We start from the raw sequence: 288358 nt of genomic DNA on the forward strand, positions 1-288358 counted from the left end.
GGGGTGGGGGGGGGCAGTCCAGATCAGGCGGCGGGGGGGTGGGGGGGGTTGTTACACACAGGTTTCACAGCCAATCTTCCATGTCCCCATGTCCTCCCACCTGGTTCTCCGGGGGCCCTTTTTTTTCTCGAGGCTCCTCTCCTCCTCCTCCTCTCAGGCCTTGGAGAAGTTGGAGGCGGACGTGCCCGGCTGCCCGGGGCTGGCGCCGTGGTCGTCGTGCCAGCGGTCCACGCAGCGGCGCCGCGCGTTCATAAAGAAGTTGCTGACGGTGCTGAGCTCCAGGCCGAGCTGCTGGGAGATGGTGATCTGCATTTCCTTGGATGGACGCTTGTTCTCCTTGAAGATGGCGATGAGAGTGCGGCGCTGCAGGTCGGTGAAGACCAGACGCTGTTTCTTGGGCGCCGTGTTGCGGTCCTTGTGTTGCTCCTGTTCTTTGCGCTTGCAGGCTTGGTGTGGATGGCAGCGGTGGGAGGGATGGGGATGAGAGTGGGAGGCAGAGAGGGGAAAGGGAACACAAAGCAAGGTAAATATACAAAAGTGATTGTGTTCCTGATTAGATGGCAAAGGCAGACGGTAGAGGGAAGTAAAGTAACTAAACGTATCATTAGCCGACACTTAAACACATAAGAAGTTCTTTATACAGCGGCGGAGATTCTACAGCTCCATCTCTATTGCCATATTAAAGTTGATTTAAAGCTAATCCATGCCTCCTGCCCAGTGGGAATATTCCTTCCATCCTGCTGACAGGGAGCCAGCCTGCGGTGAGAGAAAGACGGGGTGAGGAAGAGGAGGGAGAGAGGAAGGGGGGGGGGTAATACTGGCTGTTGCCTGCTAGCTGCTGTTTGATTCAATATTAATGCAGTTTGAGTCGCAATGGGGGACTGAGCGACTGTTGCACAAAAGTAAGCATTTTGTGTGTAAGTGTGTTTGAGTGGGTGCATGGGGGGGGGGGAAATGAGAGATAGAGGAGGGGCGGACGCACAGGGAAAGAAACGGTTTGGAGAGAAAAGAACAGAAAAGGTGGAGGAGTAAGACAAAGTGTGTGTGTGTGTAGCTGGGAAGAGGAGGGAGGGGCGGCGAGCGAAGGAGAAAGAGAGAGATATTGACCGACTTTGCTGTAGGAATTGGGGGGGGGGGGGTTCTCTGTAGGGACTGAGGTCAGAATCTCCCCCCCAGCAGGTCTACAGTCTGCTACTTCAAACGGAGCCCACTGGAGCCCACTCTATTGAGCTCTGAGAGGGTATTTATAAACCAACCCTCCCCAAACACAAACACTCGAGAGGTGCACGCAAGCCCCTTCCCATGCACGAGAGCAATTTTCAAAAGAAAAACTTCTACGTTTGGAGGAGGGGGGGGAGGGGGTGTAGTGAACACAGAAATGAATAGTTAATGGAATGCTGTATTGTGGGTGAGTGTGTTGTAACTCAAAGTATTCGTATAGGAGACGGGTGGAAAGCAGCGGACGGGTTAAAAAAGAAAAGTGTGTGTGTGTGTGTGTGTGTGTGTGTGTGTGTGGAAGGTTAAGCCACCACCTCTGCCGCCACATGTTCCCCTGCTGGCCGAGGGATCGAACGCTGCCCGAATGGGCTGTGTGTTCCTCTCGGCTTCCCTACTGTCTCAATAAAACGGGAGCAAATTGGAGAGCGAGAGAAAGGGAGAGAAAGGGAGAGAAAGACGCCGTCCCTGTGGGGTCTCCACCTGCTGCCTGTTGGCATTGTCTGATACTTTCATACCCGCCTTCAATAATGTCTCACTCTCACGCTGTGTGTGTGTGTGGTGATGCATTTAAGGACAGAATATAATTTTGTTTCACCCTCCCTCTTTTTGCAGTGCGTGAGTGTCTGTGTGTGTGTCAGTGTGTGTGTGTGTGTGTGTGTGTGTGTTTGGAGGGGAGGTTGTGATTATGCTGAAGTGGCTGGAGCCAAGCAGTGGCGCTGTGTGTCTAATTACAGTGGAACAGAGCCCATTGATCAGCCATTGCAGTCCAATCTGTTTACTACAGATGTCTAACCTGCACACGAGCCCATCCGTCATATTCATATTTCACATCAACGCCGCGGCTATATTTATCACGCGCGCATGCTAGCACGCCACATCGCAAATCCAAATCCATGCTTGTATGTACATCATCGTATATATCGTTGATTTATTGCGGGATTAAGGGTAGTCATGACGACGATGACAAGGGGGAGGAGGAGGAGGAGGAGGTAGTTTAATCATTTGGACTCGGGGCTGAGATTATTCACATTGTCTCAGGAGGTCATGTGATCAAGGACACAGAGGACAAGGCATTAAGGGAGCGAGGCGTCGTATTTCTCGTGCGAAGATGCTCTAAACACGATGACATAACGAGCACTTCTATAACCTGGACGCGTCTTCGAGTGGCACGGTCCCAAAATATGATCCGGTATTTCCAGGCGGAAACGTGGGCTGATGTGATTTATTAGAACACAGATCCATCGCTTCACTGGGGTCAGACTTCTCATTGGAGCGTACACGTCAAAGGTTTGTTCTACATACGTCAGTTGGTAAAGTCTTCTTGCAGGCGTCGTCCTCAAATAATTACGGAGAAGGGTTTTGATCATCTAATAAACTGGGGAACCACACGACCTTTGACCCTGAAGGTCGGAAGAGATTAAATTAATCCGGAAATTAAAGCTTCCGAGGTTCCACCAGACACTGACACCCATGTGCATATAAAGCTTTATAAACACGGGTTGTCATCGCTCTGCATAGTTATAAGCCCTCATAAATATCCATGATACTTTATAACAATAATACTTCATAATTGATGGTCACACATTTGTGTTTCTTTTGCAGGAATCATAGCGTGTATATATATATATATATCTGTTATAATCACATTACAACACATTAAGACAATGATTATGATGCATTATTTAAGGTGGGGATTATAGTTATTATAGTACACTATGATCCTGGCAAAAGATGTGAGTGTCCAGTAATTATAAACTAAAATGATAGTTGAGTTCATGTCTTTCTATAATGCTTTACATTTTTTTATTATTGAGCATTATGGACATATATGCAAACACATATATATATATATATATATAAACATAATTATACAGGGCTGCAGTTAATTATATATAATATTTAAAATCCATTATAGACACAGGTGCTTAATCACAAAATGATTTTTCCCACTGTGGGGAAACTCCGCAGCACCAGTCTGCAGTTTTCAGTTCAACATTTCTAATGATTTGTATGCTAACGCAAAATAAACGAATGTTACCAAAATATTCTGCTGACATCGTTACAACAACACGAAAATATCTGCATCCGAGAAACACGACCGGCGCATTAAACGGGTCACAGGGCGGAGGCGACCGCAGCTTCCAGGCCATTCATCCGTCCAATCATTTGCAAAAATTGCACCAGAAGTTCCAGGGCAAACCAAAACATAGATTTTTTTTTTTTTTAGGAAATGCCCACACGCGTGAGGATGCTCACATGTCGGGAGCCCCCTCCCCCCCCCCCCCCCCCCCTGCTGACCGTGGGAGACGCTCCCACTCCTCCCAGCAAAGAGCCGCCATCCCCTCTGGCTTTGACTTGTGAGGAAGAGGATTGCTCTCAGGACGATGAGCCCGAACATGAAGAGGAGGAGGAGCAGCCGCTCTTCACCTCGCTGAACAAAAGGTGGAACACATACACACTACACACAGTTGTTCTAGCGATGGCTACTTCTCTTCACACTCTTAACATTTAAACACCACTTGAGTACAGATGTGTGTCGGCATTCGCCGCCTGACGCCGCAGCATTTCTTATATTGGACTTTGCGTTTGCAATGAATTCCTCTGCAGCATTACAGTTAATATTATCATCAATACAGATTTATTGCTATCTCAATATTTCAGTCCGCACTGACTTTCCATTTTTTTTTTTTCACGTAGCCTCCAGTTGACCAGAACACCTGCACCCCCCCCCCCCCCCACACACCAGTGTGTGATCTTTTTTTCTCCTGTGATTCTTCCAGATGTACGACCTCGCCCAGGTATATGCATATAATAACACACACACACACACACAGCATTCATGATATTTACATTATTGCAATATCTGCAGAAAGTAGTGAATAAAATAATAATGTTACCAGTCAAATTTGTCTGTGACTTTGATTATTGTGCATTTTCTCTTCTTTTCTTCAATAAATTACAGCCAACCCACGAGTGTAAGCGGCGCACAGAGAGAGTCTGTAACCACACATGTATTCAATTATTTAAAAAGGTGCTGAATTATTTACACTGTATCATCGTATGTGTATTCATATCACCGTCTAATTTTTAAATATCGTCAATATCTGTGAATCGCAACACACACTATAAACTGCTTTGTGCATACGTGTATCCTATTTTGACTTAATAGATACAGTATTAAATACAGTAATATCCAGTAAAGGTGCTTCATACAGTAAAATTGTGTCTTACTTTCCTTATTTTATGTACTTTCATCAAAGTAGAGAACGTTTAACGTGTTATGAAACGTCTCTGTGTCACTGTGTGTGCAGTAGAACCAACATATAGCAACAGAAAGGGAATTATTTCCCAAAAAATCTATTAAGTGACTGTTTTTAAGAAGTCCACCAAGGTGTGGGGCGAATGCTTTGGAAACTAACTGCTGGTCACTATTTATAATTACAATTTGTAGGACTTTATTCTCTTTAAATCCCCAAAAGGTTCAGATACAAGACACAAAGATCTCCTCATTTTGTTTGTGTGTGCAATAATAACTGAGTCGTGGAAGGGGGGGGGGGGGTCTCTCTCGCTTTCTTTCTCTTTATTTGTATCTCCCCTTTCTCTCTGGTCTCTATATTTCTTTCTATGTGTCTCTCAGTCTCTTTATTTCTCTCTCTCTTTCTTTCTTTCTCTCTAGGTCTCTTTCTCTCTGTATTGTTCTCCCCCCCCCCCCCCACAAATCTCTCTCTTTCTCTCTCTGTCTCTTTATTTCTTCCTCTCTCTTGGTCTCTTTATTTCTCTCTCTCTCTCTCTCTATTTATTTCTCTCTCTTTCTCTCTTTCTCTCTCTCTCTCTCTCTCTCTCTCTCTCTCTCTCTCTCTCTCTCTCCCTCCCTCTCTCTCTCCACATCCCTCCGCCGGCGTGTCACGTCCCGCCGCCCCATCGACCTCTTGCTTTGTGCCGCTCCGGTCGGCAGGTGTCGCTCTCGGCTGCGCGGGGCGTCGCGCCGCGCCGCTGCCTTTTGCTACAGGGCGCTGGATTTAGCTGATCGATATCGATCGATCGGCGAGGAAGGGGGGCCCTGAACCAAGCTCGGCGTTAGAAAAGGAGAAGAAGAAGGGGAAAAAATCGATCATTGCAGCTTTTAGAGCTATACAGTGGAGCACCGAGCGGAGAGGCTCGTGCACAAAGAGCAACTGGACAAGGGCAGAAATCCCGGTTTTGGTGTTGAGTGTTTTCCGGGGCGCGCGCCCCGCTGCGACACGCGGGCGGAGAGAAATGTGATTAGTATTTCTCTCTCTATGTCTGTGGACTGACCTACTTTGAATGAATCGCCCATGCTCCCCCCGCGCACGCGCAAAGACATCCACGGCTGTCATTATTTTAGTGGCGCGTTTTCCATCTAATCATATTGTCTTCCCCCTGAATGACACCTCAAGGGCCTCCTCGGGGTCTTTTCTCTTCAACATTCCTTAATGAGTGATTCCTCATCCAACTCCTCTCTCTCTCTCTCTGCTCGGGATGGAAACGGGGGATAACTTAGGCCTATTTCTTTCCCACTCATGACATTAATATTCTTCGCTTCACGACCAACCAAGCGAGGTTAAGAGAAAGGCCCTGGGTGTTCGATATCGATCGATAGATTCGTGAATAATTCGTGTGTGAAATTCAGTTCGTCCAATTAATTATGCCTCGGAGGGAGGGGGAGGAGCGGTGAGCCCGCAGAGGAGATTTATGAAGGCGTGGAGAGATGCGAAAAACACGCCATGGCAGGAAGGAAGGAAGGAGTGGAAGCCGTGATGATCATGTAGCTCTCTTTGCGCACGAAAATAAATAAACAAATGAAAGAAAATCAGAGATGGGTTGGAGAGGAAGATGAGTCAATGATCACCATCATCACCATCACCTGTTCCACCCGTGTGTACTGCGTGTTCACAGCTGTCTCGGGCCTTATCATAATACATGTATAATGTATATATGTATATATATATACATCTATTTGGAGATGTATATTATATATATAAAGAGCAGACTAATATATATATATATATTAATATTATATATACATATATATATATATATATTGTAAGATCACACGTAATTTAATTAATTTAAAACATGTTTTCGGGTAACTGATCGGCACCTTTATACTATATACACACACACACACACACACACACACACACACACACACACAGAGAGAGAGAGAGTCCACTCTCCAGATTGTAAGAAGCATGATTTGGCAACTTGATGTTTTGGCTTCGAGTCCATATTTATGAAGTTGCGTCTCTGCTGTTTTTCTCACGCTCTGTTGCCTTGAAGATGGATGTGTCGCCGCGCGGCCCTCTGTGGATATAGTGGCATCTATTTCATGCTGCAGGGCAATGCCAAGCCCCCCTCCTCCCCCCACCACCTCTCTCTCTCTCTCTCTCTCTCTGTCGCCAGGGCCGAAACACTTCCGAGCTCGATACCCCTTAATGTAATGAGTGAGAATTGGTGTTAATATACTGATAACGCGACACAATGTGTTTGTTTGTGTTCTCCAGCGACTCAGCTGCGAGGCTTTTCTTCTGCAGCACTCCAATAACACTCCACCTGAACTCTGGTACACCTTCGCCCACATCCAACCATTATCATCTGTATATCTTGTATTTATATATATATATATTTATATATATACATTTATATATATTTATACATATAAATGTATTTATATATTTATATATAAATGTATATATATTTTTATATATATATCAAAACAGTATTTTCTGTCAGTTTGAGATGCACAACATGCTGATAAATATAATATGATGCCGCTCTGTTTTCACACCAACGTGTTATTAGCACCCCAGTGGTAAAGCATGTAAGTAAATGCTGCTTCAGAAGAGATTCAATAATCGGTGAGGGCTGCTGCCGATGAGCACGCTCCTTATGAGGTGTTGGATAATTAAATGCACTCAGGCGCATGATTGGGAGAAAACGTGTGACTATATTTTAACCCGCCTTATTATTATAATTATAATTTTTCTTGCTCGTTTAATAGCAGCCTTGGTCCGAGTGGCTCTATTGTTGGAGCAATCCTCTTTTCCTGCGTGCAGCATTGATTTAACTCATTGCTTTGACCAGTTATGCGTGATGGCGGTATAATGGTCATGATGCTTTATTTTTGTTTCATTTCACCCACAAACAACAGGCGTCAGTTATGAGTGTATATTAAGAAATTATTTAGCGGTTGACTTATGACATGCCCCCCCCCCCCCCCCCCCCAAATGTCAATTAATAAACTATTCAACCGCTGCTTGAAATCACCCCAAACAATTAATTCCAAGTCATTAACATTTAGAGAAATGCACGCCTCTATGGGGTCTCGTTTGGAGGATGCGGTGGTGTGTGTATGTGTGTGTGTGTGGGGGGGGGGGGGGGTCCTGTGAAACCACCATGTGTGCCAGCTCTCAAACTCCCTTTTAAGCTCCTTTTCATTTGCTAAAAAGAGTTTACACACTTTTTAAAAATTGTTTTATAAACTTCCCTTAATCTGCCTGAAGCTCGTTTATATAAAACACAAAGAAAACCGGTGAGATGAGTGAACTTGAGCTAATTGACATTTTATCACTAACTTGTGAGTATTTATCTGGATATACAGATGTGTGTGTGTGTGTGTGTGTGTGCACATCGAGTTACATCACGTGATCACGAAAGCGTTAATATTCTTGAAATGTCACGCTGCCACTTCGCTGTTCATTTCTTATTTGTCGCAGGAGAATCTGCAAACTGATCTGCAGTCAGATGATATTGTTTATTCTCCACGGAGAGACGAGACAGCTTTTCAATAGGCAGAATTCTCCAGATTCAATTCAATACAGTTCTCACTCAATCATGTGAAGAGAGTCAACAGGAATATTTCTACACCGACCCTTATTGCGGAGAACTAATTGCATTGATATGGTCTATTTTCACACCAAGCATATTAGATTGAAGTAAATGAAGAGGTTTTTTTTATTATTCTGTATCACGTTATAGTCTCTTTCGTTTTTTTTCTTCCCGTTTTTTATTTTTATTTTCTCGATGCTTCATTTGTGTCTTTTTACCTAATCAAAGTGTTCCAATTTATTTTCATTCCTCCGTTTATTATTTATGCATTTTAGGGCAAAATCGTTTTAATAAATCCGTGTGAACACTAATTAAATACAGATGTGGTAAATATTAATAATACAAAATCAAATAGGATTGAAAGATGGGAATGTAAATTATTATAGTATATTTTTGCATTATTAAGACTGCAGTATGTTACTTTGTAATAAATGTAAGTCTATCAAAAGACCAATGCAATCAACACACACACACACACACACACACACACAGAGAGAGAGAGACACACTCTGCAGAAAACCTGAGTAACTAACAGAAGAAACAACAGTCAGCGTTTTCATATCGGTTCAGTAAAGCAACAAATTATTAATTTCAGTATAACCCGCAGCCTCTTCGTTACAGGCTATTTAATAACATGAAATATAAAGGCTATATGCGCAGCATCGATTCAATCATCAATTGATTTCACAGTCATTTTGTTCCTTTGTTGATCTGTGTGGGGTTGCCCAACCAGAGTTTCGGGTTGCATCTGTGGGTACGATAAGCTGTGTGTGTGTGTGTGTGTGTGTGGTTGTGGTTTCGTGGAGATCGACCCCGCAGAAAGACTTACAGGTTCCGTACCAACCATCTGCAGGCTCTGGTTTCAAAAAGGCCCGGAGAGCTGGAGGACGGGACGTGTCATCAGATGGCATCGATTGTATTGTTGTTGTTGTTATTGTTGTTGTTGACATGACTATCAGAGATGAATGAAAACGAGACACGCCGTGTGTGTGATGTGCTTTACAGACTGTGCACGTGTAGATTTATATAACACCTCATTTCATCACGTATATTGGCTTATTTTTATATTTTTAAATCAACGAGTGAAACAAACGAGCGAAATGTGACGTCATTCCTCTTCTCACTTATCGCCCCAAAATATTGCCACTTGTTTTTTGTTTTTTTTCTAAATAAAACCACATGAATCATTGTAGGAAATACGTGGAATAGCCCCCACACACACAGACATCTATTTCTCAGTATGAGTTTATATCTGAACACCTAGAGTAACTTGTGTTTTAAGAACCCAGCCGTGTTTATGTGACGTCACTCCCCTTACGTGTCCTTCATAAGCTGTGCATTAAACATGCCGTTATGGGGCCTTTCATAACCGATGGCCTGTCAGGGAGTCGGAGGAGCAGACAGTTTTCGGACAGCTCGCCCTCGACACAGATTTACAACCAACAACAACAACAAAGTATTCCATTACTTATGACCAGCCACATCTGATCAACAACAAGGAGGTAAACAAAAAAGGATGGTGTTTGGATAATTAGGTCAAATGGCGTCACTAAAACGTGACAGTATTTGATATGTGCGCATGGAGCACGTATATTTTTGGGGAGAGGCAGGGGGGGGGGGTCGTCCCCGCGTTACATAACAGCTTCATCGACACAATGTGCTCCGGTCAACATTTTAATTGCTCAACAGTCTGCTCTTTGGAACCGACGCTTTTTTCTTCCGACGCTCTTGTGCAAACCGCTGCAGATTGCGGCGGGTCAACAAGCCACGCAGTGTGATGATGACGCATCTTCACCGCGCATCTCAACCGCGCAGACACTTGAGGGCGCGCATAGAGGAATATAAGGAGATTTAATTATGATTATCTAAGGGTTTAGGCCCTATTGTGTGTGTGTGTGTGTGTGTTTTCTTTTGCCTGCATGGGAAGGAGGGGTGCACGCGGTGCCATTAACCCTTTGATGCTAGCCGCGTGCATTCAGTCGACTCTGCCAGCAATTTGATTTAAAGGTCATTCTCTCCTATCGATCCGGTTTGGCGAGGGGGCGACGGAGTAGCGTAGGAATTGATCATCTAAAATAGAAGAGACTCTACCGAGTCCAGACTGCTGCTGCATTTCTAATTGCAGGCACGCCCGCCGTGTGAATTGGAACAGTGCACGTGTGTGTACGTGTGCGTGTGTGTGTCTGTGTGTGTGGTTGCGTGTGATATGAGAGAAGTCCAGACTCCTGCCTCAGACGCAAATCTGATTTCTATTCAAATTACATTACAAAAATCAAAAATAATAATAAGGTCGACTGCAGTCAGAATTCCGTGAGGGTGTGGATGTATATGAGCGGGAAGAGTTCACGAGACGGTGAACTTTAAGTCGTATATGTGGAGCTATAAACCTCCCAAGATTTTAATGTCAGTGTTTTTGTAAGAAAAACATGTTTTACCAGAGCACGCGCAGCGGTTGTTGCAGCGAGAAGGCGCGAGAGCATGCGTTGTGTGTGTGTGTGTGTGTGTGTGTGTGTGTGTGTGTGTGTGTGTGTGTGTGTGTGTGTGTGTGTGTGTGTGTGTGTGTGTGTGTGTGTGTGTGTGTGTGCTATGAAGGGTGAGTTGTTAATGGGAGGAATGGTGTTGCATGGTGGAGATGGAGGGGGTTGCATGGCTGCATGGCGCAGCTCCAGAGATGGAAAGCATGAGGCCGGGGGAATGGAAATCGATACAGATTCAGGGCTCGCCAGATCGGCCTTAACAATGTGGCGCTCAACATCCCGAGCACACACACACACACACACACACAGACACACACGCATGCACACAGGAGAGAAGACACCGGGGGAGGCGACACATACACAGGCTGTCTGTATAGCTCGTGCTATGATATTGCCCTCGTATTATATGCAGTGGTGATAACAATATGGAACTGCATCCTCGTTTAGATGTCGTCTTCTCAAACACAGCCAGAGTGCATGCGTAGTGCCCCCCCCCCCCCCCTCCCGCCCCCCATTCCTATACGATCACTTCCCACGATGGATTCAATTCTGAATATTCATATCAGCCTAGACGACATGAAGATTAAAGTTGTATGTATCAAATGCCCCCTTTCTCTCTCTCTCTCTCTCTTCCTCCCTTCCTCTCTCCACCACATGCTTTCCTCATCTGATGCATAATGCCGAGGCGTAAGATGTCATTTCGCCTGGTTAACGCGGGATTTAAACAAAACAGCCCCGAGGTATAATCTCCAGAAAGTGACTGTTGCTCTCTCCCACCGCAGGATTTTTGTTAAAGGCGTCTCGGGTCCTCGCAGCACACGTCGCCGATGTGCTTAACGAACAACGAGGCTCTGAAACCGCAGCTGCTCTGTTTATTCGTCCCCCCCACCCCACCCCCCGCCCCTATCTTCCCCCCACACATCAATTATTAAAGTACCGATCGATCATTTCGCGGGCTAACATCAAGCCATCTCTTCATGAAAAAGAAGGGAAAATAATGTTTTGGATTAACCCGCATCAATCACATTCTAATGCCCTCACCAATTAAACCCATTATCCCGGTTATTTGTTTGTGTTTGTTTGGGTGAGCAACCCCAAAATGAGGACGACCCAGCAGCAACAACAACAAGAAAGAAGAAGAAGCTGGAGATGTGATTTTAAATGGACTGGCTTCGTGCTGGACTATAGGGTGCTGCTGGGTGCTGTGATTGACTCGGTTGTGAATTGTAATATTGATCGATGGGTGGATGCTGTTGGATGAAATAATGGTGTTTGGGGCTGAGAAGAATGCTATTATGTATTGGTACAACTCCAGTTCACCACCTTGAACTGTCCTCAGCACGAGAGAGGAGAACCCCCCGCAGTTCAATGGGCAGCACATTGCAGCACCCTGGACAGCGCCTTGAAACCAACCCTGTATCACAAAAATTACGTTCCCCCAGACCTAAAATGCAATTTGCAGTTACGTTTGACTGAAACGTATTTCTCTCCAAATTACGTTTGACTGAAACGTATTTCTCTCCAGATTACGTTTGTATTTGACGTATTATAATAACAAATACGTCTCTGATCAACGTATCTTTGCCGTTTGTTATCTCTCTTTTCTACAATGCTGTTATGAATTGTAAAAAGCGTCCTCTAGTCTTATTTATTATTATGTTATATATGTTGTTTCGCCTGCGTATTCTGACAGCAATAAGCGTTGTCGGATCATATGAATTGGCGTGAAGACTTGCTGCTGGTGACTCTCCTTTATTTTCTTTTTAGGTGACAATACATTAATTAAAACTCGTAAACTATCACCACCTCATCACCACCTTAACAGAGTCAGTCCCATACGGGTCAAATCAACTATTAAACTTGTTATAAAATGCGCATCTGTCCGTAATCTATACCATAAAGTTCGCATTTTAACCTAAAAAAGTGCGCTTCCTTGTTACCTTTCAAAATAAAAGTCCGATTTGTCTGTTAAGCGGAAGTAGTATAAAACGTCTATATTTATTCAAACAATACAATATAAAAGGCATACATCAAAATCAATAAGGAAAATGCTGAACAGTCAAACAACTCAAAACAATAAACCCTTCATGGGGTTATTTACAGGCGTGTTTACTTCTCATCAAACAAAAGAGCAGGTATCTGGAAAAATCTGGGAAATAATTTGGGAATTGTTAATAAAACATGATTTACCCTTCAACTTCCACTGATATGCATGCAAACTAATACATCGCTTCACACACACACACACACACACACTGACAGAAACACATAGACACTCACATACGTACACACACACACAGGCAGAGACACACACATACTCACACAGACACACACTCTCACGCACACACTCTTACACACACACACACACACACAGACACACACACACACACACACAGAATGACAGACACACACAGACACACCTCACACAGACACACTCAGACACTCATACATACAAACACAGGCAGAATCACACACACACACCCACACACACACACAAATACACATGCACACACACGCATACTCTGCAGACTGACCTTTGACCTCCCAATTGTCTCTCAGATATAACCCTACTGCTATATATTAAATATATTATATTTACCTAACTATAAGACTTTGAGGTCGTGAGGAATCCCCTCCAAAAGATTCACAAGAGAAAATTGTCACCGTGCCAATAACCCTTGTACGATCCTTAAAACCAGTCTTTTAGTTAATTTTGCACACTTTCAATCAACTTAAAGATCTGGATTCTTTTCAGATTCAAAGAGGGCCCTCTGAATATGAATACCCTACAGTTTTGGACCGATAGCTCTGAGCTAAGGGCCCCAAAAACAGGTCCAAAGGGTCAAATTGGGTAAACATGTCAGAGCTTAGCTTTCTTTTCCAGGTTGTAGCCACTCCCAAATGGGGTAGAATACAATTGAAATTGTTCATATAGTACAAACATTTGAGGAGTTGTTAACCTTTGAAGGAAGGAATTTTGTTTTTTCCGGGTTTTTAAACCCTTCCCAAGCAGGGATGCTAAGTGCTATATGTGGCCAGCCTACATGGTTGGGACCCATTTGGGAGGGGCTACAACCTGCAAAAGAAAGCTAAGCTCTGACATGTTTAGAAGAAAAAAAAGCTAAAATCAGCCCAAACTCACAACAGGGTCTCAGATTTGTTAAACCACACACCCTCTTCAAGTCCTGGATTTCAGACAGCCAATTAACTCTTGTGGGTGTTTCGGAGGAAATTTCACCCCATCACCTCATTGTAGGCTCTGTCCTGAGTGTCTGTGTTCAATTTGGGATTTCCAGGACTAATATTTAGGAGATTATGGCCATTTTTGCACTTGTCAAAAAATATGCAAATTTAAGAGAATAAGGCCCAATTTGACCCTTTAGACCTGTTTTTGGGGCCCTTAGCTCAGTGCTATCGGTCCAAAACTGTAGGGTATATCATATTCAGATGCCCTTCTTTGAATCTGAAAAGAATCCAGATCTTTAAGTTGATTGAAAGTGTGCAAAATTAACTAAAAGACTGGTTTTAAGGATCGTACAAGGGTTATTGGCACGGTGACAATTTTCTCTTGTGAATCTTTTGGTGGGGATTCCCCCCACGACCTCAAAGTCTTATATTTAGGTAAATATAATATATTTAATATATAGCAGTAGGGTTATATCTGAGAGACAATTGGGAGGTCAAAGGTCAGTCTGCAGAGTATGCGTGTGTGTGCGTGTGTATTTGTGTGTGTGTGGGTGTGTGTGTGATTCTGCCTGTGTTTGTATGTATGTGAGTGTATGTATGTGTGTGTCTGAGTGTGTGTCTGTGTGTGAGAGTGTGTGTCTGTGTGTGTCTGTCATTCTGTGTGTGTGTGTGTGTGTGTGTGTGTGTCTGTCATTCTGTGTGTGTGAGTGTGTCTGTCTGTGTGTGTGTGTGTGTGTGTGTGTAAGAGTGTGTGCGTATGAGTGTGTGTCTGTGTGTGTGAGTATGTGTGTGTCTCTGCCTGTGTGTGTGTGTGTACGTATGTGAGTGTCTATGTGTTTCTGTCAGTGTGTGTGTGTGTGTGTGTGTGAAGCGATGTATTAGTTTGCATGCATATCAGTGGAAGTTGAAGGGTAAATCATGTTTTATTAACAATTCCCAAATTATTTCCCAGATTTTTCCAGATACCTGCTCTTTTTGTTTGATGAGAAGTAAACACGCCCTGTAAATAACGCCATGAAGGGTTTATTGTTTTGAGTTGTTTGACTGTTCAGCATTTTCCTTATTGATTTTGATGTATGCCTTTTATATTGTATTGTTTGAATAAATATAGACGTTTTATACTACTTCCGCTTAACAGACAAATCGGACTTTTATTTTGAAAGGTAACAAGGAAGCGCACTTTTTTAGGTTAAAATGCGAACTTTATGGTATAGATTACGGACAGATGCGCATTTTATAACAAGTTTAATAGTTGATTTGACCCGTATGGGACTGACTCTGTTAAGGTGGTGATGAGGTGGTGATAGTTTACGAGTTTTAATTAATGTATTGTCACCTAAAAAGAAAATAAAGGAGAGTCACCAGCAGCAAGTCTTCACGCCAATTCATATGATCCGACAACGCTTATTGCTGTCAGAATACGCAGGCGAAACAACATATATAACATAATAATAAATAAGACTAGAGGACGCTTTTTACAATTCATAACAGCATTGTAGAAAAGAGAGATAACAAACGGCAAAGATACGTTGATCAGAGACGTATTTGTTATTATAATACGTCAAATACAAACGTAATCTGGAGAGAAATACGTTTCAGTCAAACGTAATTTGGAGAGAAATACGTTTCAGTCAAACGTAACTGCAAATTGCATTTTAGGTCTGGGGGAACGTAATTTTTGTGATACAGGGTTGCTTGAAACTGACCTGCGGGAATAAGGAATAAAGTCCCTCATATGATTGGTAGGGACATAAAAAAACAACAGTGTGTAGCCTCCTTTGGTTTAGCATGCATACCATTAGTTTGCAGAAAAGCAATAACAACTAAAGACCAATTAAACCATCAACCCCGTGCTTAAAGTTTAAGGTGTACCATGCGGGGAAATGAGCGTTGGCATTGCAGAGATGCGCGGAAGGGGAGGGGTGCTGTATGGGGGGGTTGGGAGGAGGAGGGGTTCTCCAGGATTAGGCCCGTGTAAACTGCGTGTAGTCCATTGAAACGTGAATAGAGGCCTCCCACCCTTAACAATGTTTTTCCTCCGTGGCCCCTGGGTCTTGACCTGCGCACCCTGGCACGTGCTCCAGCCATTCAAATGCTAATAAACCCACTGCGCTTTTTTTAATTTATTTTTTCAACTAGAGGGGACCATCACATGCACAAAAATGAGAAATGGGAAAGCACCATTTCGTGGTATAATATAGCGGACGTTTTGGTGATACGGTTGCATACTTTCTGTGGTGTGCAGCAATTGTTTAGACGCGTGAATATTTCATAATGATAGCGAAAGACCGCGTAACCCCAACCCCCACAGGACGAATGATGAGTGCATTACACACAAACGGAACATGATTACAGCAAAGAAAAAAAAGGTGTGCAATAGCGTTGGTTTTTTCTCTTTCCAACAGCTGTCCCCCCCCTCCCCCTTTTCCCGGCTCCCCCCATTTGCTCCGGGGGAGAGACCAATGGAGAGAGAGTGCTGAGGCGGGATAATTGATAGATGCACTGGCTATCCTTATCGATCAGGGCTGTATTGACCCGACCAAATACATTGAGATGGAGTGTGGAATTCAACACAGATGCAAAGACGAATTGTTTTCATCGTTAATGCGATCTTTAAATGCCTCCTCGACCTCACTCCGCCCGCGTCTTATTTGTGTAGCTTTACAATGAAGTTGCCTTTTTATTGGTACAGTACAGCCGACTGATGCATTTGCTTTGAGACAAGAGGAGTATAGGAGACACCCCGCACGTTAAAGCTGCATGCCTGATGGGTGCAATGAGTCTGCATGGGAAGAACACAATAGCTGGCACGCCTGTGGCTCTTTGCCCTCGTTGCATTAGGAGATGTTGAGCGTGAAGGGCACACATTTCCAGCCCCAGCCCCCCCCCCTCCACACACACACACACACACTCACAACCCGGTCCATCTCTGCTCTGCTTCTCGTTTCAGGGGTGGATTGTCATGTGTGCGCGCAGACACTGGCATTTTCACATTAGCTAAGCAGGGCAGCTGCATTGATTTGTGTGACTGTGATGAATTTGGAATAGTAATTTGAATTTATTGATTGATGTGGCCGAGCGAGTATAGGCCCAGCCTCACTTTCAGCACCCCCTCCAACTCCTACTTCCAGCCCACATGCTGCACCGAGGATAATGGTGATTTTAAATGCAATAAGTGAAATGTTGCTCGGAGCATTTGCATACAAGTCATTTGTCATTTTGGCCTTTTGTGACTGCGGGTTAACGCACAAAAAAAAGCGCACAACACGTCTGCTGCTATAGCGGGGAATAAAGCACGAGTGGACATAATAAAATGTATTTGTCAATATGATAAAAATAATAACACATATCGTCACTGGATAATTTTAAGAGCTTATAGCACTAATTTACATTCTACAACTAAGTATGCACGCACGTACACGCACGCACCTTACATCTAGGCTGCCCTATAGGCCCTGACCACATTACAATATGCACGTGCCACTCCAACATGTCAATTGAATTGGGGGGAAGGGGGGGGGGTATCCTGACGCCGGGCGTGGAAGATATAAAACCCCACAGCCCAATTAGCTTTAACAGCAGTGGCACTTAAAGAGACAATTGTGGAGTGTTTAAATCTTTATTTACCAGAACCTGCACTAAATGCGCAAAGGAACAATTTACATGCCATTAAGTGCTTTTCAATAGCGCATTGACTGGAACTAAAATATGCCACTATATCTGCTTAATTGAACCGGTTCGCTGAAATACGACGGAGAGGCGCTGATTGACGTTTGGAAGCGCGCGCACGTCTAAACTGGGCCTTTACACATCAATGAGAGAGGGAACCTCTCACTAGCATCTATTTTAACTCCACTGCGACGCCTCTCGTTTTCATTTACGTCCTGTTAATCAGGTGCTAAGTGTTAAAGGATTTAAGGAAGTCGGGGAGGGGAGAGGGGGGGTCCAATCACTGCTTCTAGTGTGATAATCTTTGCGCAATATAGTTCCAAACGATGGATGGAAAACGTGAACCAGAAAAGACGTAGAAACAGCAATGTGCATGAGCATAAGGGATGTCAGACCTTTTTGGAATTGTATCAGCCATAATTTCACAAAGCACCATAATTCAAATTGTTCAGACTAAACAGGCCCTGGTCCAACTTCGGAGACCCCCAGAGTGCAGAGGAGACAACGCAGGCCAAGAGATAGACGCATCTGTTTGTGTCTCTGTCTTTCACATCCAAATCGATCATTTATCAGTGTGCTGGTCTGAAAGGGGACGCCTGGACCTGAAATATTGATCCATAGGAGGTCATGCTCCCTCCCGACTCTTTGGCCAGGCCTCAGACGCAGCCTTGTTTGCGGCAAAGCGCTTATATTTGACAGGGGGAGTGCCAGAATTACTACATCAAGTTTGTTTGATACAAATGAGTGCAAAGTAAAATGGAGTATTTGCGTTGCAGTGATCTCTTCGTGGACGTTCAGCTCCAAGTAACAGCTGTGAGATGTAATCAATTTTGATCACATCCTGCTTTGATTTCCTTTGTTTGGCTTCTTTCTGCGTGCGTTTTTGTTTGTTTGTGTGTGTGTGTGTGTGTGTGTGTGTGTGTGTGTGTGTGTGTGTGTGTGTGTGTGTGTGTGTGTGTGTGTGTGTGTGTGTGTGTGTGTGTGTGTGTGTGTGTGTGTGTGTGTGTGTGTGTGTGTGTGTGTGTGTGTGTGTGCGCGCGCGCGTGTGGGGGTAAGGGGGGGAGAGAGAGAGAAGGAGAGAACACGAAATAGAAAGCGAGTGAGACAGTGTGAGAGGGATGGAAGTATATCCATGCTCGACTCGTGCGTAAAACCGCTGGATGCGTGCGTAAGAAGTAACACATCTGTGCCGACATGCTTTCGCACCTTGTCTGCTTTGGGGAGATGCGTCCTCCCTTTTGTTTATATCACCTCCAGTGTTGCACACAGTCTGTTTATACTGTCATGGATCGTAGCATCAATCAAAATATAGATTTGGCCCAACATTTAACACCCCAACCGTCGTGATGAAGTTTTACTCGATACAATCGACTAATAACTTCTAGTAATGTCTGTTTGAGCAGCTATTGACAGTCTCGCCACATTGACTTCTAATTGATCCCTCCACATCACTCAGGTTGGGAGCTGTCTCCTCACTCACCTGCAAGCCTGAGCGCCGACATCCGCTGGAACTCGGGCTCCTGGAGCCACTTCCACATCCTCCTGAACGTCTCCCGGCCAGACTTGAGTTTACTCCACGGTTTAGGATTCCGCAGCAGGTCAGACAGAGTTCCCTGGGACCGGCACAAGATCCTCTGAGCAAAGATGGCCTGGGGGATGCTGTAGCGCTTGAGTTCCGCCGTTATTCGCTGTGCCACCTCCTTGGTGTTTATCTCCTCCACCTGCCCTGACCCACCTCCCTGCCCGCCTCCCACCACCGTCTGCCTGTCCCGCTCTGACAGCATGGACCCGTTTGCCTGAGAGTGCGGATGGCTGTGATGGTGCATGCCGTTCAAGGATGTCATGAGTCCGGCCCCGTGGCCCCCGAGACCCCGGGCCAGGTGCTCCTCGCCCCGGGACAGCATGGCTGCGTGGGACTCGAATCCCCCCGAGGAGATCATCTTGTCGTTGGAGAGGTGAGCTCCGGGACCGTAGGCGCTGAGAGACTGCTGGGAGTTGTGCAAAGACCCGAGTCCGTTGGACAGCGGGGACAGAGGCTGCCCCATGCCGGACATATCTTTGGGGTAGTGGCCGTAGAGGTTACTCATGGAGGCGAGGCTCCGGTCGTCCCTCATCATGGTGAAGCTGCCGCTGACGTTCCCGGCCGCGAGTCGCTGGTGCGCCGGATGATGGTGAGCGTGAGCGTGCGGGTGCGGATGGTGAAATTTCTCCGATACGGTGGATATTGGCGGCAGGTGCTGCAGCGGCGTGAGGGTGGTGTAGGTGCTGCTCAGGCTCATCCCGGAGTCGCACGACATAGTCATCGCCGGATGCAGGGGGCCAGACAACGCGTGGTCCGTGCGGTAGTCCCCTGCTCCCTCCAGTATCGAGGCCATGCTGGACACCATGGCTGACCGTCCGTGCGACACCAAGTTCCGATGCGACGACTGGCGCGCGTGCGGGGAGTTCATTAAGTCGTTCGTTTGATGGGAGTGAGGCATGCCGTGCAGATTCCCAATGTTTTCCATTGTAAGCTCCATTGTTGAAAGGATCTTTATTTCCACCCCTACTCGCCGCGCTCTCGCTCTCTCCCCCTCGCTTCTCCCCCTCTCTCGCCGTCGCTCTTTCTCACACTCCTTTCCAATAAATTGTGAACGATTTCAAAGCCGAGCCATTGATTGTCGTTGCCTCTCTTGCAGTCAATCCAGCATGGCTTTAAAAAAAAGATCGGGGTCCCGGCCGCCACACAAACTGCGCCGCAAAACCGCTGCTCCAGTGTGTGTGTGTGTGTGTGTGTGTGTGTGTGTGTGCGTGAGCGCGCGCGTGTGTGTGAAGGTGTCTGCGCCTGCCAGGATTTCTCTCGCTGTAGAGCACCTTCCACTATACCCAAAGCGCCGCGCCGCTCCGCTCTCTCTCTCTCTCTCTCTCTCGCTCCGTGTGTGTGTATATGGACGTGGCCGCGCTCATGTTAAGATGAGCTCGAGCCTGTGCGCATGTGCGCGCACCCGCGGTGCGTCCGCGCACTCTTGTCTGGGGCCATCCTGACGTCACTGCCCCCCCCCCCCCCCGCACCCTATATGTCATGGGGGTTGTTCGTGTTGCCCGCTGGACCTCAACACCCCCCCCCCCCCCCCAAAAGAAGATTGCATTAGACAAGTTGTGAAGATAAAACACAGAAGTGCAGTGTGTGCAACGTTTACCCTCCGATGGATAAGATGGACTTGTTTTCTCTGATAAAGGCGTTTGACACGGCGCCAGCAGCACACGTGACCCCCCCTCTCGTGAAGGTTAAATATTAATTGACATGTGTCACATGGGGCCACGAGTGTAATGAGAAAACCACACGTTATCTTGAGGAGGTCACAGCGCTCAGCCCCATTCGCCTTCTATCTATTCATTCAATTGAAGATGCTCGGAGATGTTTGCTGTATGATGTAAATAACGAATTATTAAAAGAGATTCAGATGCACAGTTTAGGACCGTGTGCATGACCTTTGACGCGTTTAAATAATAACCACGTTGCTTCTCTTGAATCTGAAATATAATGTCTCGCCGTCAAATTTCACTCATAACTTTTATTATATATTTTTTATTCCTCCAGCAAATGTTACTGAAAAAAATCTGTCGAGGTCTTCGCCTCGAGGCTTTGACCTCTTTCGCATCTTTGCTCTTCGGATTCAGACAACGATGAAAAAAAGTTTGTTCTTTTTAACTCCAATAAACTCCCGTAATGTGTTCGCGTATCACAAAAAAAAATTTCCATCTCAAAACTTGCACGCTCGCTGACGTCCATCCAGGTCAGCAATCCATCAATGTCACCGTGCGTATGGATCGGGAGATGGATCAGGAGATGCGTCGATATCAGCTGGTGCCTATTGCAGGAGCCGCAATATGGAGGCGACGGCAGCACGTTGAGATCGAGGGATTGCGTAAAGGCCCGCGTTTTGGAGAGTAAATATATTTACTTCCGGTTATGGGGTGGATGCGTGCGAGCATATAGTACAATATAGCCAATATTACATTTGTTAAAAGTGGTAAGTCTGTAATATAGCACACGCTTTCAATGACGACTAATAGTTGATATTGCATTTTATTTTATTTCTGGTGTTACATGCTATTTCGTCCCCAGAGGATCAAAACAATATTACGCCCATGACGCATATAGCTTCACAACATAACGTACATGGCGGGGTTGTTGTATTATTGTCCAGCGCGTGCAGCTGTCAATATTATAGGGTGAGACGTGTAACACGAGAGTGCTAGGAAATGGGCATGTTTTAGATATGTTTGAACACGAGTGTGTATGAGAGTGTGTGTTTGTGTGTGTGTGTGTGTGTGTGTGTGTCTGTGACCACAGCAGCCCTCAGTAGGCCTTAAGTTGCTGTGTGAACTATATATATGCAAACTCGTGGCATTTACACCGATGTTATGTAAAATGAGCCCATTAGGATTTCGAACCGGAGCTGCATTGAGGGGGGAAAGAAGAAGTCCAAGAATACCGGAAGTGGCATCACTAATCATGTGCAAATTGCATGAAATAATTTCCCTGACCAGTGTTTACCAACAGTTAGGTCAACGCCATCCATAACTTCACTGATGAATTGTGATATCAGAGGCCTTGGATTCTCTCTCTCTCTCTCTCTCTCTCTCTTCAGCTCCCAAAAATAATAATGACCCTAAAAAAACTGTGTCTTCGCTGATTGCCAACGGGGGGATGGTGGCTTTTGGCTTGTGCCATCAGGAGAACAGCAGTGTCCGCTTGGGTTAATGTCCCTGTATCGATCCCGGCAACCACCGCTATCGAAAATGAATTACCGAAGCCCGCACAGCAGCGAATCCGTCATCTGTGCTCAGCCAGCCGGCCACAGCAGCTTATTGGTCGCGGTGGTGATGGATGTTAACTTTCATTGCTGGCTCCTCGCTCCTAATTCACCGGGCTTTACAACCCAAAAAACAGCGCGCTGAAAAAAAGTTTTATACTTTCGCCAAGAAGTTGTAAAACTTCCTATTAGTATTGTTTTGTTGTTGTTGTTGTTGACTCTCTCTTGGGCTCCGCTGCACCGCGCGAGGTCAAGTTAACACACACATCATGCGGGGGCAAAAGGGGGTGGGGAACTGATCAGCCAATATATATTTTCCCCATTTTCAATCAATATTGTTTTTCTTCTATTTAATCCAGTTTGGTCAAATCGTTACATTGAAAAAAAATAAGAAAAAATGCAGCCATTTCCCCCTCCTCTTCCTCCTCCCAAAAAAAGAAAAAGAGAGAAGTAAATCCATGTTTGCCTCAGAGCTCAGTTTTAATTTGTATTTTTAATGTACTGTTCTCTGATACGCAAATAAGCAAATATCCTATGGCGAATATGAAATATTAACCGTGTCGATATGTGCGGTGTGACTGGGGCGACGCCGCAGAGAGCCGGGTGATTTATTTCATATTAATAGGAGCGCGCGAGGCGGTGGCCTCCGCACCACGTTGGCATCCACTACACACACGCACGCGCACGCACACACATTATGTGCAGCATTTTTTTGGGTGTGTTTTTAATTTACTTTTTAAAAATAAGATCCCCTCCAAAAAAGTTAAACTATTATAGTCTCCAAAAGGACTTCCCTCTATAAGTGGTACGTGTTTCGAGGCTTGCCGTCATACTCTGTCTTTTACGAGGCCCAGAGCATTTCTTTTTTACATATTTAAGCACTGCTGTCGTTTGCTGATCAACTAATCAATGCTGAACCCGGAGCTTCCAATCAATGCATTTCTGAAGGATCGATGGCGCCCAAAATGCATTCTGCTGAAATGGTTTAAGTTATAGGTGCATGTGCATCCTGTTATGCGTTTGACCTGCAGTGTCAACAGGCAGTTTCATTACAGGAAATGACCACAGAGCACTCAGCTGCAAAGTTTAAGCTGAGCTTTTCATTTGGCTGAGTGCTGCAGACTCTCAATGCAAAAGACACATTACATCCAATCTATATTTACATACGTTTATAGTATACTAGTAGTAGTATAAAAAAAGTTCTGGGTACATTCAAAAACATCATTTAAAAAAACCTCACGTATTTTTATTCAGCAATTGCCCAATGTGTTTGTTTAACCCCTCCCCCCTATAAGGCGGGTTGGATTGAATTATATTTATATTAAACACATTGTTTAATATGTGTATTTTCCCAGGAATCGCTCGATGGAGACAGACTAATCTTTTCATGACTTCTTGAACGACTCCGTGGCTGATGTATCACGCTTAATGTATTCTAAAGTATATTTACTTGAATCTGGCTATTGGCAAAAGTTAAGCAGCAGTGTTTAGTAATGTCGCATTGATCAGGCTCTCTGTGCGAGTCAGCGGGACAGGGGCGCTGCATGCCCTCGTCCCCGATCCACGCACGCGCGCGCACACACACACACACACACACACACGCGTGCATACAATGTGGCCTTGTTGAGGGGGGAAATCTCATCACCTGCCTTGTTTGCCTATGGCTCTACTTTAAGTAACTGTGGTGTGTTTGTGTCGGGGTATGTGTGTGTCGGTGTGTGTCTGTGTGAGAAAGTATACGCTTATCATTTTCATATACATTGCAATATTGACATCACCTCAGGTGTTTGTTGTGATGATTCGTTTCCTGTTTGAGAAATATGGCTTTCTTTTAATTTGTGGTGTTACCTTCAAATGTTTCCGACAAACTTTTCAATATCGGTTATGCTATAAATCGATGTCCCCCCCCAGCACGTTGACCCGTGTTTCCTGTTCCATCTCTAAACGGGGAGAATTTACATGTTAAAGCTGATTGTTTGCATTTTAAAAAGGCTTATTCGATGTTGAAAGGAAGAAAACAAATTTAAAACGAATCACTTTGTGTTTGTAAAGCGTTTTCCTGCAGTTTGTTAAGGAATTAGTGTGTTGCCACAGATTATTATATTTAGGCTACATTTGCATTTGAAAGCGGCCAGCAATATAGAGGACTGCTGGTAATCAATATAGCCCTGGTGCCATATCGATCCATCCGCAGTCTGATCGATTAGCACAAAGAATTGGGCGCACATCTCCTCTCTGCTCTCGGTTTCACTCAAAATGAAAGTCAATGTATGTAGAAAGTTTTTTTTTTTTAAACAGCAGCGGGGCCTGTTCGCGTGCGCGCGCGTGAGGACTCTGGAAATATTTAGGACAACAGGTGCCAAATAAGCCTGGCATGACTGTACACTCGATAGTCGACGCGGTAAAATGTCTGTTAATATATATTTTATATTTTCAAATTTATAGTAATACAACGCACGTGTAAATATATTTAAAGGAGTTTAGTAGGGAAAACATGCACAGGCCAAAAAAATAACAAAATAATTACGGAAGTGAAAAATGGAGATCGTAAGTGTCGCAGCTTTTATTGTGTTAGTTTATTGTGTTTATTGTGCACTTATTTCCTCCTGGATCTAAATCTATTACGCTGGGTTCAATTGTTCCGAGGACAAATGTGTTTAAATAAAGGTTCCCGTCTGTAAGTGTCGTGTAATTTATCGAAAAGAAACGCAATTTAGAGACAATAACAATTTGAAGAAGAAAAAAAGAGAAGAAAAAGTAATCTGTCGGAAAGGTCAGAGAAACACTCTCAGCTATATTTTCATTCTGACAAGTTGTTTTGCGAAATAACCATCACTCCTGTGTGTTCACATGATGTCACTGCAATCAATGGAGCTACTAATCACGAACACATTCAATAAAGTATCGATCCGATCGGGCTGGATTACTAAATGTTATACGGATTAACTCGTTTTTTCAGTTTATCTCGGACACCTCGACCATAAGGCCTCATGTGCTAATGAGACGGCTGCATGTTTATTAATAACACAGCGACAGATAGACTTGATAATCAGCCTTTTATATTGTTTTAATTTGAGTCTGTGCAGAATAAAAAAATTAAATACTATGAAGTTAAAATAGAACTGTTCGTATTTAATTTATTTCTATTTATAATACAGCATTTAAAATGGCCAAAATATAGGGAATGCTCTTTTATATAAAGCATATTTAAAAATGATGGGGGGAAATACCAAAGATTAAAGTTAGAAGAGGACTACAAAATAAAATATACTAACATTTTATCAATGTCAAAAAGTTTGAGGACTTTCAATCCTATTATTTATTTATTGTGTTTGTGTGTGCGTGTGTGTGTCTGTCAATCCATATAGTAAACGATAGGATAGTTGTTGCAGAAATTGCATTTCATTTTTAAATAATAAACTTTATGTCTATGTTTCTGAACTCCTATGAATTGTATATGATGGACAGAAAGTTATAAATAGAGTACATCTTTTTTTTAATTGATAGGAAAAGTCAATTGTCTCTGGCTGAGCAAAATGCAAATGGTTTAAAGTGCTTTCGGTCCATTTTTTATATTTTGGCTCGTGTTTACAATCCATCACTTGTGTTCAACATAAACGCTGCAGGAATGTGTGTGTGAATGCATTTAAGTGAAAGCTATCAGACATTAAAAATAACTTGCAGTAAAGATCCTTGATTCTACACACACACCCACACACTCACACACCCACACACACACATACACACATTCCCTTGCTTTTAGATTCATGGATTAAAGAGATCAGTTTTAGATGCGTATGATAGCGTTGATCCGAGGCCCTAATATCTACACGTTTATTCCGCTTCATGGATCGTAGATTAGAATGATTATAGATTGTAATGTGCATGTATTATCTCACAAGCTAGTTAAGAGCATTATTCATTGTTCTCCTCCCACTGCCCTCCTGGTTTTAAACCACAGAGCTTTTGCTCCTCTTAAGTACTGCTAACGCTGGATTTATTAGGCTTAAAGAATAGCCTACACATCTGCCTCAAAGGGGATCAGACATTAAGTGTAGATCAAAAGGATAAGGTCTTAAAAGCAGAACAATGCTTCTTGCTCTATGCTTATTCTTATTCCCATATGGATATTAAGGCGGGGATTTTGCATAAAGCACTTTAAACAGCCTTTTGTCTCAAATTATGTTCACGCAATCAACAACGATTCTCGTGGCCACGGGGGTTTATTTTATTATACTCTGCACATTTGATTGCATTAATTTAGCACCAAAATAACAGTATAACTTGGTATTGAGAGAAAAAAATTATTCTAATTCTGCAGCTTTTTAAAGTGACATCATTGGAATCAGTAATACACCAGAAAACAACCAGTAAGAATATACTTTGTGAATGAGCCAAAATATCCTGGAAGTGTTTTTTTCTTCTTCTTTTCTTCTTTTTCCTTTCTTGTTTTCCTTCTGTGTTGTGGAGACAGAAAACAGGAGGTGTAGATACATTTAAAGTGCTGTGCTTTTGTCTTTTCACAGAGACGGCTCGCTGTATGAAACGGTGACACATGCTTCAGGGAAAATGATGGAGCGCTTTGTAGCGTCCAAACACACACACACACACAAACACACACACACACACAAACACACACACACAGAATAGAACCGGTGACCTACCGCTCGTCATCCTGGCTCTGATATCAAACATTTATTTTCCCCCGTCTGCTACAACTGCAGCACATGTTTTCTTTTAGACGATATATATATAAATAGTGAAACATCTCTCTGCCAGTATCGTTCTCATATCTTGTAAATCTCTTTTTTTAAATGTTTCATCAGCCGAGTAGCGAAACCTCACAGTCAGGGTATAAAAGGGGAAGCGTGTATCAGTCAGAATAAATGTGGAATCAAGTACAATTGGCTTTTGCTTAACCCCCCCCCCTCCCTCCCTCCCTCCCTCACCACCACCCATGCATGCCCCCCCGTCCTCCCCCTCTTCCTCCCACCCCTCCACACCCGATAGAGCACCCGTTGCTAAGCGACAGAGGGAGAGATGGATTGAGGAGACATAGTCGATCAATTCTACAGAGAGGGAGAGAGGAAGGGAGGCAAGGGAGAGAGAGAGAAAGAGAGAGAGAGGAGGGAGGGAGAAAGTAAGAGAAAGAGGGAGAAAAGAAGGGAGAGGAGGGGAGGACAGAATGCAGAGTGATTACAGTCGCACTGAGGCTCCAGTTCTGGCTGAAGACGCTCTTTTGAAACATCTATCTTTGTTAACTGTATCGTGCCTCCGAAAATAAATCCATCTCTGCAGCTGTCCACCCTTCCATCTTTGTCCGAGTGCTTTACTTTAATACTTTTATCACTACACATTACAATCCGCACAAGCGGCCCCGTATTTAATATTCCCTCACTCAAAAGAGAGTTAATTGTATATTGCACGCACTCTTTCTCTCCACGCTCCCTCTCTTTCTCCATTAGTCGCTGCTGCACACACACACACACGCACACACAAACATGCAGATGCCCGGCAATACCACATGCCCCTCTGTGTGTGTGTGTGTGTGTGTGTGTGTGTGTGTGTGTGTGTGTGTGTGTGTGTGTGTGTGTGTGTGTGTGTGTGTGTGTGTGTGTGTGTGTGTGTGTGTGTGTGTGTGTGTGTGTGTGTGTGTGTGTGTGTGTGCTGGGTGTTGAGCGCATCGACTGAGTATCGATCCCACCACTCACCTCCCTGCAGTCAGCTCTTGTCCTACATAGCATGCCCTGTCTGATTTCTCCCTTAATGGCTTTTATCCAGCTCCAATCTTTATTTAAACTGAAAAGGAGGAATTAGCACCCACTTCTATCCTAGTCTCTCTTACCTTTTCTTTTCACTGTCATCTCGGAGCAAGTATCGGCAACTATACCGCTCCACTGACCCGGCTCCCTTCCTCCCCCCACGGCTATATGACTGAATTTCCTCTCGGAAATGTGCAGTATACAGTATGTCAACTCTACTTCCTCGTGGGGGTTTGGTGCTAATTCTTTATGTGCATCGTGTACACGTATACGGCATGCAACTATCTCACTGACAACGATTTATAGTGTCGATTCATCCTTCAAATGCCATGGATTAAGAGTGCGGGCTATAGAATGTCAGTATTTACAGCCTCAAAGTGATATATTCAGATGTGATGTTTTGTCCGAAACAATATTCCAAAACCCAAAGAGGCTCAATTTACAATCATATAAGATAAAGAACACCAGAAACCTTCATGTTTGGGTCCTTTTGCTTGAAGAATGAGGACATTTATACCCATTGTTTGTCCGCGGTGTACTCCTTTTCTAAAGTGTTTCTGAAAACAATAATCCCATACGTATATTGTAGAGATATTGGCGACTTTAATAATTCCTTTTGTTTTATTATGTGCACAACTTCAGAACTAAAGTGAAGAAACATATACGATAACATTGGAAATAGGATGGAAGAGAAACCTACCTCTAACACTGAAGTAAAAGTCAGTTGTATACGCTTTTACACAGCGACATATTATCTTTTGATATCTAACAAAATAATAAAACCCAGATTTTGTATTCAATTATGAATAGTAATGATAAAAAGACCAGGGAAGGAAAAGAAATAAGAAATATGTGAACTGCTTCCATACACTGTTTCATACCTCATAGTGCTGTTCTCCATCAATGGAAGTCCAAATTGGAGGTGAAGAATCTCCTATTATATCAAATATGAGGGATCAGCTGCGGTCCATCCTCCTCCTAACGTTCAGTCAAAGACCATATGACCTTCAGCAGTGGATTTTAGTTCAAAATGTACAAAGAATCCTTTAATCCTCTGTATTTTATGCACGCGTGAGTATTGTTTTATTGATGCCGAAATAAGAAACAATCGTGAGCGATATATCCTTTGATGGTTGCAGCTCTGCATGCGTACACTGTGTCCACGTGTTATTTGAATTAAACTTCATTGATCAATTCTAAACGGGGTCACGAGACACTTCCAAGTTATTTAAGATGTTTATATCCTCGTTCCGGATCGTCATGGCAACAGGGCCGACATCTCGGGGGCCCTGGAATGAGCTGCGTTTACTCTGCACGGGCTACTTTTCATATTGATGGCCTTCCCTTATTGTGATCAGCCCGGGGAGGAACCCTCTGCGTGCCGTCACCTCTTTTTTTCCGATTTGATTTGATTTGTTGCTCGTATGAGGGAAGCGATGGGAGAGACTCTTATCTCGGCCGAGCAGAAACAAGCCATACCGAATCAGACACATCGGACTATCTGAGCTGGCACACACAATGGGGATTAATTGATCCCCTAATACCACAGATAAATCAATTCCTTCCTTCCCCCCCTGAGCTCTCTGGCCAACCGGACGCCCCCCGCCATTTGATCAACAGAGCATCTCTAGCCAATGGGAGGAGGCCCGCGTGTTGACTGACGGCTGCACAGAGGTGAGCCCAAAAAATGAGGGTTAGTGGGGAAGAGGGAGTCCATCAGAAAGCCATTGGCAGCGGGAGAGAAAGCGAGGGCTGCGGTGGAGTCCGAGCGTACACACAGCAATCCACAGAGAGCACACAACAAGGCATTAACAGCACCGCTGGGTTGTTGGTCAATAAGTGGGATTTAGGCACTGAAAGAGGATTTGAAATGTGAAAGGCAGACTGAGCAATAAATGTAAATAAATGAACAATATGTCAAAAGGAGAGTTTTAGATAACATTTGTTGTTGACGTTGCACATGTAACACCCTTAATGGACACGGAGCTCCATCCTTTTGGTCAAGACATCAGCCATTTTCTCAGTTACCCCATCTTATCTCCACCCTGGTTTGATCCATCTCCATTAGACTCTCCCTCTGCACAGCCCATCACCCATCGCTCTCTTTCACTTCTTTTGTATCTCTCCCACCCAATCTTTCTCTTATCAGCACCTTGGCATTTCTGTATTTCCCACAAACACTGTTTTCCTCATACAAGCTCATATAATAACAGGCTAAAAATATATTTTTTTCCTTCTTTCCAGTATTGATTTTGCCTCGTAGCATTGTCTATGGAGAGAGAGAGGGAGAGAGAGAGAGAGTGGGGAGAAGGACGGAGGGCGGGGGAGAGGAATGAAGTAGAAACGACTGGAAAAGAATGACTTTCTACGTATGTGATAATGCTCTCACCTTTCCTATTTTACTTGAGTGGAGAAGCACACTCCACTTTACTTCAGTGCAATACATCTTTCAATTGAAAGGTAAACACTCAACCGCACAGAGCAGCGAAGCACTCGCACGCTGTATACGCTTTTAATAATAACCCGCTGAAATTAGAGAAACCTTACCATTGCAAACGTGCTCCAGATCAGCTTTTCAGGGGAAATGGTGGGCTCTTTTGGCACTGGTGTGTAATGGGAATGGAGAGAGTTGATCAATAGGCTATTGATCGTAGCTGGCCAGAGTCTGGGGAATTGAGAGTGAGAATAGAGGGGAGTCGGGGTGGGGGTTGGCTCCAGGTTGAATTTTTAAAATGCTCTATTTCAGAGATGACAAATAGTCTATTTGAAAAGGGAGAGACAAAGACAGAGCGTCATAAAGGGATGGAGAGAGAGTCTCTGCTCGCCGTGCTCTCCGAGCAAAGAGCCGAGACCTCCCCGTTTCCCAGAAGTTAGTGTTTTTTTGGACGAGAGCCGCTGAACTACAAAGACAAAGGGAGCAGGGACTTCTCGGGCTACAGTATGCTGGTGTGCATTCTGGCTGGAAGAGGAGGAGGAGGAGGAGGGGGCTTATTATAAAAAATGAAGAAAAACAAGAAATCCCTCAGATCCCGAATCCCGTGCTGTAAAACGCAGCACACAGGCGAATGGATTCAGTCATGTAATGTTATTTTTGGCCTTAAAATCCACACTCAAGCCGTTCACACGTATGCAGATCATGTCCTCTTCAGTTCCTGAATTCTTGCCAATATCGGATTTCTCTGGCCGCCATGTTTGAAAAGCATATCTGAAGACTCAAAGTCACCAACGTTAACTTTCCATATAGAACAAGGGCAGTACCATCTTGTCCCTCTTTCCACTGAAGAGGGTCAAACGTGTACGAGTATCTTTTTCTACACATGCTTTCTCCGTGCATACATTATGGCCATGTCTTATTGTTTAAAATGTTTTTGATATCCCAGTAACACTTTGAGAACGGTTGCTTATTTGAGAGAAACAGGGATCCTAGAACAAGTAAAAGAAAAAGTACAAGTATAAAATGTTGTTTTAAGAAAAAAAACTCAAGTTTTGACAAAGCTATATGTTTCATAAGCGAGCAGCATCCCACTGTAATATGAAGCAGGTTATTTTGAGGATGCCAGTTATAGGCTTGCGTGCAAAACAGTGTACTTTTTTTTTTTAAACTCAGAAAGAGGTGCAGATTATATTCCTGTTTTCCAACTGCTGCTTAAAAATCATGGGTACCACCAACAGCAACCATTAAATAATTCCCAGCTTCATGTTCTCTGAACATACGGGCTCGTAAACATGTGTAAACAAGCTGGAAGTATCAATTTTGAAGGTCGCTCAACTCAACTGCAGGCAATGGAAAGCAGTTAGAGCACCAGTCTGTGAACACCCCCGAAAGAAACCTATACCTCAGTGAAAAATTCAGCTGTAAATAATGTATCGAATGCAAACTTAAGGTCCACGGGGAGACGTGGACGGGCTCATTACTCTTTTAGTTTGCCGGGCTTTTACATCAGCTCTCAACAATCTACTCCATATGCTCCCTTCTCTGTTTTGATTTAAAGATGCTTTTACCTGCGGATATTGTTATGGATATAGGTATTGTTTTTTCATTCTCCACACATCGCCCTGAGGTTCGAAGGCTGTTAACTGGTGCACCGACCCACGTGCTCCGTGGCCTGTTAAGGTTAGTGCATGAGTGTGTGTGTACATGTGTGTGTTATCTGTGCCGGTGGTTGAGGTGAATGTGCGGCCTCCGTCTGTGTGTCCTGTCCGGGGTGCATCGATCTCGAGGCAGGATGTCAAACATTTTAACGCCGATCTCGTCCTTGTTATTGCCTCGCACAGCCGGGTTGTTAATGCATTAAAAATCGTTTGTCCCTATCTTTCCAAACGTATCTCGCCCTACTGCCCTGAGCAACACAAGAATACCCCCTCGGCTGTCACATACACACCACTCCCGGGGCCCCCTCCTCCCTCCCTCCACCCTTCTGTTTCTAACCACGTCCCTCCATCCTCCGTCTCAATCAATCTTTACGACACCCGGTTGCATCTCTCTAATGTTTCCGGACTTGACCGTAGCCCCGTTCAAAAATTCTTAATTCAGCCCGTTCTGTATGTTTACCGTTGGGCAAGTTACAATCTGACGGGGCTAATAAAACAACATGGGAGCGAGAAGGCCGAGAGGAGCATGTGCTACGACCCTCACCTCTTTCGCCTGTGTCTATCTCCACCTCAGCTTATCTCCCTCCATCCCCACCTCGCCATATCTCCCTATTTTCTACCTCACAGGTTTTGAGGAGGAAAGGGAGGGGACGGGAGGAAGAGGCGCTGGTTTGGCACCAGTTGGTCGGGGTCTTATATCCATCGCTGTCGACGTGACTGTTTGTTTTAAATACTCGCGTGTCGTTACGCTGACACATCTCGGTAATGCCGTTCACTCGGCTCGCTTCTCTTTGATTATTAAGATTCATGAAGCTGCCTTGCCTGCATGTCAACTATTACAGATATGAGTCATATACCTGTGTTCACATCAGCATCTTTCTTCATTTAGGTATTGACTCACGCACTGTTCTCACAATTTTGCGATCCATAGCCCACACAGTGTATGTGTGTGTGTGCGTTGCGTCTCTATTCCTGTACAGTAGTGTCCGCTCACTCGAGAGCTGCCATTTGCTTTATGCTAAAGCGTGATGGAGAGGGAGGCCGCGTCACAAAGGAGCTCTTCGGCTGCTCGGCTGTAATGTCGGACACGGAGGAACACGGCTGCACCGAATAAAATGACCGTAGTGATTGTAACGCATACACATAAACAGTATGTAGAACCACGGGAGTGGCGCGAGGAAATCAAATGCCAAATAGAAGAGTTATTACAGCGAGAGCGCCACTGCGACCAAGATCAATACTGCACACTAATTCTACGCAGGTTTTTTGAGTATGTGGCGTGTTCATAGCAGATGAGTGACGAGAGGAAGTCCTTTAAACTCAAACTAGATGGGATGCATACTAAACAGGGTGGTGTTTCAGTAAGCTGTCAATGAGTAATAATATCCCGCCGTGCCTTGGTGACATGTTGGGCAAGTCATTTAGAAACCTTTTTTAGTTGTTGTTTTATATTGTTAATTCTCCTTACATCCAAACAGTAATCAATAAATCAAATGCTCTGACACAAAAAGATGAACAAATATTCCGGTATCCGGTAGCAGGATTTTAATAAGTCCATCCAGTCATTTTAAATATCGTAAAATGATTGTTCACCAACATCAAACTGTACACATCCCACACGGTCCATGGACTCTGTTATCCCCATATAAAAAGTCTGTTACCGGTAGTATATTTGCTTCATAGGGTATTAAAGTGTACATATATCTTCACTAAACTGCAGTGGTACGGAATCTTTGTCCCCCGGGTTTAAGATGTCCACTTACTTTACAATTACATACCGACTTCTGCCCTCTCAGCTGTTGCTGGAGTGGATCAGCGTTCCGCTCTGATCTGAACTCATCCGGCGCTCCTGACTCACGTCGACCTCGTCACGTTCTCCCGGCCCTCGCCGGCCATGACCTCCTGTTTCCAAAATAGTCTGGTCCTCTCCGAATCAACTGGATTGGCAGCAGCACAATCAAACTAGGTTATTCGCTTGTTAGCCGGCTAGGCGACAGGAAAAATGTGACAATGGAACTAGCCCGTCAGCCGACAGGAAAAAATGTGCTAAACAATTTGAAATGTCTACAACACAAAAGGTACACAATCATTTTAGGGATCGTGTTTAACCATCTTGCTTAAATTGTGCAGAAAACGTGTTTTATTACTTTTAGACTAGTCGATTATAGTTTAAGTTTAGACTTTTGTTTAAATGTCCCTATGAGGCATTTCTTTTAGTGGTTGTTCAGTTCCCACTGAATATCAACGACTCCATTGTTGTGAGCAGCACCAACTAAATTCCGTTCACCTTCATAGTATTGGGGTGGCATCAGAAATCTCCGAGGCGGACATTTTGAAATTTAAATAAATAAAGCCAAAGCCATCTCGCATGGTACCAGTAGAACTAAGCGAGAGCCCTTTAAGCTCCCCTAAACCAGCCAAACACACCTTAAAGAAGTGAACCCAGTCAATGCAAAGCCAACAAAACTCAACAATAGTTCACCTGATTTAACCATAATCTGATCTGCTTCTGTGTAGAGAAACGTCGTAAACAGAAATGTACATCGGTAAATATGGAACCAAGAAGAAAATACCTTTTTGTCTTTTTTCCAAACATTTTTTTACAAGGAATTCACGATGAAGCTGTGAAATGATAAAAACCCACTGCGGGGGTATGCATCGAACAAAATTTACGATTACATATAGAGTCAATCCCGAATGTGTGTTGTGGCTCAAAAGAAGGACACCGCGAGCCATTTTGAACAATGTCTACATAAGTGTTGCGTCGAGGTTGTCGTGTTTTAGTGAGTGTCCACCAGAGTGACGACGTCTGCCGGTGTGTGTTCCGCCGGGTTGTATGTCGCACTACACCGCCTGACAGGTGCAAAGCCCTGTGGGATGGCGCTGTTGAATCTTACACTTGGCTGAACATATACAGCACATCAGAGGTGTAACAAATCCATTCCTGACTGCCAGAACCTTTCAGGGAGTTTCTGTGCCTGTGAACAACACATCATCAGGTTTCCACACCTCAGAGTTGATGTGTGTCTTACACACAGATGAAGCGGAGCCTCGGACGGGTGTGTGTGACTTTGCGGGGGGAAGAGAATGGGATTCGCGAAAGTCTGTAAGAGGTGAATCTGGCAGCATGTGTGTGTGTGAAGTGTCCGCGTCTTTAGAGGGGTTAATCAGAGGAGAGGTTGAGGAGAGTGTCAGAGTGTCAGGCGGGCCCTGGTGAAGAGTCCTCGAGCCCTCTCTCTCTTTCCGTGTTGACACCTCTTAACCTGAGTCTATCATCTCTCGCACTCACACACTCCACTTCTATTGACACTCGCTACCCCGCAGCTCTCCAAAGACCCCGAGGAGAATCCACTGCAGTGATTGTCCGTGAGAGGAGAGCCTCGGAGAAGAAAGGATTATATAATGCGCCTGACAAACAAAACAAGATGTGATATCTTGAGTGAGTGGTTGTTTCGTCTCCTCGGTGCTATCGGATGGATACGAGACCAAATAAATCTGCACAGATCAACGAATTCAACCAATCTGTCGCCGCCACCCCGACAGAAAACACTGAAATCTCAACATGCATTCATTTGTGTATTTATGTTTTCCTCTTTTTTGTCTTCTCGCACCAGGAAGTGTACAGAAGCCGCGTGTCCACCACCGTCACTGGCGAATGTAAGTGGGGTCAGGAGCTCGGGGTCATCTCAGAAGAGGTCAAAGGTCATAGAGCAGTGGGTCTTGTTAAAATACCTTTTAGCCTCCTTCAGGGATATTATGTAATGGCTTATGGGAATAGGTTAGGTTCCAGGTTGACTGTTGTGTGCGGTGGACGCCGGATGATATATGCGTTCTGCTTTATGCCAGGTGTGTATTCACGACCCTTTTTAAGAAATCAGGATGCAAAGGAAGTGCCGGGAGGTCAAGAGGGGTCACATGTAAGAGGTCACATTTATGTGTGTTTTTGGGAACGTGCATCTTTATGGAAGCGATCATCTCGTATAACAACCTCTGAGATACCGGGACAAAAAGGTTTTCTCTTTGTGTGACTAATTAAAGCTCTGGCGGAACACAGTTCTCCCTCCTGGCTTGTCGCTCGGGCTAAGGCCGAAGAGGTTTGCGGGAAAAACTGGGTTGTGCTGATCAATATATTGGAGGCATTTGAATATCAATACAATGAGCGCCGCTGTCTTCAATCTTAATTTTTAATGCGGTGATAATAACTGTATTAATTTTCATAACTTTCATTCAATAGCTTTGGAATATGAGCGATGATGGCCCATTTTTTTTTCTCGGGCGAATATGCATCTCTCTCCTCTGAGTTGCCATTGATCACCCCCCCCCCCCCCCCCCCCGGCCGTGCCGATTCTCCCCCTCGCTTTGTCCTCCAGTCCCTCCCTCTTTCCTTGCCTTCACACCATTGCACTGTAATATTCATCCTTATTCCCCGTTTCAGCAAGCTAACTGTGCACACGACCTTTTATCAGTCCAGAACTGTTAAATTAATAAATTGATATTGACGAGCTATCAGCCGAGGGGATAAATTATTTGGATGCAGAAGGCTAGGGTCACATGACTTTTAGTACCCACGATTCTGTAATTATTCCCAATGAGAAGAACCCCCGTGTGGTGCATTGCCCTCCCCCCTGGAAATGAACAAACATGCACACACACACATGCACATACACACACACACTATCACATGAATAACTATAAATATCCTCGCATCCACCGGATTGCACGGGCCATGGGACTACTGATGGTCATTACTGCTATCATAACCATCATGATGCAGGATGTTAGCGTGCTGCATTTTATCATCACAATTTACACTCAAATCTGAAGTGGGCGATCCCAGAATGCGGAGCAGCATTGAATGCAAATCGTGCGATATTGAGCCTTTTGAATTGCCGTGAGTGCAGAGCGGGCTATACCTGCTCCGATGTAACAGAGGGGTCAACTTCCTGCAGCTCAGGGTCTTCTTTGGTATCTCTGCAACGAAATGCAAATGAGAGGTGAACACTGTGGGAGGGAGGGCGAGCGCTGCAGATGAAAGGGCCAGCGAGCATGTCAGAGTGCCAATCATGGAAGTGCTCTTGTTGCCCTCCGGCCATCGCTGACCTTCTGACCCTGGCCATGGCCTAAAAGGTCAGAGGTCACCAACAAGGGTCAGCGCGGGTCACTGCAAGACCTTGGTCAGGGGTGCATCGCCATGGCAACACTCTGCTCACTTCAGAGGAGGAGAGAGGTGTGTGTAGGGGGGGGGGGTGCATTCTGTATTGTGATATCTTGCATACGGACACACACGAACGCACACATGCCAGGTTGAGTGTCACATCTGTTTTATGTTGTTGTTGTTTTCTACACTGGGAATCAAGCCGCCCCTCAGTTGGTTTCCGGTGAAGCGACTCACAGCTGGGGCGAAATCCAAAGAACCCCATGAACACTGGTGATGGCCTCATCTAGAGGCCATTTTTGTATCTGCTATGGATGCACCACCCTGCCATTCTGCTCCATTATAAGGGTCAAAGTGCCCCACACACAGAGAAGTAGTCGGGAAGAAGTTTATTTTTGGAAACTATTTGTGTAATGGAATAATAACAGTGAATACTATATTATTTCAAATGTATAAAGTGCACAAATGATAATTCATGTTGTGCTTAATTAGCGTGCTACATATATTATTTTCATGAGGACTAACTGGACTTTTGGTTCAATAAAAAAATAAAAAATAAAGTTAAACAAATTGTGCCCCGTCAATGGTCATAATGGTGCTGGAGATATTCGCGTGTACCTTGCGCCATCTAGTGGCCGGATCATACCGCTTCCTCGGCGCTGCCGCTCGGCTCCTCCGCGCCGTGAAAGATGGGCGGGCGGGTTGGTGGGAGGAGGGGGAGGAGGGGGGGGAACCCCCCACTAGTCTGCTTTTGTCTCCGGGGAGCTCCGGTCGATGCCTCGTCCCACCATATGTCTGATCGCAGCTGCCAATCAACAGGTCAACGCGACCCCGGGGAGGCAGACACTGGTGGGGAGAGATCAAACAGTGGACCTCGGGGATCACAGATGCAGATGAAAAAAAAAAAGGCAATAAAACATTGCTTCAAAGATGGCAACGGTGCACTAGGAGGCAAATTATTGTTAACAGTAATCTGCAGAATAGCGCCTCGCATTCTGATCGATTGACTATTATGGAGCCTTTGAAGCCGCGGTAACGCCGGGCTATTGTTCATGATGGGACACGACCAGAACATAGCAGCTGGTTTTGATTCAAGGCGCTTCCTAAGCCCTAAATACTACTTACTCCTACGCAATCATGCTTTATAATAGACATGCAATTTGGACTCCTCCAGGCTTTGGGCCTATTAAGAGTTATTCACACATCCAGTGCAGCCTTCTGAGGGGAAAAGGCAGATTAGGGGAATCAAGTCCAACAAATGGAATATATATATATATTTATATATACAATTTATGGACATTTATAGATTTATTTTTATTATCGGGCCTAATAATATTAATAATAATCTTTTCATATTAATCTTTTTTTTTTTACAGTTGACCTCAAATAAACTGCAATCTCAGTCAAACTAAATCAAAATGAAATAATGACATGGATATAAATCCATATTAGTGCTTTCACACAATTGTGAACTGATTGTATACTTGAATAAAACGGTTTAAAAACAGTTGAACATTATTAAGACATTATTCATTAATAATTATGTATTACAATTTGGTGTGTTAAAGCTCTGCAGCTCTCACTAGTCATTGGTCTGAAGACATATCAACCAAATACCAAATCAATTAATTAAAAAGATGTTGTTTGTATAGAGCTAAAAACCTTGGAGACATGTAAACACATTTTTTTTAATGTATTTATTTTTTAATTCAGTTCAGGCTATGCATTTATCTCAAGTTATAGGTATTGTGCACCAGCCAGAGTCAAATCATCTCCAGTATAATGAAATATATTCACACAGAAATGAGCTAACTGAAAACCAATATCTTCTTTTTCCCCGTGAATCTCTTTGATTTCTCGCCGGTTCAGGCTTCATTAACTGCTGAGTGTTGAGTCCACATCAAATCAACGAGATACATGTAAGCTAAAGGGAATCGGCTCTGGAATGCCGCTGTGAATGTGTTGCATTAAAACACAGCCATAATGTGTCATCGCCAGCAGAACTGATCTTCTTACCTCACTCTCTGCTAATCAGGAACAAATCTTTGTGCCTTAATCTACGGGCCCCTGCATCCCTCCGCCATCCCATTAGATTAACAAAATGACACGCATATGAGCCACAGAAACACACACACACACACACACAGCTCATGACCTCAATCTCTTTCTCTTGGAAAGGTAGTTAATTTCAATGTTGTGTGAGTTTGCTGCATATCAGTGATTATATTTAGTATTAAGTATTTATACTCTTTATGGTCCATGTAAATAACAAATATTGCACGCTTCACACTGATGTTGTTATTTGGACGAGTGTGTGTGTCACTGCAAGAGTTTTAAGAGGTGTATGTGTGAATAGTAAACTATTGCACGTGTGTGTGTGTGTGTGTGTGTGTGTGTGTGTGTGTGTATACAGCAAACACATGCAACCAAATTAAAGCCTTAAAGCTGGTGAATTGAGGATTTGATGCAGAGAGCAATTCATGGGAATTAAGCAAATTAGGTCACATGCCGACATTGAAGAGGAAGATTTGGTGAACACACATTAATTAATAAGATGGATTTGTCATTGTTCTAATGAGCATCGCCAGAAAATAACTATTGTGAGTATCTCTCTCTCTCTCTCTCTCTCTCTCTCTCTCTCTCTCTTTAGCTTCAGCCTTCTGACATATTGTTGGTCGATTCGGAGTCTAATTTCACGTCAAATATTGCCTTATTCAAATATTCAATAATTTGCAAGGAAGCCCACAAGCGCCGAGACAAACAAACTTCAGAAAAGTCAATGTATGACCTAATCCTCTCAGGCTGGAGCACTGTGGATGTAAATGCCAACCTTTGCAAGTCAGAGAGGAATTTCACTATTGATGTGAAAGCCAGACGGGTTTAAATTGACGTTGTTCTTATTATGGAAGTATTTTATCACTCAACTGTTCCTGCTTTAGAGATAGTTCGTTATTATTTTCAGGGTGTCCCTGAAGCATATGTGATTTATTTTTCATATATAATATATTTTCATTTATTTTCACAGTAACTTTGTATTTATTTTTATGTTTCAGGCCAAACTGGTTATTTTTCTAAACACAAAGATTCCCTAAAAAAGCACGCCCACCTCTCCAATAAATTTGCATGCCATCCCCTTTCTCTCTCTCTCTCTCTCTTTCTCTCATTCTCTCTCTCTCCCTCCCTGCCTCCCGTGGCCCTCCTCCTTCTGCAGCAGAGGTTATGGATTACACTGTGTGATAAGGTTCCTATTTCTTGAAACTATTGGGGATTGCTCAGATTATCTGGCCTCATATCCTTGGGAGTCGGCTTTGGAAAGCCCGATTTTAGTCTCTTAAGGCAGAAGATTTTGCATCCCGACGGATTTGACTGATTAGCATCTAACACCGGGAGGTATTTTAGCAATGGGCTCACTTTTAGTGATACAGACTCACGCACACACACACACACACACACGCACACACACAAACATGTAAACAAAAAACAAGGTGTTGAATTCAATATAATTTAATGAGGTTAAGAAAACATTGTGTGTTTTCTAAAAACATTCAGATCACAAATAAAAGAATTTCGAAAGAAATAATTCCATTATCTTGTGGTCATGAGCAAATAATACTCTAAAATGTCAGTAATTCAGGGTCGACCTGTACAGTACACACTGAGGCGTGAAGCTTGGGTGGACCCCCCCCTTGTGACTGCATGCTGGACCAGGGCCAGTACAGTCTGGGAGCCAAGCAGGACAGGGGGAGCCTTTGGGTTTGGGGGAAGCACCAGTAGGTCGTTCTGTGGGGCCGGGCGAAGGCCGGGTGGTAGGGCGAGCCCGGGGAGGAAAAGGGGATCTGTCCGGCCACCCTGCGTCCTCTCCGCCGCGCCCTCCGACATTGGGAGTCCCCGTTAGAAAAGTCCTGGTAGTTGGTTGAGTGAATCGCCCAGAAGTTGCCTTTACCCGTCACTGCGGCCTGCTTTGATGAAGCAACCGTTCAGGGACAAGTTGTGGCGCACGCTGTTCCTCCAGTTTTTATCCTGTTGGAGCAAGTAAAAAAAAAAGATCAGGTCGTAAAAAATAAAATCAGAAACCTGTAAGTTATTGGAAGAGTTAAAAAATGGACGTCCCCAATTGAAAATGAACATAGGTGGCAGTTAAGTATCGATGAACCTCGTCCCGTTTCTGGCAAGACGCGCCATCGCGTGTCAAGAACGTATATGATCGCAGCCAGACGCAACACCCTCGGTCGAAACCATGCAATCTACTTTAATCCACCTCCAATCTGTTGTTGCACCTTGTACACTCAGAGGCCTTTTCGCAACCTAGCAACGGGATTACTTTATTTGTGAATTCGCCAACAAGGCGATCACCTAATTGCCGAACCACTCAGACAGATTATCTGTTCGCATGGACGGATTAAGAAACCACGGGCCCCTGGGCCTGGACGTGTCAAGGCCCCCCCCCCCCCCCCGCAAAAACACAAAAACCAACACAAAAACCAACACAAAAACCACAAAAAAAACATTGCGAACAAAACAGTCCGTATGGAACAACGATACCGGAGCTGAGCAGACAACATAACGCAAATTAAATAAAAGCGACTTCACGCAGAGGCTCTGGCTTAGGGGCCCCCTGAGCTCATGGGCCCCTGGGCCTGGGCCCGGTAGGCCCGTTCGTTAATCCATCCCTGCCTGTTCCAAGTAGGTCGCTTCGCTCGTGGAAAATGGCTGCCGGGGTTATTTTTCAGCAACCCGAAGGAAGCACGTGGAAAACACTTTAGGCAAACACAAACTCCTTTTACCTGTTACCTGTGACGTGTTCACAAAGTAAAGGTTTTTTTTCTAAATGGTCGTACGTGTGTAACTTAAGTACTGTCCGCCGGTTTGACTTTCTGAATCGCCATTGTGGTCTTGTCAATAATTAGAATAACCCGACGTGAACATACCTTCCTCTTGAAGTAAGGGTAGTGGTCCATGATCCACTGGTAGATGTCACATAGCAGCAGCTTCTTCTGCTCCGACCCCAGGATCGCTTTGGAGATGAGTGCGACGTACGACTGGTTGGGTTTGTCCGCGGGCTTCTCCGTGGTGGTGGTCATTTCCTCCTCCTCCCCCTCCTCTTGTTGCTCGACATCCCCCTCCTCTTCTTTGACTTTCCTTTCTTCAGTCTCTGCCTCTGACCTCTGCCGCAGCTTCCCCTGTGTCTCAGAGCGAATCACCACCTCTTCGGGTTCAGGATTCTGATTATTTAGATAAGATAAGATAAGATAAGATAAGATATATACTTTATTAATCCATTTAACCCATCCCAGTGGGCTGCAGTGATGCGATCGAACCCACAACCTTGGGTTGCAGGACCCACTGAGCAGCGGGTTGTTCGCTGTCTGCTCTGCTGTGTGACTTCCTGTCGCTTCTTCTTTCGAACCTTTGACTCCTTTATTGAACAGAAGGTCGTCGATAGTGAGGCCAAGTCCCAGCCTTTCTCTGCCGCCGGTGCGGCTGCTTCTGTCCTCCATTGTCATCTCTGAATTAAGAGTCAAACAAATTAAAGTCGCTCTCCCAAAAGTCCTTCTTTTGTGCCTGAGTTTCACAGCATGACACGTTTGTGTAAAGTTCATAAACCGAGCGCCTCAATGCCCCTCGCTTCTTTCGCTGAAGTCTTCCTGTTGACGAGATCACAGATAAAGATGAGCCTCTCAACTGTTGTTAACCTTGAGGCGCTCACGATCTCAACCTGTGGAAATGACGTCAGCCTGCAAGACTAAATACGGCTACGTTGTTTCGCAACACAGTTTAATTAAATGCGTTTTGCCTCTCCGATAAACCTCACGATCAAAACCACCTTCTCAATATCCAAAGGCCAGTTTGCTCCTTGATCAAAGAGTTGTGCTTCGCGGTCGTGAAGGTGTCATGGCTGTGAATTTATCCCTCACAGAAAGGGGTAAAGAAGGCACACGGGAGGTCAAGGTAGGGGGTCTCAATTGAGGTGGATTATTTGTATTAACTTAAGCAAATCTTTATAATTACGGGTGATTAAACACTCAAGAATTAACAAGACATGGTGTGCAGAGGATGGATGCTTTACGACCAAAGACCTTTTAGATACCACTGTTATCCTGTTAAAGTTGTTTTGTCTTTGGGGATGCTTTCCAAAGAAGTACTTAAATTACCTTAGAGCAGGAATTAATGGATCATGTTCAATGTTTTGGAACCAAAACACACTTAGTCCAGTATGGGAAAAGAGCACCAATGTGCTGTGAAGACACAGGTAATAGAACAGTAAACCGCACAGCTGAAACATCTCAATAATTATTTCCCTGTTTTGGAATTAATCTGTTTTTCATCTGTGTATTATGTGAGCCTTATTCCAATTCTACCTATTATTTAAAAAAAGACTTGTTTATTGTTAGCCCCCCAATAAAACGTCACAAACAGTAGGCAAGTCGTTGTCTGTGATTTCAATAAATATCATTTTAAATTACTCTTAAGATCTCCTTGATCAAAAATGAAATGCCTCTATGTAATTTCTTTGTTTTGTATAATACTGTAATCTTTAATTGTGTCATGCATATTTGACTAACTAACTGTGGTTCATTTTTCAGAAAGTACGGTACATTTCAGTCACTAATTTCAATTAGCGCTTTCTAATTGTGTGTTAGGACTCCTGACTTTCTGTTTAATGTTGACTTAAACTTTACCTCTTAAACTGTATCATTTGAATAGTGATAATGTTTCAATGTCAACTGTGAATTTACGCCATGCTTTTGTGTTGCATGGTTTTAGCTGAAATGCAGTAGACTTATTAAATGCAAGGCAAACATCCTGCGTATTGTATTTTTGAATGTTGCAATTAATTGTGTTTTTTACCTTTACACTCAGTTATTACTCTCTGCATTTTGACAAAGAAGAGAAGCCAAGAGTCCTTTTAGCTTTTGATAGCGTACCTTATCCCCCTTAAAACGTGGTGTCATTCAACAACTTTGTGTACTTTGCCTGTAAGTTTTCCATACGGTCAAAGTCATATAAACTATTCAAATGTTTTAATCATAGCATACACAACCTGTATCTGCTTCTTGTAGCGCTTTAGTGAAACTGTGTCACACGTTCAGTGTGTGAAATATTTTAATCCAATGTCCTGTAATACAAGTGTTACATCAAGTGGCAAATGATCAATGTCCATTATTTCAATGTTCATCTGTAAAGTCTCTGGCAGCTGAAACAAATAAAGGTTTAAAAGTGTCTGTGTGCATTAGTTTATAGGCTACTGATGGACTTGTTAATGGAGGAGTTGTACGTCATTTAACCTCAGTCTTTATCACATGAGTGCAGATAACTAACAGTATAGTATCTGCATAGATCTACTTTGTTCTTTGGTTTTAGTGAGGGGATGAATTAAATGACAGTCAGGCCAAATCCTGGACCATATTGCCCTCTTCTGTTTAAATAAAGGAACATGTTATAGCCTACGTACACAGTAGAGAGAACCATTCTACCTTTATATTAGCACGTTTTTGTATTGCAATTAGCTTAATGTTTAACTCGTATGCAGACTTATGTTCCACTAATTAAAAAATAAGAACCAATAGGCCTATCAGAATGTATAATATACATAGCATGTATTGCAGGGAACAATTATGTAATGTGGGTCTGCATAAATTAAGGAATATGTTTTAAAAAACCCAGAATATTACATATCCCTATTTCTTAAATAGGGATATGTATACACCCCGGCACGTTCGCTCCGCTCGGCAACAGCCAATCGACTTGTGCCTCCTGCACTGCAGAGCTAATCACTGAAAGATTGTTTGTTGGCTGTCCTGGCTCTCTCAGTGGTGGAACGAGCTCCCCCACAACATCAGGACAGCAGAAAGTTCTCACCGTCGGAGACTGGATAAAACCAACACTTCTATACTATATCTGACTACAAACACAGATTAGCACTTTAGTAGTACTTACTTATGGTACTTTTGTATGGTACTCTATGTTGTTGTTGTTGTTACCTGTATTCTTGTGTTGTTCTTTTTGTACCTAGGTTGAAATGCTGGTTTGGCAAAAAGTTTGTTTGGATAAAAGCGTAAAGCGTCTGCATGTAATGTAATACATCATAATCATAGATAACCTTTTCAATAAAGCACCATGGTGTCAGCTCCCACCAGCTGTCTTTTTAAACATGGCTTCACTGACGTTTAGCATCCAAAGTAAAGCCAAAACAAAACCATGTTGTTACGACATGATACTGCAACTCCTTCAATTGATTCGTGTGTGTCCATGAGGCTGTGCTTTGCCTCATATGAGGAGCTTCTGAAAAAACCGGGCTGGATCACCAGAGGGAGTTTACATTTGTCCAGAGCATACTTGTTTCCATTTAGCAAAAAGCCTAGACTCCACATGGTATTTGTGTTTTGGAGATGGGGGGTTTGCTTGTCTATATTTTGACAGGAAAGTGTACTTAGTTAGTTACTCATTTTAATTACATTATGAACACGCCTCAGACAAAGCATTAACTCCACATCTCACGGCCTGCCACAAAACCAGTAACGGAGTATTTTGTTCGGACCGGACTTGATAGGGACCATGCGACCCGATCCACTTGACACCCCATGCTTTACAACCACGTTGAATTTAAACCACTTTCAAGACACATGTTCACTATATCTCGATACTATAAAACCGAACTATCATGGATATCAACATGCTTTGACACGTGGTATCACTGATGGAAACTGAGGCCTGTTTTGGAAACGAGACCTGTCTCTTAGTGTTTTTTTTAAAGTTGCACTGTGACTTTAAAACGTGTAGGTCCCGCCTATTTTGTCTATAGATCTTCGGGCGCTGGTCGAACTCGCGCTGTGATTGGTCGATGCGACCCATCCATCCAAGCGGGTCCCGCGTTTCATTGGACAAAGACTAGCCGTCGTCTCTGACTCTCGCGGTACTGCTGCACGAAGATGGCGGCCGAACTGGTGGAAGCGATGGCAAGTAGAGCTTGGCTAGCTTTGGTTTGACGGGAGAATGGCACATGAGAGCGGTTTGAAACTCGGCCATGTCAAGGGGAAACTGGGAGCTTTCTGTGTATGTAGTCAAAGAGTCTGTACTCTTAGAAATGAAGCTTAATACGTTCACGACTCAGCGAACTAGCTTGTGTTGCTAACGCATAGCTTGCATGCTAGCCAATGTTAACTATGCAAGTGCGTTGGTTTAGCTAGCATCACGCTGGCTCTAAAGGAAGACACCGAACATGAATGATGGGACCATCAAAAACGCTCGGTGGCTCGTTGTAAGCATGCTCCTCGGCTCGGTACTATTCGACGTCATTCGGCTCATGGTGATGTCTCTCTGTCGTTAGCCGGTTAGTTTATAAAGCTGTGCACCTGTCAAAATGTCCAGTGCCATGATTGAACGCCGACAGCCCAGTCTGTAGGGAAGCTCGCCAGCCGATTAGCGCAGCCTATATTGTTCAAGTGAGGTTGATCAAATAACTTTACTGACTTTATGGCTGCATTTCTGCACTGCACGTCCATCAGGATCCTAATGAAGAGTAAAGTAGACGCAGCAATTGTGCAACTGGTTCTCAACTCGACAAGGGTTCACAAAGCTAAAGCATGATACGTTTATTAACTCGGTTTTTTAAATTCTTCTAGGAACAACAACGAACCACGTTGTTTGCCTTCAAAGAGGAAAACATCTGCGCTTGTTGTTTGTGTTTTGTTTACGGTTTGATTGTCACTGCTGCGCAAACGAGTTCACCCGGTGGGCGACCGACAGCCGAAACAAATACGATGTAACGGGAGATAGTTTAGTTATCATGACGTCCATCTGTTATTATCCATACTTAAAGTACAGTTTGGCAGACGATAGATAGGCATACACACTTCACAGGTTAGGCACAGACACAGAAACTACTGAGACAACAAGGTCCAGCAAGCCTGAAAAGCTAAAGGCATGACCACTATGAACTGCGTTTAAGTATATACATCTTAATATAAAAGTATATTTGTATTATTCTTTTTAAAGAGATGTAAAATTTGGCTTGCACAATGTTTATGTATACCAACGTTTATTGTCCCATTCGGTAGAAAACACCTTAAATGTAAAAATGCAGAGCTGCAGTCATACATTTATCTGCTGCTGCAGTGCAGAGTTTGTTTAATGGCAACTCAAGTTCTTTAAGTGCAGGGTAAATGCAAGTGGTCAGACTAAAGAGCGGTGTGACTTCTACTATATCCAACTAATGACGAGTCAGGTTCAAGCCTCTAGAATTAAAGTGACTCAGGACAGAAGTTAATTTTAGCACGAATCCAATAGCCTGTCGTGGGCATCATCGGTTTATACCGAGTACTGATCTCATACTAGTAATTCATTAATAAGCCGTGTGCTTCACTGTGGAAGTGACAGATAATTCCGTTGACAAAAAATATATCAGGTTTGACTTAACCGTTGCCTATCTTGCATTGTAAAATATTTGTACTGAATTATCATTGAAATAATAAATCATACAACAACTTAATTACTATTTTAGTGTAAAGCCTTTTTAATTCGGCAACAATTTGGTCAAAACTTAAACGGGAATCAAATTCCAATGTGTAATGTATACATTATAAAACAAATAATTTTATTCAACAGATCTATCCCCTTGTTATTTACACTTGATCCAGCTATTTCAGTCAATATTGGCCTGATGGTATTACCGGTAATATCATCATAATACCCCTATAATTCACAGATTATTAACACAGATATACTGACATGTATTTTCCACCTCTGGTTATACGGGGACGGGGATTTTCTCTCTCAGCATGTTACACCTTTAGAAAATCTGACTAAATATCTTCAGAAAAGAAGTCAGAAGTTTGGTTTTGGATCAAGTATCAATACCCACTGGATTTGGACAACTCTCAGAATGATTCTTGACAGTATTGTGTTTCTCATGTTTTTTGTCTTGTCCTCCCTCTAGAACATGGTCAAAAGTTTCCGGGTCTCAGACCTGCAGACGCTGCTGGCCTCAATGGGCCGCAGCAAAAGTGGGCTGAAACAGGACCTTGTGGGGCGTGCGCTGAGGCTAGTGCAGACCGAATACAGCCCGGAGCTCCTGAAGAACGTCAGGCAGCTCTACGAGTCGCGCTTCCCCAAAACATCTGGCTGGCTTGCGGCACGACGTCCAGATGGCGTTCCGGTGGCCTACTCGAGCCTCAGCTCCTCCCCCACTGCCACCTCTCAGGGTGCAGACTACCTCAACGGCATTTCCAAACCGGCTGCCACAACTGCAGCCGAGGTTAAGCTGGTGCCACTGCCCTTTTACCAAACTTTGGAGACACTGTTGTTACCAACAGAGCTAAGTGAGTGTATATAGCTTGATGTTTCTGTGTTCTTGTATTTTAAATAAATTGTATTGTATATGCACATATTTGTCGTGTGCACATACTCGGCTGTGGTTGTGATCGATTGTCTCAACGTATTTACAGTTGCCCAGAACAATGAGAAGCTGCAGGACAGTCAATGCATATTTGAATTAACACCGAGTCAAGCAGACCAGATCAGAAATGCAAGGTAAGAAAATCCAAACTTTCTCCTCTGTTTGGAATTGTTAACATTAGCTTTATTTACAAACTCTGTACCTAATTCTCATTTCTATTTGTGACCTTTTTACTCTCAAAGTGAGCTTCGTCCAGGAATGAGATCAATCCAAGTGGTTCTGAGGTACGTTCCCACTATAACCCATTGAAACATATTTCACTATCTCTTTACCTAGAATGTGCAGGCTCTCTCAGTGACTGTGTTGTTAAAAAGAAGTTCTCTCTCGAATGATCTAGGGAAACGTTTAAATTGTTTCACCATGTCAATGGCATTTTAATTTCCCCTTTAATCGTCTACAGTTTCTGAATTACCCAAAGACTTGACAGATATAGATTTAGGCACGTTGAACAGTCGGCATTCTCATGATGCTAAACCTTTTCTCTCTATTGCAGAATCTGTTACACAGACTCCATTGGTGTCCAGGAAGACCAGTATCCTCCCAACATTGCAGTCAAAGTTAACCAGTCATACTGTCACGTCCCGGTGAGTTAATTGACGCCTCAGAGTTGAATAATTTCCTCAGTCATGCCTGTAAGTCATTTATCTTTCAATACAGTCAATAGGACAACACTTAGGGTGTCAACTGCCAAACTATAGTCACAACCAAACTAGCGTCATGATATATTGTAGTGATGGATTAGCTACAACCTAATGCAGGTGGATGTTAAATAAAGCAAGAATAAATGATATTCAGGTATTGGGGAGCCAGCCTAAAGACATCAACTCACTGGCAAAACTTCAGCTGGAAACTCTTCACGTGTCAGGGGAAACTTAAACGTCCCAGATAAGTGCTTGCTCTTGCATTGCGGTGTTCACGATGTGTGTTGTTATCCAATCAAAACTGGAAATACAACCTACACGAAAATGTCAGTTGAGTAGTTGAACCATTTCTCCTAGTAGCTGCAGCATCGATAAAGTTGAGACGCAGACGAGAGATTAGTCATGCTGTTGATGCTATATGTTTGTGTAGTAAACCAAGCCAAAAATAAATATCAAAATGTTATTTGCTGCCAGTAAGAAAGCCGTAGCAAGGAGATGGTGTGTCCAACCGGATTGAATATTGTAAATTGCGATAAAATATGGTGTTTTTTAATCTTTGTATTCATCAATTTGTTAAATATTGGACAAAATTGCCACTTATGATAAGCTGTGTAACGGTGCTGAACATAACCGAAGACACCGTCACACCTTTTAACAGGAGTCTAGGTTAAGAGTTTTCCTCAGTCATATGTAATCAAGTATTGATATCGGAGGCTTCTTTGTTTCGTATGAATTTGATATACACAAGTAGATAAATTACCACCAAGAAGCACATTCTGAGGGGATTACAAAAACACTGAAAGAGTGGCTGTAATTTAATGCTGTGAGCTCGGGGCGCCTTCAGTTTTGCTCCAGTAGGAGAATTGAGCTACAACTTTTATTTTAACTATTTGCAATCAAACTGCTTCTTGTCTTTTCCCTTTTCAATTTTAGTGCTTTACGGTTTTAAAAAGTGACGCCACAGCTAACAATCAAGTGCCCAAGTTCGTCTTCTACACTGTATCTCAGGCCTTCAGAGGGAATGATGATGATGTTATGTTAACACATTGTTTGTGTGTGTTTACAGGGCTATTACCCTTCTAATAAGCCCGGTGTGGAGCCCCGCCGTCCCTGTCGTCCTGTAAACATTACTCCCTGGTTGCATCTCTCCAGTGCCACCAACAGAGTCACTGTCACCTGGGGAAACTTTGGCAAGGTCAGAGTCCAATGCTGAGTATTTTAATGTAGCCCTATTATGACGTAGCTTAGGTTTGTGTTGGTACACCGACTCAAGCTGAGACCTGCAATTATTTCTTGTTTCATTTGCCAGTCGTGCATCGTATAAAAAAAAGAAGGAAAAGTAAGTAAAGCTCCTGAGGTTCAGGAGCTGAACTACTTTTCTGAGCAATGATCTAGATAAGCAGCTGGAGGGCTGCTTCTGCTTCTGTTGGCATTCTTTTCTTTAGATCCCTTGTGTAAACCAATTAGGGATGAGCAACGTGAAAGTAAACACGAAGTTTCAGTTTTTCTTGTGTTAACCTTTTATCCCAGACTTTTGTAAATAAACCAGGTCATGATAGCTGACAGTAAACCGAAGTTGCCTCAGAGCTGAATAGCGTGCGTGTTAAGAAAATAGTCAACATCAAAACTTAAATGTACTTGATTTGTATGGTATATATTTTGATCTTGTGCTTTATAGAGTTTTGTATAATGGGGGAGAGAGGAGCGTCTCAACCGATCTGCTATGGCATCAAGGTTTGAACAGTATTGCGACAGCCTCCATTTATCCAGAACATGATACAGAATACTGCAGTTTTAAACCGACTACAGCACTTTAGATGTGTGTTGTATGTGGCTGGTTTAAAGGAAAACAACTGATTGTTGGTTTGTTTTAAATGGAACACAGGAATCCAGCATTTATTGCTCAGCATACATTAAAGATGCAAGGCTACATGTCTGTTTTATTATGTAATTACCCTAAAATATAGTATATATTTATTTATGGTGCTTTATCACTGGAACCATATTCTACAAATAGTATCAAAGCCTTTATGTGCCGATATTGAAAGCGGTATCTTCACCTGTCTCCCCTCTGCGTGTATTGAGAGGATGAGCCCCGCACTCATACATGGCCTGATCTATATCTGAAAATCTACAGTAAAAAGTATGAATAGGGGAAAAAAAGTTGAATGTCAATGTTATAAACTAAGCCAAACTATTGGCCCATCTCTAAAGTTTTGTGAAAGGGAAAATCTGCCCTGTATGTATTTATTTTTATTCTTATGGATGTCCAATACATCCTGATGGCAAATGTAGTCCACTGAAGAAATAAATTCCCCCGTCCTCTATATTGACTGAGTGCTGAGATCTCCTGCCACGGAGCCACGCTGGCTGTGCCTACATGTACAAGGATGCATTGTGCACGAGCAGCATGTTCGACACAAGTTGTCTTTTAGTCTGATAAACAAACTAAATAAACTCTCAAAGGAAATATTCTTTCATCTAAACTAAAAAATACGACCGCGCACCTTCTGAATTCAAGTTGTTCCCTTTCCCTGATCTAGGAATAGCTTAATTGCGTCGTTAAGTGATTGAAAAACAATATTCCAAACAAACGAGATAAAACTCACCAAACCCGTCTTGGTTCGATTCCTCTGTTCCAACAATCAGCAGCTCTAGTTTGGTTGAATAAATCCTAAATTCACTGAATATCTACGTCTCTATGTGCGTTCTTTCCCCCCACGTTTATTCTCTCTACCGTGCCCAGCTGCCCGCTGAGCAGCTGCTCCGTTGGCGGCTCTTTTTTTTGATCAAATCACAAAAACCGCACCGCTGGTCCTGGTTGCCTTTCTCCAGTTTATCTTTAGATTTCTGGAGCCGGTCTCCAGCTGACTTCTGGAGGGGAAACCTGGAGTGAATCCTTCATGCATAGTAACGCGCACACGGCTCGCTCTCCGGGTTCTCGTCGGCATCCAGCAAAAACTTCCCACGCTGACATCAAGTACAGCAGGAGGACTCCTTTCTGTCAGCATCTGGGGTCAATCTGAGCAAAGTCTCTCGGCAGATCAGGTCCTCCTCAACCATGTCCTCCCCTGCTGCAGCGGCCTCTCAAGCTAAATATCCGAGTCAGTGAAAACGGCGTAAAAAGTACTCTTTTAAACGATCCCGTCCGTTTTCAGTGTGTGAAACAAGCAGTTTGATCAGATTCAGAGTACGCTCTATTGGAGATTGATTGCCTTTTTTTAAAATGCGTGCTCACAACCTGTGAATCTGTGTTCTCAGCGGTACTCTGTGGCGGTGTATCTCGTGAGGGTGTTCACTGCAGCAGACCTCTTCAGCCAACTCAAACTCTGCTCGGTGGAGAGTGCAGAACGCTGTCGCGAACGCAGTAAGTGCTTCCTTTGTACTCTGCCTACACGAATGGAAAGCTACACTTCAAAAGGAGTCTGTCTCAAACTGTTTGTTGGCACCGTTTTAGTAGGACTCTCTAATTTAACATATGATGATATGTTGTCCGGTAAACTATTATGACACCAACCGTGATGTTTTGTCTCCCATTCATCAATAGTCCAAGACAAACTACGTTTTGATCCAGAGAGTGAAATTGCGACAACGGGCCTCCGGGTGTCTCTCATCTGTCCCGTGAGTATACCGTCATTTTAGGATGTGGATGTGTCGGTCTTCATTGTCCTGCACCTTCTTTAGATTTCAGATGTTCTGCAGTATCAAAGGCCAATTTCACAAATGTTTGTCCTTCTAGGAAGCTTGATGACTAACATACTTCTCTCTCTCTCTCTCGATCTCTCACACTTCTCAGCTGGTGAAGATGCGGCTCGGTGTGCCATGTCGAGTTTTAACTTGCGCCCATCTCCAGTGTTTCGACGCAGTCTTCTTCCTGCAGATGAATGAGAAGAAGCCCACATGGACTTGCCCCGTCTGTGACAAGCCCGCCCCCTTTGAGCTGCTAACTATTGATGGGTAAGCAGACGGCAGCATGCGCCGACTTGTCCCGTCTTCCACTCGATAACATGCAGAACATTTCCACTTGTGTGTAACTCTAGCTCTGTGTGTTGAAGCCCGATTGGGGGAAACTATTCCATCTTCTCAGACGTTGGCGCAATTCAAGGACTCTTGATCAAAGTTGCAACAGCCTAATATGTTCTCATTTTAACGGTTGTGAATGTTTTTGCGTGACGTGAGAATAAGTACTTTACGAGTTCCGAGTCCGTGCCAGAATTCCTGAAATGTGACGATACTTATTTTTCTACAAGATTGGAGCTCGAATCGAACTACCGTCGTCACGGGGACGATAGATCACGTCTCTAATAATGCTCCGTTGTGAACAACAAATCCTTTTGATGTCGGCTTCACGGCTAAATAAACGGAGGTTTCATTGAGTTACATTGTCAAATTTAGGACTTGCTGAGAAACATGAGGCGGCTCATTCAGGATTAATAATGAATTGGCAAAAAAACACGATGCAGATGGTAATAAAGGATCGTACGTTGAAGTACATGAAAATTATTGTATTGCTTGGTTTCGAGAATAGTGTACTTCCACTGGTGTTAGTATTGACGACTACATTTTTGTTGATACCAGTCAGTTAAAAGTTTGTACTGTCAAAAAATGTAAATTGCTCTATTAAGCTCCAAGTACAACACGTTCATCTATAATCGGCCTGCAGTGTTTCTACTAATGAGGACGACACTTGAACACAACAGAATAGCAGAAAAAACTCCAATGAACCCGAAGTTTAATCAATATACAAGAATCATGATAAAACCATTTCAACCATTTGGGCGTGGAGCAACTTTCACAGGCACTCCCTTACTTTCACCAACACTGAACACATTGTGTTGGTTTGGCCATGAATACATTTGCATTCCTTAAATTAAGCTTGTGTGAAAGTCCCTTCCTTAACTCATCCGTCTGGGTTTGACTTTCCGCAGCCTCGTCCGGTGTAGACGTTTACAGAATGAATACACTTCAGTTTTCTATGATAAAACTGGTTCAAGCTTATTTTGATGATTTTAATTCTCAAACTTGATTTTATATTTTGATATTTAATAACCTGATCTGCACATGCAGATCTCTGATTTGCTCCCACATTTGAGTATTTTGCTTCGTTCTGTTTGGTGAGGCGATTCTAAGCCGCATCGTGTATTTCACTTACTTTTTGGTACTTTTGTCGTTCGACTTTTTTGAAGAAATGTTACTTTCTGGATTCTTGTTGTTCTGAGTTTGTACTCTTGGTTGAATGCACTTATTGTTAGTCGCTTTGAATAAAAGTGTCTTCTAAATGACATGTAATGTAATGTAATTTCAGGCTGCTATCCGAGATTCTTAAGGAGACGAGTGAGGACATTGAGGAGATCGAGTACTTAACCGACGGATCCTGGCGACCCATCAGAGATGACAAGGAGCGGGACAGAGAAAGAGAACGCAGCAACACACCAGAGTATCCTGCCGTTGATATATGTAAGATCATGTCCATTCAACCTCTTGTCCTCAATGTGTGGATTTAAATTGTCCTCCTGCGTTCTTTTGCTGATGTAAATCTTCACGCAATCTGAAATGAACTTGGCCTCGTTGTGTGCAGGCATTCCTGAGGCAAACGGTCACTCACCGGCCCACAGCAGCACCAGCCTGACGGGCAAATCCGGAAGCGGTTCTGTGGGGATGGCGGGAGGACCGGCGGCACCGGGAGGAGGCGCGGTGGTAGATCTGACTCTTGACTCCTCCTCTGAGGAGGAAGGGGGCGGGGAAGGAGGCGACAGCGAGGACACTGAGGACAGCGCCGACAGTCCGGCCCCGAAGCGGGGCCGATACAACTACGACAAGGACCTGGTCACTGCCTACTGACCCCACGGCTCTGGCCCCTCGTAGACTGACACACACAGAGACCGAGAGGCAGGGGGCTGAAAGGACAGGAACACGGGAATCAATGCAACGACCCTCCCGAATGCCCAAACGTCGGAGCCTTTTAGCAGCTCTCTGGTTTGTATCCAGTCAACATAAACACTCAACAAGCACTGTTAAATCTTCAATCTAGAGGGATTAGGATTCCTCTCTGTACTCAACACCACTGGAAGCAACTCTAACTCCTATTGGCCAACAGTCTCCTTGCAGTGAATATCCGTACCGTCCGGCCTCTACTTAAAGAGACTGAATGGACCGTGCACCACCCACCCCTTCCTTCCTCATCTCTCTCTCTCCAGACTATTCCCTCTCTCCCACCTCATCTCTCTTTGTATTTGACTTGGAATTACAGGCTCTTTTAGCCAATGGGCGTTTCGATGTGTGCGTCTTTTGATGTTTGTCACATTTGTGATGAACCGGCAAGTTGAAAAATGGAGGCTCCTCTGCGGTTTTTGGTAAAAGGTCAAAAACGACGACAAGGAAAAGGAGCATGGTAAATTTGTGGGAGGACAAGGCAGAGATATCTGGAGTGTGATGCAATTTAAAACCTCTCCCATTGTGTTTTTTCCCCTTTTTTTTCAGAGAATGAATTCAAAGCTTGAAAGGGTTTTTTCAGGAATTTCTCCTTTTTTTTAAATTATGAAAGGGCGGATCACAATACTGGCCTCATTGTGTGAAGCTTTCCATTTTTATTTTGTCATTAGCTAAAGAGAACCTACCTCAGTCATAAAATCTTAGCAGACTGACCAGAGAGTAGCTTAGAAAGAATTTTACACTGGATATTTTGTTTTCCTACATTTATCTTTTGATTAATTTTTTATTTTTTATTCCATCGTCCCATACAGCCCTGTTCCCTCTGCAGCGACCGGATCTTTGTTAAAGGGTGAGAGTTTGTGGATAATCAAGCTGGGTGCCAGTGACAGAAAAGGTTGTGTGCGGAGTCTGTAAATCATAATTTCAGTTAAAGGATTTGCGAGGAGTGATGTATCGGCATTGCATATTGACGAAATTAAGTTACTGTGCGGCGTCTGTGCCAAAGCAGATCTGTTTTGAGAATTTACAGACGGGAACATGAGATTTTGGTGCCTTTTTTTTTTTTGGTTGAGTTGTGAAGATTGGAGCCCGTAGTTCTAGGGCAGAAGGGGACGTTTATTTAATGGTTTTCTTTGATGTTTTTCAAGTTGGAGAAATGGACAGGGGCAGAATACAATCTGTGGTAAAACGACCGTTATGGAGCAGGAATCAGAAGTGCCGTCGTCCTTTTGTTACCCCCCCACATTTTGATGTCCTCCTCTGGAAGTATCATATTTATTTAATAGCTTCACATTCTCTTCACCGTCGTGTGTCATCAATTGACTTTTGCATTTGGCTGTGCCGTGCAGACGGGAGCTGTCGCTTCCAGAGAGAGGGACACCCTCTGCTGCTGTGGTTGGAGTGTTTTAGTGAAAGTCGGTCCGGGCCCACGGCTGTGCAGGTTGATGAACGCTCCCCCCTTTTCTTTTTTTCTCTGCGTCAAAGCGCCGGTCGGAGTTCTTTGTGACGATGGGTTCAACAAGCCAGACACAAAGAAACCTAATCAAGTGTCAATAAGTGCGGCCCGACCACGCTTAAAGTAATTGATTGGATTACAAACGGTCTTGTCTGGAACAAGTGGCGCTGCTTCAACCAATAATCCCCTCGGCCGCCTTCCCATGTAGATAAGGTCACATCTATTTGCTGGAAAAGAATGCCTTTAATTGCTCCATGCTGTAGGCTTCCGACTAATATTCCTCTGCACTAGTATCGTCGGCATGTGATGGCTGCTCCACAAAGAAGGATACCCGGGCTGCATGTGGAGGCTTCAGGTTTTTGTCTGCAGGAAGGCCATCAGTGTTTGCTTGAAGATGAGAAAAGATGTTGCTGTGGTGCAAAGAGCCATTTGCACTTTCATCGATAACGTCATCCCAACTTTCAGGCTTATTTATTTTCAAAGCCCTCATTGTCGTGCGTATTAATCCAGGACCCCGTTGTGATCAGTTCCCCTCAACCGCCTCCTGGGGTCAAGAGCAGAAGTGACTCTGATGAACTCCTCATTGTACGCCCCCCCCCCCCCTTATCTCCATCATCCCCTTTTCTTGCGGTTTGATCAGCACAGAATCTGGTTTTCTTTCGCCTCGCTCAAAAGCGCAGAGAAGTGACATTTACACATCGATCCGGGCCTCGCCGCTGCAGGTGCGTCCTCCGACGAGGAGGATGATTGGAAAAGTAGGGAGAGTCAAATCTGGTCTTCCATTTTTCCTCCTCCTTTTGACACTTTGACATGGTTTACAGAATCAATATCCCGTTGACTGTTTTTTCTCTCTTTTTTTTGTTGTTGATAGTCCCCACAAAATTGATTGACGGCACGTTGCCCGTAATACATCAGTCTGTCCCCGAAAAGGAAAAATTCTATAGAAGGCGCTTTGAAGCTATATAATGTAAAGAACTCTAATACCTTTCTTTAACTAGGTAATTTGTATTTGTAAGTAACTGCTATACATATAAAAATTCCATTGTTCACTTGTCTCTGTATAAAAGGTCATTATTTGAGTGGATCCCCCTAACGTTTCTTTGCCTTATGGTTAAAGAGGAGAGGTGAAGCAGGTTGCTTCTGTGGAACTGAGCCAGATATGTTCGTGGGTTGTTTGGGAGCCAGAGAGCTGAGGGTCTGTTCCTTTTGTAGTGGCATCTCTTCTTATAATAATGCATAAGGTAGCATGGTCAGAGGCTTACAATCCATGATGTAAATGTTTTGTTTGTTGTGTTTTTTTATATGTTCATATTAAAAGACAATAAAATTAAAATAATATTTTATTATGCCTTGAATCGCCTCCAGTTGTTCCGACAGGCAAACAGACAATAAGAATGCTGTTGGGAGGGGCAGCAGCACCTGAAGCTGATGCCACAGGGCACTGGGAGGACTGGTTTTAAGGTGGCGATTATGTCCTGTACCAAATGCTCAGACCTGGGGACACATTTGATGCCTGTTGAGGATAAAACTGTAAAATGATCGTATTCTAACAGCTGTTATTGACGTGTGGAATTAATTAAAATCAGTTCTTAAAAAAACCAAACATGTCTGCCAATGTTTTATTTTGAAAATAGTCTTGTCTTCAGCCAGAGAGACACTGTTACACAGAGATGAATTCATTATTTTCAGCTTTGACGTCTTCGGGTGCTCCAAAAATTGTTTGGATCAACCTCCAGGTGAAGCAAGCAAGGCTGATTTATAAATGTTGTCTTTTGTGAAATGGAGTCCTAAAAGTCTTCTCAGGGTCTTAATACAATTTTAGTAGTTTGATTTGGTTGTCCTTCTGTACACATTACATCTTTTGCACCTGTCCATCCTGGAGAGGGATCCTCCTCTGTTGCTCTCCTGAAGGTTTCTTCCCTTTTTCTCCCCCTGAAGGGTTATTTGGGAGTTTTTCCTGATCCGATGTGAGGTTTTGGGGCAGGGATGTCTGTACAGATTGTAAAGCACTCCGAGACAAATTTGTAATTTGTGAAATTGGGCTATACAAATAAACTGAATTTAATTGAATAATTAATTGTATGTCAAGTGGAGTGAAATAAAATTGCAAAGTTGCCTGTGCTGTCCCCTCTCGGTCTGCATCACACGTATGACTGCACACAGCTGTGGGCAGTTAGTCCACACTATTAAATCAAATAACTTGTAAAATAAATTAATCATTTTCCAGTTATACTGAAACTAATGTTCATTGATTGTATCTCTCCTCTAAACTTCAAACGCAGTGAGCCAGCATGCTCAGAACCAGGAGCTTGATCCTGCAGCAGCTTAACTGGCCCTCAATGCTTCATTTTCTTGTTTAATAAAACTTATTTTTACGGCATTGTATCGCTTGAAATGACTGTTTATTTAATACTACTGTGGTCTCTTTATGGGGGGAAAACCCACAATTTAACTGTCTTCTGTATACTGAATGCTAGAAGGATTTGCTAATGATTAGCAATTTCAAACACTTACAATTTGGAAGCTACGGCTCTAGAATATAAAGTTTTGCATGCTTTTATGCTGTAATGGCTGGGATTTTGGTCTTATTAGGTAGTTTATTGAGGGTTTAGTGATGGTTTATTATAGGAGTTGAGTTGAACTTTTTAAAAAAAGAAGAAAAAAAGTTGCCAACATTAACACACAATGATTTACAAAGTAAATAATTTGTTGAACAAGGCAGGTTTAAATAAGTAATTAAACACAGCTGCAAATATTTTACTTTGAAGATGTAAACATAAATATTCAATACTAATTCACTTATAATTTATTGTAAATCTGCAGTTCTCTCTTCTCGCCGCTGGGTGGCAGTGATGCACTTCGCAGCTTGTTTACCAACTGCCATTAAACAAGTAAGAAAGCAGCGGCGTGGACAACAAATGGTTAAACTGGACTTTTATCTCGTTTAAAAACAGAATCCCGCAGACCTTATCGCAGACTCATCTCCCACGCGCTTCCTCCATTCCTCCCATCAACTTGTCGGACGGCCTCGGTCTCGCGCTACCTCTATTTGAAGGGCTCTCCCTGTGGGTGTCACACAGGTCTGATGCTGCCGCTGCAGCTGCTGCTTCCTGTATCGAGACACTACCGCGGAACCGAAGCCCTTTTTTCCGCTCCAGAGCCCCCCGAACACAAATACGCCAGGAATCTGTTGCTCGGACGCAGCCCGTCCTGCGGAAGGGAAGCAAACCCGAGTCGGTCTCCCGGTGTTCGCTGCCGGTAAAACCCGCTGCAGCCCCGTTTTCTTGCGTAAAGCTGAGAAACGAAAGAGGCTCGCACGAGACGCAGGGCACGGTTTTTTTTCCTCCTCTCCCTGGTGCTAGCTAGTAGCGGCTAGTAGCAGCTAATGGCTAGTCGCAGCAGGTAGACAAACCTAGAAAGAAGCAGGACAAATAATATAAATGTGTTCACTCGGAACACTGTAGATGCACCGGAAACCCACCTGCACGCTTTAGATAACATCGGTAGGATACGATTCACCCCAACAAGTAGCTGGCTTACTTAGTATACTAATTTGGCTAACGTTAGCTAGCTAAGTTACTAGCCACCAAGAGCTGATCCTGTTGCTTTTCCTCTCCCCCCCACAGAGTTTTGAACAAGGTAAACGAGTAGAATAGCAGCTCGTTAGCTCTCTGACACGCCAGTGTTTTATTGGAGAAAAGTAATTTCGGGTTATTGTTGAAAAATGGCTCCGAAAAGAAGACCCGTTCCCCTGAACATAACGCCCATCGGGGAGGGACAGGCCACCTCCAACAGCATCGATTCTGCATCCGAGTGAGTAACGCTAGATTTGTTGTAGCTGTGTTAAAAAGCGAGATTTCTAATTGCTATGTGTGTGCAAGTCCTCGTTTACAACTCCATTATGTTCCTGTCTTATCACTTATCCCCCCCCACTGCCACCCTTCGGCTGTTACACCCCTGTTGATCTCGCGGTCTCCTCCCCACAGAGCCAACCTCGAGGCCTTACAGAAGAAACTGGGCGAGCTGGACCTGGACGAGCAACAGAGGAAACGACTGGAGGCCTTCTTGACCCAGAAAGCGCAGGTCGGGGAGCTGAAGGATGAGGATTTTGAACCCATATGCGAGCTGGGTGCTGGGAACGGGGGAGTGGTCAACAAGGTCCGCCACAAACCATCCGGTCTGGTCATGGCCCGGAAGGTGAATATTAACACGTGCTAATGTGTTTGTTGTTGCAGGTGAAGTGACAGTTGAGTCCAACTGAACCAAAACAAGTTCAGAGGTGGAGTTTTTTTTATTTATCTGGCTGGCAATTGACTTTCTTATAACTTACTTTTGACAGATACAGGAGAACATAGCTGCCCACTGCTATTAGACTTTATAATAAATCACCTCTGGCCACATCCTCTTTAAATGTACATCAATAAACCTTGCAATGTTGTCACTATATACTTTAGATACACTTCATACATTTACATTTCCTTTATTTAAATTCTTCAATGTAGTATGTCCTATTTTATTTTATTGTATATTTGTAAACATCGCTTTTTTTTGCTGCCACTTCAAGAAATCTTAGTCTAATCTAATTATTTTTCATCACCTATACATATCCAAAATATAAATATGTCTCTTTAAATTATGTGGGCCCATATATTGGCCAATATTCAGTTATCACAGATTAATCACTTTTGGCATACATAAAGCAGAAATACAGTTTGTCCCTTTTTGTCTCATCAGTGCACAACCTGGTCCAAAAGTTTACCAAAACGTTTTTTTCTATTGCATCTCTTTATTTTTCCTCTAATTTGAAAGAAATGGTGAACAGTTCAACATATCGGAAGTTATTAGGACTCCAGCAACGCAAGCAAGCGCATGCTTTTGTAGTATGGCGAGCCTTTAACTATGTTGATGCGCAAATTCCCTAAAAGTTCTGCAAATTCTGGGTGGGAAAGGGAAACTGCTGAGTCTAGATTTGCCTATTTTAGCAATGACTTTTTAAAACTTTTTAATTTATATCCTAAACAATTTGTGCTCAGTTTTTTTGCACACAGATGATTAGGAAAATGTTGTTGCGCTCACCACCGCCTCCTGAAAAGTGTTTGAATATATCGCATATTAGGGGTCTGTGAATGATGAAACTGCACTCGTTGCCTGTGTTGTTGTCAGAACAGGAGTTGACGTTCTCATCCTTTTCCTCCTCAGTTGATCCACCTCGAAATCAAGCCTGCCATCAGAAACCAGATTATCAGAGAGCTGCAGGTGCTGCATGAATGCAACTCTCCCTACATTGTTGGCTTTTATGGGGCCTTTTACAGTGATGGGGAGATCAGCATCTGTATGGAACATATGGTGAGAGACACAGACTGTTAGCAGGGCCTCCTACCAATGGATACCAGTATTTTGTCTTTAAATTACAAGATATTTGTTCAACAGATGCACTTAAACATTGTTATCATATTATAATTTTCAGGATGGTGGATCCTTGGACCAGGTCTTGAAGGAAGCCAGAAGAATTCCAGAAGAAATCCTGGGGAAAGTCAGCATTGCTGTATGTAGTTCACTTACTCTTTTCCATTTTTTAAAAATATCTAGTTTCTGCCTTTTTTTATATGAGGCGTTTGTCACATAAAATCTTTGCCGTTTGAATGGACCGTTTGAATCCTAAAAGCTTGTTATTGTCCATGTTTTTTTTTTTAAGCGCTGCTCATTGTGGGCGTGTTTGTTGTGTGGTGTTGCTTCACAAGCTGACGATGGTCCTGTCACTGCTGTATTTTACTCAATTTAAACTGCAACTTCCAACTAAGTGTATTAACAGATTACCTAAATAATATTTAGTTTTTTTACTTATGTATTGATGTCTTCATAGGGAAAGCTTATTTCTCTATATGTGATGAGAGACTTGGCCCTTGTGCACTGTTGAATGTTTCGCTGTCTTGTTTACAGGTGTTGAGGGGATTAGCCTACCTGCGGGAGAAGCACCAGATCATGCACAGAGGTGAGCCTGTTCTTTAGTCGCACTAAATTACTTTTGCTCTCAAAATCCCTTCTGCAACATTTCCAAATCACTGCAGTACAAGCGATACAGAGTGTGCAGTTGGCAAAAACTATAACACGTGATTTCACAATTTCTGGGTTATGATGGTCGAGGAGTGTGTGGACATTAAGGTGGGCAGCGTTGCGTAGAATTTTTACTGAATTAGCACATTCCTGAGTTTTACTCTAAGCATTATATTTAATGTTCATCACACAATCCTGTCAGTTGCTCCCATCATGACAAATGCAAAAACAATACAAAAAAGTGCTATTTAGAACCTGAGCAGCGTTTTAGTTCAGATATCCCACAAGCAAGATTATTAAAACATTTATGGATTCATTATTTTTATTCCCATAGGGGTTAATTACATACAGTTGTTCACGAAAGTTTAACTACTCTCTAATGTATGGACGAGGAAGACCATTAGGTGTTGGACTATAATTTATTGTAATTTGGAGCATTCATTCTCTAAGTTTACCTTCTTTTTTTTTCTCCAAAAAAGTAATGAACACTTTGACCTTTTATAATCTTACAACAGCGAGTTGGGAGACTAAAATATAATTTCTTTAAATAGTTTTTAATCATGAATTTATATTTTTGATAGGAAATGCAGTTTTGTAGCCAACATGTAGCTGAAGACAGATTCATCTAAAAAAATAAATAATAATCTATAAATATATGTATGGATACGTTTTGTTTTTGTACAATAAAATGTAAATAATGCAGTATGTGGAAAGCATTACACCCTCGACTCACCCTTGTTTCCAGATTACAAAAAAGGCGTTATTTAGAAATTATACAAGGTAGATGTTTAAAAACAATGTATGGCCTTTTGTTGTGGTCCCATCCCTTCAGTGTTACCGACAGCTATATTTTTGTTCATGCCTGTGAGGAAACCAGATGAGACCCATACCCTGAAAATGTTACCGTCTAAACATCACATTTAAAAAAAATATTCTGGTATATCCCGTAATTTTCCACGAACATTATCCTTCCTGCTCTGAAATGCACTAACTGAAAGAATTCAGGAATGATGGCCATTTCCAAATGTCTTCGAACTTGGTTTTGTCTGTGAAGCCACTTTAACGAAACCGTCTCCAGACATTCTCGTACTTAAAAAAAAAAAAAAAAAATCTCGTATTTACTGTCACAACATGACGCTACTGTTGAAGCGTATCACAAGTTCCTCATCGTTAACATTTGAAGCGTGACGGAGAGAAGAAAAACAATTATCTTTGCATTCAAACAAGACGACAAGTCCCAGCGTAGCGAAGTGTACGGCAGACACGTTTTCCCACAGCACGCCAGCGAGGAACCGGGTGTGTTGTCGTGAAAAGCACACGGAAGCCTCGCGGTGCTCGAGGGTCGGTGGTACTCGAGGACAGTTGTCTGTGAGCTCAGGCGGTAATTACAGCCTCTCCGATGTGATTATACAGCAGCCGCGCCCTGTTGACCCCTCCCTCCGTGTCCCCCCCCCCCCCCTCCATCGTTCTCCCGCTTTTTCATGCCACCTCTTTCCCAGTCTTTCGTGTCTTTGGTTGGTGAGGGGGGGGGTGGGAGGAGGAGGAGACACACCACATAGGACAGATTGAAGGGCTCAGTCTTTTCCCATTATTTTTGCAGGTTGTTTTTCAGCGACGAGCGTGAAATGTGAAGGAATGGGCCTATTTATAACTAGGGGGTGTTGGGGGCTCAGCTTGAGTGTTTCTCCCTTGCTCAATTAACACAGCTGTGTGTGTGTACACCTGCAGGCCTCATGGCTGACAGGAGCTCTTGTCTAAATATTTAGTTTCTTAAGTAATATTGAGTTAATGTAATTCTATATGGCAAGAAAAAGCGGATGGACAAAACATTCATCGGTCTGAAAGCATCCGTTATATTCATAGTTTTTTGCACACGTCTGATTGGGACCGTAGATGCACGTATCGTCATACGTCGTCATATATGCACATGCATTCATGCCCCTACTATTATATGTTTAAACTTAAGCCTGTGTGTGTAGCAGTGTTCTTTTTAGCCATCTGTTTTGTCAATTTTAAGCACTAACTGCTTACATCCTGATGGCTAAAAAAAATAAAAATGTTGAGCTCCAATGAGAGACAGTAATTTGCTGGGTATGGACACGCAAAGACGGGTCTCATTCATAAGAACTCACTTTACATTGTTTGCCTGCATCCCCTCTGCCACATAGATGTCAAGCCCTCCAACATCCTGGTCAACTCTCGCGGGGAGATCAAGCTGTGCGACTTCGGTGTGAGCGGGCAGCTCATAGATTCCATGGCCAACTCCTTTGTTGGAACACGCTCCTACATGTCGGTGAGTCAGCGCCGCACGGCTGCGCCCCCACCCCTTTTCCTCTGGCCCTATCCCCACTTTCCTTCTCCTCTTCTCTCACGTTGCTCTTGTTCACTGGCCCCGCCCTCTCCGCCTTCCCTTCCTCTGGCCCTCCCTCACTCCCCTGCCAAGAAGCGAGGGCTGTGCTCAGGAAAGGGTTCGTTGGCAACGAGCGAGGCAACTGTGCTCGCTCTTTCTCGTCCTTCTTTCCCCCCCTCACTCTGGGGCACCTGGTGGGGTGCACTGGAGAAAGTCTGTCTCGTACCTCACCCACAAAGCAACAGGGGTGTAGAGACGATTGCTCTTTCATCATAATTCACAACACACACAAACACACACACCTGTCCTTGCTCACCGTTCTAACCAACGCAGTCCGAAGCTCTACTCTTCACTTCCTGCCAAACTCTCCCATCCTCTGTCCTCTTGCCCTCACCACACCCCAACTCTCCTTGCCATAACACCCCCCCTCCCATTATCCTCTCCACCACTTCCTGTGCTTTCCCCCCACCCAGCCCTCTGCCCTACCCTCTCTCCTGCCCGGCATCTTGGCTCTACCCGCTCCTTCTGACGTAGATTGTGTGTTTCTCAACAGCCGGAGAGACTGCAGGGCACTCACTACTCTGTTCAGTCTGACGTGTGGAGCATGGGTCTGTCCCTGGTGGAGCTGGCGATTGGCCGCTACCCCATCCCCCCACCAGACGCCAAAGAGCTGGAGTCCATCTTTGGACGGGCCATCGTGGACGGGGCCGAGGGAGAGCCTCACTCCAACCTGCAGAGGCCCAGACCACCGGGCAGACCCGTGAGCGGTAAGCCACTGAGAAACATTTCCAAACGTGTAGACTTGAACAGTGACACGTTTCTACGTTCATGTTTTCATTATTATTTTGTTGTGTGAATAATTCTAATTCTTATGCAACTTCTTCCACAGGGCATGGGATGGACAGTAGACCTGCCATGGCCATCTTTGAGCTTTTGGACTACATTGTGAATGAGGTCTGAGAGAGAGCTGATTTGCATTAACACAAAATGTTTGTTTGCATTAATTATTCCGTTTTTTTAAAACCTTTTTTTAAATTTCCGTTTCCCCCTCAGCCTCCTCCTAAACTGCCACTTGGGGTCTACTCCAATGACTTCCAGGACTTTGTGACAAAATGGTGAGCTTTGGCACTGACATTTTGAGCATTTCGCTTCAACAAGGGGGAAAAAAGCACACTGTTCTCAGCTTTTACACTAAAGTGAATCAGAACTAAATAATGTAGAGTGTTGTTGTTGTTGTGCCTACTGGTGTATTTAATGCCATGTGACACGAAGACAGCAGTTGGTGTTGACTGAAATGCAGTTGTGTGTGTGTGTGTGTTACGTACCAGGTGGTTGTTTGGAACAATGAACTCCAACTTAATCCTTTATTGACACGAGCAGTGCGGTAACTTCTTTAATGTCATTTGTGTTGGCAGTTTGATCAAAAACCCAGCTGAGAGGGCCGATCTGAAGATGTTGATGGTGGGTACACGAATTTCATTTATATTTATCTGATACTCTGATTTCCACTGTATTATGTTTTGGTTTAATGATGCTAGCAGTATAAAGAATGGTTTCCTTTTTGTTTATTTGTTCCAGAGTCACACGTTCATCAAACGATCCGAAGTGGAGGAAGTGGACTTTGCTGGCTGGTTGTGCAAAACCATGGGCCTCAACCAGCCCGGTACTCCCACCCGCGGCACCGAGTGAAAAGGCCCCAACTCCCCCGACGCACACCCGTGTCTTGCTTGCATTCACATAAATATACTGCACATACACAAGCCATCACACACACACACACACACACACACACACACACACAGGCACTTTTTTCCCCCCACCATCTTGCTCTTGGGTACGGTTCTGTCCCCCTTTCCCCCGCCCAGCCCATTTATCTCTTTCCCAGCAGCAGAGCCCTTTGAGTCGTGGTGCAGTGAGACCACAGGTCCACCATGCCAGTGTCGAGAGTAGCCACAGCTCACTTGTCCACGCTGCTACAGAGGATGTGAAGCACTGAAGGGCTGCCCGTGTGTGTCGGCTGAATTCGGATTGTTTGACAAACTTATTTCGTATTGTTGATTGTTCGAGTATACAAATATTCTGTATTAATATTTTGTATGGCAACAGTTGATGGCTTGCAGGACTTGTATTTGAATAAAGTGCCCGCTGTAGAAATTTCCAAACGGAGAAATACAAACACATCACCTACTTGCAAATAGTTTTTCTTTGGGTGACTGCAGCTATTTTGATTTCAAGTTCCTTTTGTCAAAGTTGTGATGCATAAATGTTCTCAGCAGAGACTTTGCAATTACCTCCACTGTAATTGTTAAATGTGCAGGACAAATAAGCATATATGGAGTCATTTTCACACATTTGGTGAACAATGTCACAAACCAAAGAGGGTACTCGTGACACCGTTTTTCAAACGCCTGAGAAATTTTATTTCGTATGCAAGTTCACAAACAGTATATCGGTGTATTTAAAATGTTTCGATTTTTTTTCTTTCATCCAGTGATCTGCGCTGTGTTGACATTGTTTCCGTGACATGCATTTCAATGCTCATCCCACACTGTCTCTCACATGGGAGGAGGCATATGCTGTGGAGGCCTGGAAAATGCCAGAATGTCCTTATTGACATTTAGAAAACTGATCAAAGTGTATTCACAGGCTGACATAGCATGGTTTATTATCCAATACTGTATATGTATTTTATTTCCTGATATCATGATGGGGATGTTTTGCTGGTGTTTTTAATCAAAAGCCTGATTCTCTGCGATGTCGATATGAAATTCCAATCACGTTGACAAATTTGAGTATTTTTCTTTTTCGCTCTGTCCGTCTGTACTTTCCCCCTGAAGTGTATTTGGTTGTGTTGTCACTGTACTGCTTCGTGTGGCGCTCCAAGCGTTCTATTGGGACACAACCAGCCGAGGGGGTGTGCTTTTGGAAAAAAGACGGGTTGAAATGCATTGACAACATTTTCTCTGGGATGTAACCCAATTAATTGTGGTTATAAAAAAAGAAAAATACAACCCAACATTGAATGAAACTTCAGATGTTTCAAAAGGGTTTGACTAAACATTTGAAGCCAGGTCAGTGTTGGTCACATGGTGGTGGTGGTGGGGGTCTTACTTGCTGGCCTGCCGTCTCGCTGGAGCTGTTGTATCCTCTGCTTAAGGCTGCCCTTTCTTATTTCCCCCCCCCCCAACCCCTCCCAATGTGCATTTGTTCGGAGCAAAAATGAATGCGTTGTCACTTGTATGTGTACAAAGCGTTATACAAAAATTACAGGAGTACTATTTTGCAGTCTTAATATACAAATTTTTGATTTATGTAAATGACAAGGGAGAAGAGTCATTTTTATTATAATATAAAATTGTGTTGGATATGGTTATAATGTATAAAAAAAGATTAAAATAAAAGTATTTGTTGTAAGAGTTATTTGTTAATGGCAGCCATTGCTATATATGTCTAACAGACTTACCGGAAATTGTTTAGTTTTAAGCATACAGAGGGCAATAATCAAGAAACAAATATGTAGATGTACAGTAGTTGCCACAAGTGAATTGTTCTTCAGTGTTTTACTTAATTCATGATTATATGGTTGTTGTCAGGGCCCTTGCTAAAGCATACCAATTAAGTTATGTATGTTCTAGATATTTTTTCAAGACTTTTTGCTTAATTTAAATTGGGTTAATTTGGGGCAATGCAATAACATAAAATACAACAACTTTATTTATTGTTGCTTTACAGCATGTAGAGAAATCCAATTAATACAAATATATATTTTGTATGGGGACTTGACCCCTGGTTGTAATTTATATTTATTGATGTCTTTTCTGGACATTTTAACATTCAGACTCACTCACTGATGTGAATGGATTATTGAATGGGCCTACTAGACACAGGCTCTGGGGCCCATATTGTCATTCCCCCCTGGCCTTTACTCAACAAGCCACATACCAACCAGAAAAGATAATTTAAAAAACAGACCAAAGCGACTCCAAACAGATGCAAAACAGCGACAAAAAAACTTACTTTCTAACTACTTTCAAATGGGGCAAAACAACCACAAAGAGACACAAGAGTACTACAAAGACCCAGAGCTACTTTAAAAGAGACTCACGAGAATAGAAAGAGACACATATCCACAAATAGACACAACAAAATTGATGGAAAAAACATCCACAGACAAGAAAATAACTACGTAAACACCAACACAGTTACAGTGACTAAACAACGACAAAGAAACACGAAGCAACTTCAAAGTGACAACAAAGAGACACGCACAAAAGGGGCAAAACTCCGATTATTAAGCAAATAACAATACAAATACCAAAACAAAGAGATATATGTACATATGTATATGCATATAGGTGGCAGGGTTTATTTGCATGTCTGTGCCCAGGGGGCCCACTGTCTCATAATCCCCCAATGTTCTCATTTATAACAACCTGGATGACCTTGATATTACCCAGCTGCCCTCCACCGTGTTTTACCCGGATACTCAGATGGTTTTACCGTTGACGAGTCGATGCTCGTTTCTGATTGGCTGACAGGTGTCCGGTAGATTTACATCAAGACAATGAACGTCAGAAAAAAAAATTGCCACATTTTTGGGAGATATATTACCACCTTTTTTACCTATATACTTGGTAAGTGTTCATTTTAATACTTCTTCTCCATATTTAGAAAATTACGAGCATTATATTTTTACTTTAGCGCCAGTGCAACAGCTAACGGCTAGCTAGCCAACATATTGGACGTGTTAGCTAGCGAGCTTATGTGAGGAAATAATGTTAAAAGTGAACGTGAACAACAAAAAGTAACTGAACTTTAGTTTTGCCATGACAACCTAAACTATCCAGGGATTGCTGTGAACTTCCTTTTTGTTTTGTTTGCCTAGCTTAAAGTAAAACACATAATTCAGACAGCAGTGATGACACGTGGGGCCAGTTCATATTACACCGAGAGGCGACAGTGCCATAACATCATCTCATCCACGGGCTCCACGGACATTTAAAGAGGGCTCCACTAATTTTGACTGTAATTAAGCCAACACTGAATAGAAGGCGACTTGTGTAAATATTATGTCTTTATGTGACAGTCGATCCTGCGGGGTTTTTCATTCCACTTCGGCTGCAACTTATCCACCTGCATCCTCCTCTTCACTTAGCCTCGCAAATTATAGCGAGGGCCCCGGCACCATACAGTCCAACTGCAATTCTCGTGTGTCTGTGAAGTTTGAAAGCTGCCATTCCCCTGTGCTTAAGCAGAGACGGGGCTTAACAGTGCCCTCTAGGCAGAGGGCGTGTCACTACCTCGCCCTGCCAAATAGCCCCTTGACTCGTCTTGATGGTGGTCTGTGCAGTGCCAAGCCGGTGTCGAGCCCCGCTGCATTGTGGGACGCGGCTCCTGTGAGACTGAAGCGGGCGACACTGTGAAAGGTATGTTTTCAACAGTTTGCGCGTGAAATAAGCGACTTAACGGCGCTTTCGGAGGTGCGCTGGGATGATTTTATGGTGCATAAGAATCATCGAATACATCTTGTGCTCCATCCCACTCCGTGGTACAATGGCTGGCTTGCACTCACTGAGGGGGCGTGCAGGGTGGGCGGTTGCAAGTGGTGCAACATCAAGTGCAATAGCTTTAAATTCACACATGGGATCTTGCCATTGTCCCATTGTGGAATGAGACATTTCAACTTCGTAATGTCTCCTCTGATGCCTCACCTGTTGGAGCTTGGCAGGTATTATGTACAGAGACTGGGCCGAGTCAGAAAGTGTATCAAGGGGGTTGCTGGCAGCCCCTACTGTATGTGCTGGAATGTGCCATGGCTTGCTATTGGGGTGGGACACCATGACCTCAGGCAAAAGAAAGGGTGAGTGCGACTCGACTCGCATAGAAAAGGAAAGGAGCAGTGAGAGACGAGGTGGCTGAGAATTGACAAGAGTTACAGTTCATCTACCCTTAAAACAAACATCTGCGTGTCCACAGATGGAAACATTGGCTGACGTTCACGGTAAAACCACCGGGCGGGAAGGCATGGGTTAATGATTTGTGTCATCTCCAAATGATTTCACGATCTGTCACAACTGAGCACTTCTGAGCGCAAATAAATGTCCACTTTACTTTTGTTTCACAGCGTGTAGAAGGATAGGAGGGAATGCTGTTTCTTTAAGAGAGAGGGAGTGAGAGTGAGTGAGAGAGAGAGAGAGAGAAAGGGAGGGACCTCTTTGCCCTCCAGAAACCAGGAAGGGAATTGAGTTGATCTGCTGCTGCTTGGTTAGCGCATACGGGGCTTTAAGCTGCACAACAGTGAGAGGGAGAGGAGGAGAGGAGAGGGCTGAGCTAACCCACAACAAGCTTCACCACGGCCATCGCAGGTGAGCTAAAGGCAGCCTGCCATCCCCCCCCGCTGCCTGCCCTGGGCCTGCCGACCAGAGGGGAGCAGGGCAGAGGAGGAGAGGAGAGAAGGAGGAATGAGGGAGGGGGACAGAAAGAAGAGCAGGGTGGGGGGGTTGGCCGGAGAGGAGAGGTGGGTCGCAGAAGTAGTCCCTAGTCAAGGTTCCTCTTTTTTAATCCTCCTAAAGTACTTCCTCTGTGCTGCTCTTTACCTCTGGGGAATCTCGAGATAAAGTTTATAGGATGTGTTCAAGGCATTAACTTTTCAGGCAGGTGGAAACACTTAAAGGAGGAGGGGGAAGGGGGTGGTGGGGGGGGGGGGGTACTCTCTCTCTCTCTCTCTCTCTCTCTCTCGAGGGGTGGGGTGAGGGCACTGAACGAGGGCAAGGAGTAACCAAAAATAATTGTATCGAATAAGGTATAAGCAATAGCGACAACTTTTTGTGACAGTGGCGAATGAAATGCTCAGTGCGGGGGCAAATAGTGTGTTGTGTGCGCAGGGCATGTTGTTGTGGCACGAGACGAGTGGAATCGGCATAAGTCGTAATTTAGGTCTGAAATGTGTGAGCAAATGAAAGAATCTGACGCCGGTGTCACCGCTCTGACAGTCGAGGCTGAAATGTCTTCATTTTTCTCATTGGAAGCGCGACCCTGTTTGATGGCTGGTCTGTACTTTAATACCTGGCAGCGTGCTAGCAACATACTGTAGTGTATAATTCAGCCCTGAGTGGTTGCGTTAGAGCAGGCTTGGAGATAGTGGGGGCGGTGAGGGCAGAGGGAGCTGGGACTCGTAGTCCACGGCAGGGGCTGCAAAGCAAGTCAAATTGGGTTTCGGAACTCTATATCCCAGAGTGCCTTGCCCTCGGCCATCCAGGAAAGAGAACAACTGCCAGCCTATCCCGGCGAGGAGGTGTGGTGAGTGAGCAGCTGTCAAGCCAATGAGCGCGGGGGATGCGGAGCCGAGTTGTGGGCTAAAAACCGGAGGGGGGGGCGGCGGCAGCGGTGGTGGTGCTTGGGGTAGGGGGGGGCGGGGTGTGTGTGTGTGTGGGGGGGGGGGGTCTGTTTGTGTGGGATCAGGCAAGGGCTTGCCTGTATGACTAGGGCCACTCGCAAGTTTCCTCTCTGGTAAAGCGCAAGCCCTGCCCAGAGACGGAGGCAGCAGAGCTGGCCGGGAGGCAGGGGAGGCAAGTAGGGCTCAGGAAAAATGTTCTGCCTATTTGGTAAGCACTCCAAAGACACACACACACACACACACACACACACACACACACACACACTCGCACATGCACACACGCAATGTGTGTATAGACTGTGGCTGAAAGGAGAAAAGAGGCCAGCAGAGGAAATAAATACCATATTGTGTGTGTGTGTGTGTGTAAAAGAGAGTGAGAGAGATGGGGGCTTGATAGAGTTCACAGTTCTTGACCCACTTGCAGATAAAGGAGGGGATGGCATATAGGTCAGTGCTGAGCGTAAAGGTGCTGCGCAGAACGCTGCTCCACGGACATAGTTTGTGTCGCAAAGTCATCAGGCTAACTTTGGTTGCGCATCAGTGTTGTTTCCATCTGTGATTAAATGGCACCGCTGCTATTATTAGAGCGAAAAGATGAAGACAGTCGCACATCCTGCGCTGCCGCTTCTTTCGGGGGGTGTTAAAGTAATTCCACTAAAAACCACTGCATTAAATGCCCGCGAGAACTGAGGCAGAGCGATCGTGTTGATGGCTGACAGCGTACAGGTGAGGTGTTGAGTCATAGTTTATTTGAGAAAACCTCAGCTATCTCTTCTCGCTGAAGGGACGAATACATCGCACGTCTTTTTGACAACCGGTAGTGCAATATTAAATATATATACACTACCGTTCAAAAGTTTGGGGTCATCCAGACAATTTCGTGTCTTCCATGAAAAGTCACTTTTATTTATCAAATGAATTGAAAATTGAATAGAAAATATAGTCAAGACATTGACAAGGTTAGAAATAATGATTAATATTTGAAGTATTTTGTTCTTCAAGCTCAAACGAAGGCCAGTTGTATAGCTTATATCACCAGCATAACTGTTTTCAGCTGTGCTAACATAATTGCACAAGGGTTTTTTAATCAGATATTAGTCTTCTAAGGCGATTAGCAAACACAATGTACCATTAGAACACTGGAGTGATAGTTGCTGACTGTGAAAGGGCCTCTATACATCTATGGAGATATTTCATTAGAAACCAGACGTTTCCACCTAGAATAGTCATTTACCACATTAACAATGTATAGTGTGTATTTTTGATTAATGTTATCTTTCTTGAAAAAACAGTGCTTTTCTTTGAAAAATAAAGACATTTCTAAGTGACCCCAAACTTTTGAACGGTAGTGTACATATTAAAATACAATGTAAACACTGGTATCAATGCTGGAGAACTTGTGTACTTGCTGAATGATTTAAAAGTTTCTCATGACACATGTCCCTCCCTGTCCACTCGACCTCTTTCCTCACCAGCGTCTTGTTAAAAAGCAGATTCTAATCTCACCCTTCCTGTTGCGCTCGCTTGTGGCTCGTGGTTGGAAGACTTCACAGAGGAGCCCTGACTGCCTTGCTCGATAACCAGATGCATATTTTTTTGGCTTTCGCATACTCGTACAACCCGTTTTTTTTTTTTTTTAAACGTGTGGGCACGGAGAGGGTACGAGCGGAGCGCGGTACACGAAGACGCCCAAATGCTGGGAAAGTGTTAGGAATGCTTTTAAGAAGGCGGGAGCAGAGAGGTTGACATTTTTTTAAATTAGGTTCAATGTCACGGCCAATATTAGTCATATTAGTGCTACATTAGTCTTGATTCTACTCTCTACGCCACTTTCTAGCCGCCACCATGGGAGATTAGTAGAGTTGGCTCAAGTAGATTCCAGCAAGAGGTTAAACTAGGACGCCATATGTGTTTGTGTCTGTGAGTGTGTGCTTGTGTGTGTGTGCGCGTCTGTGTTACCAACAATAGACTGCAGGGGAATTGCAGGGGACTTCAGTGGCTGTGGGCAGGTCCAAGACACCACCCATCAATTTGGCGGTGAGGCTGAATACAGTTTGATATTCCTGTATGTTTGTGCCTCCACCACTACGGCCTGAAACGAGCAGGTTCAGGCAGACGGAGAGGACAGGTTGCGTGATGTCGCCGTGGCAGTTTGAGGCTTTTATTTTAGAGTGAAATGTTGGCCGTATACAATGCAAAACACGCCACGGTCATTACGTTCTGTTTACACGGTTGAATTACGTATTGGGGCCCGTGTTGTGGAATCAAAACGTGAGTTGTTTTGTACTTTATACCAAACCACATCATTTCCGCGCCGCTGTTCTCTCTCTCTCAAAATGCACGTTTGTAAAAGTTGAAACGTTTTGAATACTTTCATCTGCCTCTTCCTCGGTGAAGGCAGCTTCACTTCCCCTTAATGTTTGGTTCCCCTCGTCAGCTGCTCGGTGCACCACAGCTTCCAGTCTGGCTAGGCGGACAGACAGACCCCTCTCTGTTGTTTTTCTGTTGTTGTGCAAAAGTCTAGGGGGAGTGAAGGGGCTTCTTCTGTTCTCTTCCGGGACATTTATTATGGAGAGGCGAACGCAACCTGATCAAATTAGCGCGCGAGAGGAAGAGGCCGGGATGTTTTTCAGATTGGGGGTAAAGCTCGACTTGGATGTTGACACTTTTGGAGTTAGGCGGTGTCTTCGGGTGATGTTCAATACGCTATGAAGACAACAACCTTGACACAGAGAGGGTGTGGGGGGGGGGGGGGTCTGCAATGCTTTGCCCTCTCAGCAGTGGAAAGGGGAAGTGGGTGCTGTGGTGGGTACTGTGCAGAGTCTGAGACGGAGATGGAGCAACGATGAGACAAGAGCGACGGATGAGAGAGAAAGAGAGGGTCAGACAGGAGGGAAAGCGAGAGAGAGAGAGAGAGGGAGAGAGGAAAAGAGAGAGCACAAGCAGAGAGCTGGTCATCTGATAACAGAGCGGGTTCTGTTACACGCCTGTCACAGACTCGCAGGAAGTCCTCTGCTGCGCACGCACAAAGCGGCGCGGGGCACGACGGGCCTGCGGACCGGCCGACCGGCCCGCTCGGGTCGACAGGCGGGTCGTAAGCGCCGTGTCGGAGCACGTTACTCGAGCTAGAGGGATCTCCGGCTCCGTTGACGTGGTTTTGTTACACCGCCGCTTGTGAAAGGCTTCTGTCCCAAGACGTGTCACGGGCCGCGAGACTTCACCGAGAGAACACGGCGTTTGAACTGGCATGAAGCAGAAAAGTGTTGAAGATTTATTGGCGAAATAATAATATGATTTAACAATAAAAACTGACATTATGAATAAATCGGTTAAGTTGTTGTATTGTTAAGAACGCTGTTCTTAACCCTCCTGTCGCCTTAGGGTCATTTTGACCCGAATCAATGTTTCACCCTCCTGTTACCTTTATATTTACTAACATATTTGACCCTTTGGGTTCAATTTGACGCCAGCAATTAAAACCTCCAGAAAATTATTAGAATTAATATTGTTTTCCAAATTTAAGTGTGAGGCACTTTATGTTTGTTTGTTGACTACCGAAAGAACACCGACATTAAACATTGAATGGGGTCAAATTAATCCTAAGGCGACACGAGGGTGTAATATTGATTCGGGTCAAATTGACCCTAAGGCAACACAAGGGTTAATAGAAACACCTGCACAGATTCCTACTTTAGTTATTTATATGTCGTCTCAACTGTATTGTAAATTTGTGATGCTGTACATTTGTGGCATTATCATATATATATTATTTCTGATATTGTGTCTGTGTCATTTACATATGGAGGAGCAAAGTATTTCAGATGACTGAAAACCAACACCACAAACTACAGACTCAAAAATGACCCGAGAGTTTATTCACCATATTTCTGTTATTGTGTAGTTACTCAGTAGTAAGTTACAGCTGTTGTACTGGATTGAATTAGTGTTTTTTTTTTGCTGGCCTGTGGCTATACAAACAAGAAGGAAAACAAAATACTGACACCTTTTAGAACAGCGTTAGAGTTTCCACGAGCAATTAGCAGCAGCTACACGTTTCATTTCTCTGGCAGTGTAAACATAGACCTTTTTTTTAATAACATCATAAACCCCCCTGCTAGCTTCCTCACATTAAACTTGGCCCAACTTGTGGGCGGTGACCTTCCTTCTCATGGAAGCAGGTTACACCAAGTAACAGAATGAGATTTCTCTGAGTTTATCATTGACATCCGAGCCGGATTCCTCGGCCACCACGCTCTACGCTCGAGAGTTATTATGATCGAGCTCGTGAGCCTTAACGCCCTGCCTCGCCCACTACCTTTTCACTGGCATTGTGTCTGTGTTTTGGCTCCACTTCCTGGTTAGTTTTCAAGTAAAAGCTGCCAGGTCTCGATGAGCCCATGCAACGCCGGTATTCATCAGTCGCTTGCCCTCTTCCTGCTTCTCTTCCAATCAGGTTTCCTTCCACCACTGGCAGCAGCGAATCCCATATGCTTAAAATCCCCATTTCCAAGAAACTGCCCCCCCCCCCCTCCCCTCCCCTTTACGATTATCTTGTGTCCGACCTTGAACCGCTTTGACCCGAGGAGGTGATTCTCTCGCAGAAGGGTGGGGTGGACAGGTTGTGTTGCCTTCAAGGCCAATTGAGATAGTCTGGGAAACGATAATGAAAGGCTCAATTCTTCAACTTCTTTTTTAAATTTCTCCGATGTTTTCAGTCCAGACTCTGCCTCTGCATTCGTGTTGCGCTCTAATCGTTATTCAAACACTTGCATAATTGCATTTAAGTTCTCGCCTGAGTAAAATTGGGAGTGTCCTGATATAATTGTTCTCTTGTAAAAGCACCAAGCAAATAACAAACAGTGTGATAAAATGAATAAAGTGTGCTGTATTTTAGGACAAAAAGGGTGCCCATCTGTGCTCCATCAACATTTAAGGTTCAATGGTTCAGTTATGTTGGCTCTGATTGCTCCCGCTAAAGGTTTAGTTTCCCAGTAGTTAGGGATTGTGTAATATTCTTTTACGAGGCAATCACTTTTTGCAACTGAACATGTTTAATGAAAAGAAACCAAAGGGAGGATGTTTTGCTTTCCAATTCAGTAGGGCTAAATCAAAAAGGTTCTCGGAAATAGAAATAATAAGTGCAGTAGCCATTTAAATAGCCGATGTTACTTTTCGTGCGTACGTATGATCATCTTAACTTTCTGCTTTTTCGGGAGTTCAATAAAACACGTCACGGTGGCAGTTAGGTATTCCTCCTTTGTCGATCAAAGAAACATGTGAGGTTACACAGGGTTAACAGTTTGTTCCTTTGTATTTAGGAATGACTGGTATGAGTCAGCCAAAGGCAGAGATACTTTGAGAGTGGAAATTCTGCAGTCCTTAGACGATACATCTCTGGCATGATCCGAACACTTTTACTAACTGCTACAACAGCCTGATGTCAACGTGTTTGTCAGTGAATGACGAGACAATTGGGTGTGACTGCCTTGGCATGGATAGTGAGAACACACACACACACACACACACACACACACACTGTCTTCTGAAGTAACAGTAAAATGGAAACTGGTTTCCAGAAGACCGGTGTAGGTTGTTTTGTTCCTGAAGTGTTACTTGGAGATGTGTCCTTGCTGTGTGCAGATATATGGGAGGGGGGTAGAATAAAGGGACGTTACGGATGAGATGAAGGTGATTAGGGCGGAAATGGGTTGGTCCTGTTTTAAAGCAGTTGTTTGACTTGCAAAGCAGACCTGGGTGTTCCACCAGTGGGCACTGAGAGAAGCTCCTTTTCCTGAAAGCGGAGCGCCGGGGACTCGAGGGAAAAGCTGCTGCAGCGCCGTGTGCTTGGTTTGCCGGCCTCGTCACCCACAGGCATGAATTAGTGATCAGGAATGTTTCAAGCCACGAGGAGGTGTCGGGATCAGGTTTGTGGCCCCCTGTTTCCTCTTTCTTAGTGCTCTTTGCGGGGGGGGTCATTCGGGGACAGGTGGCTCCAGAGTCGTCCCTCCACGCGCCGTTGGCACCGCGTCGCATTTGTGTGTGTGTGTGTGTGTGTGTGTGTGTGTGTTACTGTGTTTTTATCTCCTCAGCTCAGCTCAGCGTCTTACCCCGACAAAGCCGTGACCCTGGGGTCAGCTATATGTACGGGGGATAACCCGGGACACGAGCTTGCAGCAAAGCCGGGTCTAGCGCAGGTGCCGCGTGTCTGTCGGAGCAGAGCAGGTCGCCTCGGGTCTGGATGGGCTCACCGAGATCTATTTCCACCCGTGAAGGACGTGACCAGTAGCCAATGCGGTTGCCCTTTTCGTCTTGCTCTTTCTTCCAGCTCATCTCACTCTCTGCTCTCTCTCCCTCCTGTGCCATCTCTCTTTGTCCGTGCACTCGCCTCCCTCTCCTCAGCATATTGAGATGAGGGCTTTGATAATACAATTTGCCATGTCGGACAGTCTGTTTGTTTGTTTTATCAGAGCTTTGTGTGAGACGTTGGCAGTGTTTGCAGAGGCTTTGTGGTCAGCCGCCCATCGACAGCTAATTGAGTTAAGGGGGGGGATGTACAGTAAGGAGCAAGAAACGGAGGAGCCGTTAAACATTTGACCATGAATCAAACAAACAAACAAAGCAGTCCTCTTAAAAAAAAAAAAGACCTGTGTTGTTTGAGTGAACAAACTTGATCATAAATATAAAAAAACCGTCACTGACCCATTTAGAGGATCGTGATAAGTTTAAACAAACGCCTGCTCTCCTGCCCGCCTCCCTCGAGATGTGTTTAAAAAAAAAGGCTTTACCTTGCCCTCACTGTGGGGAAGAACTGACACGCTGCCAGGTCTCAAGGTGCGGAGATGGGCGTTTCTCTCATACAAGGGGAAAAAGGTATCGGAGGTGAGAAAAGGAGAGGTGAGCACAGGTTAGGCAGGTTTGGTAGTGGGGTGTAGCGTACAAACATACCAGGAGGGCTGATCTGAAGGAATGTCATTTGAATGCCTCGCAGGGAGCGACGCACTCAACGCACCCTCCAACCCTGCTGGGTCTCCCTGACAGATGGAGAAGGGTGGAGGGGAGGGTTTGGGATCAGTCGGATGCCCTATATGGGTGCATACGTGCATTTGTGTTTTGTGCGTTATTGATGCGTCTGTGATGTCACAGTGTTTGCGCGCGCGAGAGTGTTAACGGAGGAATTGAGGATGGCTTGTTCGGCTGAAACCCCTCTCCCACTGCGCAGGCTTCAGTCGATCATTTTAATCCCCCCGCACCCCCACCCCTCCCACACACACACACACACAAACACTCACACACACGTGAGGGAGGGGACAGCCTTTCCTGAAACTTGGCACACAGTACAGGGTGGGGTAACTAGCTCAGACCGGATTGACAACCTCGCTTTTTAATACCGTTCCCTCGCAGCTTGTTGCGTGTACTCTGCCTCCTCCTGTGGAGTTTTTCCACAGGGTCTGCTCTGGCAGCAACCCCGCCCCCTCCCCCCTCCTTTTTTCCTCCACCTCATTTGCTCCCCTCTCCCAACTCTTGAATGACACCGAGTGAACAAGCTGCACAGTCCAGCTCCCAGCATGCACTCTGATCCCCGCCGCCCTATGCCTATGTGTCCTTCACGTCCTCTTATTTGGTTTCTTGCATGCAAAATGTGGGCGTGTCCAAGGAAACGGCCACCTGCCTACACTTATTAAGTAAACATCCCCACTTAGTCATTCATCCCCTCATGGTGTTTTAGCACCATGCCGGGCGGAATGCATTCACAATTGCTGTGAGTAACCAGAAGCTCCCGTTATTGTCACACTTGATGGAGTAAATCTGTAAATACACCTGTTGTGCAAGACGATTTTGAGTCCGCTCCATGCAGTTGTGATTGTGAGCTGTGGTGTTGTTGTGTAGCATATCTACGCTCAAGGCTCTTGAGTCCAGGGAAATATTTTTGATATCAGTCCAGTATATATGAGTTTTCCCCCACTCTGGGTTTTCTAATCAAATCATTACGTGAGCTACTCTTTATTAAAAAAAAGATCAATGCAGGGTTCAACATATGTGTCGAATGTAAAGCCCATACGGGGAAGTTCAGTTTCAATGTCCTAACTTTAATAAGTCCTTTTTTGGGTGTAAGTGAGAAATCATGGTGAAGGATTTTGATGTGAATGGCTGTGGTATAACAAAACATTTTCGTGAAACTGTCAGTGTGAAAAGTCAGAAGAGAGTTTTTTGCATTTCCGATGTACTAAAGAATTTTGTTGTAACTGAAAAGTCAGTCGACAGTTTATTTGATTTGAAAGCCATTGACATACGATACGTAGGGATGAGGAAAAATACATTTCATTGTGACTTGCCGTTTGCGTGTGTTTTCCAGATGTCGTCATTGTTTGAAAACAGTTTTTTTAGACGTCTATCTTTGAAAGCTCATCCATCAAAATACTGATTACCAAGCCTGTTTTACTGCTGATAACGATACTAACCGACATGCAACCTTATATGACCCAACTCGTAGATTTCACGGAAAAATACATCATATACTTCACTGCATCGTGTCTGCTTACATACACTACCGTTCAAAAGTTTGGGGTCACCCAGACAATTTCGTGTCTTCCATGAAAAATCGCACTTTTATTTATCAAATGAATATAAAATGTCGTCAAGACATTGACAAGGTTAGAAATAATGATTAATATTTGAAGTATTAATTTTGTTCTACAAACTTCAAGCTCAAAGGAAGGCCAGTTGTATCGCTTATATCACCAGCATAACTGTTTTCAGCTGTGCTAGCATAATTGCACAAGGGTTTTCTAATCAGATATTAGTCTTCTAAGGCGATTAGCAAACACAATGTACCATTAGAACACTGGAGTGATAGTTGATGGAAATGGGCCTCTATACACCTCTGGAGATATTTCATTAGAAACCAGACGTTTCCACCTAGAATAGTCATTTACCACATTAACAATGTGTATAGTGTGTATTTCTGATTAATGTTATCTTTATTGAAAAAACAGTGCTTTTCTTTGAAAAATAAAGACATTTCTAAGTGACCCCAAACTTTTGAACGGTAGTGTATATACTGGACTGCTTCCAGGCGGCGAAGAACCAATCTTGGGTTGGAATCAATTGGCCCCAGCGTTCTTTTTAATCATCACAATTGATGTAAACACGACACTTGCACTCCTTTTAAGATTGAACATTTCGACTGTGCGCGCACGTTTTGTGTGCGCGGAGTTGTGTTCAGAAGTATCCCGGTGTGACCGCGGTCAATCAATACGTCAATACTCCTCTCTCTTCCTTAATCCACATTAAGAATGTCATGAACTGATCTATTATTTCCTCTTCCGTCTCTCCCCTCCCATCCCCCACCCCTCTGTCCAAACCCTCCTGCTCTCAGACAGGCAGACGGACAGACGGCAGGACGGATACACGGGTGGGGCCTGTGCTCGGCGGCTCGGCGGCAGGCTGGTGGAAGATGTCGTCCGGAGCCGGTGGGAGGGGCGGAAGGCGGCTCAGGGGGACGGCGGGCGGCGGCGGCGGAGGAGGCAGAGGGGGGCCGGGGGAGGCGGAGGAGGGCCCCGTGGGGATCCCGTTCCCCGAGCACAGCGCCGACATCCTGGGCGGCCTGAACAAGCAGCGGCTCAGCGGCCTGCTGTGCGACGTGCTCCTGGTCGCCGAGGACCGCGAGTTCCCGGCCCACCGCTCCGTCCTGGCGTCCTGCAGCTCCTACTTCCACAAGCTCTTCACGTCGGGCCCCGCCGCGGACCAACAGAACGTCTACACCATCGACTTCGTGGCGGCGGAGGCTCTGGGAGCGCTGCTGGACTTTGCCTACACGGCGACATTGACGGTCAGTCACAGCAGCGTGGCCGACATCCTCGCCGCCGCACGCCTCCTGGAAGTCCCGCCTGTGCAGGAAGTCTGTACGCACCTGCTGGACACCAAAGTGCTCTCCCCGCCGGTACGAGACCCTTTGCAGATGCATAGAAGTGACATGTTTTTACATTTAAGCTGCGAGGTGATGTTTGATCTGCTCTGCCTCTTTATGAATTAGTGACGCCATAAGCAACCGGTTGCGATGTTGAATGGATTCATAGCAAAAGCAAAGCACCATCTAACCCGTTGAGGAAGTTCTCCTGCTTCAGCCACTTAGGGTAGGAGGTGTCTGGTCATAATACACCCCCCCCCCATCCCCCATTAACTAGCCAGCAGAGTCAAGCTTACATCATGACCTTTATTAGTCCCACAGCCTTTGGGTTCAAGGCTTACTCATTCTGAGCCAATAGCGCGCGTGGAGGGACGGCGTCCTATTTTACCGACTCCAGACGCCGCATATCGCAGCTACGCTTCAACGCGATCAAGCGTAGCTGTGAGATGCACATGCATGTGCTCATGGGTATAATAAACCCCTGGGTGTGCATCCCAGATACCCAGATAGGAATCTGCCTGATAGGCTTTACAGCTGTAGAGTTCTCGTCAGGCTTCACCTTAGCTGATGTGCTTAACAGGAAGTTACTTTAAATTTTATTTTCATTTCTACATTACTGCCGTACAGTCTCTCTTTGTTTTCCCCTTTTCGTTTTTTTCACTGACTTTAAACGTCTCCTGCACTCTACCTCTTTGTTTCCCCCGTCGTGTTTCACTAGGCGGGCAGTGAGCGAAGAGATGAAGATGAGGAGAGCAAGGGCAGAGGACGCAGGGAGCCGGGGAACCGGGTGCGGGCCCAGGAGTATCTGGACTACTTCCAGAGAGGGGCGCACTGGAGCAGCAGCTGCAGCACGCCGGAGCTCAGGGACCTGCCCACACACCTGCACTTTAACCACGGTAACGGCGGGGTCCCCAGCAACGGGGCTCCTGCTGGCCCCGGTGAGTACTACTCCCCTCTGGCCCTCGCCTTGACCCAGGCTCCCACACAGGAGCCAGAGGAAGACGATGACGATGACGAGGAAGATGAGGACATGGAGGCGGTGCAGGGGAACGGAGGGAGCCTGGGGTCGTCTTACTTCCCGCCGCCCCAGAATGGGCACCTCTACCTACCCCCCGAGTCTCGGCTCGGTCAGGAGCCCGAGGTGGAAGATGGAAGTCGGGAGGCGATGGCGAGGGAGAGGGGTTCCGCCAGTGCCCTCCTGCAGCAGATGATGGACTCCATCGAGAAGCAGAAGGAGCGCGCAACAACTGGGGAGGAACAGGGAGACGGGGACGACCCCGACATGGAATTTTACTTGAATTACTTTAACAGCACTCAGCATGAGGATCCAGCTTCTGCGGCTGTGACACAGGGAGTGCCGCCGCTCTGGTTGTCACGGGGCAGAGCAGCCCCAGACAGAGGAGGAGGAGGAGGAGGAGAGGGGGGAGCGGGAGAGAGAGGCAACGGGGCTGGAGGAGGAGGAGGAGGAGGAGGTGGCGGCGAGAGGAAGATGCGCTCTAAGGCCTTCCAGAAATGCCCCATATGCTCCAAGGTCATTCAAGGAGCAGGCAAGCTACCCCGCCACATCCGAACACACACGGGAGAGAAACCTTATGAATGCACCATCTGCAAAGTACGCTTTACCAGGTAAGCCTAATTAATGAAGCGACTCCCCCATGTCACATGTACTAATAGTCTTGCGCTTGGCACTGCAGAGGGAAACACCCCGGCCAGGAGTATTAGCACTAACCAACTTAGCTTTGCATTACGGAGGGCAGCGCAGTTTGTGAATCTAAATGTTTTGCTTTGGTCCGATCGACGTCACATTGTAGCTAAAATGCGAATCGAAATGGCACGTAAAAAAATATTCCCACTGTGAGAGAGAGGGTCGGATTGTAAACGCTATGAAGGTCTGTTTTATTGTGACAGTCTTCATAGCAAAGTCCTGGAATTGTAACCAAGGGGTCCTATAAAAGAAGGCCATGCTCGTGTTATCTAGTGGAGGGCTGCTGTAAAGTGCTGTGTTCTGATACAGAGGGGGATTACAGGTCCTGGATGGTACTCGGTGTGCTCCAAAGCAATAATTTGAACTTTTGATCTCTGGTTATGTTGATTATTGCCCACAGCAGAGTAGTTACACCCCCCCCCCCCCCACACACACACACACACACTCTCTGCCTCTCACTCCTTTTACCTCTCTAATGAAATCTGCCATGTGCCACTCAGTTAAATGGAGCTAGTCTACAGCAGTGGACTTGAGTGCGAATGGTTTCCCTGTATTTCAGGTGGTATCCTGCCTTCTTCTTTGAAATCATTATTTTAATTAATGAATCAGTGGACTTAGAAATAGATGCAGTCGGCTGGAAATACCCACAACCCGTGCTGGCACGGCGGATATAGGGGAGAGCAATCTGAATTTGCCTTCTAGCTAAATTCGACCGGCAGTGGGAAGGGGGTATTGTAATCTTAATCCGGTTTGATCAGGGTTAAGAGTGGGCCTCGCACGATAATAAATCACTCCTGTCCTTTAAATAATTCACCTCTATCAATGTGCCACTTTTCTTTTTCTTATTTTTCCAAGGCTTCGACCCTGTGTGTATGTGTGTGTGTGTGTGTGTGTGTGTGTCCTCACCCGTGTACATGTTTCTTTATTATTGTTTTATATTTGGGGAGCCGTGGGTTGCAGCAGGTTTATTTGTTGCTTGTATGACAGATAATCTACTTACATGGCATGTGTGCGTGTGTGTGTGTGTGTGTGTGTGTGTGTGTTTTCAAACGGACTTGTCTTATGCTTGTTTGTTTAGGAGCCCTCTGCCCCGAGTGCAGAAGGGTTAGACGATTAAAGAGCTCGAGAGATAGTCAGGGCTAAAGGGGGGAGGGCGGTGCAAGAGCCAGACGAAGGCTACGGCAGCCTGATAAAGTTCAGTGGGCGACGGCGTAACATCACACAGTAAAGAAATGCTCCAGGATGTCACAACATGAAGTTGAAGCCATAGTTTGGTCTTCAAGTAATTTACCTAAAAATAAATTTAAAAAGTCTTCTATATGAGCTATTTGATCATCTTTGAAGTGACAACTGCTCCAATCAGATGACAGCTCATGAGGTTAAAAGTAGGCTGCAAAAAATGCTGACGTTTTACAGACTCATCTATTTTCCAGCACGACTCTACGCTCAATGTCAAGTTCTCAAAAATGAGTTAGAATTTTTTTTTTTTTTATATTCACCCAACATTTGCATTTTGTTTTTATTTTTTGTCATCCATCAGTTGTTACGGCGTCCTCCTCAAAGGAAAGTTAAACGGGAATCGTGAAAAAAAAAAAGTGGCAACCGACGCAGTGGACATTGAGCTTTCTCGTCAGCCCACAGTTGCGCTCTCGTGTGCAATTACACAGATTAAGATGTGAAGTTTATGGCTTCTCCTCAGTTGGCCCGGCTGCCCTCACAGAATAATCTCATTGGAAGAGATCCAAAAGATGGCTGTTAAATGGGAAATAAAACTCTACGGCATATTAAGCTGACCACTGTACATATGAGAATTAATAATGCATTTCAAGTTAATTAAATATTGGTGCATGGCGTTACAAAAGAGAAGCCGAAGCTGGCTGCTTTCGCACCGAGTGGATTCGGATCGCTGTGGGTTGATCCTCTATGGCATTTCTCATTTTTCTTTGTCCGTGAATTCTTTCTTTTCTTTCTTCCAGGCAGGACAAGCTCAAGGTTCACATGCGGAAGCATACAGGAGAGAAGCCTTACCTTTGTACTCAATGCGGAGCCGCCTTTGCTCACAACTACGACCTGAAGAACCACATGCGCGTGCACACCGGCCTGCGCCCCTATCAGTGCTCGAGCTGCTTTAAGACTTTTGTGCGCTCGGACCACCTGCACCGCCACCTCAAGAAGGACGGCTGCAACGGCATCCCGTCCCGTCGGGGCCGGAAGCCCCGGGTGCGGGAGCAGGGCCCCCTCGACGCCCCCCTGGGCCTGCTGGACCCCGACTCCGACACGGGCCCCGGGCCTCGCGGCATCAGGGGGCGGCGGCGCTCGGAGGCGTCGTCGGCCGCCGAGGTGGAGGGCGCCGCCAGAGCCCACGCACACAGTCCTCAACTGCAGGAGGATGCAGGGGAGGCGGGGCCCTGAGACTGCGAGGGGCGCCAAGGGACACTGCTGGAGCACCATAGTCACTCTGCACCGCCTGTGAGACAGGCCATCAGAGAGGAGAGACAAAAACAACACACACAAAGGCAAACTTTTAAAAACAACAACAACTAACTATTCCTCTATAAACCAAATCAGGGTGTCACAACAAAAAAAAATCTAATCTTTATATTTCTTTTTTTCCTTTTTTTGTTTAGGAAATGGAGCAGACATGCAAGCACTTGAGTCGATTTATCTGTTAAAGAGCAAAGAACGCTTCAAATCATGTACCCGCGACGTCCACTTTCTGGGCCATTTCTTTCTTTATAATATTGGGGTGTTTTATACATTGGCAGATGTGCTGAGGCAAATGTATGATGGATACAAAGAAACGCAGGAGCAACTATGCAGTTGATTTTAGATTTGTATTGGTTTTGTCCTCACAGCCTTCAAGCTCTAAGCAAGGTGTCTATCGAGCACCTTCTGGCTGCTGTACGGGTGAAGCGAGGACAAATCCTCCCAGTGAAAACAACTCTTTTTCTATTCTTTTGCAGGCCTGAAATGTACAGTTACCATAGAAACAACATTGCCACAATTTGGCATATGCAAGGAAAAAGCTCACCACAATTTTTTGATGCAACAGTTTCTTCTCTTCTAAATGTTCCAGAAAGAATCAGACGAGGGGTTTGATTGAAGTGTTACTTACTCTATAAAAATGCATATATTGGTTTGTCTTCTTGTAAAAAAAACAAATTCAACGTCGAGTCAAATCCACTTTAACGGGGGCTCTTCAATTGCAGGACTCTGGGGGGAATATGAGGGGTGGAGGGTTTGTGTTTTTAAAGCACTACCATCGTCAATGTACCTGTTGGCTTGACTACGTTGCCTCTTAACCCTGCAAATTTCAGCTTTTTTTATTTTTATTTTCCCTTTTTATGATTCAGTCTTAATTTTTGTTGTCGTCGTCGTCGTTCCTTTTTTGTTGACTGCTTCGGGTACTTGACACTTTATAATTGTATACATGTATATACAGCCGGTGGTGATATGACATTGGTTCCAACTTAATGCTGAGGTGTACTTTTCGGGTTTTCCTCCTGGGCTACATGTCATATTTCTCACAGAGTGAAGCTTGTGGGTGAACAAAAAAAAACAACAACTTGTGTGAGTGTTCGATTGAAAAAAAAAAAAAAAAAAAACCCATTGAATCACCCATTTGCCCTAAACTTAACACTTAACTTGTATAGTTCCTACCCAAAGGAGGAGGAGGTCGAATGAATGAATGTGCTTAACTTTGTGCAGTTTTTCGGAATCTGTCCTTGTGTGACAAGGCGCGGGTAGCATTTAACCAACCGCAGGTTAAAGGAATGGCAGGGAGCTCGAGAGAGAGTGACAAAGAGTACGAAGAAGAGATAGATGAGCACCTTTTTATTTCTATGTTTGCACAGCTTTACTAAAGATATCCAACAGAGCGAGAGAGAGAGAGAGCGGTGTATTTAAAGGAAGTGGGCTGGTGTTGGAGCGAGTGAGAGGAGGTTTATGTATCGTGCTTATTCCAATCTTTTTGTTTTGCCCCAGGGACCACACAACCGTGAGGCAACCTGTACGATGAGGAGAGCAATAAATACCTGTCCAAGTCGGGAGGCCAAAATAGGAGCGTGGCTGCAGCTGGTTGATGGGGGAGGGGAACAAGGGAAGGGGAGGGGGATCTCACAATGTCTGTTGCATTCCAAAAAAATAATCTCCCCCAGCTCAGCCACGTTTCCAGGCAGGAGGGGATCAAATCAGGCCTTTTCTCTCCCTCTGTAGTCCTCTAATGCCCCCGAACTAGCCTGGAGGGGATATTATTATATTAGAGCCTGGTGTTGGCAGTTTAGTGTGCGAGCATGTGTTTGTGCACATGTGTGTTTTTGTGTGTGTGTGCGTGGCAGCCGGGGTCGCTCTGGCCACATCATCACTGTGTGAGTCAGCCACGGCCTGTTCAAACATGCACCCTGAGCTGCCAGCCCCAATGCACTTTCTCTGTCTCTCACACACACATGCTCACACACGCACACACTCACACACTCACTCACACACTCTCTGCTCACTGGATCCAGGCATCCTGTGGAGAAGAGGGAGACACCAGGTGTATATATATATATATATGTTGTTGTCGGGGACTCCGTGACTCTGGATTTGTAGGTCTGTCCGAGTTGTGTTATTGTGCTTCAAATCCAAATGTTGCTTTCCAAACTAGCACATTTTGAGTTGAGAGAACATCCCCCCCTTGGCCCCGCCCCCCCTCTTAGTTCAACTATCAGTCCTTTGCATCTTAATTGGAAAGCGGCAGGTTATGAATGCGCTTCAACAAAACGGGTACTTGGAGACAAACCAGTGGCAGATGAGAGCAGAGTCCTTCCTTCTGGCTCCTCCGCTGGTTTCGTTCAGGTTTTTAAGAAGAAAGCTGCCCCAAAAAACACACACATCTGAAAACTGATATATCTTAACTTCAGATCTCTACAAGAGACGCCCTGGAGGCTCTGATCCGAGGACTGCATTGACCCGTGGGAACTGATGGCACTTGAAGTTTAGTTGTTGCTGGAGTCCAGAGAGTTTGTCTTTGTGTCTTAATGGAGGAGGAGGATATGGACGAGAAGAGAGGACGCCGTGTGCTAGTGCGTGTTGGCGCGTGTGTGTGTGTGTGTCTGTGCGCGTTTCCTTTCCGTGCGTGTGTTGCTGGCTGGCAGGCGGGGAGGGTCTCGTGGACGAGCTCGGATAAACAAACTGTGTCTGCCCCCATCTGTTCGCCAGCTCCTCGTAATAACCGCACGTGTTCTCCGAGGGAACCGCGGCCCTAATGGACCGGGTCCGCGGCGCCGCGCAGGCAGAACGGGCGTATTGTGAAACGACTCGTCGGACTGTTGCGTGTTTACTTCACGGCTCTCTCGGCGTACATTTGCATAACTCTTTTGTTTACCCCCGGCGGTCGTTGGCTTCGGCCTGGAGTTTTCGGTTCTAGTTTTTGCTCCTCCAATATGATAAAGATGGCGTTTTCTACATTTATAAATGCACAGTTTGACGCTCACAGGCAGACCGATGCGAGCTGGCTATGCGATCTTTACGCTTACGCCAATGTTGTCTTCACGTGGCAGAAGGTCAGACCTGTCGGCCATCTTAAACGTTGTTTGGACCTTAATATTGTTCCCCCAAAAGTCTTATGTTGTTTGTTGACGAACCAAAGCTTGTTGCCCTCAATCTTAGTCGACGGTAGAGATGTTTATAGTATGTCTATAATGTATCCAGACTTGGCCTACCTGAGTAAACCACCCACACAGATGCCCTCCTCTTGAATACATATGCAGACGTGTGTGTGTGTGTGTGTGTGTATGTGCGTGCGTGTGTGAAATCATACAGATATTAACTTTGCTTTCTCTCTCTCTTTCTATCCTTGTGGACAATAGAATCAGAGGTTTATGGATGTGTAGTTTTTTTCTTGTCCGTCTACACTCGGTTTTTTTTTATGCTCCTTTTTTAATATATTTTTTCTAACAATCTTTCAAGGCTGTGCGTGAGTGTGCGAGCGTGTGAGTGTGTATGTAGGGGTTGTGGGTGGGGGTCGTGGTTTTGGGTTGCTGTGCCAGGAGGGTGGGGTAAATGGGTGCTTGGGTGGGGTTATGGATACAAAGCCTGATAGCACTGGAAGTGGTGCTTTAGCTGAGAGAGCAAACGTTTGCACTAATGTTAAATGTCCTTGTCCTGCTTATGGGAGAAGGGCAGGAGACCTCAGAAAGGCCGGCGAGTTTCCACGAGCACAGAGCGGCGTGCTCGATACTCACCGGCCTCAAAAAGAGTCCATCCAACCCCTCCGTAGAAATAATCATGTACAGTATATTAAGAAATATACAGACGTCCAACAACGGCAAATACCAAAGGAGAAGAAATGGCTCGCGTCGAAGTCATTGGACATTTTTAAGCTATGCCAATCTCACGTTGGATTAATAAAGAGTTTTATTGTTAAATCGGAAGGCTCTTGAAAAGAGGACTTTTGATGGACACTAGAGGAAAATGTATTTGCTCTTCTTGTAAAGAAATATTCCAAATATACAACATTTGAGGCACTTAGAAAGTAGCGACGCCTCTCCCGGAAAAATTCTATAGACATTATATCTGCGTCCTGGTTTGGTGGCCGAGGTGCAAACTGTGTGCAGGTGCCAGAGATATTGAATCCACTTCTTTTTAAATTCAACATGATGATGATGATGATGGGATTTTATCAACGTTTGTCTCATATTACGTCAACTGATGAATAATGATATGCCATGATAATGAAAACTGTTGGTATTGTTGAACACTGTTATATTGATCATTGCCGAGCTGGATGGATTCCGTTTACTTTCCGAAGAAGGTTTAATTTAATTTAAAAAAATGTTCTCTAGTTGAAGCAGACTGGGACTTTGTGGCCTTGTCTGAGCAGCACTAAGCTTGGTTTTCTTTTTTTTCCTTTTTTGTAATGTTTCCAGACAGTTGTATTGTGTGCAGTGTGGGGCTGAGGCTGCCTCCCACCAGGTGGACAATACGAACATCAAGGGCCACATTGTGCCTTCTTACGTGGGCAGGAACAGACCAAAACTCACCATTTATTTTTCCTTTTTTATTTCTTCCGTTTGACCGAAAACACTTTTCTTTCAATATTTTCAAAATAAATTGTAAAAGCTGATTGGCTTGGTACTTAAAAAAACACAAAAAAACAATAATCATTGAGCAGTTTAAGCTTTTCTTGACTGAATTGATACCGACGTGTCTGCACCAGGCGCTCTCTCTCTCTCTCTGGATCCACCGGTGTGTCCCCAGCCTCAGCCCCAGACTAAGGTTACTCTGACCCCGGCTCCACGGAGACGGTCTCGGAACTTCATCGCGAGTGTTTTTTCCAAATTGACCTTGATATGTTGTTGTTTCCCCCCCCCCCCTCTCCTCTTTCCTATGCTGTTATCAAAGAGTTTGGGTGAATCTATCTGAGAAGGCCGTAAAACAAAGACGACCAACAACTAACGATAACAATGTGTAACTGTAAACAACGCGGCAGGACGGGGTGACTGTTAATATGGAGATTGGCGGCGGCGGACTATTTTGCTTTTCTTCGTCATTTTCCCGCACACCTGATTTTATTTTTTATTGTGTGTGTGTGTGTTTGTGAGTTTTCCATCAGGCTCTTGATGCACAGCAAGCTGAGTGCAGCATATGCAGTACAGCAGTATGCGCAGCGTGGCTCTGGCACTTACACAGACAGCCCCGGGTCCTTCAGAGAGGCAGGCTGCTGTCTGTTGGCTGCTCTCAGCCAAGTGGGGACAGTTTGCACTCGGAGTCTCTCTCTCTCTCTCTCTCTCTCTCTCTCTCTCTCTCCGGGAGGGAGGGAGGCAAAGGTCGTCATGCAGGGAGGGGGATCAAATACGGGTGGGAGGGGAAAGCTTAGTTTTTCAGGGATGGAAAGCCCAGGTGACTCTCGGACCAGCCGGTTAGGAGTCGCACGGCCACGATCCGATAAGAACGATAACGCAAACGAGGTCGCCACAGAATTCACATTGTGGGAACCGAGTGTCGCTGCTCGCTTGTTGTCTCTCAAGTACTACTCAGGTGGAAAATACACTGCTATGCATTGTTAAGTTTACGCTATGTCTCATCACCCTCTGAGCAACTCCTCCTTTTCTTGCTCATTACTCATATTTAAAAAAACGACGGCTCCGAGAAAAGATGGAACAGTTCCCTCTGTCCCGTGGCAGAGCGGCCGGCCTATTCCTCCGTCTGATATTGATCCGGTGGATTGTTTGTTGGAGGGAAGGAAGCCACTGGAGATGCAGTCTTATTAGTCGGACTGTAAACATTTTTTTTTTGATCGGAGATCACACACACACTCGGCAGGGGAATCGGCAGGAGGGAGAGGGAGAGGGGGGGCGGTCGGTTGATGTGCGGAGGAAGACGCCGTTTCAGTTTTTCAGTCTCCTCAACTCATTTGGTTTAGGATACATTCCATAGCTTCATACTGTGATTCCCACTTTGGAGTTTTATGGTTGTTTGTGCACCGGGGGAAACGAGAGCTGGAGACAGTCGATGTTTTTGCTGTCGAGCCCCCCCCCTTTACCTCCTCCCCTCCCCCACCGCGTGACGGACAGACGTGTAGACGGACCGCTTTACCCAGCAGCCTTTCTTTTCTCAGCTTCTGCGATTGTAACGAAAGCACTTTGCGAAAAGGCCATCCTGAATATTGTGTGCTTTTTTTAATGTTATGGTTGTCATTATTGTTGTTGTTTTGTTGTTGTTCCTGTCGATGTTTCTTTTTGTTTTGTTTTTTCTCAGTGCAGATCATTATTTAAAAAGGGGGCGGGGGGGGAGAAAACGATTTGATGGAAAGAAAAAAAAACACTTGAATATTTTTTGCTATCTGGATTTTTAACGGTGGTTCTGGACATAAACACATCTCTGTTATATTTCCACCGTACCTGTTATATGCAGCTTGTTGCATAGTCACACAAAGGCAGGGGGGGGGGGCACTGGACAGACCTCCTCCTACTTGCTCTCTGCTTACTGTCTCAGATCTTGTTGGGAGAAAGGTCATTTGATCTCATTTTTGGGAGACTCCTTTTCTTGAAAAAAGAAACCTGTATAACAGTTGCAAAGCTTTCTGAGAAGGCTCTAGCTGCGCTGAATGTTAAACACGCGGTGTTGTGTCCACTGCAGAATCTATTGTGTGTTTGTTTTGTTTGCAATATTGCCCTGTCTGTGGTTAGAGGCTGGATCTGGTATCCATATAGAGCTTAAATGATTTATGAAAGACGGATGAAATGGCCAAACGACCATCATGCACTTTTCGCAAATCAGTACGGACATTTTGTTGGCCTTAACATCTTTGTCCAATCAAGATTATCGCATTTAGAATGGAAATAATAATAATAGTGATAAACATTCGGTAGATCCATGGTTAAATGGTTTGAGGTGGGAGAGAAAGCAATAGTCTAGTATTTATAATAGATTGATTTGTGACTGTAAATTGATTATTATGATAATCCTTTTTCAGAGTTTTTTTCTTTTTTCTTTTCTTTTTCTGATGTACATTTTAAATTGGCAGAATCTGTCCCAGTTGTCAAACGTGGACAAGCGTCACTCCACGTGTGTGTGTGTGTGTGTGTGTGTGTGTGTGTGTGTGTGTGTGTGTGTGTGTGTGTGTGTGTGTGTGTGTGTGTGTGTGTGTGTGTGTGTGTGTGTGTGTGTGTGTGTGTGTGTGTGTGTGCGCGCGCGTGTAAACACGTCCTTCCCTGTTGCGCCTCGCTGCGCGCGTCGCCCCGCGCGTCGTCCCAGAGGAAGAGCGCCCGCTGCGGCGTCACTCCCGGAAGTGGAGTTTGGACCGGAAGTGCAACGCCGTCGGACGTTTTTGACCCGCAGAGTGCGGCCGCTGTTTCCTTCCCCCTTGCGATGCAGCGTGGGTTTACTCTTTTGTACATTAAATAACCTCTTTGGTTTAGTTTTCTTCGCGTAGCAGTCTGTCGGTGCGTGTCTGTTGGAAGCTGCAGGAGGAGGGGGGGGGGATTTGTTTTTGTTTTTGTTTTGGAGAATTTGCACTTTTTGGCGATGAAAATAAATTGTATTGTATATGAGACCACTAAATCCACACAGTCTAAAAAACCATATAATTCCATTTTGTGTCATTTTTCTTTTTTTTCCTGTTCTTTTTCTGTTCTTTTTTTTTTATATATCCAAAAATGTCTGGCATCTGGTTGTCTGGTTTAAAGAATATAAACATCTTTCTATTAAAAACAATGGTTGCAAAAACGTTTGCGTGTATAACTTGTCACTTATTCTAACTTGTCAAACAAACATGAATTTGATACAATAACACAAACAATGTTTGTTTTCTGTGGGTGGCGCATCGGGACTGTAGGCTTAGTACTCGTATTGTGCCATGTTTACGTTATTAAATTATTTTTTATTTTTTATTTATAGAGTTACAAAAGCTGCCAAAATAACAGTAAACATGTGTGTTGTCCTTTTTTTTTATATAGAAAGCAGGACTGCTGCATGTGATATAAATATATATATATTATATACATATTTATTATATATTATATACATATTTATTATATATATTATATATATATATTATTATTATATACAGGACTGTCTCAGAAAATTAGAATATTGTGATGAAGTTCTTTATTTTCTGTAATGCAATTAAAAAAACAAAAATGTCATGCATTCTGGATTCATTACAAATCAACTGAAATATTGCAAGCCTTTTATTCTGATTTATTGCTGATTATGGTTTACAGCTTAAGAAAACTCAAATATCCTATCTCTAAATATTAGAATATCATGAAAAAGTATACTAGTAGGGTATTAAACAAATCACTTGAATTGTCTAATTAACTCGAAACACCTGCAAGGGTTTCCTGAGCCTTGACAAACACTCAGCTGTTATAAATCTTTTTTTTTACTTGGTCTGAGGAAATATTAAAATTTTATGAGATAGGATTTTAGAGTTTTCTTAAGCTGTAAGCCATAATCAGCAATATTAAAAGAATAAAAGGCTTGCAATATTTCAGTTGATTTGTAATGAATCCAGAATGCATGACATTTTTGTTTTTTTAATTGCATTACAGAAAATAAAGAACTTTATCACAATATTCTAATTTTCTGAGACAGTCCTGTATATATATATTGATATTGACATGTGTTTCTTGTTCTACTGTTCTCGTTCACAGTGCGAGTCAGTTCCCTCCACCAACCAGCAGGTGGCAGTGTTATCACTGTTATGCTTTGAGGACGCGGCAATGCTCGCCGTGCAGCAGCCACACACCACTGCTGTGTGTCTCTCGCTCTCTCTCTCTTTGCATTATTTCCGGTGCTCGAGCCCTCAACGTCTTTGCAGACTGTGACAACACAGATGAAGTTCGTATCCCACATTTCATTGAACGGCCTTGAGCACCCACGGCACAAATAACCTCCACCCATATCTACAGTGCAGACGTGGTGTGTTTGGGCCTGACTTGCAGAAAGAGCCCTCTCGTTGGTTCCAAAGAACGTTTTTTCTCGAGGTGAGGCCACCAAGAGGGTTATTAAATGTGATTCGTTCCAGAGGTCCAGCAGGCCGAGCGCAACCATGGGCTTGTTGTCACCCTGTCTTCCTGTTTGTCTCGGCCTGTCTCCCTGAGGCGGTCCTGTGGGGTGACAGAGGTCACAAAACAGCTCATTAACCCCACCCCGACAGCCCACACATTGCTGCAGTCCTCAGGCCCTGGCTGCACACTCACACACACACATACACACACACACACATTTGATAATGCTCCACTAATAGCACTTAAGTCGACTTAAGCCCACTCTGTAAGCAGTGTGTTTTCTGGGAAGGCACCGGGAGACACACGTATGTGCCTTGCATGTTGAATGTGGCATTTAAATCTGTTCCATCATAAATGTGACACGCTCACATTTTCCTTTTTTGTGTGAAAAATCGTAAAAGTTGATGCATTCTTTTTCAAATTGAACATCTAATATGATCCAAAGCCACACCGAGTAGTTTATTGGCGTATGAGATGTTTTATTCCGTCACGTTGAACCTGTTGGCCAGATGTCTCGGGGCTCCAAGTCATTAATTGTTATGTTTGTAAGGTATTATCTAGCAACACAGTGGGATATGGTGTTATTTTCCATGTTCAGACATCAGCGTTGCAGTCAAAACATATTGGATAAGAAGAACAGCAGCACTTCAGGGGCTCGGAGATGCCTGGGAGCTGTTGTCTGGCGTCTCTAGTGGTATTATTCCCCCAATTGTGTCCACGTGAATGTGCGAGCATGTGTGTGTGTGTGTGTGTGTACCCGTGTGCCTGCAAATGTTTCTGTTGACATGTTTGTCGATATGCTTCTGCGCAAAAGGTGTGGCTCTGATAATCCCCCTTGCTCGTGCACATGTGTGTGCATGCATACCCGCCGTCATTAAGGCTCACGGTAAACGAGCCTCCTCATTGTCCTCTCAATGAACACTTCCAGACGGGCTGGAACGTAAAGGAAAACAGCAACACACACACACACGTACACACACACGTGCACGCGCACTAGCCTCATTTTCACCGGTACACACCTTTCTCCAGGGATATAAAATGCCCCTGCCTCTGCACACTGTGGGACATGAGTTTCATCCAAACTAGCTGGCGTCCTCAATAAAAAGCCCACGTGAGTAATGTCTCTGCAGTGTGGGGCTCTAGTTTCTCTGAGGGGATGTTTTGTTCAGATCAGGTGTTTAAATTGCTCAATATGACAATAATTAGGCAGCGCTGGAGACATGTGTTCTTTCTTATGTTGATCAGGGACATTGACCTTTAACCTGTGCACCCCTGTCGTCGTCCCGTCCCCCCCCCGCCGCCACCGCACACCACCGGTCCCACACGCCCCCGGCCAACAACAACCCCACCCCAACGCCCCCCTTCTCGCCATGTCCATCGCCCATCAGGAAGGATAGTGTGTGTGTGTGTGTGGGGGGGGGGGGGGGGGGGGTGGACAGGCTTGGAGCTTTGCCTCTGGCCATCTCCCCTCCTCCTCCTCCTCCCCGGAGAACAGAGGACTGAGGTGCCTTTAAACCACTGCGGCAAAAAAGCCCACCAAAACCCTGCAGTCATTAATATGCAAAAATGCAAATGAGTAGGTAATTAAGAGCTGGAGCTCTCTGGAGGCTCTTTGATTGCTAATGAATTCTAATCTGCAAAGAAAGGGGGGAGGGGAGTCGGAAAGAAAAGAGAGATGAAAGAAAAAGAGAAAACAACGAGAAAAAAGAGAGAAGCCTCCAACCCGGAAAAGATTTGTCACATCCATAAGTTTTCATATGGCATTTTTTGTTTTTTTACCTGCGAGCTGTAGCCTGAATCACTGGCTCGTACATGATATGCATACAGGCCGAGAGTATTGGGGGGGGGGGGGTATACATGTGTAATGAACAGCCTTCAAAACACATTTAAGTCAAGAGAGGAGATTTATTTGTCGTAGGTTTGTATGAAAATAAGAAATCACGTTGTCCAATGCAGATTATATCGGCGTCGGTGGGCAGGCAGGGATCTTTTTTCTTCTTCTTTTTTTCTGTGTGCGATGGACACAGTGGGGCCATTGTGTGGATATAGCTAATTAGAGGTGAACATGACAGGCGGGCAGACACTTCTGACCGGCGGCTTCCAAAGAAAATAGAAGGTCAGATATCTCAACTGTGTGTTATTTGCTGCAACAGCAGCTGTGTGCCGAAGTAAAGGAGATGTCATTTCATCACTTTTGTGAGCCATAACACATCCCCACTTCCACTCTAACTCATTCACTCTGTCACTCACTCTCTCACACACACACACACACACACACACACACACTCACACTGCTGTTATTGTTGTTGCATTGCTCCCACGACACCAACAATCTCTGCTTCCCTCCCCCACACAGGCTCACATCTATCTCCCTTTCACTCCCTCTCTTCCCCCTCCTGTCCTGGGCAGACCTGACATGCCTACTTCAATTGATTTAGAGTCAATTCAGCTTCTGATCCGATTGTTATCATGTGACTTTTCGCACATGTCCCCCTCGCAAAATATATATATATTACTACTGTATTATTTTCAGATTGGGGGTAGAGATATCAATTTGTTTTTTTTTGCGGGCCTCAGGTAGGAATGCTTCTCTCTCCTTTGCACTTTCTCTGATTGTGTCCCTTTCTCTCTCTCTCCGGTCATCTCTCAAACGTAACCATGGCCACGGTGTCCCCCTCGGCTCTCGATTGCCACGGCGTTGTAAGCGGGAAGCTGGTGTTCTGTCCGCCGTACACCTGGAGCGTGGGTGGCAGAACAAGGGGAAGCCGTACAAGTGCACAGTAATGGGAATCCAAGATGGCAGGGAGGGGCCCCATAAAATCACCAGAGAGAACAGAGGAAGGTGGGGAGGGGTGTTTTTGAATGAGGACAGACAGAAGTCCAAATGATTGTTGATTGAATTTGTCCTTTAGTAAATATATGGTTGTGTTGTGTTTCTGTCTGTAATTGATCCGGCCTTTAGAACTCGTGGTGTTCGGGGAGGATTAATGTCATGAACAATCCCCTCAAACTCATTTTCTTTCTCACTGTGGAGCTCTGGAATTACAGTTCCAGGATAAGGGAGGGCGACGCTGCATGTTCCGCTGGCGATGGTCCCACAGAGTCGTGAAAGTGAGATCCGGGTTCATTGTGTCCCCTTTCTGCGTGTGAGTTTGGCTTGTTTTGAATACTTGTCCTGAATTCAAGAAGATAATGCCGTCCTCGCTTGTTCCAAAACAACCGCCTTCGCTCGTGTTCTCCAACTCCAGCTGAAAAATAAGGGGGCGATATCGTTGACCTTGTGGGCCGCTGCCCTGCTGCAAACCGCTCGCTGTATTGTTGTTTAACGCGTTGGAAGTCGGTGGAAGTTTAGGTGTGTGTTTTTACTGCCAAAGCGAGCTGTAATAGGGGGGAAGAAGCTTGACGGGAGTCGGTTTATCATGAGCACAGAGAAGCACAACAGATAGATCCCCCCCCCCCCCCACACACACACACATCTCCTCCCCTTCAGCACAGATAGACTCAGAGCACGGGCACTCAGCCAACACTATCAATCTATCCGCTCCTACCCCCAGCCTCTAACTCTTATTGGAGGACAGCTTCCAAAGGGGCAAGGAAGCATGAATCATAGCCCGGCTATGAGAAGCTGTTATGCCTCTAAATACACGTGTTGTGGCTCCAAAAAATCGACTCCGCCGCCTTTGCCATGAGTGACAAAGTGATATCGCCTCTGCCCCTTTAAACAAAGTTGTGTAGCATATATATATATATATAGGCTGTTCGGGGAGAGGGATCGTTGGTCTTGGCCTAGTTTTCCTGTCTGATCAGAAACCTGTGCACCTCTGCCCTTCCCCCACCCAAACCTAAGCCTCTACTATTACAGGCTGCGAGGGGCTCAGTGTGGAACGAGGTGAGCAGCTCGCCTCGCCACCGAGCTCTGTGTGCGTTATGCGTGGTGCTGCCGCCTATGCTGTACGTGTATCTGTGTGTGTGTGTGTGTGTGTGTGTGTGTGTGATGTAACCTGGTGATGTGGTTTGGCTTGCATGACTGATTTAAAAAATATATATATCCAAAGAGGATTAAGCACACGTTGTTATTATTATATATTTTTTTGAAGAGAACTCAAAATATGTGCACAAAGATATGTCATTAATATTCACAAATATATGACAGATTTGCACCAATGTGCCAGACATATGCTAATTTTCCATGTGCATCTGTTGTTAATTACACATATGAGGCTGGGAATGGCTGGAAGGAATCATTGAGGGCATGTGGGACAGCGTCTGCCCCCCCCCCGTCCGTCCCCCCCCTTCTGCTTTTAACTGTCCATTGTACTGTGAATATACTTTGAGATTACACATGGAATGTTTGTGTTTTTTGTTTGTTTTGGTCCTCCCTGTATAACGATGCTTTAAGCTTTTCAGTTGCCATGCGGTAGATTACCCATAGTTAATGAGCATAATGGAACGTGATTTTAGCATAAAAGAGGTCATTATCTGTTCTTTTATACCCGTCTTAATTGTGAAACAAACTAAATAGTGGACAGCAACATCATAATGTTCATATATTCCAGGCGGCGCTAATTATTTTGTAACCGCTGAATGGTAAAATTGCTTTGCTCGATATCAGGAATAACATATTTAAACCAACCATTGCCCTTGGCTCCAAAGTGGTAGCGCCCTAATTCACTTGAAAAATACAAAATAAATTATAAGCATGATGTCAATACAGTTCAAGAGAGGATAATGCCTTTAAAACATCTTTCTTTGGGTCTCCAACTTCAACGGATTTCTGTTTAACCTCGTGTCACAGACTCAGTGTTCATTAAGGTGAAGATCCTCACTATATATATATATATATGTGTGTTTTTTAAATTCTTTTTTCTCCAGCCCCCTCCCTCTCTTCAGCCTGGCTGCCCTTGTACATGCTCTCCATGTCAGACCCAGCCCCAGCTGTTACTACAAACTACTTGGAGGGCTTACAAGCCTCATTGCTAATACTGACAACAGCACTATTCTTACTCAAGGCCTAACGTCTACTGGAAAGAAGAAAAAAAAGAAGAAGAAAAAAAAAGCGAGAATATGAGAGATTTTCTCTGCCTCCACTAGAAATTAATTTCCCCAAACAGATGTTTCCATCTGTTCAAATCTAATCTTTTGATTAATACATTCCTCAATGAAAGGATTCCAAATAGGTGTTAGATAAATAACTCAAGATGCTCTTTCTTTGATAGCTGTGATTAATTTCTGATGCTACGGCTGTCTCTTGATTTTTCCTGTGAGTACCTATGTATGTGTGTGTGTGTGTGTGTGTGTGTGTGTGTGACCGAACGTGAATGTATGCATGGTATGTTCGTGAAGGTATTTATGGCCCATATGTGCCTTTGTTCCGTGCAGTAACCCCAGTACATTCCTAAGACGGTCCATGAGACTAATTAATGTTCTGTGCCGGGGCTTTTCCTTCACCCGGGGGACACCCGATGGATTATTTACCTACAGTATATGTCCTATTGGCAGCCAATCGCCCTCCCCGTTGGTGACCTCTGTGCAAACAGACAATTTGAGGCATTCGGGTGTATGATAACACCACGCAGCTATGTGCCATGTCTTCATTTTGTGAGCTCACACTCAAGACATGGGCATCCCGGCGCTCACATATATGATGACTCAAAAGATACTCAAGTCACCGCGGCCTTTTCTAGTGGTCCACAGTGCGAGCCATGGGCTAAGAAATCTGCCTGTTTATGAAGTTTTTTGTTTTCCTAATTTATATATACGACATTATAGTGTTTTGAGGTTGAAGATCAGAAACAAAGCACCTTCTTCTTAACTTCCCTCTGCTTTAAAATATGGCTTGTCCTCAGGTTATAAACACCAGCTGTCTAACACCTCGACAGAAAGAAAAAAAAGTGTGTGTGAGGGAGGTTGAGTGTATGTTAAATAGCAGTAGGAAACACATTAGGGCCATCCAAGCCTTTTCCATAGCTCTTGATCATCATGGGGGCAGATATGTATCTCTTGGTATTGTCATCTTGCAAAAGCTGTGATTTTTAACATTATAGACACATTTGCGTTGATCATCCGGTCTGCCCTCCCTATTTGAACTGTTTTCTCTGAACTATTCCCCCCCCCCCCCCACACACGCACACACCACCCCTCCTTCTCTGTGATCCTATACTCTGCTCTCCCTCCCCTCTCCTCTGCTCTGGAGCAGGCAGTTACTAAGGCTGCGTTAGTTTTATGTTTCACAGCTCATTCACAATAAGACCGGCTACTTCGGAAATTAGAGCAGAAACAATTAGTGCATTAATCGACAGACAGAAAATCCACAATTTGAATAACATATTAATTGAAAAAATTCGAAATCAGTTTTTAATGAAAAATGACAAATATGTTATTGTTCTCGCTTCTTAACTGTTTGGATGTTATGTTTTTTATTGTCATATTTTATTAAATTATAAAAAGTAAATTATGAAGAGCATGTTTTTCAGATATTTTGTAGAAAACAACAACATTTGGTCCATTGGAAAAAATAAACAACGTATTTTTCTGTGATGCAAATACTTGTTGGTTGCAGCCCTAGTGGAAATTATGTTTATGACAGTGGTTGTTCATTTTTAAGTACATTCAGTTGGCTTAAATATTATTCTAGATCCAGACAATAATTGGAAATATGTTAATTTCACCATCAAATATGTGCATGTAAGCCATAGGTTAAAGAATAAGTCTCAATAGTTATAGTTATCCTTCATAACAAACTGTAGGCTATATATATATATATATATATATATATATTGTTGTAATTAATTGTATGTATTATTATTATTTATTTATATATATTTATTTGTGTATATATATATATATATATATAAACATATTTATATATATAGGAAGCACATGAGATATTATATAAAATCATTCAGTGTGTCATGTATTGATTTTGAACACAATAGTAATCAATATTTTTAGCATTTAGTAACATTTAAATGTTGAGACAAAAAATACAATACTGAAATAGTTATACATTTTACAGTTGCCGTTTTTATTGTCATGGAAAGAAAATAATGTAAAGCTACGGGTTAAAAATATAGTTTGTTTTGCTTTGTTTAACAGAAAAACACGAAAAAATACACAGCAACCAAAGTAATAAAATGATGTCAGCGGGCACGTTGGCGCCCCCCCTCCTCATCTAACTTCCCTGAGCACACAGGGAAAGTGAGCGTCAAGAAGAAGGCGGGTTCAATTTATATTCCTGACCGTCCGATGGCTGCCGCTGCTGTCAATCAAGCGCACGCGCTTTCCCATTGGCTGCGCTCTTTCGCATTTATCGTGCCATCTCGCCAAGCTGCTGCTGTGTAATCGCAGGTAACTTTCTTACGATAGCCTTCCGCCCAACGACATAGTGCTCGCAGCACTCTTGCATTTTGAGGAATTGCAGACACTGCACACACAAACGAGCGTCGGCATTAGACATTTCCGTCGTTTTGGCCGCCGGAAGACGCCAAAGCTGTATTTTTTCCCTCTGTGAAAATACCCCGTCTCTCAAAGGCGTTTGAAATCGGACACCGCTGGCATTGAGGCCCTCACTTTTTTTGTGCGGAGGGATACGTTGTTGCGTCTGACAATGTGGACGGAGGTGGTGAAGATGTCTACGAGAAGAATGAAATCATCTCAGTTGTAACAACAACAACAAAAAAGGAAGACGCGAGATTAGTTACTATAATAGCTTTGTTTGCACTCCAGACTTTGTAACATTGTTGCAAACACGTGGGCGCCGCGTGAAAAGCAGGTTTTTACCGGGACAAAAGGAAGACATCTCCGCTGCTCCAATGCGTTTCATGCACTGAGGTCGAAATTCTCTTGAAGTTTTATGTTTTTCCCCTCGCGAGTTTCCGCTTTTCTTTTTACTGTTGGATATCAGACACTTGGAGAGGAGAGGTAAAAAAAAGACCTTCTTTCACTTCACGTTTCGGGGGAAAGTTGCATGAATTCGATGGGTTTCACTGACAACCTATTTTGACGCCTGCAATTTTCGAAAAGTTTTTTTTTTTTTTTGGGAATGTGTCGTTAAAGAGGGGGGGGGGGTGTAATTTTTTTTTTCTCCTTTTTTTTTTTTTTTTTGTGTGTCTCGGTTTGAGGTGGCGAGCCAAGTGTGTGTGATGGTCTCCGCATCGACCACGGTAGAGGAGGAAATTACTCCTTTGTTCTGCAATAAAAGACCCCACTAACGTTAAGTGTTAGTCATGCCTAACGAGCCTCGTTTTGTTTTGTTTTTTAAATCGCGTGTCGCCGCCACAGAGCTGTCGCTAGCCAGACTGGGAACATGAACATGTTAAACCTTGTGTAATGTTGCTGAGAATTTTTGGCTAAACTTTGTGTTGGTGGGCCTTACGTTTATTTTCCACACAAGCCAAAAAAACAAACTTTCCGTTAAACCCCCCCCCCCCCCCCTTTTGGTAGCCCTTTAAACATTCCTTTATGGAAGTGTCTGGCCACCAGCTATACTTTTTATTTTATTGCACATTTGGCAGGAAATTCCTCATGCCCCCCCCCCCTCACCGCCTCCTCCACTCAACTCCCCTCATAACGCAACGACTTGAACCCTAATATGTGGGAGAGAGAGCTCACTATTTAGTTGCATGAAGTTTTGGAGCTCTCATTCTCCAGGGTCACGACCGTTGCATTGGCTTTTCTTTTGTGTGTGTGTTATATTTTTTTATTTTGTACATAATTTGTTTTCTCTAGGAAGCCACAACTGGAGACGTTATGAGTTTATTTTTGTTAATCTTCAGGATGATGTCGACATGCTTGGAGATAATTGGTGAATGGGATAGTTGTCAGTGGTAGCTTGGCCCCTGGATGTGGCCTAGTGGAGATGAGCAAATAACGTACAGCCTGCATCCTGTGGTGCCCTGCATGTTTACTGTCATTGTTACAAACTATTTGACCCAAAGTGCTTTTTATTGATAACAAATGCGTTTCTGGCACATCGGTTTTCTTGTTGGATGGGAATTTGGATCAACAGTTGAATCTGCTTTTTTCTTTTCTCCTATTCAGCACGACGGGCCCCTTGTTGTTCCCAAACTAATAGCTTTGCCTTAAACACACGCTATAGTAACTTACTTTTTAATTTTTAAAATTACAACAGGGAGTAATGACACCCAAAACATGTACAACCTACGCGAGGCAGAAATGTGCTTTCAAATTTACTAAATTGAACGTCAACATCAGTTATTACACATTTGTTTGACAGGTAAAATAAGCTTTATCTGCTTTTATTATCATTATTAGGTTTGCACGCCATATAATTAAAAACGACGACAACTGTGGTGCGTTTAGGTCGTGTTAATAATTTAAATGAAATATTTAGTTTTTTTGTGGTGTAAGGCATCTGTTTGGCTCGGTGGTTGTTTCCACTGGGAGTGCAGGCTCTTTCATGGAGAGTGACCTGCCTCCTCGGCCTTGTGTGGGGTGACAAAGACCCCTAATCTGCTTGCTTCAAATATTGATCCAGCAGGAGCTGAAGATGCCATTTTGTTACATTAAGCCCCCTCTGTGGGCTCTACTCCCTTCTAACTCGGTGGTCAAATTATATTTGTAAATGTTACATTTATTTTAGTGGTGTGTGTGCGTGACCTATTTTGTCCTTGATTTGACCATCTTATCCAAAAGTTTGGGAAAGCAATGACAGCCCTGTTTCTAGCCTATTTACACTTGGTGTGTGTGTGTGTGTGTGTGTGTGTGTTCTCTTCCTTTCCTTGTCTCAAGGTTAAATTAGTTCTGCTTCCCTGAGTTCACTAGACTTGGACTGCACTGTTTGTCTCCCCCGAAGCCACGTGGGCTATTTTCACATATGCAGAAAATTATTTGTGAAATGTTATACTCTTGTTTGTCTTGCTTCCAAGTGGTTCCTAGTTTCACATTTTTTAATTTCTCCACATACATTTTAATACTCTGAGCTCACCCCTTGTTTACATTTTACAACTCTCATTTCCTTTTTTTATATACTCCATCCTTTTTCTGTTTTTTTTACATCAATTTACATTGGTACTGTTTAACAAAAGAGGCTGTAAAAGCACACCACCTGTTGGTGTCCAAGTGCCTCTATTCCTCCACTCGCTCCCCTTACCACTAGCTCCCCCCGTAAGGCTTGCAGATCCGCCGCTCGGCATCAGAGAGCGGCCTCGGGCTGGCGCTGGAATGCAAAACACAGGGTAAATCCAGTATTCATGCTCACTGTGTCATTTGACAAGGTTCTCTCCGAGTTGACATATGGTAATTTGGTAATGACGTGTTTGCATACAGTCATTAGCGCCGCCTTTCACCCCTATTTCCTTGGGCTAACAATAGTCCCAATTATGTCTGTAATTGTAAATGTATTACACTTTCTTTTATGTAGCAATGATCGACATATGGCTGTGTTATTTGCCAGGGTTGCGTAAAATGAACGTTCCCCCCCACACACCCCCACCCCCATTACTTGGTAGTGATTTGACTGAGGACAGAGTATTCATCATTTTATGGCGGTGTCTCCTCGACTGCTTTGATAGGATCGAAGTGTCTGACTGAAGCTCGCGGTTTCAAGTAGACCCAGCTAAACGTGTGTCGTGTTAAGTAGCCGCATGTTGTCCGTTTTCCCTCGTCGGTCCGTAGTGAGTGAGGTAGTAATTTGAGCTGTGTGTTTTGGCCAGCTGGGACTCCATAGACGACTCGTTCATTTTTATTTTTTTCACCTCTCGGATGCACAAGATCTTTGCCTCCGATTGTATATTTTTCGCATTATGTCGGGTTTTTGAAAAAAAACAAAAAAATCACATAAACATAAATTTGATGCGTTGGCAAGAAAGTTGTTTATTTTTTCAGGGGAAAAAATGCTGACTTAGCCCTACATTGGTACCTTTATGGGAGTCTAACAATTTGCCAATATGAATCAACTCTAGGGTTGTGATATAGCAAAGAGAGGATAGTTTGAATCATTCATTACCATCACCCTCTGTTTTTTAAGAGATAAATGTAAATTCTCTTTGTGCTTGCTAGTGCCATTAAAATCCTGTATCTGCAAATTTCTCTCATAGGGTTTATTAGAGACTGAAGGGTATGAACGAACAGCAGCAAAGAATGGCTGCAGTGGGAACTGACAAGGAACTCAACGACCTCCTGGATTTCAGTGCGGTAAGAGAGTGGGAGAGCAGTCTGGGTGGTTCTGGGTGGTAGGTGGGTGGCATTGGGAGAAAGGGCTAAAGAGAGTGCGATACAGGTCTGGGTATGAGCAGAGCACAGATGGAGGTCTCAACGACAGAAGTGGGGACAGGGGAGAGCAAGGCAAATCAGTTGGAAGATTAATTTCTCAAAATCTGCAACATAAAATTGGAAATCTTTCTCTCTTCTTTTTTTTCTTTTCTTTTTTTTTTAACAATAGGTTTTGTCAGCCCAAGATATTTCCATCCTTCATTCTTGGCATGCAAAGGTTGTGCTGATTGCATCAACGCATGGCAAGTAACACACTGCTGTACCTCCAGGGTGACTGGTAAAAATGAATTCAGTTTTTTTTTTTTTTATACATGTAGGTTATTCAATTATGTAGGTGATGTGCAGAGAAACGGCAACAAGGAAGTGGATCCTCTCTACAACCGGCTGGTATCCACTGTAAAATGTAAACACCGAATCGGGAACGACTGCAGGAAACTGCGGAATCAATTTCTCCCTTGTTTGTCTTGTTAAAATATTGTTATATATATGAATTGGGTTGCGCAGACAGCTTCTGCATTTCTTTTTGTCATATTTGTAGTCTTTAGGAAGAGATGCTTTCGGAGGAATCCTCCAGACATTATCTACAAAGTGGATAGAGGCATTCTGACCTGCGTTCCTTTTTGTGTTGTGAGGCCTTTTGCTGAGCTTTACGCTGATGTAAACATCTCACAGGCCCAATGGAGCTGCCCCCCCCCCCCCTCTATCTAAATAAACCAAATAGCTGGTACGGGTAATTTCCAGCGATGGATAATTACTATATATGGGACACAACAGGTAATTCCAAACTAATGCTCCTCATGAATATTTGTCAGCATACTTAATGTGCCATGATAATTTTTTGACAGAGTACAGTTGATGAATGCTGAAGTGTTTATATCATTGCAGGAGTTGTTGACATTGTATGAAGTGTAACACAGGAGGGGGAGGGGCTAGCTTTATCTTTGTGATTTCCATTTTTTATTTATTTTTATTTTTGTTATTTAGACGTTGTTGTGCATGAATTTGGTTGGTGGAGCGTCATCATAGTGACTTGCATGATTCAGTCAGCCGCTTTTGTTAATATCCTTATTCTCTGCCACCCCATCGGTATTTATAGGAAACCTTTCCCCCCGTGAAAGAAAACCACCATGTGAAGGGGCTCCGTGGGAGGTTCTCGTTAGACAGTTCGGTTTGTGTCAGTAAAGCTCAAATTGATCGGCTGCCAATTTGTATCGGCAGATGTTCCGTTTAAATATGACGTTGATAATTGGGCGAGAAACTGTCAAATTGTACAAATAAACGTCCTCCTCTTTTGTTTGTTTGCCGGCTAGTCGCAGACGTGCACGCTAGATCGGACGTGGAATAAAGGGGAAAAAACTAAACGTGTTTGAGACGAATGTAACTGGAAACCAAAGATGGTGTCCAAATCGGTCACGTAGACCTCTCTACCTGGGGGGGGGGGGGGGGGGAGGGAGGAGGAGGAGAGGAGGAAGAAAAAAAAGAAAAGAGAGATCGGTTGTGGCAGATTGTGTTTTTGTGTCCGACTTTAGAAAAAAAGGTTTGTTTTGTACAGTAGACGTTGGCCACGTCACTGGAAGATGCCACATCATAGCCTCATGGTAAAGCCCACAGTGGCTCTGGGACACGAGCCTCATCCGGGTGTTCTGAAGGTTAGCGTGGATCCTGCAGGACCAACTTCAGATGACAATATGTCTGAAGGGTTTCATTTGGCAAAATGCTGTATATTCTTTCTATTTTTTAGGGGGGAAAAATAGACTAGTGGCGGTTTGCAATTAAAGACATGAAGCATGTTTGACAGTTTTCATCAGCATTTTTTTTTTTAGTGTTACGCTAGAAGTTTTCTTAATGGTGGAATCACAGGTTTTTAAAAAGCTAATATCTCACTTTAGACTCATCTCAAACTGAAATGCCTGCAAAACACACACACACACACCAACACACACACAAGGACTGAGCAACATGTGTATGTGATGTCATTTATTAGTGGAAATAGGATGTGTGAAGTGTGCCAGCCTTTGCTTTGTTGGTGACGGTATCTTTCCTCTTTTGTCTTGTAGATGTTCGCGCCTCCAGTAGCCAATGGGAAGAACAGGACAATGACACTCGCCAGCAGTCAGTTTGGGGGATCAGGTGAGCCTTCAAAGCAGCAACTGCATTACCGTGTGTCTTGAAAGTGGATGTTTTACATTTTGGTGACGTAGATGGACTCATTTCCGCCCCCGAGTGACTTTAAGTGACACGACTGTGGCCGCATGTGCGTTTTGGAAACGCATCGATATACTTAAATTCTTATCAATGATACAACATAATGTTAAATATATAGTCTTTAGCACATTAAATGCACAAATGATTTTCTTTCTCTCATGAGAGTTCCAGTTGTATTTGCCCCAGTTTTGGAATCACTGCCTCTGTGAGAGCAAACATTTTAAATAGATTTTTTTGTGCTCAAAGCTTTACAACATTGCATTAAAAAAAAAGAAGTTGAAAAAAATCTAATTCATATTCATCATTGCGCCACAGTTTGTTTTATGGCTGTTTGGTCGTCCCTTAATTCTTATGTTGAAAGAATTTATTCTTCAGCCCTTTTTTTTTTTGATAAAGGTTTTGAAACTACAGATTTATTAGTACCCGCACATTTTGTTTTAACATCTGTCCGATGATTGCGTCCCCATTTCTTCCGCTTGTCTTTCATTGTCTATTTTAAAGTGCAAAGTAGCTGCAGTTAACCCCCTCGAGCACCTGAAGCCTTTTGAGTGAGCTGTTCTCTCTTCCTGAATGTTATTAGTAAGTCGTGTTACTTTTCGTTCCTCCGTCACCCGTCCAACCCGGCGTGTGAAATCGAGTCACACTCCCCAGTGTTCCCCAGAGTGAGAACGTGGCCACTGAGGAACAAAGGCGAAAAAAGGGCTTATGGACTTGAAACGACTCCTCCACCCTGAAGTGTAAAACACTCCTCCCCCAACACGGCACTGGGCTCTTACCCCCACTGATCTGCAGGAAATGGCTCGAGTCCGAGACAATGTCCCTCACCCCTTGCCTCTTAAACTGGCCCAGCATGCAGCGAGCGGCCCGAGTGGAAGAGAGCGCTCGTTGAATAGAGGGATCAGCCTGTGGAAGGCAGGATTCTGTTTGTTTCTATTACAGCAGGCAATTACTAAGCAGTGAGGAGTTAATTCCCCCCCCCCCCCCCCCTGCCCGTTTCCAAAAGTGTGGCCCCTTTGTCATTGACACCTATTTTAATGCAATACTTCAAGCTGTCCCACTTAACTTGGGATATCTGCAGCTACCATCTGATGGCACCTGGGAGTTTCTCTGAGAACTGTCTCGTGTTATAACGCACGTAGCATTTAAAATGCAGTCGCAGTTTATGAGCAAGAAATCTCATACGAACGGACTGGATGTTTTTTAGGAAGGAAATGTTAGACAATGGCGTATTCTCGGTTTATTTATTTATTTAAGAAATGAAAGGGCTTGGTTTTATCTACAAGACCGTCTTTTGTAAAAACCCGAAGAGATGGCTTATCGCAAATTACAATATGCCTCGGGGCGAACCTATTTATTATATAAATGATGACCATTAAAGAACAATGTCCGCCTGTGACGTTACTTATCCGGCTTGTATATTCAGGGACCCGGCAGCGCGGGAACGGCAGCAAGCAGCCTAGTGGCCCACCAGACCACCTCCATTCATCAACACAAAAGTGCTCAGAGGGGGGCTAATTGCATTAGGCATCCTTTTCCCTTCCTCATTGGCCAGTGTGTGTGTGTGTGTGTCGGGGAGAGGAAAGAGAAGAGGATTGGCAAGAAGTGTGGGATGTTTGAGAAGTAGGGGAGGCAGAGTGTGATAGTGTGTGGTGGGAGCTGGCCAAGCCAACAAGCCTTCAGGCAGGCGTCCCCTCTGTCACCTCTGCAGCTGCTGGCAACGTCTCCAACCCCCTTCACACACACACACACACACACACACACACACACACACACACACATGCACATACAGGGGACGCGACAGGCTCGCTTCCCTTAGATCACAACAAACAACATTTTGAATTTACACATGTGGTCTCTCCTGGTAGCTGGCTCACTCGCCGCGTGTTTGACTTTCGCACTCTCGGTTGTCTACCTGCACACGCCTGCAGTATTGCATCACGTGTTTTCACTGTGCTCGGGTGGGTAGTAGTTTGGGAAGTCTTGAGCCGTCCAAAAAAGAGGAAATCTGAAAGGAGAGTGGTTTCCGTCTTCAGCTAAATTAGATGTTTTCAGAGCCGGCAGCCACAAGAAGGCTTTGTGGCGGAGCATAAATATGCTTCTGGGTGACTTTCACTTGAAGCCACATTCACACAAGCCGTGCCAAAGTCTGGATGGATGTGACGTACGCCCAGAGAACCTGTTGTTTTCACGCCACGGCTTTTACACTTCACCTGTGTCTTTCTCAATTGTAGATTAAAACAAGGGTACTTTCTATCTCATGTCTCGTGTTCCCAGTTTGACCATCATGTCAATTGACTGTTTGAATCTGCATTGCTTTACGTTTGGGTTTTTTGAAGATGCAATAGATGTTGTGTTGGATTTGTAAGTTAGCATGAGCTGCAGTGCTCTGATGCCGTCTTAAAATAGTCTTTGATGTCATGCCGAGAAGGCTCATTAACATTAAGCTTTTAGTGGTAATGGCCATTTAGGTTTTGCACAGCATTCCCCCCCCCCCTCACAATTGGCATCAGAAATTGTGTAAATGTCAGTAGAGACTGAACATTTGAGCACATCCACTAGGGGCTGGGCACCAGCCAAAATCTTCTTCCACGATATATATATATATATATATATATAAATTGCAATATGGCATATTTTCTGATTCAATTACTTAATATTCTACATGAAATAACCCCTCTTGATTTAATTAAATATGTGACAAATGAAAAATTACTCTACAAAATAATCTTGTTTTGAATAATTTGCTTGAGCTTATTATTATAAATTTTGACAACACACCTGTTAATTACAATCTCTCAATATACGAGTTCTTTACAATGAGATTTAATTAAAAGACACGAATCGCATTGAATTATCGCTCCGCCTTAACATCCACCGGTATTCATAATCCAGGGTAATGACGGGTGTCACTGCACTGTAAATACTATTGTGACACGATGCTCTAGTTATGATCTTATCCATAGTTCAAGGAAGGTTTTTCGACGCATTAGACGCTTTTCTGCTTTCACCAATGCGCAGAAAGCCCTCAGCTGTCGAAGTGCGAAAGGAGCAGTGTGCTACGTGAGCGTCGCACTGACTATTGTGTGACATGATAATCAATGGCAGCTGTTTAAAAGGCATCGACAGTGGCTCGGAAGTGCGGTGCGAGAGCTTTGTTCTTGGATCGCGGCGCTACTGGGAGGCTGGAGGAATGAAAAGCTCAATAGTGACGCAAGTGATGATGTAAAGCCCAGATGGGGCAGATCTGTGTTTGGCCTTTAGATTTTCATTGAGAATGCACAAAAAGTGTTCACAGCAATTTCTTTTTTTAGGTCACAGGCGTAGAGTTGGTTTTTTAAAACAAAGTACTAAAAATATTTGTGCTGGCCAAAATAATTGATGTAGGAGTACATCTCTGACCTACTTTGAATGGTACAGAACATTTTTTTTTGTTTGTTTGTTGACAATTAGACTTAAAAACCTGCTTACTTGCTTGTACAAGAGCAGCACACCACATGATATAAATCTCTGGTGGCTAGAGTAGCATTTTCCCCCAATGTATCACAGCATTTGAAGCTTGTTTGGAAACTTTTATTCTTGCATTATTTGATCATTTCTGTTTGTCTGCGGTGTCGATCTGTGTTTGATGTGACACGAGATTAACAACAATGGAAAGGTCTCCCTTCCGGCATCGTGGGGCTCTCCGAGCCTGGCTGAGCGTCGGCGTCACCTCAGCGGCTCTCCACCTTGTTTTAATTGCCTCCGAGTTAATTACTCCAGTAAGTGTGAAACAATGTTGTCAGACTTCTCCTGCACAGTCGCGCTTTCGCTCTCTCCTCTGCACTCCCGCTGGCCAAATGGAGGCGAATGAGTGAAAATGGTTGTGAAGACTGTGAAGTTATTCCCTTCCTCACCCTCCTTGTGGCGCTGCTCGTCGCAGGTTATTGTTGACAGTGATGGTTAATTTCTGTGGGTATGTGTAAAAATAAATGTACCAAAAAAAAAAAAATTAGTTTGTGGTCTGCCAGCAATTAATGTGCGCGAAGCCACGGCGTCTCGAAGCTGGAACAAAGAAAGTTGAGTTCAGATGCATCTATTTATTTGCGAGACTGGAAGTAGCTCATTGTTGACGTCTCTCTTCCGAAGAGGATTTTTATCTCACTAATTTGGTATTACTTCTCCTGGCACGGCGCTTTGGCTCCGGCGTCTTCATACAAAGTCTGTCATCTTTATTTAGCAGCGAGCCCGTCACCGGTGTCCCGTGCCATTGGACACGGTTGACGCCCGGTGCGGCGCTTTATTAGCGCCGTGGCCTTTTCAGCTGGGCCGATCTGACAGTGAGCGAGGGTGATCTTTTTGAGGTCCCCTCTCCTCCCTGCTTGCCTGATTCTCCGTGCCACTGGCATCGGCTCCATAGATCACGGCTGTCGCGGCGTGTGTAGGTGCTTGCACCGCTCTGTTGGTCTCATCACTCATTCTCACTCGTCAGCCAGGCTGCTGATCTCGCCCAGACCCCTCTCACTCTGCCATCCCTCTTGTATCTCTCTCTCTCTCTCTCTCTTGCGTCCCCTTGCTTTCTCCTTCCACTCGCTCTCTCTCTCGCTTGCTTTCTCACACACACATTTTTTTAATTAGGCAAAAATCAAACACGATCTATGAATATTCATAAGGAAACCGCATTAATATGCACAATTATGCAAATCAGCATGCAATTAAGGCTTGTGTCTCCAGAGAGCCTGGATAGCATTAGTGCATAAGACAGGGAGAAGGGGATGATGGGGGTATTTTGGAGTTTTCTGCTCCACCAGTCTTTTGGCTGTGCTTTTCCTTTGTGCCACACACCGGCCTTTTCTTTACCTCCCAAACATTGAGGTTCATATTTTGGCTTTACGCATTTTGTTTTTGTGTTATTTCCCATGTTTGTGTGCGTCAATTGGACTTTAAGTTTTCCTCTTGGATTAAATTAGGGATGTAAATGGTTAATTTTGTGCTATTCAGTGACCGTAATAAACACTAATGCTACACTGAGCACCGTATCAAGTTTTTAAAAAAGTTTTTTTTATGCAGTAATATTGCATTTCTGTCATATTCAAATGCTGTAATATTGCATCCTGAATGTGACAGCGGTGTCTTTGATCAATAGTGATGCTCATTCTTGGCGCGTGCAGGCCCATTGTGGCCACTTAAGGACATCCAATGTTTAGATTAGGATGTGTGTGTGACAGGTTTCCTTGATATGACTCCAACATCAGGGCATTTCAACATATCTGCAGTGACGCATCGGATAATTCTTATATACTGTCACTTGGGGGATTGCTAACATCTTTGCATTAATCCAACCTGCTTTTTTTGAGTCTTTCATCTCGACTTCAGACCAACTCGCTGATCTTTCTCCCCTGTCAATCTTAACAATACGTCTTCTTGCAGCAATAGAGGAGCGCAGCGGCTCTGGGTCTTGGGGCTCAGCAGAACAGAACAGCCCCTCTTTCAGCCAAGGACGGGTAAGACCTCAACACACACTCTTGAGTTGCACACGGTTTTAAGTTTGGAGAGCTAAGCATTAACACCAGATGCCATGATATTGTCACACACTCGCACACATTCAGTTAATCAGTCGGCCACACACACACATACCCACCTTCTCCCCCCACCAGCACAACAGCTTAGTAGTGTTTCATGCCGTGTGCCATGTTTGATTCGAAGTGGTAGTTTTACTCTCTACCTAATAACCTTGGCTCGGGATCCTGCGTTGGCAAGCTCTCTGGTAGCCCAGAACCTCTGTCGAAGCCCACCGGTAATTGCAGCTTCACATCCGCTGTAACCGTCTTGGCACAACTCTGTGTAAATACAAGGAACATGGGGGGAAATAGATGCAGCAGGCTTTGATTACCACAAGTTGATAATTAAGAAAGTCGGTTTGAATCCCCCGAGCTGATGCAGATTTGTTTGGCATGGATCCTATTAGTTAGACGGGAAAGCAGAGGGAGGGTACTCGCTAAGAAAGCCACATAGGTGCTCTAACAAGACAACTAAGCATTGTTTATCGTTTGTGTGTTTGTTAACCTGTCCAATGTTGGCGCCGGCGTGATTTAATTACATTTTTTCTTTGCTCTTCTTTTAAGATTGCTCATGTTGTTATGTGCATACTGCTGTTCCCTCAGGGCTACGGCGAAGGATCCCACTACAATGAGCATGAAGGCTTGTCCTCTCCGTTCATCAGTGCAGGGGTTGCAGGTATGTTCTATTTTAACATGCGTCGCTTATGTAGTAGAAGAAAAACTTTTGCGAAACGAGTGTATAAACTTCCTTCTTAGTGGTAGAGGACATGTTTCCTGGTCCAGCTCCCGTTTTAAAATAATCATCTAATTCATCTTCATAATGGCCTGTTGTGCGTACTTTTGTTTTCTGGGTGTTGAAATGTGTGTGTGTGTGTGTGTGTGTGTCTACATGCGTGTGCGTGTGTGTTCATTCGTTGAGTGTTGGGGATGTTTGGGCACTGATGCAGAAACCTTCCCCGGGGTTTTGTCTGGCAGGCGGCTTTATGCAGCTGAGCATACTGAAAAAGGGGGAGGGCATCCCTGGACTTTTTGTGCTTAAAAATAATTTAAAAAAGGAAGCTACTTTTCATGTGCGCTACCTCCTTAATGTGCTCACTCACATTAAAGTTTATACAATTTTCCCTTTTATCTTGCAGGTAAAAATGAGAGGCCACCATACCCTCCCTTTGTAGGCCAGGTATGTAGCTTATTCCGTGCATCTCGCAGCAAGGTGTGTGTGTGTGTGTGGGTGTGTGGGTGGCTAAATGTATGTAATGCATCATGTAAAGAAAGTTCTGTTTTCTCACTTCTCTTTTCATGTTAAACACTTTGAATTAACTGTCTTCATTTCCAAGAAGAGAATCTGTTTATGTGACGCTAAGCCCCGCCCCTCCCGGAAGTAATTCATTGTAAAATCTTGTTTCTCCATCTTTCTCTGTTCTTCTAGCCCGGTTTTCTTCCGAGCGACATCGCGATGCCCAGCCCAGACGCCATGTCCCCCTCTGGCCTTAAATCCGGCTCCCAGTTTTACCCGTCATACCCAAACAACCCGAGGAGAAGGCCGCCTGACGGAGGCATAGGTAAGACAACTGGACAAGACGCGTTTCTTCCTTTTTTTTGTTGCTTTTTTTTTTCCGACATTCCCGCTGCAGTATTTTTATTTATTTATGGTTATTTACATTTTGTCATTGTTTTGCGGATTAATTGTTTTATTCAAATGTTCTTGTTTTGTCTACATTCGACGACTCCTTTTCAATACAGAGGTTTATGCAGATGAATGCGCTCCGACATTCATTCACACTGGCAGACGTGCACATACACACTGACGTAAACGCATGCCATTGTGTGTCTGGGGCTTTTGTTTTGTTCTATTCTAGAGTTGGATTTAGAGCACGGGGATGAATTGCACCAGAACTGACATAACATCGTCAAATGTGTTAAGTCCTTATTTGTATTTGTGTCTCGCTCTCTCACCTTTTCTTTGTCCCTGCCTTCCCGTATACAGAAACACAGCCAAAGAAGATTCGGAAACCCCCTGGCCTGCCGTCCTCGGTGAGGGCTTATTTCTGCTTGCCTTCACAGCTCACAGTCCTCTCTCTCTCTCTCTCTCTCTCTCTCGCTACATATAGCCAGACATACAGAAAGACACACATACACACTGCTCGCCCCACTCTGCTCGAGCAGCTCTGTGACAGACGGGGGTAAAGACCCTCTGCTCAGGCAGACTCTCAGTGAGCTGACAGTCGGGCAACTCGGAGCCCAATAAACATCATCACCGCGGCTGTCTCTACACTACACTCAAGTGGTTTCAAGTGTTGTTCAGGGTCTGGTTGTCATGTAGGCGAGCAATTTTATCGGATTTCGAGGTACTTTGTCAAGTCTGGTAACTCACCTTCTTCAGTGGCCTGGATTTTGAATTGTGCACGTTTGGTAGGACCAGAGGTCCTGGATTTAGGTAATGAAGGAACACATGTCTCACGCAGTGAGACGCATGAATGGTTGAAGTAAGGTTGGGTTGTGGTGGCCGGTTACAAAGTGTGTAATGAGACACGTGGAGTTGTTTAAGCAATACTTCACCCACTAAATGACTAGTTGTATATCAATTACACGCACCGCGTAACCTTGAATTCTTGAAGAAAACATTTATTCTCTGTGAGCGGAGGATAAAAACAAACGGAGGAAAATGTCGATGAAATTAAATGAGTGGAGGCCAGGTTCAACGGCTGTTAAAGTCTCATTCATCCAGTCGTGTGCTCACTAGCTCTACTTAGGACGCATGAAGACGAGTGGCGAGCCTCTGAAAGCACGCAACTGTTTGTGCGAAAGCGTTTTTAAACGGTTTGTTTTCAGCGACGATGCATGTGTTTGGGAAGTAGTGAGCAAACGACTGGATGAAGAGACTTTGATTATAGTTATTATAGTTGTGAGAGTTTGTCAACGGACGTTTTGATTTAGTGACTTTTCTCCTTGTTCTTCATTCATTCTTTTGCGGACGTGCGATTTACAAAGAGTTCACGATTTAAAGGTGACACGAGGGCGGGTGGGTGGGAGGGGGATAAACTATATACTGATCATTTTGTGGGTGAAGCATTCCTAGAAGGACAATGTAGAAGCCATTCGGGATGTTTTGTGGCTGTAAAGCAATTTTATATTCCGTTTCCCCCGGAGATTCACTTTGAATATCAGTCTTGGAGTTTTAGTTACTTGGTATTAGTCTATTCATAACTTGTTACTTGAACTGGGAAAGTTGAAGCTGAATGGATCCAGTTGGAGTTCAATTTGTGACGCGGATTTGATACCGGATTCACCCGTGCGCTTCCGAACTTTAATCCTCGGCCGAAGCCCCCCAAAGGACCATATAGTGCTTTGACTTACTCTACCAAGTGTCACATTTTGTCAGTGGGCCCAGAATTCCCAGCAGCTGATGTGTGGATGATGGCAACCACACATAGCTGCAAACACAAGTCACCGTGACGCGCGTGAATATATACGCTACCCTTAGCGTAATGCGACATGGCGAAGAATTGAATCGGGCAGCAGTTGTGTGCACATCATTCCCATTTATAGATTAATTCCACTAAGTCCTGTGTGCTGTTTCCCAACCAGTCCGCCCATACGGATTCAGCTGCTGCAGATCGCAGATGATTCAGACGCCATTTGCTCAATTTGAATACCACGGAGCATTTTCAACGCAACACTAACTTCTAGTTCCCTTTTTAAGAAAGTTCTTTATGGTCCTTGAACCACCATTTAGTTTTGGGAAAATGGCAAACATTGCACGTCAAGTCGGAAGAACCCTGCTGGGTCGTCGCTTGTCACGCTGGCATTAGAGCCCAGACTTGCTGCTTGGGCGGCCACTGGATCATCAATATGAGATGCTGCCATTGCACAGACGTTTTCAGTCACCCAGTCCTCACGTGACTGTCGTTCTCAGATGACAAGAGTGACCTAAAAGATAAATTGGATATGGAAGCCTTCGCATCTCCTCACTTGCGTCATCTGTGTGTCAGCACGGTGCCTTTTAACCAGTGAACCAGCAACACAGAGGAGAGAAACATTAGTTATCCACCCGTTCTTGTAGATACTGGGGTTACCTCTACAATCTGTGTGCAACATTCGCAAGAAGAAGTTGGATGAAGATTGACTTTTTTTTTTGACGCATGGATGGAGTGAATTCAAAGGATTTATATGGCTGGCTAGGTCCAAATCACGGAGCCACGGATGCATAATCTGGCAGCAAAATTAAGTCGAGCATTAACAGTGTCTCGATCGGACTCCCGTCTTATTTTGAGACAAAGTTTGAGACTGTGGCCGGCTGCATTGACGAGGAGGAAGGTCCATGTCGGACCGCCGGTCAGCATGAGGTGGGATTTGACCTGGTGAACACGCTGTTCTCTGGTCACTGAAGAAATTAAGGAATGTTTTTTCGTTCCTTTTCTTGCTGTCCTCCACCTGTGGGCGTTGTCGTGTTAAAGTGGCTGCTGAAACCTCAGCGGGGCGACGACATCTCAGAGATTGAGTGCGAACACTGTCTGTCTGGCTGAGCCCCCCCCCCCACACTCTCTCTTTTTCACTGTCAGTCGTTGTCTTGCCGTGTGAACGATGGCCGCGTGGTTTTGGTGCGAATGATGAGATGTCTGCGTGTGTGAACTCCCTCTCCTCCCCTCCTCCCCCACCCCGCCCAGCCCTCTGCCTACGCGTCGCCACATGATGGCCTGGGTGGGCCTCCCCCCTGCGAGTGACCCAGTTGTGAGGCGCGGTGCTCGCGAGGCCTCTTAGCCCCGTGTCTGAGCCCAGATTAATGACTGCCCGATGATGATCCTGTGGTCTTTCGTCCCTCCCGCCCTCCCTTCCTGCTCCTCTTCCCCGCCCCCATCAACACGCTCTTTATTTCATTCTTTATCTACTTGTTACTTAAATCACGAGGCCATAAATCAACAAATGGAGAGTTAACACTGTAAAGGCTATTGCTCGTTTCCCCTCAAGACCCCGTACTTCTGTAACTCCCCGATCCGTGTGCGTGAGATCCTCGCCCTAACCCCGTGAACCTTCCCCCCCTCATCTGCAACAATCAAACATGGAGGAACTTCTCCTCGGCACCCTAGTTGTCCGATAGACTAATCGCAAAACCGTTGTGGTTCAATCAAGCGCTTTGAGGTTGGTTTGATGTCGATCTCCATCTACTCTCCAGCCTTTGCCACAACCCATGGTTTTTTTTCTAGTGTAGAGAGACCCTTACACGGTCGTAACCTGCTTTACATTAAACCCCTATTAGTTGAGGATTTTACCCTAGAAATCCCCTTTCTTCCTGAGAACACAATTATCCAGCAGCACCAGTCATTGTGTAGGTCTCTGTTCCCATCCAGAGCGGCGGGATTCACTCGACATTGTTCCCCGTGAAAGAACAACTCAAAGCCTATTGTTAAATGAAGCCATCTCCGTCATGTTTTCCCCTGAATTAACCGTGATCATTTTAAATCCCCTGTTTCCTTCACACTCCCCTGGCCATATCAAGCTTTGTTTAAGTCATTTAGATTACCTTCTCCTGTCCTCCTTTAACACCCCTTATCTCTCTACCCATTTCATAAATCATCAGGGCCTTCATTTTTTCCCTTCAATCCTCCCCCTTGCCCCTTTACCACCCCCTACCCACTGCAATCTCTCTCTTTCTGTTTCTCTCTCTTTCTCCCTCTCTCTCTCTCTCACTGACTGGATCCCAGCCCCCATCTCTCTCCCTCTCTTCACTCCCTCGCCTCAGCCCAGCTGCCTGTGGAGTTGGATGTGGTCCAGGAACAGGCAGATGGCTCTGTAATTAGAAGTGCATCTCTCCATTCCCTTTCCACTTCTCCCTGTTAAATCAAATTACAGAAAAAAATCCCTTCTCTGGATTAGCATTCTTTGCAGCCTAGCCTCCATTCTCTTTCTCTCTTCCTCGATTTGCCATGTTACCACCGAGGAGGAGAGGAAAAGATGAACCGAGTGGTGGCTGATGGCGTCGGGACACGAGAAGCACCGAGTTTCCCGATCTCGGCGCACAGACATGTGTCACTTGAGGCCCAGCATCCTCTTTTTCTGAGCAACATCTAGAAAGCATGTGTGATTGGACTCTTTTTAAGATGCCATTCATAAAATGTCACAGCGGTCCCATTTTCATGTTTTCTGGAACCCAATCGTCTTGTTGATGCCACACAGAACGTGATAGTGCCGGTTTGAGGGTATTGCTGGTGGAGAGAGAGCGTTGGCTCGCTTTTAGGCATGGTATGTGTGCGAGCTGATACTGAGTGTGTTACAGGGAGGGGCTGCAGGCTAGGCAGGGCGATGACACTGGGGTCCTGGGAGCGAGAGGAAGTGCTCACTGTGCACTGGGATTCGAGCCGTCGCTGTGCCCAGCATGGCATGGCCGCTGTGTTCTCCTCCACAGGCGAGGAGCCCGGCCTGCCTCCACCGCCAGGCAGACTCCCTCTTGCCATCTTGTGGCCACTTGAAGCTATTGCAACGGGAGGATAGGGGTGGATCCATTCCTTATGACCTGGTCACTCGGGGATATAAATTGAGAACGCCTATCTTTTTTTATAAAAAATCCAGAAAGATAAAATGTCCATGTTTTTGAAGTATGTCTTTGTTGTTTTAGAAATCACAGACTCACCGTCTGAATGTTTGTTTAGGTGTATGCTTCCACATCTGGGGATGAGTATGCAAGAGACAATGGAGGATATCCTGGTGCTAAGCCTGGAGCTGTCTACCCTTTCTATATGCAAGGTAACCTTTCACATAATATCACTGGGATGAATTTATCCTGTTGGCCGGTTTAAAAAAAACTGTTTTCATATTTGCAAATGTGTGTGTGTGTGTGTGTGTTTTCTCAGAAGACCCCTGGCCGTCCTCTGGCTACTCTGCCATGCTGGGTAACTCTCCTCACATTGGACAGCCGGGCTCCTTCTCTGCAATTAACCCACAGGACAGGATGGTGTGTACAATTCCCCTCAATCTCAATCATTGATATATTTTTCTTTTCTTTTTGGGGTTTTGTTTATAATTGCTAATGCTCTTATGTGGCTTGTAAGGATGTATGGGGTGAACTTGAAGGGCTAGCTTTTCATTGAGCATAGATTTTAGCATTTGAGATGCATGAATTTAAAATATCTTTTCACGTTTTAGGTAAAAAGATTGAGTAATTGCATAATAATTTAATTAATTAATCTTCCTTCATGGAGTATTTTTCTGTGAGGGGTGTGTGCCTTATGGAGCTACTTGTATTCCCTTTCCAGAAGCGTCATCCCCTGCCTCTGTCCCCACAGAACTATCCTCTGCACGGCAGTGAAGTCAATGGCTTCCACTCAGCCCCCACCACCTACAACCACACTCCCGCCATCAACGGCGAAAGCATCATGGGTAAGGAACTTTCTTTTTAAATGAACTTTTTCGCATAAGCATCTTGGAAGCGTCTGCACATGGCCATTTTTGTTCTTCTTTTTTTCCTTTTTCTCATAAACAAATAAACGGGTTATCTGACTTTCTGATTTCTGTTGTCTCTGCAGCCAACCCAAGCACCACAGCTGGCAGTTCAGGAGATGAAATTGGGAAGGCTCTTGCCTCGGTGAGTTATTTTGTGTTTATTTGTTTTTTCAAATTGGTTCTGGGCAATGAAACTATTACAGTAATTTAGTTTTCTTTCTTCTGAAGTGAAGATATGTGATGTTGGGGGTGATGTGCAAATTTAGAAAAGAAAGATGAATTTCCTTTGTAAAATAAAAGACAAAGATGCATCTCAATGAGGACGAACTGTGAAATCCAAAGGCATAATTGGATTTGGAGATTTTAGTATTAAAATGTGAAAGAAATGCTAGAGTAAATTGTTATGGGCACATTTACAAGAAGAATTTCGAGATCCTCTTTTAGAGATTTACGATGATTCCTAGACAGAAAAAAATGGTTTTAATTAAAAAAAGATATTTAGACATTTCTTATTTTATTTGAATCTTCTAGTGACCTGCCATTTGAGTGATTGGAGATAAATATTGTGCGATACAGAAACCATTGTATCATGTAGAAAAATCTATTGTGGTGACACATTGCTCAGCACAAGTTCACTATTGCAGTGAAAATCAATAATGTTGGGCTGTGTGATCAATGCTTTTAGATTTACCCGTCGGACCAAAACAGTAATAACTTCTCCTCCCCTCCATCTACTCCTGGATCTCCTCAGGCTATTGCAGGTACAGTTGAATTCTCACATATTGATTATATGAGAGGGAAATAATCAGTACTTGTATAGGAGACGACAACATTCAAAAGTTGTATGTTATGCCGAGTCACTTTAAGGCATTTACTCTCCATTCACCACCAAAATGTGTCTTTTGTATCACTAGTATAAAGAAATCTGCATGTTCATAGACACATAATTTACCATGTCTTTATTTTACCTGCATCATTGAAGGACTATCTTGCTTTGACGTAAGAATCACATCAACCTAACAACTGAGTAAATTGTGCCATCAGAAGGTTGATGAACTGCGATCAAGTGCTTTCATCCTGCGCTTTATTCTCACTCGGGCAACCGCACATTTTGACAATATTTCATTTTCCGCCACAGAATACTGATGTCAGTCCAATCGATTCAACTTGTTCAGTTTGATTGCAACCTTGTTTTTTGGCACACAAAAAAAGAATCCCTGGAAATTGTTGGCACAAAAATGATCCTCTGCATTTGTAATGATCTTCAGCATAGAAACGTGTCTGCAGCGCCATCTGCTGTCACTTTGAGGGAGTACCTCTCTATACGCTAACGATCCCAATATTTCTCTCTGCAGGAGCACAGTCTCAGTGGCAAAGACCAACCACACCCAACTATGAAGGGCAACCACACACACTGGTATGTGAAAACATTTCTCTGCTACAATCAAAGCGATTTTAAGCAAGAAGTCGTCTTAACATGTTCTCAAAGCCTTTTTATGCCTTTTTTAGTGCACCAACATACTGTTCTTTTTATTCACTGTTTTAGGCTTTTACTATGCTTTGTCATATTGATACGCCTGTTGTGTTTTCATTGCAGAGTAAAATGGAGGACCGTTTGGAGGAGGCCATCCATGTACTGCGTAGCCATGCTGTGGGTCAGGGTCTCGAGGGCGCCCCCGACATCCACAGCCTGCTGTCCGCCGTCCACAACGGGAGCCTCGGGGCCCTCTCTCCAGCTTTCCCAAATGCAAGCCTTGCCCTCAGCAACAGACATCCTGCAATGGTGAGTCGAGCAGGATGCACACTCAAGTGTTCATTTTTGTTTTGTGGTTCATTTTATAACGCACACAATATCCATCAACACTTCTGAAAACTCTGCCAGGACCTTTTTTTTCATGCTGAAATAATGGTGGTTGAAGTGCATGCTTATTCCATCAGCCATTACTAAAGAAACTGTTAGTATGGATGTTGGAATAAACAGACTTTATGTTGTTTGCAACATGGCTTACATGATCCATAACATGTGGAATAGACTTTGATTTATTGATTGACAAGGTACCTCGATTTTATCTTGTATTTTTGTTTCCTGCTTTTTGAAGAAATCTGATTTCTATTCTTATTAGCAAGAAAGAAATATGAACAAAAACAATAACAAATGCATTACTTTAGAGTAAATTTCCATGAGGAACAAAAACATGTCCAACATAGTCTTTGTGCCATCTGCTGGTAAACAACCGACATTTACAAGCAATTAAGAATAAACTGTATTTGTATGCATCTTGTTTAGTGAGCTCATAACAATAAATAATATAGGCAAACATTTTGAATGTATTCCATCATTTACTAATTTTTTTTTCTCAGATTTGTAGTCAAGTTATTTTTACAGCTTTTCTTTCTTTCTCGTCTTTCAAAGTTGGTACGACGCAATTTGCAGTCTGTTCTTTAGGCGTGTAGTTTCAGGTGTGTGGTTGTGATACGTCTGTCCTTGTGCGCTTCACCTCGTGGTTCTCCACCTTTCCATCAGCAGGGAGGGAAACACGAGGAGCCCACAGGCCTTCCCCCCAGCAGCACTCTTCTGCACGGCCATCACGCATCCGGACCCACACCACCAGTGGGCCAACCGGAGGGCTTCACCAGTAAGTCTGACTTGATATCTTGTTACTTCCAGGGCATCAGTTGTTCCATGTCTTCTATTTAGCATCGCCACAAAACCAGATGTTTTGATTTCAGTACCCAGATACTCATTCATGGTTCCACTAGTGTACAAACACGGTGATGTGCAATTTGAGAATTCCTCTGTAACTTAATTATCTTTCTACGTTCATCCGCTGTATCGCATAATTTCCTTCGAGAGGTTACTTTGGGACATCCTGACATCTATGCGTTTGTCCCTAGGTCTCCCCGGTTTGGCCCGCTCCACGCACTCCTCCAGCGGCTCAGACGTCAAAAGAGAAGATAAAGAGGACGATGACAACTCATCTGTCGGGGACAAATCGGATGATGAAAAGAAGGACGCCAAAGCAGCACACCTCCGACGGTACGCTGGTCCTTCCTCTGGTTTTCCTGCCCTTGTACTCTGGATTTGTGTTTTTAACCAAATACTTTATAAAACTGCACTTAAATATAACGGCATGAGGAAAAAATTGTGTGCTATTTGATATTGGAAATATATGCCGCACGGTTCCATGTGTCGGACAGTGTAATTAATCGTAGTCGTCGCTTCTGTCCTGTGTGCCCCAGACCTTGTGAGGCCTTTAACAATGTCTAAATCTCCCTTCCCTTCATGTCACATTTTCAGAAAGGAGGCGTTGACCCTCCAGATGCTCGCTAGCCTTTCAGACCAGAAGGATGAGTAAGTTTCTCCGATAGAGGGGACATCTATTGTGCTTTGCTGGCTCTCGCCACACATAAATTAAAGCACATGTTCATGGCACGGGTGTCTAAAATCTGATTTTTGATTGGCTCAATGACATTCTGAATTGTATTCTACATCACTGACTTTTAATATTTCTGTTCGTGCTGGAGATGAGTTGTGAGAAAGGAAAAAAAAGTCAACGTGGGGGCGGGAGATTTTAAGTGCATCCATTCAGTACAGAGCTCAACTGTGGGTGTACAGTCGCCGCTATTTATGCTGAACTTAATGTCGTGGAATCTCATTCATACGGTCACATGAGCACACCAAGTGTTGGATTGTTTGTTGTGAAATGTGTTCCTGCACTCGGCTTGATTTTATATTTTATACATCTTCAAGTAGTCTAGATGAGGAGGAAGATGACGAGGACCTTCCCCCTGAGGTGAAGATTGAGCGCGAGAAGGAGCGGAGAGTGGCTAACAATGCCCGCGAGCGCCTCAGAGTACGGGACATCAACGAGGCATTTAAGGAGCTTGGAAAGATGTGCCAGCTGCACCTAAGCCATGACAAACCTCAGACCAAACTTCTCATCCTGCACCAAGCTGTTAACGTCATCCTTAATTTAGAACAGCAAGTCAGAGGTCAGTCTGCAGGCCGCACATCGTGGATGGGAAGCGCAGTTGTGTTTACCTCTGTTAAATACGTCGTTACTCTTCTTCTTTTTTAATACTGAGGGGGCCTGTTTCTGTTCTCCCTTCCTCTTGTCAGAGCGTAACCTTAACCCCAAGGCGGCATGTTTAAAACGCCGCGAGGAGGAGAAGGTGTCTGGGGTGGTGGGGGACGCACCCATGCAGCTCTCAGGAGGCCATCCAAGTATGGGAGGAGATGGCCACAACCCAGTTGGCCACATGTAACACCAGGTAGGCCTTTTATAAAAAAGTGTTTATTAGAATGTAACCCTTTTTTTTTTTATTGGTCTTTGTTTTACCCACAGTTACTTAAAAGTTAAAATCCATAAAAGGTTAGTCCTGGTTGATTTCCCAACACTTATGGTTATGTGTGGAAGGGAGATTCATTAAGGTCCCAAAATTATTGGGGCAGCAAACACTGCTTGACCAGCGAAATACAACGAGAGTAGCCCAAAAACAACCTGAAATAGTTGTAATAATAAATCAATTATTAGTTCATCATATCGTAAGCAATGGCAATCTAGATTAATGATGCAAATGGAACATGTAGTTACCTACAACAGCAGGACACGGGTACAGTTGGTTACCTTGATGAAGAGGTGTGTGACTCTTCATCAGCCAGCTCGCTGTGGCTGCATCGCCTCCTGCAATATTTAAAAAATAATCTGCTGAAGCAAAATTCCAAAATGCCCATCATAAATTGTAGCTGCTTCACAATTAAAGCCACGCTGTGCTTTTCCACCAGTTGAATACATTTTAATGTCAAGCAGCAAGAGCGTTAAGGATTATAACTTAAAATATGAATTGCATGTAGGAGGCAGGGGGCTCAGTGTAATCCTCAATGTTTAGTTGGTTTCTTTATAATACAGGATTATGACAACATAATGTTTGTGCTCCTTCCTTTCCACAGGTCTGGTGGTGTTTCCGTGGCTGTCAGAGGATGTGGCCTTAACAGATTTCTTCCACCCATTATTCTCCAGTGTGTGTGTGTGTGTGTGTGTGTGTGTGTGTGTGTGTGTGCGTGTGTATATATGTGGACATGTCTGTGTATTGTCCGTTCAAGTTTCAAAATGCACATTCACACACTCGTACACACACACGCATACTGCCAAAACTGACACAGCCTGTTTGTCGCACTCCCAACCATGACAACAAGCTCAAATGTGAAGAACTTTTTTTAGTTTTGCTTTGTTTTATACATGTAAAAAGAAAAAGAAAAAAAATCTTCTTGGTTCCCACAAGATGATCGAACACCGGAGTACTTTTTTTGTTGTCCTGCCACAAATTGGGACGTGACACACTGCCGAGAGGTGCTCCTGTGAAAGAAAGGAGACCTAAACAAACACAAATTGAATCAAGGATTTGTGCCTAATTGTTACATGTTTTCTATTTGACATTTAAGCAAATTGCTTTACATGTGAGGAGCATTTATTGTGAGGGATTGCTTATGTGTATGAGCAGTTACTTTTAATGTATGTCATTCCCAGCGTGATGGTACAGTCTTACATATGTTATGTAACCAAGCCCATAGTTGAAGTTGAATTGTCTAAATTCAGTGACTTTTCCCCGATCTCATCAGCAAATGTTTAGGGAAGGCGGCAAAAAAGGTCACAGCGGAAAGGTCAACAGTCTTGGCAGTTCAAAAGCAGCTCACGAAAGGCGTGAACTCATCCCACAATGCATCTGGAGACTTAGCGTCGAAGACTCCTTCCTTGAAGGTTATGAATTATCCAAGTGGTAGATTGCAGTCCACTACCAACCCGTTCTTCCTATTTGTTGACCATACATTCTAGTGTTACTCCAGTAATCCCGTGTCATATGTTCAGGTTTTTGTACTGCTTTGTGTACGAAAGTATACTTGGACGAGACGAGCACAGTTGTATAGGTTTAGGCTGCAAGTTAAATGTCGACCTGTTGTGCATTTCAGCCCCCGGAAGTCATGTATTAAAGCCATTTGAGACTCTTGCCAAGTGATCGGCACCACTCGGTGCTCGTACTTACCTAAAATGGTTTACTGACGATGCCAGCAGACTTCACAGCTCAACTTTCTTTCCCCTTAAATGATGTTCTGTAAAAAACGACAACAACAACAAATCTGGGTTCCTTTTCGAAGAAGGGATCTCATCAGTCCACATTTGTTTGAAGAAGACAAGCCTTCGTTTAACGGAGGCTTTCTTTTCCTAAATGAGCATTCCCACTGATTCACAGCCCGTCACCTTCCTCTCGAGTCCACTTGTTCTCACGTTTCTTACCGAGAAGTGCGACGTGTAAATTCACTTCATACATTACTCTGATATGTTTCATTTTTCAAAAAATTAAATATATATAAAAAAATATATTTTTTTCGTTAGTCTATACATTGTAGATTTTTTACATGAATGGCAATATTAGTTTGAAGTTTAGAGTGTATCGTAGAGGAGCTGAAAAGGGGGATATTTGACATTTAAATGACATAATTCAGAATTGAACTGGGATGGCAGAGGGAAACGGTAAACGGAGGATAAATTAAAAAAGCGTTTGGTGTATCCTTTATTCCAGTTTTTGTTGTAAAGCGCATCATCGGCGACCCAGATGAATTTTTTTCTTTTCATTTGGGGGTATGTGGACAGAGTTTGTGCCACAGTCCTGTTGAAGTTTTCTTACTTTCGCAGCGAGGCACTGAGGAAAAATGTGGGAAGATTTTTGTCTCTTACAGTAATTATGCAACTGGTTTTTGAATGTAGCTACCATACAAATGTGGATCACCTTCATTTTCAAAGTCGTGTTCCCGGGTTTTGTCAGTACCCTATACTAGTTTTCATTTCACTTTTTTTTTCTCTCTCTGTTTGCCCTCAACCAAGTGGCTCTCAGTGTGCAGCTCACTATTTAGTAGCCTGCGCATTTATTTTGGAGGCAGATGTCCGTATTTGGGTGTAATGGAAAATACGGAGAACAAAACAGTGTTATTGTGACGTTATTCCCATGTCATGTTGTGAATGGTTTTTACCAACACGTAATCACAAATGGGAGGTAGAGCATTTTGTGTGTTTAATTTCTACAAAAAGAGATGAAGAAAAAGACCTATACAAATCAATAGTGTGGCCTTTTCATTCTCAAGACTTAAGATGACATGATGGGAGAGTGATACCTTATCAGTGCCTGAACTTGTATTTTCATTTAAGACAGTTTTATTTGGTGAACCATATCATTTCATTCATCATGGAGATTAAAGAGGTACTTGTTCATTCCCCCACCCTCCCTTCTCCTAATGCTTTTTTCAATTTTCAGGAAGAAGTTTAAATGGTATAAAGAGATTTTCTTTCAGTGTATCTAGTTAAATAAATAAATGTTATGTAGATCTTGTTTAGTTTTTATTCCCCTTTTTTTCTAATTATTCAACTGGATTATATTGTCCAAACTGCTGTTTTAGTTAAGGTCATGGGTCCAGGTCATGAGTTTTCTGTCCATCTGCCCTATATTGCTCCATCGCTTGACATTACAGGGTTCAAGAGATGCTGCTTTTGGCTCTGATTGTCTGCTTTTGATGCACATTAACATGTTTCAGTGTACGTGTTGCTTCAATTTCAATGTAGGGAGTGCATTTTATTTTCCGTCGTCGCTGGAACCTCAAATGACTTGGAGCGTTTTACATTTCTGTACATCAGAGTGCAAGCCCTTTGCTGCAGTGACTTTCAGTATACTTAGTCTCCAGTGACTATCTTCAACTCTTCCAGCTTTTTGATGCCGTTGACAGTGACTTTTTTTGAGAAGTTCTAATCACTTCTTTCAAAAAGTTGTATTTGAAGTTTTTCTTTTTATTATTTCAAGATCAATTATTGTACTGAATATTGCCGATTTGTTCCAAGGGGGAAATCTGACTTGATGTCATTTAGTATTCTGTGAGCATCCCATACGCCTACACGCTACATACTCAAATTATTTGTTTGGGGGAACTTTATTTCTTAACACGAGTCTTGACGATAGACAGAGTTTGAAATCTGCAGAGAAGCAAGCCGACCACTGCAGGAGCACATGATGTCAACTGAAAGTTACATTATTATGATGAAAAATATTAAGTTGACGGGCTTGAAATTGTTTTGGTATAAGAAAGCAGTAATAAAACACTTGCTTTCAACAGTTTTGTCATATCTTTGTTGAACTAAAAAGAGGGAGACTATTGAGTGTTAATACATTCACAGGTACAGAGCCTGACATATTGGGAGTGAGGACACTGTTGACTCCTGCAGGGTCCTCAGTGTCTCACTCAATCTCTCTCCCTCTCTCTTTTTATATATAAATATATATAGTTGAGAACTGTCCTGTATATAACAGTAATGTAGCAATAAATGTGCCATTTTTAATAACAGATTATACCTTTTCCAATGTCTGGCTTTTGAATATTGTATACATAAAAAGGAAAATAAAGGAAAACATTGTAATAAAGGGTTTATTGTAGTACGGAAAATGAATTTGTTCATATTTGCCATTGTAAATAGCCGGTTGGGGATCACAAATGCGTTTGTGATTCATGATTACGCAACCAAGGCACCACATTAAATTCAAGACATGATTAAAACAAGTTGACTTCTTAAAGTCAACACGCACAGTACCGCAATAGTACAGCCACATGGTTGCCCAACATGGTTGCACAGACTTAAAAACAACTCTGTTGTAAGCGGAGACCTCTTTTTGAAGCGGTGGCCTGAAATGAACTGTAGCTGTTTGTTATTTTAAACAGGCATAAAACAAGGCAGCCTAGTAGTCCTTCGCGGACACCGGCGCGAGAAAACAGTGCGACGAGTAAAGAACTACAACTGAGAGAAGGTCAGGATGGTCCAGAAAATACTAAATAAACTCATCGGTGTCAAGTATATTAGTATTCTAAGGACGTGGTAAGTTAAAGCATCTTTATATGTGGATTATTGACTTGGAGTTAATGTTTTTATGGCTTCTGTTATGTTAAAAAATACTAATCAACGGTTGTGTCCTTCTGGGTGACCGATTTAGCTTTCTAGCTTAGCCTGCCTTGCTATTTCCCACTGACCTGGCTAGCTAGCTGCGTATCTGAATAATCAGACTATAAACAAAGGCGCCGAACTGTGTCTGCTATAATTAAACAGCTAGGAGGAGGCATGTGACGTTAAAGTTGCTTTACACTGACACTAAAGATATGTGATCTGTGAATATCATTTCATGTTTTGACTATCGGGGATATCATTTCTCGTTATTCAAATCAACATTATTGTAATGTTTAATACCTTAAAGTGCATAGGTGCTTAAACTCCTTTGTTAAAATAGAAGCACAGGTCATTCATGAACTATTCGACCAGTTTATTAATCTGATAAACGTCTTAATTATGTAAAATCACAGTAATATTGTTAGAATAGAATTAAATGTGGTAAAACGAGATGCAAGTTTTTTTTAAATACAATTATTTATTCTCTTCCTCAAACATTATGGCTTATGAGTAACCACTGCTGAGAGTAACTTGAGAGCTGTTTTGTTATTCCACAAACATAATAGTAAGAGCACAACACTATAAGTGACCTTGCAAAAATGCACAAAGAATAAACAAACTGAGATGGCCTCTATACAAATAGTAATTTATAAAGATGATTATTATTGTTTTTAATATGAACATGGGTACTAACCAGTCGATCATCAAACGCTTTTTTTCTTCAATTGCCTCACTAATGATTTTACCTTTTGTATAAACCGGAATATTGCTTTTGCCAATGCTCAACAACTTAAACCAGTGTTCTAACTTGTTAATTTTGTTCTTGTTGTCAGTAACCATAAATACATTATTAATAATAATAAACTCGTGAAAATAGCATATTTACTGGGTTGGAGAAATGTGTTTTAAGTTTAGTAGCTTTTTCTTACTTCGTGCAGAGACTCGGAAGTGTGCATGTTGTTCTGACAAAAGAAGCTCTTGTAAGACCATATCGCCTGAAATGATGAGGACAACTATCCAAGTAGCTCTTGAAATATGTATTTCAGCATGTGGTTTTATGAGTCATTTATAAATCCCTTTGTTCCCCCTCATCTAGGGTGCCAAATATGGTCACATGGGGAACAGTTGGTGGAGTGGCGCTCATTCACTTCACAGACTGGCGGTTGATTCTGGACTATGTGCCATACATTAAAGGGAAGTTCAACACGGATGAGTAAAAGTCCCACACAACTAAATTGTGAGTGCATTGTTATGATCAACATCCGTGTAACTGAGCTTTTGTCCACACACTTTGTTTGCAATGTGCAGTTGGATTGCCTATTAGCTTTAGCTCTAACCACGTACTCCTGATAAGATCAGGCAGGTGTTGGTACGGCGCGTTCCAATTACAACACGCTTTTGTGTATTGTTTAAAGGTGTGGCCACTCTTCACTGAAGCCAGGAATAACTGCAATTCTAAAACACCTAAGTGTTCAGTAGGCTGAGAATAAAGGCCATATAGTTATAGTTGCTCTTGTGAGTTTGTTGGATAACAACTGTGCAGACATAAAAGCGTTATGCTTCAGAGTAATCCTAAGGTTTAAAATACAAGTTGAGAAAAAAGTATGCATTCAGCACAGCTGGCCCAACATATTTATATTGTCTCAATTTAATTTTTAGTATGAATTCTTACATTACATTGGTGGGGTGTAATGGTTAGGGCGTGATTATTTTTAAATGATCAATTTGTTTACTCGGTTCATAAGTATCAATGAAGTAAACATTTTTGTATCTACACCTTTTGGGTTCCTCCTCACCTACTTACATGTTGTCTTGTCTGAGAGGATGTGTTTTTACACATTTAAACAGATATGATTCTGTATGTTTTGCTAACACATGGGATGTGTGTCTTGCCAACAGGACCAGAGCTCGGGAATGGGCACATGGGTGGATCGCATACACAATGCAAGCTTGAGGAGGATGCCCTGGCTCAACAATCAGTCGCCGAGGGCTTGTTTTAGGAGTTTGGACGACACACCACACTCTGTATAAATGCAGCTTTTGATCCTGTATTCTTTAATGTTAATAAATCTTTAATTTCCCCAAATGTGTCCACTTATTCTGCAAAATGTCAAACTATGGAATTGTTTCATCCCAATTGCTTGACGTGAGAGTATTTTTGTATTTGGAGCTCGGTGCTAAAAGACTAAATATATACTTTAATATTTTTATGCATGGGGCAAGTTGTAAAAGCCTGGCTTTGTCCACCTGATACGCCAGATTCACCCAGACATCATACTCATTTTATCAGCCAGACTGCGAAATTTGCGTGGATAATGTCTTTCATTTCTCCCATCGAAGGGGGAGGGGACTGAAAGAGGAGAGGGGAGAAGGGATTTAACATAGCGAGAGGGAGAAACCGACATACTGTCTTCAAGATGGATAAAAACGAGTAAGTACATCATCTAAAGGGTTGTAAAACCACCAACAACTGTATTAATTGTTACCGTGGCGTCTTTTACGCCGTGTGTCGTTCTCGTAATATATATTTAAAGTGTGTTTATCATCGATTATGCTGATGCACTCGGTGGTCTGGCATTTGCAAATAGAAATGCTGCGGTCTCAAGCTAGGATGTCGGTCTTTTTTAATGTGATGTATATGTTTAGCATCATCGTAATGTGGTGAAACTGCTGATATTTGCAGCTAATGTTGAAAACGCTGCGTCGACTGTGTTCTGCGTCGCAATAGGTTTAAATCTCACAAAGAGGATCGCATTTTATTTCCTCCACCGTAACGTGCACAAAAGCCCCCGCAGATGCGTGCGTTGCGTTTAAAATGGTGTCTGCGTGTTATCGTTAAGATCTACTTTGTTCATTCATAAAAGCCGGCTTAAAGTCCGAATGACAAACGGGAGACATCGTCGTGGTGAAAAGGGCTCTCCTATTTCACGGAGCTAACGCGAAACTTTCACATTTGTGCTAATGCCGAAGCTGCACGCGAGGGACGCTGTTTTACGATGTCTAGGAGATGTCGTTGTTCCATGATTGTTGTCACTGTATCTACGTGATTGCTGTTTACGGTCTATTTGTAGCAAGTAGCCTATTTTTTTCTTCCCCGTAGGTTAACTGGTGTAGCTGGCTACTACCGCCGTCTAGCTAGACAATAGCACTTCCGGTAAAACATTTCAAAATAAAAGACTAACGGTCAAAAGGGACAACTCTATTAATCTAAGGTCGGTTCTTGGATTAGTTAAATACACATGTTGAATAGTCTTTATATTCAAGGACATGCTTGAATATTTTAAAACTAGATGGACCAAGACATACATTGGAAAGCTCCGCCAAAAGCCCCAAAGTGCAACTTCTATTTTAAGTTTATTTCAACAACATATTTCCCCAATGGCCAATTATGAAGTTACACAATCACATGCATTCAATTTAGAACACCGTGGGCCTTTTTCACTTCAGTTTTCGAAAATATTTTATTTTGAATAGTTCATATATTCCCTTTTTAGATTGCGATCTCAGAGCAGGATATACACAAATACATGACTAAGGAACAATACTAGAATATAGTCAAACATCAATGTAATAAAGGCCCATTCATAGTGAATGAGATCATGCAGAATAATGATTTGATCATACTTCTTTTTAAAACAATTTAAAAAAGTTTGGGGTTGGCCGGGTCCTTTTTGAGACTGAAGATCAGACACTTTCGGAACGTTTATTCCGTGACACCGTTGCGCTGACTTCCTGTCTTCCTCAACCCGCGGTCGTCCTATGTTTTCCTTGCGGATGTAGCCTTCGTGCCCCAGCCAGGCGGGCAGGTAGTGATGTGACCGCGGTGTTCGGCGGAGCGATCTGCACGACGACAAAGGGACGAGATGTTGTTAGCAGGGTGATCCCATTACAGAGGACGCATGTTGTAATATGGTCGAAACAAATGCGTAATAAGCGTTAGGCCTGCCATCCAAAAAACTACAAAACTACTATAATCTAAACTGCCTATGCGCAGTAACTTTTAGTGGATTTATAGACTTCTCGCGTGGGAAATGGAGGAGAAGAGAACGTGGGATTGCACTGCTCTCCCCAAGGGCTGGAACATGGAAGAAGTGACCAGAAAGTCGGGTTTGTCAGCTGGAAAAAGCGATGTCTATTATTTTAGGTACTAAACTAACGGGGGCTTGCACAATTTACAGGTGCACAAGACACCCGAGATTGCGGACGGAAACAGACAGTGTTGTGATCAGGAGGGGAGGGAGGTATAAAGTTTGGGACGGGTAGGGAGGAGGGTCCGTGCGCTGCCGGGTTACAAGGCCAGACCCTCTCCCAAGTGTCGCGATAAGAAGGAGTCCGCTCTCTCGATGAATCTTGACTCGGTGCCGTTTAATACTCTTTATTTCCCCATTTTGAAATGAATCAACGCCAGGTTTTGTTTTCATTTAGCCGAGGAGAAGACGAGCAAGATGAGGAACAGAGGCAAGAGAGGGGGGAGGCGGGTCGGTTGTATAGTCTGTGGTAGGCTAACCGTCCACTCGTACCGGTGTTAACTGTGGTGTGTGATGTAAGAGACATTTGCATGAGTTACTAGCACGTATCCACCCACAGTTGTTCCTTTTTTCCCCCCCTCTTCTTTTTATTTTTGGTCATCATGCTTATCATAGTGTTGCTCTCACAAGTGGAGCTACTATGTTTCCATTGTGAAACAAAGTGTTAAGTTTGGCCTTTACATTTGTGCTCACTCAGAGGTTAAATGCTGTGTAAACAATGGTGTTGAATGTGGTTTTCATATATATATTTCACATCTGCTCTTTACACTCAATTGTGTGCAGCTGTTAATAGATGACACGGGTTGGGTGGTCATTGGAGAAAGCATCCATTTCACAAAGTAATGTGGTTTTCAGAGTCATTGCCCATTTGAATGTGCTCTGCTCTGTCTGCATTTGACTCGTTGCATGTTGTGATCCTCGTGTGTAACTTCTTTCTGTGCGTCGTGTGTTTTTGAAGCTTTTGTTTCCCCGCCGTCGTCTCTCCTTCGTTCCGTCTTGACACCGTTTCTGTGTTTTTTTGTCGTTGTTGTTGTTGTAAGAGATGATATGAGTAGAGTGGTATCTCATGTCTCTTCCTCCCCACCAGTCCATCTGGGAAGAAGTTTCGGAGCAAGCCTCAGCTGGCCCGTTACCTTGGTAACCAGATGGACCTCAGCTCCTTCGATTTCCGCACGGGGAAGATGCTGATGAGCAAGCTGAACAAGAACCGCCAGAGGATGCGCTATGATAACAACAACCAGAATAAGGTGAGACAGCCAGACGCTGACGAACACAACTAGGGGTGACCTGGACATAAGTGTAGCAGCATGACGCGTTAATAGATGGATCACTACGAGTGAAACACCCTCACATAATCATGCAGACTATTGTCACTCGTATTTTATATAGCAACAATTATTATGCTTCAAGATAATAATAATCAACGATAATACGGTCTCGTTAGGATGTCGGTCTTTAATGTGATGTATATGTTTAGCATCATCGTAATGTGGTGAAACTGCTGATACTAAAGCCACGTTGAAAACGCTGCGTCGACTGTGTTCTGCGTCGCAATAGGGTTTTAACTTCACAAAGAGGATCGCATTTATTTCCTCCACCGTATCAAACGTGCACAAAAGCCCCCGCAGATGCGCAGTGTTGCGTTTAAAATGGTGTCTGCGTTGTTATCGTTAAGATCTACTTTTTGTTCATTCATAAAAGTCGGCTTAAAGTCCGAATGACAAACGGGAGACACTCGTCGTCGGTAGAAAAGGGCTTCCTATTTCACGGAGCCAACGCGAATCTTTCACATTTGTGCTAATGCCGAAGCTGCATGCGAGGGACGCTGTTTTACGGATGTCTAGAGATGTCGTTGTTCCATGATTGTTGTCACTGTATCTACGTGATTGTTGCTTTATGGTCTATTTGTAGCAAGTAGCCTATTTTTCTTCCTTGCAGGTTAACTGCGTAGCTGGCTACTACCGCCGTCTCAGCTAGACAATAGCACTTCCGGTAAAACATTTCAAAATAAAAGACTTAACGTCGTGCAAAAGGGACAACTCTATTAATCTAAGCAATCGGTTCTTGGATTGTTAAATACACATGTTGAATAGTCTTTATATTCAAGGACCATGATGCTTGAATATTTTAAAACTAGATGGACCAAGACATACATTGAAAGCTCCGCCAAAAGCCCCTGTGCGCAATCTCTATTTTAAGTTTATTTCCAACAACATATTTCCCCAATGGCCAATTATGAAGTTGCTACCAATCACATGTATCTAATTTAGAAACACCGTGGCCTTTTTTCACTCTAGTTTTCGAAAATATTTTATTTGAATAGTTCATATTCTTTTTAGATTGCGATCTCAGAGCAGTGATATACACAAATACATGACTAAGGAACAATACTAGAATATAGTCAAACATCAATGTAATAAAGGCCCATTCATAGTGGAATGAGATCATGCAGAATAATGATTTGATCATACTTCTTTTTAAAACAATTTAAAAAGTTTGGGGTTGGCTGGGTCCTTTTTGAGACTGAAGATCATACACTTTCGGAACGTTTATTCCGTGACACCGTTGCGCTGACTTCCTGTCTTCCTCAACCTGCGGTCGTCCTTGCGTTTTCCTTGCGGATGTAGTTTCAGTGCCCCAGCCACAGAGTGCGGGTGGTAGTGATGTGACCGCGGTGTTCGGCGGAGTTGATCTGCACGACGAGACAAAGCGACGAGATGTTGTTAGCAGTGGGTGATCCTATTGATAGAGGACGCATGTTGTGGCCATGGTCGAAACAAATGCGTAATAAGCGTTAGGCCTGCCATCCAAAAAACTACAAACTATTACATATATAATCTAAACTGCCTATGCGGCAGTAACTTTTAGTGGATTTATAGACTTCTCGCGTGAAATGGAGGAGGGAAGAGAACGTGGATTGCAACTGCTTTCCTGCATGGCTGGTACAAACATGGAAGAAGTGACCAGAAAGTCGGGTTTGTTGGGGCTGGAAAAAGGATGTCTATTATTTTAGGTACTAAACTAACGGGGGCTTGTGACAATTTACAGGTGGCAAGACACCCGAGATTGCGGACGGAAACAGACAGTGCCGGTGATCAGGAGGAGGGAGGTATAAAGTTTGGGATCGGGTGGAGGAGGGTCCGTGCGCTGCCGGGTTATAAGGCCAGACCCTCTCCCAAGTGTCGCGATAAGAAGGAGTCACTCTCTCGATGAATTTTGACTCGGTGCCGTTTAATATACTCTTTATTTCCTCATTTGAAATGAATCAACAACGCCAGGTTTTGTTTTCTACTTAGCCGAGGAGAAGACGAGCAAGATGAGGAATAGAGGCAAGAGAGGGGAGGCGGGTCAGTTGTATAGTCTGTGGTGCGAGCTAACCGTCCACTCGTACCGGTGTTAACTGTGGTGTGTGATGTAAGAGACATTTTGCATGAGTTACTAGCACGTATCCACCCACAGTTGTTCCTTTTTCCCCTCTTCTTTTTATTTTGGTCATGCTTATCATAGTGTTGCTCTCACAAGTGGAGCTAATATGTTTCCATTGTGAAACAAAGTGTTAAGTTTGGCCTTTTACATTTGTGCTCACTCAGAGGTTAAATGCTAATGTAAACAATGGTGTTGAATGTGGTTTTCATATATATTTCACATCTGCTCTTTTACACTCAATTGTGTGCAGCTGTTAATAGATGACACGGGTTGGGTGGTCATTGGAGAAAGCATCCATTTCACAAAGCATGTGGTTTTCAGAGTCATTGCCCATTTGAATGTGCTCTGCTCTGCCTGCATCGAATCGCTGCATGTTGTGATCCTCGTGTGTAACTTCTTTCTGTAAATGGCCGTGTGTTTTTGAAGTTTTGTTTCCCATATCGTCTCTCCTTCGTTCTGCCTTGAGCTAATCGTTTCAGTGTTTTTTAATACTGTTGTTGCTGTTGGTAAGAGGATATGAGTAGAGTGGTATCTCATGTCTCTTCCTCCCCCACCAGTCCGATCTGGGAGCAGTTTGAAGCAAGCCTCGCTCCAGCTGGCCCGTTACCTGACCTCAGCTCTCGATTTCCGCACGGGGAAGATGCTGATGAGCAAGCGTTGAACAAGAACCGCCAGAGGGATGCGCTTAAGTGATAACAACAACAACTGTGAATAAGGTGAGACAGCCAGGTATCGCTGGACGGTATCACAACTAGGGGTGACCTGGACATAAGTGTAGCAGCATGACGCGTTAATAGATGGATCACTACGAGTGAAACACCCTCACATAATCATGCAGACTATTGTCACTCGTATTTTATATAGCAACAATTATTATGCTTCAAGATAATAATAATCAACGATAATAATGACAAAAAACCTATAAGAACATGTGAAAGGAAAGTATTCCATATATATATAAAACATTCAAGATAAGATGGCATTACGATGAAATAGGGTACGTTATTATTAAACAAGAGAATAATAAATTACTGATTCTAAAATAAAAGTTTCACACTTTAAACACTTTTTTAAAAGTCTGATTTTATAAGGTTACACAGTTGTAGTCGTTATGCGTCTCGGATGCGTGAACTGTTTTGAGCCCTGACATAATTCTCTAAAAGTCCTTCTCTACCGTTTTGTGGAATATCCCGTCATATCCTGTCTCTCTGCTCTTTAAACATTCCCCCGGCCGCTCATCCTCCCTCTGTTTTGATATTTTGAAGGGCAAACCTGACCTGAACACGTCGCTCCCAGTCCGACAGACGGCCTCCATCTTTAAGCAGCCCGTAACCAAGGTTACCAACCACCCGAACAACAAAGTGAAGGCGGATCCTCAGAAAGCCGTCGACCAGCCCAGACAGGTGAGCGCGCCCCCCCCGCCTGTTAGCTGTTGACCTCAACCCGTATGCACGTAAACACGGGACGATAATGCAGGATATAAACGTGCAACTTTGAAACTGGACGGATCTGAATTTGAATATGTTTATGTTGTAGTTTTCTGTACTGAACGCAGCAGATTGTTTTCATTTATATTAATAAGAGCTGGCAGTTAATATAACTCCTTCTTTTCATTTTTGTCAACAGCTTTTTTGGGAGAAGAAACTCGGTGGTCTCAATGCTTATGACATTGCAGAGGAGCTGGTGAAAACAATGGAACTACCGAAAGGCCTGCAGGGTAATACACACATGCATACACACTTTACTGACTGTTGTTATCGGACGATATTCAGTCAAAAATATCAGGAGATTCGCTTTTATGCTCTCGGTTTGCCGATTACTGATGTTTCAACGTGAACGACACATCTGTGTTGGAATGGAGAGGAGAGCTATGAGCTATGAGCGGTGGCGGCACCACTGGCATTCAGTTACCTCGTGATGCGTTCAGGCTCTGTTCAGTGAATATGACAATTGGGCCAAGGTACATTTTATCGTTATCCTGGTGTGTTCACTTGTAATCCCGTAAAATGCAGCTTTTGTGAGAAATTTAAATAAACAAAGTTGGTTGAAGCAGATGTTTTATAAATTGCTAGTCGAAAGGGAATTATGACCCGTTTATCATCCAAACTATTACTGGCAAGATTTGTTTAAACATTAAAAATACAATCTTTTATTTCTTATTTGAACTGTGTGTTTTTATGAAGGAAAAAAACAAACACTATAGATGTCGACAACAAAGTTAAAGGATAATTTTTGATGGTTCACATTGACTTGAGCGCAGTTTAAAGAGACGATGGCGAAAAATATGAGTTTGGAGCCTTTTATCTTTTCCGCCATACGATCTAAACCGTGAGTTTCATGATCCGCTGCACCTGGAACAGTTTCATACATTTTTTATTTATTTTTTAAATCCAATGTAACGACTCCTCAGGTCGGCGTTGTTCCTTCAAAGTGTCTCCTAACCCGCCCGTTTGGTCCTTCAGGTGTCGGTCCAGGATGCACAGACAAGACTCTCCTGTCGGCCATCGCCAGCGCTCTGCACACCAGCGCTGCTCCCATCACGGGCCAACTGTCTGCTGCTGTGGAGAAGAACCCAGGAGTCTGGCTCAACACCACGCAGCCACTGTGCAAGGCCTTCATCGTCACCGACGAGGACATCAGGTGGGCGATCGCAGAACGCATCCACACACGGATCCCCGGTTGTTTGTAAAAGAAAAACAACAACAACAGTGTCAGATCCTGATAATTAATCGCTGGAGCCAATATCTAGTCGGATGAAACATGAAGTTCCTGTTTGTTGCTTTGAACTTTTGGCTTTTCTGGCTTTAAGCTAAATGTATCAGCATGTGTGGCAATTAGAAAAAGTTGTTACAAGTCTTGGTTTGATCTCCTTCAGTGTGTTTGAAAAAAATAAGAAATAACTCCTCGGCCAGTGTGATAAACGTCGTATGATTCACCAGTTAATGGAATATTGGCTTCCATTTCAAATGCTGAAGCACAATAACAACAATAACCCTGAATATTCCTTTGTCATCTTTGATTTCGACCCCGACGTTGGCCGAGTCCGTTCAGCCGGCCCCGACAAGTGACCCCGCTCCGTGTAAAAACACACCATCTGTCCTGGGCCCATTCAGCGGCTGTTGGAGCGCAGCTGCAACTGCCAACTGTAACCGCTTCCTGTTGTGTGTGTGTGTGTGTGTGTGTAGGAAACAGGAGGAGCTGGTGTACAGCGTGAGGAAAAGGCTGGAGGACGCACTGATGGCGGATATGTTGGCTCACGTGGAGGAGGCCGCCGCCAGCGAGGGGGAGGCTCTGAAAGACGAAGACAACAGCAGTGAAGACATGGAGAGTGTATAGCACAGGTCAGTCAAGGGGCGGGTCAGGCTTATGAGGATGTTATAGAGACGCTGTATGACCTTCCATCCGGCCGTTAAATGAATTTAAAGTTGTTTTAAAGTCAATTTTGCAAACATTCCTCGTTGATGGCATCTTAAAGTGTGCGTCTGTTAAGGTCCTTGTACTAAGCGCTAGTTAATTGGTAATAATGCCCTCATACGATGCCCAATAACATACTGTGTTAATGAAGCTTTTAGTGTTAATAATTGCATCATTAACACATTTATTTGTTAGGTCACAAGGCATTTATGAGCATTTACTTATTATCTCCTTCATAAACCTTTTAATAGGCTTTTTTTGTGTTGCTTTTAGGATAATTAAATACTTTATTATGCATTTATTAGCACTTATTTAGGCAAGATATATTGTATACATATATGGTATAATTGCACTATTTATTTCGTTGATTAGATATTTGACATTCTAAAAATGTATTTTACAATGAACAATTAACCTCACAGTTAAATGATGCTATAGTTAGACAAATCATTTAATTATATTTAGTTTATGTATTTGGGGCTTTTAAGGCTATGTTTGATAGAACGTTCTCATTGTGGCAGCATGTGACTGCCATTTCCGTTAAAATATAAATTAGACAAAGTGTGTTTTTGGACCTTACTGCTAAATCTTTGTATTTATGTGCACTTTTTATTCCCTATTTATCAAACGTGACAATATGAAGTGCTCATTCTAGATAGGGGAGCTGCTCAAAACATAGTTATATTATCAATATTATTACTATCAGTGAATAACACAGGAAGTAATACCCTAATTCTGTTGCTGCAAAAATTAACTGCAAATAAGTGCATAATACAAAATATATCAAACTGATTTAAAGCGACAAAAAAAGCTTTAACACTGACATAATAAAAGTGAGTTAATCTGTTTGTCATGATATACAGAATTATAATTAACGCATAAAGCTTTTATTAAAGTTCTTCAGCAGTATGAACTCTTACCAATTTATATAAGAGCTTGACAATGTTTATAATGCTTTTATTAACACTTTAAAAAACACATCTTAAAAGGATGTATAAGGCCTCATCACTTATTAATTTAAGCGCATTACAAGGACCTTAATACAGAGCAGAGTTGGATACTGAATGTGAATTATTATATAATATTAGATGCAGCCAAGCTGTCCCAGGAGTGTTTCTTCTAATTGCAATCCTCTCTTCTTCCAGGGATTTGTTCCAACACACACACACACGACCATGAACAGTAGGAGCCGTACAGCTGTCCTGATGAACTGTCCCTGTGTGTCTGCGTCCATCCTAACCCGAACCTAACGTGTCCGTAGAGATCCGCCTTCCTTCTCTCGAACCCAAAACATCTCAAATGCGTCTCTTCATCATCGTCTCCACTGGATGGGACTCGACTTGACCTCAAGCGGTATTTAAATTAAAGCTCGGTCAATTTTGACTAAAATTAAAAATAATTCCTGAAATTTCAAATATTGAAAATATCTTGTGTCAAAAATGTTGTTTTTGTTTTTTTTACCCTAAAAGGTTTTAATGGGTTTGTGTTTTGTCAACCAAACATTTTTATAATCAGCAAATAGTTGAACTGTGGGGCTTTTTCCATGATTGTTTTGAGGGGTCAAATTTGGAAATAGAATGTTTTGTATTTTTGGCATGTCTGTTTCTTTAATTACATGATGCACTACACATCGTCATACAAAACACCGCTCTCTTCTAGTGGAACTAGTTGGATGCAACTATGACCAGTTGGGCTCCTTTAAAATCGACGTCGGTGCAGATGCTGTAGTTTGACTCGCACACTGGAGGACGGTCCAGTTTTATTGTAATATTCGCAGGAGATATGGTACTCGATGACCGGGCTGTGTCACCCTGTGAGTCGGTTCAGTATTGACCAAGAGGAGGCACCATTTTGAAGAGGGTGGTGGTGACGTGGTGTTTGACCGTGAGCTGATTAGTACTCGGCCTCGCTGTCGGTGCAATTTAACCCGAGGAAATAAAAAAGGTATCGTCGGTGGGGCTGGGCGATGTGGAGGAAATAAAATATCATATATTTTTGTTGATGAATGACCTAAATCCCGATGTTGTCGACCCGTTGGTGCTTTTACAAAATATTTAAACGATGAGCTTTTTGATAAATAATCATCAGTAATGCATATATAATGACAGTAGGTAAACGCAAATAATAGGACAGCTTCACAACAGTAAAACAAAACAATTATACATGTACTGTACAGCCTTTAAAAGCCAGGATAAGACGCACTCTTATACTATATTACAATACATCAAATCTAAGATATATCAATATATATTAGCCCAGCCCTATATGTTGGGGGCTGAAGCACAATGGGGAAAGACATACGTTTAAACCTCTTTCTGTTGTAAAAGTATACCGGTTTGAACTCCCTTCTCGTTGTTTTGAGGTGCTCCTGATTGAGTCAATGCCGTCGAGGCTACCGCCCAATCGGTTTCAGGTACTTTTAATGTGTCCATGGTTACAACACACACACGCTGCCTCCTCCTCAACCCACGCACAGCATTAGGCGCAGCCGCAAATTACAGTTAACTTTTCGGTTTAGATGTCATTATCATCTGAGGAATAATGCTTTTTTGTATTTTTTATCCCTGTCTGTGATTGTGAATAATGTACCTAAACTAAAATCATGACAACCGTCTTATATACTATCAGCAGGCTGATTAAGCTGAAATGAATTTGATTGTATTAAAATGAGTCCATATGTCATAATCTCCGATGTTGGCTCACGTGGAGGAGGCCGCCGCCAGCGAGGGGGAGGCTCTGAAAGACGAAGACAACAGCAGTGAAGACATGGAGAGTGTATAGCACAGGTCAGTCAAGGGGCGGGTCAGGCTTATGAGGATGGTATAGAGACGCTGTATGACCTTCCATCCGGCCGTTAAATGAATTTAAAGTTGTTTTAAAGTCAATTTTGCAAACATTCCTCGTTGGTGGCATCTTAAAGTGTGCGTCTGTTAAGGTCCTTGTACTAAGCGCTAGTTAATTGGTAATAACGCCCTCATACGATGCCCAATAACATACTGTGTTAATGAAGCTTTTAGTGTTAATAATTGCATCATTAACACATTTATTTGTTAGGTCACAAAGCATTTATGAGCATTTACTTATTATCTCCTTCATAAACCTTTTAATAGGCTTTTTTTGTGTTGCTTTTAGGATAATTAAATACTTTATTATGCATTTATTAGCACTTATTTAGGCAAGATATATTGTATACATGTATGTTATAATTGCACTATTTCTTTCGTTTGATTAGATATTTGACATTCTAAAAATGTATTTTACAATGAACAATTAACCTCACAGTTAAATGATGCTATAGTTAGACAAATCATTTAATTATATTTAGTTTATATATTTGGGGCTTTTAAGGCTATGTTTGATTGAACATTCTCATTCTGGCAGCATGTGACTGCCATTTCCGTTAAAATATAAATTAGACAAAGTGTGTTTTTGGACCTTACTGCTAAATCTTTGTATTCATGTGCACTTTTTATTCCCTATTTATCAAACGTGACAATATGAAGTGCTCATTCCAGATAGGGGAGCTGCTAAAAACATCGTTATATTATTACTATCATTGAATAACACAGGAAGTAATACCCTTATTCTGTTGCTGCAAAAATTAACTGCTAATAAGTGCATAATACAAAATATATCAAACTGATTTAAAGCGACAAAAAAAGCTTTAACACTGACATAATAAAAGTGAGTTAATCTGTTTGTCATGATATACAGAATTATAATTAACGCATAAAGCTTTTATTAAAGTTCTTCAGCAGTATGAACTCTTACCAATTTATATAAGAGCTTGACAATGTTTATAATGCTTTTATTAACACTTTAAAAAAAAAACACATCTTAAAAGGATGTATAAGGGCCTCATCACTTATTAATTTAAGCGCATTACAAGGACCTTAATATAGAGCAGAGTTGGATACTGAATGCATGAATTATTACATAATATTAGATGCAGCCAAGCTGTCCCAGGAGTGTTTCTTCTAATTGCAATCCTCTCTTCTTCCAGGGATTTGTTCCAACACACACACACACACGACCATGAACAGTAGGAGCCGTACAGCTGTCCTGATGAACTGTCCCTGTGTGTCTGCGTCCATCCTAACCCGAACCCAACGTGTCCCGTAGAGATCCGTCTTCCCTTCTCTCGAACCCAAAACATCTCAAATGCGTCTCTTCATCATCGTCTCCACTGGATGGGACTCGACTTGACCTCAGCGGTATTTAAATTAAAGCTCGGTCAATTTTTGACTAAAATTAAAAAATAATTCCCTTGAAATTTCAAATATTGAAAATATCTTGTGTCAAAAAATGTTGTTTTTGTTTTTTTTACCCTAAAAGGTTTTTAATGGGTTTGTGTTTTTGTCAAATCCAAACATTTTATGTCAGCAAATAGTTGAACTGGGGGCTTTTTTCCAGTTGTTTTTTGGGGGGGGGTCAAATTTGAAATGAATGTTTTGTATTTTTGGCATGTCTGTTTCTTTAATTACATGATGCACTACACACGTTACAAAACACCGTCTCTTCTAGTGGAACTAGTTGGGATGCAACTATGACCGAGTTGGGCTCCTTTTAAAATCGACGTCGGTGCAGATGCTGTAGTTTGACTCGCACACTGGAGGGACGGTCCAGTTTTTATTGTAATATTCGAGGAGATATGGTACTCGATGACCGCTGTGTCACCCTGTGAGTCGTGTTCAGTATTGACCAAAGAGGAGGCATTTTGAAGAGGGTGGTGTGACGTGGTGTTTGACCGTGAGCGGTTATATCGGCTCCGCTGCCGGTGCCACCGAACACGAGGAAAATAAAAAAGGTATGCGTCGGTGGGGCTGGGCGACGTGGAGGAAATAAAATATCATATATTTTTGTTGATGAATGACCTAAATCCCGATGTTGTCGACCCGTTGGTGCTTTTACAAAATATTTAAACGATGAGCTTTTTGATAAATAATCATCAGTAATGTGTATATAATGACTTAGTGGGTAAACGCAAATAATAGGACAGCTACAACAGTAAAAACAAAAACAATTATACATGTACTGTACAGCCTTTAAAACCAGGATAAGACGACTCTTATACTATATTACAATACATCAAATCTAAGATATATCAATATATTAGCCCAGCCCTATATGTTGGGGTTGAGCACAATGGGGAAAGACATACGTTTAAACCTCTTTCTGTTGTAAAAGTATACGGTTTGAACTCTTCTCGTTGTTTTAGGTGCTTCCTGATTGAGTCATCGCCGTCGAGGCGCCGTTCCAATCGGTTTCATGTACTTTTTAATGTGTCCATGTTACAACACACACACGCTGCCTCCTCCTCAACCCACGCACAGCATTGGCGCCGCCGCAAATTACAGTTAACTTTCGGTTTAGATGTCATTATCATCTGAGGAATAATGCCTTTTTGTATTTTTTATCCCTGTCTGTGATTGTGAATAATGTACCTAAACTAAAATCATGACAACCCCGTCTTGTTATTATCAGCAGGCTGATTGCTGAAATGAATTTGATTGTATTAAAATGAGTCCATATGTCATAATCTCCGATGCTGGTGTGTCCTTTTTTTATTTTTTTATTGTTGTATTTTTTTAAACTACTGACGATCCTCTGTTCGGAGTGAGTATTCACACAAATGGAGAAACCCCTCCATCCAATCGCTGCCTCCGATTAACCGTTAACGTGACGCGGTCCTCATGAGCCCGGACAAAGTGCAACACACACTCAGCAGGACACGGAGAGGCTCGTCTTCAGGCTGCTGCTCCAGAGGGACGTGTCGATAGGAACTCACTGTTGATTTGTGTTATTAGTTATTTATAAATGATGTGGATCTGCATGCTTTAAGGTAGTTAAGATGACGTCGCTGGAGCTTTACAGTAAGGTAAGACTGACATGAATGTTTTCTTTCTTTTTATAATGTCATCATTTTCTCATGCCGGGCCTGCTAATTGTAGGCCATAGAAAGAAGAGTAATAATTAGAATTTGTTTGTAAATATGTATATATTTTTACATATTTATATATAAAACAAATGATTACCATATTGATAATATGCACATTGTGGTGTTTGTATGTCTGGTATGTGTGTGTGTCAGTCTTTCCCAGTCATGCTAATCTTCCTCCTAAATATGTTTTAAGTGTCAAAATATTTTCCTTTACTGGTTTTTCAGCCAATATGTTACAGTTAATAAAAGATTGTATGTGATAAATTCTCCCAAAACCTGAAAAAGAGGGTTAGAAAATGTCTGTAAACCTGGTGCTCATATATTTTATAACATTTTAATACATTGTGTGGATTTCTTTTGTAAAATGGACAAATTAATAGGCAAAGTTTATATTTTATAAGTATGTAATGGCTAATCTGTGCAGGCACTTTAGAGTAGGATGACCGGTGTTAATTTTTAACACTGTTTAGGAGCCTTTTATGTTGATTGGGGACACTTATCTTGTCTGGGTGGGGCCAGGAAGTGTTCCATGTACCTGAAGAGTGTCCGTACAGAAAATAGAATATCAAGCAATTCATACATCTCCTTTCCTGGACTCCAAAGTATCTCCTTTTCTCGATATTTTTCAATCAAATCTGCTTCCTTGCTAGGGAGCAAGTGTGTGGATTCCTGACCCGGATGCAGTTTGGGTGTCCGGCCTGCTCCTTCGGGACTACGATCCTGGGGAGAAGCATCTCCTGCTCCAGCTCTCCGATGGAACGGTGAGGCATGCACTTACCCGTTATATTACCCAGAAATCCCTGCTCTAGTATTGTCCTCATCAAATAGGACAGTCCCATGCTCCAGTGTCTGAACTTCCTTCTCCATCGGTAGGAGGCCCAATACCCGGTGGCGTCCCCCTCTGATCTCCCACCGTTGGGCAACCCCGACATCCTGGAGGGGGAGAATGATCTGACGGCTCTGAGCTTCCTCCATGAAGCTGCGGTGTTGCACAACCTGCGCGTTCGATTCCTGGACTACAGCAGCATCTACACGTACTGTGGTAAACACGACGGCACACACACCGGGGAGGTTTCAGCAATTCTAACCGAAACGGAGATGATCGTCTCACTAAAAGCGGGACGTGATTCGTGATGGAAGGAAGTTCTGATTTGTGTTGGCACAGTGCCACTAACAGTCAGCTCCCGTGTGCTTCCGTCTGTATGATTACAGCTCATATTGTCAGATTATATCACAGGAGGTCAAAGGTTGAGACGGGAAGGAAACTCCCTCGCTGACACCTGTTAGGAAGATGTGATGACATATTTTATGGTATTAAGATAATGCAATGTTTTTCAAAAGTCTCGCTCCCCATTTTTAGTATACATTCAATTTGAGTAGTTTTATCATGACAGTTCTACAGTTTATGACCCTTAAATATAGTTAAAATGATTAAGGTTCTTCATGTTCTTGGTAAAAAAAATAAATAAACTCTTTAGATTTAGATTTGCTCTAAATGCTGAATTTTATTTCATGTATAATTAAAAAATGTCATGAAATGGCTTTTGCATAACATTTAATGTCCTTCATCTTTCTCATAAAGGATGCGTCCTGTGAATATCCTCAAAGTCTCGTGCTGACTCTTCCCCCCCGCCCCTCCAGGTATTGTGTTGGTGGCCATCAATCCCTACGACCAGCTGCCCATATACGGAGAGGAGGTGATCGACGCTTACAGCGGCCAGGACACGGCCGACATGGAGCCCCACATCTTTTCTGTGGCGGAGGAAGCCTACCGCACGATGACCAGGTCAGAGGTGAAAGGCTAGAGGTCACGCTATGTCAAGCGGGAACCTTTGAGAGATGCAACATAAACCATGCAGACACATAAGGTTAATTACATCATGTAAGCGTGTGGAAAAAAAACTTCGATTAGAATATTTCCGTTCTTGCTCATGCACCATCGTCACTGTTAGGGTTTTGATGGTCACGCCTACTGTGTGAATAGGGAGGAGAAGAACCAGTCCATCATCATCAGTGGAGAGTCTGGCTCGGGGAAAACGGTCTCGGCCAAATTCACCATGCGATACTTTGCTGTGGTTGGGGGAGCCTCGCAGCAGACCAGCGTTGAGGACAGGGTCCTGGCCTCCAACCCCATTATGGAGGTGATGGATGGTTGAACAGAGTGATCACTTATTGATGATTTTCCCATCAATTATGGTTTTTCCTTTTCCTTTTTTTGTTTGTTACACATACATAAAACATTTCCTTTTTCCCACAGTCTATCGGGAACGCCAAAACCACTCGAAATGACAACAGCAGTCGTTTTGGGAAGTACATCGAGATCGGCTTCGGCAGAAAAGGGGACATCATTGGGGCAAACATGAGGACGTATCTACTGGAGAAGTCTCGGGTTGTCTTCCAAGTAAGCTCTTCAGTCACCGTGACGCTCGTGCACAAAAGAATCCTTTTGTTTTATGATGCATCTTTTCATGATTATCGTCTTTATGTTCATGTGCATGTAAGGCGTCAGCAGAGAGGAACTACCACATCTTCTACCAGCTGTGTGCTTCCAGAGAGTTGCCTGAAATGAGATCCCTAAAACTAGGTGAGACTTAACCACAGCATGATCTCAAAATATGACCATGTCCATTTTCTGTGTCCTTATATATATATATATAAATATATATATAAATATTTTTATATCTATAAATATATATATACTGTATATTTATTTATATCTTTCATTATATTTATATATATTAATTTATATATTTATATATATTAATTTATATATATTCATTTTTATATATATATATATATTTACATATATATTTATATATATATATATTTATATATATATATATATTTGTATATATACAGGACTGTCTCAGAAAATTAGAATATTGTGATAAAAAGTTTTTTTTTTTTAATGCAATTAAAAAAAAAAAAAATGCATTCTGGATTCATTACAAATCAACAAATGAATATTTGCAAGCCTTTTTTATTAATTTAATATTTTGATACATAAAGCTTAGAAAACTCTAAAATCCTATCTCATAAAATTTTAATATTTCCTCAGACCAAGTAAAAAGATTTATAACAGCTGAGTGTTTGTCAAGGCTCAGGAAACCCTTGCAGGTGTTTCGAGTTAATTAGACAATTCAAGTGATTTGTTTAATACCCTACTAGTATACTTTTCATGATATTCTAATATTTAGAGATAGGATATTGAGTTTTCTAGCTGTAAAGCTATAATCAGCAATAAATCAGAATAAAAGGCTTGCAATATTTCAGTTGATTTGTAATGAATCCAGAATGCATGACATTTTTTTTTTTTTTAAAAGAAAAACAAAAGAACTTCATCACAATATTCTAATTTTCTGAGACAGTCCTGTATATACATATAATGTTATATTAATATTGTTAAATGCAGTGTGAGTGTGCTTTGTGTGTTTCCCACAGACTCACCTGAGCATTTCCGCTACACCAGCCAGGGAGGAGAGATGCAGATTCCTGGTACTGATGACATATCGGACCTGGAGCGCACGCGCAATGCTTTCACCACCCTAGGTAGGATTACACATGGTAATATGTTTTTGTAATCGAATCATGTCGGTTGATTATGAAGATAACGCAAACATTGTTGTGGGGGTATTTGTTATAATTGCAGGTGTGAGGCCTGACCAGCAGATGGAGATCTTCACGATCCTGTCGGCTGTTCTGCACCTGGGAAACATCAACATCCAAGCCAGTGGGAGAAACTCTGACCGGAGTTACATTGATGTAAGCCATGTGTTTATGTGTCCTCTCGCCTGGAGGGCTTTAGTTATTCTACAGACCCCCCCTCCCCCTTAACTGTTTTACCGTTCCTTCTTCCAGTTCACATGACTGGTCCACCTGAAGCCTTTTTTAAAATGTTTTATTCCAGGCAGATGACCGACCTCTGGCTGTCTTCTCCAAGCTGTTAGGAGTCGAAGGGCCTCAGATGGCCCACTGGCTGTGTAATCGCAGGCTGGCTGTAGGGGGAGAGTTGCTGGTCAAGCCCGTGTCCGGCCAACAGGCCCTAGAAGCCAGAGATGCGCTGGCCAAGCATATCTACGGCCAGCTGTTTACCTGGACTGTCCAGAGGCTGAACTCTGCTCTGCGCACACAGAGGGGACCGGCCAAATCCTTTATAGGGGTCCTGGACATCTACGGGTGAGTGACACCGGATACAAGTGGTTTTTAGTGCTACTGGAGTTTCCCAAAGTTGGACTGACGTGTCTTCCTTCTCTCTCCTCCAGGTTTGAGACCTTTGACCGGAACAGTTTCGAGCAGTTCTGCATAAATTATGCGAATGAAAAACTGCAACAGCAGTTCAACAGGGTAAGTCACGTGACGTGAAGACACGTCTCCAACCAGATGTCATGGACTTGCATGTGTCCGTAGCCAAATTCTTCTTCTTACACACTTTGGGGGAATCGTCCCTAAATAATTTCAATGGCTGTCTTGTTTTTAGTTTTTGCAGAGTTTTTCTTTCCTACAATTTCGTCCAAAATCCCCATTATATTGTTCAGATGTTAGGGAAGAAATGTTTGTTTTCCTCATAGCTACAACATGCAGTGGGAAGTATTTCTCTTGACTTCTCTGTTGTGAAGGAAACAAGCCCAGACTGTCTCACTCTGTCAACCGGTTTCTTAGCTTCAGACTCCATGCGTCTATTTTTTTAACGTTTATTTTTCCCCCTCTTCATTTTGAAGTTTAATATTTTTGCATTTCCGCAGCATGTGTTCCACTTGGAGCAGGAGGAGTACGTCCGCGAGGAGCTGGCCTGGAGCCGGATTGAGTTCAGTGATAATCAGCAGTGCATCGATCTCCTCGAGGGACATCTGGGCCTCTTTGATCTGTTAGACGAGGAGTGCAGGGTCAGTCTCCCTCTCTTACCCCCCCTTTCATTGTCTTTTTGTTGGCCTTATTTTGATCTGGCTCTAGTGTTTCCTCTCTCTGTCTCACACACACACGGATTAATCTTCACAACCGTGAACATATTCGCTGTTATTTTAAGCATTTATGGGTCTTTCTTAGATTCTTTTAACTCTGTGCTTTTAGTGATAATTTCCCACAGCTCTAAGTCTCCGTCATGATTGTCTGTGTTTCTCATCAGATGCCCAAAGGTTCCGATGAGAGCTACGTGCGGAAGCTGTACGACCAGCACCTGACGAGCAAGAGACACCCTCACTTCCAGAAACCTCGCATGTCCAACAGCGCCTTTGTCGTTCTGCACTTCGCCGACACGGTGAGCGGCGAGGGCCGACACGCAGAAACCTGTAGTTTAATAACAGGTGATGAAATGTTATTACCTTCGCATTGAAAATGCGGAAGGTAATGTTTTGATCGCCGCGTATTTATTTGTATGCGTGTTATTCGCCGAACTCAAAAAGTATGAAATTTGGTGGGATGATTGGTTATTATCCGGGGACCATTTGATTAGATTTTGGGATCGATCGAGTCAAAGGTCAAGGTCAAGGTCATGAAAAGGTCGAAATCTTCTTGAATCGCATGAAATTTGGTGGGATGTTTGGTTATTATCCGGGGACCATTTGATTAGATTTTGGGATCAATCGGGTCAAAGGTCAAGGCCATGGAAAGGTCAAAATCTTCTTTTTACCATAGCACGGTCAATTTTTATCCAATTGGCATGCAACTAATGCCAAAATGTTCATAATGCAATGCCCAATCTTGTGATATGCGAAGGTATGCGCTCTACCGAGTGCCCATTCTAGTTATTATTATTACTACAGTTTTCTCTTTTCTCCTCAGGTGCAATATGAATGCGATGGCTTTTTAGGCAAGAATCGAGATACAGTCTTTGAGGAGCTCATCAACATCCTCAAAGCCAGTCAGGTAGGTACGTGCTGCAGATCGGGGTTTCATTTAGTGCGTGTGTGTGTGTCTCCTGGAATCACTAACGTGTGTGTGTCTGTGTGCGTCAGTCTGAGCTGGTGGCTGAGTTGTTCCAGCAGCAGGGAACCGTTCCCTCCGTGGCTGATGGAAGCATTCGCTCGGGGAAAAGAGCCGCCAGAGAGCACAAGCTGACGGTGGGCATCCAGGTGAGCTGCTGTTGCCGCGGCGACGCTCTCCTCTCTTCGCTCGCGGTGCGGCGACGCCGTCTGTAACGCTGCGTTTTGCGGTGGCTTTGTCAGTTCCGTCAGTCCTTACAGATGCTGATGGACGCTCTGAACGACACCACGCCGCACTACGTCCGCTGTATTAAACCCAACGACCTCAAAGAAGCTTTCGTGTACGCTTTTTTTGTTGTCTTCACACAGTTAAATGTTCGTGCATTTTATTTACACCTGTGTGTGTGTGTGTGCAACAAGCAGCCTCACCGCCTCGCTTCCTTAGGTTCGACCCCCGGAGGACGGTCCAGCAGTTGAGAGCTTGTGGGGTGCTGGAGACGATTCGCATCAGTGCTGCGGGTTTTCCATCCAGGTACCGAGCGCTCCCTCGACATCCATCTCGCTCTCTGTAGAGTAAGAGAATTTAAAGACGATGCCAGAGTTTTGATAGCTACAGCCATTTGTGGTTAATAGATCATTAACTGCAAATGATGTGTACCGTGCATGAAATGAGGCCTTGGATTCATTGCCTCCCTTTAAGCATTTGTTTAAATTTTGTGTTTTTATGGTATAAAATGTACTTTACATTTTTTTTCGAGGTATAAAACATGTTTGAGATGGATAATGTATAACAACGGCAATTTAATTTTCTTTATATATTCACTAAAGTGTTGGCCAGTGTAAAGCATCTTAAAGGACGCCCCTGAACTCTCAACCAATGAACAAACATGGATGTTGAGAAAAGAGTCATGTCGATTTTGTTGTTGCATTAAACACTTTTTTAAGCCTCAGATGTCCAAGTTGCATCGAACATACCCAAAAGACATCGAAACAATCCCTGATGGGTGATTATGTTACCAAATGATGAGAGCATACCATGGTGTAAATGTTCATTAATGTCATATATGTCTCTTTAAATGTTTAATAATGTCATATATGTCTCTTTAACCCTCCTGTTACCTTTCGGGTCAATTTGACTCCATTCAATGTTTAATGTCGGTGTTCTTTGGGGTCAATTTGACCCCAGGCTGTTTTTCACTGTGTCAAACATATAAGAAATATCAACTTTTTTATTTATTTAAAGGGCTATTTAGGTAGTCAACAAACAAACATAAAGTACCTCACACTTAAACTTGGGAAGCAATATTAATTCAAATAATTTTCTGGAGGTTTTAATTACTGGGGTCAAATTGACCCCGAGGGTAAAATATGTTCGTAAATGTAAAGGTAACAGGAGGGTTAAATGTTTAATAATGTCATATATGTCTCTTTAAATGTTTAATAATGTCATGTATGTCTCTTTAAATGTTTAATAATGTCATATATGTCTCTTTAAATGTTTAAACATGTAATATATATCTCTTTATCATTGCTTGTTTCATTTTCATCGCTGGAGTCAAATTATGTCAAATTAATTTAAAAAAGACGCAAACGATCTTCCCGGATCGCTCTTTCTTTGTTTCCAGGTGGACGTACGAGGAGTTCTTCAGCAGGTACCGTCTCCTGCTTCGCGGTGCCCAGGGTCAGGAGCGGTCCCAGGCCTCGTGCAGACGAGTCCTGCCTCAGCTCATCCCAGACCCCGACCAGTACTGCTTTGGAAAGACCAAAGTGTTTTTCCGGGCCGGTCAGGTGGCTTTCCTGGAGCGGCTGAGAGCCGAGAGGCTGCGGCTGGCTGCTGCGGTCATCCAGAGCCGGGTCAGAGGCTGGCTGGCCCGGGTCAAATACTCCAGGATCTGCTGGGCAACTCTCACCATGCAGAGACACTGCAGAGGAGCTCTGGCCAGACGGTAAGCAGGACAGAAACACACGTGTGTCTGAGATATGAATACATTTCTTTTTATATACAAGTTGTTGCAATACAACATTTATGCATTTCCAAGTTTACCCAAATTGTGGCATTTTATTTCTCAAGAGAAACAGACCTGTTTGGTGAATTGAATGATCTATATTTACCTTCGCATTGAAAATGCGGAAGGTAATGTATTGATCGCCGTGTATTTATTTATTTATTTATTTGTATGCGTGTTACTCGCATAACTCAAAAAGTATTAAACCGAATCGCATGAAATTTGGTGGGATGATTGGTTATTATCCGGGGACCATTTGATTAGATTTTGGGATCGATCGGGTCAAAGGTCAAGGTCATGAAAAGGTCAACATCTTCTTGAATCGCATGAAATTTGGTGGGATGATTGGTTATTATCCGGGGACCATTTGATTAGATTTTGGGATTGATCGGGTCAAAGGTCAAGGTCATGAAAAGGTCAAAATCTTCTTTTTACCATAGCGTGGTCAATTTTTATCCAATTGGCATGCAACTAATGCCAACATGTTCATAATTCAATGCCCAATCTTTTGATATGCGAAGGTATGCGCTCTACCGAGTGCCCGTTCTAGTTTTATACATATATTAATCATTTATTCAGTATCGCTAATGAAGCCAGGTGGATGTTTTAAACTACTATGTTTATAACACTGCGCAACATTCTGTGGAAATTCTGAGGACTATCTCCACATCTGTTATCTTTCAATATTTCGTGGCATCGTCATCAACCCCCAACTCAAACAGACATTGCCTTTTTTTAACCTTTTTTTTAAAGTGGATATTCTGCACTTGAACGTCTCCTTTGCCCTTTTTGGCTGCAGACTGGTCCTGAGGCTGCGCTACACCAAGGCCGCCGTCGTCATCCAGAAGACTTACCGCATGGTGGCGGTGAGACGGATGTTCCTCGTGATCCGACAGGCCACCGTCACCATCCAGGCCTTCACCAGGGGCACGGCGGCACGCCGGAGACACCGACTGGTCAGAGACACGTTTTCCTCCCACGATGCTCCGTCTGGACGCTACATCCATTATGACGCGTGAGTTATGAGTTATCGGACTGACCCACCCCCCCCCACTCTGCCTCCTCAGTTGGTGGCGCAGCGGGCTGCGGTGGTGCTTCAGGCCAGAGTGCGCGGGTGGCTGGCCCGGCGGTCGTACCGGCGAGTGCGCGCGGCGGTGGTATTCGTGCAGTGCTGCGCGCGCCGCCGGGCCGCCAGGAGGGAGCTGATGACGCTGAAGACCGAGGCGCGCTCGGTGGAGCGGTTCAAGGAGCTCAACAAGGGCATGGAGGTCAAACTGATGCAGCTGCAGTTGAGAGCAGACCAAGAGGTGGGTGGGGTGGGGGGGGGGGGGTGTTGAATCATGGGATCTGACGTCATTATTCACACCATAACGCTGTGTGTGTGTGTGTGTGTGTGTGTGTTCCTCCAGGCCAGGGACGGTGCGGCTTTGAAGGAGACCCTGCATGCAGAGCGAGGGGCCACCAGCGCCGAGCTGGAGGCTCTGAGGGCCACGGTACAGAAACTAGAGAGCCGCAAACGGGAGACGCCTCCGCCCGGCCCCGTCATCAGCCAGAAGGAGGCGGAGGAAAGGAAGAAGGCGGAGGAGAAAGCTGCCCAGGAGATCCTCCAGCTCACGCAGGTCGGTCCGCCGACCCACGCTCGACACTCTGCTGGTGACCGGTCACTATTCACCGTTGTTAACGAGACGAGTTCATTTTGATACGCAGACGTTTTGATTGTTTATCCTCATTCTCTCGTCATGTTTTAGGAGTTGCAGGCCATGCAGAGAGAAAAGGAGAGTGTTTGCAAAGAGAGAGAGGATCTCTCCGCTCGTTTGTTTGAACAAGAAAAGGCACAAGAAGGTACGCTCTACTCACTCTACACTCATTAGCCTCATGGGTCTTCTTTCTCTGTGTTTTTTTTAATTGTCCTTGTGTGTGTGTGTGTGGACAGAGTGTGTGCACCAGGCTGTGTCTCAGGCGAGTGCAGGTCTGAGGGCGGAGCTGGATGAGGAGAGGAGGAAGTACCAGGGTCTCCTGAGAGAGTTCACCAGACTGGAGCAACGATACGACAACCTCCGGGAGATGAGTCTGCTCACGGAGGTTTCACCTCTTTTTTTAATACTTTTTCGGAAAAAAATACTATTTTGGGTCTGAAACTCCCATCTTGGTCGCTGAGGGTCTCGTTCCTCCTCTCGCTGCAGCGCGCCAAGGGCCACCGGAGGACGGACTCCACCCAGAGTCTGAGCTGGGAGCCTCTCTCTCCCACCGGCCCCGCTCCGCTGTCGCCCCAGTCTCTCACCCCGCTCCAATTCTCGCCCTTCCCGGCCGCCTCCCCTCACCCGGAGGAGGAGGTGCGCAGGGTCAGCGTGACGTCTCCCTCCGCCGAGAGGAGGGTCTCGGTGTGGAGCCTCGAAACGCCAATGGTGTGAGGGAACGTCTCGAAACCTTTGAGTTCTTTTGAGCCTTTCGATCTGCAGCAAACACAATCTCATCAGGATAGCACGCCGTGTTTTACGCTTGCATTGACAGGACCAGTTGATGGAGATGATGGACGTGACCAGAGACCCGGCCGTGAAGATGAGAGGAGAGGACCTGTCCCACGCTTACGACGCCGTGCGAGTGGCCAACAAGTCAGTCGTGTGTCAACTCGCTTCCCCCTTCAAATTCATGCTGTCATTTATATTGAGTAGGGCGGGGGGACTCTGTGAACTCTGTGGTCATGTCTCTGCTTGTCTGTGTCAGGTTTCTGGAGAGCCAGTTGCGTAACCAGTGCAGTCAGACGGAGGAGGAGCTGGAGGCTCTGAGGTGCCAACTTAGTCAAGCGATCTTTGGTTCTTCCTCCGCGGCACAGCAACAGGTATCAGGCTGGGGGAAGGCCGCCATGGAGGATTCTGAGGAAAGGCTGTTTTATGGATTGAAACAAATGGTCCCGATGGTCCCAATTGTCTTTGTTTCTGCACATAAAAGTCCCTTTTTACCTTATTCCTGATAACATAAGAGCCAGTGGATTCTGGCTGCTTGCAATCGTCATGAAACGCTTGAGCTTTTTCTACGGAAAGTCCGTTCGGAGCCACGAATCCTGAAAGCGAGTGTGTGTGTGTGTGTGTGTGTGTGTGTGTGTGTGTTTGTGTGTATGTGGAGGAGCTGCACGGACTACTGGAGGCCAGAGAGCAAGAGTGTGTGAGATTGAGGCGAGAGCTGAAGGAGCTTAAAAGCACAATCTCACTCAGGCGACTCCTGACCCGAGGTGAGATTTCATCGGAAGAATCCAGAGCTTCTGGTTTTGTTTCGCACGTTCAGAATAAAGTGTTTGGTGGTTTTTCTTCATCACTGGAAAAACCTTTGTGAAAAATAAACATGAAAAACCGAAACGTAAACACTGATTATTAGAGAAATATCAGAGAGAGCAAAAGTTCATATAAATAAAAGAAATGCCTTCCGTCTGTTGACTTTTTCCACTCTGCCATTTAATTCATGAACTTGAGTACAACATATTAAGGAAAGGCAGGTTTTTTTCTTATAGCATATTTCAGCAACAAGGTACTTCATTAGAAGCTTTGAGACAGAGTGCAAAAGTAACATATTGTAAAAGGACATTCAAATACATTTTAAAACAGTCATTAAATTGCTTATATGATAATAAAACAGGCTAAATAGAGTAAGACGGGTATAGAATGCAGGAATAAATGTAAGAGCGCATAGTAAGAAATTATTTCATAATAGAAATCTTGATTTAAAAGAAGTGAGAGTTGCAGCTGAAGATATTTGGTGCATAGAAACTGAACGCCGCTTCTCCATCTTTAGTTTAGATAGTTTCTGATGGTTCATAAGGTGGCGGAAAAAATCCTAAATGTATTTTGTCGCTTAACCATTTAATGCTGTTATAACCATATTTTGAGTTAAATTTGTTCGTATTTAATTGTATTTTAGTACAAACCTTCCGATTATTCTCTCTTCCCGTGCGTCGCCGTAGCTCTTTGCTGTTGTTTCAGTGCTTTGTGTTGGCGCTCTCGTCAGTTTTCAGCCCGGAGACGTCCTCCTGCCCGAAGCCGGCAGCGGTCACCGGTTTGCTGGAATGTCGGAAGAGAGACGAAGCCAAGCTGCTCAAGAACCTCATCACAGGCGAGGAGAACGTCACACACACCGTAGTCACGTTTAACAATAATAATAATAATATATTAGATGTACACTACCGTTCAAAAGTTTGGGGTCATCCAGACAATTTTGTGTCTTCCATGAAAACTCACTTTTATTTATCAAATGAATTGAAAATTGAATAGAAAATATAGTCAAGACATTGACAAGGTTAGAAATAATGATTAATATTTGAAGTATTAATTTTGTTCTACAAACTTCAAGCTCAAAGGAAGGCCAGTTGTATAGCTTACATCACCAGCATAACTGTTTTCAGCTGTGCTAACATAATTGCACAAGGGTTTTCTAATCAGATATTAGTCTTCTAACTTTGACCTGGTGAACAATATGTTTACAGGGAACCTTCTGCAGGTCTCTAACTCAACTCAACTTTATTCATATAGCACTTTTCAGACCATCATGCAGGCCAACGTTCTTCACAGCAATAGATCTAATATTACAAGACTTAAAATGACAAAATAGTATACAAACTAAATGTAAGACTTAAAAGCTAAGCTTAATGTTTCTTAGTGAGCAGAGGGGTGCAGTCCTTCAGATTGTCACGCAGTAGAATAAAACATATAATAACCCTAATGAATCAAAAATATAATAAACTAATAATAGATACATATGGTAAATCAAAAAACAGATAACAGTGCTCTAAAACAAGTATATATTTTAAAATAAAAGTGGCAAAGTGTATTTTAATAAAAGAAAAGATGCGTTACCTGATATTGACTTTGTCAGTAAACTGATATTTTCAGCTGACTTTTTGTGGATATCAGATTGTTCAAAAAGAACTGTACCAAAGAGGTAGTTTGCTAATGTCATTAGAGGTTTTTTTGGTTGCTTTATTTAAAAGCAACATCAAAACGTGCCAACATAATCTGCGTTGGTTTGTTCCAGGGACGTCGGCTCTTTATTATACAATAAACATATTAAACACGAGTATTTACTGAAGTGACGTCATCGTGTCCGACACACATCTCTAAGGGGATTCTCTAAATGCTTTAGAAACAGAATGAACTCTTCTCCAGCTGATATGACCTATGACTCTCTCTCCGTCCGCGGTCCAGACCTCCGTGTCGACGGCGCCCTGTCTCTGCCTCCCGGCCTCGCCGCCAGCGTGCTCTTCCTGTGTGTCCGTCAGGCCGACTGCAGCGGAGACCAGGCGCTGGCTCGCTCGCTGAGCAGCGCCGCCGTCACCGCGATGAAGGCCGCTCTAAAGGTAACCGCCAGTTCCCCGTGGCGCCATATGGCCGAGGTTCAATGTGTGAGGCCGGAGCTTCGACAACTGACTTTTTGTTTGTTTTGTCCAACAACTTGGCCCCCGAGGACAAAGTAAACCACATCTCTCTCACACACACGCGAACGTAATTGCACGGGTACATTTTGTTCATCTCCCAAGTGCCAATATTGAATCTTTATTCATCCCATCTGTCCCTGCAGAAGCATAGTAACGATGTCGATATGACCGCTCTGTGGCTGAAAAACACCTGTCTGCTGCACGACCTGTTGACCCAGCACTCCCCAAAACAGGTAGGACGCACCTGTATTTATTATTTATTATCCAGCACACACCGTCTCTGATTCATTACTTATGCATTACTCAGCACTTTACTTTGTTTACCCCCTGTGTATTTAGTATTAGTATTAGTATTTAGTTTTGTGTTTTATATTTATTTTCATTGATGCTCTGATGTGCACCGCTGCTTTGATTTTGAAATGTCCCCACTGTGGAACGAATAAAGCAATATATCATATCATATCATATTAACAGACCATAATCCGTGTAGTAGTCGTGCATTACGGTGGATCGATTGCTTTTCAGACCCTCGACTCAGACGAAGTGGTTCCCCTGACAGCTGATCTGAGCGACTTGATCCGCGCCCTGAGTGACCTCTGCATCCAGGCCTATCAGCAGCTCCTCTCCATCACTGAGCAACGTCTGCAAAACATCATAGGTACTATAATCGAGACGCTACGGATGCTATTCACGCTCCTCCTTCCACTGCTCCTCTAATCTGACCCCCGTGCTCCCGCTCTCTCTCCCCTCAGTGCCCGCTCTGTTGGAGAGCGAGACCATCCCGGGGCTGTCTGGCTCGGCGGGGAAGTTGGGCACGTCCAGAAAGCGAGCGGGGTCGGACTCCAGGACCGCGGGAGCCGTAGCTCCGACTCTGGCGGCGGTGCTGAGGGAGCTGGGGGCCCTTCACACCGCTTTGTCCCGGCAGGATCTGGCCCCGACGCTGATGGCGCAGGCCTTCAACCAGCTCACCTTCCTCATCTCCAACTCGGCTTTTAACAGCCTCCTGCTGAGGAAAGACATGTGCTGCTGGAGCCGTGGCATGCAAATACGGTACGTTAATTTATATATGGCCCAGAATCACACATTAGTCTCAGAGGGCTTTACATTTTATTTACATCATATATTTTTTTAGATGATTTGTTGATTTACCTTGATTGGATAGTTGATACTGAGAGGGAACTATGGAATGAGCTCTACACAATATATACTATGACATTTTTTATGGCATAATATATTATACATTTTGATGGCATACTTTATTGTAATTTGAGTTGCATTTTTTATGATATATTACCTTTTATTATTTTTATGACATACTGTATGACTGTTATGGAATTTCTTTACATGTTTTACTTTTCTTATATTGCCATGACATACTTTAGCATTACTTTTTATGACATACTATAATGTACTATACTGCATCCCTTCTGGTGAAAGAGCACACTATAATTATTTACAGTAAGTCATAAAAGTTATAGTAAAATATGGGTAACACTTTATAATAACTGCACGCTCTGAAGCATTAGTTAAGTTTGAGTAAACAATAAATTAATCATTAATAAAGCATTGTTCAACACTATAAATGATGGATTCAAGTATTATCGCAGTTATTATAAAGTATTACCGCAGTCGATAACTGCAGGCTATGAAGCATTATATAATACTTTATTTAGAAATGGTGAATCCATCATTTATATCTATTTTTTTTTTTTAAATCTCAGTCTTCATTTCATGCTGTAAACCCACAAAAGGTTTGATCTGTAAAACACTTCAGATTATTGAATATCGGCCTTTGTTATTCTTTTCATTCAGCTACAACGTGAGTCTTCTGGAGGAGTGGCTGCGGAGCCGCGGCCTGCAGACAGGGGGCGCTGTGGCCACACTGGAGCACCTCATCCAGGCAGTGCAGCTGCTGCAAGCCGGGAAAAAGACCGAGTCGGACGCGCGGGCCCTCGTTCAGACCTGCACTGCCCTGTCCAGCCAGCAGGTGGGGCTCTATCTGCATCCGGCTTGAAGAAGCGACACATATATATATATATATATATACATACACATATATACATTTACATATATATATATGTGTATGTATATATATGTATGTATATATATATGTATATATAATATATATGTATATATATATATATGTAAATGTGTATATATATATGCGTATATATGTTTATGTGTATATATATATGTGTATGTATGTGTATATATATATATATACATGTATATATATGTGTATGTATATATAATATATATATGTGTGTATATATATATATGTGTATGTATATATAATATATATATGTGTATGTATATATACATATATATGTGTATATATATGTATATATACACTTATATTTATATATATGTTTATGTATATGTATTTGTATATAACTTTGTTTGTGTGTGTTTTGTAGATTGTGAAGATCCTGACCCTCTACACTCCCCACAGTGACCTTGATGAAAGGGTCACAGTGAATTTCATCCGTAGTGTCCAGGTACTGTACCGTCCCACACGGGCTTCATGTGTACACTTTAAAGACGCGTGTCTGATGCGAGGGGTCTCTCCTCTCCTAGGGGCTCCTCAAGGGCCGCTGTGACGGCCAGCCTCCGCAGCTCCTCATGGACGTGAGGCGAGTGTTTCCAGTCACGTTTTCATACTCGCCGCCCGCCGTCTTCCGAGCCGAGCAGTTAGTCATCCCAGACTCCCTCAAGATCTCCTTTCTCCGCAGAGCTTAGAACAGGATGCTGTTCAGAGCAGATCTATTCATGTTCTAGCAGATTTGATTCCCCGACCTAATGAATTTAGTCATTTTTAATTTAAATAACTTCATGGTTGTGAATTTTTTTTTTTTGGCAGCACTAAATTGTTTAACCTATTAATTTTCAGTGGATTAGTCTGTGCACGGATGCAGCTATATCATATATATTTGATAAAACAAGACTTTTTTTTCTCCATATTTTATTGGAAGCAGAAACACACGGAGACTGCAGCGCCAGTCACCTCAACCCCGATAAGTACAACCAGAATTTTAAAAAACGCCAACAAATTAGAAACATCTTTTGTGTATAAAAAAATTCATCATGCGAGTACTTTGTACCACTACACATCATCGTATATTTATATATTCACAAACGTTTGAAAAATAGAAAACAATAATGAAATATCAAAATAAAAGGAGACATCAACTGGCAATCAACATCAAAGAATTATGCGTGCACAAAACATTTTTTTCTTCCTTTTTTGTTGTTTTATTGTTCCCATCATGCTACTTTTTCCTGGAAGTAAAGGACCGGCAGTGTGTCTGCGTGGCCTCGCCACCGACACTCAACAGATCACGCACGTCTGGGTGCTTTTTCATTGTGCTTCTACATTTTATCCCCGTTCATATTTCTGTGTGCAATCCCGTGCATTCAAAATACCCAAACACGCAAAACTGAACCTCTGAATGAGGAGACGTAAGTATCATTGTCAACAGCAATAAATAAAGATTTGTTTTCGTGGCATCACCAGCTATATGGGACACTTGCGTACCCGTTATTTAAAGACGGTGCCGATGTTCCCTTTTTTTATAGAAAAACTTTGTACGCGCCACAGAGCAACATGTTTAGATTAATTAACTGAGTTTTTTTTTATTCGGCTCTTGAATCAAACCCATTAAATGATCAGATTTGTTACAGAGTCCTTGTTGTTCTTCTCCGGTGTTTCCACAGCCTTCTTATATATATATATATATATATATATATATATATATATATATATGTATATATAATATATATGTATGTATGTAATATATAATATATATATATATACATATCTTTCAACAATAGCTACATATCCAGATTGGGCACCCGACTGCCCAGTCACTCAAGAGAGAATATTCAAGTCTACAAAAGAGCAGCAAACCTCACCTCCCATCGGCCGACGTGTGTTTGTTACATCCGAGCTATGTACAACGACAACAATCAGCCTCTCTCTCTTCGTTCCAGAGCAACTGATTCTGTCCATCACGCTGTACAAACACATTCCCGCCTCTAATCAGCTCAGACAAACGCTGCTGATATCAGAATAATCCACAATGTAAACATTTTAAGACTGCTTCAAAAACAACCACTCATCTATATTGGGTGTTTTATAGATTAGATGCATAGAGTTCAGTTCTTACACCTTGTTAAAAAAAAAGGGGGCCTGTTAAATTAGCAATTCTTTACGATCAAGTCCTTTTTGGGGAGAACGTAAAAATATATTAAAAAGAGGCAGAAATAGAAAAAGAAATAAGAAAAACGCCCTGTCATTGAGAAACTTAGATTCTGTTTTCCATACATACATACAAACATATACATAAACCAATCAATCTTTCCTTTCTTAAAAAAAAAAAAAAAGGGCATTCATGAAAATATAATTTGAATTACATGCTGGACAGGCAATAATCAATACAAAACATTTAGTTTCACATAAAATCAACTCTAGAAGATATGAATTTACCTGTGGAATGATTTGAAGCCTTGCTCGGTGTAAATGCGTTATTATGGGTGCATTAAGGACCCTGTGCAAGACCCACGCCGTAGACCCTCGTTTAACATGTCAGACCTCGACATGGTGCGTGTTGGATCTGCAGCAGAGCTCTGACTTCTTCTCGCTATCAGAGATCAAGTCATTCCAGACGGTTCAAACATTGGACATTTAGCCTGAGAGCACGTCGATCTCAGGTTGTTGTGATGTCCTTACATGCAGGTTTTGCATTTGGCAAATTACTTTTCTCTTTTTTTTTTTTAAGAAAAGGAAGTGGCAGTTAAGGTATTCTTCCTCTCCCATCATGCATCTCACACACACCCAGTAGGGGTGCTGTTGGGAATGTTTACAGTAACACGGAAACGACCGTCATAAGATAGAGGACGCTTCCTCCCCATGGAGTAAAAGACACTTGGAAAATCCTCTGAAATCTGAACCCCTCCCCCCTCTGTGTGATGCTCTTTGCTTGCCATGGCTTTTTGTGATTACATTTGCAGGAAGCAGGCAACACGGGCGGCTACGTGAGGTCAACATGAGGTCAACATGAGGTCAACATGAGGTCAACGCCTTACAAACACGCTCGCACATCATGAGCTCCAGATGTGCTCAATACGCAGATTATACATTCACATCTGGACATTCTCACACACACACACACGCATCCTGTATACTCCGATGAACCACAGTGCTTGAGGGCGTGTTTTCATCAGATTCATCTCTCTATACAGTCGCTGCGTAGGAGACGTACAAAACGGGGGTCAACGAGACAGAAGGCATTGTGGGTGTCAGGCAGTGTGCTCTGTTACCGGGTAGACGAGGACATAAAGACGGACAAGGACAGTACGTCCATCGAATAATCCTGGATATATCTTGACATACGTCCTTCATATATTATATACTGTGATGTTTAGAATTATTTAAAAAATAAATAGAATTTGGAATAGAGCGGTGGAGTAAACATTAAACTCTATAGTGCTTTGTTCCCTGCCCGATATCTGGAATGTTTGTGTTGTTGTGGATGGGTCAGCTGGACACTTGGTCCCGTTGTGCTTTGGGCCGGTCTCGGCATTTTTCGGCGATTATCTTTCGGCACTCTTCTCTGAGAGGAAGCCAACAAATATCAAAAGGCTACAAGATATTTCTCACCTCAACCAGTCAAATGAGGTGTGTGCGTGTGTGTGTGTGTGTGTTTTGAATGGCGTGACTCACCTCTACGGACCGAGGGAAGTAAACACATGCTTTATGATTAAACTCTATGTGTTGCTCATCAAAAGGATGGCTCACACTATCCGGAACAATAAAGACACTTGTGCTTTCTGAAGGAAATTAAGTGTCGCGCTGTGTTCTTCCCGACTGGAACGAGTGTGTGTGTGTGTGTGTATACAGCACTGGATGTGTGGTGGCTTTTGGCGTCTTTGTGCTTTTACAACACAGGGCAGTGACTAGCGTCGGGGGGGGGGGGGGGGGGGGGCAGTAGTAGGCGTCTGATTGGGTCCTCTTTAAAAAAATAAAAATAAACCTTGGCGTCTCTTAGCTGCGGCCCTCCTCCGCAGAGCGCTGGTCCGACTTGAGCTTGACGAACTCCTTGGCCACGTCGTCGTTGTTGCGCTGGGAGAGGATGCGCAGCACGGTGAGGCCCGTCTCGTCCATGTGGATGCGTTTGCCCAGCGGCAGCCAGCAGGCGACGCTGCCCTTGGAGGCCATGTCCTTCAGCTGCAGCACCGCCATGCCCACGGTGCGGTCCTCGCGCGCGAAGCAGTAGTCCTTCACGCACACCTGCAGCTCGTAGCACTCGGGGCCCGCCTCGCTACTCAGGGTGCTGCGAGGGGGAGAGGAGAGAGTCTGTTGGGATATTTTTTTTTCTACAACCTCGAAAAAAAAGCGAATCGATCATTATTTGGGTTTTTACTCACAAAGGGAAGGTTTCGTTGTATTTGGGGGCCCAGCTGTTGTTCTTTGACTTGGTGGCGTACTTCCTCTTCTTATCGCTGAGATGAGGGCCGATGATGTACACCTCCACAAATGGCCGGAATATTCCCTGCGTCTGCCACCTCAGGTCGTTGGCAGCCACAACTGAGAGAGAGAGAGATAGAGCGAGAGAGATAGAGAGAGAGACATTCATGTGGAGGAAATGTGGAGGGATGAGAGTAAACAGAGAATTTAAGAAGCAAATACTGGCTCTCCCTCAGGTCTCAGTTACTTGGTAAAATAGGGAATTAGTCAAAACATACTATACTATATAAGAAACATTTGAATGACATACTAAAATATAATGTTTAAAGGCATATACTGTGATATATGTTATGACTTTAAAAGAAGAAGAAAAAATTCACGACTAAACTAACTACCTAGTTAACAGTTATTGAGCCGAATTAATTTAGTTATGATTAAATGCGTAGGACTTTTAGGACTATCTCCATGACATCTGAGCAAACTTTTTTACCTTTCACTGTGACCTTGTGCTCTCCAGTGTTGGGGTGAGTGAAAATCTCCACATGGATGGACACCTCTCCCACGGCATCGTCCACACCAGAGCCTAAAAGGAGGGCATTTACTTCCTTTAAATGTGGAAACATGGACTCTTGGTGCTCCTATTACAGGACAAACACTCTCTCGCACACACACACACACACACACACACACACACCATTGTGCCCACACCGTCAAATGTGTAAACTGGACATTGAAATGGATTTGGCTAAAACCTTTTGGCTATTCCACAGAATATAGACCGGGCAAAGAGGTGTTTATTCTAAACAGATCCCCGTGTAACAGGAGGACTTTACCCAAGGCATAGAGATCTGCTTGTTGTGGTCTGGAAGTGAACAGTCAGACAGAGCTGCTATGAGTGGGCATACATTCTGAATATAGGTAATAAAGTAATGCGGGAAGAATTATAATTCATTAACTCAAGGGAACGGCGGTACTGATCCTGAATCGCTGCATTATATTTTCTTCAGTAAGACGTTACACTTGAGAGGTAATCGTTTGCGAGGCCAGTAATGTGTGCCCACTCATAGAGGCAGGTTGTCTGTTTGGATGCAGGGTGGTTAGTTGGAGACGGGGGAGAAGCTGGAAAAGGTCAACTGACAGTGTGTCACCCACGACGTGGACCAGGTCAGGACATGCTCGGATGGATCTAGACAGGTGGACACACCCATTCCTTGGTCAAGCATGGCCAGAGGAGGGACAGGAGAGGGAAAGGACTCGGCAGCTCAGGACCGATACCCAACTCTCTTATTAAAGCTGCGTGGAGAGAATCTGAAGGACTCAAATTAAAGTCCCAGATACATATATTTTTTATTACCTTCGAGGAGCTAATGTTGTCATTTCATCTCATTTTTATCTCCCCTATACACCGGAGATTATTGCATGTCTGCGAGTCCCCGAAATGAAATTGAAGCCAGAATAGATGTTCTGGTTGTAAAGTCCTTTGACGTAAATTTGTGATTTTTGGCGACATAAATATAGTTTAATAACAGGTCTCACATTTTACTGACAATAATCTTATAATTTAACGAGGATTGAAAATGAATAAAGTCAGATATCTTTGCATTTCAAGCCAAACTGCATGTGTCTCTGTTCAATATGACTCCTCGCTGTAAGCTGCCATTTGTTTAAAGGATAGAAGACAACAATGGCTCCTCTCACTCTTTTGTCTGGGAGGGAGACGACGGACGCATCTTTCCCTCGGCGTGTGTTGTCGTGTGCTGCGTGTGAACACGTGGTTGAGATGCACATACATCTCCAGAAGGATGCGCCGACAGATGGACGTTCATCTTCGGCGGTTTTAATTTAATGCCTTTGTCGATGGCGTGGCTCCTGTGGAAGACGACCGGCAGCCGGCTCGCGTGTTCTCAGACAAACCGCCCACGAAAACAAGGTGTCTGTGGGAGTTAGACGGCAGAGTGTTCCTGGCACGCCGCTCTCCAGGGAGCATTATGGGATGGTTGGTGTCGCTGCCAACGGGACCAAAGAGAGCAGCAGCCATCCATCTGGCCTTGTCTCCTCTATGGAGGACTTCCATAAAAAGATGAGAAATAAAACTTTTGCTGGCTGCGAGGCAGGAAGATGTTGCCAAGGAAACGCAGGCTTGTCTTTTTCACTAGGTGCACATTGTTCGACCGTATTTAACATTTGAAATCTCAAACGTGTGTTGTAAATAGAGTCGAAACAGCTTGACCTTTGTTTTATATTACAATGCAGCTCGCAGCCTGCAGTATGCAAGTAGCCCAGTCATAACTGATCAGCAGCAGTCAAGTTAATAAGAATTGAGTCTACTCCGTCATCCTGCTCTAATCCTCGACTATTGTACGGTTGGAAAAACTATCCAGTGAGAGCCGCTTGCTTGGCAGGAAGTTCATTTGCATCCAGCAGCTGAAGACGTAGTGCTTTGTTTTCTTTACCTCTTCTAAGACCTAGAATACCTAGTCGTAAAATACTGAAAACTTCATGCGGAAATTGAAGATCGCAGATAGCTATGAAATATTTTACTTTGAAAACTATGTCTAAATTTGTGTGGTGGAAAATAAATTTTTTTTTTTTTTTTTAATGGAGCTCATAATGAATTGAGAGAATCAAGATTAAGAATTTAAACTTCAGACTTTAGTCCAATCAGGTTTTGAAATGTTAGTTGAGGCCATTTAGACCACACACATTCAGACAGATTTTCAAAGTAAAACAAAAATGAATGCAGTCCATTCAGTCTTTTTTTGACTTCCGACATAAGGTATTCGTGCTTCTACACGTTTCTCATTGGATTCTGTCCACAGGGAACAACACAATATATTTATATATATTTTTTTTTACTGGAGCCTTCACACTCCACTGATGTTCACCAAGAGGACTTCCAGTGTGCTGGAGCTTGTGCAGCATCACATGAAGTCATCATGTGTGAGCAAGAGTCAGATATTTGGATATTAATCCAGAGTGACAGAAAGCCGACCACCTGACCCGAGGGACTGTTTTCCGATTGGCTCAATCTGTGGAGCGAGCGGGTTGGGGGTCGAGTCGAGCCCCCTCTCTCACCACCGCTGTCGGGCGGGCCGAGCTGCACGCGGGATCTGTGTGTGTATTTGAATGTGTCCGTCTCTGTGTGTGTGATGGTCGAGCAGGCGAGGACAGGGAGCCCTCCCAGACAAAACTGAACGGCCATCATCGTGCTACGTCATCATTCTAGTCTTCTTCACGTCTCGGGCCTCTCTGGGTGACATCATGCCGGATCAGGATTCCTCCACACTTTAATGCATTTCCATTCTTTTTTTCTCTCCGTCCGATGTCAGCACATCATGCTTCCGCGTCTGCTCATACATACAGTCCACGGCGTATGTATCCAGTGCAGTGCCGTACATACGGACATCAGTGTGCACGTTACATGCAGTGAATGCATACAGTCTACGTTCTTATAGTTGCGGCGGTGGGCATGTATGCGTGTGCAAAAGAGATAGAGGGAGAAAAAAAGATGTTCAATCTGTGCATTGTTTTGGTCTGTTGGGATGAGTTTGAGCAGGCAGGGGAGTTTTTTGGGATGCACATGGGGGGGTGGAGGGGTGGTGGGGGTGGGGAAGGTGGGGCTTTGGTCTGAAAGGCTTTCCGGGTAGTCCTGGACGTCTCAGGCACCGAGCCCGAATGCCACATACCCTTTTCTGGGCAAACATCCTCACTAGTGGTGAACCTCACCCCCTTCCCGTCGAACACTGGCCCACAGACGGGGGCACAGAAGGAGGGAGTAGACGGAGAGAGAAGAAACATGTAGAAATATGAGGTTTACAGAGTAGAACAAAACAGACCGACATGTAGAAGTCTCGTCCCTAAAGATGGGAGAGATCCTGAGAGATGCATTGTTATTTCTCAATCAAATCAGCTCGTTTGAATTCTTCTCTTCTCACACATATGCTGTATAACGCACCAACGGCCCCCCCCCCCCCCCAAAAAAAACAATAACAACATTTTCGCTCATTGAATTGGAAGCGATCGTGGCATTTCCATCGGCGGCGCCCGGGGACAGCGCGTCAGCCGGCAGGCGCTTCCACAAAGATGACGGCTGCGGCGGTGAAGCCATCCGCCGGTATAGGATGGAGGCCGAGCGACAGAATCAAAGAGGGAAAAGAGGGGCGGGCGGGGGGGGGGGGATTTATCTCTTCATCGCATATAGCCGTCAGATCACGTGAAGAATAGTCGCCGTGTTTCCCCCCCGCCGCCGGCGACCAGGAGTCTCCGAATTTAGAGAGCGGAGAGAAAATATTGTGCCGCTGCAAGTCTCGACTTCGAGCTCGACGAAGCACGTGAGATATGTTCAGGATGCAGAGCTCTAACCCGAACATCAACAGAAGAGCCACTGGGGAGGGTGGGATACGCTGACCTCGAGAACAGAGTTACGTTGCGTTAGACATTTACGTCACATTTGGAATAAGAAGATATGGGAGGGGGGGGGGGGGTCAAAAGGTCAATGGTGTTACCTTGTGAATTCTGCGACTGGACAAAAGTCCTCACGAGTTTGTCCGTGGCCTGCGTGTAGAGGGACAGGGCGTAGTGGAGAGACAGGAGGTCAGGACTCTTCTCCAGGAAGGTCTTCTTCAGACCAACGCCACCGGCATGGAAGTATTGCTGAGACACACACAGTGGGAGACGGCTGTTAGCCTACTGGAACAGATCCTTTAGGAAGAGGATGCACTTTACTTCACTTGTTGAGATGAAAATTGTTTATACAAGAATTTTGAGCTTAAATGATTATATTGATAACCTATATTTATATAGCACTTAAAAATAAAAATAAATGGCAACCATGCAAAACAACAATACAATAGAAGTTAGAAGTTATGTAAGGTCACCAGATAAAACTAATCACACTAAATAGATGGATAGAGAGAGATTCACAAGCCCGTTTCTAATTGACAGGATATGATTACATAACTATTTTGATATATGTCTGATAAAATGCTAACGTTAATGGATATAGGCTCCACAATATGAGAATGATCTCCTTTTTCTTGTATTATATCTTAGTCGAATGAAAAGTCTCGGGTTTCGGTCTGTTGGTTGGTTAAAGCTATTGCATAACATTTTTATACATACATTATACATTTACAGTTATTTAAAGTCATGGTGTACGTGTTAGTTGCAGCCTTCGTCTAAAACGTCAACACTGCTTGTACACTTTAAAAAGAGATGATGGTTTCTGTAGAACCCGTCGCTCCAAATTCTGGATGTGCCACCGACAGCTTGCGTTGATTAAATATGTACATAATCTGTGGTATGATAAAGAGCTTCTCTCCAGCTCCACATGCTCTGAATAATTCCCGTGTCCCTGCTCTATGGATACGAGTTATCTTATACAAGAAATGCTTCTTTTTTTTAAATGACCATTTTAAAACACGTCTTATTTCCCATTCTTACCCATCTCCAAAAGTTACATTACATTGAGTGTATTTGCATCTAATTGAAACACCCACACAGTGATTTGTAGATACAGCAATCGTAGAAACGTAATTCTAAATTATGATAACACAAATAACCTAAACAAACAGATTTAAAGCCACAATAGGAAAGCTCAAAGTCTTAAAAGGTCAGACTATATTATAAGCCACATCCTTGGAGACTAGAACGCAAATATGAGAATTTAAAAAAAGAGTTTACAGTCATTTTCCCGAGCCGTCCCCGTTTATCGTCACACATTGAAGGAGTTTTCTCACAGTGACAGTGCAGGTGCATGTGTTGTTACCTTGATGGTGTCCAGGGCCAGCTCTATCACCGCACACTGCTTCGGGCTGAGCGCTTTGGCCTCCTCTCGAACCATGTGCTCCTGAACACAACACAAGCACAGACTAAAATGAGACGCCCGTCTATCCAGGTGATCCGTCTCCCCTTTTCTAGGCAGCTTGAGTCTCGATATGAATAACGGTGTAAAAACAAACGGTACCTTCAGCTTGGACAGCTGCCCCAGCTCCTTGGCGGCGTTAAAGATGAGCTGAGTGCCCTGGAGAAGACAGCAGGACGGATGGAAGAACAGGTAGAGAGGAGAGGAGAGAGGATTGTTATTAGCGGGACAACCGGCGGTGAACGGCTCAGACTCACACAGAGGACGGCGACATTTCTGACACACACACACACACACACACACACACACACACACACACACACACACACACACACACACACACACACACACACACACACACACACACACACACACACACACACACACACACACACACACACACACACACACACACACACACACACTATGTAGTTGCACTGTGGGGTACGCAGGTATTACTGGACGTCCGGACTAATGCAAAACTCGGTTAAGCGAACGTAGGCATAAAAATATGCTTTTATAATATACTATATGGGGCTAGAGCCGAGAAATAATCTTAAAAGCACGTAATATTAATATGAATTAAAGTAGAACAAATATACTCGTGTGCACTATTTGAATCGTATGCGTCGACTCATTTAAACTGTATTTATTTCAGGGTTAAGTGTGAGGAATGCGACCCCCCCTCCACTGCTACACTATGTTACACCTTCAGAGAATAAGGTAGATAGTTGGGCCTTTTATTGAAACGGGGGTGGCTGAGATGAAAATAACTACGTTGTGCCAAATATTCTCGCCCTACGAGCACATTTCTGCGGCTGAACTGCTCCACAAGCCGCGGGTCAAAGTGACGAGCATCACTTACTTTGCCTCATGAGGCCTAGCCGGTTTGACATGCAGGTAAACCCCGCCCACTTCTGCATTGCAGGAATAAAGGAAACAGCTTATCGGCTTTTTTTGGAACTCCGAGTGAAATTAATAGACGATTTACCTCCTTGACTTGTGGTTTGTGGTGCGTTTGAGCCGCAAATGTAAGCATGCAGATTGGAGTGGATGACCTGCTACAGCGTTCCTCACAGCATTAATATGCTGTGAGGAACATATATAAACTCTGTCATATTCATTGAATGTATTTTAACTCTAAATCTGTCCTTCTGTACACATTACATCTTTTGCACCTGTCCATCCTGGAGAGGGATCCTCCTCTGTTGCTCTCCTGAAGGTTTCTTCCCTTTTTTCCCCCCTGAAGGGTTATTTGGGAGTTTTTCCTGATCCGATGTGAGGTTTTGGGGCAGGGATGTCTATGTGTACAGATTGTAAAGCACTCCGAGACAAATTTGTAATTTGTGAAATTGGGCTATACAAATAAACTGAATTGAATTGAATATAAGATCACTATGTAAAAACAAAAAAGTGACAAATCGATATTTCCACTGCTTTGTTTGCGTGGCGAGCTGAGGGAGATAGACGGAGGCACGTAGAGAAGACAAGGAGAGAGACAAGACACATTGATCTGAAGGGCTTGAGTCCTTACATCACTGTGAGAAGCACTCTTCAGTCTCCCCTGGAAAGAGAGCATGTGGTTAATACTTCAAGCAGTGGCCAGTCCCTGCAGTCTGACTTCACTCTCATTGCCGACATGAGAATCAGCCTTTTAAGTGCATATCTGTGCAAAAATGTAGAAATAAAATGAAGCATACACACTGGCTGTAGATGTCACATCCTTTCAGTTGACTAAAACCTCCGAACCAACTAAACCAGACGACACGTTGCCGGTTGGCAGAACAAGAACCGCATACATGCTGACGGGAGTAAATGCATGCTGATAAAACAGAACATTTTGGCCACATTTATTCGCCTTCTTGCGCAGATTTAGATGAGAAGATATGTGTGCTTTATAGCAGAGAGCGAGAGCAGGGGGAGGATTAACCTGCATTAGCAGACAGGAAACGAGGGGAACCAGTTAGCTTGGCTTTATCCATCTCTCTGCAGACAAATAAACACATTATTTCTTGTTTGTTGACACAAGCAGAGTGTAAACCGGATGTGATTTTACGTGTGCTGCAACTGGGTCAAGGCTCATTAGGCACTGCGCCCGGCTGCCGTCAATAAATAGTTACTCCATATAACTCTCAATAAATCCACAATTGTGTTTTTTAAATGAGTAGAGAATAAACTAATCGGATATAACGTGTTCACTTGTGAGCTTCAGGTGGATTTTTGAGCTGTTTCCCTTCACTACTAGTCTTTAAGCTACAGATATGAGAGTGGTACCAATCGTAAACTTAAAAAAATATTTAAATTCAAAACAATCTTCGTATCTTACTTTCGACAAGAAAGCAAATAAGTGTGGTTCCCAAAAAATGTTTAACTATACCTTTAAAAGAAGATCTATGGCCCGATGATGAAAGTATTGCAATATTTATATATTTGCAATATTATGAACTGCGTTTTTAACATTTTATTTCACAATTGTCTAGAAATATTATGTAGAAAAAAAGAAATATAAATAATACAGACATTTAAACACAAAAGCACATTTCCGTTGTTTTCAAGCAATTAGAAACTCTAAATTAAATCGGAAATACAGAATTATTACAGACACCCAGTTTGTATTTCAAATATTGCAATACTTTTATCAGTGTGAGGGATAAGGTCTAAAACAATTATGTTATCTCCTTCTGCAATGGATATTGACTTAAGAGCCAAGTACTAATTTATCGAAGTGAAAATCTGAATGCTAGCTTTGTTGTGTAGCATATATATTGTATACATTTACAACCAACATCATACAATAATAGTTTAAAGTGCAAATGTTCTGCCAAATATGTACTTTACTACCTTAAGTACACTTTACTCATGTAACATTTTTAGAACAGGAATTCGACTTTTATTGATTATTTCCATTATTTGTGGAGTTTTTGAATACTTCCTTTCCCACTAGTTACACTTGAAGGTAAACAAATAAATAAGCGCTGCGGACCAAAAAACACACATTAATTCTGTTCATTAGAAAACATCCCTTCCTGTGCGACACTGCATTATCAAATACACCATGGAATACGTTTTGCACAGTACATTGAACGCACCTTACATCAACTCAAACCAATAACGTCTGGTGAGAACATCTGTCCTCTGCATCAGGACCAGTGACACGATACCAGCATCACAAATCAACACAACAGCACATGAAATCAGACCGGGACAGACCGACACGACAGGTCCGCAGAGACAGACGGGACGACGTCGTACCGAGAGAAGACTGCAGTGTGGAAATATATCGGATGCAAGCGACAAACCCACAGGTGGGGAAAAGTTGGGGACAGTGGAGGGGCAGGGAGACGTGGGGGGGGGGGGGGGGCAGGACACCAGATACCAAGCCACCGAGAGATTCACCCCACCAGGGTCCCAGTAGAAGGACACGATGCATGAGAAGAAACAAGGCAACACCAGGCGCAAGAGAGGAGTGTACCACTTCCTGTTTGGAGGAGAGTGTTTTGGGAAGAAGAGACAGCAGAAGAGGGGGGCATTGATTGGTGGAGGTTTTTCTTTTTTTTTTAAAGGGGTTGTGGGACCTATCAGAACAAGTCAGGAATGCACCATGCTTCTGTCTGCTCAATAGAGAGACAGTGTTAGAAGAGGAGGAGGAGGAGGAGGAGGAGAAGGAGAAGAAGGAGAAGAAGAAGAAGAAGAAGAAGAAGAAGAAGAAGAAGAAGGGAGAGGGTGTGATGTGGGGTAAAGAACAGGGGGAGATCGCAGCCACATATAAGAACCACCGTGGACGGACAGACAGACACACACGCAGGAGTGCTGTACTTACAATCATCTGTGGAGGGAGAGCGGTGGGAGCGGGATGTAATAGTAATCACAACAACAACCAGAGAGAAGGGTCAGTCAAGCTGCAAAGAGCCCCACATCAATAACAAAATAATAATAAAAACACACGTTTGGGCCTGAGGGCTGAAAGGACGTTGACCAATTGAAAGCCTGGACTATGTACAGGTAGAGAAGGGGGAGGGGCTAGCGGTTAAGCAACTTTACGACTAAGACATTTGTTAGAATAGAGCAAATCATTTCTTTTTTGCTTTTAATAGCAACTTTATGTGAAAAAAATAGGCAGAGATGATGATGTGGCGTTCAGAGCTCAACATCGTCTCTTGCTTTTTTTTCCTCATTTTCTTTCTAATTGGAGCAACTCGATTGGACGATGGCTACTCGGGCTGAACCAGTTGTGTTGATAACTGGCGATCGCAATTTTTTTTATTGATCACCGTATTCAAAGTGATATGAGGCTCTTTAGTTTATAACCGAACACAAATAAGAACACATATATCCAAACGAAAAGAAAACAAGAGGCTGCTTTCCAAAATGTACGATTCTTTTTTTCTTTTTTTAATTTATTTTTTAAGTGGGCCAGATCCTTTTGGGCAAATATCTTCTGCCACTTTGTTATGATTTACTCATACATCAGAAATCTCTCCAGATAAGTGTTGGCTGACATACTGGAGAGCAGCCATGAGCTGGTGTAAGAATGATATGGTGCACTCCTTTTCAGCTTTTTCTTTGTAAAAAAGAAGGGATGAGTTTCAACTCGATTGTTTGGAGGAATGAAGGCACTGCTAAATATAACGTGTGGATAGGATGCCTTACAGAGATTGATCTTTTTTAGAGAGGGCCATCTTGAATTGCAACACACACAAAATATCGGCCTTTGTATTGCCTTTCCTTATTCTCGCTTCCTCCTCCTCCTCCTCGTTCTTTTGATGCTGCCTCAGCAGTTGGAGGTGTGTTTTATAATCATATTTTGCCGTGGTGATCATAAGAGCTTGTATTCGTATCTCTCCGTTGCAACATCCACACTTGCATATTTATCCACACTAAAAAAAATCCCTGCTCGCGTGTGTGCAGCAGCAGGCGCGCTCAGCATCGAGTGCCAACGCGTGCGGCTTAGCGTCCTTATTGTGTGTGTTTGTGCGGCTGTACGCCTCTGAATGTGCGTCTGTGTGTGTGTGTGTGTGTTTAAACGTCTGCGCACTCTCACCGTTTGGTCTGTGAGCGGCGGCAGGACGATGGTCTTCTCCATGGTGTTCATCACCAGCTTCCACAGCTCCTTCAACACACGCTTCAGCACCGTCTTCTCACAGATCTTAGCAAACAGAGTCAAGCTGGCGAGGGGGGGGGGGGGGACAGAAGACAGGAAGGGGTGGTGAATAATACAGCAGCAGAAGGAGGCAAGAAAAAAGAACAAAAAAGGGCTGGATACTACCAAAAAGTCTTTTAGGGGGGTTATTTTTTGCTTATACTTACCTAGAGTCTGGCATGCTCATGGATGCCTTTTTTTAGTCCATCTTATATCTTGTTGAGCAATTTCAGTTCTAATATTAGCGTGGCACAATTCATAACATGACTATGGAATCAAGGGAAACTACTTAAAAATATGAAGCGTGTGTGTGTGTGTGTGTGTGTGAATTGTCGTTATAACTCCTCCCGAGCTGAAATTTAGCTTCACCATCCACACCGAACTATGGCGACCATTCGACATACCTTTCAAATGGCATCCGGAGACCAAAACAAGCATCTATGAGTTTGTAGGTCATGTTAATATTAATCTGATTTATTGAAGGGACCGTAATGTCTAGGTTCCGGCAAAACATCAGAAAGGAAGGCACTTGCTGTGTGAGAGAAGAGAGAGTTGTCTGCAAGCTCTCAAGGGCAACCATACCTACATTCATTCATTCACACTTGTTATCAATATTTACACATATCAAGAGGCGCGCACGCCAACAGACAGCCCCACCGGGGAGTGTGGGATATGGATAATAAAAGATGGAATCTTGATGGGCTGGGGGCGTGGGTTCTTGGGCTAGACAGGTGTGTTGAGGAGAGCTCCGTGTGATTGATGCAATGCATGAGGAGCATTTGTGTTGCTTTGATTCGGAATAAATCTCTCTCTAAAGAGAGAGAAGACTAGCTAGTATTGTAGTATATTAGCTCTTTTCTTTCAATTCTGAATTACGTTACAGTCAACACAATGGAACAGGCTGAACTATCCGTTTCAGAGGACTCCACTAAAGTGGCCTCACTTCTTGTCCAGGAACTCCATGATGGGTTGCAGGACGTTGTCGGCATCCTGGGCAACGCTGCTGGCATTCCCCACGTTGGAAGCTCCCTTCACCTGAGCCAAGATGTCTCCCATCTGCTTCACGTTCTCCTCTATGTGAGGCTGGAAACTACGAGAGGGAACGCAGAAGAGGCGTTTAGCAACGTTTGCACCGCTGCTGTCAGATTCATACGTAGGAATGACTCGGTGTGTTTGAGAGTGTGTTTCCTTCTACCTGACAGAGAAAACCCTGCTGAGATCATCCATGACGTTGTTGAGCTTGATCTGCAGGTCTTTCAGGATGTCGCTGGCTTCCACACACAGCTAAAGCACGAACATGGAAACACACACACACACACACAGAGCTGGTTGGGGTGATTGGACAGTGGGGTGTGCAGTGATATGTATGTTTCATCATCATTCTTAACCTGTAGCAGTACTAGTCGCTCATTTTAAACATCACAGCGATCGTATTTGTGCTGCCGAAGCCGGGATATAGTTTCAGTTATTCGGGAACATTTTGCTTCGTTCCCCCTGCAAACTCAAGGCAATATTTTCAGAAACTGTAGAAAATATTCTCTTTTTTTCGCTAACTGTCCGGCTGAACTGTTGGAGAGAACATGTTGCCGATAGTTTAGACCTCTGCTAACCTTAGCTGACAGATTATGATGATATTTACACTCATCAATGCCAAAAAAAACAACTGCCAACACAAGCAGAGTGGGCACAAATACTAACATACGCTCACAGCTGGTGAATAATAGCAGTTGGGAGTTGAAACTCGAGAGAGAGAGAGCACCAAAAAAAAAAAAAAAAAAAAAGAGAATCGCTCACATCTTTTCCACCCATGGCTTCAAACATCTTCTCCAGCTGAACTCTGAGCTGCTGGATGTTGTTGATCAGGATGCAGGGCTGAGGATAGAAAGACAAAATGGATCCGCCTTTCTCACGGCAACCACGAATATACTAAAGTGTTTGATGTAGACACAACTAGTTGTGTTACATTAACAGTGTTAAACTGAAAATTAAATGTATTTTTTCGTTTAGAATCGACCGAGCTGACAGGTTCATCGAGTCTTCGGCCGCTCACCACTTTCTCCATGGTGACATAGTTGGCAAACACCTTGGATATGATATCGGCGTAGGCAAGAAGCACATTGCTGATGGTCTGGAGAGGGAAACAAGAAAGAGCAGCAGGTCATTAAACATCACATTGTAGAGGAAAACTACTTTTAAAGATCTCTTTGTTGCACATTGATAGCAATAAATAGAATCTACCTTCGCAAACCGCTTCATGTAGTGTCCCACGATCAGCGGATCGGGACACTCGAGCTTCCTGATGATCTCAAAGCTCTGGTTGAGCTGGGAGAACACGTCCACCACGGAACAGGAGAACAGAGCATGTTCTGACGTCACCTGGTACTGTAAGGGCAGAAAGAGACGTGCAAAGAGATTAGAAAAGTGTGAAAGGGGCGGAAGTGATTAGCGGTGAGTCGAAGTAGCAGGTGAGAAGCGAGCAAGAGAGGTGACCTCTGGGCCCGCACCGGCCGACCGTTGGACGCTATTTTAAAATGAACCTTTGATATCTTTGCACACATGCGCCGCGCCTCAGACCCCCTGCAGACGAGCAGACGCTCAGCCAGTTCGACAGACATGCATTGACTGGGAGCTGCTGTCCGTCTCCCGTGTAATTGGCTGCTGGTTAGCACCTGGTTCCTAATTGGCGAGAGGTGAGCGTGTGTTTGTGCTCCTCTGGAGAGTCTGGGTAATGAGGTGGAGACCGCTTTCCTGCAGTCAGAAACTATGGAATGAGGACATTAATTCACAATATGTTAAGTACATGCACGACTCCGCCGCGCCGCTTTGAACTTCCGAAGAGTCGCTCTAAACGACGAATCACTCAGACTGAAACATCCTTCTTCTGCCTGAAAGTCCACATCTGTCCATCCATGCTTCTATTGACGCCTTTTGAAGAATGTGCAGGAGAGACCGGGTGGAAGTGTGAGAATGAGGGAGGGAGGGTGGAAACTTTGGCTGATAACGTTGAATACAAAGGATGGATTACTGTAATTCTGCATGAACAACAACAGAGACTCAGGAGGAGTGAATGGGAGATGAGGAGGAGAAGAAGAAGAGCTGGAAGTATTCACCCCATCTTTTTTGTCTCTCTCCAAAGCGCCGTGCAGAAAGTCCCGAGACACTTCCTCGTTTTCATCCAGCCACTGAATAACAAACGGCTCAAACCACCTGCGAAGAGCAGAACATGTTTACGTATCGGCAAACGAGGAGAACCCAGAATAAGACAAGATGAGACTTTTTTTCATTTCTTTTCTCAGTGCAAGTCAAAGAGTTGCTACTCACGCAGGATATTCAGGCACCCGGCTCTTGAAGAAGGGCAGGTCTTTGCAGTACTCGTTGTACAGCCACTTGACCTTGAAGTGCAGGTTCATGTAATCTGCACTCTTGCACAGGCGGTTTCTTTCATGCTCTGAGAGACAAAATAAGCAAAAAAGCTCTATTAATATAATATCGATCTATTGGGAAGGATCCGCAGTCAAGCGGCACACATCTTGATGAATATACTGTAATAAATGGTGTAATTACACAATCACGTTTGGTGTAGTTGCCACAGCCCACACCCAAGACCACATTTTATTAAAGAACTAAAATATTGATAAAACCCACGCATTGTGTATAACCTTTTAGACTTTGCATAATTCACAAACCTTTCCAAAAGTCGTATTAAAACTAGAGATACAGCGATACTGATACTGGACATCAATCAGATGATGACCTTAAATAGCTGGATTTATATGTTATGCACAAATACTTTATGTGTTGGCTATTTGCTTTGGCTAAAACAAAAGTTTTCCATATCTCAGATTTGTGTGTAAAGCTTATCAGAGAAGGAGCACCATCAATTCATTTGACCCATTTCCACTCACGCCTTCCAATACCGTAAGCTGCTGTGGCTTACCACATATATTAACATGTATGTTTACTTGTGAGTGATCAGTATAACATCATCTATTGAAACAGATCTACTAAGTTTCATCCAAAATGATGAAATGACTGTATAAAATGGTAACGAAAGCATCCTTCTATGACCATATTCACACATATTTAAACCAATAGAAACAACTCTTTATTACTCAACCCTTTCATAGTGTTTTGTGTGTATTTGGTTAAAAATGCATGGACCACAACATTGCAGCGGGCGGCATTTATCTTCGAGGCTCCGTGCATCATTGACTTGCACTCACCCTCCATTGCATACTTCATATCCTGAGCAAACAGGTTCCACATCACTTCAGCGCTGATTTTACCCACGTTGAGCTCCTGGGGAAACCTTGAGGCGAGAAGGAGAAAGGCACTTAAGAGAGAGAAGGTAAATGTAATTAAGAGAGTAGATAAAGAAAAAAAGACAGTGGAGAAGGAAATGTGATCAAATGCAGAGAGGAGGAGGAAAGAGACTCACTGGTTTAGGCAGGGAGTGTAGGAGTTCTTGTCCTCCTCGATGATGGAGACGATAAGCGTGATGAGTTTGGACCAAAAATCCAGATTCCTGATGGAGGGTCCCTGCTCCTCCGGAGGCACCGCGCCCTGTTTAGCCTGGAAAGGTAGTGACACAACTCCACTCTTAACGAAAAGAAACTCAACATGTACTCTTTGGGATGATATTAGCGTGACGATCCCTTTGTTCAGTGTGTGATGGAAGGATCAGAATATTGCGCAGCAACTACCAACATGCCGAGTCTGTAAACAAATGGATTCTGCTCAATCACCTCGATTTCAAAGCCAATTTTCTCATCATCATGAAACTCATTTTTACTGAACACAAAAAAACTCCTCACACACAAGATAACCAGTGGGCCAATCTTCCAACAAGTGTAGATATTTAATGTGTGAGGATAAATCGTGACACCCTCCTCAGTGATTGTGTATATACTTACAAGCTTACAATACTTTTAAGCGTCTTTGTGTATTTATAAAAGCGCTATATAAGTTAGAATTATTATTATTATTATTACACTTATTGCTTTTTATGATGTTTTTTTTAATGATTTCATGACGAGGCCAGTATTTGATCGTAGCCTGTATGTTTATTGCTTTTTTATGATGTTTCTGTGATAACTTTTCTTTCCACTAGTGAAGGCTTGTAATATCTGCCCCAGGGACTACAGTTGAAATTTAACCGTATAGCTAAGAATGACACATTTACCCCTGGGTTGATTAATGTGTACGGTCCCTGTTCAAATAAATAAATAAATTAAATTAAATGAAAGTCTGGGACCATTCAGCAATTATTTTTGCATTTTACTAATGTTATTTTTTTCATTGATTTCTTTTTCGGTGGAAATCTTGACTGTGTTGTTATTTTTTATCTGTTCAAACAGCTTCAAACTGACTCAGAATGTCAACTGTCTGGGCGACTTCTTTGAAATAGCGGAAGAAGAAAAATAACTAAGTTAGAGCACCGCCGGGGTTGAATAGTGAAGCATGACCTCGCAGAGTGTTTAACGAAATACAGCAACGTCCCTCAGGATGAAATGTTTTATTCAAATGGAAAAAAATGATTATTTGAAATTCACGAGGGAGTTTGCCGTCTTTAGAGTAGAGACTTCAATTAAATAAATCAAAAGTAAGCAGAAGAGAACCTTATACAAGTTAACACAATTATTTCAGCAGTGCAACAAAATAGGTCTATTAAATGTGGTCTCCTAAATATTCGATCTCTGTCATCTAAAGCTGTGTTACTGAATGATTTAATATCAGATAATCACATTGATTTATGTTGCCTAACTGAAACCTGGCTGAGCCATGAAGAATATGTCTGCCTGAATGAATCGACTCCTCCAAGTCATATTAATACTCACATTCCTCGAGGCACCGGTCGAGGAGGTGGAGTAAGCCATCTTTGAATCGAGCCTATTAATTAATCCTCAACCAAAATTACACTACACCTCATTTGAAAGCCTTGTTCTTAGTCTTTCACATCCAACCTGGAAAACACTACAGCCAATTCGATTTGTGATTCTGTACCGGGCACCAGGTCCATATTCAGAGTTTATATCTGAATTCTCAGAATTTATATCAAGTTTGGTTCTTAAAACCGATAAAGTTATTATTGTTGGAGATTTTAATATCCATGTGGATGTTGATAATGATTGCCTTAGTGCTGCATTCATCTCCTTGTTGGACTCGATTGGCTTCTGTCAGAGTACAGAAACCCACTCACAGCTTTGGCCACACGCTTGATCTTGTTCTTACTTATGGCGTTGACATTGAGCATTTGAACGTCTTCCCACAGAATCCTCTTCTGTCAGACCACAACCTCATAACTTTTGAATTTATACTACGGAGTGTACTCCGTTAGTCAAAAGTTTCTACACTAGATGTCTAACTGATAGTGCTGTAGCTAAATTTAAAGCGATTCCTTCTGTATTTGATTCGATACCACGTCTCAATATAACAGAGGACTCCTGGTCTAACTTTAGTCCGTCCCAGATTGATCATCTTGTTGACAGTGCCATAGGCTCTCTGAGAATGACACTGGACTCGATAGCCTCTCTGAAGAAGAAGACAGTGAGGAAGAGGAGGTTTGCTCCCTGGTATAACCCTCAGACCCGCAAACTGAAGCAAATGTCAGAAAGCTTGAGCATATGGCGTTCAACTAATCTCGAAGAATCCCGCTTAGTTTGGCGAGATAGTCTTAAAACATATAAGAAGGCCCTCCGTAATGCCAGAGCAGCCTATTACTCATCAATAATAGAAAAAAATAAAGACAACCCCAGGTTTCTCTTCAGCACTGTAGCCAGGCTGACAGAGAGTCACAGCTCTGTGGGCCGAGCATTCCTATAAACCTTAGTGGTAATGACTTTATGAACTTCTTTAATGAAAAGATTTTAACTATTAGGGACAAGATTAATAATCTCTTGCCCATAACCAGTGCCAATCTGTCCTCAAGTGGAATGGCCTTGAAACTGCTGTATGCCCTGGTGTATATTTGGAGGATTTTCTCCTATCAACCGTGACCAATTATTTTCAACGGTTTCTACTTGAACACGTCTACCTGTCTCTTGGACCCCATCCCGGCGAGGCTGCTTAAAGACGTTTGCCTTTAATTACGGCTCTCTATTAGATATTATCAATGTGTCTCTGCTAACAGGACACTCCTTCAAGGTGGCTGTTATTAAACCTCTCCTGAAGAAGCCCACTCTGGATCCAGAGGTATTGGCTAACTACAGACCGATCTCTAACCTCCCTTCCTCTCCAAGATCCTTGAGAAAGTGGTGCAAATCAGTTGTGCGACTTTCTACATCATAATAGTTTATTTGAGAAATTTCAATCAGGATTTAGAAAACACCACAGCACCGAGACGGCACTGGTGAAAATTACAAATGACCTCTTAATGGCAGCAGATAAAGGACTCCTCTCTGTCCTGGTCTTGTTAGACCTTAGTGCTGCATTCGACACCATTGACCATGACATCCTGTTACAGAGACTGGAGCAGTCGATTGGCATTTCAGGCACGGCACTAATTTGGTTTAAATCCTATTTATCAGATCGATCTCAGTTTGTATTTGTAGCGATGGCCTCGATAACCACCAACGTTAATCACGGAGTTCCACAAGGTTCTGTGCTTGGACCAATTTTATTTACCTTATACATGCTTCCTTTGGGCAATATTATCAGGAAACACTCCATAAACTTTCATTGTTATGCAGATGACACTCAACTATATTTATCGATAAAACCAGAGGAGAGCAACCAACTCTGTAAAATTCAAGCATGTCTTAAAGACATAAAAACATGGATGACCTGCAACTTCTTGATGTTAAACTCAGACAAAACCGAAGTAATTTTAATCGGCCCTGAGCACCTCAGAGATCAATTATCTGGTGATGTGGATTCTGTGACGGCATTGCCCTGGCATCCAACACCACTGTAAAGAATCTTGGCGTTATCTTTGATCGGGACTTGTCCTTTAACTCCCACGTAAAGCAAATCTCAAGGACTGCATTCTTTCATCTCGTAATATTTCAAAAATCAGGCACATCCTGTCTCAAAAGATGCAGAAAAATTGGTTCCGCGGACTTCGAGACTGGATTACTGCAACTCCTTATTAGCAGGCTGCTCTAATAAATCTCTTAGGTCCCTCCAGTTGATCCAGAATGCTGCAGCTCGTGTTCTCACTAAAACTAAGAAAAGAGATCACATCACTCCTGCACTAGCTGCTCTGCACTGGCTCCCAGTAAAATCAAGAATCACTTTTAAAATTCTTCTCTTAACCTACAAAGCCTTGATTGGTGATGCTCCATCATATCTTAAGGAGCTTGTCGTACCATATTGCCCCACTAGAGCTACGCTCACTAAATGCGGACTACTTGTAGTTCCTAGAGTCTTAAAAAGTAGAATGGGAGCCAGAGCCTTTAGTTATCAAGCTCCTCTTTTATGGAACCAGCTTCCAATTTCAGTCCGAGGCAGACACAGTCACCTCGTTTAAGAGTAGACTTAAGACCTTCCTCTTTGACAGAGCTTATAGTTAGGGCTGAATCAGGTTTGCCCTGGTCCAGCCCCTTGATATGCTGCTATAGGCTTATAGCTGCGGGGGACGTTTAGGATGCACTGAGTACCTATCTCCTCTTTTTTCTCTCCTTAAGGATGAATTTTCATCTCTCAATCACACGTTACTAACTCTGCTTTCTCCCGGAAGTCCTTTTGACTTTCGTCTCATGGGGTCATCGGACCCTATGAGACGGCATAAATCTATCTGCCTGATGGATCGTCTGGGTCGTGGAATTCCTGCTCATGACTACGCCACTGTCCTGTTGAGACTCCGCCCTCCTCCTCCCCACCGCCATCTGCCTGATGGATCGTGGAGGTCTCCATCGTGGAATATGCCTACTATGAACTATTCATACACTCTGTCATATTCATTGAATGTATTTTAACTCTAAATCTGTCCTTCTGTACACATTACATCTATTGCATCTGTCCATCCTAGGAGAGGGATCCTCCTCTGTTGCTCTCCTCCAGGTTTCTTCCCTTTTTTTCCCCCTGAAGGGTTATTTGGGAGTTTTTCCTGGTCCGATGTGAGGTTTTGGGGCAGGGATGTCTATGTGTACAGATTGTAAAGCACTCCGAGACAAATTTGTAATTTGTGAAATTGGGCTATACAAATAAACTGAATTGAATTGAATTGAATGGGGACTTAAAAAGCGAGTTATGAAAATCCTTGTTGAAATCCAATGCAGGAGTGATGGATGGGAGAGCCTGGCCCACACAGACTCACCACGCACACACAGGCACTGAGCAAAATACAGACGTCAAGCAATTATTATATTTTTTGCCAAGCGGTCTGTTTATCCCAGCAAACCGCTCTTGTAATGGTTTTAAAAATCAAAGTCTGATACAGACGCACTCACAAGTACTTGTAATCGGACATTTATTTTGAAAAAGAGACTGTTCACATATAATTAGCTGAAACTGTGTGTTTCATGTGAACACAGGAGATTATTTTGAAAAGACAGTATGCATGTAGCGAGAGTGAAAACTGACACTACTGTACTCACATGACCTTTGTACTAAATGAAGGTCAAAAAAAGCAACATTGAAATGTGAACATTCTGAAGGAGAGGGGAAAGAGAGAAACATATATTCACTCACGCATACACAGATATACAATAAGCTGCTGCTTCTCACCGGGTCGGTCTGATACTCCCGGCTGTACAGCTCGTGGCAGTTATTAAAGATGTACTCGTAGGTGGAGTTGAGGCACGCTTTGACGCAGTCCTTCACCACCTGACTGGCTCTGGGCGGGGACTGAAGCTCTTGCACCTGAACGCAAAGTTAAAAAAGTGAAATTAATTCACCAAATTATGGCATTTCACAATCGTCCTCTCGCTCGTCTCGAGTGCGAAGATGAATAAAAAATGACTCCAGGTGTGAAAAACTTGTTGCATCATTCCCAAGAAGACTCCTGGCTGTACGAGCTCAAAAAGGCTTCTACTCAACACTGAGCAAAGGGTCTGAACACTTACGACCATGCGATATTTCCCTTTTTCTATTTTAATAAATTTGCAAAGATTTCTCCATTTCTGTCAAGATGGGGTGCCGAGTGAACATTAATGAGAAATAAAATGAACTTTTTTGATTTTAGCAAATGGCTGCAATGAAACAAAGAGTGAACAATTGAAACACAAAAACATCATATATTGAATTGTGCTTTTCAAATCAGACTAAAGAGGAAATTCTTGATGGACTTCATTACATCCGATGAGTAGGTGAGATGCAGAAAATAGAGAAGATCAAAAGGACGGAGACAAAAGAAGGGCCGGTACCTTCATTCTAAAGAAGGTGATACTGGTGAGGAGGTCCACTGTGGACTTGAGGTCCTGCAGCCTCTCAGGACTGCTGGCCGGGAAGTTGTTCTGCAGTCAGACGAAGAAAAAAACACAACACATGACTTCCCGTCCGTCGCGGTCCACCGTGTGCTCGTGTGATCCAGCATAACATAACACGTGTTGCTGTGTGGGTGCGCAGTGTTTCCTGAATGTGTCTGTGCATGTTTCAAAGGAGCCGTCAGTCAGTCTAATTAACACCTCGTCTTACTGCTCCTCTCAAAGAGGAACGGAGCAGTACAGTAGAGAGAGAGAGAGAGAGAGGGGAGGTGGGAGGATGGACGATCCAGCCACTAGCAGTTGTCATCCATTATACACTTTTCCCAGTATGCGAGGACAAAGAGTACGCCGGAGAGAAATCTTACTCGGTACATAGACAGGTCGATCCTCAGAGAGTTGTGGAGCTGGTCGAGAAGCTTGACAAATCGCTCTTTCTGTGGGAATTTGACACAGGTTTGACGGTTAGCAGACATGCAGCACCAGGGTAACAGATAAGCACATCATTTCATCATGATCGCCCAAAAAAATGTCCGGTTTTGGTTTTGAAAAACAAAGGATACTACTATTTTTTTTCATCAAGCAAATTATGATTTTCCCCCCCCTGCAAGCCTTATTGTTGGATCTACTGACCCCAAAGTTAGAAGCAGCAAAGCGGTCTGAGGCAGAGACGTTGTTCGTGGCCTGGGTGGTGTGAGCGTAGTGGGCGTTGATGTTAGCCAGCAGGGTGCTCATCACTGCAGGCACACCTGGGCACATGTACTTCGATGACAGGCAGGCAAAGTGACTGCAAAGAGAGCAAATACAGCATTAATGAAGGATGGAGAGAAACCGGCAATGCACCCGAACACACAGCCTTCAGTGAGGCGGTCACATACGTCATGGCTTGGTAGATGGACTCCACTCCGTAACGCATGGCGAACTCGTCCACGATCTCCTGGGGGGTCTCCTCAAAGTAGACCTTCCATGCGTCATCCCCTTTGGCGTCGGGGATCTTCACCACCCCGTTGTTTTGGATATCTGTCACAAAGTGGAAGAGGTTCTACACAGACGGAAATAGAGAAAAGAGTTAGAGGGAGAAATGTACCAGGTGGAAAGAAGAAGATAGGAGAGAGTGAGAGAAAATATGCAGAAGAAGGCAAAGAAACATACAAGCATCTGGACATCTTGTTGCAATCAAAGTTTCTAGATGTTTCATTCTACAAACACAGAGCAGATTACAACAACTGTTTTATCTTTAAATTGCTGCAGCCATTAAACTCCATTATGAACACAAGGTGCTGTCTTGACTTGTGAGTCGGCTACGTGGTTTATGGCCACTTACGTGCAGCAATAACGGGGCAAGTGTGTCTGTTGAGGTTCAGCTAATATGCTCTGTAGAGTAATGGGCTGATTATTGACTCCATACGAGGCTGCGATTGGCCAACAATCAATCAAAGCAAACCTCACGTTCACATAGGTTTAATGTGAAATTAACCGGTTTGGGATGGCTCATAACGATGACTCAAAGATGCACAGAAGAAAAAGTAATATAAACCTATAAATCTATTTTTTAATTTTTTAAAAATCTATAAATTTAGCACTTTATTTTTCCTTTGTATATTTAGAATTTTAGTATTAGTATTTAGTATTTAGTATTGTGTTTTATATTTATTTTTCTATTAATGCTCTGATGTGCACCGCTGCTATGATTTTGAAATGTCCCCACTGTGGGACTAATAAAGGAATATCTAATCTAATCTAAATAATAATAAACATATTCAACTTTTTTTTTATTGAATGCCCAATCTGACCTAAATGTCTTCATACAATGCAGAGTAGAGACTCTGCAGCATTGGCTGCATCATGTTATACATGTTGCTATGCAGACAGTGATGTCACCACTGCACACCGAGTACCTGTACCCGTTCAAAGTTAATGTGGTAGATTTCAAAATGACAATATTCCTAAATATCAAAAAGGTAAAAGGTCACATATCATACACCGGTACCTGAACACAGCATTTAAGTACAGCTCTTGATATAATTAATGACTTTTAGTTTGATTAAACACACAAACAGACACCACACTGAGCTTACTTCATGCAAACAGGTGTACTGAACGTGATAGGGGGCGACCGTCTCCTCTCCCTTGATCTCTACATTAATGTGCATGCGGATAGCTCCAGACACGGCTGATTTGTCTGTACGCTTGTCTGTGAAGAGCACAAGACATACGGCAGCACAGTTACCCAGCTGAAAACATCCGGTTCAGAGAAGTTAGGTCACACAAACGGCAACGTGAGGTGGAAAAGAAACAAACTGCTGATGTCAGCGTGACCTCGCGAGACCGTTCAACTGACCCAGATTGTACCAGACGTCCATCTCTCCGCTCAGAGTGCGGACCTCGATGATGGTCTGGCCGAGGAAGTCGTCCGACTCCCGTTTGAACTTTTGCTTTACGCGAGACTTAATGTCGTCGTCCTCGTCCCACACGCGCACCTTGATGCGGTCGGAGGAGTTGTGACATTCACTGAAACAAACAGAGAGTCAGCCAAGTATCGTATTCACGCCGACCGGTGGCCAAGAAGAGCAGACGGATTACTATCATGACTCACGACTGGGAGCGAAAAAACTAATAAACTGAACAGAGAGCAGATAGAAATGTTTGAACTGGATTATAGGATTCAAATGTGTGATAATAGTTCATGTCTTCACCGGCCAATATTTCAAATATGTTTTGGTTTTAGCCCAAACTAAATTGTTTCTGGAAAAAAAATATTTAAAACTGTGTGTATATATATTTTAATATTATTTTGAAAGTACTTGGAGTAGCTACACAAGATATACTGTACATTTAACACTCATTAAATGGAAGGACAAATGTCCTCTGACCTTTAAGCTGTGCACATTGGGCTCTTAGACACAGTGATCAACATTTTCTCCTAAAATACAACATTAAAGCTAACCTTATATAGCTATAAAAACATTTTTAAAACTACATAGTAACTGGAAATTAAAAAAACACTATTTGAAGGCCTAAAATATGTTTCCCAGAGTTCCCGACTCACAAGTTAAACGTCTCCTCCCAGACCGGGTTGAGGTTGCCGTAGATGGTCTTGGTCCTTTTTTTTGTCTTTCCCACCTGGACGGTGACGTAAGGATCACTGGACCCAGTTTTATCTTTGGCTTGTAGACCCTGGGCACACAACACTAGGAAGTAGAAGGGGAAAAAAGTCTGTCAGCCACCGTGTGTTGTGTGTGTGTGTGTGTGTGTGCGCAAACAAATGTCTGTTAAACCTTGCGACCTGCTGCTCTACTGCCCCACAAACGCCACCTGTGCTCTCTTCCTACAAATGCCAGCTTGCCTTTTTTTTCTTTTTCACAGACACAAACCCCTGACATGCGGCGTCCCCTCTGACTTTGAGAGTAAACGTCCGGCTCTGATTTGACCCCACGCTCACCTGTGATGCAGATCTTGGCCGACCATTTGGAGGTGCCGTCGAGCACGCTCTGTTTGATCTGCTTCATGTGGGTGACGTGGGTGGTCTTGGGGGCGGTGAACACCTCCTGGATGAGTTCGAAGATCTCTGGCTTGTTCCTCTCGCGGATCTTCATGCGGTCTTTGAGAACCATGATGATGTTCAGGGTTCGGTCCTCCGCGCCGTGTTTGGAGCTCTTCTCCGCTGCTCCTGGTTAGCGTGAAAGTTAAGAGGAGAAAGAAAAGGATTAGACTTGTATGAGAAATATATATATATGAATGCACAGTAATGGAGGTTTTCTGTGTATATTTCTGTATCTATTTTGTCTTCTTCAATACACCCTACATCGGTTCCCATTTTATATTTTGAGTACTGTTTTTATATATATATATATATAACAAAAAAATCTTTTCAGAATTTGTAGAAATGTATCCTCCAATTTTTTGCTGTTCTGTTGTTCATATATCCATTTATAAAACCAACATATATATATATATTTTATATATATTATATATACTGTATATGTTGGCTTTTGTATGTATTCTATATATCATTTTTATCATATATATATATAATATATACATATATATTATATATATCTTTTATATATATATATTTTATATATATATATTATATATATATCTTGTATATATATATTTTATATATATATATATACGTTGGCTTTTGAACAATAGAACAGCAGAAAGTTGGAGGATACATTTCTACAAATTATAACAAGATTTTTACACTGAGATTTCAATTTAGAATACAGAGCAGATAAGAAGACTGTGAGGGTGATGAAAAACGTGGCTGTGTTTCATGAGCGAGCGGCGGGCACACTTGCAGAGCTCTGAAATGCTGAGTCAAAGAGAGACAGGAAAAAAAACAGGCGGAGGACAACAAAAGACAAATGGCTTTTAATATCCTCTCAAGAAGGCCAGGAAGAAATAAGGAAGTGGAAGTGAGAGAGGAGAAAGAGGGCGGTGTGCTTGGCTGTGACAAATAGAGATAAGAGGAAATGGATGGACTGGAGAGTTTACCATCATTAATAAAAGAAAACAACACAAAGTTGAAATGGTTGTTCAGCTCCTGTAAATGTGTCACGCTATATTGTCTCATCATTTCACACTGAACACCGCAGAATATTATGGGCTATGAAAAGACAATATTAGGCTATAGTCTTCAAATATATAAGGGAACACATCATGCTAATTTTCAGGTTGATTAGTGTATTTGAGGTTTCTACTCATGCAGGTAAATTTAAGTGTGCCTGCATGGCACAAACTAATATGAGCCACATCTGAAATAACTGACTGGGTTGTCTTGTTTCACAATTTTCTGGCCATTTCATTTCCATTTCTTTAAAAAAAAGAGAAAAAACCTACAAGAAAAAGAAAAAAAAATCACTTTCTTTGCCAAGAGTTGGATGAAAATATCAACACAAATCTCCTATCTGCAGTGTAAATATTAAACTAGCCTGACGTGTGTTTCTTACTGTATCTGACATCACCATATTTAAAATCCAGCTTCGTATCAGTGCTTTACGCTAATGTCGTCTGACTTTTCTCTTACTTTGCAGACAATCGGCGTTGAGCAGATCTTGGCACTTCTCGTGGCATTTGACTCCACACTCGGTGCAGCGCATGCCCTGGCGGGCGATCCCCCACAGCAGTCCCTCGCACTCGTAGCAGTACGTGGGCGTGGTGGCTGTCCACACCTCAAAGTTGTGTGGCGTGGTGCAGGAGATGGGGTAAATGAGGGCCTGGAGGGTCTTCTTGTAAACATGGCACTTCTAGAAGGGGGACAGGGGAGCGAAATGGCACTTAACTTTTCACTTGGACTCGAATAATTTGAATAAATATGGTGAATGAGCACCGACCAGTTCTTCGTTGTGCAGGGTGCTGGACGTCAGGGCCGAGGTGATGCCAGCCTTCCTGGAGTTCTGAACCAAGGACTGAGAGGAAGAAAAAAAAAAGGGAGGGGTCAGTTTCTCTCATCTCCCACCTCAATATCTTATTTCTTTTTTTATCAAGAGAAATCTCAGAGCATGCCTGTGAAGCAATGTGTATTATTACTCTCTGTCTGGCAATCTTCCTCCTCCTCAATAGTTATATAGCAAACTGGAGGTGACAGCTGAGAGAATTTTAACGCTCTTCCTCTCATAAGCGCGATTATACCTTCATAACCGAAGTGTTTTTAAATGGTGTGCGTATTACTCACCATAGCCTGTGGCAATGCAGTGAAGGTGGGAGGAACGAGGGAGAGAGATTTAATATTAGAGAAAACGGGCAAGACAGAGAGAATACAAATGTGGAATATGGATGCATTTATTGCACATATAAACATACGCTGTATTGTATTGACCAAACAAAAATGGAGATCCACAATAAAAATACGGGGGTGAGATGTGAAGAGGGGGAGGAAGTCACAGCTGCAACCAGACTTGATTATTTGATGTGTGAATGAAGTATCGCCACTCATTAGGCCAGGGCCGCGCAGCTTGTCTGACCGATTACCGGAAACACTGATAGGTTGTGTGTGTGTGTGTGTGTGTGTGTGTGAGGTAGAGGATGATCGGTGCACCTGCCTGTCGGTGCGTAGTCACTGTGACTTTGAGTATTAATGAAGACAGCATGTGAGCTAATTACTGGTGTGTGTGTGTGTGTGGTGACGCAGGCCATTAATATATAGAGCCATATTTCACAACTGCGGCCAATGTTTTCCGACATCATTTCACCCCGCGGATATTGTTAATATTTAGCACCGAATGAGTATTATTGAGTTTATCGTAATGACTTATGGGTGTAATTAGTCTTTTGGAGAACCAACCCTATCGGGGTGTTAAATGGCATTCTCCCATTGATACACACATTCATGAACTGCTGGCATTTTCACACACTCTCACAGCACTTTACTGAACAAAAGACATCAATATGTAGACTGCAGGGGCTACGGATGTTTTAGTTGTGCTATATGTGTTTGCTACCCCTAAAAAGCCTGGACCCCCAACTGAAATGGTCTAGAACCACCACTGACTACAGTGTAAAAACAATAGTTTACCATTTTGATGTATGCTTATTTTCTTTATTGCTTAATGTTAGAGAAGACTGAAACCACTATCTTCTATCCCTTAAATATAAGGTTATAGCCTTTGTAAAGACTGGAAGCAGCGGGATACAGCTAGTCAAGGTAATAAAATATGCCTGTCAGCAGATCTATAACTCATTTATTAGTATGCTGTATTTAATTAGTTTGAAGTTGGAAGCTCAATCATTCAACCGTCTAACTCTCAGTGAAAAAGCATCGGGGGAATTTCCTGAACATTATGGTTTTCAATGACACAATTTAATCAATTTGTAGGGGGCAGGGTTGGTCGTTCAATATTCTGATTGAAGTAAAATGAGAGCCTCGTGTAATTTAAAGATAATTTGCAGAAATGGGATAATGAGTGACCGTTTTCTCCCCTAGGATTTGTATTTCTTAGTGTCAGGGAGACATGGGGACGATGACGGCGTGAGGAAATTAAATGGTGTGTTATATGACAGCGTCTAGCGAACGTCAGTGTCACTCAGAGGAAACCTCTGGCCCCTGCCGGTGGGCCTCTTTGGCCCCGCAGGTCGCCTGTCAGGCTGTAATAAGAAGGGAAATGTATCGCCTGGGAGCTGAGATGAGGAAGTAATGCAGCGTGGTAAAACAATCAGACAGCGGGGACGAAAAAGATGAAGATAAAAAAAAAAAAATCAATGCGGTAAAGATAATTAGATGAGAAAGTACTTCTGAGAATTAGACGGTAACAGGAGTAGGTTGATGATATGAAGGCTCTCGCTGCCGAGCCGTGTGGTAAATGGACTGGGGAGATGTGAGACACTCAGTCGGGGGAATTTTAAGTGATTAGTGCAGAAACTCACCAGATCTCTGACGAGAGGCATAGCTTTTCTCTTCCTGAGGTCTGGCATACTGTCGATGCTGTACAGAGCACCGCCCATCCTGGAACACATGCACAGAGCGTTCAACACCAGTTCAGCCACAAGTCGCTCGCAAGAACCTGGACGTGACACATCCTACACGCAAAAGAAACATGCAGGCGTGGCTCGTCTTTTCGGTCGGCGAGTTATATCGATTTTTTTTTTTTTTTTCAATGACCTTCGTGGTTAACGGCATCATGGTTACTTACCCCGCTGATAAGAGCAGAGAGGCGATGCCAACACTTTCTCCTCGGGCCTGAGGGAGAAGAGACAAATGAGATGAGGCAGAGAGGCGAGCACCAGAGCTGCAGGCTGGAGAAATGTGAAGGACAAGGGCCAAGTTAAAAACAATCATTTCTTTTGAAGGCCATCCACTACAGCGTGTTTTTAATGGACTCAGAAGTTCATGCGGTGAGCGACTCGGGATGCCTCGCTGTTCTACTCAGAAGGGCTTTTGTTCTCGCAGCAGTTTGATTTTTTAATTAACACCTTTTTTTTAGTTTTTGCATCTTTCTGATGGTCATGTTTTATGGGGCATCTTCTGGTTTTGTTTGTTCCTTGTAGTGTGTTTTTTCGTCTGTATGACTTGGTGGCAAATGAGTTTCCCCACTGGGGATTAATAAAGTTTTAGAATCTAATCTAATAGATAGATAGATAGATATATACTTTATTAATCCCCAAGGGGAAATTTGTCATCATAGTAGCAGCACCAATAAACTAAACACACGAGAATAAAATATAAAATATAAAAAATAGGGATGAAAGATATAGATGTATACAAGTAAAATATAAAATGAAGTATATATATATATATATATATATATCCTATAATAAATAATAACTAAGCATCTCATCGTATATATAGTGCCTGTAAACACTGAGAGTGGCAACATCAAGCGATAGCGGGTGGTGCTCCTGAGCAAAAAGCACCGTTTCAAGTCAAGTTTCACGAGTAGCTGTGGCCACAAGTTCACAAATGAGACGTACAACAGCGGTACGAGTGGGATATCGAAAAAAGGGAGGCGATGAGGAGAGTGATGAAGCCGAGTTGTGCGAGTGTGGTGATCACTGACATCAGCATTGGCTCCGTGTTTGAGAATTATAGGACATAAAAGCAGATTACTGGCCAGATGGAGGGCCGTGTAATCACTCTTCTAATTCTATCCGCTCTATCTTTGAAAGACGTGTTCTTCGTCTGTCTGCCCGCTCAGAGGATGACACACAGCGGTGACGCTCGCGTCACGCTGACGGACAGAAATATTCACGAGGCTTTTTAAAAAGTGACACTTAGCAGGCTGACGGCATCTGTTGCTCGGCTCGCCTTTAAATATCTACGAAGCTCCACGGGGGGGGGGGGTGCGTGAAACGTGAAATGATATTATTGATGAACATGCCACTGGCCACACCCACCTGAGCGCCCGCTCCGGCCATCGCAGGTAATCAGAACGGACAACATGCAAATCGCTACGAGGGTGGCAAACGACTGAAAAGAAAATGATGAGATGGCAAAACAAGCACAAGGGTGGGAAACAGAAGCGATCAATTAAACACAAGACAATATGAAATCCACAGCAGTCACTAAGACACAATAACACAATAATGATAAGACATGCAGGGACCAATCAGTGAGCTCAAATAGTAGACTTAGGAGTTACACCAGAGCAACAGCAACAGACAATATATGACTCACTCTTCTGAGCCCATGGCATTCACTTGGCACGGGATGCACAGCTTTGTACACTAAGAAACACACACACACACACACGCGCACACATGCAGCTCGTACCTCTTGCAGCTGTATTCGTACTCTGCTGAAAAGTCGAAGCCAGTTTGCTTTGGCTCTGGCGGGACCGGGTTCCATGACTTGCCTCCTCGGGAAGCTCAAAGAAGGATTGGAAGAAGAAAACACCAATATTCAATATTTGTGTTTCCCATTAGATCGTGTATTGAATGTACACTACAGTCATTATGGCGATGACTCTCTAGTTATAGTAACCACATTAAAGTGGCACTCTGTTGATTTAGCACACTGCGTAAGAGAAAACACGAGGATAAAAAATATATATATATATAAAATAATCATTACAAAACCCTTTATTGGCAGTAGTAACGTTGTTTCCTATTCAGATATTCCTCCTTTGTATAGTCAGTGTGTGCATAGACTGAACATGCTTATTGTTATTTGAATAAACTGAGAGGTGAACGGCTTGTAGCTGCCTTCGTGTTGACACACAGAGAAAGCCTGTTGTAATGTGTCCTCTAATAGGTTGACAGGTGTGTGTGTGTGTGTGTGTGTGTGTGTGTGTGTGTGTGTGTGTGTGTGTGTCCGTGTGTGTGTGTGTGTGTGCACGGTGTTCACCTTGCAACAGGTGGCTCCTCCGCTCTCTCTTCAGGAACCGGAGGCTCGCTCTCTGCCGCCGGAGGCCGCTCGGGAGGTCGAGGCTCCTCCGGCGACCCCTCGGGCTCGGTCTCGGGCCCCGGGAGCTCCGGATCCGGAGGCGGGGCTTGCGATGTGGCGTCGGAGAGCGCCGGCGGCAGGGCGGGTGCGCACGAGGGCTTGGCGGATTCTGCTGCGCTGAACGGGGGCAACGTGTCGTCCCGCGTGGCCGGAGATAGAGTGGGGGCCGTGCTGGGGGCCTGGAGCTGATCGGGGGCCGGCCGATGCTGCCGCTGCTGATGACGCAACGACGGCTGCTTCTCCAGCGGCGGCCTGGCGGAGGGCGCGCCGTCAGAGGGGGGCATCGGGGCGGCGGCGGCGGTGCTCGTGGGTGTCGGGGTGTAGGGCGGCTCCTGGTCTTCACTGAGAGTGCCGTCCAGAGGATACACGTCTTCCTCTCCCTCAAAAGGCCCCTCCTCTCCATCTTCGTAGATGTACTCTCCTCCCTCGCCGTACGAGTCGCCCTCCGCCTCGGCATACAGCGTCCCCTCCTCCCCTCCGTCTTTGAGGTAGCCTCCATCGTCGCTGTAGACGGCTTGGGGGTCTTCGCCGTCCCAGACCGGGGAACCCTCTTTGCCGTAGCTGACGGAGGAGTGGCAGGAGTCGTTCTCGTCGTAGAACTCGGAGCCTCGCAGGGCGTCTCGCTCCTCGCCGACAAACTCCTCGCTGAGCTGAGAGCTGCCTCGACTCAACTCGCCCGACGAGGCGTAACGGCTGTCGGTGGGACTGAGGGGAGGGTGGGAGGGTGGGAGGGTGGGGGGGGGACACAGACACGTGTTACGTAATGCAGACACACCCACACGGGGGTCCAACCCAAACGAGGGGAGTACCCACACAATGAGGAGTTTGGCTGTCACGGTGAGATGTAAAGAACTTGTGTCGGTGGCCAGGGAGGGAGACAGTTAACCAATTGGAGTGGAGGAGTGTCTTTATCCAACCAATAAGAACAATCAGGGGGGGGGCAGTGATAACTACAAGGAGATTCATCTATTTACTAATGGGTTAATACAGAGACACACACACGCAATACGAAAAGCACACGATTGGCACAACAACAAAAAACATGAGAACACATTTGTCACGATTTAAAGATATAAATAGACGTCGTCAGGGAACCTGGAGAGGCCGAGGGTAATTTATTACCCTGGCACGACAAAGCCAGGCTCTCTTTGCAAATAAATAAGTGAATAATATTTATTCATGATGATGAATGAGGCTATTAGGCATCGAGGCAGACCATGAGTCAGAGAGATTTGAGACGCATGCAAAAACAATTTTTTGACACAGACACACACACAGACACACACTATATGGTTGAGCCTCTATTGATTACAGTCATGTTGGTTCAATAACACAAGGTGCAGGAGGCGTAAAGGAGAGAACTGTATTATGGATTTTGGGCAGTGAGCCAGAAGGGATACACAAGCATAGATGAATGGACACATACACACTCACACAATCACCACACTGCTGTTCTTTTCATCACCTATCTCACAATCTCTCTCTCTCTCTCTCTCTTATCCAACACACAGACCGGCACAGATGAGGACAAATGCTCGCACAATGTTTGAGTCTACACACGCGTCTGTCCTCTTTCTTATAGCGAAGGACAAACAAAAAACACCATGAAATGAAGAAAAAGATGTATGCAATCTGTCTCGGCCTCTCTGCTGCCCCATTATCGGGCTGACTGCTTCGTGCTGTCTTGGTGGAAATTATGAAAATATAATGTGTGTAATTAACGTGTGTGGGACTCCCAGAACAAGACAGGGCTCTTCTTAAGGTCTCACATACAGGATGAGGCTGTAATGACAGGCTGCCGCAACAACACACACACACGCTTCAACAATTAACTTCTCTGACTGTTATGAGACGACACACACACACTTCAACAATTAACCTCTCTGACTGTTATGAGACGACACACACACACACACACTTCAACAATTAACCTCTCTGACTGTTATGAGACGACACACACACACACACACTTCAACAATTAACCTCTCTGACTGTTATGAGACGACACACACACACACACAACTTGTCAATCACTCAACCACACACAGAAGAAGAAGAAAAGACAAAACTGCGCAAAACTCATGAGAATCTAACAAAAGGCGAAGATGAGAGCGATACATCACTTGATACGGATTTGTGATTCTTCACCATGGAGGAACAAGAGTAGAGATAAAGATGCAGGAGCGGTCGTTTCCTCGATAAAAGAGTATGAACATATGCATGTACAGAGATAGGGTAAGAGCGCATGCATGCAAGCACAGCGAGCGAGGAGGACGGGACAAGTCCACCACTGACGTCACAGCGAGACGGAGTCACAGGCCGGAGCAAGAGGAAGGAGGAAGAGGAGGAGGAGGAGGAGGAGTTGGCGAGGAGGTACAGAGACCCACCTATCGGACAGTGAACGCCTACTGTCTAGAGAATACCGACGACTGGTGCGCCGGCTCGACCCTGAGCCTGAGTCGATATCGCTGAGCCCGTTGGCGGCCGAGTCTAAACTATCATAGCGTCTGGTAAGAGGAGTAAGGAGGGAGGCGGGTAGGGGGAGAGGGGAGAGGTGGGAGAGGAGCATCAGTGGAGCTCAGTGCAAACCTTTCAAAGAGAGCTGTACCCAAACGGAGCCGGGCACAGGTCGGGGGTCACAGTTTGTCAAGCTCGTCTTAAAATACCAGTCAGGTGTTGAGAGGAACTCTGAGGCAGGTGGTGTAGCTGTTAATAATTAGTTAATAATGATTTATTATTATTATTTTATTATTATTTAAATTACGTGTGTATGTCTTTCATCTATCTATCTGTCTTTTTAGAGCAAAACAATCCTGTTTTGTAAAGCTCTCCTTCCCCAACAAGAAAGCACCGAGACAAAAAGAGGACATTTTGTATTAAAAACAGCTCGATTTCATCCCCCGTCGCTTAAATTTACTTGAAATTATGAATGTATCCGTTCTGCACAAAGACATCTCACTTGAAGATGCATTTTTACCCATCTGGATCTAAACAAATGAAAAGGTCACAACTTTCTGTGTAATTTTTTCGGAGCCTCGCATCACTTTAAAAAAATACCCGCCGCCTTTAAAAAATAAGAAAAGTGCAAAGATAATTAACAGAAATGCTGTTAGTTTCTGCACAAAGGCGATCACAGGGAGTTTCTGATGCTCACACACTCAACACGCACACACACACACACACGGAAGGCCCACTTCACACTGTGTACATGACCTGTATACAAGAACTGTGCTGCCCCAGCGTGCTTGTATACACTGAGGCCAGGGTCTCTCTAGAAGAGGAGAGACAACATGTTACCATGTACAGTACAACGAAACAAAACAGGGCCGCAGGGCTCAACTCCCCATGGGAATATCTGCTTAAGCTTAACCTTTAATATTAAACGTTCTTTTCTTCTTCACTCATCCAAAACAAACCCTCGTGTCCCCCTGTTGTTGAAACATCATGACCACCAGCCGTTGTAATCTCATTAAAAGGGAAACCACTGCGGGTGTTCGTTACCTCACGGCCCGGTGGTCGTAGTCCAGCTCGTGGATGTCTCCGCTGCCGGAGTGTCCGTACTGCTGGCTCCTCATGGGGTACTGGTGCATGGAGGCGTTGGGCTGCGAGGTGGTGTAGTAGGGGGGCGGAATGCTGTTACTGGTCTCGCTGCGGTAGTCGCTGTCCCGGTCGTCCACGGCGCTGTCCGGATCCTCGTCTGTTCACGCGGAAACGAGAACAGGATGATGGGGCAGATTTGTACATTATTATGGCTCGTATTACTTGCTTTTAATGTTTTTATTACTTACATTTAATAGTATGTATTACTTTCTTTTAATGGTTTCTATTACTTACTTTTAATAGTATGTATTACTTACTTTTAATGTGCTGTACTGTAGCGTCGCATTGTGTGTATTTTGTTTTCTTCTTACCACATATACTGTTGTTGTGTTTCTTATCCTGTACTGTTTGTGATTGTTTTATGTTTGTTATTGTTTTGTGTGTGTTATTGTTTTGCATTTGTTATTGTTTTGTGTTTGTTATTGATTTATGTTTGTTATTGTTTTATGTTTGTAATGATGTGACAAAAGAAAACCAACACTAGAATTATACAGCAAATAATAAATAACACTAAAAATGTAGTTTCTGATTTTGCATAAAATGGGATGTTCTCATGTTATTATCCAATTTAATATTTATTTTTTTGTTTTCTATATACAGTATATACCTTTATTGATTTATCTATTTACTTTTTTATTACGCTCTTTAAAAAAAAGAAAACATGCATCTTCGCCAAGCACCACAGAGATTAATTTACTGTACATTTAATGAATCCAATTCAAACAGATTGACTTTAAATTAATTAGGAGGATATAGATACGAGCCGAAAGGAACTTCAGCGAGCACGCGTGGAGAAAAGAAAATATATTTTCATGGCAGCTTAGAGGAAAACTAAACAAGGAGATCATTACATTAAGTGAGACATGGACAATAGATACAGACTTACTCCGAGTCATTAGCAGAAATGCATGAAAGAAACCTACTTTGCTGCTCTCCCCACAGACTCCAATTACCTGCAAGGAGATAAAGCATTGGAGAAAACCAAATTAGGTTTGGGCGACAAATTAAACAGATCAACAGCCCACAGAGCCATGGTAAACAAACATGTGTAGATGTGCAGCCCTGAGAATTCATAATTTAAACGAGGGGTTCGCAAGTCAGTAAAAAAACACAAAAGGTCTTCTAAAGGAGCCGAGATCAAAACAAGCTGTTGTACAGATGCTGCTAAGTAACTATGGACACACACACACACACACACACACACACACACACACACACACACACACACACACACACACACACACACACACACACACACACACACACACACACACACACACACACACACACACACACACACACACACACACATACACGCACACAGGGCCACCATCCAACCCCGGCTGTCCACGGATTTATACTATGCACACTGTGTCATCATCAGCTGACAGACAGACAGTGGGGATGGTGTGTGTCTGACAGCCCGTCGTCTGTCAGTTCACATTCACCGAACATCTAGCGCAGACATGGGCAAACTACGGCCCGCGGGCCACATCCGGCCCGTTAGGCTTTTTAATCCGGCCCGCCGAACTTCTCCAAATCGCGACTTTGTTTACTTCCGGTGTGCTTTGGCGCGGAAAGAACTCGTCACACGAAACCCTTCACCGTGATTTGTCAATCCGTTTGTCTGTCAAAATTTCTCGAAAAAAACCAACCAATGAACACTCAGTAAATCACAAAGGACCTCCCACCACACAGGTAAGGCTCATTTAGAAACAGCCGCAGTGGTTTTGGCGAGCAGCGCGGAGCCTGGAGGGGCTGCGGAGCCACGAGGAGGAACACGCAGCCAGAAGAGAGCCACTTGGACCGGGAAAGAGTCTTTACATCGTTACGTGTCACGGTGTCCGTAACGTGTGCGCTGTGCTGACTAGTCTTGTATTTTACAGAGAGGATTCACCAGCGCCTGCAGCTCCACCTGCCCGGCCAGCAGAGAGGTCTCGTGACACGATGACATGATGTTATTATAGTGAAGCCATATTGTAAATAGTCTGTCAATAGTTGTGTTCTGTTTTCTATTTCACAACATGTATATAATGTAGAATTTTTTTTATTTTTATGTACAATACATATTTATATAAAAAAAATATGTAATGGTCATTTTTTATTTGCACACACCCCATGAAACTTTATCTGCAATATGAAGTCATTTCTCAGTCCCATCTTTATCATTTTGGTGAATGTGACAGACACATCATTTTTACTCAAAAAACGGTAATACAAAATGTGGTTTTCCTCATTTCAATTCAGTTTATTTGTAGAGCCCAATTTCACAAATTACAAATTTGTCTCGGAGTGCTTTACAATCTGTACACAAAGACATCCCTGACCTTTGACCTCACATCGGATCAGGAACAACTCCCAAATAACCCTTCAGGGGGGAAAAGGGAAGAACCCTTCAGGAGAGAACAGGAGGACCCCTCTCCAGGATGGACAGGTGCAATTACATATATCTAGCATTGTATTCAGATATTTCACTGCTTTTGTGAACCTATGACCTTTGGTAAACTAATTTCAAACACCAAAACAGTTGGTCCACATGAGTAAAGGTGTGTTTTCAGAAGAGATATGAATAATTAAAAAAATAGAACTTCAATTGTCAGCTTTAGGGTCATATTTTCTCGAGTAAATCGCTGTCAGTCTGTTTGTGACGGGTTCATCCACATGCTGACCAGATGACGCCGCACATCGCCCTCACTTTAAAGACCCCTTTCTAGTTTCTGCTGCAGGCAGGATATTTAATAGTCTATCTCTCAGGACAATCCGTCCATTATTTTGCGGGGTTTAAAACAATTAGAAATTATTGAGCTTGAGTATTTCGTTGGATAATTTGTTTTGAATGTTGAAAGTCATTCCATTGATCTCTTTCCAGTAAATGTCGATTACTTTAACTTTGCACCTTAAATTGAAATGTATAAAAAACAGATGCAATCTCCAGGTTAAAAAAATTACATTGTGTGTCCAAATGCTCCTGGCCCGGCCCCTCTGTCACATTTTAGAACCGAATGTGGCCCGCGAGTCAAAAAGTTTGCCCACCCCTGATCTAGCGCCTTGTAAGTCATCCTACTCCTTCCTCCCTCCCTTCCCCCCCCCCCTCCCTTCATGGCTTCGCCTCATGTCTAGTCAAAATTCTCAGAGACGACGGGGGTGAGGAGAGGAATAAGAGGAGGTATGAAAAGGACACAGCGGGGGAAGGGGGGAGGAGGAGGCGGATGCAGAAGTGACACTCACAGCACTGTGTGGTCGGTGCATGGAGTGGCCGCTCCTGTTCTTCGTGATAGGCAAACTGAGAGAGAGAAGAAGAAAAACAACAACCGCACAACCACACACACACACGTTAGAAAATGAGATCCAGCACATCTCCTGGTAAAAAAAATATTGACTGTGTAATTCTGCTGTTATTGTCATTAGAGGGAAATGAAGAAAGAGACGGAGAGGAAACACTGAGTCAGAGAGGGATCATGAAAGAAAATACCATTAAATAAGAATAGGAATGAATAAGGACATATAGATGCCAGATGGTGCAGAGAGATGAGAACATGGAAGGGTTTGAAGTTCTTACATCTTGATCCCTCATGGCATTTAGTTGTTCAAGTTTCTTGGCCCAGTATCGAGCCTCTTCCTCGGGAATGTCTGCGGCACACAACACAAACACATCTTACTTTACTCAGCACATCAAATAATGTTTTCTTCTAATAACAATCAATAAGCCAACTGACTAACTAACGATAACTCTCAGCAGGCAGGCATATATATATAAAAATATAAATATATATGTAGATATATATATAAATACATATATTTAAATATGTATATTTATTTATATATATATATATATATGTAAATATATATATATAAATATATATATACACATAAATATATATTCAGAAATATATATATATATATATATATGTATGAATATGTAAATTTATATATATATATATATGTATATATATTTATATAATAATATCAACAAATGTATATATATATATAGATAGATAAATATATATATATATATATATATCACTCTGTACATTTATCTAGAAGCACTGCAATAGAACCAAAGAGCAATCCAATTGATGTATGTCCATGTCATGGCAACAGTATTCAATAATAATGGATTTAAAAGCCCTCAATGTGGTGTTAGTACATTAGTGGTAGCAATAGCACTCATGGTAAATATGAAAATGGTTGGCAAATAAATTGCATGTTGTAGTAACGGTTGTCATTCATGCAATAGTGTTAAATGGTATCATCTCTGTTTTATTAGGTGTTATTGAAGCGTATCCATACTGTATATCTCAAATCTAGCACGTATGAAATGAAACAAGATACATGGGAAAGCACGAGGTAGGATAAGCACAACGGTGATGAAAGGCCAAACCTAAAGGCAGTTCAAAGCGGGTGTCGAGCAGCAGCCGGTGGAAGGTGGGGTCTTTGGTTCCACAGATCTCATTCTCAGCCATGATTGCGTTGGAGTCCAGAGTCAGCCACTGGCCCGGACCCTCCTGGAGAGGGGTGAGGAGCAGAGAAATATGACTGCAGCTACACGTACTGCGTGATAAATGTGACCAGTCCAACTATGTTTGGTGGAAATGGTCTCTTAGTGCGCTCGAGAGGTTTATTAATTTTCTTTTATTAGTATAAATGACAAAGATAACAAAGCAGGATATCATACGATTGTTTCCCATAATCATAATGTATTTTGTAGAATGTGTAGAATGTATCAAAAAGGTTGACAGATAACTTATTGGTTCATTTTGCCCATCTCTTTCCAATAATGTGTAACATTACCAGTGTTATTAGATACATTCATACATGATGACGTGCTGATCAATAATTTTTTCTTCCAAGAACAATCAATATGCCAACTAACTAACTAACGATAACTCTCGGCAGGCATATATATAAATATATATATATATATACACATACATACATATAAATATATATATCAATATTTACATAAATATATATATACATAAATATGTATTTTAATAAATATATACATATATATATATTTATTACAAAATATATATCAATATATATATACAGGACTGTCTCAGAAAATTAGAATATTGTGATAAAGTTCTTTATTTTCTGTAATGCAATTAAAAAAACAAAAATGTCATGCATTCTGGATTCATTACAAATCAACTGAAATATTGCAAGCCTTTTATTCTTTTAATATTGCTGATTATGGCTTACAGCTTAAGAAAACTCTAAAATCCTATCTCATAAAATTTTAATATTTCCTCAGACCAAGTAAAAAAAAGATTTATAACAGCTGAGTGTTTGTCAAGGCTCAGGAAACCCTTGCAGGTGTTTCGAGTTAATTAGACAATTCAAGTGATTTGTTTAATACCCTACTAGTATACTTTTTCATGATATTCTAATATTTAGAGATAGGATATTTGAGTTTTCTTAAGCTGTAAGCCATAATCAGCAATAAATCAGAATAAAAGGCTTGCAATATTTCAGTTGATTTGTAATGAATCCAGAATGCATGACATTTTTGTTTTTTTAATTGCATTACAGAAAATAAAGAACTTCATCACAATATTCTAATTTTCTGAGACAGTCCTGTATATATATATATATATAAATATATTTACATAAATATGTATATTTATAAATATATATATATTTATATATATATATATATATATATATATATATATATATACATTTAATTAGTGTTTCTGAGTGGCCATGACAAAAGAATGTAGAGGAATGAGGCCAGGGCAGGTGTATTGCTCAGGACCCAAACAAGCGCAATGTCAAGTGTGGAGTTGTTTGCATGAGCGGTTCTCGAAGAAAGCCGCAAGCAGCAACACCACAGGCCAAGCAGTCGACCCGTTATGAACGGGCACTGCACTCGTATAACCTAGAGAGAGGAAGAGAGAGTGAGTATACCTCATTGGACTGCCGTATGTTGCGCAATGGTATCCATAAGGTGCCCACCATGGTGTCCCAGATTAGCCCTTTATCCCACATCTCCACCGTCAGGCCCAGTTCCAGGCGGTTTATCTCACTGCTCGGCAGAAAGAGGAGGAGGTGGATGTAGAAACAGACAATTGAGTTAGGAAAAACGTATGGGGAAAGAAAAAGATAGGCTTGTGTTAAGACACCTCACTGCACAGAGGGCTTTCAACAGAAATATATAGTCTCTGCCATCAGGAGCTGCACTTAAATATACAGTATGATGTGCACTGTGATTCAATCTACAGAGGGAAATGAGTCACTCCTCATGAAGATGGGAAGAGTAGGTGATTGTTAACTAGGCTGCTGGCGGGATAAAAGAGAGAGAGAGAGAGAGAGCACAGATTGGACAACTGCAGAGACCATCTATATTTCTGTATGCCAAACATCAGTGAACTCAGCTTTCCTCATCTCGCCGTCAAGCAACGCTCATATGCAGCAAATATAACTCCTCTCTCGCATAAAGTTCAATGTATACAGTGATGAGCCTTTCTGTGAAGAGAGAAGGCCCATTGCACTACAGGTGCTATTTAAAAGGAGCAGTCCCCCAATTAAGCAACATCAGAAGAAGGACAGAGGTTAAGAAAATACGGAACCGCCACGGTGAGATGAAAAGGGGGCAAAAGATGTGAGAGAGGGCCAGAAGCACTCACAACATGAAGTCCTGCTCCCAGCACGGCTGACCGCCGCGCACAGCGATGGTCGTGCTCTTGACATTCTGCACCTTCAGGGTCACGTATGTGTTAAATTTCTCTGTGAAAAACATAAACACCAGTGGTCATGATACTGTGTTCCGATTCGGCAACAAATGAGCACCTGGTGGATGACGTCCGACTCACCTTGGGGTCCATCGAGCTTGGCTTTCTTCACTGCAAACAAATGGAGAAAACAAAACAAGAAATTAGGGTGTGGGAGGGAGGGGGTGGGGGGAGTGAGCCCGAAATATCAAAATCATTAAAGTTCTCACATTTTGTTTCATATTTTCATAAAATTCGGTGATTCCTCAAAGGCTTTTTTTCTCAGGCTGCCAGCGTGATGTGGCTTTAACCTACAGGCCTCTCTGCATGGAGCTCATGTGCACGAAAATATAGCAAGTGATTGACAGGAGCCTGACATTCTAAAGAGGGATGGAGGGATATGGCAGGGGGGGGGGGGGGGGGTCAACTCTTCTCGGTCGAGGACTCCTCTTTCCTCTCTGGACCGAATGCCAGGATCTCCATCAGAAAGCCCACATCCGTTCAGCTGGAGGTGTCAGGACCTCTGAGAGTGGCCACACACACCTCGTCCTCTCTGAATGATGTATGGCCATGTTTTTCCCGGATGGTTGACAGCATGGGTGGAGGGATGGTGGATGGGGGGGCGGGGGGGGGGGGGGTAAAAGATGGAGCACAACAGACGAGGCGCCGCCGAGGGGCCACTGCCGGCTCCCTCCACGCAGGGACCTCTTGAGGTACCAGACTTTTTTTTAAACACACACACACACACAATGACGTCAACGACCTCTTCATTATTCATTCAATCCGGCACCCTGGTGATGCCCAGCATCCCCGCGTTCAGCGGTGAGGTATTCATATTTAGAGCTCTGGGTGTTTTTCTTTCTTCCTTTTCATCCCATGCTGATTGCCTCGTTTCACTGATGTAACATTTCAGGAGAGAAATAAGCGTACATCAAAAAAGAATCGAATTGGACCTCAACGGCAAAGCCCTGAAAAGATTCTCTGTCGCGTAGAAGAAGTACTACGGCTTTCTGATGGGAGGCTCTCTGAAAAATAAATAAACACTCCCCGTTATTCAATCAAGAAACGCCTCTAGACATCAGAGTGGCAGAAGTGATGCTGACAAAGGAACACACTCTGACTCACTTTTCTTCGTCAGTGGCAGCGGAAGAACAGGCATGATAATCGTTGTGGACAAATTGGCATCTAAAAATAGCGTCGCCCCGGCAGACCCTCTGGAACGACGCTCATCGCTTCGATATCGGCGTGCGATTCACGAGGCAGGTGCAAGGAGCGAGTGGGGTTCGGAGCCCAACTTCAAATCCACATCCTGATACTTTAGCTGCTGGCGGGGCGGCCACGCCTCAGTGGGGAGGAAGATTATTGTTCTCCATGGATGGAAGGCCTGAATACAGACTTTGATCTTTCCTTCAGACAGTAAATGACAGATGCAACTTGGCTGCATCATTGCCAACACTCTCCGTCTGTCTCGTACACCGTCCTCTCTCTCCCTCTCTCCCCCTCCCCCTCCCCCTGCCATGTGGCGAGTATGCACGTGTGCTCCCTTTCTATCGCTTTCTCGTGCTCCATTAATCTCTGCGTGCAGCCGGATGCGAGCTTCCTCCCCAACTCTAAAATTAACCTCGTCAGTGTGACAGGGGTCGGGGTGCTTACAGCTCACAGGCATGAGACTAAACCACCACTGCTGCAGATATATATATATATATATATATATATACGGCGCAGGGGGGGAACGAATGAGAAATGGAAGTCCCTGTCACAGCAATTACAGAATCTCATCTTCTCTTTCTTTGCCGGGGAAAATTGCACAAATAACATTCACTCACGCCCCAGTGCAGACGATCCAAAGGGGCTTTTTTTCCTCCTTTTTTTGTTGTACTTCCTGAGGTTTTCCAATCAGAAGCTTTCAGAGAGCTCACACTTCAGAGCATTTCTACCGAAACCAGGAACAACAACGACGCAAACCGGCAGACAGGGAGGAAGAAATCTAAAGATTATGACAAAGAAAGGAGAGATGACTCAAGTGCACATTTAAGAAAAACAGTTACACTGAGAGGTCATGACAGCCTGGGCCGGGGTCCACTCCCACACCTATAGTATACCTTTGGGAAATATATATCAGCGATGATCAGAATTTATGAACTTTAATAGTATTCACTATATTAGTGACTGATGGCTGAATGTGGGAAACATTATCATTTGAACATGTAGGTGCAAAATATGAAGACTTTAATCCTTCAGAGGATATATTCAATATAATTACAGTTTCTAGCCTTGGAATCATCAAGCTAGGAATATGAACGCTACAGAGCTCCATTAAAACATTATTGATCTCTATTTCCAGATTCCCCAGTAACTCTATTCATTATGAGTATAACACGTCAATGTGTTGGAATAAGATACAGAACTAGCCGAGGACGGTTTGTTGCTACTTCGTATTAATTTCTGATGTTGGACTTTCTGACTACTTTCGCAAAAACACTTTTTCTGAGGATCTGCATGCATATGCAAAGAGATAATAATGCCCATAATGAGAGGAAGGTGGCACTAATGAGGACGTCTCTCATGGCTCGCTCTGTTATGAAGTTATCGTGCATGAATTGGCATCTCCTTACGGGAAGTGACGGCAAAGAGGACGGCTGCCAGAGCTGAATATGCTTATTCAGCTTCTGTGGCACAGACATCCAACATCACGGGACACATGGAAGTTGAGTACACACACACATCGCCGCCCACCGCGGTGTTTATCGGCTCGACTCGTTGTTACCGTGCATGCAGCTCAAGGTCTTCCGAACAAAAAGATAATATCAACATTAACCTATTGCGGCAGGAATGTGACCGAGTGCGTGGACGCTAACGAGAAAATGCCAGCAGAGAACTCAAATACATTGCGGTTGCCATGCCAACAAAGCCTCAGGACATAAAGGGGCCGCCGACCATGCTCTCAACGCCGCAGCAGCCTCTTCAGATGCACTGCACGCCTGGGACAACCTCTCACAATCTGCAGGAGAAGTTTAAAGGAGTCACTTTGACATCGCTGCTCCCGTAGACATCAGGAATTGTGTTTATTAAGTTGATTTTTTTCGCGGAAAGAGCTCAAACCGGCCTAACATTCCCAGAGCGACGGTGCTCCTAGTTTAAGGCGGAGGGGTTATTAAGGAGTTGTTATTAACTGTGCAACTTGAGAAACTGTGATGACATCAGAGAGCTTTAGATTTGTCTGAATTCAAACAGTTTTCACTGATTTTCTTTATGTGTATTCATAAGTCTTTTTTTATTTTATGAAAGCTGTCACAACGTTCATTTATTGTATTTGTGGGTGTTGTAAAACACCAGGAGAACTTGTCATTGCTAAGAGGCAGTTTAACCTCATGAAATAGTGACTCTAAAAAGGATGTTATAACCCTTATGAAACGTTTAGCATTATTCTGGGATGGACCGGAGGTTATTGAGAACGTTTTATTTGACACAATCTATCCATCCTGTTGCTTCTTGCACACTAATGCACTTCCATTTAAATCGTATCTGTTAGATCAGGTTCATAAGAAGAATTAAAGTTCCTTGATCAAAACAAATATATTTTAGAAATGATCACATTATGCTTTGAATGTAAATGTAATTATTACTGTGACTGGATGACTATTAAGTGCAATGATTCACAGATATTAAATATTAATCATTTAATGTCTCTTTTGATTTCTCTGGAAAAAAATACGTCACAGACGACATCGTTGGCTTCATCCAACAAATGACAAACAGTGACTGAAGGAAGATATTTGTCATAACACAATGTGATGAGTCTGTGTGTGTTCATACAGGAGAAACACAATTTGGACCCTATTGGGTAAATCTGAAATGATTCAACGACAGAGGATGTTACAGTTCTCATTCTAGAGCTCAATCCAAATAGATGTAATTAAAGAATTCTGCAACCAATCACATGGCTTCAAGACAAAAATCCTACTGACTAAAACCGGTAGTCTCATGCAGGCGCGTCTCTTGGATTTGGATACATCTGGGGCTTAGCCCACGGCGATCGTTGTTGCTAGTGAGTTTTTCTAGTGAGAGTGAGCTCACCTGTGTGTGCGGATGTGTCGGCGCGTATCACGGCAGAGCGATGCGCGTTATGGGAGCGGTGGCGCTGGGCTTAGCCCAGAGGCGTGTAGCAGCGAAATGTGTAGACATAGAAACACTCTCAGACAGCAGCTTGCTGTTACGTGCGCCTGCTGCCAGTCTGACTCCGCTGTTTTGGGTGAATGACGTCACGTGCGACCTGGAGGTGTTAACCACTTGTGTGCCAAATCTTTTTTTCATTTTTTTTTAAAATTAACATTCGGGGCTAATTAAAAAACATCCGGGGCTTTAGCCCCGGATGTTTTTTAGCCTAGGGACGCCACTGGTCTCATGCACACGCCTTTTTTTTGTGTCCGCGCAATTACGCACGAAAACTGAGATTAAAATGTCCACATTAGAGATAACGTCAATGAAAACGCTTTATTATGTATCTGAAAAAATAAATAAATAAATGAAACCCCTCGCGATTCTACGAGAGGGCGGTGAGAGAGAGAGAGAGAGAGAGAGAGAGAGAGAGAGAGGTGGGGGGGGGGGGGGTGAACGGAGTGTTTTACATCTTGTTTTACTATGTTTGACAGCGGCTGCCAGAAAGCATACACCTACTACATAAATCGATCCGGTTGTATAGTAATTGTTTTTTGTAAAAGATAATGAGACCAGACTATCACACTAGACATGTAGGAGCGAAGTATTTCAGGGTAAATAAAAAAATAATCACATATAATATAAATATGCAGTGGTCGCCTTATTCTTGGGATTTGCATTAATCTGCCATTTAATATCGAAGCAAATCAAACAATAAAAAAAAATCCATATGCAAAACGGTTATTCTTAAAATGTTGAAGAAGTCTCGTTATAGGTAAACCTCCCCCCCACACACAAAAGCGTAAAGATAAGATATTTAAGCTGCTCACACACCAGCGGGTGGAGGAAGTAGAGTGCCAGACACGCGTTCTCTTACCTCCAACACACAGCAATGACATTTCTTTAGTTCAGGTCCAGCTTCTTCTCCAGTTTCCGTCACCGAGCTGATAATCTGTAATAATACAGCCCGGGACTGAGTCGATGGGCGGGAGATGGAGAAGCCTGCGGTCGCTGGCAGTGACCGGAGGGGGGGTGGGGGGGGTGGGGGCCTGGCAGGTCTCGTTACAGCTGACCGATATATAATTTGTAAAAAAATATTTAAAAAATTCTTCACACTTTGAGAGTGAACGCCAGCGTCGCATTCATGTATTTAAAAAAAAGTATTTGTTGAAATCTAATGCCGTGTCCGTCTAAATGTGACTCTTTGCCAGCCCCCTTCTTTCTCAGCTCTCCGCTCGCCAACACACAGCCATCTTGTTCAGCTTCAGCACCGCCGCTGCGTGGACAGCTCCTGGCAGTGACGTCAGGGCGGTGCTGATGGCGTGAAAAAGGGGGCGGGGACGTCGAAACTCAAAATAACAGAGAAATATTGTGATGAGGTTTTTTTTGTCAATATCACCCCAAGCAACTGGTAAATAATGACTTAGCAGAGACAGAGTCATTACATCCTCAATGGTAACAATGGTCACTATGGTATCAACTTTATACGAAGAACTTCATTTCACAAGGAAAGCATGTTTTGAAAGATTTAAAGATGAGAGTTGGAAGGTGATGAGGGAAGTGAAGATGCAGCAGGGTTGGTGTCCAAGTTTAGAAAATACAAAACAATCCAAATCATTCGTTGTTCGTAAATTGATAGCCGTGCCTTGGTGAGACTGAGCCAGTTGGGTGTCAGTGTGTTGCATAATTACCAGTTCATCCCATCACCATCCTTACAGTTGAAACCAGACGGATGTTGCCTAAAAAAATATATACTGTTCAAAGATTTGACATTTTAGTGTTGGGAAACAGCACCCCCTGCTGGAAAACTACACACACTGCATCTTCACCAAAAACACACAAAAGCATAATGGGAAGAGTCGTTTTGGGATATGATTTTAACTTGAGTTGAGGAATCAAACAATATGGAGAAGATAAAAAAAAGAAAAGGAAAGCAACATTTTCCTTTTGTTGGAAACATGTTCAGTTTGGTTTAATGAACATTTCAGAAAATACAAATATACAATATTCTGACATGTGAAACTGCTTGTCCATTCAACAACCTGCCATCATCAATGTAAAATCAAACCCCAACATTTCATTTTCACCCTTTCCAGTTTAATTGTTATAGTTGTTCATGCTTTCTAAATAACACTACACATTATACCCACCCACCAAATACCAAAGGGCATTTATTGTAAACAAATAATTCGGCTTGTCTTATTGGACAGGTGGTGAGCCTGCAGGGAACTGCGGATACTACACAATGAGGTTAGGGTCAATCCAATTTGACTTCATTAAAATCAGATTTGACGATAATATAACATTACATTTAATGAAATTCCTGAAGTGTAAAAACCCTAAACCCTGCTGCACAGATTCACATTCACAATAACTCGTGAATACACATTTGACATATGTGTATAAAGAAGCGGCATGTAGACGCGGACTCTGTGCGTGCGTGTGTGTGTGTGGTGTTTTGTAGCATCTGCACCACTGCCTTTACTCTCCTTGAGATATCCACATGCTCCATCGATTGGCACTGACTTGACCTTTAACCCCACGAGCCTCCCACGCGTCCCTCTGATGCAGGAACGAACGGGTCGCCGGCTGAAGTCTCCTCACAACTTCTCGCTGACAAAACAAAGAACACGTTCAGACTTAAATACTGAATCTGGGTTTTGAGACTTTTCAGGTAAAAAAAATAAAAAAGACTTAGTTACTATTTAAGTGCAACTTAATTATACCCTTATTTCTTAGTGCATGGAAGTTTCTCTGGAGGCGTGAACCGAATGTAGCAGCAGTCCAGTCTGGGGAGGTCATGAAGGGAAACGTGTCCAACGTTGAAATTATAAATGGGAACGGGGGCTTTAGTGTACTCAGCACCCTCATCCGGGACTATGTTGCAGAATAATTTAAAACTCAAAATAACCGATACCACTTACTGCTTTTGAATATAAAAATGAAAGAAATGGAGGCAGGTTCCCAAAAATGTAAATGTTTCATAAATTAAATTGTCACTTTTAATTTGTCTTGTTCTGTGTTTTGTTTGTTTGTAACTATGTGTTTCTCATGTTGCTGCCTGTCTTGTTCAGGTCACCCAAAAAAAAGAGATTTTTAATCTCAATGTGATGCGCCTGATTAAATAAAGATTTTATCATTAAAAAAATATATATAAAATGGCTTAATCGGATTGATTTGGGAGTTTAAATATGAAAGAGAAATGTCTTAATTGGTATATTTGGGCACAACATCCGATACATTTCAGTACTCGTTGGAAAAGTCTCTCCAGGATTTATCCAATATCATCCTCTGTTGCACGGCTCTCGTCTAAGATATCCATGACTAAAACTTGTTTGCTTTAGAAAGAAGTTTTTAAAAATCTGACCTCAACTTTTATCTCTGACCTCTCTCTTCATATCCGCCGCAGAGCAGCGCTGCTCTGATGACACGCTGTTGCCGGCTGTGCTATCCACAACATCCAATCCTATATTCAGGCAAAGTGAAGGCCGGCCGACTCATTAGCAGAGGAAGCAGAGCGCTGCCGGCACACTAGATTACAGCTCCCGGCCTCCTTTCCTCTTCCTTTACATCTCAGCCCCAGCGGCGTGAGCGTGGGGGACATCGGTTACCTGTCCAGGTGAGCCAGGACTTCGCAGAGCTGGCTGAGCAGCGCGCGGTGCTTGTGAGGGTTTCCCTCCAGCGCTCCGTTGAGACAACTTAGGTAGGAGTCCAGGTTCCCGTGAGACGCCGTCTCTCCTGTGCCTGTTCAGGAAAAACCGCGGGAGAATTAAACCCTCGATTCCTCTCAAGGAACACAACGGGAGTCGGCCATCCGAGTGCTCACCTGGCAGGGGCACCGACGACAGACTGTTGACCAGTGTGTGTTTGATGGTCAGCAGGTTCTGGTGGAGAGCCTGGGTGCGCTTCTCGTCCAGCCCCAGCTCGGCCTCCAGGCGCTCCTTGGCGCTGTACATGTCCTTTATGTGGCGCTGAAGCACCGCGTTCTGCTCCTCAAACTCAATGTTGGCCTTACGGAGCCGCCGCAACTCAGACTCCCGAGCTGAACGCACGAAAGGGGGAAATAAGAAAGAACGGGAAGAGGCGGGAGCACAAGATTATGTTGGAGGAAAGTCACTTTCAAGTCATGGGATTTGTTCAATGAAATGTCCCATTGTCATATTACATATATGAAATGTATTCTCTGCCTTTAACCCATCCTTAGTTGTTAAGGAGCAGTGAAGCACCTGGTGGTTCGGTGACTTGCTCATGGACACTTCAACATGCAACTAATGGGGATAGCGGGGATCGAACCGACTACCTCGCGGTTGCAGGACGACCCCTCTCCCCACTGAGCTAACAAAGGAATCGCCCAAATGTGTCCAATTAAAAGTGTTTTTTACGACATCCATCAGAAGGATTATTTCCTGTTTTCAGCGTCTCCGTTACCTTTGTTCTGATCGAGGAACTCCTCTGTGAAGATGGGGATGTCGAATCCTCTGGGGAGGTCAGACGGCTGGAGGACAACAACAAAATCGACAAAGTAGGCGTTTAAAAAAAAAGAAAAAAAAAGATGTGAAACGGACATTGCAGAATACACGGTGACGAGATAAGAACGCGTCACGTACCTTTGATACGGAGGACTCTGAACTCGTGCTGATGATGACAGACGGCGTGTCTTCTGAAAGAGAAAACCAGGCGCCCACATTACAGCTCACGTGGCGCGGCGTAATGAAACGACCGGCGTGCTCTCTCGTCGCGCTCGCCGTCACCTTTCTTGATCCTCTTGTCTTGTATCTTCGCGCTGGTGATCTGATAGGCCTCCGTCTGCTGATAGTCCTTCAGTTCCTGGGCGTACTGCATCTTCTCCCGCTCCGCCTCGTCCAGGTAGCGCTGCCGGGGGGCAAAAAGGTAAAGTAGCGTCGCTTTACCGAGGGAGAGAATTCGCTCTGGCGCTTGTTTATTTGAAACGCCAAGCGGGTTTCTCGGTGTATTTTATACGTAATGTTCTGCCCTGCGTGTACTGGGTGAAACGACGCACGTCGAGGCGTACCTGTTTGTCGTTCAGGGCCAGTTGTGTCCACTCTGCTCCGAGCCTCTTGGTGATTTCTGGGAACGGTAAGTCCGGGTATCTGGCCCGCATGCGTTCTCGCCGCTCGTTCAGGAAGCGGACGTATCCGGTTACCGGCGCCTTGGGACCGTTTGGTAGCACCTTCTTTCTCTTCTTTCCCTTCGGCCAGCCTCTCTTCTTCGGCTGCAGAGAGGAGGAGGAACACTCGCATGAAGGCAGGGGGCTGTACCCTCATGGGGCAAATATTCACAATGGAGAAGCTGCAAACTAAATTAATTAGTTTATTATAGAATACTTTAACAATAATCAATATTTGACATTTTTTCCTGTTGATATCATATCATCTACAACATGCACTCTAATACTCTCTTGCACTTTACCCCTTTTGTCGCTGTAATCCTGTAAATGTCCCAACTGGGGGACTAATAAAAGGAATATCTTATCTTTTCTTCCAACAGCCTTTAAATAAATCCCACCTCGTGAAGGTTATACTGTGAGGTACATTTATTCAGGCCGTTTCAGAGGTGTTATTAGTACTTTATGCTCATTTAGGAGGCTCTAGTTAGTGGTGCTGTTGAATTGCAAGAGGTATTTCTTATGGGTTCAGGTCATTTCCATAATATTTACAGTTTTTCCTTCTGGTCACATGACATCTATTGTTTCTGTCCATCCTGGAGAGGGATCCTCCTCTGTTGCTCTCCTGAAGGTTTCTTCCCTTTTTTCCCCCTGTGAAAGGTTTTCTTCTATTTCTTGGGAGTTGTTCCTGATCCGATGTGAGGTCAAAGGTCAGGGATGTCATACGTGTAAAAATTCATAAAGCTCTCTGAGGCAAATTCGTAATTTGTGATAACGGGCGATACAAAACAAACTGAATTGAAGGACATTGTCATACAAGCTCATATATGCTCAACCCACCTACCTTGTCAAGCAATAAATAACACAATTAAATACATTTCTCATAAAGGTATGAGTCATTGTGGATTACAGCGTGGAGTTGACAGGTAAACTCTTGAAACAAAGGCCCATCGCAGGTCCTCACCTCTTCTTGCGGCGGATCTGCGGAGTGTGATGGTTTAGACTGGTGCGAGGCATCACTCTGCTCCTGTTTGATCCCACCCATAGCCTCTGAGCGGGGACGATGCAACTGGGGGAGACGGGTCTTAGTCGGTTCGGGTTTAGGTCGTGGGGAGAAGCCTGTGCAGAAAAAAACATTAGGAGGATGTGTAAAATATTTAATAACAATCAAACAAAGATGAGAGCAGCAGTCAAATCCTGTAATGATGTCCTCGCAGGGATGCCGCTTCTGAAGCTAACCTGCCCGCTAGCCGTTATCACACACAACGGACAATAGCCAAACAAGAAGCTCATCACAATAACCTAATTATAAATACGGGGAAATGTGTATTAAGACATACTGGTTCGTCACTCCAGACAGCGGCGGTTATACTGAATTATTTCTGCTTTGTATTTGCGGATAAATGTCTTCTTAACTCACCCGATAATTATCCCCTCAGCCAAACAGGAAGATAAAGCAGTCTGCCATCTGATTGGTCGGCACGGAGAGTCATGATTGGTTGGATGGATAGCCCCGCCTCCTCACTACTTACTGAGTGATATTTTTCACCTGCATCTCTGGCTGCGTCTGAAGATGACCCCCTTTGTACACTCATCCAGTAGTTTACTGAGTTGCAAGCTATATTTCAGCATTCACGCCATATTTTTATTCATATTGCTTTTAAAGTTGTACATTATCCGGTACATTTAGTTAAATACCACGTTATTTTAACAGGGAACTTCTGTCTATTTGTAAATTAAAGAATAGTGAGCGTTCACTGCCCTCTATTGGCCACAGTGTGTAACTGCAACACAACTATATATTGACTAGTCAGTCAATGCAGGCGTGGAGACTTCCAGTATATCATTTCAAATACACAAAACAAATATCGTGAAGAGAAAATGTTTATTGCTCCCTTGACATGATTGGCTGTTCTTTATCAAACATTAATTACAATGGACAGACATGTATGATAGGCCGACGAAATACACAACAGCAAAACTCTCAACCACTAATCCCACGACGTTGGTTATGGATTACTGGCTCCATGGTCAATTTTAACTGGATCCAAACCTATGTTTAAAAAACAAACTACTTGGAGTGGAGATTTTTTATGCCAAATGTTACTCTTTCACAAGCATTGGGTGTTTCTCATTTAAATTGCTCAAACTGGTTTATTAAGCCATTGGGTTGAAGCCAAGGACATGTTGGCCAACACCAACATGGTTGGTTGCCCTTGAAGGATCGGGCCCTACGACTACTCCAGACATCAGTGGAGTTGGGGGGACTGACTAAGCCGATGTTACCGGGGTGCAGAGCCAACACAAGCATGGTTATCTTTTTTTCTGTGGCGCCAGAAAATAGAACACGCTGCACAATATACCCTTCACGATGAAAACTCCAAGGTAATATTAAGGTGTGACCTGTCAACGCCGACCAAAAAAACCTGTTGGATTTGTATGGAAACCTCATGAGCCACAAGGTGATATTTATCCTGTGCAAACAATGTAACTCATGTGGGAACACGTTAACGTGCACGCACAAGACTCCAGATTTAGAGTGCTTTTAATGTTGTACGGTTAGCTGAAACAAACTAGTTCATCTTCCACTAAAAAACAGTTCACTTTCTTGAAGCTTTTGGGGACATTTAAAAATAACAATTCACACCCAAATCAGAGAATTTAAATTAGCTGAAACATTTTAGCATTTTAACAAGTTTGCAGTTGTAACCTTTAAAAATAAAAGTTATACTTGTCAGCTTACTTCACTAGTGCAGCTCTAGATCAGCATTGAAGTCCGTGGCTTCCACGGTTTAGCGAAAACTCCAACTGCAGAAATGTGTGCTTTAAAGTGCAATTAATATTATACATTTTAATATAAAAAGGATATACAGCACTAACAAAGTTCATTTACTGTAGCCACCATCATTTAAGCAGTAGTCAAAACGGCTTCTTCAGCATCATCGCTATGAACAAAAAACTGGAGCCAGAATAATTCGTTTTTATTTTTATTTTGTTTATCGTTTACAATTTTTGTAGTTTTTCATTATTGTCAATCCTTTTGGCAAACACTGGTGCTCACGGTGTTCTGTACAATCAGTCCCACAATGTAGTGGACTTTAATTTGTTGGAAAGTGAGGAATGAGGCAAGTGGGGTCCAGAAGTTTACATTTTGTCCAGGTAGTTGTCCAAGGACGAGATACCTTCCTTGAGACCCTTACGTTTGCGGATTTCACTGATGACAATACCGGGCTTGCTGGTTGGGTCTAATGGATCTCCGGGGAAGATCTGCCAATGGTCGAACACGCACTGTGGGAAGGCCTTGCCACCAGTGTTGGAACGAAGGTCAGCTGTGAAACCTGAGATTGGAAAGAGCAAAGTACGTTTCAATACCAAGGCATGACTACATTATGGATTTAAGGGTTGCACGAGTGAGTGCAGCAGTCATAATAAGCATAATGAGCTTCAATAACTTGAATCTAATGTTTGCTACTGGCCTTTGTAAGGCTAGGTCATGACGTGGCAATTTTAAAGAATGGAAACTCCGATGCATGAGGAGTTAGTACCAGTGAAAATTGTTTTATCCCATTCAGATGTTGCTTCTAAAGCAGTGTTGGCACATCAAGGTTTATTTTCTAGTGTGTCGTTCTGATCCGTGAAAAAAAAAAAAGACTTACCAAATGACTCGCTGACAGGCAAGAAGGCCTTGGTAATACGCATTGGTGTATTTGAGTGAGTGAGGCCTTCAAACACATGGCCACGCCTCCTGTTCAACACACCGTAGATTCCACCGATGGCATCTTCAGGACACTGCAAAGTAGACGGGAGGCAAGTTATACACAACCATCAAGTAAACTACGGACAATATCCAGTTCTGTTAATACTTGCTCATGTAAAAAAAAATATATATCTCTCCAGTGGCTCTTACCTGGATCTCCACTAGGTAGATTGGCTCCATGAGTCTGGGCTCAGCGGTGAGCTCGCATGCATATAGAACTCTGCGAGCGGTGGGAATAATTTGACCACCACCACGGTGAATAGCATCTGTATGCAGGGTCACATCATGGACGTTGAAGCGAATGGCGCGCATGTTCTCTTCACAGAGGACACCCTAAAGACAAAATCGAGACAATTTTAGAAAACGCTTTGGTTAACCCACGAGCAGCTTTAGCAGAGTGAAATAAATGCATTTGTGCCTGGTTTGATCCCCTTACCTCCTTGACTGCCCACTGGAAGCCAGCCACAACGCTGTCCTTGATCTCATTAAGGTACTGCACTCCCTTGGTAACGTCCACCAGGAGGTTGGGGCCAGTTCCATCGGGTCCGAAGCACCAGATCTTTCTGGCCTCACCGACGTCCCACTCAAACTTCTCAGCAAGGTAACGGGCACGGGTCTTGACGTCCTGACGTTGGGTAACTTCACCCTTCTCAATGTCTTCTGCCAGACCGTCGGCGAAGGGACACGCCTTCATGAACAGACGGTTGTGCTTGTTGGGAGACTTTGAGAGACACACAACACTGGACTCGGCACTGACAGTCTCCCTGTAGGACACCACTGGGTCAGATTTCTGAAAAGAAAGAAAAAACATTTAAATTTAGACATGTTTGCCTTAAAAGAGAAAATCAAAAATGGCAAGTAGACATTAGACTTTTAATTTACCTTAAGTGGAACGCAAGCATGATCCTCCTCCAGATCCTTCAAGCAGATCTCAAGATGCAACTCTCCGGCTCCACAAACGATATGTTCTCCAGACTCTTCAATGATGCATTGCACCATAGGATCGGACTTGGCCAGACGCTTCAGTCCCTCTACCAGCTTGGGCAAGTCAGCAGGGTTTCTGACCTCTACAGCAACTCTCACCACAGGGCTGACACTGAACTTCATCACCTTCATGTTGTGTGCCTGCTCATAAGTGGTGATTGTGCCAGTCTTAATAAGGAACTGGTCCACGCCAACCAGACCCACGATGTTGCCACATGGCACATCTTCAATGGGCTCGGTGTAACGACCCATCATCAGAATGGTCCTATGTGAGGGATAGAAAGACAATTTAGATGTGACCAATAGCCGATATGTAGTGGCAACAGTAATGCAAGTTATCAGATAACTGATAAAGATGTTTAAACTAACCTCTGAATTGGCTTCAGGTAGAGATCATCCTTCTTGCCAGGGGCAAAGTTGGGTCCCATAATTCTTACTTTCATGCCAGTGGCGACAACTCCAGAGAACACACGACCAAATGCATAGAAGCGACCCTTGTCATTGGAAGGCACCATCTTTGAGATGTACACCATCAATGGAGCCTTGGGGTCACAGTTCTTGATACCTGGTAAAATAAAAACAATGTTTTGAGTTAAACTAAGACTAGTCGAAGATGCATTTGGAATACTGCCAGTCTCTCCAATGGCAACTAAAATCAAGCACAAGTTTGTGGAAACTACAATTTTAATAAAAACGTTGTCATACCCATAGCAGCCTCATCATCTAAAGGTCCTTCGTAGAGCAGTTCGCAACGGTACCTCTGGGCAGTGACAGGGGAAGGCAGATGGATGGTGATCATTTGCAGAAGGGCCTCTCCGGCTGGCAGCCAATGGCGCATCACAGCCTTCAGGAGAGGCTTACCCTCCTTTTCCTTGTCTTCAGCATCCAACTTGATGTCCAGCTTCAGAACCAGTTTGGCAGTTTCCTCCTTATTGAAGTTCATGATGGCGTTGAAGACCTAAGAATAAAAAACACGTTGAATTAGCAGACTGCGATTAAACAAGACCAAGTTGCTAGCAATTAAACATGACTATGCCAAGAATGAAGTCGCTGTTTCTGTGCTCTGCTCAGAGTGAATGTTATCATCACCGTTTACTCAGGTCAAAGTGAAGAATGTTTCAAATCATCACTTGCAGGCACACAGCAACTCATTTATTTTGCTTTACAGATAGGAATCATAAAATTACAAATGTATACCATTTTGAAAACCGCCTAGCACTATAAAACAAGTACTAAAATAAAGCCAGTCAGGTTACCTTGAAGATGGGATCCAGGATAAGAGCAACAAAGGTACGTGGGAACCTGGTGCCATCAGCTCCAATAGAATTTTTAAGGAACTTTCCAGTGGAAGCATCAAAGAACCTTAAGTAATGTGAAAAATCATGTTCAAGATTAAAGTCACAAAACATTTTAAAGCAAGTTACTTTCTATGTTGTCGGAAACACAACTTGTGATCCTCTGATTTGTGGGCACTTAAATTTAGTTATCAAGCTCAAGCTGGAGACTGACCTGTCACCCCACAGCTTCTTCATCATGTCTTCCACCTTCTTGCAGTTCTCGTCTGGTGACAGCTGAGTGTTGCCCTTGGCAGCAAACTTGGCTGCGTACATCTCAGCAAACTGCTTCAGGGTGAACGCCCAGCCATGGAGTCCAGAGCCAAAGCCAACTGTTCCAGCGGTTGGATCGATCTTTGAGAGTTAACACAAGCAAACGAGTCAAGTATGCGTCAAGAGAATTTCCAATTTACTTTTGATTTAGCGATATTGATTTCAAAAGAATTAAGACTATTTCACAACAGACAGAATTACCCATTTAAATCATTCAAGAAAATAAAGCCATTTGATCTCGACACAAGTAGTCTTGCACTTAAGAGAATAAGGTTGACAGAAACTCACCATGATGTTGCCCATAGGTCCATGCTCATCTTCTCCATAAGTGGAGATGATGACGTTGACGGACTCTACAATACGCTGGAAAGTCTGGTAAAGGTCTTCAGGCTCAAGCTGCAACTCCAACAAGGCACGGTCCATTTTGTTCATCATCAGGACTGGCTTGATGCGCTCAGCAATGGCTTGACGGAGCACGGTCTCAGTTTGTACACAAACACCTGGCAGGGATAGACAATTACACAATGTAACCGACAAGAGCATATAAAGTTTCACTTGGCACTATGGTAGTTATAGTTATTAGTCCTGCATAAACACTGTTTAAGTTATTGGGGATTCTTAAGGTTTTTGTATTGCTTAAAAGTCTTCTCCTTACCCGACACGCAGTCCACCACAACCAGGGCTCCGTCAGTGACACGGAGGGCAGCAGTCACTTCAGAAGAGAAGTCAACGTGTCCCGGTGAGTCAATCAGGTTGATCAAGAAGCCAGCACCATCCGTGCCCTGCTTAATGAAGGCCAAGTCGCTCTCAGCCAGCTCGTAGAACAGTGAGATGGCGCTGAAAGTAAAAATAACTTGTTAATAAGGCAGTTGTCAAATGTTTCAATTCAGTAGTCATTAAAATGACCATTAACTATAAAATATTCACTCAGAATTGACATTTATATGAAGAGTAATTCATTGATCCGATGTTTAAATAAATGCAAATATACAAACTAAAATACACTGTTCAGTAAAATGCAGCATCATTATTAGATGTTATACAAGTGGGTGAGATTGATTACAAACACAGGTAAGAATATTTTTAATACACTATTGACAACCTAAAGTTTTTCACAATAAAATATAGTGAAATGTTTTTTATTTTGAGGGAAATAAAGTTGGAAATGATTGATCAATGTAGTGAACTAAAGAGCGATTAGTTTGAAAAGTATTCAAATAGTTTTTCATTCCTGTGAAAACATGTTTATCGCTTATGGCATGACAATACTTCCATCAACATCTGTAAGGATAAGCGGGGAATATATTAAGAGCAGCGGACTCCACTATCTGACTCATAACAAGATTCTCACGTTGACTTGATGGTGATGCAACGCTCCTGCTCATCCTTGCGGGTGTCGGTGAAACGGGTCTCTCCGGCACGAGCTGAGGCAATGATGCCAGCCTTCGACACCAGGGAGTCTGTGAGAGTTGACTTTCCGTGGTCGACGTGAGCGATCACAGACATGTTCCGGATGTTGGCCTTCTTGTCCATGATGGAACGGATCTGGCCGATGGTAAAGTTGACCTGAGGGGGGAAAGAATAAAATAGTTAGAAGATTCACAAAAGGAATAAATAAAAAATATGTAATAAGCTAGAGTAGCCATGACTCATCTAAAATTACTGCTGAGGCCATGTGACCTGCTCTGCACTCAGGGCGTTATCCGCCAGTCACTGCTATGACGCGACTCTCACCTCCATTTAGCTTTTTGTTTTTAAGACCCCCTTTCCCTCTCGATGGTTAATATACAGCGATATTTGGACTAAACTTCCCAACTCACGAATCATTAGCAACTATTCAATTATACATAGCACCAACCGGCGTCATATGTGGGCGCAAAGTAGGCCACGTGTACAGACTCTACGCCCGGCTAACGTTAGCTCGTTTGCGGCACTAGCCGGCCGGGGCCCGGGAGCGTGAAACGCCGGCATGTCCCATCCCCGAGATATAAGACGACCGAAACACTGCGCCAACACGACATGAGACGGCGTAATTTATACAGGCACTTCGTCCCAAGTCAGTTAAGTTATATATTTGATTTATTAACGTCATTTTGTCTCCCGTTAAGCTCGCAGCGCCGCTCAGACGGGTTAGCAAACGCAACACCGCAGCGTTACTGGCTATTTAAAGAGGAGTGACACGTATACCGGCCCTAAAATGCTTTAACTCGTGTTACCAACCAACAGTTTTATTAAACAAATGTAGAACAGTGTCGCATAAACGCAGGAAAACTAGCGGTAGTGATGCAACAACGGCTGCCATTTTGATCAAAGCTCAGTCGACAGAATCGACAAAAGTTAGTACGCACGTCATACGAAAAACGGCCGTAAGTTGATAAATATTAGCGTCGGGGACGCGCCGCGTGCTCGATAACACATTAGTTACACTTAGAAGTGTGATGAACTTACCATTTTGACGGATGGTTTCGGATCCGCTCAGTGGCGAAAAGAGACTGAAATTTTACGCTGCCCGCCTCACGAGGTCGAAGGCAGGGAAGAGACCGCTGACGTCAGAAGAGCGGAATTTATACCTCGCGCGTCCGGCCCTGCGCGTCATCGCGCAGTCACAAGATCGCGTGGCACGTTGCGGCTATTGAGAAAAAACTGAATCATCATTGATTAAATTCACTGATTATTTGCAATACTCCTCTATGAAACAGAAAACACACACATTTAAGTAAATTAAAATTTGTTTTTTGTTTATGCTCCTGAATATAGTCTACTTCTGAAAATTAGCAGGTCAAGAATAGCTTTTTAATATGTATGTATGTGAGTCTCCAGGGGGAATATCTACATATAGCACCACATTCTACATGCAATAAGTCAATACATTGCCTGATTTCCATTTGCACAGCAGTCAATATTATGTATTTATCTTGTTTTTTTTATGATTCAAGTAGTACTTTAGAAGTAAACAATGTGACACGCATGTTTGTTAAAGATTCAAAGATCATGTAATGTCCTTATGCAACACAGAGAAGCACAACTACATTTAGTTCCAGCCCAATGTTGACGCTGCAAACAAAAACAGTAGACATGAATCTTCAATTTTCTTCAATTCATAGCATCAGCTTTTCAACCATTCACACATCAATATTGTTTTTCGATTTGTATAGTTTATTCTGGATATTATTATGTACATTCGATTAGATTCGGGGCCTCTGAGCAATGACTATACACTTTAATCTAATCGAAATGGCCTCTGTTGAATCGGGAAGTAAAGACTCCTGGTGGTTCACTGCCCTCTACTGGTCACAGTGGGAAACTGCAACAGAAAAGTTAGATTGGATAAAGTCAGTTCATTTGTGTGGACTTGAATGATAAGCTTGCAAATACAAATACAAAACAGACGATCTGGCCTTATGAATAGATTGAAGTCAGTTTGAGAGCAATTTTGTGTATTTTGAACGTGTATTAAAAATCAGAATCAAGACCGTGTCTTATATTGTACTTAGATTAAACATGAGAGACACTTCAATGAATTTCATGTTTGTATTGGAATATACTTGAGAAATATCTGCTATTCTTTTTTTTGTCTGCAAATAAGCTATTACATTATTATTTATGTAATGTTTGCATTCTTTTTTCTTTTTTTGTAAGGAATATATTGAAGTTGTTGCTGCTAAGATCACTTCTTCCCTTCCATCAAATTCACAAACAATCCCCCCCCCCCCCAATCTTGAAATGCAAATATTAATTGATCTGTGGTCAAGATTGGCTGTTCTCTATCAAATAGATGTAGGTCCTAACATTAATTTGCATGGGTATATGATAGGCAGCAAAACTCTCAACCAATGTTTCCACAAACAATTATTACACAACTTTGGTCATTGATTACTGGCTCCATATTGCACAATTTTCACATTTTAGCTGGATCTAAACTGTCACCATTCATGACAGTTACCAACAAATAAAGCCACATTTCTCATTACACAGCCATTGCTCCTCGAGTCTTGTCTCCCTCGCTACCATTCCTCTCCGCTAGGGGGCGGTAGCGTCACCATTTCACTGCAAAGCACCTCATAGCCTCAAGGACGCCTTCAGACGGCCTTGATACGAGGTGTGTTTATCAGGTAGGCATCAAGTATGAATCTGACACGTCATCAGGTTATTCTGAAATCAAGATCTGTTTTGCTAAATGTGTCAAACTATTATATTATAACACATTTGAGAGGCCAATAATGCATTTAGTTCGTAACTCAGTGCCCTATTATTTATACAAAATATAATGAGCAAATTAATCTTGATGCATTATCACACAAGCTACTCAGCAGTATAACTTTATAACATTGTGGTGAAAGGATGACCATCTCTGAGCCACGTGCTGCCCCCCCCCCCCCACACACACACACACCATGCTAATACGTATTGTGTGTGTGTGTGTGTGTGTGTGTGTGGGGGGGGGGGGGGGGGGGGCCTTCCTTAAACGTTCCGAATACTTCCTCCTCCAGCTCAGTGTTGATGTTTTTTTTTTAACCCTTACCGTCTCTGTTGTTAGTCCCTGTGCTTTGACATGCCGCATGCCTTATTAACAACAATAAAATGGCTTCTAAGGAATATTAATGCTATGCTCTAAAAGAAAACTATATGGCCGACATCTTTCATGTCATTAGAAGAAGCTAAGCAAAGGGCCAACAATCCGAAATATGGTTGAACAGATTACTTAAATGTAAGAAATGTTAAATGCTGATCATATAACAAAAATACCAAAAACGGTTCATTTTCAATTTTCAAAAGATTAGAGGTTTCCTTGTGTTGGGCTAAAGATTCTTCCGAAGTCAAAGTTTTTTTCTCCACATCCTGTTTATTTTTTCCCCAGCAGATGGTGCTGAAGCCTCACATCCAGACACTTCAGACATCAGCACACCAGTCCCAAAAACACACACAATAAAGCCTCATCTCTGTTCTGGAGGTAATCATAATGAGGTAAGCAGTGATTATGCTGAATGCACGGACTCACTTTAGGCTAAAAGACAAGGTTACTTTCTTTATGGGCTCTCTGAACGCGATAGAAAACCCTTCATGTCGTCTTTGATCACGCTGGAATTAATGCATCATTAGTTTCCAATTAAACGACCCAAAGAGACACATTTGCATTTTTTCTTCTTCTGTTGATTGAATTGAACCCGGTGTACAGTGCGCTTTAAGGCTGTGTGGCGTTTAAGTACAGCAGAGACACTTAAGAAGGTGAGGGGGAAACAACAACGGTGTGTGAGAGCAAACAGTTTGGTGGAGAGGGAACTCATTTAGAGTGTTTACCTGCAGAGGGCAGGATGTTTTAAACTCACAGTGGATGAATGTGATTCAGAAACAACGTCAGGGTTACATTCAATGGTTGTTTTAATGACTATAGAAAATACTGTATACTTGTAAAATCCCCAAGGATGCATACAGAATGAAGGTAATTGCATATAATTATGCTTCAGTCATCAATAATACATGTAATTACTTTTAAATGTAGTCCATAGAACGCACAGGTTTTATATGAGGTGTTGTTGAACTTCACTTGTTAATCCATTACCATGCAGGACCTTCTTGCAGGTATGTTACTTTCCACTGAAACAGTTTCGGAGGCCTCAAAGTTAACCTTTGTTTTAAAAGTTGCTTCATTATGGATAAAAAGCACAAACCACTGTTGGTCACATCAAATATTCTTTTCTGTGTGACCTTTTTTTCCAATTCAATTCAGTTTCTTTTGTATAGCCCAATATCACAAATTACGAATTTGCCTCGGAGGGCTTTACAATCTGTACACATAGACATCGATGACTCATATCGGATCAGGAAAAAAACTTTTAAAAAAGGAAAAAAGGGAAGAAACCTTCAGGAGAGAAACATCGGAGGATCCCTCTCCAGGATGGGCAAAAGCAATGGACCACGATCCAGACCTCCACAGTCCATGAAACAGAAGGAGGTGGGGGGAACAAATTTGACAGTGTTAATCACCTGCGAGAACACAAAGTCATGTGCAACATGCTCTCTCATTTAACGCCACTGCACTTGATCGGCTTGTCTACCCTGAGCTGCGGCTCTCCACGTGCCGTCATATCTGAAAGCACGGGCACAGCATGATTGACAGGGAGGAATGGCAGGCAAGTCGGATTGAGTAATTGAATCGGGATTGAAATGACACCAAACTTTGAGAGGGCGGTGATTTCTCCCACAACGAGCCATCCCTGGGAATGTGTCTTGGCGAAATGTAACGTTGTTGTGCTTTACTGTAAGAACAGCCCATGCTCTGCTGGCACGTCGTGTGGCAGAAAGAGACAGAAGTCTGACACACGGCATCCAAATATTGACTCGAGTCTGATCGATCTCCCTCTTGCTCTCTTGCCTTGATCCTTTTACTTGATTTACTCCTCACAGGTTGAGGACAAAACATCACACAGTCACCACCGGTCCTTTACAAAAAGAGTGCAACAGTTTACATATTAGAAAATTAAATAATGGCCATATGAGAATAAGTATCAACTTTATTGTACGTTGACACATTACATTTGAGAGAAACTCACACGGCACCAAGAAGAAATGCAAAACTTAAACACTTTGTGGCGGGAAGATATGTGGTCACAAAGATATATATAAATATATATATATATATATATTTATATAAAAGTCTAATTTTAATGAGAGAAATGCCAAGATATAACATATTATATTTATTTATTTATAATGTGCTGCACATGTATTGTTATATGGTATTAGTATATATATATATATATATATATATACATATATATATATAGAGAGAGAGAGAGAGAGAGAGAGAGTTACACCAGATTTGTCTTATCTAAATATAGATTAGACAAATACCATATAATAAGAAAATAAAACACGAAAAATCAATACAACTACTAGTTGACATGTGCAGCACATTATAAATAAATAAATATAATATGTTAAATCTTGACATTTTTCTCATTAAAAAGCTTTCAGGTCTGCAGTTGTACGGATGTCTTTTATAAATGATTCCTCTCCTCCAAAAAGCTCGCATGTGAAAAGATGTGATGGTGACAAATTGTTATTCAGCGGATTTGCGATAAACACAACCTCGTTGACTTAAAATGCAAAAGTCAAGTGCCGGTACCTGTGGACGAGTACTTCCAGTCGCCAAAGTGACAGAACACAGACCTCTGACTAATGGTAATGGCAGCAGGTGGAAATGGTTGGCAGCCTGTATTTATTATAATCCTTCTTTTTATGTTTGTTTGTATGCGATATGCGACTGAATAAACACAAGCTTTCAAAAAAGGCCGTGACTTTTTGAAAACGAGTCAAAAGATACAGCGGCTGCAAACTGCGGCGCTTACATCGCACAAATTTTTTTAATGACTGCATTTCCATCCTGGATCTTTGACTGGTCAGAATATTAAAAAAGTGGAAAGTACATCCATATTTATACATAAACAAGCTATAGTGGCTTTTGCTATATCAGATTATGCATCGCCCATGCTGAATATTGCAGAGAAAAAAAAGGAATGAAGACATCTTGAATATATTGAATAGAGATTAACTCTAACTAATCACAATAAGGAACTAAGACACACGTGTTATATTTTAAAATACTTTTCATTTGTACAAATATGTGTGTAAAATGTATATATTTAATATATTTACCATGCTACATGGCATTTGATACGATAGGCTACATGTCCTGAGGAAGATAGTGCTCCTCCTCTTCTGTTACATGGTACACTTATATTTAAAATCACTCAAAGTGATGCACGAACCGCGGTGATAATTCCCTCCAGTGCGATGAAGGCAAGTGAAGTGTTTTAAACAGAGATGAGGCCATAATTCAGCAGCACTTGTCCCAAGTTAGAGAGGCGTTGACACCACTTTGAGTAGCTCTTTGAATCCCTTTATAACGAGTGGATTGGAGTTATAAATATGCAATCGTTCTCGTATAATCTTTTCACAATTGTTTCCTTGAGCTGAATGTTCTCATTATTTTGTGGGGTTTTTTTCTGCTTTTTTTTTGTTGACACGGCACTTGTCTCCGGGGGCTTTCATTAAAGCCTCTTCCCTTAAATCTGTATTATAATTAATTCTCACACTCATTTGAGCTGTTTCAGATTCTATGATACAACTTAACTAGCTGATGGGGAGGATGTTCTTATTTTATTTTTCAGGTGGAATGATGGCCCCATGTAAGAAAGGACATCTGTCTGTGTCTGTTCTATGCAGGTGTGACAGGCTCAAAGTCCTGCCTACACGTTTTACAAGAATATCTAAAATACACATGAATAATGGGACATTTTAAATGCTTATGGCAATTGAGAGACTCGTAGAAGTGCAATAAACTGTCACCAGGACCATCGTAGATCTCGCCCTGTGTCGACCACATCGCACCTCCAGTAGTTTGATGTGGTCGTGGAAGAAAGGGCAACATGTACGTGAACAGTTTCTACCATTAGCAGTCTCTTTGTATAAAGGGGACACTTTTTTTTTTTTCAAACATCATGAAAATTTTACAAAGCTATTTATTTATTTTTTAAACAGGCCCACAAATTCTAAATGACTAAAGACAATGTAATAATACATTGTCTTTATATATATGGTACTGAAGGCACTTTACATGGTAAAGACCAACAATAGAAACAACAGTAAAACAAAACAAAAAAGATGAGAATTGTGAGAAGAAAAAGATAAAAAAATGAAGACATTTGTATCACAGGCTAAATGCAGATTTAAAGAAATGGGTTTTAAGTGCTGTTTTGAAAGTGTCGAGTGATGGAGAATGTCTCTGTATGGACGCATTTGATTTCTCGACTCGAAATATCAGAATTAATGTAACAATTAAATAGTTTGTGTCGACCACGTAGCACCTTCGTAGTTTGCTGTGGTCGTGGAAGACATTTCCAAACAGGCAACATGTGCGTGAACAGTTTCTTCCATTAGCAGTCTTTTTGTGAAAAGGGGACGCTTTATTTTGTATTAATAAACAAGCCCACGGATTCAAAATGACTTATGACCCAGTTATGGCATGCCTCCGATGCCAGCAACAAAGAAAAGAAAAGAAGGATTTATTGAATTTGAGGTGCTGCACCGAGTCCACGCACGTCAGATTGATTTTCATTTCCACCTGAGGGCAGATCAATCACAGGGGACTTTGATCGAGGAAGAGAAGTTGATTCCATCGTGTTTGCAGAGCGTCATCGTGATGTGAAACGACAGCTGGGCTGTTTTTGGAAAAAATAGTCCAGCAAAGCCAGCTTGGAGCCAGCGTCACAGACAGAAGGCGGCTCATTGGAGCGCCAGCCGGGGGGGAAACGTTCACGCCGATGCAAAAGCTGCTGACTTGCTGACCCTAAGCCTGGTTTTTTGTCGACGTTGAAAGGGGATTTACGCCATTTCATTTCCAGGACCATGCTTTTTTTCAAAAGGTCCTCGTGCTCGGATCACTGTAACTCTTTCCATCGATGTGAGCTTTGTTGCACGCTCCCTACATTCCACCTGTCTCAGTTGCACTCTTCTCCTCATTGGGTCCTCATTGCCAAGAGAATTACCATAATTACCATTGGGGGGATTATTTGCTGTGCTGCCTGCTTGTTATTTATAACGCTGGCGTGTAGTAGTCCATGCTGACGTGCTTTGTTGCCTCTACAGGGAGCAGAGAGGACAACCGAGATTTAAAAAATAATTTGATAAGCCGTGCATTGACATAATGTTATTTTATTAGCCTTTTGGGCTGGAGGGAGTGTAGTCTATGCTGACGTGCAATTGTTGCCTCTGCAGGGAGTACAACCGAGATTTTAAAAATAGCAATAAATAAATATATATATATATATATATACAGTATATATATATATATATATATATATATACTTATTTATTTATTTATATAATTTTTTAAAATTTTATTTTATCATGTATATTTTTTTATTTGGACATATTGACAGGTATATAACACAGTAAACATGTACTTTAACTCATATTTTCATTGTTTTTCATCTTTTTCTTGACATAAAAACAGATAACAACCCCACCCCTCCCACCGGGACACCCATTTAGAGTACCTGAAAATAAAAGCACAAAAAATAGATACGTAGAGGTCACCTCATTTTTTATTGTATTTCCCATGATTTAATAAGTCGTGCATTGACATAAAGTTATTTTGAAGTTTTTGGGCTAGAGGGAGAGCCCTCATCGCCTTGTTTCCTCGTTGATGATGCCGTGTTGATTATTTTGTGCCGTTTTACTTAAAAAGAAAGAGCCCCCATCACTGTTATCATGTTGGACACATCAAGTTTAGCTTAAAATTGATAAACAGAAAATAGATAAATAGAAGAAACAGATGAAATTATGTTTTGTTTGATTTGGATAGCTAGACAGCTATCTGTACGAGACGAGGCGATATCCTCTAAGGCATTTTATTTCATGTTAGCCATGACATTGAAAAAATAAGGACGACGCTACAGCATTATTGATTTTCTATCAAATTTCCAATATAAATGTAAAGCGCATAGTTCTTCCTCTAATGACAACATGATTAATTCAACGTTCTTGCATGGCTGCGCATACAAGTGACTCATACAGGCTCCAACACTTAATTTCTACCTTCCCCGTCTCGACAGGCAGATTGCCGTTTGTCTTCGCCGTGGTGGTGAACGACAGTTCAGGACAAGGGGCACTAACTCCAAGTGGCTTCTCTCAATGCGCGTCAGAAGTGTTTCGACGCGCTGCGTGTTTGGGCCGTTTCTCACTGGACAGAGTATGTGGCAACCAATTTTTTTATTTATTTTTTTGAAAGAAAAAGAAAGTGCTCAATTTTGAGCCGGCATCTGCCGAGGCCTAAGAGTGGCCACAGCTACGCTCTCTGGCAATTCTGGGATAACAAGAAAATACAATTCGGTTGCATGAAGTGACAAGCTACTTCATAAACAATCCCCGTACTGAAAGTGGAACTACGCCACATTTAAACTTTTAAACTTTAAAATCTAGTCCCTCGTACTCGCCTTAAAACCCGCGGTGACCGAGCTTTTGAGGAACGCTCTACCTGCACCTCGAAGGTTTTCACATTTAATAGCATCATTTAAACTCCATCTCAAAACATACATATTTACACTGGTATCTGTTTGATTTGAATATTCTACGGCCTGCTTTTTATCATTTCTATATATTTATTTTATTGCACCATCTTTTACTGTGTATTGTACTTTACTCTTCAAACTGTTGATATGTTTTGGCCTACTGTTATTGCCAAATCGTTTTAATCGACTACTGTACTGCACTTTGTGACACTTTGTCTGTGATAAGTTTAATATAAATAAACTTTACTTGCTTACTTACTTACTTAAACACAGGTTTATGGTCTCAGTCCAATTCTCTTCTCTCCTAATACAGCGTTATGTTCTCCTGGTAAACGATGGTCCTAATTAAAATAGACGATAAAGCAAGGTATGCTTCAGGGGCGTGGCCACCTTGTGATTGACGAGTACACGACCACGGCTTCACTTCTCCGCAGTTCAAATTCACTGGTGGCGAAACCCCATGATGTCGACGGGTAAAATCCAAGATGGAGGATTTGAGACCACAATCCACAAACCAGTGGGGGATGTCAGAACGACTAAATCCATTCAAATCCAGTCCCCGTCTTCACATGCCAGAGGCGGGACAAATAAATTACCTGCAAATATTTCCCATCAAAACTAAATCATACAGGCAGTGAAGCTGATTTGTGAAAGTTGCAACACACAGGCAACTACTGGGATGCGATTTATCCAGAGCAGCATCTTGCAGTCTGCCGACGGTACATTGTTGTACAGCCTGTGAGCTATTTCATTTTCCTTTGAGCAAAATGGTCTGTGTTTGTGTTTGAGTTCCCTCTGGTAAACAGTATCTGTTTAAGGCTTTTATTTTGAAAGGTAAAAACAGAAAATGTGGATCTGGTGGGCTCTGGCTTTGTCAAAGTTGAAAGGAGTAACACAGTTTGCCGTCTGGTAAAGACAAACAATGGAAGCAACAGTCAAACTCAACTAAAAGATGGCAATTGTGAGAAGCAAAAGATACAAAAAGAAGAAAATAAACTAGTATCAAAGGCTAAATGCAGATTTAAATACATGGGTTTTAAATGCTGTTTTGAAAGTGCCGAGTGACGGAGAATGTCTCTTGATTGGCATTTGATTTCTCGCCTCTAAATATCAGAAGTGAATACAACAATTAAATAGTTTGTGGTGCCGGTTAACATCAAGAACAGTTCCATGAAGACTCTGACAATTTCCTTCAACAGCCATGCACATCTTTTATTTTCTTATTAAAATACACTTGCCCCTTAAAGAAATGACTCACACTTGTTCTAAAGTACTATTATCTGTTGTCTTTTATTGCATTATGTTTATTGATTATATATCTTTTGTATAATTTTATTTTTGAATTGTTTTATTCTATGTCTATGTTTATTGTCATGCACCTTTCACCAAGTCAACGTTCTTGTATGTGCAAGTTACTCGGCCAATAAATGATTCTGATTGCCAAGATTTACCACGTTCCCCCCGGCCCTTAAACACAGCACGCATCTCACAACTCGACACGCACATGTAAACGGATCCGTGCGTATCGGGTGATCCGTGTGCACACACGTAACACTCCACAAATGAATATATTAATACATATTGTCACTAAATCTTTTACACACAGGAAGCGATTTAAGAGTCAGATCAGATCTATGAAATTGAAGTTAAAAATCTGTGCGGAGAATATGAATATTTGTCTAGGTTGCAAGCTTTTTGTAAAACTGCGAGAAATATATGTTTTAATCATATATATATATCATATAATACACATTTGTGACTATTTTAAAACTAATTTTCATTGACTAACGACATGTTCACTTCTGGTTTCACACAGGACATGAACACCGGTCTCCTGCCTGACAGTCCTGTGTTTTTTCGTGTCATAATGACAAAATGGAATTATTACCAGCCTGGTACGGTGCTGTCAGACAGAGTGAAAACTTGATTGATTATTAACATGATAAAGCTTCCAGTCATTTTCTGTAGAGCAGCTCTATACATGATGTCATCACAGTTTGACACTTAATAGCGAATTAACAGATATTTTATGAACCTATCCTATTGTAATTGTTCATTCCGCTTGTGTTCCTCTTCAAAGCTGTTGCAGATGATCTTAAACGTCTCTTCACATAAGATTTTCCTCTATGATAATTTACCAGAAGGGTTAGGGTTAGATTTTGAAGTCGTGAACCTGCAGTGCAGCGCTTGACGACACTTTTGCCAATGAGGATTCTATGCAGGACGTGATGGAAAGAATATGAATAGTTGTTTTTCACTCTATGCCCTTTGCTTTAGTCATACTTCTCCCTGTCCTCACAGTTGGCGATGTATTTCTGCACGGCAAATGGTTTTTTTTCCATTTAAAAAGAAATGTATTCTATAAGAGTAAAACGATTGAACTAGGACAACACGGTTTTCTATTTATTCAGTACATCTTCCAGTGGCGCTCCAGTTATTCAAGGCTGAACTGCACACACTTTCAGAACAGCGGCAATCTTTTTCACATCAGGCAACAGACGACTCTGTTTTTGTCAGATGTGCCAACAATGTCTTCGAAATTGCCGAAGAGATTGCTGATCCAGTCTTCTTGCAGTCAGTGCATCTTTTCATACGAGCAACCTGGAGGAAAAAATACACTCAATTTATCACTATTGCAAACACAAACTAGGTTCATTTTTTCCCTTTGGATGCATTGTGTAGCTTATACAATGTGGCTGTGATGAAACAACCCTGTTCAATGGATTATTTGAAGTGACTTGCTTTAAAACATAAAACGTAGTCGACTGCCGGCTTATTTTGAGACCCAGCTTTTTGCTTTTGTGTTCAAAACTCCGAGGCAGAAACAAGAAGCAGCGATGCCTTGCTCTACACGTCTACACTGAGAACAGTGTTCTCATTCCTCATGAGGGAAAGGATGCGCTGAATGCTACTACAAGCTAGTGTGGCTTTATAACTATCGGAAGAGTATGTCAACATTGTTATGCAACGCATGTAATGACTTCCTGCATTGCGAACTAACATCTATTATAATCCCAATAACCACCATTTTAATGTTACATTATCCACATTGCTTATCCTTCTTTTAGGGTTAGGGTACACCTTGGACAGGTCACCAGTCCATCTCAGGGCACATGTAAAGACAGACAACCATTCATGCTCACATTCATACCTACGGGCAATTTAGAGTTCAATTAACCTGAGCTGCAGGTCTTTGGGAGGAAGCCGGAGCGAATCGACGCTGCCACGGGGAGAACATGCAAACTCCACACAGAAGGACCACCCAGACCGGGAATTGAACCCTGTGGCCCTCTTGCTGTGAGGTGACAGTCCTAGCCACTACACCACCGTGCAGACCCTGGAAGACATTTAATGGCATCAAGGGCATCTGACCTTTGACCTCACATCGGATCAGGAAAAAAAAAAGAATAACTTTCACAGATTCCATTTGACTCGGCCTCCAGAAAACAGAAAGCGTCTCCGAGAGGTTTTTCACTCCAGTGATTCTCCTGACCGCATTTGGATAATTGGCACCTGTTATTAGCACCTGTGTTGCAGTTTACAAATGGGTTCTGTAATGGACTTCCTATCAAGCCGGGCAGTATGCAGAGAGCTAAAGTCATCAGAAGCATTGCTGAACAATGAATAGCCCCTCTGTTCCTTTTTTCTCTATGCAGGCATGTAATTATATATGTTTGCTACATGCCAGCTGCTCCTCTATAATCACACAAAGAGAGACAAACACTCATAGAAAGATGTTTTTTTCTTCTTTCTGCTGCTAGTCAAAGATCTAAAACCCATTCCATAATGAAAATATCGCACCTTAAGTGGGTCAGCGGTTTCTGTTCCAGGATAAGAGGTTAAATCATATTAAAAGCTGAAGAACTGCCAACTTAGAAGTGTTGCAGGGAATTTCAAGCCTTTAATATCCTTTGAGGGGAAATTGAACTGAGAGATGGTAGCGTTCAAATCTCCCCTCTTGGCTCAGTGAACACACTGCAGGAGGCTGTTTTATAGTCCCCACGTCCATATATCATAATCTAAAGAGATGCATGAGAACAGAAGGGACGGAACACAACACACAACACACAACACACATGAACCAAAACATCTCAGCAGTCCACCTCTTGTACAAAGCTACACTATTCTTTGTGTGTAGTTGGATCATTGAGGTTTAAGATTTTAGTAGCTGCCTTGCGTTTGACTACGATTGTCTGTTCGTTAAAAACTAAGGTTAATACTGACACTTATTGGCTTTTTTGATGAGAATAAAATGTGAAGATTCGTACCAATCCCTCATGTCTCTATGTTAATGGTTACGTTAGCTTAGTTTAGCACAAAATTCGCCGACCAGCACCTCTAAAGCTCACCCAAAAGGAGGCGTTATAAACCAGACTTTTCTTGACCGACACCAGTCCAATTAGCAACCATTACTAGTCATTATTTCCATTATTATTACACAACTGAAAGAACCTCTCTGCTCTTTTCACACATTTTCTTCGGTCACGACAAAAAGTTCCACCATTGACATGTTTCAGAAATAGCTTCCATTGCTTTCCTCGCATCTCTGTACTTTTTCCTTCAAAAAGGCACCACTCTCTCTGAAGTGGTTACAAACACATTCTCCTCAGTGAGCATACTTTCAGGCAAAGCTGCTGTTGTATTTATGAGGGAGAGTGTCTGAAGGCCCAGGATACGTCTCAATTATCATATTCAGAGGGTCCAATTCGGCCCCAGGCAGCCAACACCATCCTCAAATAACAATTATATAAGATACTTACAAGGCACTCAATATATAGAGGAAATAATATACAAAAATAATATCCAATATAACGCTCTACATGCATAGATATTTCATTGATGTGAAATTGCTGGACACCCAGAGGGTTCTGCTTGTTAATACTAGGATAATTTACACAGAGTCCATGTTGTCGTGCACCCATCATAGCTTCATCTTCATTACTTTCTGTAATGATTGCAACAACCTGTTTGCATTTAGGGATGAGGCTCGCAGAATTAGTGACTTTTTTAAAATCACTTCTTAAAACCCATTTTTATAAAACAGCTTCTAAGTGATTTTGTCCTTTTATGCAATTCTTTAATTCCCCTGTCTGTTGTTTTTTTATTTTATATTTGTATTTTACCATTTTACCACCAGAGCACGTTGTAAACTCTGTTTTTAAAGGTGCTATATAAATAAAGTTATGATGATTATTGTGATTATTTATGGAAATTAAACTGCGGATACAATACAGGGTTGCGAGAAAATACTGTCAAGAGCCTGCGAGAGGTTGTTGAGGACGTGGAGAGCTGCTGGTGATGAGCGGAGACGTCCCTGGACACGAGGACAGCCGTTGATTAAGGGTCCCCACTAACTGGGTGTCGGTCAACATGGCGGCGCCCAGCTCCGCCACGTCCACTCTCATTACTCAGGGACCGAGAACAACACGCAGCATTACAATGAATATGCATCACTCTGGTCACTTAGTTTATTTCATTTATTTATTCCATCACAACAAAAAGTAGGGCACTTCTTTCATGTTCGTGAAATTAATCCGTTAATCCAAATGCACAAAATGTAATGCAATAATAAATAAATGAAAATAAAGTTATACACTATGGATACTTGTTTCAGAGATATAGAAATACAACATTGTCTGGTCCAAAAACAGATTCAGTGGCACTTGAATGGCACTTATTGATGGTTATACTTATGGTATTACTTATGGTGTTACTGATGGTATTACTACATATATTATTACTTATGGGATTACTCATGGGATTACTTATGGTATTACCAATGGTGTTACTTATGGTATTACTTATGGTGTTACTGATGGTATTACTACATATATTATTACTTATGGGATTACTTATGGTGTTACTTATGGTATTACTGTTATTACTTATGGTAATACTACCTATAGTATTACTTATGGTATTATTTATGGTATTACTCAGTATTACTTTTGGTATTACTCATGGTATTTATGGTATTTTTGTAGTCTGGCTTTCTTGAACATTTTTTAATTTCTGGATTCTTGTAGTTCTGAGTTTGTCCTCATGGTTGATGAACTTATTGTGAGTCGCATTGTATAAAAGCGTCAGCTGAATGACATGTGATGTGATGTAATTGTGATGTAATGGTCCACATCACACCTTCAGTACCTGGGTTACAATGTCTTTGCATGCCTGATCCATCACTGGGAATCTCCTGCAGAGTTGTCAAGACGCTCGTCATTCATTGTGTCCGGGAGGGACGTTTTATCACGTCGCTGGTGGTCATATAATTTCTATAATTCTTTTCCGACGGGATGTCATGTGTGGTCACGGTTGTCGCAGCAAGAGAGGACCCAAACGCCGACATTACTGCACAAACTCTTTAATTACAAAAATCACAGACCAGACCAGACAGGAACGACAAAAACGCGGACCAAACAGTACGAAGGCACACTGGGAATGAGACGAACAGGGTTTACATACACAGGCAAGGTGAGAGGATTGGACAACGGGGAACGAGACACAGGTGGACACAATGAGGGCGGGACCAGCAATCACATAGAAGGAAACAATCAGGATCAGGGCAGACAATCACAGGGAGACAGACGACACAAGGACTTCTAAACAAGACACAAAACGAGACACAAACCCCAGATCATGACAGTACCCCCCCCTCAAGGGACGAATTCCAGACGTCCCAAGCATTCCACACGGGTGGGTGGAGGGGAGCCGGAGAAGGGTCCAAGGCTGCAGAAGCAGTCCGGGGGGCGGGCCGCAGGACGATCACCAGGCCGAGGGGCGCGCTCTGGAGGGCGGGCCGGAGGACATGAGCGGGGAGCTAGGGGACCGGGCTCAGGAGAGGAAGTCACAGGGGTCCCGGGGTCTGGGGATGGGGGCTCTGTGGGACCAGGACCGGGCAACAAGACATGGGGAACTGTGGCTGGCCGGGACGGGTCACGGGGAACCGGGGCTGGCCGGTACGGAGGCAGGATGGAGAGAACCGGGGACGGAGGCGGAACACTGGGGACTGGAACCAGAACATCGTGGGCTGGAGCCAGCGGCGGAACACCGGGGACTGGAACCTCGGGGTCTAGAGCTAGAACACCGGGGACTCGAACCGGAACATCTGGGACAGGAACCGCCAACATTGACTGCAGGGCCTGGAGGGACTCCCACATCTCCTCAAGAAGAACATGAGCGTTAGCTGGCCAGGCAGGAACCGTGCAGCGGAAACTGAAGGCTGGGTCCATTATTGGTGGCTTCGTTCTGTCCTGATGAGTCCAGGTTGTCGCAGCGAGAGAGGACCCAAACGCCGACATTACTGCACAAACTCTTTAATTACAAAAATCACAGACCAGACCAGACAGGAACAACAAAAACGCAGACCAAACAGTACGAAGCCACACTGGGAATGAGACGAACAGGGTTTACATACACAGGCAAGGTGAGAGGATTGGACAATGGGGAACGAGACACAGGTGGACACAATGAGGGCGGGACCAGCAATCACACAGAAGGAAACAATCAGGACCAGGGCAGACAATCACAGGGAGACAGATGACACAAGGACTTCAAAACAAGACACAAAACGAGACACAAACTCCAGATCATGACACGGGATAGGCTGCCACATCACATACAAAAACAAAAGGTTCTGGATTCTGCCTCACTTTCCCCCCCAAAGTCTTTCATAGAGGTGAGACGGAACAACATTGTAGCTGGTTCAGCAGGCAGGTAACAGCAAGAAATAAACTAAAAACAAACAAAAAACACTGGGAGAAAAGAAAGTACCCCAGGGGAAGAAACATGGAAAACATTACACACAAGGAGACAATACACTTTGAAAAGTACCACTAAGTAAGGAAAGATAGCAGGATAATTAGACTCAGGTCGAGGAAATCAGGGCAACAAGCACAGAGGTTGGGCAACAGCCAAGGGCAGCAAGTACAACCAGCCATACAAAATAAATCAAGGAACAAATGAATAAAACAAGGAACATAACAAACAAACAAAAACATAACCATGAAACTAAATACCGCGAGACAACTCACAACGTACACAAGCCTCTACGAAGAAAGGATGGAAGATAGTATTGAAGTTGAACACACACAGGGCTTCGAAGCACAGAGCCAGACCGTGACTTTGAATTTAATATTTGTCATACGGAGCATTATAATGTGCAAGAACACTGATTAGTGGATTAGATTACACTGACAAAAGACACAGATTTTATTTTCAACCTGTTGCGATATAATTTTTTCCTTTAGGTTTCGATTCTGATACGTCAACATACTGTACACGTCAAGAGCTGTAATCTGTAGATATATCCCACAAAAATAGTTCCTCTGAGCCACATATTCATAAATGAGGATAAAGACCTCAAAAGCACACAGAGTGGGTGGGGAAGAGGAGGAGGAGGAGGATGAGGAGGATGATGGGTCCGAGAAGTCAGTTTTAATGCTCAACTGGAATAATGTAGTTATTCAATTCAATTCCATTCAGTTTATTTTGTACAGCCCAATATCACAAATTACAAATGTGCCTCAGAGGGCTTTACAATCTGTACACATACCGCATCCCTGACCTTTGACCTCACATCGGATCAGGAAAAACACCCCAAAAATAAAAATAAAACCTCGAAGAAACCTTCAGGAGAGCAACAGAGGAGGATCCCTCTCCAGGACGGCCAGGTGCAATAGATGTCATGTGACCATAATAAAGCATTACAGGGTTACAGCACATTCAATGAGTATGACAGAGTGTATGAATAGCTGGTAGTAGGCACCTCCAGAGTTATTTTAACCCAGGCCATGATCTTTTCCTGAACTGAGTAGTTTCCAATGAAGATGGAAGTTTATTTTGTAAAATAATTGATACAACATGTACGATAGAAGTAGCTAACGGGTTGGCGATCTTGCTTCTTTGTCATCTGCGTCGAGAGTTGCACAGTCGGCGATTGACAAGTGTTGTTCTTGTGTTAAATGCGTGAAATGAGAAGAGTTTCCCTTGAAGGGACAGTCGGGCGGCGGCGTGACGAAAACAAATATTTAAATAAATATATAGTTTGTTTGTTTCCTACTTTGGGAAAAGCAAAGTGTTACAGAGGAAGCGTGAAGGAGATTTGGCAGCTCGCAGCTAAAGATGGCACTGCAGATTATTTGAAGAAAAAAGCCAATAAGGCTGAGTCTACACACGGTGACTGTTAACAACAACAACAACAACAACAACACTTCTCTACCTGCAGAAATATTAAAATTAAAATAAATACATATAAAAGAAGTGAAGGCAAATAATCTATACACCTCAGATTGTATTTCATTTTCATCTGTTGATAACCAGCCTTTAATCTACCGCTTGAATCCTGCCACATCTCATATGCATGAGGAGGAGGAGGAGGAGGAGGAGGAGGAGGAGGAGGAAGAAGTCATGCTGGTCGGCCATGTTGTTCTCATTTTTGCTTCACAGAGCACCGACTGCTATCAGGAGAAGAAGATTGTGCAGAGTTTTTGACTGTATAATTAAATGGAAAACAGTTGCTCAGTAAACTTTCAACGTTTTTCACTTATGTATTAATCAAATACAAATTATATTTTCTTGTATAAAGACTTTTCTGAAATATATAATATGCAAATTGTTCTTTAAATTATTAATTCAAATTTAGAAATCTGAACATTATATTAAGCCAGGTTCAAAATTCTCGCCGACATATCTTTGTATCACTCCTGACATCCACAAATAAAATACTTCTCTCTCTCTCTCTCACACACTCTCACACTCTCACACTCTCTCACACTCTCTCTTTCTCTCACTCTCTCTCATTCTCACACAATATATATATATATATATATATTGAGGGGTTTATTTTGTATTCTATATATATATATATGTATATATATATATATATATATATATATATATTGCCTCTGTTGTATTGCCGGGTGCAACAATGACAGAAAGTGTAATGTTTTAATTTCTAAAATTGATTGATGATTAGTTGAGAAGATAATCAACAGATTAGTCAATAAACAAAATGATTGTTGCAGTCCTTGTATTTAGATGCTGTTATCTAGTCTCTAAAGCAGAGTGCTCCACATGAAACACTGCACACAGATTCAAATCCCCTGTCGTGTGTAACATCATATAGCATCCTTGTCCACATTAAAGCCTTTTCCCTTTCGCGGTGACATTGCTTCACCTCTCCAGTCAGTGAGCTTGGCATCTCCCCGGTGAACACACAGAAGGGCACTGTGCCGCATAGTCGGTGGGTCTTGCTTCTCCCGGCGACTGAAGATAAAACAAAATGCTCTCCAGGCACCTTCTCAGTGCTGGGAGGTCTCTTTTGAGCCACAACAAACACAACGCAAGGGAAAACTGGGTTGGACTCATGTGTGCCCACTGAAATTCACTAAACTCCATTATTGATCCCCATGAAATGTTTTAGTGATAGTGTTTGTGGGTTTTCTCGCCTTTTCCTCATTTGAATTGGCACCACCAGCTGTCTTTTACTTGTTCACTCATATGGGCCTGGGACAAATATGCCTGAATCCAAGAGCTGACAATGATATTCAGTTATACATAACAGTATGTTGTGTTTATGATATTCACTGTCACTGAATGATAGGTAGATTGGTAGATAGATAGGTAGATATATAGATAGGTAGATAGATAGATAGGAAGGTATATAGGTAGAGGTAGGTAGGTAGATAGATAGGTAGGTAAACAGATAGGTAGATATGTAGGAAGATAGATAGATAGGTAGATAGATATAGGTAGGTAGGTAGATAGATAGATAGGTAGGTAGGTAGGAAGGTAGGTAGGTAGGTAGGTAGATAGATAGATATATAGGTATACAGATAGATAGATGTATAGGGATATATATATATATATAGGTGGGTGATAGATAGGTAGGTAGGTAGATATAGATAGGTAGATAGACAGGTATATATATATATAAATATATATATAGCGAGTTAGATAGATAGATATATGGGTAGGTAGACAGATAGGTAGGTTGGTAGGAAGATAAATAGATAGGTAGATTGGTAGGTAGATAGATAGAAAGATAGATATATAGGTAGGTAGATAAGTAGGTAGGTAGGTAGGTAGGAAGATAGATAGATAGATAGATAGATAGACAGGTAGATATAGATATATAGATATATAGGTAGGTGGGTAGAGGTGGGTATATATATATAGGTACATATATAGATAGATAGGTAGATGATAGATAGATAGATACTGTATATAGATAGACAGATAGTCCCATGAGGATATCTGAAATTGTAATTCTCAGCAAGAAAATGCCTGACCTATATTACAGTGCTTTCAGTCTCTGGATGAATCTGAATTTGAGAAGGCTTGTGGAAAACCTCACAAAGGAGCCGGTCCTCTTTTAAAGGCTGAAAAACAAATGTAACGGAAGCTCAATTTCATCTGCGTCAATAAAGGAGGACTGAGGTTACTGCAGCAAACTTCTTGTCTTTCAATTTTAAGTACATGAGTATATCTCGCCAGTCGCCAGGCAAAGTGCAGCATGATAAATGGGGAAATGTGCCAATTATTTATTATAAATATTTATATATACAGTATATATGATTCTGGCATGGTTGATGAGATATTCTCACTGGCGGTATCTAAACCAAATAACAGACATCTCCCTTCAGAAAAAACCCACCAAATAATCAAAACGAGGTGATAGGAGCTGTGCTATACTTCAATACTAAGTTCCGGGCTAAGAGCGAAGATAACCTGTTGTCATCTGTCAGTCAAAATCCGTTTCCATTTCTTTGAAACGCAGACACACAAAAGCACTCTAGAGCCAGTAAGTGGGTCAACATCGTTGCACCATGTTGCCAACAAATACATCCAGTACTTCGAAGATAACCTTCAGAATGTACTGAGCATTACATTGAGTGGCGAATCACATACATACTAATGATGACAGCAGAGGTACAGTTACAAAATCAGCCTTTTGCAGAAAAATGAAATCCCCCAAATATGTTAAATTCATCTTTAGTTATTTGTAGCTGCACCTAACACACTTATAGATGTGTGCTCTCCTCTTGATAGTGTCACAGAACCAAAACGATTGTGACTTTTTAACGAACTTCCCTGTGTTTAGTGAGATTTACTCTGAGTTAACTTAATGTCTCGCCGATTCTTGTTTGGGGTTCTTGAAATAGATCAGTGCTTCGAGGAATATTTAAGTAGCAGGGTACCTTTTCTTCAGCGCAGCATCAGCACCAGCACCAGCTTTTCATTTGCAGATATGAAAAATCAGCCGTATCACGGCATCATTATATCTGTGAGAGGTAGCAGCGACCCGCGGTGTGTGAGGATGATTATAATGATATTGCAGGATGATAATGATGATGGTTGAGGCGGCAGTCATTATAATAAACCCAAGTAGCTACTGCAGTGCCTTGGCCATTTTGATCCTGTGTCCTCAATGTGAAGACACGTGAACTATGTGAGCAGAAAATCATATTTTGAACCAAAGGGTAACGACATCATACTAAAATGCTCACAATAACAATGCGACAATGACAATGCTTATTAATGCTAACCCAAACTAGAGCCCAGGCTGACGGGATTCGATGACTAGAGACGGATGATTATTACCAATTTCTTCATCTAATTGAAATGTATACTGGCTCATGGCCAATTCTTCTGCCTTTTCTCTCACCAAGGGCACTTGTTAATTTCTTAAACAGCATTTTAAGTTGTTTGATCACAATAACGGAAACAACTCCAAAGTATGAGCCCAACTAAACATTTGATCTCAACGTGGCGCCAGAGAAAACGTCGAAGATTCGCCAAAGTTATCAATCTTTATCCGAAGATTGGCATAAATGTCCGTACGAATCCATCCAATAGATATTGATATATTGCATCAAGGACCAAAGACGTGGACAGAACATGACGCTAGTGATGTCAATAACCGTCTTTCTTTCAGTTCACTTCATAGATGAATAGATTCGCCGGTTGTACACTCTATATGACAAAATGACAAGGTTTCAACGATTAACATTTGGGTTTCACACTTGACAACCGCACCTCTATAATTATGAGATTGTTCAATATCAATACAAATCAGCTTAGCCTGCTATGTGTGACAATAATCGTTCCAGAAATAGATGACAGGGCTGGCTTGGTGTATCTAAAAGCTTTCTTTGTCTGGACCAGGACTTCGTTTCATAGCAACATGGATCGCAGATAAAGCTTGAAACACTGGCTGGTATTTGAGCTAATCTATGTTCCTCAAGGCTCGGAGAGATGCTCATCAGCAGAGAAAGGTCAGCCGATGATGACGAGGTTCCTGTGGCAAATAACCCGGAGAGACTTTTTGTGATTTAAGTACAGGTCGCTGGAATATTGCAAATAAATGGGTTGAATCAAAATCAATAAAAAAGCTTTCACTAACTTAATCTTGATGGAAATATATCTATCCATGCATTTGAATGTCGTGTAGAGATTAACCCTAAAAGATAAAACCAACTGACTTTGGTGATCCTTTTACTTTCCCTCTCACACAACCAGCTGGTCAAAAATGTTGGCTTGTTTTGTAACATGTCACATGTCACGTGTGGTTGATATTTGAAGGTTCAAATGAAATGTATAACAACTATTATATGTACGACCATACAATGAGGTAAAGATGTTTCTCTCATGATGGATTTGAATCGTTTTGATAATCCTTCTACTCATCAGGCATTAAAGTACTGGAGATTTTAATGTGTCCAATACTTTGGTTTATGTCCGAATACCTGAGAAACTGTTTACATTCCCATCAGCCTTTGGTGTACTTTATGTTATTATCTTTTATTGGTTTATCTGTCTATTTTTTTTATATCCTCTTCATGGCAATCTACTTAATAATGTAAAGCACTTTGAATTGCCTTGTTGATGAAATGTCATCTACAATTAAACTGGGACGCCTCATGACATATTTATATAATTAATCTAGCTGTATGGGTTCTCTCTCTCATCAGGACCTTTTTGATAAAGCCTACTTGTCGTGGGCACACTAATCGTGACACCTGCTTCCAAATAACCCCCGTAGCGTGTTGGAGAAAGTCTGTTCCACGCTAACGAGGAATACCGAAACATTCTAGTGAAATGTCATTCGGCTGTCATTTGGGTTCTGGAGAAAGGTCAGCACCAAAGGGTGTCACGCATGTGTGGCTGAACATTTGGTAGATAAGTGCATGTTGATACGTCTATTAAGCGTTGGTGTTACATCCGATCCGCTGAAGAACAGCTGAAAGGAGAAGAAAAAGAAGAAGATATGTACTCGGATGATGGTACATACAAGGCCTGGTGTAATGTAAATGATAAACTTCACAGTACTGTCCAAATACCTGTGAAACTGGTCAGCCTTTGGTGTACGTTGTGTTTAGTGGTATTTAGCTAATGTTAGCATGATTACATGCAAAATTAAGGTTGAGCTTATGGTTAAGAAATGTAATATATTAGTAAAAACTATGTTTTTATCAGTGTCTAATCCCTACAACTAAGAATCATTATCGTTATCGCTACATCTAAATAGGGAGCAGGTCGTCTTCACGAAGTCAGCCGTGTTGGACCGCCATGTTTCTACAGGAGCCCAGAATGGACAAACCCCACAATGACTCGAGAGAGAGAGCCTTTCATGTGTTTTCGGGACCTGAAGGCCACTATAGTTCCCCGGACACACTTTGAAAGGAAAGGGTGAGCAGAGGGATGTTCAGTTGGAGGCAATCTGCAACATCACCACTAGAGGTCACTAAATCCTCCACACTGATTCCTTAAGGCAGTGGTTCTTTGAACCCTGCAAACTTCGTCAGTGCATTAGCCAAACTCCTCGGAATTGGAAAAAATAAAATACGATTTCTTTAAAACATGGGTATATATTTTATTAGTGCACAAAATGAACCATGCATCAGTTCTACACAACATCACTGTGTTCAAGGAACAAAAACAACAAAACATGAATTCCACACCAAAACATAGCATCATTTTTCGCTTCGCACTATTCGTTCCATTCACGTCTGTGCATTGACTCCGCAACATTTTTGGAGTGAACGCAGCAAAACACGGCGGAGAAAAATGGTGTGATGCCAAAATGTCGGCGGCCAATTTTTTGACGACCGATAAAAACATCCCGACATTGCTCGTGTGAATCAGGCTGTACTGCGTGTGTCTTGGTTACCCCTGAGAGTGACTCACCGAACCCCTGGGTTAAGAACCACTACCTTAAGGAATGCGTTTCCCCATCATCTATTATACAAAAGGCAGATCAAGACTTTTTCTGACACACACACTTCTTTCTCTTCCACTTTCAACTCAACAATCAAAATGTGATTCGTTCATTTTTCGTTTGATTTTTTTTCTGAAAACGTACGAGTTGCGAGCAGCGCGCGGGATTTGGCTTGACACGTTGACTTTCATGCCGACCGTGAAACTACAACCTCTGATCTGATTCCAGGATGCTCCCTGAACAACACCGAAAGACAACTCCCTTTCATAATCTGCAGGGATTTCAGGTTCACGGAGGAGTTGCTCGACGTTAACTCGTTTAACCCTCGAGGCCGAGACAATTCATTAGGAGTCTTGAGTCTTATCTTTCCCTGACGCCTGCCTGCACCATATGGGCATCAGGCAGGGAGCAAAGTTGACGAGACACTTGAGCGACACAAACGAGCCAAGAGTCAGACAAGTGCAGAGATGAGAGAACTTTTTTTGTAGCCGTTAAAGAATATATCATGAAGTCTATCTGGCATATAGGTTACTGCTATGATTTGATAAGTGCATTTACCTAAGTTTTCCAGAGTAAAGTGGTGTAAATGTTCTGCCCCGCTAAGATCATATCAACGAGGGAGAAGAACCCATCCGGTATGCTGTACACGCTTATCTGAGGGCCGGCAGAGGCGCTGGAGCCAAACTCAGAGGACACGGAGTATTGGATTCCCCAATTTGAAGATATGGGTGTGGCAGTGCAACTGGATATGAAGAGCAGTAAAAAATAGAGCCACTCACAGATTGCCTTGATTGAAAATCTTCAGACTCTCCGAAACCAGCGAAAAGATATACTGGGAAATGAAATCAATTCTCACGGAGAGTAAGGTGATGCTTTGTCACGGCCCATGTACATTGTTGCCCGGTGTGTTTGTGAGAGAAAAAAAGAAGAAGAGTGAAGTGTGTGTTCTATTTGTATTCATCAGGAATCTCATTTAAGAGAGTTGTTATAGATTATTGCACATTTAAAGGGGGATTATATTGCAACAGAGCTATATTTTCAATGAATAGAAAGGGGAAGATGATTACAATAATTGCCGGAGGCAAAAGAAAAAGGAAAGGATCAAAGAAACTAGAGAAATAAAGCAGGAAAGAATGTATAATTAAGTGATACTAATTTATAGCGGTCTCACTTGTTTTCAGGCATTTTCACAGCCTCCTGGTGCTCTGCGTTCTACTTGGTAACCAAGGGTTATCCATATCTCCTGAATACATAATACCCTGAGCTTGCATATCTCTCACATAACATCATCTTTATTTCATATTGTCTTTTTTTCATACCCTCTTAATGGCAATCTACTTAATAATGTAAAGCACTTTGAATTGCCTCGTTGATGAAATGTCATCTACAATTAAACTGGGACACCTCATGACATATTTATATAATCAATCTAGCTGTATGGGTTCTCTCTCTCATCAGGACCTTTTTGATAAAGCCTACTTGTCGTGGGCACACTAATCGTGACACCTGCTTCCAAATAACCCCGTAGCGTGTTGGAGAAAGTCTGTTCCACGCTAACGAGGGATACCGAAACATTCTAGTGAAATGTCATTCGGCTGTCATTCGCGTTTTGGAGAAAGGTCAGCACCAAAGGGTGTCACGCATGTGTGGCTGAACAGTTGGTAGATAAGTGCATGTTGATACGTCAAGTAAGTGTTGCTGTTACATCTTCAGGAACTCCTGGGACAGGAGGGCACTTCTGTGTCAAGAACTTAGTTTGAAGAGAAAAACAGACGTGGTTCTAATCAAGAAAACTGATGTATTGTTTGAAGAGAAAAACAAATATGACCGCTTTAGATATGAGCTCAGATGGGCGGTCACAACAAGAAGGCTTCGGGGCTCAGACTGAGATCGATCCGCAAAAGAACAGCTGGAAGGAGAAGAAGAAGAAGTAGAAGACGAAGAAAGAAAAAAAGACGAAGAAGAAGAAGAAGAAGAAAAAGATGAAGAAAAGGGAGAAAAAGAAGAAGATGAAGAAAAAGAAGAAGATGAAGAAAAAGAAAAGAAGAAGAAACAAAGAAGAAGAAGAAGAAGCAGAAAAGAAGAAGACGAAGAAAACGGAGAAAAAGAAGAAGAAGAAAAAGGAGAAAAAGAAGAAGAAAAGAAGAAGAAGAAAAAGAAAAAGAAGAAGAAGAAGAAGAAGAGGAGAAGAAGAAAAAGAAGAAGAAGAAGAAGAAGAGGAGAAGAAGAAGAGGAGGATATGCACTGGGTGTGTGTAGTATAATGGTGGAATATAAACGATACACTTCACAGAACTCTAATGGAATAACAGCTCAACGTATTTCCCTGAGACTCAGCCAGTCTTCCAGCTATCTCTCCCTCGTTTATCGTTCGAAGGTCGGGAGACATTCTCTCCATTTATTCTCAGCTGTTGACTTTAACAAAACATCTATTTACTTTAGCTATTGTTTGCCCTATGTTGTCGTCCCTTTGTTGTGTACATCAGTCCCCTGTTCAGCTTATTGATATGCTCCACGAGCTTTATGAAAGATTAATCCATGGGAACTTGGGCTGCTGAGGGCAGAACGAGCTGTGTGAAAATCATTGCTGTGTATTTAGCTACACACACACACACACCTACACACACACACAAACAAACAGAGAGGACAGGCAATATAGGTCATCTGTGATGGAAACAGAGGAGCAAACTTTTCACTTTTCGGTCTCGTGCCGCTGTGAATGCTAAACAGTCTCCCCTGTCGACGTGGCACGTATTCATTATCATTCCATGAGCTTTGCACGATGACTTTTCATCGCGGGCCACTTGGCTGTTGGCCAGAGTGCCTGCTCGGCGTTATTGGATACTTTCCAGGGTTTATTGGATGCACACGCTGCAGCTACACATCTCCATTGTGCCGGCATGTGTAATCGCCAAAGCGATCATTTATAGATGAGAGTGAAAACAAAGCACCGATAAGTGTATGAAGATAAACCTCTCGGTGGTTATTCATGGGTAATCAGCACGATGATTTCAAATCAATCTGCCCCAGGCCCGATTCTACCGGTCGCCTTCCTCATGCAGCTCTTTGCACGAGCAGCGTACTGCAATTATTTAAAGGAGAATAAATGTGCAACAGTTTTTTTTTTTTAATGATGAAAATGCAACGTAAGCACAATTCACAATCTATTTATGCATAAATTAGCTAAATAAACCACGACATGATTAACCCACAGTGACTCAGGGTGTACGGTTGTCTGGCTCCCTGAGTCATTCAGAAACATAAATATCATACCGTAATGTGTTATTGAGTGTTTCTCGTACGATTTTTAGATTTTTTTGGCTTCTTTATATTTTCTTTCTGACAGAGGTGCTGTGAATAAAAGGTCAAACCAGAGCACCTTGGTTCATAGATTTTTTTTGTGTGCGGTGCTGATCTGGGTAGAGATTGTGGAGGTGCTGTGCAAACACAGAATGAGAAAATAAAATATCAATAATTTGAGAAGTGAGTTTCTGTCGATCATCTGATGCCCTCGTGCCAGTGGATTGTTACACAACAATGGTCCCACTTTATATTCCAAAACCCCTGATGCCGCGGATATGCTCTGAAAACAACAAATAACCTGTTGAAATTATGTTATTACAAAGAGTTCCAGCTCAGGGCTTTTAATTCATTCACTGAATGAATATGATTTTTGCTGCTCCATTCCATCGAAACAGCAAATCTACCACAGTCTCATAGAATTAGTATTAGTATTTAGTTTTTAGTATTTAGTTTTGTGTTTATTGATGCTCTGATGTGCACCGCTGCTGTGATGTTTGAAATTTCCCCACTGTGGGACGAATAAAGCTATATCATATCATATCATAGAAAAGATCACAATCGTGGTCAGAGAAGCTAAAAATCCTGGAACATCACATAGTTTGAATACTCTGCAAAAATCACACGTCCGCAGCTTTAATGTGAATTCTAAATAATTTATTGTATTGCTCGATCTGACACATTTACGGCTGTGAGAAAGCTCAAATATATATATTATGCATGTTTGCGTGAGTAATGGTGAGCATTAAACATTTCTATCGGTGCGCATACGCTACAGTACATGTGCTCAGCTTCATGTGCGGCATGCGTCGCACATGGAGGATCAATCTGGACTCACGATAACTCGTGATTCACGACTCTCTCGTTTCACTAACAATACACCTTTGTGTTACGTCATATCGTCTCACCGTGAATAACTACAAGAGGTTGATTGAGGTGTCGTTTTTTTTACTGAAACAGTGTACACAAGTGCGCCACAGAGTAAACACAAACACAGCGACTGGCCAATCAATGGACTCCATCTCTACTCATACTCACATCCTCCTTTGAAAGATCTGGGGGGGGGGTCATGATTAATTTTTTGAGTTCTCTCCAAAGTAAATCCCTCATCCACTCACAGTCAGAAAGTTTGATCAGTGAAGTCGTCTTCATTCATCCCGTTGAGGGAGTGTTGAGCCCCCCCCCCCCCCCCCTCGCGTCGCCGGTGTTAATTGAGGTTCAGCTCATCACGGTCGGTGCCAGAAATGAATGACATATCTCATTTGTGAGTGTCTTCTACACACGCGTGCCACAATTACCAGAGAGCAGCAGACGTATCGAGGCAGACGGAGAGAGAGAGAGACATTGTTTAACAAATATTTGCTGAGTGAATCTCGGGAGCACGCAGTAAAAGTGGGGCACATCCCACCGGGTCGTCCATTAGGATGTCATATTCAAAGACCAGAAAGACGCGTTGACAGGGTCGAGACGGATGCACCGTCAAGTCGAATAACTCCGGATCAATGGTGCATTGTTTGACTTTGTGAGTTCGTCCTTCAGCATCAGAGTCAGACATCCAATTGGACCGGCACAGGAACAGGCGGCGTTGGCGTTGGGGTTGGCGTTGGGGTTGGGGTTGGGGTTGGGGTTGGGGTTGGCGTTGGCGTTGGGGTTGGGGTTGGCATTGGGGTTGGGGTTGGCGTTGGGGTTGGCGTTGGCGTTGGCGTTGGGGTTGGCATTGGGGTTGGGGTTGGCGTTGGCGTTGGGGTTGGTGTTGGGGTTGGCGGCGGCGGCTCGGCCACTCTGGCCTTGCGCTGCAGCCATAGAGTCAGGCCCCTGAAGGACTGCGTGGCGGGGAGCAGAAGTTCCTTGAGGCCGGCTCGAAACTCCTGGCGAACCAGGCAGTAGAGCACGGGGTTGAGGCAGCTGTTGGTGTGCGCCAAGCACACGGTCAGCGGGAAGGCGTACGCCTGCACGTTGTAGAAGGCCTTGCTGAAGGGCACCAGGTCGAACTTGATGAGCACCCCCCACATCGTCATCGCCTGATTGGGCAGCCAGCAAAGGAAGAAGGACAGCACCACGATCACGATGGATTTGGTGACTTTGGAGCGCCGCCTTTGCCGGCCCTGCTCCACCTCCGGGCCCCCGGCGCCCGCGATGCGGCGGCCGAGGATGAAGCGCACGAGCAGCAGGTAGCAGGCGGTGATGATGATCAAAGGGATGAGGAATCCCAGGAGGACTTTTTGCAGCTGGTAGAGACCCAAAAGAAGCTGCGGATCCCAGCTGCCCGAGTCCGGGAAGCGCACCAGGCAAAGTTCTTCATCCGACACCTGGACGCTGGTGGAGTAGACGGCGTGGGGCAAAGTGGCCACCAGAGAGACGGCCCAGATTCCAAGGCTGGTCCACTTGGCTCTCGTTGCCGCCGCCCGCCGGCTGTGCATCTTCATCGCGGAGGACATGGTGTAGTAGCGCGCCATGCTCATCGCGGTGAGGAAGAACACGCTGGCGTACATGTTCATGGTGGTGACGGAGCTGACGATTTTGCACATCACGCGGCCAAACGGCCAGCGGAAGTCCAGAGCCGTGTCCACCGCCCAGAAGGGTAACGTCAGAACAAATTGGAGGTCGGAGACGGCCAGCCCCATCACAAAGCAGTTGATGGACGACTGCTTTTGCCGGTACCGGGAGTGCAGCAGATACAGAGCCAGCGAGTTCCCCACCAGCCCCAGCGCACAGACGACGGCGTAGACGCAGGCGATCAGCACGCGCACCGCCAGGCTGGCGCCGTCTCCTTGGAGCTCCGAGACGGATTCCCTGCTGAGGAGCTGCAGCCAGCAGTGCAGCGACAAGTTGCCGGTGTTGTCCTCCTGGAGCGTCTGCTGCTCACACGGCTCTGGAGCCAGCGTCGGGGCTCCAGTCTCATTCGGCTGCATGGCTGAACTCTCGGAGTCTCACATCACCGCGGGCATCAAAGTTGGAGAGCCACGTGTTTGAAGGAGAGAGAGAACTGCGTGCATGTTTTGCTGGTTTTGTATCTCCCGCAGGCGCCACAGATCCTCTCCTCCTCTTCTCCTCTGCGCGCCACGTCCGTTTATAGGTTCCACGTGAACGCGCGGGGGAGCTCAGCCGCGCGGTCGAAGCTCATCATCTCACCAGCCAGATTATTGGACCGGAGCAAATTCCCCACATCAAAGTCTCCCAAGCACGTTCCGACAGCTGTGAATCTGCGAAGTGCTCCGACGTGACACCGGCACCTTCCAGATAATCATGTTTGTGCCGCGCAGCTTTTTTTCTTCTTTTTTTTCAAAGCGAGCTTTTTGGGCACGTGGAAACAAAGTGTGTGCGTAAAAGGTGCGGAGATGTCTCCGACGCACAGCGCGTTTGATGTTCTATCTCAAGAGCACGGGGGGGGGGGGGGGGGGGGGCACAGGGGGAATACTTGTGGGAAGATGAAAAAGATTTAGAAGATGAAGCTATATTGCATCTTTTGTAAAAAAAAAGAACAACCTCAACGGACGAGGACATGTACTTTCGCTTTAGATTCCTTTCTGATGAAACAGTCGTGCGTTTTCCCTGTTCTGTGTGTGTGCGTGTGTGTGTGTGTGTGTGTACTCCCCCCCCCCTCACACATACACGCACACGTACACGCACTCCCACACACTGTTACTACTCGGAGGAAGGTGGAAGGTTAGTGGCGTCTCCAAAACTGCCCTTCATGAAAATGAAATAAAATAAAGATGCTATTGCCAATACTCCTACTAATATTAATAGTTGTGTATATGGCACTTATTGAAATATTACAAATGCTTTTAATCATGTAAAAAAAGAGGTTTGTAGCTCTTTATTTTTTATTTAAATGGTTTATTTAATAAGTGCCAGAGTTAGAATGGACAGAATTTTAGCTGCCTCTGTTGACATAAAAACATACACACAGTTTTGGATATATTGAGTTGTAAATTTGCTCAGCTACCACAGCTTTTGTTGGTATGTTGGCAATACATGTTGTTTATATAGCTTTATTAATGCCTTTGATTCTGAATATAAAAACAAGAACAAAATTCGTAACTGTATAAGTCTTGATGATTTAAAATCATCAAGTTGCATTATCGCACACTGCATAATGTATCATCATGTTTAAATTTATTAAATGTCAAATCGTGCGAGTTATTTACAAACAAGCCGAAACATTACGAAACTGCCAACCGGCTGATTACAGAATGTTTTCTGGCTCAGAATGTATTTACTTTGCCCGCTGCAGGCCAACATAAATACTTTCTTCATGCAGCGGTCTATTTTAAGATTTAAGGCTATTTTGCTTCCATTACGGCGGGAAAAAAACACCGAAAATACACATTTAGGTGTTGCTGACCTGTGTCTCCAGACTTCTCCTAAATATACCAAAAGTTATGATTATAAATATGCCTCATTTGCATATTTAGACATACTATTTCAGAAAGCATGCAAAAAAAGTCGTGTTTTAAGTAATCAACTGGGGAAGTTACATGGTGATAGCTATCAGTACCAATGTTAACACAACTGGGATGTCTTTCAAAATGAAGGCCGACTGAACTTTACAATAGGTCAGCGAGCGAGGGCGAGAGAGGCATGGAGTGTGTGAGGAGAGAGAGCGGCATTCGTGAGAACAAGGCAGGAAGTCAGAGAAATGAATGGGACAAACACCCTGTCGGTCCATTCTTATTGGCTGAGGATTACACACCATGGAGCCCAGAGGGCTCACTTTACACTCCGAAAGGCCTAAAACACATGCGGCAGGGTCCACCACACACTTGTATGTATATATGTATGATAGGGAGGGGTTATGTTTTGCAGCATCGTTTTTTGGGGGTGGAAACATCTCAGCATATGATACATTTAAAGGCCGTTTTTTCTGAAATCTCCATTTGAATCCATCAAACTTTCCGGTTTCATTCCTATCTATATGCTGAATGTTTTGACAGCGGGGGTTATTCATATTTCATTCATGGCCTGCCTTACAGAACATTTCAAAACATGGGGAAATGGATTTCTAATGGCTACTGACAGTGTGATACGAGGAGACCTCCAACATTCCTTCTATAAAATCAAATCCTTTGATTCTGATATTTCAGCAAAATAAAACAATATTTATAAACTATATCAAATATCAAATGTTCTAGAAATGTACATCATTAGGACAATATATTTTTATATTGTAATACCCAAAAAATCCCATTGAAAGTAATCAACTGGGAAGTTTAATGATGATATATCGACTATTTATTTAATTTGACCTTATTCAGCTGGGGTATCTCTCCTCATAACTACATTTCTGTAGTTTTATGTCCATCGAGATTACCATAATATGTTTCCTTTACCAAATAAATATCACTTTTCTTGTTGACTTCCAGCCGGCATCAACGGCATCATGCTGTGCTACCTGCAGCTGATATCGTATAGTCCAACACTGAAACCTGTGTAGATTTCAGAATAAGAGTAATAACAGTTTAAAACTAAAATATTGTGTACAGACGATGGCAAATGTGTATTACCCTGAGTCACTTCCCCTCCCTGTAAGTTTCTGAGCAAATTAAAAAGACACGGGTGGATAAAAAGTGAAATAAATAAATAATCTGCACTCTTTAAATCCGTTGTGACCCAGTTCTTGACATTTTAACAACCCTTAAACCTCCGAATGCAGGAGCCCCGACAGAACACCTGAGCGTTCAAATCTGTGATGTAGAATAATTCGGCGCAGACTGACTGCTTACAAACACCTGACATCTCACAGACTGCATACCGAGCCAGCTTTCAGCGACTCAGAGTTATTATGCGGCCGCCAAGGACGCCGAGATCCGAATGTGGATAAAGCCTCCAGCAGTTGCGATGAATATCGGTAAACGCGTCACTTTCTTTGGCGGAATTTGGTCTTTGCATTGTGAACTTTGTTCTACGAGGCTATGAGAGCTTTACAAGTTACTTCTGAATGTTCTGCACATATTTGGACTCTTTGAATCACCATGAAACACACAATGCCCTGCTTTACTGTGTGTCTCACCGTGAATGGGACCGTCATTTGCTAAAAAACTCTGTGAACATTATGCTGTATTGAACGAGTCATTTTCTCATAGACTTCAATACAATCAGAAGAATGTTTTGTTTGTCGTCCTTTGATGGCCGTTAGAAAGAAGAAGTGTAAAGCGCTTCAGTATTGAGGCCATTCAGAGAGGATGCCGTCTGCAGCATCCTCCCTCAATGCTAAAAAAAAAGTCCTGTCTTAAATGTTTTTAGACATATTTTTTACTGTTGCTGCTGTACATTTCATTATACTGTATGTTTTACTATGACAATAAACTTCCATAACTTTACCTTTACCGACCTAATCTGGGCCAGACCACAATGCAGTGGCGGCTGGGGGAATTATTTTTTGGTAGGTCCATCCAATCAATTTCAGCAAACATCTCAGCGACGCACACATATAACTACTATGCAGTTAAATATTTAATATTTATTCCAATGCTAACATAATAAGGACATCTTATTCATACAATTCAGTAATATATATATATATATGTTTATATATAAATATTAATATATATAAATATATATATATATAAATATATATAGATACATATATGAATATAAATATACAAATATATATACATATTTGTATATAAATATGAATTTCCAGACACCTCCTCATCGATTCAGAGTGCTTTGAGGACGATTCATGTTGCTTCTCTCGTCTGATTCCGCAGTCGTTACATCTCTCTCTGTAGAGATTGCACCGACTTGTAAAACACATTTATGATGTATTTTTCTGAGGTTTTCTGAGGTTAGCGTGTCGACTCACCCCCTCCAAGTCGAGGTTTAACGAGTTTGAAATTATTCATTTGCCCACAGAACATCTCAAGTGCTCTAGCTGGGTGGTCTGCTGAAAAGAAATCTTTGAATAGGCAATAATTATCTAAAAGAAATAAAGGGCCACAGAAACGCGTACCATACTAAAATGCCAAAAAACAGAAAATTAGAGCTATGGCAACAAGTAGAAAAAAAACTCAAGAAATGCAAATCAGCCTCTCAGGAACAAAACTTTCTGTTTCCCAATAAAAAAAAATTATTCTAAGGAGAGGAGAGCTATGAATATCGTGTGTATTAAACGACCTCGTTAACCTGAGAGTCTATCAATCATACATAACGTGTGTATATACATTGCCGAACGTCTTCATAGGGTGAATGAATCCAAAGGGGATTTAAAATGATCCCCCCCTTCCCCCCCACGCTCACTCACATGCTCACACACACACACACACACACACACCTACACACACACACTCCTGACATCGTGATTAGAGGCAGAACTAATTGAATTGATATACGGACTCCTTCAGACCGTCTGGGCCTTCAGAATCTCTTTAGATATCTCACTCCGAGCCGCTGTGTTTGGTTTTTATGGCTAGAATCTGAGCTTTGATTAAAAATGTGCCGGGGGGTTTTATCTTTTGTCAACGAAATACCGAGAAATTCTACGCTTCTGACGTTTTCTTTCAATATTGCTTTTGATGGAGTCGTGAGTCTTTAAATTTTTTAACATTTGTATTCTTTGTTGATGACTATGTATTTATCCTTGGATGCGTGTCGTTACTGAAAGATAATTTGTCTCAAGTCAGAACTGAAAAAAAGTGCAAATGCAAACTATATATATATATTTTTTAAACTGCAGCTCGGTCTTATATGAGCAAATCAGTGCTGCAGCAGAAACGCACACTGCACCACAAAAGTGTCGAGTTGGCCGCTTTTATTTCCTCTCCCTTCCTTTGAAGTCGGAGATACCAATTTTCTTAAGAAGAATGTTTTGAGGTTCTCTGGAATCCTTCGCCGAGCCAGCACCGCTTGAAGTGTTTCTGGGTCAGCGTTGGACTTTGAAAGAGAAAGCCCCCCTTTTTAGAGATTAAAAAAGAAGACGCCGGCTCTTTCTGATTGACACTCAATCTCGCCATTATTCTCTTACGGTCCACAAACGCCAAGAGTCTTCCCGGGTCCGGAGGGATCGGGTTAATCAAAAAGATGGGCCCGAAGTGCTGATTAAAGACAACGGAGGTCAATTACACTGATTAGAGGGAAAATAACAAACAAGATGGAGTCGAGTGGAAGGGGGATGGACGGAGGTCCGATAGACGGAGCGGCTCACGCGCCATCTGCTCCGTCGCAGAGCATTCTGTGTGTTTACTTTCATGACGAATGACTGAAGTTTGAATGGAGTGTGGTATCTTTTCCTTTAAATAATCAGCTTTACAGAACAAATGATTCCTAATCCCGTCCTCCGCAGACAGTCGACTCTTATTCGTATTCAAATCAAAGACATTAGACTATATTAATAAACTGAACGACGACAATGGATCGGCTTCCCCGGGAAAACGCAGAATGAGCCTTTATTTATCACACATCAAAGAATAACAAGAATTCAATGTGCAGAAAAATGAATGTTGGTGGGATCTGCTTTAATCTTCTATGAAAACCGCAAAAGTGAAACTATGGGCAGCTCGAATTCAACAGGCTTGAGTCGGCACGTCGGTCTGCCGAGTGCTCCAGACGTTCAACAACTTATGGATGAGTGGCAATGAAATGTGCTCCATACATTTATGATTGTATAGAACTCAATGAGACTCTTGAAACATGATTGATTCCCTCAGTATAAAACCGTGTAAACACGAGTGTACGGTCTTAATGGCTCCTTTCGAGTCTCCTTCAGTATAGCACGATGTTCATCGAGTACATTATGGTGCCATTTAGAGTAGAATCGTCGATGTGAGCAGGGTATGCTAAGGGCGGGGCTACCTTATGATTGACAGGGCGCTAACAAGTTAGGGAGTTTCCTGTGTTTTCACTCTGGGACTTCATCAAAAGGCAAGATAAGGGGTGATTGACGAATAATCTCTTGACTCGTTTTGGTCCAAACAGCTTCGATAATCAAATAAAAATCAAAAGTTTAAGGGTGTACTAGGTGTGAAATATAGTCTCTGCTTTCATGTGTTCATCCCATCTCTGTTTACCTTTTTTATTCGTGCATGTCTGGCTTCCACAATACTCCGCTTAACGTCACGGCGCTGTGAACTGTGGGTAATTCCCTGCGGATAAATCCTGCAGAAATACGGGCAAACCGAAAGTGTTCATGAACGGGAACATAATAACGGAGAGAGCCCTCAAATCTTAAATGTTTTAAATGTGTTGACGGTGAGGCAGCCCAAATCTCCCGCGGATGTTGTGGGAATGTTGGGAGACAAAACCACGAACCAGTGGTGGACGTCATGGCGACCACTTGTTCTCTACAGTCTATGATGAAAAGCTAACACGGTGTTGTGGGTGTTGTATAATTCCCTTTGATGTGATGCCCTTCACGTCAGGTTTGATACATTATGAAACACACATCTCTTAAGAGCCTTTCCATTATTAAAGGTTTCCATTATTTAAGAGGTTTAAAAATTCAGTTATGTCGAGGACAATTTGACAATAGTGCGTTTTATGTGCCTTGCAGAAATGTGATAAATCAATTTATCAGGGGATGTTGCATGATCTTTATATTAACTTCCTCCTTTAGGATTATTCTGTTCGGTCAGAAAGTGACTTTTCGTTTTTTTGGGCTCATTTAATCATTTAAGGCCGAGGATAGACGCGAGCACGAGAACACTTTCACCCCGTCGATGTGTGATCTGTGAGATCTGTGGACACAAGCGACTATCTGTCTTCAACAAAAAAATTGATCAAAGATATGACTTATTGGGTAAGAGTCACGAGACATGAGGCCATGTCTCTCACCTTTGGCCCACTTTTTTTCCGCCGTCTCTGCTTAACATCAAACCTGCAGTACGTGACCTTTGAGTACGGCTCGTCTAGACATCGGATCTTTTCAGTCTCTATCGGGGGAATTATTGCACTTTGTTATATTCATAAAAGTCTGAAATCTTCCGTGCCACTGATCTCATTTTGACGTCTTTTATTTCAGTGCGTTTTTTACCCAGGAATTAATCCAAACGGTTCCGATCAAATGACGATTCAAAATTCTTTGACATCTTACACGTTATTCATTGAGATCAAAACTGTTCACATAATCACAGTTTTCTGTTTCCCCAGTTTTAAACACAAACTCACACTGGCATGTTATCGAAGCCAGGAGACAAAGGACACGCAGCACATTTTAGTGTTGAGATTCAAAAATCCCCAAACTGAAATAAAACATTAGCACAAATATGGAAAAGACGGACAAACTAAATATATATACGATAAAAAAAGGATTGATTCTAAACCTAGTCTCCCTGTCTGTGTAAACAGCAGCCCCAGTTAATTCCCTGCTCTGCCATCAGGAGGAGGTCGATTTAGTGCTTTCGGGAAAATCATGTCGCAATAATGTATTCATTCCCATTACATGTCATCTGCGTGTGGTCGCAGCCGGGCGGAGCGCCGGGGATCCAAGGTCAAAGAAGATATGTGCCCGGTAATTGGGTCCACCTGGAAATGACCGATCCTCTCTTGCTGACTGCCGTTTACAGCCAGGGGCTCCACGCCGGACTGGTCTGGGTCCACTCCCAGCTTTCCCATCATGGCGGTAATATCTTCCAATGCCCGGTCACCGGGGAGATGCCGGTGCAGAGGCTCCGGCTCGTCCTCGGCGGGGAATGGGGATTCAGAGACGTGCAGCACACGGGAGGCCTGGAGGTTCTGCAGAGACCGTGACTGGACTGTGTGAGAGGAAGACGGAGAGAGAAAGAAGCAGAAGTTGACATTAAGTGTTTGAATTCGACGTAAACAACTGCCTTCTACGTATTGAAACCTGGCTTTTGCAATTGAAGTGTCTTAAACATGCATTCTCTCTCCTGACCAGCAGGGGGACAACTGCTGTATTGAAACCTAGCTATTGCGATTAAACTTCATATGAAACCAATGTCTCCTGACTTTAACCCTTGTGTCGCCTTCGGGTCAATTTGACCCGATTCAATGTTTCACCCTCCTGTCGCCTTCGGGTCAATATGACCCGATTCAATGTTTAACCCTCCTGTTACCTTTATATTTACTAACATATTTTACCCTTGAGGTCAATATGACCCCAGCTATTAAAATCTCCAGAAAATTATTAGAATTAATATTGTTTTCCAAGTTTAAGTGTGAGGTACTTTATGTTTGTTTGTTGACTCCCGAAAGAACACCGACATTAAACATTGAATCGGGTCAAATTGACCCGAAGGTGACAGGAGGGTTAAATATTGAATCGGGTCAAAATGACCCGAAGGCAACACAAGGGTTAAAGAAGCCACGGTGGAAGTGTCTTAAACGTGCATTCTCTCTACTGACCAGCAGGGGGCGACTCCTCCGGTTGCAAAAAATAAGTCAAATTGTATAGAAGTCTGTACGAGAGAATGGCTTTATACTTCTTACTGGATTTATTTGCCTCAGTGAACATTGTACACATGAGTTTATGGTTTCAAGTCTTCTTCAATACAGCGTGACATCCACAGAGTAAATGATGGTGATCTTTAAAGTAAAATAGACCATAATTAGTATGCTTTAGGGGAGAATGTAGCTACACTTTAGTGACGTAAAGAGCCGTGACGTAAAGTCAGCAAACCAATGGGTGACGCCACGATGACTCCGCCCACTTTTTATATGTAGTCGACGTTTCGAGAGGCACTTTTGCACAGCACAACAAGCTCCTCTGATGTTCCAGAGAGGTGGAGGATTAGACTGCAGGCGGGCAAACAAAGTGATTTGGCACTCAAGGTTACTCACTTCTGACTGGACTGAAGTCTCCTTGGCTGACCTTGGTGTCAGAGAAAAGCTTGAGGCTGGGGAACAGGATCAGTGAGAAGGAGATCAGAAGCACCTAGGAAAGTAATGAAAAGGGACGGGGAAAAAAATAGTCGGATAAAGGACCCCGCCGAGAGATGCTTCAACATCTGTTGCTTTTCTTCTAGCGAGTGGTTTGGATATCTTCTCTGTGAATATGCTTTTTTTTTTGTATATGCAATGCTCAGGAGGAATTGGAAATCATTTTTCTCGCCGTGCTTCTCGCGCAAAAGCTGAGCACGCTGCGACTGGGAACCGACGCTCATTCATATTTATAGATTTAAAGTTACATTCTTTTTATTCTTTCTCTACTCGTGTTGCCTCGGGCCTTGCACCGTATTCCACGTGCGTGATCAAAGGCAATGAATGGCTTCTGTCGAGGCAGAGAGTCAAAGGAACGTGTATTTCTTTGTCCGTCCTTTGTGCTTGTGTGTCCTCTGTGCATTTCTCGATGGTTAATCCAGCTGCGACTGTTGTTGCTATTTGGCTTTTGGCATAACTGTGTTTTTTTTAAACGGCGAGTCATATGGATGCGTTCATAAAGCGGACGTGCGTACCAGTACGCATGTCCCAGTCTGGGCCGGCTTGTTGGAGGAGTTCATGACCATGGCCTGCAGCCTGCGCAACTGTTCCATCAGCGACCTGCGGAGAAGGAAAAGGGAAGAGAAAGAGGGGAAAAACAAAGAAAAATATGCAGTTTCTGTGTCGAAGAGGTGTCATAATGTCAGGAAGAGATCTTTTTTAAATCCCTCACATGTTGCATTTCTGCAGCTGGGACAACTTCCTCTGCAGCTCCTGGTTGTGTGCGTTGCAGGCAGCCATCCTAGAGGACGTGACAACAACAACAAGGGGGAATCACGCACTGACAAACGAACGATATAAATATCTCACTGGGTTTTGACGAGGCGCCGAGTGACGGAGAATTGTTCGGGGAGAGATTTAAAAGGACAGGAAGTGATTTATTTAGGTGAGTTCACATAATTCATTGCAATATTCAGAAATAAACTTCACTTTCCACTACGGGCAGATATGTTATAGTACCATAGGTGGGATATTAAATTCACACCTGTTCAGCTTGTCTCTTAAAACTCACATTTCGCGGCTCACATTACCATGAAATTATAACAATTTGATAGTAAAATTGTTTTTTTTTATAACTGAGGCAAGTTTTGAGCTGATGTTTTCAGCATTGTTGTCTGTAACGGCCCTCTGGTCCTACGGATGAGCCTCCGAAGGGTTCGGGTCTGGACTTCTGGGGTATCGCCAGCGGATAGACTTCCTGCTCCGGCGCTCATTGTTTACAGTCTGATTACCGACTGGAGATGTGCGAGAGAGCGAGACTGGAGTTGGAGCCGAGAGACGATTCAGTTTCAGTTTACGAGCTTTCAAACCAATAAGAAGCGGAATCACCGCCAGATGACGGCCACTCAGCTGCCAGTTCACATTCGGGCCGATGCGCTGGGGATGAGCCCAAACTCCGGCGAGACGGCGGATATGTTAAATAGGCGAATGACATATATGAATAAGCTCCAAATCAAACCAGGGAGTCATGGTAACAAGGAATTGCTGGCACATCAGTATGCCACGTGGTGACTTTCATAAATTTCACTGACCAAGGGCTGCATGGAGGCCTTAGCCTTATAAAACAAATATTTTAAGTGTATTCAATATTTTTGGCCAAAGTGCAAAAAATTATCCAGAAAAAGTGTGTGTGTGTGTGTGTGTGGGGGGGGGGGGGGCTACAATCTGCACTTGTTTATTTGTTGTATTGGTATTGGGTAAATACAAACAGCCGTGTGCAGGAACTACGCGTGTTTTGGGCCGTGCATCGATTGACCGGTCGTCCTCTCGGCCGTGACTCCCTCACCTGCTCTCCAGCCCGTCGATGTACTCCTTCTTCTTCTTCCTGCTCTCCTGAGCCGACTGCTTATTGCGAATCTTCCTGCGTATTTTTTTCAGAATCCGTTCCTCGTACTAGATTGAAATGGACATTAGCACAAGATAAACTCTGTTGTGCTTGATAATTGATTTGGAATTATTGGTAGCCGGTTTACCTTTGTTAGAGGCAGCTGGCTGGGGAGAGCCACGCCCTCCTTTGCCAGAAGCTTCTTCTCATCTTCATTGAGAATCAACTCTTGAATGGAATGATGGGATGGGTGCGGGGTCTGGCGGTGACATGTGAATACTAATATTAAATGTGATTACATTTTCTGTCCGCCCCCACACATCTCCTCCTCCGCCCCTCTCCTTCTCTCTTTCTCCCTAGAGCCTCACAGGAAGTAGTTAAATGAGTGCAGACTATCAGACCTCCGAGATCACACTCATTTCATGGCTACCGCAAAGCAATTACGATGTGAGAAAGTTGTATTCTGCCATTCTCTCCATCTTATGAGGAGATGGAATCATTAGCTGGAGTGGGCTGACATCCACACACCCCCACAATCACTCTTACATTTGAGAAGAAACACCTATTTATTCTGATTCTTGTGCTCTTGTGTTTTCACATGATATCATCCACCGTTAGAAATATTTTTCTTTGGGAAGAAAATACTTCACAGCTTGACTGTTCAGGGGGAAGGTTGTCTGAGATAACGGGCGGCGCTCCATAATACTCTCTTTACGAAATGCCAGTTAGGGATCGAAATTAAATAGATTGATGGAGCGTGGTATGCTTTAGGGTGTGGCTACCTTATTATCGGTCTCATTATGTCCTTGTTTTTTTTGTTTTAGAAATGTAAGCAATTTACAGTGTTTTTTTCAATTCATGAAAGTTAATTGTAATTTTTCTGGGTGGACTCGTATTTAGCGTTTGATTGTAGCTCCGCCCTCTCGTGTCACTTCTGGTTCCATGAAACCAAGATGGCGACCTCGAGACAGCGGTCCATAAAACCAATGGGTGACGTCAGGGAGACAATACTTCCACTTCTTACAGTCTTTGAGCCAGACTTTTTTTTAAAAGATCATAAAAGAAAACTAAAAACCTCCTCTATGTGGCAGCATACTCACCTTCCACTTAACACAAGTTAAAAGGAATAAGGCCACGCCCCTTACTGAGTTTTCAGCAAGTGTTTTTCACAAAAATACATAAATGTACACGCACTGACTCACAAAAAAAGTAAACTACAAGCAGCCAAAGAAAGAAACCCAACACCCACAAACACCCGATGTCCTTCCCGCCCGCCCGACTCCACCCCCGCCACACGACCACTTACGGGCTCCGGTGTGCCAGACAGCAGCAGATCCTTAATCGTCATCGGGAAGCCAGAGGGCAGCGGTGGCTGGTGCACGTCGGAAGGATATTGTGTAGCGCTGCCTGTTGGGAATTTGGCCTCCCAGCCATCTGCACCCACACAGAGTATTGGCATTGTTTGGATTCAGGGGTAAACATCAACAATAACCACAACAAAAGAGACTTGGAACCTTAATTTGACGCGAGTAATTGCTTTGTTTGGTTCCCAACATGTGTGCTTTGCATCAAGAATAACATCTGCGTCTTGTGTTGTTTCAGCTGTCTTGTGCAGAGGGACAAATAACGTGTGAGATCTGACTTTATCTTCAGGGATACAAGAGATCCGAGGATTCATATGCGATGGATGTGACTGAAATGTCACACTCACAATTTGTTTTTCATGGATTCTTCTCTGCTTATGAGCCTGGAGGCTTCAAACCACAGGAAACACAATTTGATATGACGTAATCTGAGTGAAATGATGATGTTAGGTGGTAAAGGGGAGACCCCCCCAGACGGGGTAAACTTTTTAACCAATAGATGTCAAGAGTAAACTTCTACGGTAAATTTGCTGAAATTATATTTTTAACAATATAAATTATCAGATTCAATATGTGTTTATTTGCATTCATCTGATCAGAAAGCCAATTTTAAAAGTCTTGTTTTGTTTTGAGGACATGTCAGAGTAATGTTTTTTTACTGGGGGACATTTGGGTATCTCCTGACGGCAATAAATAAATCAGAAAATTCTGTCAACAGCCATAACACATCTGATTTATCCATGCTTTTAGGGAAACAAGGTGAAATTGTGAATCTAAGTGCTACTGACGTTTACTTTTCTGGCTCAGAGTATGAGAAAAAAACAATATTTATTGTAAACTTCTATACTTTTTGCTTCTCCGGATGAATTTTTTTAATAGATATCACCATGAAACTCCCCTATTCGATTACTTATATTAAGACTAATATTATATATATTATAATAATATAGGTATTTAGAAATTGTATATGTAAATAGGCAAATGAGGCAATGTAGGTTAATTTAGGAGACATCTAAAGTCGTTAATAGGCAAAATATTAAAATAAACACCTGAATGCATGATTGTCATTGGGTTTTGGGCAGATAAAACAACGAACAATAACTTCATTAAACAAGAAAACAACAACAATAATGAACATAATCAATAGTTGCAACGTTAGATGTTATATAAAATGTTACAAATGTGTTTGATCTTGTGGATATATGCGACTCACTGAGGTCCGTGGAGACTCGGGCTTCGAGGCCCGCCTTGGTTTGTGGCCTGGCGCTGAAGTACTGCGCGGGCCTGGGGGGTCTGGGGGGACTCTCGGGACGCCGAGGGCTGTCCATCTGGTCCGAGGGAGGGTCCTCGCTGATGCCACTGTCGCTGGGAGAAGAGGGCCAGAGAGGCGAGCCCGCCACACACTCGCTTCCACTCAGGAGGACGTTGAGGAAGTCGTCTCCTGCCTGTTGGGCCGGCTGCGGCATCTGCTGGTTGAAAAGCCCTAAGTGCTATCATTAGTCTGTCTGCGTGAGAAACGACAACAGACAGCTTCTCAAAAAGACCCGCGGAGCATGTCAAGGAGGAACAATACACTGCACACACAAGAGCACAAACGGCTATTTCCCCCCCCCGCAGCATTCACGAGTGACATCAGAGATCACCACGGTCTCACGCACATTTGGGTCCTGGGCTGGCCATGTGTGATGGTTGCCATGGCGTCCCGTTCCCTCGAGACGCAGGATTCCGTCGTTTTGATCAAACAGCCAGTCGAGCAGCTCGATGCCATCACAATCCTGGAATGAGATCGTGACATTTAATGGCGACACAAAGCGATATGGGCCCTGTGTTTGGAGGTAGCAAGGACAACGACGAATTATAAAAAAGGGTTTCATACGTATGACCGCGCCACAGCTGTGTATTGCTTTTTACTGACAGCTGGTTATTCACCACGATCCTGCCTGAACCCACTGTACTGTTAAATATCAATCCCCACTCTGCCTTTACATCTCTGTTTCTATGAATATGTTTTTACTGTGATAGAAAAGAAGTTATATTTCACCTTCTGTTCAGCCGTGTGAAACGAGAAGTCAACGTTGATTTATTTGTCACGTATAGGCTAACCTTCGTACTTAATTAACGTAGCTAACTTCCGTAGTTATGTTACCCCAAACCGAGGTATTTTCATAACCTTAACCAGGTAGTTGTGTTGCCTAAAACTAACCAAGTATTGCACAATCTTTTCTCCAAACTTAACCAGGTAGTTTTGTTGCCAAAACCCAATTAAATTGTTAAGACGGAATTTTATTTTGAAAAGACTGTTCGATGTAATGTGTAAAGAAAATCGACACTTCTTCTTGAAATTTCATACGCGCTGTTGTATAATCCTTTCCCGAAACATAACCGAATGGATTTTATGCCTTAACCCAATTAAATTGTTTCTTGTTAAGACGGAAGTTTATTTTAAAAAGACTTTCCAATGTAACGTGTAAAGAGAATTGACACTTTTATCATACGCGTTGCTGTATAAGGATATGGTGGCTGACATATATATATATATATATATAATATATAATATAATATATAATATATAATATATAATATATATTATATTATATATATATTTATATATATATGTGGTTATTTACCTGATATTGGTCGTGCTCCATAGTTTCCTTGCATCAGAGGAAAACCCCCCAAAGTCCCTGAAACCACAGGGATTCAGCCCAAATATCGTGTTGCTCTGTTGTGGAGTGCTTTTGTTTCCGCTCCTGAAGAGCCTCCGCTGTATCTCTCGGCTCTTCTTCTGGGGTCCAAAGTTGAAACTCCAACCCAACACACCCAGCTGGCTCGCTTTGTCCCCATTGGATACAGGGAGATGCAATCTGATTGGGAGCCAAGTGTACACAACTGAGAAACAAGTTGGTCTATCTGGAGACGGAGGACATGAAGTCTCCATTAAGATGTAAAACACACTGAGGGTCAAAGTCTGATTTTTATTTTCCTTTTATTTCCCCCCCCGATAGCTTATTGACAGAGATAGCTGTGCATGACCTTTGCCATATATTCATAACACAATGGAGACACAGCGGTGCACGGTCTAGAAAACAAAAGCCACTGCACGTATATTATCATGGAACAAAAGAACTGTTTATTAAATTACACCCACTTATGGATGGGAATCCAATGATAAGGGGTTAATTAAGCATCTCATTGTTTGGTCAAGTAAATAAATAAATGAGGAAACAGTTTGCATATTAGAGTGTCATGGCAGTTCTAGCGGAAATTGTTCATTAAGGGAACATTAAGTGGGACTAATAAAAAACAACCCGAGGCTAAGCACAAATGAGCCTGGTGGCTTTAAAACACGGATGTACTTCAAAGCCGTGGATGAAAACATAATTACACAAAAACAATTTGCACCTTTTTTTGAAAACAATTTTTTTATAATTTGTTTCAGGGCTTAATTATTTTCTTTCTTTAAAGCTTCAAAGTACAACAAACATGAATTCCTCATAGAGGAGAACATCATCCATATGGCAAGACGGGTGCTAAACAGACAAAAGCAGCGTTTTCATGGGCTTATTACATTTATATTATTATTATTATTGTTTACTTTGGCCATTGAGAGATGTGTCACCACCTGAAAAAAAAGACAGAATTTTCCTATTTTTTAAAAATGTACAAGAATAGCAACGCTAATTTAATTAAAACTCATTGACATTTTGGGAAATGGGCTCCCTTGTTTTCTTGAAGAGAGATTGATTGACCCTCTCACGTCTGTACGTTAATGGCTCAGCTTTGCATGAAGACTGGAAACGGGGAAACGGCTACCAGCCAAAATATTCCGTCTAATCCTCGGGCTTCTGCACCCCCGAGCGTGAAAATCTCAAATCCTCATGATCTTGCCAGTGTGAGGAAACGCCCAAAATCTCCCGCTCGCTTCCTCTCCGAGCTCACCGGCAGGCAGGAAGTTAGCGTGAGTTCACAGCGCCTGGAATCATCGTCCAATAGGAGTTACTGATGTCATTGCGGGCCGTAGAGGGCAAAAAGTTTATTTGACTTTTAACTATTCACACACGCTGTTGTATTCTTTGAATGTGTCTATGTAACTCTGTGATGCTTCCTTCTGGTCACATGACGTCTATTCTTCTTTCCATCCTGGAGACGGATCCTCCTCTGTCGCTCTCCTGAAGGGTTCTTCACTTTTTTCTCTTCTTTTTTTCTATCCGATGTGGGTTTCTGGGACGGGGATGTCGTATGTGTACAGATTGTAAAGCCCTCTGAGGCACATTCAAAATGTGTGATATTGGGCCATAAAAAATAAACAGAATTGAATGGAAGGCTGCAGCTCGGCATAACACAAGACAAATAAAAGTGGAGGCGGCATAGCAAACGACCTCAGCATGGGAGGAGGAAACGGAGCACACAGCCGGAGGAGGTGGAGGTTGTTTGTTGGTGGAGCAGCAGCCGAGCGCCGAATACAAACGCCGAGATTCGGCCACTGAGATAAAGGTCTCGCTGTCAGCTGACACAGCGTCTTCCCGGGGCTAGTCCGTTGAGGTTTTCATAAAAGACGCATGATGTAATCGTTATTGCTTCATTTATCTGATGGGAGGACGGTTCCAAAGGGCAAAGAAAGCTCTAGAATTACTCTGCTTTTCAAAACTTGGGCTTCGAAAAGCAGCTCTCTGAGGAGACGTGTTCAATAACACACACACACACACACACACACACACACACACACACACACACACACACACACACACACACACACACACACACAACACACGGAGTGAGTTCCATGGTGGAAACGTATCGCTCTCTGTTAAAATGTTGCACAAGTTATTGAAATAAGTGAAAAGTCTTTGCTGTGACTCCAGGGATGTCAATCGGTCCGTCGCTTTTGGAGGACACAAATATCTCAACGACTTCTTTCGGATTTGGTCCCGTTTACCCGTGCATTGCATACTGGTATCTATATATATATATATATATATATCGTCATCTGTAATGTTTATTTGTGTTAACCGCCTCGGGACTACGGATTTAATTTGCCATTTTTCCTAACTCCTCACTGATGCTCATTCAAATTCTCTCTCCATATCACATACACAAACATTTACATTCAGAGTTCCTCGATAATGAATCCTGCTCACTCGGCTGATCGCCTGACTTTTCCTCCTCTATCTGTGAACAGCAATGAGATAGATTGCCATGAAATTAGCAACAGACATTAATTTCCCCCTCCGGGCAAATCATAATACGTTTGGTGGTCCCCTGACTTTTCATTTAGCAGGTTTTAATTTGTTGTTGGTGACCTAATACATGCTAAACTAATAACATCGCCATGAGCCTCTGCTGCACTTTGTGATTAGTGCTAAGGAGCAAATGTGAGAATATTAACACGTTGCATCGAGATGGTAAACGTGTTAAGTATTACCTGCGGTCAATAGGAAGTCAATGTGAGCGTGTTCGCGTGAACAGGAAGTTAATGTGAGCGTTTATCGCTGTCCCCTACTTCTCATCTTATTGCATTTCCTTTGTTGTTGCAGGGTTATTGTTTCGATGCGTTGTTGATATTATCAAAGTGCATCGTGCGTTTTAAAAGAACTACACAAACAATGGCTGGTGGTTGGAACGGCTCACGTTCCATTTCAGCTATTTTCTGGGTCAAAACAAACGATTCAATTCCAGGTGGCCTACCTCCAGAAGACAGATTGTATCATGTTGAGTAACAGCTACCCGACGGAATACACTCGTAGGATGCCGTGAGAGTCTCGTGAGAAGTGGTTGTCGGGTAGATACCAATTAAGAGCACACCGTGCACAGGCCTTCACTCGTACCTCGGAAAACACTGCCTTCGAACTATAAGGTCAGAAGTCTGACAGCACTGGGGAATATTCATTTGAAGGTGTCTGGATGGACTCAGGTGGGTGCTCGACTCACTACGACACGCATACTTGTGTATTTGTTGGACGGATGACGGGCCATTTCACTGCCAATTCCTTTTTTTGGGTGGGAGGGTGGGGGGGTAGAAAGAAAGTAATGAATAAATGCCATGCTCGTGCGGTGATGATAGTCCTGCAGGGGAAATACAATTTAAACATGCATAATCAATGATTTGGATTGACTCAGCCCCTGTTGGGTTGTTGGTGTTAATATGACATTTGACAGAATGCTATTAATTCCCCGTATGAAAGCTACTCTCCACTGTGCTTCATATACAATGAATCTGAAATGAGGGTCAAACGACAATATATTCCTAATTGAAAGTTGTGTGTGTGTGTGTGTGTGTGCAGATATGCAAATTAGCCCTGAAAACAACGCTTTGAGATTTACAGATGCCGAAGACGAAATGCCAATCATTACAGTAAATGCCAGTGCGACAGGAGCTGTAACCCCATAGATGGCGTGCATAATTTAAAATAAATATCACACATACAACACTAATTTCCGCTGATATAAAACTAATGACAATCACCATACTATATAATAATATAGAATACAGTCTGGCTATTGCGCAATCAGCTCAGCTCACGTCATACGTGGCCTGTCGTGATCAGTCCAGGGGCTTCTGCTCCACTAAAAACATGCACCATGGTTACGTTTCAGAAGAGATGAGTTCATTCCTACATGTAGAATAATGCTACATCAGTACTGGTGCTTTTATATCCGTTTACATTCATGAGAGTAGCTTTAATTTTAATAATATATTCTGTTCAGACACAGCATTGCAAAGGGATTCCAGACGGCCGAGCTCATCTGCCCAGAACGGTTTGAAATAGGATCTCGAGGACGTACTTTTGTTTTCATCAAAGCCGTACAATGCATTCGTACATGTATGCGTTCCGTGGCTTTTCTTTTGCCCATGCCATCGAATAAAGAAGGAGGAAACCCATTCTGTGGAACAATACGCCAGCTAAAATAGCATTGGAGATCTGTGTCTGAGAGATTATTAGCATATCAAATCAGCAAGGCGACAACGGGCTCATCTGCATAAACTCCCTTGTGCGAGTTAAGGTCGCCATCAAGGCTGAACCAATAACTCGGATCCGAGACGTGAATGTCATGTTTTTTTAAGAGGCAGCGCCTGTTGTCTGAAGCTTTGTGAGCTGGCAGAATGAAGAAGAAGGAAGAAGAAAAAAGGGACAATTTAGTTTCGCATGAGTTTGTTAATTAAACAAGTGAAGAACATCGATGCCACTGTGTGGAGTCGCTGTTTGTATTGGAAGCCGTTTGGCCTTTCGCTAACAAAAGACCACGCCGATAGCGATACGAGTCTGCCGGTGGTTTATTGAGAGATAAACGGATGAAGGGATCGAGGCAGGAATACGGGAGCCGGAAGGAGAAGGCTAGGAGGGGGGGGGGGGCGTGAAGAGAGAGGTATGGAAGGGTGGGATGGGAGACCAATGGCATCTGGGTGGTTAGAACGGCGTGGGGTGGAGGCCATCTCTACTGAAGCTCTGGTGGTGCAGAGGCCCCCGGTGTTCCTGTAGTCTTGTGGGAGAGAGGGGGAGAGGGAGAGAGGGAGAGAGAGGTCTGAACTGAGTCGAGGAGGGAGCGATCAAGTTCGACGTGCTTAAGTACCAGGGGCTCGGATGATTGGCTGAGTTCGGGGCGTGGCCTTCGTTCCCCAACAACACTATTTTGGGTCATTTTATGAATCCGTTCTTGATCCTTTTACTTAATTGACAATGTAATCTCCGGACCATTGGGGACCTCGTTTCCCTCACCGTTTGTTCAAGGTGCTAAGTAAGAAATTGGTCAATGGACTTGTACTCGTTTAGCTCTAGGCCTCCGATCACTCAACCTTTAACGCTACATGTCACCCATCCACACCCATCCACACTCATCCACACCCATTCACACTCATCCACACCCATCCACACCCATCTACACCCATTCACACCCATCTACACCCATTCACACCCATCCACACCATCCACACCCATCTACACCCATCTACACCCATCTACACCCATCCACACCCATCCACACCATCCACACCCATCTACACCCATCTACACCCATCTACACCCATCCACACCCATCCACACCCATCTACACCCATCCACACCCATCTACACCCATCCACACCCATTCACACCCATCCACACCCATCTACACCCATCCACACCCATCCACACCCATCCACACCCATCCAAACCCAATCACACCCATCCACACCCATCCATGCCATCTTCTGCCCATAGAAGCTTAGCTAACGCACGTTTTTCTGGCCTTTCGGTACGAGGGCAACCACTTTAGTCCACTTTTACTTCCTGTCCGCAACTGCATTAACACACATGGTAACAGGAAATGAAAAGGGGGATGATTACGACTAATGCGACAGCGGAACAAATCAAATAACTTAACAAGGAAAAGGATGGCAAAGATTTGCTGGTATAAACTTTTCAAATTTGGAGTTTGCTTTCTTCTCTTGATGTCATATCATAAATTTCCTTTGCAGTTATGATCACTTTGGGATATACAGTTTTCAGACCAACATTCTCAAATGATAAAAGTCCAAAGCATTGCCACAAAATGCAAAAAATGACATGACGAAATACAAGCGAGGGAACCGGAATCTATTCCACGCCGGGCTGGGACTCTGATGCATTACATCGTCATCCACAAACATAAATGGCAGTGGTATTAAACAGTATCGGCCCACACAACCAACACTGATGCTATCAGCAAAGTTAGTGATTGTGTTGTTCCTATTTGCTGATATCACAAAATGTGTCACGGTTTATAGCCGTGTATCAATAAAGTGTCAGTTTACCATGAAGACGCATCGTCCTCTGGGCAAAATAAATCACATCTACTTGAACAAAAACAACTCCGGCACAGTAATCCGATGGGAATACATCATTCTCGAGATACGAAGGCTCTTCAAATTGCTTTATTCATTTACCTATATATATATATTATGTTTTTCCAAGAGGCTTATTTATTAAATTCCTTCTATTTATGCCAAGAAAAGCAGAACAAATAGCCTAAATAAAAGAATGCCCTTGGATTCAAGTCTTCCAGGATATGAAGAAGAAAGGACGATTTAACTTACATTTTTTTACAGTAATTTAGCCTCGTTTCTGAGAGATGCAGGTCAGCTCACTGATTGTTGGTTTGTGTTGGTCCCGTGTGGCCGATGTGTACCACCAACATATTGACACATGGAGTAGTATGACATTCCACGCCCCGTTTGATGTACCTGTTCTACTCCGAGAGGCTCGGTGATCCGTTGCCTGCAGACATGTTGGGCTCAAACTCTCCCTGGCCAGTCGGAGCGTTTGATGCTCTCCCAACTTTCACTGCAAGTCTCCTCTTTTATAGCCACTGAAACTCAAAAGCAGCTGAGCTTTTCAGAAGAAAAAAAGCTGAGCACCAACTGGGTGTATTTTAAAATAAAATGTAGGCTCCGTAGTGCTGAGGTGGTCAATTGTGATTTAAGCCCCAAATGTTTACGAGTAGTGATAGCACCTCGGTGCCAAAGAACTCTCAGACATGCCTCAATCAGCTCATTTATTGTGGTTTACTGGTCTTTATGACTCAGTTTGGACACACTGGTGGCACAAAAATGGATTTTCAAGATAGCGAAAGCCTGCAAGTAACTGGCGAGGAGGTGAAGAGTCAATATACGTCTAGAACACCCAAAGGAGTCAGGGGTTCAAACAAAAGCTATCAGGTGAGTGAATTCTGGACTTACAATATTTTAATCAGCCTTTTGGCATTTCTCATTTTGACCAATTGTGACCCAGAGCAGGTGCAACAAAAAACTATCGTGCCAGTGAGTAACATCTTTAAAAAAAAAAATTTAAGTATAAGATTGGGGACTTCTCATAAACAAAGTAAGAGAAGCTTCACAGTATTCTCATCTTCGAGGTTGTAAGAACTAGTCTGACGTTAAGATGTTCTTCTGTCACACTGTCCACCACTGCTAACCAGCCACTGTCGCTTAGCAACCTCCACCATGAGGCTTTTTGTATTGATTATCTTGGCGTTCTTCATATTGTTTGCACACAAAAAGGATGCACGTCCGTTTGCCTTCATGTCCTTTAACAAGAAGGATGCTTTGTACAGCGCACCGCTTGCAGAGAGGAGCGCTGCCTTGGGGCCGGCCCGCTCAGGCGCCGCAGGGACTTCTTCTCCCAGCTGAATGGGAACGTCCTGGAACCAAAAAACCCCTGCAGAGCTCCAGGGGTTCTGCTCAAAGAGACATCGGGGTTGCTTTGCTCTCTCATCACAACTCGTGTGTTTGTGTGCCAATAAAATTGAGTTTTTTTCTGTTGTTGTTGCATTTCATTATTAAATCTGTATTATTTTTAGTGGAGCGTACACTTCCTTTTACGATCACTCTTCCAGGGGTCTGTAATCCGATCTGGTATTTGAAGGTAAGACCTTAAAAGGTCAGTGTACTCATGTGAAATGAAATGCTCTGTGTAGCGAATGTCCTCACTGTTTGGTATCAGGGGGGAAATGTGCTTGTGATTTTAGCAGCATGTTGTATTTTCTTCTCTTTATGATGTATACATATATTTCTTTTTCATTTGAAATGTATTAATTTACTTTTTGCCAACTTTTATTGCCATTACAACTGTAATCATACGTCTTATTCTCGCAGGAATTTGAGTAATCAAAGATAAGCGGTCCTGAATGACCTATTTATTCTATAGAAATAGTGAACGCATTAAAACATGTCAGATATTGAAATATGTGTGGGAGGAGTGTTCCTCTCCTCAACGTCTCCATGAGGCCTGAATCATCAACCCTGAAGAACAGCCTCATCTCAAGAAAGCCCAAACTCAACAGATCCTAACACACGATACAGACACCACTATGAGGATAGAGGCCTTACCATACATGCAAGATGGTATTTTAAAGTTTCCCAGCTGCATTCAGGCCTGCAGCGTGATAACAGAGACTAAGGAGGCCACATATCCACCGCTATCTGCCGAGTCCTGCTTGTTTGGCTGGCAGACTCCGTACGGGGGTGATTTAAATCTATGTGGATTATTAACCACGCATGTTATATTTAAGACGCAGCTTCAAAAGGAACTGGCAATAATTTAATACAGTTTAGTCATTATTTAGACACAGCGAGGGGAAGGGTCTGAAGAGGAAATCAAAGTAGAACACAGCTTCCACCTGCTGGTTAGAAAAGGTAAGTACAAATACAACCCTGGATTAAGGGGTAACTGATATTTTCCTGTATGCTGATGAGCTATGGTGGTGTGAATATATAGGGAGAATATAGATTTCATATCTAGAGTATAATGCTTGTGTGTTTTCTGGTATTTTGATGTATTTTGCACGATTCATTTTGTAAAAATGGCCAGAGATAAATGCAGGAGGAACCTGGATAATTATTTCATTCTTGTGTTAAACCCTAATCCTCTGCATGATCGGAAATGAAAAATATGATCTCTACAAAATGCACAAGATTGAGCCAGGGAGGCAAGAAGGGACACAGGGGCTTGAACGCCACGTCGTCCATTGGTGTGATGATGTTTTTTTCTGGACGTCGTATTAAATACCAAAAACAGCAGCGACTCGGATCACAGCAGCGACTCAGATTAGCAGGAAAGAAAAGATTGCCCCAGCAGGCTGGCCATTTATCTCACTTGTACAGCCTAAAACTGCAACAGTCATTCTTTCAGCGGGTCGGGGTGATAAGAATGTATCTTCAATGCGTAAAGATTGGCTCTTTATTTCCAATCATTCCTCCTCTCCTCTAATCCTGAGACTCCCTCGCTGCTCAGCTAGAGACCCGGTGAAGGAGAATCGTTGCTCCGCGGCCCTCAGCGGCCCTCAGCGTCCTGCTCGGCCTCGTTCTGGATTTATGTCGACACTCGGGCCAAATCAGCGGCGGTTGAAGCAGCACACAGATCTTTTACTTTGCTAAGTCCTGTGTTCGAAATGTCTCGATTATATGAGGAAAAGTACAAAAATATGATACAAATATACTTGAAGTAACAAAAGTAAAAGTACATATGATGTAGAATGGCTTAATTCATATTATATTACTTGTAATTATTGACTCACTAATGTGTGTATTAATGATCTAGCTGGTAACGGTGAGGCTAATTCTACTTTGAAATGCTGCTGGGTAGCTCGGGAATTTCCCTTCGGGGCTCACTAAAGTCTGAGATTATCTATCATAACTTATTTGTCTATTATGTTTTGTATTTTGAATGCGAATGTGCAAAGAAATTAGTAACTGAAGTTATCAAATACACGTTGTGGACTAAAAAGTACAATATTTAGAGTAGAATGACTATAAATAGAAGAAATGTAATTAGTCAAGTTGCGTGTAACTCAGAATTATACAGCGGTTGAGTAAATATACTTAGTTACTTTACCAGTTGCCATGACGCAACTAATCCAACAAAATGGAAAGTAGGCTGGAATAACTGACCATTTGAAATCTTTAAATCTGTAATAAGAGATTAATAAAGTCTAAGAAAGCTTCACTTTAACAATTCAAGTCTCATTTCTCCATGAAAAGGATCGTATTCAGTCTCTAGCGGTTGAAGTAAGGTCGGTGTAATCATGATTCAGCACATGATGATGAAGACAGTGAAAAGATGAAGATGAAAGAGCAGTTATTATCCCTCTCTCACCTAATGACTACATTCGGGTTGTAACTTGAATTCAAAACCAGAGATTAGGGCGCTCGAATGCTTCATTGGTTTACGTGCTTCTGTCCGTTGAAGATGTGCCCCTCGCGGAAAGAGAGTGGATACACATATCACACTCATGTGTTCCTTTTAATGGGCGCACAAGGAAAACACATAAATAAGGACAGACATGTTGGCGTTCTTCGCTGGAGGAGCTCTGATCGATACCAGACAGCTCCACCTGATCCCTCACCGAGAAGAAGTTTGCGGCGCGATAACTCCGCAGCCCGTCAGCCATCGTCGAATCACTCGCTCACGTTCTTGAACCACGGCTAACAGAGCACGCTTCGCTACGCAGAGCAACGGGTGAATCGGGGCTCCGGGGGACACCTCCGACTCTTCTCCCCGCTTATTAAACCCCAACTGCACTTTTCAAAAACTTCACCGTGCCCGCCCAAGCATGGAAGAAGCTCCCCCCCCCCCCTTAACGGCAGAGTGTTCCGTCGAGTTCCTCGTCGGGTCGCTGGCTTCGACTCCCGACGCGATATGGCAGGTTAAATGAATCTCGTGGGCTCATATTCGCCGTCTGCCTTCGGTGCCTCGTTACGAGATGTGGATGTGGAGAATAATGTTGCATGTGGGTCATTAGGAAGTGTGTGTGTGTGTGTGTGTGTGTGTGTGTGCGTGCGTGTCTCTCTTCCTGTCTTTACTGTGTGCCTACAAGTGCACTCAGAATGCAAAATGGCTCCCCTGGCTGCATCGGTCTCCCTCTGGGCCTCCCAGACCTCCCGAGCTGAACAGATCCGGCCCGGCTCCCTCCCGTTCTCCCGCGGTCCAGACTGGTTAACAAGCAGCAGAATCAACGTCAGCCGGTTAAATTGCATGTAACTTTTTTTTTAGTTCGCACTAATAGTGTGACCTTTATTGATTTCTTGTCTCAGGCTTTCAGCTTGGCGCAACACTAATGGCGTTGGTCAATAAAGTGGAAGTTCTCAATACCCCTCCCCCTGCGTTGACCACATCCCTAAAAATAGCCACTCAGCCTCCCTCGGTGCCAAGACGGCTCGGTGCTCTTACTCGACATGAGCTGCACTCCGTCCCCCCTCCTCCTCCCCCACCCTGTGTATTTCCCCCCACTGCAGACAGAGGAGGGCCAACATGCTGAGCCGTCCACCAAACACGTCCACTTTGGGTCTCCCGTACCCTGCCAACTGCCATTCAGAAGGCCGGGCCACATTCAGTGAGCAGCCTGCCTCCTTTGATCAATACATTTAGAGCACGAGGAGCGGAGCATAAAGAGACGCTGCGACTTGGGGCCCATCGGAAAGAAGAAGAAGAAAAAAACAACACATGCAGCTTCAGCCATATCGCGCACGGGTCCCACTGGGATCTACTTCTTTGAAGAATCACATTCAAGAACACGTGTACGATTAAAAAAAAGAAAGATTTAAAAGCCCTGTGTCTGTGCAACCACCCGCCACCCACTGTGTTATTGACTGGTCACGTCAATGCGTACCCCTGCCTGCTGATGTCTTTCCCTCTCCTCTTCTTGGCACGTATCGAGCTTTGCAGAGAGAAATATTATGAGCACGAGTTCAATAGCCCAAATGATCCTCCTCCCAGTGAAAACAACCATCTGCTCTGGAGAGCCCATCTCTCTCTCTCTCTCTCGCTCTCTCTCTCTCTTTCCAAACTTCTCAACGCTGAACTTTGTTGACGATCTGTTTCCCGCTGCATGCCGAGGCCCTTTGGATGCGAGCCGTTGCCGGCTTTGCTGGATTCAGAGAGTAACGGAGGCAGCTTGAAGGCAATTCTCTCGCTCGGCGATGCAGCCATTCCTGAGTCAAAGTTCTGGCGAGGGGGGTACATGGAGGGGGGGGGGACCCCTGCGGTGCAGTTCCTCCTCTGCGAGGGGGGGGGGGGGGGAGAAGACGCAGCAGCAGCAGCAGCCGCCGCTCGTATTGATTCACCTTGCAGCCTTGAGCCTGCTGTCACGGACCGTATACATCTCTTTATTTAATCCACTGTTAAATAGGCTGTAATTAGAAATCTGTCCGGCGGATGTGTTTAAGTTAAACGGGTTGTCTGAACCAAACTATTCCTCCCCTGTTGTGCATCACTTGTGTCAGTGCTGTTCTCTTTTTCGCTTGACAGTTAAATGGTGATTTTGTTTTAATGACGGATTTGGATCGGAGTGCTATTGACAGTGTCTGCAAAGAGAAGGCAAATGATGCAAATAACCCCTCTCTTGGGGGATTAGCCTGCTCGCTATTTGAAAAGTACTTACAGTAAGTCTGCTAATTGTGTTTAATGTTTGCTGGTCCCTTGACTCAATCTAATGACAGATTGCGGATACCATTCACTTAGATAGATAGTGCACTTGTTGCTTGCAGCAGCATTTACTGTACACCATCAGTCGTATATTCATACTGTATTTACCTTATACTGTATTTGTATTTTAAAACGTTAATAGTTAAATATAGTTGAAATTATTCAGCAAATAGTTGTTTGAGTCCTAACTGAGTGCTTTGAAGGTAAAAAAGGACACTTTAACACACTTTTGTTTTGCTCTTTAAATCTTTGGGATGCATGCACACCTGTTTGAGCAAATATTGGCAAAAAAGATGAAACACCAAGAGAAGGAGCACACAGCTCCTCAATACAGCTTCGTAGATTAACGTTAGCTAAAGATATGATGTAAGAAAAGGGTCGTATTTTTCATATCGTAATATACATATTTTCATTCGGGATTTTTGAAGTATCCAACTCCGGTTGCCGTGAAGCCTCTTTAATGATGGTGGAGCAGTCGGCTGATTTATGTGGCCAATCCTCCATATTTTAAACACTTCATGTTGGATTTTGACATCTAGATGCCAGCTTTTATCATTAAGACTTGGGAACTGATGGATTACTTCCTGGGACTTTTAACTTGACGAGGTCTTTCACTTTTTTTCCCTCCGCTACATTCCAGCCGGAAACAAAAGCACCATTTCACTTCTGTTATCTAAAAAGTTTCAATTAAATTCAGAAACTTCAGCATACGTCAGCATTTTTACTACATCTTCAGACTCAGCACGACCCACGTATACCTTTACGTTGGAATACCGGCGTCACCTTAACGCATCAAACCTTTTTGAAAGAGTGCAGCATGTTCACAAGACTGCTAACACTTGTTTACTTACATTCCTGTAAAAATGTGAAATTAAAAGCCTGTAGTTGTACTATCAAGCCGTGTCATTAAAGACGTTTAACGATGTACAGGTGTAAATAAAGACCGTAACGATGACTGTCGTCGTGGCCTAACTGGGACACTCAAACAGAGAGGAGGCATCGTTAATGTTATTAGTAACACCTGAGCTTCTCCTGCTGTACGACAAGTCAAATGACTGCTGACGAAAAAAAGGCCTATACGGGGTATTTGTTGTTATAAAGTATACAAATGTATAAGATATAAAAGGTTTGCTGTCTTCCACCCCCGTTTAGATGGAAAGTGTTTTTCAAACATGTTCAGTCATTATGGAAAAAAAAAAAAAAAAAAAAAAAAGATGGCCATAGCCCAAATTTCAAACAATCCTTTGCTGCCTTCTTATGTTGAAGTTATTAAAATGTCCGCTAGGGGTCGCTCCAGAGTGTCTGATATCGCTCCTGTGCGTTTATTTCGAAACTATCACCCCCCCCGCCCCACCCCCGCTTCTCCTTCTCTGCCTGCGTTGTACTGAGTGTGCGCGCGCGTGTGTGCGCGTGTGTGTTGTGTGTCGGATAGAAAGTCAGTCTGGTTTCCAGCTGAGTGCTTGCTCTCTCACAGTGTGTGTGCGTGTGTCGAGAGAGCGAGAGAGAAAGAGAGAGAGAGAGCAAGAGCGAGAGAGAAAGCGAGAGAGAGAGAGAGAGAGCGCGCGCGCGTGTGTGTGTGTTGTCATTATTATCCACTCTGCTCCCAGCTCAGAATGGCCAGATTCACTCAGACTGAAACAAGAAGGCAGCACCATCCACAGCAGCCCCAGCCCGCTCACTCCAGCCTGGTTTACACTGGACCGGGGGCGCCACCGACCCAGCCACCACTACTACTTATTCCACATCAGCACCAGTACCCTCAGATCACATTTCCGAAACCCATGAACGGGTCAGAAGCCATTTCAATTCATCCGGAGAGCGGCAACATGAAAGACCAAGATGCCATAAAGCTGTTTATCGGGCAGATACCGCGGAACTTGGAGGAGAAAGACCTGAAGCCTCTGTTTGAACAGTTTGGGAAAATCCACGAACTGACAGTTCTCAAGGACCGATACACCGGCATGCACAAAGGTAAGGTGTCGCTCCTCGAATGGCCGCGAGGCCCATAGAAAGATGCACAATTGTTTATTATTTTTGAATTCATTCGCGGCTAATGCGAACAAATATATATTATTTTAAATTTTGTTGACATTTGTTGAAGCTTAATCGCGTCTGAAATGCATCATGTGCATCATGGCTCGCACATTGTCATCTAACATGCAGGAGGTGCTCTTTTTTGTTATGATTGCTACGCCTGTAAAGTTATTATTATATAATGTATTTTTAGAGCATTTGCATTTGGGATAAGCAAAATGAGGGCTGTAAAAAATATTTTTCATATATATATATATATTTTTTACAAATATCAGTGTCACGGATGATGGGTTGACACGCTGTGTGTGTGTGTGCGTACGTGCGTGAGTGTCACGCTCTCTATTGCTATTTCCTTAACGCGCTCTTTAAGTGGGGCAGAGGCGCTGGGAAATGATGCATTTTTAAACAGCCTTCCTTTGCCAGTCCCATCCTCTTCTTTTTTTCTCTTCTATTTTTTTTGCGTGGGGGCATCATTTATTCATCCCATAGGCTTTCATGTACGTCTCCCCATGTGCGCGTGCGGGGAGGGGGGGGGGGGGGGGCTGCCTGCCTTGCGTCGACGCGACGGCCAAAAATCAGTTCAAGAGCCCACCGACGGGGCGCGCGAGAGCTGACGCAAAGATGACGGACGTCAGCGCGGGAGAGTTGCGCACACGCACACGCACACACACACACACACACACACACTAAGCGGCAACTTTCCACCTTCCGTGATGAAGTTGCTCATCAAAGGTGGAGGCCATTAGATGGCTCTCCATGGGCGCGGGTGGTTGCACCATACGTCACGCAGTCGATGCACTGCGTGTGGACGTCATCAGCACCATCACCCTCATCGCCACCATCCTCATTATCCTCATCCTCATCATCATCATCGTCATCGACACTTTCAACCAACTTTGATTCATTGACAGCCATGTTGGAGACACCATACGTTTCGTGGTTTTAACCATAGCAGTGGCAATTAACGCACAATTACGACTGTCACAATTATTATTTTCATTGCCATCATAGTTTTTAAACATTTGAATCACGGTTCAAAGAGATAATGAAGCAGAACGACTGCCATTCACCGTCTAGTCTGTGGTTTTAAATGTGTGCTTTCACCTCTGAGAACACACGTTTTACATTGTCTCACTGTTGGTTGTAAAAGAAGAAGAAGGTATCATCTCAACCCCCCCCCCCCCCCCCTCCATTGTATTCCCCATCGCGCACGGCCGCCGAGCAGATGTTGATATGAGAGGGACGTTAATGGAGATAAGCTTTTTATTGCGGTGACATTTGAACAAAAGACAAACGACAATCTGTGACACTAATGTAAATGCCATTTGCAAACATCGCAAACAATGTCCTCTGTGACACACGGAATCACCATCAAGCGATATTACGGTTGTTACCGTTTCAAGGGGTTCGTCCGCAACTGTCACGAAGCCTGAGGCCCCATCAAAAAGCGGGCTTGATATTTCATCTATTTATTTCAATCTCCATACATTCGACAATATGATTGACATTCTGGAATTGACCTCAGGAGACACGGTACTGCAGCAATACGATTTATGACGGGTGATATTACAGTGCCAGAAACCAAGGAGAATGGAAGGAGAAGAAGAAAAATGTAAATGTATGTATTGATTTGTATTGTTTGTGTGCATGCTTGAGCTCCAGCGATCATATTTGGAGACCAGAACGTGTTCAGGGTCACGCTGGATGCACTGCGCCATCCGGTTGTGCTACTATTGCTGCTATTGGCCACACATTTCACCAGGCCACGTCTCTTGAGCTGATATTGTTGGTGTGGAGAAGAGCGGACATTGTTTTCAGCACAGCACTCATTTGGCATTCCTCAGCGTGTGTGTGTGTGTGTGTGTAGGCACACATCCACTAAAATAACATTGCCCGGTGTTGCATAATGATTGCAGCATTTAGCTCCTAAGTGATTGTCGCC

At 43.2% G+C, this 288358-nt stretch overlaps 15 protein-coding genes and 1 long non-coding RNA gene across 29 annotated transcripts in view; 9 read left to right on the top strand and 7 right to left on the bottom strand.

Annotated features, from left to right (window-relative positions):
• Positions 1-77: 77 nt before the first annotated feature.
• On the bottom strand, positions 78-19918 carry onecut3a (one cut homeobox 3a). Its single transcript, XM_056414936.1, has 2 exons — positions 18880-19918; positions 78-446 (listed from the first exon to the last, which is right to left on the bottom strand). Exons 1-2 carry the CDS (start codon positions 19916-19918, stop codon positions 154-156), a joined length of 1332 nt encoding a protein of 443 aa, XP_056270911.1. The 3' UTR covers positions 78-153.
• A 21143-nt stretch (positions 19919-41061) lies between these two features.
• On the bottom strand, positions 41062-42711 carry foxq2 (forkhead box Q2). Its single transcript, XM_056415623.1, has 3 exons — positions 42530-42711; positions 42136-42370; positions 41062-41227 (listed from the first exon to the last, which is right to left on the bottom strand). The coding sequence occupies exons 1-3, from the start codon at positions 42709-42711 to the stop codon at positions 41147-41149; spliced, it is 498 nt and encodes a 165-aa protein (XP_056271598.1). The 3' UTR covers positions 41062-41146.
• Positions 42712-48143: 5432 nt separating this feature from the next.
• Positions 48144-58805, top strand: pias4a (protein inhibitor of activated STAT, 4a). Its single transcript, XM_056414963.1, has 10 exons — positions 48144-48525; positions 48652-48736; positions 48845-48886; positions 49156-49246; positions 50370-50498; positions 52565-52670; positions 52851-52924; positions 53100-53260; positions 54609-54760; positions 54882-58805. The coding sequence occupies exons 1-10, from the start codon at positions 48147-48149 to the stop codon at positions 55142-55144; spliced, it is 1482 nt and encodes a 493-aa protein (XP_056270938.1). The 5' UTR covers positions 48144-48146; the 3' UTR covers positions 55145-58805.
• Positions 58806-59599: 794 nt separating this feature from the next.
• map2k2a (mitogen-activated protein kinase kinase 2a) lies at positions 59600-68510 on the top strand. The gene is made up of 11 exons (XM_056415170.1): positions 59600-60503; positions 60677-60887; positions 61890-62036; positions 62158-62235; positions 62631-62682; positions 64913-65037; positions 65648-65861; positions 65984-66048; positions 66148-66209; positions 66510-66555; positions 66673-68510. The coding sequence occupies exons 1-11, from the start codon at positions 60415-60417 to the stop codon at positions 66781-66783; spliced, it is 1200 nt and encodes a 399-aa protein (XP_056271145.1). The 5' UTR covers positions 59600-60414; the 3' UTR covers positions 66784-68510.
• A 13314-nt stretch (positions 68511-81824) lies between these two features.
• Positions 81825-94313, top strand: zbtb7a (zinc finger and BTB domain containing 7a; the record flags this gene model as incomplete). The annotated part of the gene is made up of 3 exons (XM_056414748.1): positions 81825-82430; positions 83116-84023; positions 86079-94313. Coding segments are annotated over 3 exons (1950 nt in total), but the record flags the coding sequence as incomplete, so codon positions are not given.
• An 8554-nt stretch (positions 94314-102867) lies between these two features.
• tcf3b (transcription factor 3b) lies at positions 102868-130473 on the top strand. Of its 4 annotated transcripts, none has more exons than XM_056414736.1 (21): positions 102868-103517; positions 106655-106751; positions 108887-108959; positions 114441-114514; positions 115175-115247; positions 115708-115748; positions 115998-116130; positions 116556-116602; positions 121216-121309; positions 121417-121517; positions 121819-121942; positions 122089-122147; positions 122691-122766; positions 123361-123422; positions 123603-123788; positions 124533-124641; positions 124901-125042; positions 125304-125357; positions 125757-125998; positions 126126-126277; positions 126957-130473. In XM_056414736.1, the coding sequence occupies exons 2-20, from the start codon at positions 106677-106679 to the stop codon at positions 126269-126271; spliced, it is 1911 nt and encodes a 636-aa protein (XP_056270711.1). In that variant the 5' UTR covers positions 102868-103517; positions 106655-106676; the 3' UTR covers positions 126272-126277; positions 126957-130473. The 4 variants fall into 4 exon arrangements, with proteins under 4 accessions (XP_056270711.1, XP_056270710.1, XP_056270712.1 ...); XM_056414735.1 differs by having other exon boundaries at positions 102870-103517; positions 124530-124641; XM_056414737.1 differs by having other exon boundaries at positions 102873-103517; positions 121849-121942; positions 124530-124641.
• Positions 130474-130712: 239 nt separating this feature from the next.
• Positions 130713-133069, top strand: LOC130193985 (cytochrome b-c1 complex subunit 10-like). Its single transcript, XM_056414842.1, has 3 exons — positions 130713-130917; positions 132080-132220; positions 132883-133069. Exons 1-2 carry the CDS (start codon positions 130856-130858, stop codon positions 132198-132200), a joined length of 183 nt encoding a protein of 60 aa, XP_056270817.1. The 5' UTR covers positions 130713-130855; the 3' UTR covers positions 132201-132220; positions 132883-133069.
• Positions 133070-133347: 278 nt separating this feature from the next.
• On the top strand, positions 133348-143111 carry mbd3b (methyl-CpG binding domain protein 3b). Of its 3 annotated transcripts, XM_056414485.1 has the most exons (8): positions 134796-135127; positions 135409-135480; positions 136099-136258; positions 139703-139840; positions 140064-140154; positions 140900-141077; positions 141623-141778; positions 142997-143111. In XM_056414485.1, exons 1-7 carry the CDS (start codon positions 135015-135017, stop codon positions 141771-141773), a joined length of 903 nt encoding a protein of 300 aa, XP_056270460.1. In that variant the 5' UTR covers positions 134796-135014; the 3' UTR covers positions 141774-141778; positions 142997-143111. The 3 variants fall into 3 exon arrangements, with proteins under 3 accessions (XP_056270459.1, XP_056270460.1, XP_056270458.1); XM_056414484.1 differs by lacking the exons at positions 134796-135127; positions 135409-135480 and adding an exon at positions 133348-133414 and having other exon boundaries at positions 142997-143109; XM_056414483.1 differs by lacking the exon at positions 135409-135480 and having other exon boundaries at positions 142997-143110.
• Positions 143112-144548: 1437 nt separating this feature from the next.
• On the top strand, positions 144549-147395 carry LOC130193987 (uncharacterized). Its single transcript, XR_008831759.1, has 2 exons — positions 144549-144637; positions 145855-147395. It is a non-coding gene; the product is annotated as an uncharacterized LOC130193987 (long non-coding RNA).
• A 307-nt stretch (positions 147396-147702) lies between these two features.
• On the top strand, positions 147703-164814 carry si:dkey-110c1.10 (unconventional myosin-Vb). Its single transcript, XM_056414499.1, has 35 exons — positions 147703-147729; positions 148443-148553; positions 148666-148834; positions 149434-149578; positions 149777-149933; positions 150050-150193; positions 150295-150376; positions 151234-151341; positions 151442-151554; positions 151700-151968; positions 152055-152136; positions 152535-152675; positions 152915-153046; positions 153571-153654; positions 153744-153860; positions 153954-154051; positions 154156-154242; positions 155336-155656; positions 156516-156672; positions 156784-157023; positions 157126-157335; positions 157465-157558; positions 157650-157798; positions 157900-158121; positions 158228-158328; positions 158441-158555; positions 158840-158945; positions 159716-159820; positions 160909-161060; positions 161282-161371; positions 161664-161796; positions 161891-162188; positions 162951-163125; positions 163556-163636; positions 163716-164814. The coding sequence occupies exons 1-35, from the start codon at positions 147703-147705 to the stop codon at positions 163875-163877; spliced, it is 4977 nt and encodes a 1658-aa protein (XP_056270474.1). The 3' UTR covers positions 163878-164814.
• A 708-nt stretch (positions 164815-165522) lies between these two features.
• Positions 165523-214314, bottom strand: unc13a (unc-13 homolog A (C. elegans)). The gene is made up of 41 exons (XM_056414500.1): positions 214203-214314; positions 209270-209299; positions 209084-209183; positions 208365-208482; positions 206833-206956; positions 206011-206081; positions 205680-205734; positions 203375-203404; positions 202353-202548; positions 198753-199556; positions 198180-198273; positions 196603-196649; positions 196337-196415; positions 194308-194382; positions 194001-194220; positions 192411-192638; positions 192018-192159; positions 191310-191479; positions 191047-191162; positions 189847-190010; positions 189602-189755; positions 189337-189405; positions 188912-189001; positions 188274-188408; positions 183046-183179; positions 182831-182916; positions 181929-182055; positions 181718-181814; positions 180846-180989; positions 180658-180735; positions 180402-180479; positions 179803-179891; positions 179551-179697; positions 178509-178632; positions 173570-173626; positions 173372-173452; positions 172110-172257; positions 171291-171347; positions 168095-168187; positions 167565-167724; positions 165523-167470 (listed from the first exon to the last, which is right to left on the bottom strand). The coding sequence occupies exons 1-41, from the start codon at positions 214222-214224 to the stop codon at positions 167182-167184; spliced, it is 5322 nt and encodes a 1773-aa protein (XP_056270475.1). The 5' UTR covers positions 214225-214314; the 3' UTR covers positions 165523-167181.
• A 966-nt stretch (positions 214315-215280) lies between these two features.
• hmg20b (high mobility group 20B) lies at positions 215281-219920 on the bottom strand. 2 transcript variants are annotated; one of them, XM_056414516.1, is made up of 9 exons: positions 219871-219920; positions 219415-219569; positions 218358-218558; positions 218077-218197; positions 217933-217985; positions 217754-217820; positions 217152-217367; positions 216937-217069; positions 215281-215938 (listed from the first exon to the last, which is right to left on the bottom strand). In XM_056414516.1, the coding sequence occupies exons 2-9, from the start codon at positions 219493-219495 to the stop codon at positions 215926-215928; spliced, it is 885 nt and encodes a 294-aa protein (XP_056270491.1). In that variant the 5' UTR covers positions 219496-219569; positions 219871-219920; the 3' UTR covers positions 215281-215925. The 2 variants fall into 2 exon arrangements, with proteins under 2 accessions (XP_056270491.1, XP_056270493.1); XM_056414518.1 differs by lacking the exon at positions 219871-219920 and adding an exon at positions 219791-219808.
• A 1501-nt stretch (positions 219921-221421) lies between these two features.
• Positions 221422-227355, bottom strand: LOC130194069 (elongation factor 2-like). Its single transcript, XM_056414949.1, has 13 exons — positions 227247-227355; positions 226150-226364; positions 225454-225635; positions 225087-225298; positions 224701-224879; positions 224448-224553; positions 223897-224149; positions 223561-223756; positions 223090-223456; positions 222644-222997; positions 222358-222540; positions 222107-222239; positions 221422-221788 (listed from the first exon to the last, which is right to left on the bottom strand). The coding sequence occupies exons 1-13, from the start codon at positions 227247-227249 to the stop codon at positions 221595-221597; spliced, it is 2577 nt and encodes an 858-aa protein (XP_056270924.1). The 5' UTR covers positions 227250-227355; the 3' UTR covers positions 221422-221594.
• A 28578-nt stretch (positions 227356-255933) lies between these two features.
• On the bottom strand, positions 255934-257298 carry rxfp3.2b (relaxin family peptide receptor 3.2b). Its single transcript, XM_056413946.1, has one exon. The coding sequence runs from the start codon at positions 257296-257298 to the stop codon at positions 255934-255936; it is 1365 nt and encodes a 454-aa protein (XP_056269921.1).
• A 7022-nt stretch (positions 257299-264320) lies between these two features.
• Positions 264321-272396, bottom strand: creb3l3a (cAMP responsive element binding protein 3-like 3a). Of its 2 annotated transcripts, XM_056415401.1 has the most exons (10): positions 272077-272396; positions 271108-271224; positions 270663-270915; positions 269392-269519; positions 268234-268344; positions 268047-268153; positions 266934-267002; positions 266737-266821; positions 266123-266216; positions 264321-265077 (listed from the first exon to the last, which is right to left on the bottom strand). In XM_056415401.1, the coding sequence occupies exons 1-10, from the start codon at positions 272095-272097 to the stop codon at positions 264761-264763; spliced, it is 1302 nt and encodes a 433-aa protein (XP_056271376.1). In that variant the 5' UTR covers positions 272098-272396; the 3' UTR covers positions 264321-264760. The 2 variants fall into 2 exon arrangements, with proteins under 2 accessions (XP_056271376.1, XP_056271377.1); XM_056415402.1 differs by lacking the exon at positions 272077-272396 and having other exon boundaries at positions 270663-270932; positions 271108-271196.
• Positions 272397-285995: 13599 nt separating this feature from the next.
• The window catches only part of celf5a (cugbp, Elav-like family member 5a), a 228594-nt gene continuing 226231 nt past the window's right edge, over positions 285996-288358 (top strand). For all 7 annotated transcript variants that reach the window (XM_056414126.1, XM_056414129.1, XM_056414128.1 and 4 more), the window contains exon 1: positions 285996-286353. In XM_056414126.1, the coding sequence (XP_056270101.1) occupies positions 285996-286353 (358 nt within the window). The remainder of the gene's footprint in view (positions 286354-288358) is intronic.

Source organism: Pseudoliparis swirei, chromosome 5, assembly GCF_029220125.1.
Source record: "Pseudoliparis swirei isolate HS2019 ecotype Mariana Trench chromosome 5, NWPU_hadal_v1, whole genome shotgun sequence".
Taxonomy (NCBI): Eukaryota; Metazoa; Chordata; class Actinopteri; order Perciformes; family Liparidae; genus Pseudoliparis; species Pseudoliparis swirei.

Excerpts from the sequence above, each read along its gene's own strand:
- tcf3b (XM_056414735.1), top strand. The coding sequence starts at position 106,677 with ATGAACGAACAGCAGCAAAGAATGGCTGCAGTGGGAACTGACAAGGAA. Across the intron at positions 115,749-115,997 it reads ACCCTCCCTTTGTAGGCCAG|CCCGGTTTTCTTCCGAGCGA; the intron begins GTATGTAGCTTA and ends CTGTTCTTCTAG. Across the intron at positions 122,767-123,360 it reads ATCTCCTCAGGCTATTGCAG|GAGCACAGTCTCAGTGGCAA; the intron begins GTACAGTTGAAT and ends TTCTCTCTGCAG.
- creb3l3a (XM_056415401.1), bottom strand. The coding sequence starts at position 272,097 with ATGGAGCACGACCAATATCAG. Across the intron at positions 271,225-272,076 it reads TGGAGCACGACCAATATCAG|GATTGTGATGGCATCGAGCT; the intron begins GTAAATAACCAC and ends ATCTCATTCCAG. Across the intron at positions 266,217-266,736 it reads AGACTGGGACATGCGTACTG|GTGCTTCTGATCTCCTTCTC; the intron begins GTACGCACGTCC and ends TTACTTTCCTAG.
- rxfp3.2b (XM_056413946.1), bottom strand. The coding sequence starts at position 257,298 with ATGCAGCCGAATGAGACTGGAGCCCCGACGCTGGCTCCAGAGCCGTGT.
- mbd3b (XM_056414485.1), top strand. The coding sequence starts at position 135,015 with ATGGAGGAGAAGAGAACGTGGGATTGCACTGCTCTCCCCAAGGGCTGG. Across the intron at positions 135,128-135,408 it reads AGCGATGTCTATTATTTTAG|CCGAGGAGAAGACGAGCAAG; the intron begins GTACTAAACTAA and ends GTTTTCATTTAG. Across the intron at positions 135,481-136,098 it reads GGTCGGTTGTATAGTCTGTG|TCCATCTGGGAAGAAGTTTC; the intron begins GTAGGCTAACCG and ends CCTCCCCACCAG.
- foxq2 (XM_056415623.1), bottom strand. The coding sequence starts at position 42,711 with ATGACAATGGAGGACAGAAGCAGCCGCACCGGCGGCAGAGAAAGGCTG. Across the intron at positions 42,371-42,529 it reads GGGTCCTGCAACCCAAGGTT|GTCAGAGGCAGAGACTGAAG; the intron begins GTGGGTTCGATC and ends GCTGCGGCAGAG. Across the intron at positions 41,228-42,135 it reads ACCCTTACTTCAAGAGGAAG|GATAAAAACTGGAGGAACAG; the intron begins GTATGTTCACGT and ends TTGCTCCAACAG.
- LOC130194069 (XM_056414949.1), bottom strand. Across the intron at positions 225,299-225,453 it reads TGTGGTGGACTGCGTGTCGG|GTGTTTGTGTACAAACTGAG; the intron begins GTAAGGAGAAGA and ends TATCCCTGCCAG. Across the intron at positions 224,880-225,086 it reads GACCTATGGGCAACATCATG|ATCGATCCAACCGCTGGAAC; the intron begins GTGAGTTTCTGT and ends TAACTCTCAAAG.
- unc13a (XM_056414500.1), bottom strand. The coding sequence starts at position 214,224 with ATGTCATTGCTGTGTGTTGGAG. Across the intron at positions 209,300-214,202 it reads GTCATTGCTGTGTGTTGGAG|TGAAGAAAGCCAAGCTCGAT; the intron begins GTAAGAGAACGC and ends ATTTGTTTGCAG. Across the intron at positions 168,188-171,290 it reads GGATGTTTGCCCAGAAAAGG|GCTCTGGTGTGGACGATGCC; the intron begins GTATGTGGCATT and ends CCCTCCTTTTAG.
- LOC130193985 (XM_056414842.1), top strand. The coding sequence starts at position 130,856 with ATGGTCCAGAAAATACTAAATAAACTCATCGGTGTCAAGTATATTAGT. Across the intron at positions 130,918-132,079 it reads ATTAGTATTCTAAGGACGTG|GGTGCCAAATATGGTCACAT; the intron begins GTAAGTTAAAGC and ends CCCCTCATCTAG.
- map2k2a (XM_056415170.1), top strand. The coding sequence starts at position 60,415 with ATGGCTCCGAAAAGAAGACCCGTTCCCCTGAACATAACGCCCATCGGG. Across the intron at positions 60,888-61,889 it reads GTCTGGTCATGGCCCGGAAG|TTGATCCACCTCGAAATCAA; the intron begins GTGAATATTAAC and ends TTTCCTCCTCAG. Across the intron at positions 66,049-66,147 it reads TGGACTACATTGTGAATGAG|CCTCCTCCTAAACTGCCACT; the intron begins GTCTGAGAGAGA and ends TTTCCCCCTCAG.
- pias4a (XM_056414963.1), top strand. The coding sequence starts at position 48,147 with ATGGTCAAAAGTTTCCGGGTCTCAGACCTGCAGACGCTGCTGGCCTCA. Across the intron at positions 52,671-52,850 it reads AGAACGCTGTCGCGAACGCA|TCCAAGACAAACTACGTTTT; the intron begins GTAAGTGCTTCC and ends ATTCATCAATAG. Across the intron at positions 53,261-54,608 it reads GAGCTGCTAACTATTGATGG|GCTGCTATCCGAGATTCTTA; the intron begins GTAAGCAGACGG and ends ATGTAATTTCAG.
- hmg20b (XM_056414516.1), bottom strand. The coding sequence starts at position 219,495 with ATGGGTGGGATCAAACAGGAGCAGAGTGATGCCTCGCACCAGTCTAAA. Across the intron at positions 218,198-218,357 it reads TGGCCCTGAACGACAAACAG|CGCTACCTGGACGAGGCGGA; the intron begins GTACGCCTCGAC and ends GCCCCCCGGCAG. Across the intron at positions 217,821-217,932 it reads CAGAGTCCTCCGTATCAAAG|CCGTCTGACCTCCCCAGAGG; the intron begins GTACGTGACGCG and ends GTTGTCCTCCAG.
- si:dkey-110c1.10 (XM_056414499.1), top strand. The coding sequence starts at position 147,703 with ATGACGTCGCTGGAGCTTTACAGTAAG. Across the intron at positions 154,052-154,155 it reads GACCTCAAAGAAGCTTTCGT|GTTCGACCCCCGGAGGACGG; the intron begins GTACGCTTTTTT and ends TCGCTTCCTTAG. Across the intron at positions 157,559-157,649 it reads ACAAGAAAAGGCACAAGAAG|AGTGTGTGCACCAGGCTGTG; the intron begins GTACGCTCTACT and ends GTGTGTGGACAG.
- onecut3a (XM_056414936.1), bottom strand. The coding sequence starts at position 19,918 with ATGGAGCTTACAATGGAAAACATTGGGAATCTGCACGGCATGCCTCAC. Across the intron at positions 447-18,879 it reads GTCGGCGCTCAGGCTTGCAG|CCTGCAAGCGCAAAGAACAG; the intron begins GTGAGTGAGGAG and ends ATCCACACCAAG.